The following is a 288358-nucleotide window of genomic DNA, read 5'->3' as shown; positions in this document are numbered from 1 at the left end:
GTATCTGACTTCCATGTGCAGTTCTGTCCGTGACCTTTCAAGGGCAGAAAAGGCCAGGCGTGGTGGCTCACGCCTGTAATCCTAGCACTCTGGGAGGCCGAGGCGTTTGTTTTGCTCCAGGTCAGGAGTTCGAAACCAGCCTGAGCAAGAGCAAGATCCTATCTCTACTATAAATAGAAAGAAATTAATTGGCCAACTAATATACATAGAAAAAAAAATTAGCTGGGCATGATGGCACATGCCTGTATTCCCAGCTACTTGGGAGGCTGAGGCAGGAGGATTGCTTTAGTCCAGGAGATTGAGGTTGCTGTGAGCTAGGCTGATGCCACGGCACCCACTCTAGCCTGGACAACAGAGTGAGACTCTGTCTCAAAAAAAAAAAAAAAAAAAAAAATTGAATAGAACAATAAAAACTTTAAAAGTAGGGGAAAGGTTACAGAATAAATAAGGACACAAAGAAAGAAAATATCTGTGTATAGCCATTGCAATGTGTTTGTGTTTTAAGTCATGGTGTTACAAAGGAGTCCAAAAGTTAAAAAAAAAAATAAAATAAAATAAATAAAGGGCAGAAAAATATGTTAAGGTAATCTCCAAATAAGTTGGAAATATTGTTCCCTAAACTGGGGCCAAAGCAAAGCATCTACTAAAGGAGCATGACCTTATGGGTTGGGGAGAATTGAAGTCATGAGACATGTGACATCTTCATGTCCATGTCCCGTGGCAGTCCAGAACAATGCACAGCAGATTGCCACATGGTTATTGCAGATACAGCACCATGACGCAATGCCTGACTTCTTCATCCACTGGCCAGGGCGCCTAACTGGACACATCAGAAGTTGCAAAGTTTCTCAGAAATTGGACACCGGTTAAAAGTTAATTCCAGATTTACAAAAGGAGAAGGTTCAAGAACCCCTCAAAATTCCCACCACACCCAGGTGAGTGAGGGAGCTGGGAATAGTATCATCTTGGGGTTTTTCACTTGGACTGGGCACTCAGGCCACAGTGTTGTGCTCATAAAGACGGTTCCTTTCTGCTATCTGCCTTTTCCATCCCTTTCTATATTTGTCCTACCCATGAACAGTCTGTCACCTAACCTAGTGTACTACAGCAACCAAGAGTAATCATAAGTGTAGTAAACACATATTTCACACTTATTTAGCATGAGCTAGAGAAGCAGTCCCCAACCTTTTTGGCACTAGGGACGGGTCTCACGGAAGACAATTTTTTTTTGGGGGGGGGTCAGTGAGCGGGGCTCAGGTGGTGTCGCCTGTGATGGGGAGCAATGAAGCTTCCCTTCCTCGTCCACCACTCACCTCCTGCTGTGTGCCCCCCCCCCCAAGTTACATGGAAGACGATTTTCCCATAGACTGGGGATAAGGAGGGCCACGGAGCTCTGCAGACTGGTACTCCAGGGCCCAGGGTTTGGGGACTGCAGAGCTAGAGGCTATTCTAAGCAATTTAATTAGAGTCGTATGCCGCATAACACTGTTTCAGTCAATACAACGGTGGTCCCATAAGATTATAATAGTTTATTTTTACTGTACCTTTCCTATGCTTATATGTGCTTAGATACACAAATGCGTACCACTGTGTTTCAATTGCCTACAGTATCAGCACAGTAAGTAACATGCCGTACAGGTGTGTAGCCTGGGAACAACAGGCTACACCGTATAGCCTGGGTGTGTAGTAGGCTCAACCATCTAGGCTTGTGTGGGTACACTCTGTGATGTTCGCACAGTGACAGTGTTGCTTAGGCACGCACATCTCAGATACGACCCATAACTGTGCTTTAATTCATTTAAGCCTCATCATAGCCCTCGGAGGTAGGTTCCATTAAGTAGCCTGGGTAGGGGATGGCAAGGGCGGCGTGAAATCTTCCACTGAACCACACAGGGAAAAAAAAGGAATTCCGGTCTGAACCCACAGGTCCAAAGAATGCCTGGAGTTTCTTGACTCCTGCAAGGGAAGGGAGGCGGCTAATGAGCAGCACTAACATTCATGGAAAGCTTCGCTGCCTGGGCGGGCAGCTCATGGCAGGAGTTGCCTTTTCCTGAACGTTCGGCAGGGTGGGGACCCGTGTGCCGTACTATATATACTACCAGGTCGTGAATGGAGGAGGCAGGAGGTCGGGGCTCCCTCCCTCTTCCTCAAAAGGAAAGTCGGGTGTGGGGAGTGCAAATGACCTCACAGGATATCAGGAGAAGGGCTGACCGCTCTCCCCAGTGATTCATTTGGGTGGACGGCTTTCACACTCCAAAGTTCGGAGTGGGGTCAGCAGGGCCCCTCCCTCCTTCCGCGCAAGAAACATTTCCTCTTCTTAAAGCACAGGCAGAGTAGGGATCGAACTCCGTCCAAACAGGAAATCGCCAAGATTCTAGGTAACACTGGGGCCTCGTGTTTAAAGGCCGAGATCCTTCATTCGCCAAGTGGGTGTTTCCTGAGCACTTACTATGTGTCAGGCACGTGCCATGTGGTTGTCATGGATCTAGTACGTGCCCTGCTCTCGATGGGGGGATACAAAGAGAGAAAAGATACCACCACCACCCCAACACACACACACACACACACACACACACACACACACATCTGGCGGTGCTTACAGAAAAGAAGGCTTTTAGGGGGCTGTGGTGTCTTTTTTCTAAAAATAAACATGGAAATTAAAAGCTTCGGACCCCTCGCCTGAGTCCCCCAAAGTGTCTGGACTGAGACCTGAGCGGGGACCGTGGGAGGACTCGGGGGCAGGGGGAGGTAGGCGCAGGCAGCGGGTCGGGTGACAAGGTGGCCGGGCAGAGGCGGCGGAGGGCCGGGGAGTTGGCCGTCGAGCTGCGCCAGAGGCAGGTGCCAGCTGGGAGTGGGCGGAGGTGCGGGCGCCGGGCCAGGCGGGGGGGAGGCCCCGCGTTACCTCTGCCTCCCGGAGTCCGGGCGCGCAGACAAGCTCCCCGGAGCCGCCCCTGCTTCGCCAACTCCCCACTCCCGCAGCCCGTGCCAGCCGGGGGGCACTGGCGTCCCCGCCGCCCGCAGAAGGAGCCGCGGGAGCAGTCGCAGCAGCCGCCGCCGAGCGACAGCATCCTCGGGAGAGACGCCCGGGCTCCGCAGCCGCCCGCCTCCGCCCGCTCTCCACTCTCCTCCGCGCGCTCGTCCCCTGCCCCGCCGCCCGTCGCCCGCGGTGGCAGCCAGCACTCGCGCGCCGGGCCTGTCACCTGCCGCGGGCGCCGGGAGGGCGGGCGCGGGGGAGAAAAGGCGAGAGGAGCGGACACCCGGGAGGACACCATCCCCTGGGCTCCACTCGGCGCAGAGAAGCGACTACCGCTGACACCGCGAGCCCTGGCGCTCTGAGCACCGGGTCCCCAAGTTCAGAGGCGACAGCCCTCAAGGGGGGTCCAGCCCGCGCGGTGAGCATTTCGGCCCCACCGAGCCCGGCCGGCCCGCGGGGGCACTCCAGGAGCCTCCTCTGCCTGCGCCCCCAGCGCCCTCCCGGGTCCCCGGAGACGGCCCGCCCGCCCCCGGACCCCCCGTTGGCCGGCGCGCCCCGCCGGCCCGCGCCCCGGCTGGGCCATGCCCGGGCTGCGCCGGGACCGCCTGCTGACGCTGCTGCTGCTGGGCGCGCTGCTCTCCGCCGACCTCTACTTCCACCTCTGGCCGCAAGTGCAGCGCCAGCTGCGGCCCCGGGAGCGCCCGCAGGGCTGCCCGTGCGCCGGCCGCGCCTCCTCCCCGGCCCCGGCCCCGGCCCCGGCCCCGGCCGCAGCCTCCGCCGCCCCCGGCGCGGCCGCGCACAACTTTTCCCGAGCCGGGCCCCGGGCTGAGCCGGCCGGCGGCGGCCGCAGCGGCTCGGGCTCCAAGCTGCAGGCCCTCTTCGCCCACCCGCTGTACAGTGTCCCGGAGGAGCCGCCTCTGCTCGGACCCGAAGACTCGCTGCTGGCCAGCCAGGAGGCGCTGCGGTACTACCGGAGGAAGGTGGCCCGCTGGAACAGGTGAGCACCCTGCTGGGGACCCTGGCGCGCGCCAGCGCCGGCCTCCCCGGGGCCCGCCCCCCGCGCCCCCTGCGTCCCCCGCGTCCCCTGTCTAGTGTCCCCCGCCGCCCCTGGCGCTGGGCTTAGAGTGCTCCCCACCCGGACCCCACCACTGTGGGGGCCTCAGAGTTCAGTCCCGCAGTGGGAGCTCAGTGCGAGAAAAAGTTTCATGCAGCGGCGCAGAGAAGAAACGCTGAGCCCCTCCCCTTGAACTCCTCCCGCGTTCGCCAGTTACTGAGCCCCACTCCGGTTCCCGGGTCCATTCCCACCCCCTTTCTCTTGGTCCTGATGTGGAAAGCCACTGCTGGACTCCGTCCCCAAACAGAGCAACTCCAGGGCTGGCTCGAATTCAGCACTTCACTTCTGCTTTTGGGGCAGACCTGAGCACCTTCCAGAAAGCATGCCTCTCCCCCAAACCCACCTCTTTCCCTCCTCTTTACTCCTCTGCCCACTGCCAGAGCACAAGGGGTGAACCTCGGCTCAGGTCTCTGACACAGCCAACCCCATTGTTCTTGTTTAAATCGTGCCTTGTCCCTCTCAGGCCAGTGTTATGACTCGAAGGCAGTTTTATTATCTTTTATTGTCGTGATGATTTGAACTGACTTGGATGAGGCTCGATGCTTCTGCAGAGGAGATAAAAATCTGCCTGGGAATTTTTAAAACTCTAAGCAAAATGTAGAGGAGGAAAAACATCAAACCTATTTAGGATAAAATTAAGAAGGATATTTTTTTAAAAATTGGGGGAAGCAGAACTGCTGAGATCCCCAGCTAATGGCAGGAAGCCTTCAGGGGGGTGAGGGACTCTGTTTTGAAGTCCAGAACTGGTCTGAATATCACTCGCGTGCAGAGTTCACTTTTGCACCACACCCATCTCTTCTTAATACAAGAGATTTCAAAATGAGATGTCATCTGTGGTTTCATAGTCCCTCCGGAGGATGGGAAGACCATAAATCTCTGCTGAAACTCAGAGCTGGCCCAATGTAACTGCTCGTTATTCATTCTGTAGTGCTGAGACTGGGGGGGAGGAGGGGAGAGAAAAACTTCAGAAAATTTTTAAAAAGGAAGAAGTTGAGTTATTGGCTGAATCACTGTGATGCATTTCAACTGCAACTCTATGGCTGATGATTTTATATTAGAAAGAAAGTGGTTCTCAATTGCATTGCTAATTGTGTGCGATAATAAAAGGCAATTGGAGATTGCTTCTCAGACACTGTCATTTTCAATATTACCTTTATTTCGTCAGTACCACGGGCGTCTGGATCAGTGAACTGAGAAATTTTGCCCTTAGAAAAATTATCTACATGTTTACTGCAGATTTTAGAGCAAAGGATTGCGGTCAAAGTCACTTGCTTTTGTAAATGTTATCAGTGTTCGTTTAGTCACATTTCTGTAGCCTTAAACTGCCCTGTGTTACTCTGGTCCTAAAGGAATGTCTGGGGGGAATATTTTGGCAGAAAAACAAGATCCTTTCTCACCAAACTGTTTTACAGTCCATTTTAAGTTTGATTTCCACACCCTTATACGTCAAAACAAAAGCAAAAACAAAACACACATGCACACATTTTTACTGACCAGAGACGATCTTAGTCATTTAACAGGATCGATGGGGGCTGATGACCTTGCTATATTCCGAGGTCACAGAGTGGCTCTGTGTGGTTGGGTGAATGTGACAGTTTCCCACGCAAGGTTTGCGGGTCACACCAGGAGGGTCAACTGCACTTACAAATGGACCTCAAAGGCAGAGAACACCCTCCCTCCACCCAAACTGTATTGTAAATGTCAACGTGGCAATGTTAATAAGCAGATGTGTTGTTCCTTATGTCGGGGTTAAAAATGGAACACAGAAGACTCGTTAGCCAGTGTGAGTTTGAATCACGCTCAGAGTTCTATGGTGAGAGGAAGTGGCTCGTCACCTTAAGGGAGAGTGTGCCCTGACCAGTATGAGCACCCGGAAGTGCTGAGGAGGCACAAGTGCCTGCTGCTGTGGGCAGGACCAAGGAAGCCTCCAGATCCCAGTGCAGACTAATAATTAGAAGGACAGCAAAGGAAGTAACAATGAATGACCTTGGTCATTGTTTTTCTCCTGCACAAACAATTGTAGCTGCAACCGTGCCAATATTTAAAATCTTGTGATATATAAACATGTGCGGATGCCACCATGCCTATACCTAATATCAAGTGCTCTCCAAAATAATTGTATCAGCAAACCATCTGCCACACCAGTGGAGGTGCAGGTAATAAAATAAGCCAAATCGGCGTTCTTCACCACTTGCCCAGCAGAGACTGTTAATAGTCTGAGTGATTTTTTTAAAAATTGTTACCACCATACTAACAAGGAATGGCACGAAGTCGGAAAGCATCTTTGTGGTATTGAGTTCATTGCCAGTGAGAGGTAGGTAGGTGATGGCTTATCTCCTGCCCACCCCACCCCTCACATCCCTTTGTGATTTCCAGTACAAAGGGGAGCTTGTACATTGCTTTGAATGTTTTGGGTTCTCGATCAATATTTGTTCATTGGGTGTCAATATTCAGTTAGGTTAAAAATGGGAAGACACCTTGTGTGCCGGGTGGGCCGTCCGTGTGCTGTCTGACCCTGAGGTTCCCTGCAAACCTCCATCAGCCACTGTTCTTCTTCTCTTTTCCCCCACAAAATATAAGTAAGCCTGGCACAATCCAGGTTTAAAATGTAATCAGGGAGAGTGTTTCTGTCAGGTAGTCGACTGCTGATCACAGCCAGCGAGACAACGCCAGGCTCTATCAGGCATGATGACACATTTGGCACCTGTCTTGAATAGTGAAGAGGAAAAAGCACAGGGAACCAGGGAAATGGAGTCTTCATCACTTCAGCCCATAAACCAACAAGCCAGAGTCGCGTTGCTCTTCCGCCTTTTCTTTAATAAGGACTAGGACAGGCTTACCTGGAGCACAGGTGACAATTCGCATTGTTGCCGTCCTTGCATTCTTAGATGCGGAGCTTCGGTTTTCTTTCCTAGCCCACAAGCTGCCGGAGCCAGACAACGTCTGTCCTGTGACATGTTAAAACCGGTCAGCGTGGCCTGGCCTTTTGCCCACATATCTTTGGTCGGTTTCTCTGTAACCCTGTGGTCTTGCCAGGCAAGGTCAAACGGGGTCATCCCTCTTGTATGTACACACTCCAACAGCTACAGCACAAATATGAGTCTCTGCCTTTGTTTCTTCACATCCTACATAGGACAATATAATCAGGAAGGTTATATTGTCCTGCAATTACAGATTCAGCATTTCTTAGGAGTGTGTAAGTGAATGTGTGTGTGTGTATCTAGATGTGTGTGTTTCCCATCGTTGGAAGCTCCTGTCTTCGCCCCTCCTACCTCTGCTGTCGCTGGAGGAAAACCTAGCCCCAAGTCTCTCTTTGAAAATCACAGCAAAGACACTGGGCAGCTTTTCAAACATGACAGTTGGTCAAGGGGAGTAAATTGGCTGAAGTTTTTCCCAGAAAAGCTTTGAGAAAATTCAGAAGCTGAGGCAGATAGAGGAGAAGAGGGAGAAGGAGCCAGGAGAGATGAGAAGGAATTCAGCTGGAAATGAGAATTATCTAATCTAGGAGTTTGAGGAAAATAAGCTCCTTTCCCCCATGGCATCTGTGGAATGAACAATACAGTCTCACCCCCATCTTTTTTATCTCTCTCCTGCTTACTTTGTGCCTGCCCCAGACCATTTGGAACTGAGATCTCTTGTGAGTTTGGGAGTTCAACTCGCAGGGTGGATAAAAGTCCAGCTTCTTACTCATGGATGGGGCCATCTGCCTTCCTCCCAGCGTCAACAGGGCCTTGGCCCCTTGTCTGGTTTCTCCGCCAACAATGCCAGGCTAAGAAAAGAGCTGGCCTCCTTCTTTTGAAATGGACCTCAACCATGACCTGTGTGTGGTTAGCAGAGGGAGTGGGGACCCCAACTTCCATTTCCCATTTCTCCCTGGTAGAGCCTGGCTTGACTGGTTTTGGAAAAGATAATTATTTTAGTGGTTTCTGAATCCCTGAACTTGCAGCTTAGAGGAAACTTTTCCACCCTTCTCAGAATCAAAGGCTCCAAGCAGATGGTTTCTGAAAGGGCTAATCCAGAAAGCCATGTCCAGGTTTCTTCTAGTTCATTCCAAAGCCTGGTCCTCACTGCCATTGCCACAGCAAAGACCTAAGTCAGGGAAAGTATCCTTGCGGTTCATCCAAGGAGAACAGGCACTTCCTGCTTCCAAATAGATCAAAATGAACCCCCTAGCCAAGAACTGAAGGCTGTTTCATCGTTCCCAAATCTAACACATTTCTTTCACCCCAACCAAGTTCTCATCAACCCTGGGAGCCCAAACGGCTGATTTTTTTGCATGCAAATGCTTCTGCCTAAAACATGCTGGTTATGTGCCAGGCACTTTACATACACTTGTTAATTTAGGCCTTACAACTTCTGTAGAAGTAGGTGCAGATGGCAAGAGGAATTCCAAATGGCCTCCCGGTATTTCCAGTCCTGGTGCACACACACCTCTCCTAGTTATTCAACCAACTGCTAATGCTAGTGCCGCCGTAAAGGGGTTTTACAGACGTACTTAAAGACCCAGATCAGTTATCCTTAGGAAAGGGAGATTATCTGGTAAGCCTGACCTAATCACATGAGCCCCTTAAAGCAGAGAGTTTTCTTGGGCTTATCAAAGAAGGGGAAGTCAGAGACTCAAAGTAGGATAAAGATTTGATGAGCCACTCCTGCCTGGAGTTGGAGGAGCCATGTGGCCAGGGATAGGACCGAGCCTGAGGAGCTAAGATTGGTCCCAGCTGACAGCCAGCAAGGAAGCAGCGACCTCAGCCCTGCAGCCACAAGGAAATAAACTCTGCCACCAACAAGAACGAGCTTGGAAGCAGATTTTTTACTGCAGAGCCTCTAGGTGAGAATCCCGCCCAGACGAGACACCTTAACCCCAGCTTCCTAAGACCCTGTGCAAAGGGTGCAACCACAGCCAGCTGGACTTCTGAACTATAGAGCTGTGAGTTAACACATGGGTGTTGTTTTAAGCTACTAGGTTTGTGGTGATTTGTTACACAGCAATAGAAAACAAATGCAGTACCACTATTCGCCTCACTTTATAGAGGAAACAGGACGAGAAGGTCGTATAACTTGCCCAGAGTCCAGCAGCTCGCAAACCACAGGCAGGCTGTATACCCAGAGCATCTGGTTCCAGAATCCACACTCTTAACCATCAGCTTCACCACCCTGTGTCCTCTGATGCCTGCGGGCCCTGGCTTTTCCTCCTCCGGGAAGGCTGTTCTAACTACCCCATCCACCCTGGTCCCTCCTTGACTCATGCCCACCCCCTCTATATATGCCATATTGCTTTTTAGGGTTGTCCACTATGTCCAGCTGTAACTTCATGGCAGCTGTCTGGAACAGACGGGAACAGACGCCACCAGGATCTGGGGGCTGTTAGTCAATGGCATATTATCACCTTTGAAAATAGCCTTGAACAGAAACAATCCCAAGGGTAAAATCACCCCTTCCCCAGAACTTGTCTACTCCTCCCTATAGAAGTCTAGAACAAAACCACCCACCCTGCTGAGACATCCTGAAATTTGGATGTGCGGTGCTCTGCTTATTGCAGTCACTTAAACAAAATCAGTTTCAAAAAAAGAAAGAAAAGCTGTGAAGGAAAGTTGGAAAAGTATCCTTTGCCAACAAGAGGGAATTTCTTCAGCTTCCTGAGGAAAAACAGCCAAGAAGTCTTGCATTAAAGAAAAATGGGAAACGCAGAGACCTTGACTTAGCCAAAGCAATCCCTCCCGCTCTGCCCCTTGGCAGGTGCTGACCTGTATTTTTTGTGATTATTCATTAAGCTGGAGGCTGATGAGAGGTCGCGGTTTCTGCTGAAAGTAGGCTTGCACATGGCTAAACCCCGAGTGGGGAGACCATTCTAAACAGCTGTGGCTTTAGTGGAGCAGAAGTTCCTAGGCATAAGTTCCTACCTGTTATTATAGGCAGACACACACACACATGTGCCTGATGAAAACCACAGTATGGAAAAAAGGCTTAGCTCTTTGTGTGCCCTGTCCCTTGGCAGAACGTCCTAGGGTTGCGAAGTGAAATCAGGACAGAACTGAGGGTGAGTGCTCAGGCGATGCCAGTGTCCAGGACTTTTGATCCCCGGAGCCTGGTTGTGGAGGCTCAGCCTTGGAGGCAGCCAGGAGAATTTGGCTTGAGCAAGAGGCAAAGTAAAATCCCAGAAAAAGGCCTAGTTTATTGGACTCAGTAACAATAAACCAGATAATAAATTTGGGAAGCCCCAGGGGACAGAGCACAGTAGAGGACTACAGTTCCTAAGCAGCCAAAGAGCCTGTAATAAAATTCAGCAAAATACGGAGGGTAAAAGAGAAACTTAAGGAGTGTTGGCGCCAGGGCACATGGAATGCGAAGCTGGACCATAAAAAAAAAAAACAAGGTGGCCTGGGAAGAGATGAGATTTTTTTAAAAACTTGGGAGAAGTGAACAGGCTAGAAAAAAATGTCTTTTGAAGAAAAGCAAGGCTGTTCAGCCCTGGAAGTCAAGTGCATTTCTCAGCAAATTTACCTTCGGTTGTCAACACTTGGGTCAATGTTCACAGGTTATATGTAAATAGTTTTTGATGACGCTGACCAGCATGGAATCTACACAGAGGGACAGATTGTCTCTCTTGGCCAGTTCAAGTGTCCCACAGAGTCTCCGTTTCATGGAGTGAAATGGAATTTTTATATTTCCGATTCGTTTTCTTCAGTGGCTGAACAGTCACAAATCCTGTAGGGAAAGTGTAATATATCTGCCCTCACAGCTGGCCCATGAGCTTTTTTACCCTTTTCATAGTAAATTCATAGTCGAGGATCATGCACAACCAGTAGCTGCTGATTTGTGCCATGCATGCTTTCCTGAGCACTCAGAAATACTAGAGAAAGGCAGGTTGACCAACCACATTCCACAATCAAATCCAGCCCCTTATTAACCACAGTTTCATTGCAGGGTTTTTGTTTTTTTTTTAACTAGGATCATTGCATCCTACCAAGTTCAGGGGGTGGGATCCGTGTTTCCCTTAAATTTCATGCAAAATTCACATTCTGTGCATAAGTTCATTTTCCTAGGAAATAGTTTAGTCAATTTGCAAAGTATGCCCTATATTCATCAGGATTCTCTGGTTTCACTTAACAGAAACCCAATGCAAACAAACTAAAGAAGGAAAAGGAAATGCAGAGATGTAGGTAACCAAACCTCAGTCAGGGCAGGAGGAACTGGCCTCTCACAACTGAAAACAGCCTTTATACTCTGCCCATGTGTCTACTCTCCCTTTGCGAAAATCATCTGCTTGTCTTCATCGACTTCTATGGCTCATGCTCTTCTCTCTCCAGGACCAGAGAGGGAAGAAGGCTTCTCCCATTCCAAAAAGAAAGATTCTGGGCAAAGACTTTCATTGGCCAAGTCTGGGCCTACAGCCAGGCTGCAGAAGGCTGTGATTGGCCCAGCTTGAGGTAGATGCCCACCCCTCAACCAATCACTGTCGCCAGGGAGGAAGAATCATTGGAAACTCTCCATTTGGCCCATGTGGCTCTGGGGGTGGGGAAGAGCAGGTCCCGCAAACCTGCCACAGCGGTGGCGGAACTGTAGTTTCTAGAGTGATGCCAGAAAGTTTCTCAACTTAAGTCTGCTTCAGTGCCTGACTCCTGAGGCTGCTGCTCTGGAGTTTTAATAAGACTTTTAAAAAAGCAAATTCAATCATAAATTCACACGTGCAGACTCTGTATACCAACCATTAAAATCCTCCCAGGGAAATAGGAATCATTTTTTACCTGTGCATTCTCTTAAATCGACCTTACGCCCTTTGTCAGAGCTGTAAAAAAGAAAGTGACGTGAACCCAGCTCATTCACGTGGACTCAGTTCATTCAATGGCTCATGTCTCTTGCACCTGAAAAAGAAAACTCAGCTTGGAGCCAGGATACCTGTATGTAAATCCCAAAAAAAAAATATGTTTTCTTCTTCAGATCTGAGTTCCTCCTTTTGAAATGAAGAGGACAGAGCTGGTGGCCCTAAGGCCTCCTTGCAGCTCTCTTTGCCAAGATTTGCACATCTTCAAAGTTTGTCGTAATGAAATGTTGGACAATTCGTTTTCCAAGTGTGCTTCATGAACTTCCAGGGTTCTGGGAGGCGCATCACAGGTTCTACAAATGATTGATTAAATTTTCACTGGGAAAAAGTATAAGGTAATTTTGATGTAATTTAAGAAAGCTTGCACCCAGTGGTATTATACACCACTGTAAAACATTGAGACTGCCACAGTTTATTTGAAGAGTATCCTGAGATTGCAAGGTGAGCTGTTAAAAACTGTTTCCCATCACAACTTCTTATGTGTGTTTATCAGGATTTTCGATACCCTGCTAACAAAATAATATATAGAAATTAGGGGTGCTAAATTAATACTATTCCTATCTTCTATTATCCCTAATTCTGAATGCTTAATAATCCTATTATCCTTCTTGTTCTCATTAACTTTTTAAAATAATTTTATATATTTAACCACACAAATTATATTTAAAGCAATACATTACAAATGTTATCTGTTTTATACATTGAGGATTTGTACAAGATTTTTTTAAAAAAAGAAATTTCCACATGTAGAAAAAATTTTAAAACCACTAATTTGGAATGTTTTAAAATAGAGTAAACTTCTTTTCTTCCTGTCTCTAAAATTGATGTGCCTAAAACTCAAGCCTTCTGCTCTCCTTAGCCTCCACTCCAAGCTATCATCACTAATAAGAACGTGATACTTGCTCTCTGATAACCCTCTTCCATGGCTTTGCCAATGCTTCTGGCCCCTTGAGCATAAGAGAGGATCTTTTAGGCCCTGTATACTGTTAGCTTTGCTGCATAACAAACCATTCCAGAACTTAGCAACTTAAAACAAGAACCATTTATTTAGCTTGTGATTCTTCAGGTCAGCAATTTGGGCTGGGTTCAGCTGAGTGGTTCTTCTGGTCTCCGCTGGGTTTGCTCAGGTATCTGTGGTCAGCTGCTGCAAGAACTCCATTGATGTTGGCTATACCTCCCTCCCATGTCTGGGACCTTGGCTGGAATGCTGATCTTGGCTCCATATAGCCTCTCATTCCCCAGTGGGCTAATCCAGGCCTGTTCACAAGGTGACAGCAGGATTCCAAAAGAGAGTGAAAGCCTGCACAGCCTCCTGAAGTCCAGGCCAGAACCTGCTAGATGTCACTTCCGCCACATTCTGTTGGTTAAAGTAGATCAAAGGCCATCAAGGCACATGCAGGTAACATGGCCATTGAAGAGAAGGAAGTCTATACAACTTAGAGCGCTTTCCATATGTCAATGTAAGAGAAATATATGATATAATCCTTCAAAAACCTCATGAGGCTGTTATAGACTGAATTATGCCCCTCAAAATGCATATGTTGAAGTCCTAAATTCCAGTACCCCTCAGAATGTGACTGTGTTTGGAAGTTAAGTCCTTTTAAGAGGTAGTTAAGGTTAGATTAGGTTGTATTGATGGGCCTTAATCCAGTATGACTGGTGTCCTTATAAGAAGAGAGAGACACCAAGAATGCTTGCACACAGAGGACAGACCATGTGAGGACACACAGAGAGGGCAGCCACCTGCAAGCCAAGAAGAGAGGCCTCCAAATGAAATCAACCCTACTGACACCATGATCTTGGACTTCCAGCTTTCAGAACTGTGGGAAAATAGATTTCTGTTGTTTAAGCCACCCAGTCTATGGCATTTTGTTATGGAAGTCCTAGCAAACTAATATAGAGGCTAACTCACCTGCAATGGCCACAGACAACCTCTGACTTAGGCCTGGCTCTGCCTCAGTTCCCCAGGGCAAGGGCAAAGCCATCTCTGACATGGGCTCCCTTCTCCCATGTGGTTCTTGCAGCTGCAAGAGGCCTCTTGGCCTTCTCTTCCTCAAGGAAGACTCAGCCTCCCTGCCTCCCAGATGAGACAGCTGCAGTTCCCTCCTTAGAGCAAAGTGTCTAGCCCTTCCTTTATTCTCTTTTTAATGTATTTGTTGATATAGAGACTTTAAGCTCCCCTTCCTCTGAAGCCCATTTTTTGTGGTCAAAAGCTGAAAATTGGCTCTTTGTCTCCCGTAGCATTCCTCCCACAGTAGTTCTAATCCTGCCCGAGGTTACAGATGTTGGGTTGGATGAGTCAAGTATACGACGACGTCATCTCAGAAAGTCGTTAAAGCTTGCTTTATAAACTCTTAAACACTTCCCTTCATATAACATTTAGAAATAATAATGAGGATTTGTTTTTCTTTATCGGTTGTATTAAGAGTCTATATTTTATAAATGTGTTTCCAAAGACTGTTATCTGTCTATTTATCTATAAGGCATTTGTGATGATAATTATTAATATGATTAATACCATGAACATGTAGAGTCCTCTCTGCTTCCTAAAGCTCTTTTATTTTATTTTATTTTATTTTATTTATTTATTTATTTTTGAGACAGAGTCTCGCTTTGTTGCCCAGGCTAGAGTGAGTGCCGTGGCGTCAGCCTAGCTCACAGCAACCTCAAACTCCTGGGCTCAAGCAATCCTCCTGCCTCAGCCTCCCGAGTAGCTGGGACTACAGGCGTGTGCCACCATGCCCGGCTAATTTTTTGTTTCTATATAGATTAGTTAGCCAATTAATTTCTTTCTATTTATAGTAGAGATGGGGTCTCGCTCTTGCTCAGGCTGGTTTTGAACTTCTGACCTTTAGCAATCCACCCACCTGGGCCTCCCAGAGTGCTAGGATTACAGGCGTGAGCCACCACGCCTGGCCCTTAAAGCTCTTTTAAATAGTTTGTAATTAGTTCACTGCAAAAAAAAAAAAAATTGGCCTGTACAATTAGTAAGAGGTTGACCTGAAAATCCCCATGGGAAAGCATCCAGCCAATCTGTATTTGGTTGCAAAGCAGCTTTCCCATCGCCCCAGGCTGATGGGAACTCCAGTTGTCCACGGCGGACTCCATGTACAGCCCCTGGTGAAAACATTCGGCAGGAAGCACAGGTGCTGTGCTGCCCTTGCCCCGAGACAGCCCCCCCCCCCCCCAGAACGGGCCTCTCAGAGAGCTCGCCACTAAAACGGAGAAAGCCACCCTCTGTGCAACCTGCTGGCATCACAGCAACACAGGGAAAAATTTGTGCTGCGTTTTTATCATAGTTACAGTCATTATGTCATTATAATGTAATGGAGAGAAACTGAGACCGGGTCGTCAAGGATAATTTGCTATCAGAAAATGAAATATATCCTCAAGGATGGATTTTCTACCACAAACTTTTCTGCTTCCCTAGCCTGGACCCTTTGGCAGAGGACCCTTTGTGAGCTGCACAGCCACCGCTAGAGCCACCGCTAGAGCCACCGCTAGAGCCACAGCTCTAGGACAGCAAGGTGTCACACTCCTAGAAAGTTAAAAGTGAAGTCTTTAAGCCGTCAGATCTCTTAGCATTTCCTGGGCAAGGTCTGCAAGAGGAATTCAGTCACTTTACTTGTTTCCTAGGGCTGCTGTGACAAATTTGCCCCTGTTTAAGTCACCGTAGGTGGCTTGAAACAAGAGAAATGTATTATTTCACAGTTCTGGAGACTAAAAAACCTGCAATCAAGGTGCTGGCAGGGCAGCACGCCCTCCAAAGGCCCTGGGGGATAATCCATCCTTTGTGTCTGTCAACTTCTGGTGGCTGCCGGCTTTCCTTGACTGGTGGCCACATCACTTGGATCTCTGCCTCCACGTCATGTCACCTCCTCCTCTTTTGTCTCTGTGTGTCTGTCTCTCCTCTTCTACCTGTGTCTTTCTCCTGTAAGTACACTTGTGGTTGGATTTACGGCCCACCTGAATAGCTCAAGATAATCTCATCTGAAGATCCTGAACTCAGATCTGCGAAGACTCTTTTTCCTAAGAAGGTCAAATTCACAGGTTCCAGGGATTAGGTCCCAGACACATCTTTTGGGGGACACTTCAGCCCATGACAGTCATATTCCATGACAAAGACAAAGGCCATGAAGTTACCATTTCATTTTTAGTTAAAGAAAAATTTTTTTTAATCTTTCAGGTAAAAGATATATAAAAGATGATCTGTTACATAATCTGTATGTATGTCTATAGCTAACGGGTAATCTTTTAGATATATCATAAAACAATTATGACATACCACAATATAAAATAGTTGAGAAAACTGGGCCAAAGGGAAAATAGGACACACAAGAGTGAGAAACTTCTCTGAATGTTTGCCATGAAAACCTACCATCACAGAGTCAGCTCTGCGAGGGGAAACCACCAGCCACATCCATAAGGTAAAAACCAGCCAGTGGCCCAGGAAGAGCTCAGTAATTCCCTGGCAGTGACTCAGCAGAGGAATGTCTTCCTCATGTCCCCAGAGAGGACACAGCATGGTGTCAGGACTAGCATCTTCTGCCACTTCCTTAGGGGAGTTACCCAGCGATGGCACCTAGTGCATCCCTCAGCATACCCACACGGCTCTGGGGAGGTCCAAAATCCTCTCCACGCTGCCCAGTGGCTTGTCTCATCTAAGGAAAGAATTGAAATCATTGACGTTCCAGAGGAAAGGGCAGCAGGCACGTCCTTTGGGCAGCGCTCCGTGAACCTTGCTTTTTTAGCAGGGCCTGATCGGCATTGAGTGGCAGTGCATTGAGGATAACACTCCCAAAGGTACCTCGACTACAGCTTTTCAGGGTCATCATTCAGGGCAGAGAAATAGACTTGGTAATTAGCTGCACTTGCAGGTAGGAGCGAAAGGCTCTTTATGAGGTCATGGAGTCAATCGGGCAAAGCCATCAACCTCTGTCCAGGGGGAGCCAAAGGTCCAAGGGCCAGTCTGGATTCTCCTCCCACAACACTTCTGCGGCAGCTGTGACAGGTGAGCCAATGCATAATCAATACCTCAAAGCCATTTGCCGTGGAATGTGGCTGCAAAATTTTGGGCTGGAAAAATATTCAGATTGATTGTCATCGAATGCCCACCTTAGGTATTGAAGAGCCATCACTAAAGCAACCATTGAAGGCCTAAGTTGACCAGTATAACTTGCCGGTGGCCTCTCTGGGTTAGACTCGTTGCAAAATGTACACCCGAGGAACTGAATGAAGCAATGTTCTGCTCTGTTATAAGCTGTAAACCCATTAAAAGGTGGGAGAAGCCAGCCAAAAAGCGATGAGCTTGGACTCATAGCAGTTGGTCTGCAGCCGTTCTTTCGGCAGTCGCAGAGCCAGTGGTGTGTTAAGGCCACGTGCAGTTTGTGATATTAAAGCCATTTCATCTGCATATAGGAAAATGCTGCAGGAAAATCCTCAACCTGGTAGGGGGTGTGATGCCCAACTCATTCTGAAGTATTATTTACTCATGAAGGTATAAATTAACAAGCAGATGAGCCAGAACAGTTGGGCCCCACTAAAGATGATCAGCTGGCTTCTTATTGTCCTTCAGGCCTCCTTTCAGAACTGCCCACTCGGAACTTTCCTGTCCCACTGACCTACAGGGGTCCCAGACAGTGTCCTTCACCAAGCCCTGTTTTATTGTCAACAGGGCTCTTAAAAGCACTTCTTGTTTATTGCTTTGCTTAGTGTATAAACTCATTAGGTTGTTGACTCTTTAAGGATTGTGCTGTGTTGAATGGTGGTGCTATTTTGCATTCCCTAGGATGGCCCCTGGGATAGGCTGAATGATGGGTCCCCAAAAGATATGCATGTCCTAATACCCAGCACCTGTGCCTATCACCTTATGTAGGAAAAAAGGTCTTTGCAGATATAATTAAAGTAAGAGTCTCGAGATGAGAGCATCCTGGATTACCTAGTAAGCCCTCAATCCTATGACAAGTGTCCGTGTAAGAGAAAGGCAGAAAATTAGACACAGATAGAAGAGGAGGAGGCAATGTGACCACAAAGGGAGGGACTGGAGTGAGGTGGCCACAAGCCAAGGAACACTGATAGCCGGAGGAAGATGCCGGAAGAAGCAAAGAGGGGATTTTCCCCTAGAGCCCTCCGAAGGAACACAGCCCTGCTGGCACTTGGATTTCAAACTCTTAGATTCCAGAACTGTGAGAGAATGAATTTCCTGTTATGTTAAGCACCAAGTTCATGGTCGTTAGATGTGGCAGCCACAGGAAGAAAACTGATAGAAGGATGAAGGTTTGTTTACATTATGCCACCGTATCTAAAATGCTGCTTGTACATAGTAGGTGCTCAATAAATGTTAGTAAATGAATGAATAAAAGAGACCAGCACCTAAGAGGTTTCGTAGTTAGGCAACCCTGGGTTTAAATCCTGGCTCTGCTGCATAAGCACTATGGCACGTGAGGCTCATTTCCTGGAGCCTCAGTTTCCTGGTCTGTAAAACAGGGTGTAGTACTTACCCGAAGGGGTGGCTGGGAGGATGGAATCAGATCATGTACTGGGCAGCGTAGCTGGTCCCTATGACACTGGTTACCAAAGGGGGAAGGACCACTACTAGTTGGTCACCATTAATGTTCCTTTTAGGTTATTTGACACCTATCGATATCTAGTCTTATCAATTTGTGTTTTGTGCTTGGCTTGGTGCTGATGAAGAAACAGCTCTCGTGGTCTCCGTTGCCAGGGAGAAGCAAGCCCCAGTGCTTCGGGCCCAACCATTGCCCTTGCTTGACTTAGCCCCATCTGGTGCTTCCGGAGGGAGAGAACACACATATTGATCTCTCCGCCGTCACTTCGACGTCAAACACCCAGTGTTTGTAAATGGGGAGAAAACACAGAATGCCATTAGTCTTCCTGTTTCAGAAGCTACGCCCCTCTTCCCCCCATGCACACATACACACACACACCCTCTTCTGAGTGCAAACTGTTGAGCTAATGTTCCTCAATAACTTTACTTGAAATGGCAGGAACCCTGCCGATTCTAGAAGCGACTCTTTCTTTCAACAAAGCATTTACTAAGCCAGTTAGACAGGCTGGTCTCTGCCCACGGCGCCCTTTCCCTTCCCGCTGCACCCCTGGTGAGTCGGGGACGTTGATGGCAGCTGACACTCGTGCGGCACTAATGTGTGTTAAGCACAGCGCTGACCGCCTCGTATACTCTGTCGTTGAATCCTCCCAGCAGTCTTGTAGCAGGTGCAGTGATCGTCCTTATTTTCAGAGGAAGTGGCTCAGTTGCACAAGAAACTGGGTTTCAAAGACAAGTCTTTTCACCTCCAGAGCAGAAAGGCAACACTGAGTTTTAACTTCGTCTCACGGTTTAGACCGAGTCCTGGAGACAAATCTGAGATGAGACTTGTGTTCCAGAGGCTGAGTGGGCAGGGCCACCCCTTCCCCTTAAAGTCCAGAGACTAGTGAGACAGAAGTGACTTCCAGCTCTCTGCTATGGAAGTGTAGGTTACTTTGACCTTTCTGGAGCACAAGTTGGCCATAAACATCAAACGCTTTAAAAATAGTGCGACTCATCCATCCTTACAAACCATAGTCATATATTTTTTTTTATTTTTATACCCAAAATTTTTGGCTTTTATCTTCAGGGAAAAAAAAATCATTGTTGGTAAAATCTCTCACACATATTCACATTTCATTCATAATGCACTTGAGTTTAATTGCAACAGTGCCACTTGCTAGCAGGGCCACCTTGGGCAAGTCATTTGCACTGCCTATATCTTATTCTCTTACCTTTGAAATGGAAATAATAATAACCAAAGTGACTTTATAAGAAGTTTTCTGTGAGTATTAAAATTGCAAAGTGCATAAAACAGTGCCTGGTACAGCACCGTTGCTAAGTAAGGGGGTAGTCAGCTATTTTCCTTATTCAGATCTTTAGACCCATTTTGGGTCACTGTTCCTCTTGAGTCTGATTTTTGCTCACCGGAACAGAAGCCCACATGGTTTTCACTCCTGGGATGGTCCGTGATTTGCCACTTCTAGTTCCGGTCCCCCTCCCATTCAGGTCCACTCCAGTTCAGAAGCCCCATGTCACTCTCAGAATAGGTCTTGCTCAACTGCTGAGCCAGGGCTGTGTGGTTCTGTGGGGTCAGGGAGAGGTTGGGGCCCCACTTAGCCCAGGGTTAAAACAAGTGGTCCATTGCGACACAGCATGAAATCCACCCTGAGAAGAGGAAGCAACTATATTTTAACCAGAAGGGAATGAGTCTGTGTTGGAAAACCAGCCTATTTGGCAAAATCTCACTGCAATCTTGGTACAGTCATTGCTTTCTGAACAGCAGACAGATAAGCAGGTTCAGTGTCTCCCACCCCCCACCCACCCCCACCACCGTGGTCTTTAAGGAGGTTCCATCGAAACCCAAATGAAATCCGTGGCAAAGCATCACTTTCTCTGCAGCCCCTATCTATGGAAGAGCAGAAGAGGCTCAGGTCAGAAACCCGGTTTGGGGTCCCTCTTTTGCACTTCTTATGTTGTTACTTCTGCTTTGTGGACCTTAATTGCCTTCGCTCATGGGGCTTAAGTGGACTAGAATAAGACAATACATGGGAAGAACCCAAAGAAATACATTTGTAATGAGCTCTGCACAAATGTTCATTATTAATAGTATTAAATAAAAAGACACTTTCTATGTTCGGTAAGTACCCAGAGGCCATGGCAGAGGCATTTACAACCCACAAAAATCCACAAGTTCTCCTGTGTGTCCAGCCCCGCTTCAAGTTAGGTGGGGCCATGTGACTAGCTGTAGCCAATGGGATACCAGTTGAAGTACCTACATCACTTCCTGCCAAAGCATTGGAGAGCCAGTACTTAATCCTCCACTTCCTGTCTTCTCTTGCCCTGATGACTGTGAAGGCCACATGTTGGGATCTTGGTGTGTCCTTCAAGCTGGGTCCCTGAGTTATTCTGTGGAGCAGAAACCCCACTGACCCTCATTAGGCAAGTAGCATGAGTGGGAAATAAGCATTTGTTGTATTAAGCCACTTGGATTTCAAGATTGAATTATAGCTGTAGCAGAACGTAGCCCAGTCTAGCACAATAGGTCAATGGGTACAGATGGATTTTGCTCCACAAACTTAAACATTGATGCATTTTTCTAAAATCAAATCCCACGGGCCTCTTAGCCCCCTTTTCTGTTTATTTGGCTAGAAATTCAATCTCAGTCGTCACTGAGGCTCCTTACTCCAAACCTTCTAGTGCCGGGTGAATGTCCTTAGGGTCTCAGGCAGAACAGCAGCTGGGGAGGACCCAGGTTCCATGTTCCATCACCTGGCCTCATGCAGGCAGGTGGCACTGTTGCTTCCGTGTCAAGTTCAAGCACAGGCTTATTGGCTGAGGTTGGGTGTCTGGTGCCTAAAATGAGTCTTCCCCTACCTACACCGCACCCAGCCATCCCCTACCACTGTGGGTCACATGCAGACACAGTGCCCGCCCACTTGCATTTTCCTAATCTTGGAGAATCTTCAAGCTTCTTCCAAATTTTATGCTTCTTTATGCACTTCCTCTTCTCTGTCAAATCCCCTGCCTGGCATGGCCCTTCACTGAGTGGACTTTCAAAAAACAAAGAACTCCAGGAAGGAGTAGATGAAGCCCATCTACCTGTCTACACTCCCGGTTTGTCCTGGATCAGAAATGCTCTCTGAGACAAGGAAATATAAAGGCCCAGCTAGAATAGGGGTGCGTTCAATTCCAGAAAAACAAAAACCACATTAATATCTCAATAAATTATCCCACCGCACGGGTGACTGCCCGTGCTGAGGAGGAAAACAGGCCAAAAGTCGTAGTCATGCTCAGTTTGTAAATCAGGTGGAAAAATAAAACCACGCAAATTAGCACTAGCTCACGGGCCAGGGATTTGAAAGAATTGAATCTGAGTGAGCCATGAGGAAATCTGCCTATGAACCGTGAAAATGTGTGTCCCCAGCCTAACCCCTTCCATTCAGATTCCCTTGCGTTCAACTCCTTCTCTCCTTCCAAAGCCCGCACCTATATGACAGCCAGTGAGGCAGGGTTCAAACAATCTTAAAAATAAATATATTCGGTAAACCTTGAATTATTAGAGGAGCAAGGGTGTGGATTTTTAAAGCTCCTGCTTTTTCATGGTCTGCTGGCTTTAGACCACATTTCTGCTCTCTGCACTCAAACAATAGTAAAGGAGAGAGGACACGTATCTATCCAATGCCATTTGCTAATTGTGTGTGTGTGCATGTAGTATGCGCCTATAGTGTGTGTGAAACATGTATTTGTTTTAGGATTACACAGAAGACAAAAAGAACCAAAATTATGAGATGTAAATGGATCGGTGTTGTATCTTTTGCAAGCAACACGTGGGTTAGTGTTTATCAATGTGCTTGTTAGTTTGGGAGAAGTCTGATAACCAAAAGCCTGCTGACTCAAATTTGTTTTTTTAAACAATTAAATACCATTTTTTTCATTTTTGCTGTGCAGAAAATGTACAAGGAGTGGAGGAGGCCCTGAAGAAGGCTTTTATGCTGTCTATGGAAAATATTAAATTGCAGAGTCCAAAATCCATCATAGCAATTTTCAGGTCATCATCAGAGGATTAAGTGCTTTATTTGCTCATTATTCTATGGCTCTGGCCCAGAGTTTCTAACCTCAGCATTACTGACATTCTGGGCCAGATAATTTTCTGTTGTGCGGGGCTGTGCTTTGCCTTGTAGGATGTTTACAACGTCCCTCAATATGGCCCCCTCGAGCTATGACAACCAAAAATGTCTCCAGACATGGCCAGATGTCCCCTGAGGGGTGAAATCGCCCCTATTTGAGAACCACTGGTCTACACCAGGAAGGCGGGAAAAAAGAATGTGCAACGGTGGGGCTCTGTGCTGTGATTCGTCACACTGTCTCTGTGTACACTGTCACTCTCCCAGAGGGGTTCCAGTTTGCGGCTCTTTCCAAATGTGTTGCGTGGAGCTGATGACGTTGGCCGATCATTGCTTAGCTCTATGGTCAGGGCTACAATCTAGGACACTTGGCTAGGCTGGTAGGCATCCGCTAGCTCTCTGACCTGACTCTGGAGACCCCTTAGATGAGGGATCATTCTGTCCTTCTTCTCCAGGGTGTCCAATCTACCCACATCTCTGGCCATCAGTCCCAAAGCCGTTGTGAAGGAAGAGAATCAGGTTTCTCACCGAAGGCAGAGCCCCAGCCCCTGAAATGCCCCTCCCAGCTGGCCGAGGGCACCTAGTTCAGGCTGGGGCCATTTAGACTCGGATCTGTTAGACCATCCAGAATCAACAGGGTCTGTGCAAAATGGGCAAGTCTAGACACTTTGATGAGACCATTTTTAAAAATCACATTTGGGTTCATGAGAGCCTAGGATTCCTAACTTTATCTCAGATTCCTGTGTCAGTTAAGCAAGCCACTATATCTCTAGGTCCCCAATGACACATAACGTTTTCTGTGATACCCTCCACCAAGTATCTGAAAGATACCTACAGTGAGGCTCTCTCCCCCCCTGGATTGAGTCTCCTCTCGGCATTTATGGGCTTACAGACCCCTCTTCCTGGGAGGAGGCTGGGACAGTCAGCGGGAGAACGCCGGATGAGCCGGACAGTGGCAAATGGACCATGATGTGATCAGCATATGGATTCAATGGTGGTGAACTTGGCTTTGAAAGCTGGACGGCCAGGTTCAAATCACTGCACTGTAGCTGTCACCGATGGGTGACCTTGAGCTAGTTTCCTGACTTGTGTCAGTTTACTCCTCTGTAAAATGGGCTAACAACAGGCAGGTTTCATGGAATTGTTATAAAGAGTGATGAGCTAATGCACGTGATGCTTCACCAAGGGTACTAGCACAGAGCAATGTTGACCGCTATTGATACATGTGAGTGCCTGGAGGGGGCAGGAAGCAAAGAGCACTGGATTTGGAGCTGGCTGAGCCCTTAGCCACTGCCTGTCACTGGGCTTTCATGATCTTACAGGAGCTTGTTTCATTGGCTGGCCAGACCCATTTAAAGTGCTCAGTATACAGCCAACTTCCAGAATTTGGGATGGGATGAAGACACAGTGACCTCTCTCCAGCCTGACTCCATCCGCTTCCCTCAGACAGCTCCTGGGCATGGGAGAGGCCAAAGGCAAGGTGCATGCAAGGCTGTGTTCCCTCCGAGGCTCTGGGGAGAATCCATTTCTTGTCTCTTCCAGAGTCTGGTGACTACAGGCATTTCTTTTATTTTATAAATTGATATATAATAATTGTACATACTGACTTCTGGCTTACCCCTGCCAGTCTCTGCCTCTGTGGTCACATAACCTTATCCTCCTCTCTGTCTTCTTCTCTGCATGTGTATTCCATAAGGGGGCTTGGGATTACGTTTAGGGCCAACTCAGATCATCCTTACCCTAATCATATCTGCAAGTCCCTTTGGTCCCAGGAATTAGGACATGGATATCTTTGGGAGCCATTCTTCAGCCTAACCCAGGGGCCATCCCTCACCCTAGTAAGCAGAACTCAGGTAACTGAGAAATTATGCAGAATTTCCACATAATTCTTCACAGTCCTCCTTCCCTGCATGAAGCGTAGAGGCACCTGTACAAATGGAGTCCCAGAAATCATAGTAATAATAATTCACATGATGCTATGGTTTGAATGTTTGTCCCCTCCAAAACTCATGTTGAAACTTAATTCCCAGTGTCACAGTATTGAGAAGTGGGGCCTTTCAAAGGTAACTGGGTCATGAGGGCTTTGCTCTCATGAATGGATTAATCCATTCATGCACTAATGGCTTAATGAGTTGCCAGGTTACCATGGGAGTGGGACTGGTGGCTTTACATAAAGAGGAAGAGAGACGTGAGCTAGCACACTCGGGCCCCTTACCATATCATGGCCTGGGCAGCCTCAGGACTCTGCAGAGTCCCTACCAGCAAGAAGACTCTCACCAGATGCATCCCCTTGACCTTGGACTTTCCAGACTCCAGAAATGTAAAAAAAAAAAAAAATTCATTTCTTGTAAATTACCCAGTTTCAGGTATTATTATAAGTAACAGAAAAGAGACTAAAACACATAAACAGCTCCCATCCCGTTTATCTCTGTGCCCTTGAGGCCAAGGAAAGTCCAACCAAAGCTGTGACTTCCCTTGGTCTCAAGGGCACAGAGATAAATGGGTGAGCAAGCAGAGAAGCTGAAGAAGGGCAAAAATGGGAAATACATTCTTTGAGACCATGGGATGGAGCAGTGGGGAGATTCAGCCAGCATTCTGCAGCCTGTTTACAATGACCCACAGGATTTTGATGGTGAGTCAACTAGTTCTGCTGAAGATGCATTTTGGGAAGAGTTGGTCGTTCTGCATAATTCTGTAGTGAACACATGCAGCCAGCAGGAATGCCGGGGTCTCAGAAATAAAGTCCATTCAAATGGTAAACACCAAAATGTCATTTCCAAAAGCCCATGCCCTTGTTGGCCCAGTCACTTCTACCCAGTATTACTGCTCTGATGTTCTCATACTCACAAACCAGCTAGGAGAACCAAGAGGGCCATTAGATAAAGCCCTGACTTCCCTAAAATAATATGCCTGAAAGTGCTCAGTAAATATTTCTGGGCTGGGAAGTGCACAATTGCCTGTCAGAAGCAGATTTACCATGAAGCTGATAAAGCTTCAGGCCAGGGCCCCTCACGTCCCCACGGGTGCTGAGAGCTGTGGAGTTGGGACGAGAGCCAGGTTGCCATCAAGAAATATTCCTGCTTAAGTATGAGATCTCAGAAAAAAAGAGACCTAAGTCTTCAAGGCACCAGTGATTTGCTGGTTTCTTTTCTCATTCTAAATAATCACTTTCATACCCAGTTTTGTATTCATAATTTTGTACTCTTTTTATTAAAGATGGCCCCCCCAAATCCTATTAGCTTCAGGTCCCGCAAAACCTGATCCTTCTTGGTCACAGGAGAAATAAAACAATATGTAGAAGGATTTTTTCCAAATTCATCATGGGCTGTGAAAAAAAGAAAAACAACTCTGAGAAAATGTTTTTTCTAAGACCAATGTCAAGGATAAGAACATTTCAACAGACATATGGATCAAACAGATGCAAGATTTAATTTGAAAGCCAAGTGCCATAGAAGTTCACCCTGATGCTTTTATAATTTTCTATATAACAGACTGCTTTTGGAAATTCATAAAATGAGTAAGAGCAACCTTATGAACTCCATATATAAAATTCTATTGCAATTCCTATGTTCAAGAGGAAAGCCCTCTAAGTTTTGATATTGGTGTTTTGGCATGTGGTGGGGTTTTGACAGCAGAAAACTTGTCCAAGCACCTAAGAATGAGTAATTTAGGCCAGGCACGGTGGCTCACGCCTGTAATCCTAGCTCTCTGGGAGGCCGAGGCGGGCGGATTTCTCAAGATCAGGAGTTCGAAACCAGCCTGAGCAAGAGCGAGACCCCGTCTCTACTATAAATAGAAATTAATTGGCCAACTGATATATATATATATAAAAAATTAGCCGGGCATGGTGGCGCATGCCTGTAGTCCCAGCTACTCGGGAGGCTGAGGCAGCAGGACTGCTTGAGCCCAGGAGTTTGAGGTTGCTGTGAGCTAGGCTAACGCCACGGCACTCACTCTAGCCTGGGCAACAAAGTGTGACTCTGTCTCCAAAAAAAAAAAAAAAAAAAAGAATGAGTAATTTATAGAGCATTTACTGTGTGCATAGCACTTCCCCAAATACTGACGAACATGCCAAAGAAATCCAAGGCAGATCCTTGCCCTCAACAAACTTAGAGCTTGGTTGGAAAGAAAACATGTGGTTCTGAATCTGTCACTGCTGTTCTTCTCAATTTACAAGTAAATTTGAGTTTCCAATAAAGAGATTTTGCCTGAGAGCCTGACAGCCCCATTCTCACGGTTCAGGATCCCAGGTGACAGTAATCAGGGCTCCGTGAATCTCTGCAGGTCATCCATCCCAGCACAGGTGACAGGGCAAGGGTTGGGGAGGACCCCATCATACCTCTCCACTTGACACAGAACCTCCTAGAATTGCTCAGGAATGAACAGCTCCAGGAAATGAGCAGGGGGTCCAAGCAATTAGAAAATAATTAATGGAGTATAGCCAAATTCCTCCCTGGGGGACCTCAGTGTGAGCTCTCAAAGCAGAAAGAGTGTCATTTCTCATAATAGCTTGGTAACCAGTGAATTTTAGCAAAATCTAAATTCTGTGCCATGCAATTTAAATAGCTATGCTTGAGAAGACTTGGCATCGTTGCTTTTGGAGGAGAGTTTGTGGCCAGATGCCAAAGGGAGACTAGTTATTTCATCAGAAAGGACAGAAAGTTTTTTCCCATTATCAGTTCAGTCCATTCTGACTCAGGAGAACCAGGACGTTTAAGAGATAACACAGTTGGAAAGAGCAAAGGATGGGAGGTAGGAGTTCTGGACATTTTAACATTATAGCAAACATATCATATCCAAAAAGCATGCAAATCAACTTCTCTTATATTGGGCTCAAGGAAGTCTGTGATTCCCATTAGCTGTCTTCCCAGAAAAATACAGAAGGTAGTTCTCACAAAGCTGTGCATCCACTATGGGTGAGATGAGGAGCACATTCATTTATCCAACAAATATTTATTGAGCATCTGCTATGTGCCAAATGCCAAGGATCTGGGGTTAAGCAAAAACAAAAATAGACTCTCGCCTTGCAGAGCCTGGGGTGGATAAAGACAAGCAAATGTGAAATTGCAACTGGAACATGTATGAAGGAGAAATACATTGTGCAATGAAACACAGAAACAGAGACATGAGGCCTGTCCTTGCAGACTTCCAAGGAACTGAGGCTGGAGCTGGTAGACAGGTGAGAAGGATGTAAGAAGGCAAAGAGGGGAAAAAGAGTGCCCGGGCCGAGGAAATAGCACGTTCCAAGCCCCTGTAGTGGGTGGTTTATTGCCTTCGTAACTGGAGTGGAGAAGCGTGGATCTAGATCAGCGAATCCAATAGAACTTTCCACAATTATGGAAATGTTCCGTAACCTGTGATGTCCAAAACATAGCCACTTGTCACATCGGCTACTAAGCAATGGAAATGTGGCTGGTGTAGCTAAGGCACTGAAGTCTTGCTTTTATTTAATTTGCATTTGTTTACATTTAAATAGTCACATGCGGCTAGTGGCTAACACACTGGCCAGTCCAGGCCTTGTAAGGAAGTGTGTTTCTATTTAACATCAACGGAGAGACACTGAGTGCTTCTGAGCAGGAGGCTGGCAGGATCGGATGTGCACTTCAGAACAGCAATCACTCTGGTTACAGTTGGGAGAACTTCAAAGGAAGTGGGGAAGGAAGCGTCCAGTTAGGAGTCTGTTGAAAAGTCCAAGTGACTTAGACTAGGGTGATGGCAGCAGATATGGCAGCGGTGGACAGACGCGAGAGCTATTAAGGAGGAAACAACTAGATGAGTTGCTGATAGGGTGGACATTGTGGGGAGGGAGACAGAAATTTCGAGGCTAATTCCTGGGGTTCTGCCTCACCTAACCAGGTAGATAGTAGTAGGCGGCAGAAATGTTGGTTCCCTTCCTGTGCAGCTTCCATGGGCTTCGCTGCTAGTGACTAAGACACTAGCCTCAACACAGGAAGATCCAGAGGTATCCGGGGGTTTTACTCTTTGGGTTAGGTAGAGAAACGGCCCCCCAAAAGATATTCACATCAGATTTCTGGAACCTTCGAATATTACCTTACAAGTCACCAAGGTTGCAGTCATTTGTTGTGGTTGCCCTAGGAAATTAATACACTCCCCTCTCTCTCTTTCCCTGGGAACAATCACAGCCAATGGCAGACCAAAGTTAGGGACAAAAGCCCAGCTCCTTTGCTTCAATGGAAGACAAACTTTTTTATATAATAAACTCAAGAGCAGCCCAACAGATGAGACCAAGACTAGGACTTTACCTAAAACCACACCTTTGTCTGGCTTCTTCTTCTTCCATCCCCACTTTTTATCCAGTTTCTCCAGGGAGCACCCTCATCAGAAACCACCCAAACCCAAAGCCCAGGGTCAGCTTTAGGGAGAACCTGACCCAAGACAGGTGGCCTTCACTGGGCAGAACCCACAGCTGAGGCTCAGGTTCAGAGGCAAGATCATGAGTTTGGTTTTAAACATGTTGCATGTAGTTGAAGTTAAAGCAGAGGTTGGCAGATCATGGCCTGAAGACCAAATCTGGCCCCTGACCACCTCGTTTTGTAAGGAAAGTTGCAAGGCAACACAGCTTCGTTCATTCATTTACAGATTGCCTAAGGCTCCTTTCACGCTACAACGGCAGAGTTGAGCATGGGAAATGGACACCATGTGGCTTTAAAAGGCTGAAATATTTGCTATCTTGTCCTTTACAGAAATAAGCAGCTAGATTTATGAGTCTGCAGCTCAGAGGGCTGGAAGGATACATCTGTGAGTGTTCTGCACACAAGTGGTCATAGAAGCTTTGGGTGTGGATGCAATGGCATCAGACGCAAGGCTGGAGGGAGGAAGGGAGAGAACCAGAGCAGGACCTTTAGGAATTCTAGCATTTCATGGTGGATTGAGCAAGGCTGGAAGAGAAACAGAGCCTAAGTGGCCAGAAATGTAAGAGTAAAACCAAGCGAGTTCCTTAAAACTAGAAAAGCATCTTTCATGCTGCCCATTCATTTGCATGTATGAAGACATAGAAAGTTTTTATTTTCTTTTGGAGAGTCAGCATTTAAAACTACTTATCAAAAGAAACGTGTTTTCTCCAGAAAATTTAATTTTCTCCATTAAATTTCTCCAATTTAATGCAAAATAATGATTTTGCATTAAATTGTTTGGAAGTTAGTTTGTCCCAACACCACTAAAGCGTAGAGAGAGGTGTGCCCTATTTCTATCTGTGCCAACCCTGGTTCTTAATGATCCAGTGGTGATGTTCAAACTCACAAGGAGATGTCCAGTCCTCACTAACCCTTTTACTGCTGACCCCGTCTGACCCTGCTGTTCATTGCCCAACACCCATGAAGTTTCCTTAGAAAGTTTTCACTGTAGACAACTTGGAGTGACATAACCTGAGAAAGACCAGATTCATGTTGAATTATAAGCCATCAAATCCCTGAAGTATGTTGTAGCCCACTAATACCAAAAACATACCAAAGCCATAGTAGCTGCATACGTTGGTACTAGCTGAGAGCTTCCGACTTCTTTCTATAATACACGCGAGCACCTTCTGTGTGCAGGGCACTGTGTTAGTTTTGTAAGGGGTGCAGAGATGAACAAGACATTGCCTCTGCCCACCATCTGTTCGAAGAAACGAGAAACGCACCTAACTCGCTATTGCTCAGGATATGGCAAGAGCAAGAGGAGAAATATGAGTTGCATGAAAATTTGAGGGGGCGAGAGAGAAAGATCATATCTGGATGCAGGATTGGAAAAGGTACAAAGAAGAAGTTCCATGGGAGTTTGGCCCCCAAGGCTGGGAGGGACAAAGTAGAAGAGATGACAAAGATGACAAAGTAGAAGAAGGCATTCCAAGATGAAGGAACAGCATGAGGCAAAATAATGATTTTGCATGAAGTTATTTGGAAGTTAGTTTGTCCCAACTAAAGTGTAGGAACACTAAACATAGGACTAGGTGGGAGGGTAATGGGACGGGTGGAGGAAGATTGAAAGTAGTTCAAGATACTGGGGGATGCTACAGAAAGGAATTCGGACTGGAGTTCACAGACTCAGGGACCTGTGGAAGGATTTCCCAGGAGGGAGACACATGCCTGGAGCTGCACCCAGGACAGTTAATTTGGTGGTGGTGGCAGCCCGGGTGAGGAGGGGGGAAGACTGAGGAGTTGAACTTGAGTGAAGAGGTTATTCCAATATCCAGGTAAGAGGGTTGAGTTAAGGCGCAGGCAACAGGAAGAAAAAGGAAGGTTTAAGAGGTAGTGGAGGTGAAACTCCAGGAGTGAGAAATGATTCGGGAGGAAAAGGAATCAAAGATGTCTGCACTTTGTAGCTGGGTGATCCTAGGAATGAATGAACTGCTCGTTCTGTAGTTTTGGAGGGGAACGAACGGAGGTCTCGACTTCCCCTTTAGACACTGTCCCAGCTTCTCCACTGTCACACCCATGAGAGAGGACTGTTGTGTCTGTATTTGCCTGGTCTGCTACTAAAATTATTCCAAAGAGCCCAACCCCAACCCACAAAGAATCCATAAATACAATAGGCATAAACCTAAGCCTTAAAACCAAGTGGGGAATGGAGGTGAGGATCCAATCCTATTTTTTTTTCTATTTTCCTCAAGACAAGGAAATTTAGGCACCAAGGAGGATTTTCAGAAATGAAACCACAGGGTCAGTGACTAAGGGTGTGGGGAGCCCACCCAATCCCCTAAGAACCTTCCAAATCCTCTGTGAACCCTCTGAGTCACGGCATCTCCTCTCCCTGCCTGGAGCACTGGCAGCACCTGGCTAGTTAATACAGCACCCCAGTGACTCAGGATCCCAGAAGGAAATAAGGCACAGGTTAGCACCCTCCACACACCACCAGCTCCCCAGCTCCCAGGAAGCAAATGAGACTCCAGGCTCCCACTTAGGCCGCCTAAGTCCCATCTCCTGTCTTTCCACCCCTCCTTTATCACCCCTTCCACCAATAGACACCCTGTCCTATGGCCCAAGCCCAGGCCTGCCTTGGTTTCCCCTCTAATGCCCTGGGGACTCGGCTACTGCTCAGTCTGCACACCAAGAGACCACAGAAAAGTTATGGTAAGATTCCAAGGTCCGTTGCATGATCTGCAACCTCAAAGACATGCCACAGCATGCAAATGGCAGTGTCTAGTGCAACCATATGACATAGATGTCATTCCCTTGCTTATGAGGTGTTCCAGGGGATTTTGCTGTGGCTTGCAAAGCTAGTTGTTTCTAGTTTCCTAGCAGAACTGTTTTTGAAAATTCGTCTCTAGTGAGATGCAAGAACAATAATTTTGGCAAGAGTCATAGTTAAAAATAGCAACCATTCTTGGATGCCTACTCTGTCGTTGGATATTACTATACTTACTTCTTACAGCCTACAATGAGGTAGGCATCAGTATTCCCATTTTCCATAACAGGATAATTGAGGCTCGGAAGGATCAAACCTTGTCTTTAGTCTTCTCACTTGCAAATTGTGGATAAGAATATGTATCTCGTGGACTGACTATAGGACCAGCAAGAGATATTGTGTTTATAGTAACAGCACTAGCCCCATCCTCAAAGTCACTCCTCTGGTAAGAGGCAGAACCAGGTCTTTGTGTCATAGACTCTGTGTCCTTTTCTGCTATTACACTCCTGATTAGTTCTTGTTCAAATCACTGTGCATTCTGTAACATGCTCACCTCATTCCAGCAGGGGTCAAACTATGTCATTGTCGTCATTGTCACCAAAAGCAGGTGTTGCATTTGGCTTTTGTGCTGTTTATTCTTTATTTGAGAGAGTTAATGAAAGGTTAATGCCAGTGATGGGGGCATTTGAGATGGTCCTCGAAGGAGTTCTGTAGGTGAAAACTGACATTGAAATGGACCAAAGTCTTGGAAACATTCCAAGAGAAAGATTTAGGGAGATTTAGAGAGAGAGAGAGAGAGGAAAAAGCAACAGTAATTCTAATTTAGTCTGGAGATGAAACAAGGGCACTTGAGTGATGATGAAGATTATTAAGAAAGGTGTCTGTCATGTTGACTCACAGATAAGATGATTTTAGGAAAGTGGTTTTGTTTGTTTGAGAAAAAAGAAAGTCTCTGATCATTGTGGACATGAGGAACAAATTTCAGAGTCTTGCTTGGACCCCATGGGGCAGATGAGATGGCCGGGCTCTGTACCTCCATGGTGTGGGCTGTGTAAAATGGGAACTGACACCATCTCCCAAAACCAGAGCAAGTGTGTGACACATCAGGGGGGATTCACATCTTTCAAAGGGCAAGTGACAGAAACCCAACCCTAGCCGGCTAGAGGAAGGGGACTAGTCCTATTCAGGTAACTGACAAGTGCAAGCATGATGGCTGCATCCAGGGACTAAAACAATGCCATTAGGCAACCTCTTGCTCTCTGTTGCTCACCTTTCATTTCCGATTTCCTCGGTGGCGGCAATACCAGGCAGGCTTCCTGGCCACCAGCAGCAACTCATGTACAGTCGCCTCAAAGCTGAGAATCTCAGAAAAAGAGAGCAGCTCTTCTCCCGCAGCCTCCAAGAAGTCTTTAAGAAGCCTCAGATTGGCACAGCTTGGGTCAGCTGCACATGCTGGATTTGACCGCCAAGGCCAAGGAGATGGGGCATCCATTGTGATCTGAAATGGAGGGTCTAAGATCAGAAATGGTGGGTCACAGGCCACCCAAGTACAAGGAGAGCTGATCTGCAAGGTCAGGGAAGGACAACTCAAATGAGAAGATGTAATGCTGGGGGGAAAAGGGATGGATAAGGATGCAAGGTGGGGAGACACAAAGAGGAGCGAGGAAGATGCAAAAGCACATTTCAGCATTATTTGTTTAGTTGCAAAATTACAGAAATATGTAAAGAGAAAAAGGAAAGCCACTCGTCCTCACCCCCAAGGCCCAACACCATTGAGTCTGGTATGTGTTCTTTTCATGCACACCACATATAGGTGCTTGTGTGTTTGTATCTATGTAAGTATGTGCATATGATTTTTTTTTTGCATATGATATTTTTAACAAAAAATTGATACCCACTCTACAAATTGTTCTGAACTTAGACACCATTTTTTTGTCACTACATAAAAAGCCATCTCTTAAATACCCCTATCCTAGATATTTATATTTTCTCCAATTTTTTTTTACTTATTAACAATGCGTTAGTCAACATCTTCGAACATAGTTTCTTGCACAGTTGTGCAAATAATTCCACTGGATAAGTTGCAGAAATGAAATTGCCAAGTCAAAGGGTAACCTCATTACACATATTGAAATGTGCTGGGAAATTACCTTCTAGAAAGATGTGCCAGCTACAGTCTCATCAATAATTCAAGAAAGCATTATAATAATGATACTTGATCAGCCTGTTTAAAACTTTTTAAAGTTTCCATCTTAAAAGGGTCTTTATAACTATAAAATTCATGTGGAAAAATATACACATTGAGCTATATAGGAAAACTCTTAAAAAAAAAAAAAAAAGAGCAGTCAAGGGGACCAAGCCCTACCAGCTGTGAAAGCTGTTAATAAAGCTAAAAATGTTCAAACAGTATCAGACTAGAATGGGGCTAGACACAACATGAAACAGAATGGAGATTCCAGAAATAGGCCCAGATACAAATGGAAATTCACCGTTTGACAAAGATGACATTTCAAATGAGTGAGATTAAAAAATGAATTTGCATAATAAATGATTTTTAGACAACTGGCTAGCCACCTGGGAAGAGGAACCCATACCCAATGTCTTTTACCTCAATAAATTCCAGACTTATCAGATATCTAAATGGGAAAAATGAAACCACAAAATACTAGAGGAAACCATGGTTTGGTTTGTTTATGTATTCTTATAATTTCAAAGTGAAACTGGCCTTTCTAAGAATAGCATAGAAGTCAGAATATGACTAAAAGTATGGGTAATTTCAGCCTTATAACAATCAGCATTACTGCATGAAAAAAAATCACCATAAGTAAAGTCAAAAGATTAACAACAAACAGGGAAAAAATTATTTGCAACTCCTATCGGAGAAAAAGAGTAATTTTATAAATGTACAAAATGAATAGGAAAAAGACTAACAACCCATTACAAATATGGGCAAAAGAAATACAAATGACTTATGCTTGAACATATGAAAAGAAGCTCTGCTTCCCTCATGACAAGATAAATGCAAATTCAAAATACACCAAGTATCTTTTTTCACCTATTAGAGTGACAAAGATCAAAAAGTGCAATAACACTGTTGGCAAAGCCTTGTGAAAATAGTCTCACACAATGCCTGGGAGGTAGGGACTGGCCTTGGCAGAGGGCAGTTTGGCAATACCTCTAACAATTATGAATGTGCCTACCCTTTGACCCATCAATAACACTTCCAGAAATTTATCACACAATATATTCTCACACATGGGAAACATGATGTGTGCAGGTTAAGTATCCCAATGTTGTTTATTATAACAAAAGAGTACAAACAACCTAGAATTTTACCAATAGAGAGTTGGATTATGTCTTAGTCCATTCAGACTGCTATAATAAAATGCCATAAACTGGGTAACTTATAAACAACAGAAATTTATCTCTTGTAGTCCTGGGGGCTGGGAAGTCCAAGACCAATGCACCAGCGGATTCAGTGTCCGGTAAGGGTCTACTGTCTAGCTCATAGATGGAGCCGTCTCGCTGTGTCCTCACGTGGTGGAAGGGCTAAGCTAGCTCTCTGGGGTCTCTAAGAGCACTAATCCCATCCACGAGGTCTCTGCCCTCATATTTAGTCACCTCCCAAAGCCCCCACCTCCTGATACTGTCATATTAGGGGTTAGGTTTCAACATATGAATTGGGGAATGGGACAAATATTCAGATTATAGCAGATTAATAATGTGATTTCCATGCACTGGAACAATATGCCACCTTAAAAAAGAATAAAGAGTGTTCTGTGTACTGGTTTGGACAAATCACCAACATCTATGATGGGAGAATTTTACAAACATCAGGACAGCGTGAATTTTATATTATCATACCTATAAAAATAAAGGTGGAAAGAAACAATGAAAAAAACTGGCAATATCAGTTTGTCCTGGAGAGGGGAAGTAGGTTACTGGGAAGCAAGATTTTTGAGTGTTAAAATTTTGAGCGTTAAAATTTTGAGCCTTGTAAATCTATTTCCTATTAAAATATAAATAAGTACAATTAAAAATTTTCAAATGCTCTTCTTTTTCTAAAAGAGGTATTGTTCCTTTTAGGAAACTATTTTTAAGGAAAACTCCAGTATTACAGAAGGTAAAGAGCAAAGTGATTTTCTCTCTTCCCCTCAAGATCATATGATTTGTAACTAAGGTTTTATTTTTATTGCAACAGCCATCAATACTTTGTGCTTTATTTTTGTGACACACACTTTCTCTCTTTCTTTAAAAGTAAAGCTTAAAAGCCAGGATTATTTTGATTGATATTGCACCTAGCTGCATAGATACATATTTTATAGAAATGAGTTTTTATATATCCATGGCAATATTTACAGTTATCACACTGAGCTGCTGTTTTAGAATTTTACTTTTTGTTTTTCTTAAGCATAAATGGGGAGGGGGGGAAGCAGATAAATCCTTTCTCTGTTTACCACTTTCATACTTTCAAGCACATTGCCCCATAGTCAGATCACAAGCCAGTGGGGTGCCTCAGCTCCTCTGAGGGGAAAAAAAATGATCTGATTTGTAACATTTGCCAATGTCCATGGTGTAAATATTCCCACCATGGCTGATTTCAAGCTACCTGTCCCAGCGAGCTCCAGCTTCCCCTCCTGGTTGCCCACCGAGGAACAAAGGGCATTGAAGCAAAATTTCTGACAAGAAACATTAATAAATTACTCTTGCCAGGTCTACCTTAACCATTAAAAAAAAAAAATTCAGGCATGAACCCATCTGGTCCGGAACTTTCTTTTATTGGAAGACTTTTTATTGTTGCTTCAATTTTGGTATTTGATACTGGTCTCTTTGGGAATTCTATTTCTTCCTGATTGAGCCTAGGGAGGTTGAGTGTTTCTAAGAATTTGTCCATTTCCTCCACTTTTTCAAGTTTTGGGGCTTAGAGATTTTTATAGTATTCAAAGACGAGAAAAAATAAAAACAGTGGGAAGGACTCAGCAATACCCTTTCTTCCCCCTCTACACCCTCATTTCGGAGGGCTTGTGACCCTAGCTCTAGCAAAGGCAGAAGAGCAACCCAGAAAGCCATGTGTCCCCACCTGACGGTAAACGAGAACATTTTAAGGAGCAATTGGCCCCAGTCCAGAAGGGATACTCAACTTCCCACATTTGGGTTTTGATTTGTCTGCTGGATACCTGACCTGTCTAGCTGGAATCCATTAGCTATCAGCTCCTCTTAAGGAAACTCCGCCTCCATCCCAGCTCTCTCCCAAACCCAGCTCAGCCCGAATAATGACTTCTCTCTCCTCACTCATATTCCTTGCTGCTCCGGTTCCCAGTGAATAACTTAGCTGAGGACTTTCTGCTCTTTCCAACAGACTCCCAAGAGAGTTGAGCAGTCACATAGCTTTAGCTTCAAGTAGTCTCGGGAGCTATTGCCTGCCCAGACTATTGGGTTTTTTTTTCTTTTTAATAAAAATAAATGTTAATAAAGTAAGGAATAGCTGGCTGGAGAGCTACAGACGTGGTCAACAATTTGCCCTTTCCCATGATTTTCATAAAAGGCTAGATCTGAAGCAATGTTAACATTTGTCGCTTTAAACAATTATACCAAGGGTACAAATCGTTCCTTCACCTGGGATGGGGGCAGGGGCTGCTGGACTCTGGGGCCCGCTGTTGACCTTGAGGAGAAGATTAAATTCCAGTCCCCTTCCCCCACCCCAAGCCGGAAGCTGGCCAAGAGCTTGGTCTGGGGAGAGAAGTCCCAGCCATCTTTCTACTGCTCTTGGAGACCAAAAAAATCATCAAGTATTCCTTTGCCTTACCTTGTCTCTTCTGTTCATATGCTTCCCCCAGAGCTATCTGTCCAGGGGGGACTTAATATGACTTCGCATGGACACAGACCACCTCTTTAACGGCCTAGGGCAGGGAACACAAACTGGCGGTGAAGTTTAGCTGCTGTTCTTGACGTTGTTTGGCCCACATTGGATATTTTTTTAATTTGAGCCAACACATTTTTTTAAAAAGGAGGCTTCAAATTCTGATCAAAATCTGGATTTCTGGCTTCTCTTGAAAATTTGGAATAGGTAATTGTCCAGGCAAATAGAAGTTTCATGAGAACTGAGACTTTTTTTTCTGTTTTGTACACAGCCCTAGCTCCAAAATATAGGTCAGTGTCTAGCAGTCAACAAATATTTAATGAATGAGTGAATGAATGAACGAATGAATAAACAATGTCCCGGACAAGACTACTGTCAGATGAAACTTAGTAGCAGCTGGTCCTCTTTAGACAGAATGCGCTCCCTAATTTGACACACTCCCCACCCCTCTTTATTGCCTTCAGCCTGAATTCTTCACTCATTTATGCTGCTTGCTTGGTTTGTTTAGGTATTTAAATCCATGGACCCTCTTGCCATGATAGTTCCACGGCCTGTATCTTTTTTAAGTGACCCTGGAGAACTCAGAAATCTAAGTTCCATCTGAAAGCTGATTAACCACTTTAATGACAAAATAAAACTCTAAGACTTGCATGAATAGTTTTCTACATTTAAGAAAAAATATCACTTAGGGTGTATTCTTCAACATTTTTATATAAAAACATATGCCTAAAATAAGAGCATTTTGAGGCTTTCTTTAAAGGAAATATGGATCGGGTTTTTACGAGCGTGTACAAATTACCACAAACGTAGAGACTTAGAGCAGCACCCCGTTTGTTCTGTAGGTCGGAAGTCCAGGATGGCATGACTCATTCTGTGCTGAGGTCTCACAAGACTAAAATCAATGTGTTCTTGGGCTGCATTCTCAGCTGGAGCCCAGAGATCCCCTTTTGAGCTCATTCTTGTTGTTGGTAGAATTCAGTTCCTCCCAGTCGTAGGGCTGATGCCCCCAGTTCCTTGCCGGCTGTCAGCTGGGAAGCATCCTCAGCTCCTGGAGGCGACTCTCTGGTCCTGGCACTTGGCCCTCTCCATCTTCAAAGCCAAAAACAGGGTGACAAATCCTTCTGATGCTTTGCATGCTTCTGACTTCTTCTACCAGCCAGAGAAAACTTCCTGCTTTTAAGGGCTCAGGGGATGAGATCAGGCCCAGCTGGATAACCTGCCTGAGTTCAACTGTGCCATGAAACATGGCATGAGCACAGGACCGAGAACTCATCGTGTTCGTAGGCTTCAGGGATAAGGGCATGGAATCTTGGAGGCCAGTTTTGGCATTCTGCCTACCATAAAAATCTCCCATATTTTCTCAGAGATATATGACATGATTTCCCAAAAATTCTTCAGTATTTGGTTACATCAATGGAAGAGAAATATCTAGAATGGAGATGATAATTATCCTCGTCTCCTATTCCCCGGGGAAGTCACATTTGCAGTGTTACACTTCATGCTGGGTGTCCAGAATAGGAGAGAGATGGATAAGGAGAACTGTCTCAGTCTGTGTGGGCTGCCACAACTGAATACTATAAACTCGGTGGCTGATAAACAACATAAATTTATTTCCCACAGTTCTGGAGGCTGGGAAGTCCCAGATCAGGGCACCCGTGTATTCTGTATCTGGCGAGGCCCCTCTTGCTGGTTCAAAGACACCGTCTTATCACTATAACCTCCTGTGGCAGAAGGGGCCAGGGATCTCTCTGGGGTCTCTTTTATAAGGACACTAATCCAATTTGTGGGGGCTCCACTCTCATGATCTAATCACTTCCCAAAGGCTCACGTCTTAATACCATCACCTTGGGAGTTAAAATTTCAACATATGAATTTGAGGGGGACATAAACATTCAGTCCATTGCCATAACTAAGATGACAAATGGATCCCAACCCCTGGCCTATGAAGGGTGGTGAACAGGGAGTGAAGAAACTTAATCTGAAGATGGGAGGATGCCAAAGTCACATGATAACCATCTTCAAATATTTAAAAGGCTGTAATGCAAGAAAGTAATTTGTTCCCTCTGACTCCAGGGGGTAAAATCAATTCATTGATGGAAGCTATAGAAAGATTCTGGCTCGGTATTGGAAAGTGCTTTCTAATAGAGTCAGACAGATTAATTGAGCTACTATGGATTTGGTGTGTCTCCTTCATATTGGAGCTAGTCAAAAATAGACCCCTCCTTGGTGGGAATGTTATGGAGAAGGAGGGAAGTTGGGTTAGATGGTTTTTTTTCAGGTTCCTTCAAATCACAACAGGCTTGGCTTCCTTTATAACTGCTCCTGTTTTCCAAACCTTCCAGTTGCATCTCTTTGACCTGGTGTGCTTATCTCTGTGCTCAACCATGATGTTAAGTGTCAATGTTTGGAACTGCATTTCACCAAGTCTTTCTTTCTCATTGGCTATTGTTAGAATCAAGGCTTGAGCAACATCAAATATGAAATGAAATGAGAGGATGAAAGACAGGAACATGTGGCTGTCCCAGGAAGACTCAGCAGATTAAGCAAATGCACAGGCCTAGCAGAGCTATTGCTCTAGGAATGAGCATGGGGGTGAGGATGGAAGGGAGAACTAAGACCAAGGACGAACAGAGGGAAAAAGTACAGGCAGGATACGGATGCCATCAAATTGTTGTGGCAAGGTGCACAGCTAGTGTTCCAGCTCTTGACTGGGAATGTACCGACTGGCACACGAAGAGTCGGAGAACAGCCTTTATTCCTCCAGCAGGCTCACCGCACCTAATGTTACAGCTGTCTTCTGATCTTCTAGTCCCCCCCCCCTTGTTCTCCTCCTGCTTTTATACCCTTGGTAGGGCTCAAAAAGCGTCCAATCAACTACAAGCTTTAACATCCAATCAACATCAAGTTTTAACATCCAATCAGCAACAAGCTTTAACATCCAATCAACAACAGTGGGATTCAAAAATTACCCAATCAGGATCACGCAAGCAACGGGGCCAGAAGCAGGCGGTGGCACCTGGCTTGGGGGCATTCCAGTGCGGGAAGGGTGGGGCGGGTGGCTCCACTGCAGCAGGGGCCCAGCAGCGTGCCCTCCAACTGGCCATGCGCAGGTGCTGGCCCACAGAGATGTGGAGCAATGGGGAGGCAGCAAGTGGCCGCGTCCAGGCGACCGACGTTTTCCATGTCAAAATTAGATACAAAGACAGCTCAGGGTCTTAGACACCAATGCAAACAGAACACAAGGAATAAAACTAATGAAACAAATACGTGGTCAGAAACGCAGTGGAAACTTAAGGACCTGGTCCTGACAAATGGCAAAGCTTCAAGTGTCTAAACCTACGCAAGCATGTAGCCTGGCAGAGCCCAGGGTGGGAAGGCAACTGGCAAAAGACCGAATAGAGGGTGAGTTCAAATATTAAGAAAGGTGGTCGTGGTGGAGATCTGAAGGGCTGCAGTGTAAATAGCAACGTCGAGTACAAAAATCTGACCCTCAAAGACTCAGGGAACCTGCGTCAGACATCAACAAGTTGGAAATGCAGCCACTGCACACTGGCTCCCAGGGATCCCAAATCTACCCACTGAAAGGCTAATTCATGAGTCAGGTGTGCCCAAGCCTTAGATTTGATGCTGAAATGCCGAAACGATGTCCCTTCATGTAGTGTTTCCGAGAGTGAAAGTATAATTGGTGCAATTCAGAAAGTGGAGTGTGGTACAGCAGCCGCGAAGAGTTGAGGCAAGAGGTAGCAGGTAACCAGATCAGTGTCGGGGTGAACTGTCCCTGACAGCTCAAAGTCCTGAGAGAACCAGACTTTGCCACTGCCTCCCTCAGTTTCTTAAACAATTAGGGAAATTACTGTCATAAATATAGAAGAGAGCGACACACTCCTTTGTTTCTATGCCTTTCCTTTCCAATTTGGGAGTTACGTGGGGAAAGTGTAGGTAGATGTCTCGCACACAACTCTTGGCTTCTTTGCCAGCATCTCTCTGCCTTGTTTTACCCTCCTTGGCTAAAGTTCTCTGTGTCTGGCTCACGGAGCACTGTGAACATTGGTTCAAGAAAGTAACTGGAGAAACTCTTACCTGGTTGAGAGTGGCTCACTGTCCGAAAACCAAGCTGCCTGTTTTAGGGAGAAATATCTTCATCTGTTACTGAAATAGCAAAAATCAGTAGCTATTCAAAGCAGCTTTTGCTTGTTAAAATGTTCTCTACAGATGAGTTCGGGGTGGAGAAATAAAATGAGTGTTGGTATGAACTGCATGTTCACATGCCCCAAAATTTGTATGTTGAAGCCCTAACCCCAATATTTGGAGATGGAGACTTGGGGAGGTGATTAGGTTTTGATGAGGTCACGAAAGTGGGACCCCTGTGAGAGGATTAGTGTCCTTCTAAGGAGAGAAAAGAGACCAGAGCTCGCTCTCTCTGCCAGGTGAGGAAGATGGCCACCTGAAAGCTAGGAAGAGAGCCCTCACCAGGAACCAGATATGCCGGCACCTTGATCTTGGACTTCCAGCCCCCAGAACTATAAGAAATAAACATCTGTTGTTTAAGCCACACAGTCTATTTTATTTTGCTATAGTAGCCCAAGCTAATACATATACATGCATGTGTATATAGACTGCTGGCAAACACTTGTCTTGGTCTCCAGAAAAGCTGATCAAAGAAAGAATGAAAGCAGGCCCTGCCAAGCAGTGAGGACTCTAATTAAATTCTGTAGGTGCATGGTAATGTGCCCAGGGAGAAAGTTCCAGATGTGCACAGCTGTCTTGCAATCCCTCCACTTCCCTCTCCAACTTCCCGGCCTGTCTAGAGGAATGTCCTCTGGAGTGGACCTAGCTGGTGATTAGAAGTGAAGGCTGTGAGTGACAGGTGTGATGGACTGGATTGTGCCCCTCCCACATTCATAACCCATGTGAGGACACAGCAAGAAGACAGCCCCCTGGGGGCCAAAGAAAGAGGCCTCAGGAAAAAACAAATCTGTCAACACCTTGATCTTAGGCTTCCAGCTTCCAGAATGGCGAGAAATAAATATCTGCTGTTTAAGCCACCAAGTCTATGGTATGGTATTAAATATTTTGTCATGGCAGCCCTAGTAGACTAAAACAACACGTCAGGGTCCTTCACCCTTGTAGCACCTTGTAACACAGTGCCTAGGACTTACCAAAGTTTTCAAACATTCCAAGACCTGAACCAAAAAAAAAAAAAAAAAAAAAGAAAAAGAAAAAAGTAATAGCTCAAAAATAGAAGAAAACTCCAAATAAAAAGAAATTGACATATAATTAAATGTTTACAAAACAACGAGTCAATGATAACTCATATGGTTATATTGCTAGATGCTTTATTCTTAACAGGATTCAAAGCGATAAAAGAAACATTTTCAAAAATTGTAACAAAACAAAAACATTTCACGTGGGGCAAATTTTAATACGTTTGATGTGATATGAGCCAAAGGTCTCCAAAACTAGAGTGCCCAGAGGCTGCGAGGGCCCTGGAGCAGGGCCAGAGAAGACCAGGAGCAGAAGCTCCATGGCATCCATTCCTTCACATCAGTTCATGAACTGAGCCCCTTCCTCAAGGCGACAGAAGGACAGCTGTGTTGTCTTAGGTGATCCACATGGGGTAAGGACAGTGACAGCAGACGCCAGCTTAGTTCTACGGGGCCAGAACTCAGAGCCAAGTTGGCATCCTGCACTTCCCAAACTCCTCCACTAGGGGCAGTGCAGAGGAAAAAAAAACCACCATCTACCCCTGAGTTGGAAGTATAGCCTAGGGTGCCCAAGTGAAATTTTCTTTGAAAAGTAGGGTTTTATCTTTAAAATCATGATTATTCCCCATATATTTCATATTTATTTTAATAGGAAAGTAATTTTGAAAACGTTTACCATTAGAAAATTTGATACTCCAAGGTCAGCCATGTTTATGTTATTCACCCCACCCCGGACCCCAGAGGTGTGGCGTCACAGTGTGAAACACAGGGACCTACAAGAACACCCAAAGCCTGCACCCATCATCCTGCCTCCCGCTCGCAGTCAGCTTTACCTGGCTGGATGACATCACACTAACTTGCCTTCCAACCAGGAGGCCACCATCTTTCTGTTCAACCATCCAGCCTTCCTCTCTAATCCCCAGATATGCTGGTCCCCTGCCTGCTGGTCACAGTGCCTGCTTCGTTCCCCATCCCCTTCCATCCAAACACCTCCCCTTCTTTGGGATCCAGCTGAGGTCCCCCACCTCCCCTGTCATCCTCTGGCCACTTCATCATAGAGTCATCTTTTCCCTCCTTCAAAATGTGAAGGTGTTTCAGTCCCAACCTCAGGTCTAGCAGCTGATCTACAGCAACCTTGTATTTCATTCTGGTTATTTTGTAGACATACAACTTGTCTCCCATACTAGCCTCTAAGCGGTAGTTAGCACCATCGTTTGTTACTTTTTTTTTTTTTTTTTGAGACAGAGTCTCACTTTGTTGCCCAGGCTAGAGTGAGTGCCATGGCGTCAGCCTAGCTCACAGCAACCTCAAACTCCTGGGCTCAAGCGATTCTGCTGCCTCAGCCTCCCGAGTAGCTGGGACTACAGGCATGCACCACCATGCTTGGCTAATTTTTTCTATATATATTAGTTGGCCAATTAATTTCTTTCTGTTTATAGTAGAGACGGGGGTCTCGCTCTTGCTCAGGCTGGTTTCGAACTCCTGACCTTGAGCAATCCACCCGTCTCGGCCTCCCAGAGAGCTAGGATTACAGACATGAGCCACCGCTCCCGGCCCGTTTGTTACTTTTTTTTCTTTTTATCCTGGCAGAAAAGGCCACCGAAAAGAACAAACAGTAAATGGCTCATGAATTCTTCTTTTCCTTTATGACGTATTGATTAATCTAAGTCAGCTTCCAGCCCCACTGAAGGATCCTCGCCCTGCATTCTTCTCACTGCCACCAATGACCTTCTCTCCCCTGTCTCTTGACTCCTTAGGACATAAAATACTGGGCGATACGTTGTAAGATACAAACTTTTAATGGGAAAATGCACAGAGGCCAACAGTCTCTCCCTTTACTTTTGGCAAGGTGCCTTTCTTCCTTCACAGGATTGGTGTTGGTTTGTAATTCAGTATCTGTGTATGGTATTACATGACTGCCTGTTTTGCTCACTAGACTGTAAACTCTGAGGGCAAGAAAGGACCCCGTGGCTGTGTTTGCTCCCCCATGATATCCTAAGCATAACATAAAGCCCAGCCCTTATTAGGTGCTTAATACACGTGTCAAATGAATGGAGAGTCCACCCAAGGGACTTGGGCAGGTCTTTATATTCTGTTTCTACAAGTAAAAATGACAACAACAAAAAACGACCCTCTGGCTCTTCCAGACGACAAAAGATGTACAGACAGCAGATGAACCTCACCTCCCTGGACCCCCCACTGCAGCTCCGTGTCGAGGCCAGCTGGGTCCAGTTCCACCTGGAGATCAACCGCCACGGGCTCTACTCCCGGTCCAGTCCCACGGTCAGCAAACTGCTGCACGACATGAAGCACTTCCCCACCATCAGCGCCGGTGAGGTTCCTGGGCTCGGGCGGGATGGACTGACTTTCTCCCACCGAGGCTCAGTCCGGGCTCCAGGGTGGACCCTGACACCTGAGAGACAGAAGAAGAAGAACATAGATGTTGATCTTTTTCCCTTTGAAAAAGAGCTTAGGACCATAATCTCATCATGACCCCATAAGAGAGGCATAAGGAGGTGTTCCGTACACTTAAAGAAAGGCAACCTTCTCTCTTATACAAATGACCTTATGGCATGGACGTTATCATTGCCATTTTACAGATGGGGAAAACTGAGACTCAGAGAGGTTAAGTAAGGGGTGGAGCTGGGATCCAAACGCAGGCCTGCTGATTCCAAGTCCGTGCTCTCAAGCCCCTTGAGTCTAAGTGACACAGAAAATTATTAGCGCAGACAAAACTAGACTCAGTCTCCCAGCCAGGTGTTGCCAGAGTGTCCACTGAAGGGCTAGAGAGTGTGGGGCCTGGGATGGACCAGGGCGGGAGGCTGCAGCCCTCTGGGGACCCTGGAGATCCCCTACAGAGTGGTCAAGGGCCCCAGGCTACATCAGACTCCCATCTGGTGGCCAGAGCCAGAGCCAAGGGTCCCCCATGTGCTGGGCTCTCCCAGGAACACGGCTAAAAGTTCTCACCGCTCCTCTCCTTTTTTGCAGATTACAGCCAAGACGAGAAAGCATTGCTTGGGGCGTGTGACTGCACCCAGAGTAAGTGACCCGGCCCACCTCCCTCCAGCCCCCTCACCAGCACAGCGGTGTGAGCCCAGCATCCAGTGGGGACCGGGGCCACGAGTTGAAGGAGCGTGGCTCTCCCCCTGCCTAGCCCCTGAGAACTCGCCACTTCCCCCCAGCCACCTGCAGAAAGCAAAGGCATTACAGAGGAAAGCTCACTGGTGCAGGACCCCGCCGGTCAGCACGTGGTCCAGGGGCGGCAGCACCAGCGCCCCTGGGGAGCCCGTTAGAAAGGCAGCACCCCAGTCTCCATGCTGAGTTTTCTGAATCAGAATCTGGATTGCAGCAAAATCCTCAAGTGATTGGAGGATGTTTTTTGTAAATTTAAGAAGCAATTGTCCAGGACAATGGCTCACAAAGCTGCCCGCTTATTAGAATCGCCTGGGGAGCTTTCAAAAGTGCCACTGCCTGGCCTCCGCCTCCGGGGGTTTTGATTCACATGCAGGGGGAGAGGCCCAGGCACCAGCATTTTAAACTGCTCCAGGTGATTCCAACGCACCCAAGGGTGGGTAAATGAGACCCAAGAGTCTCACTTTGTTGCCCAGGCTAGAGTGAGTGCTGTGGCATCAGCCTAGCTCACAGCAACCTCACACTCCTGGGCTTAAGCCATCCTCCTGCCTCAGCCTCCCGAGTAGCTGGGACTACAGGCATGCGCCACCACACCCAGCTAGTTTTTTCTATATATATTAGTTGGCCAATTAATTTCTTTCTGTTTATAGTAGAGACGGGGTCTCGCTCTTGCTCAGGCTGGTTTTGAACTCCTGACCTTGAGCAATCTGCCCGCCTCGGCCTCCCAGAGAGCTAGGATTACAGGCGTGAGCCACCGCGCCCTGGGTAAATGATTAATAGAATCAAGAAGCTGGGAGTGAGGGCCGCAGAGGTCCCCTCCAGCAGGGCTGGGAGCTGGTTAGCGGTGGGACCCGGACGCTGAAGCCCCCAGGCCAGTCACCCACGCCAGCCCTGAGGAGCCTGAAGCCTTCACCTCCTTACGCTGAGCACACGTCAGAAAAGACCGAGTTTATAGGACCCCGGGGCTTCCCTTTACTTAAGCACCTGCCATTTGCCACATAATACAACAGAAAGAGAGAGGGACATTGTCTTCTCGTGGGGTTTACAGCAGAGCAGGGACAGGGTGAGGTGAGGGAGGTGCCCGGGACGCAGAGTTTAAGGGAGCAGCCCCCACTGCACCTGAGGGGCCCTCATTCACCAAACGCTCAACCCAGCCCGGGTGTATAGCCTTAAATAGGAAAAGACACAGGAAAACAAACTAGTCTAACATAACATCATAGGTAGCATACTCCGGAATCTACAAGGGCATAGTTGAAACACGAAGAGAAAGGGGTTAATTCTTCTTAGGAAAACATTCTGCGGGGTTTTCAGTGTCTCTCTGGGGGAAATTGTATTGTTTGCCCTTTTCCCACACCGGTTGGCCCTGGACACAATGTCCATGGCCTGACACCCTGGAGTTTACCCTGCAGGCTTTGAAGACCTAATCCTAGTCTTTAGGGTCTGATTGAACAAGAGAAATGGAAGAAAGCGGCTGGGTTTGTTGAACAAACACAGTCACGCACCTGAGCTGGGGCCCAGGTGCGTTGTTAACTTACCTTCTGCCCCTTCGCAGTTGTGAAACCCAGCGGGGTCCACCTCAAGCTGGTGCTGAGGTTCTCGGATTTCGGGAAGGCCATGTTCAAACCCATGAGGTAAGTGACTGCCTTCCTCACCTCCACCTCCCAGGTGTGGCAGCCCTGGGGAATTCTGGCCAAAAAGGAATAAGACCTAAAACCTTTATGCCAGTCATTTTGGAGACTCTCTTTTGGACAATCTGCCCAAAGATATAAGTGTTTTTGGTGATAATAATAATTAAAAAATAGCAAGAGCAAATTTTTATCAAGCCCTTACTAACAACCATGCCAAGCACTTTACGTGAATTGTGTGTTTGGATCGTGGACAACCTTATCAGCCAAGCACTGTTATAATGTCCCCTTTATAGGTGAAGACACTGAGGCCACAAGAGGCCAGATCTTCCCAATCTCCCAGCTGCAAACAGTGGGCCCAGGACTCTGATTGCTAAATTCACACTTAGCAGGCAGCTGATTGCTAAATTCACACTCTACCACTATAGTCAATCCCTACTTTTCCCCCAGGGCTGGCACCCTCCTCTTTTTGACATCAATAAGTTGATAGACCTCTATATGACAATACTTGTTTTGATTGAAAACCTGGACAATGAAGAAAAGACTATTATGAAGCCAATTACATGTTTACATTGATTTATATTTTATTCATAAAAGCAATGGCATGCCTTTAGAATTTGTAGTGCATAGATACGGGCGAAATATTATATATTTAGTCTATAGCCATAGCTTGCTGTGTGCATGGGTTTCTGGCCCCCAAAGGGTCTGCAGCCCACAGGTTGGGGTGTCCTGAAGTAGAGCCCAGTGCCTTCACCCAGTGGCATGTTAGAGGAAATGGCCCCAAGAGGGGCTCCCGTTACCCAAGTCTTGCTTCCCTCCAGCAGGTGCTGCCTCCAGTGGAATCCACTTAGACCAACTTAGATTCCAAACCTCCAGCCAATCAAGGAGAGGTGTATCGAAGGCCCAGTAGCTGATTCTAATAATGGGGCCTCTTGAAATGAGTTCTGAATAGTCTTAGTCCCTGAACTGCTTTGGCAAAAGCACCCCCATAAAGATGAGTTTGGAGTAGATCAGCTGTATGTTGGAGCCTCCTGGGGAGCCTTAAAAACTCCTGATGACTGAGTCTCGCCCTCAAGGAGTCCAGTAGACTTGTTCTGGGGGATCCACCTCCCCACCCCCACCCCCAAATCCACCACCCCACCCCCATCTTCTCAAGGCCCAGGCAACCTTGAGAACCCCTCCTGTGTAAAGAAATTCCCCATTTTTTGTTATGTGAAAATCCAAAACCCTAGTTGTTTGCTCAATTTAAATATAAAACTTTTCAGAAATGTACATAAAACAATGGAATGCCTGCTAATATTTAATTTATTAATTTAAAAAATCCCATCATATAATATAATATATAAATTTAGAAATACTTCTCTCCCACCTCCCCATACCTTTTACTTGTCAAAAATTTTTGGCCTTGGTCTTCATCATCACTAGAGTCAAGTTTGGGATCAATATTAAGTTCTTTCTCCACTCCCCTCCCTTACCACCACCAACAACCTGTTTTAACCAGTCCCGTCAAGCAATAAAACCGGCACAGAGTGAAGTCATTTCAGGTTAATGAACCTGTCCCAAAGAAAATAAAGCAAATTGAGAGGGGGCCCCTGTCATCTGAACAACTATGCTAGGGCTTCAATATGAAGAGACTCCTTTTCCAAGGGACAATTTTGGGAAGGACCTCATATTCAGGCATATAGAGTACTAAAATAAATAAATGAATAAATTGTGTTCCTTTTAAATGAGAGTTATAGCAGTGAGCACACGCAATGATTAGTGGAAGTTCCAAGTAGATATGTCACTTTTTGGGGTGACGCTCAGCTGAACACAAGAGCCATCAGCGAGGTTACAGCCATTATAGAGTTTTAAATTATTGCTCAAGCTAGTCATGCACGCTTAATGTATAGTCATAAGAGAGCACCCGTTAGAGAGAGGCGACATAAGCAACACTGATGTAGAAACGTGAGACATTATAGTGAGAATCATAAAAGTAATGACAAATCTGCGAATTCATCACAAATCACCAGATTCATAAATTGTATCCTCTGAGCAAAATTCTTATATGGCACGATCGGATGTCTCTAATTTTAGAAAACTGAAAGCTACTATGGAGTGGATGAACTCCACTTTCCCTCTTCATGTATCTGGGAGGAAAAACTACTAGAACCTGCAGTGTTGCCTTTGCAGAAAAATAAAATGCCATAAGTCACAGCCTAAAACCTCTTCTCTACCTGGCCGATTAGAAACAAATACAGCCGTATCTCATTTCATTGCGCTTTGCACATACTGTCTTTTTTACGAGCTGAAGGCTTGGGGCAACTCAGTATGAAGCAAGTCTACTGGTGCCATTTTTCCAACAGCCTGTGCTCACTTTGTATCCCTCTGTCACATTTTGGTAGTTCTCACAATATTTCTAATATTTTGATTACTATGTCTGTTATGTTGCCATTGTAATTGTCTTGGGGCACCACGAACTGCTCCCAAATAAGACAACAAATTTGATAAATACTGTGTGTGTTCTGACTGCTCCACCCTCTCTCTCCATCTCCTCGGGTCTCCCTATTTTCTGAGACACAGTAATATTGAAAGTAGGCCAATTAATAACTCTACAATGGCCTGAGTGTTCAAATGAAAGGAAGAATCTCATGTGTCTCACTTTAAATGGAAAGGTAGAAATGATTATTAAGCTTAGTGAGGAAGACATGTAGAAAGCCAAGACAGGCTGAAAGCAAGACTTTATGTACTAAACAGTTAGCCAAATTGTGAGTGCAAAGGAAAAGTTCTTGAAGGAAGTTGAAAGCACTACTCCAGTGAACACACAAATGATAAGAAAGCAAAACAGCCTTATTGCTGACATGGAGAAAGTTTAGTGGTCTGGATAGAAGATCAAACCAGCCACAACACTCCCTTGAGCCAAAGCCTAATCCAGAGCAAGGTCCTAACTCTCTTCAATTCTGTGCAGGCTGAGGGAGGTGAGGAAGCTTGCACAAGAGAATTTGAAAGCTAGCAAAGGTTAGTTCACGACATGTAAGGAAGGAAGCCATCTCTATAACATGAAAGTACAAGGTGAAGCAGCAAGTGCTGACGTAGAAGCCACAGCAAGTTATCCAGAAGATGTAGCCAAGATAATTGATGAAAGTGGCCACACTAAACAACAGATTTTCAGTGTAGATGAAACAGCCTTACATGGAAGAAGATGGCATCTAGGACTTTCATAGCTAAAGAGAAAAAAGGTCAATGCCTGGGTTCAAAACTACAAAGGATGGGCTGACACTCTAGTTAGGAGCAAATGCAGGTGGTAACTTAAGTTGAAGCCAGTGCTCAATTGCCATTCTGAAAATCCTAGGGCCCTTAAGCATTATGTTAAATCTACTCTGCCTGTGCTCTAGAAATGACAACAATAAAGCCTGGATGTGGGTGACATTTGTTTACAGAATGGTTTAATGAATATGTTAAACCCACTGTTGAGACCTACTGCTCAGTAAAAAAAAAAAAAAAATTCCTTTCAAAGTGTTACTGCTCATTGAAAAGGCACCTGGTCACCCAAGAGCTCTGATGAAGATGTACAGGGAGATAAATGCTGTTTCATGTCTGCTAACACAACATACATTCTGCAGCCCATGGATCGAGGAGTAGTTTTGACTTTCAAATCTTAAAATTTAAAATCACTGTCAGAGGGTCATTCCTCTGGAGCTGGGCAAAGTCGATCGGAAACCCTTCTGGAAACAATTCACCATTCTAGATGTCCTTAAGGACATTCATGATTCATGGGAGGAGGTAAAAAAATATCAACATTAAAAGACGTTGAATCCAGCCCTCGTGGATGACTTTGAGGGATTCAAGACTTCAGGGAAGGAAGTGGACTGCAGATGTAATAGAAATAGCAAGAGAACAGAACTAGAAGTGGAGCCTGAAGATGCGAGTGAATTGCTGCGATCTTATGAATCAAAGGTGAATGGATGAGGTGTTGCTTCTTATGGGTGAGCAAAGAAAGTGGTTTATCAAGATGGAATCTACTCCTTGGGGAAAATGCTGTGAACACTGTTGACATGACAACAAAGGATTTAGAATATTCCATAAACTTAGCTGACAAAGCAGCAGCAGAATTTGAGAGAAGTGACTCCAATTTTGAAAGGAGTTCTACTCTTTGTAAAATGTTATCAAACAGCATCGCATGCTACTGAGAAATCTTTCATGAAAGGAAGAGTCAATCAATGTGGCAAATTGTATTGTTGTCACAGTAAGAAATTGCTACAGTCGCCCCAACCTTCAGCATCCACCACCCTGATCATCAACCATCAACATCGAGGCAAGACCCTCCACCAGGAAAAAGATTACGACTTGCTGACGAGTACGACTTTAGCAATAAAAGTATTTTTTTAATTGAACTATGTACAGTTCGTAGACATAATGCTATTGCACACTTAATAGACTGAGTATAGTGTAAGCATAACTTTTATATGCATTGGGGAAACCAAAATATTTGCATGACTCACTTTATTGAAGTGATCTGGAACCAAACCCACAATACTCTCCAAGTTATGGCTGCCCCAAAATTGTTCAAATTAATCAGCTTTTTCCCCCAAAATACAACACAAAAGCATCAAACATTCCATGAGAAGAGCAATTTAACCTATTCATATGCCATAACGCAAATTTTCCTCTACATTTTTATAAAATTTAGCCCCAAATCAGATGTACCATTTTAAAATATAGTTCTTCAAAAATCACGGCTTTTGTTTTGTTTTGTTTTATTTATTTATTTTTATTTCAGCATATTATGGGGGTACAGATTTTAAGGTTTCAATAAATGCCCATTTCTCCCCTCCCCCCACAAGTCTGAGTCTCCAGCATGACCATCCCCCAGATGGTGCACATCTCACTCATTATATATGTATATACCCACCCCCCTCCCACCTGCCCAATACCCTATTACTGTAGTACCTATGTGTCCACTTAGGTGCTGTTCAGTTAATACCAATTTGCTGGTGAGTATATGTGGTGCTTGTCTTTCCATTCTTGGGAAACTTCACTTAATAGTATGGGTTCCAGCTCTAACCAGGAAAATATAAGATGTGCTATGTCACCATTGTTTCTTAGAGCTGAATAGTACTTCATGGTATACATATACCACATTTTATTAATCCATTCTTGGATTGATGGGCACTTGGGCTGTTTCCACAGCCTTGCAATTATGAATTGTGCTGCTATAAACATTCGAGTGCAGGTGTCTTTTTTGTAGAGTGTCATTGGATCTTTTGGGTAGATGCCCAGCAATGGGATTACTGGATCAAATGGTAGATTCACTTGTATCGCTTTAAGGTATCTCCATATTGCTTTCCACAGAGGTTGAACTAGTTTGCAGTCCCACCAGCAGTGTAGGAGTGTTCCTCTCTCTCCGCAACCATGCCAGCATTTATTGTTTGGAGACTTTTTGATAAAGGCCATTCTCACTGGGGTTAAGTGATATCTCATTGTGGTTTTGATTTGCATTTCCCTGATGATTAGAGATGTTGAGCATTTCTTCATATGTTTGTTGGCCATTCTTCTGTCTTCTTTAGAAAAGTTTCTGTTCATGTCCTTTGCCCACTTTTTAATAGGGTTATTTGATTTTTTCTTCCTGATTTTCGTGAATTCTAAGTATATTCTAGTTATCAGTCCCTTATCGGATGCATAGGATGCAAAAATTTTCTCCCATTCTGTAGGTTGTCTGTTTACTTTCATGACTCTTTCTTTGGCTGTGCAGAAGCTTTGTAGTTTGATCATGTCCCATTTATTTATTTTTGTTGCTGCTGAAAAATCACGGCTTTTTTTTAAAATTAGTAATTTAAAGCGAACGGTATTTTTTTTCCTAATTAAAGAGAGAAAGCATACATTTACCTTTGGAAAATATACATTGTGAACATAAAGGTTATATTTTTAAAATGTAACATACACAGTAAACAATGTACAATGAGAAGTACATCAAAGTATGAGAAGCAATGATGTATAAAGTAGAATTATTTTCAGATTTCAAATCACTTCTATCCTATGTCATATAAAAATGGAAAAATGGTGTTTTACAAAACCCTGAAGGGTGTCTGAGAGATTATGCATTCCTCTGGGTGGAATCTGAAAGTTAGCGCGAGATCGGGGACAGGGACTGTCCGTGCTGGCCGCGACGTGCGGTGATGATTCAGGGAGGTGGCGCTGCCAGCGTGGCTGCACCTTTTAAGACAGACTCTCCACTCTTGGCAGCACCTCCCTGTGGTTTCCAGGCCCCGCTTGTGCCTTTTGGCAAAGTGCACATCGCCACTGCCTCGGTTGCCAGTGCTGCTTATTTAGAGCTTTCCACGACATTACGTTTATTTCCATTTAAATCGCTTTTGCAGCCACCTGAACAGTCAGTCCCCCACGGTAACATCACTCAAAGGTCGTCATTCTTCCAGGTTTGCTAGTGTCAAGGCAAACAGCCTAGAGGCCAGAAGTGGCATTGCTGTGCTCTCAGTGATTGGGGGACGGGGGGCGCTTTCCCAAGCACGTGCACCCGCAGGGCCCGTCCCACTCAGGCAGGCTGGCGCTTTTCAGGAATCCATTAGAGAGTTTTGTAAATGTATATAAATCAATATCCTCTACACCAGCCTCCCTCAGCTCTGTGGCTGGGCCCGCTCTGCTGACCCAAATGTGTTTCTCTGAGCGGCTGGTCCCATGTACTTCTCCCAAATCACCCCAAGACTCAGAACTTCCCTGTTCTGCAAGACCCCAGTGAAAGTAAACTGCATTTCTGGGGCACTTTTCTATTACCAAGTCCCGGCTCCCACCCCACCTTTCTTACTCCTTGGGCATCTGGGTCTGCCCTGCCTCTGCTTCTGCTAGCCAGTCCTCCCTCTCTCTGCTGTTTGTAACTGCAGAAGGATGTCTGTCCTTCCCTTTCAACTGCTGGGTTTTGAAAAGAATCAGTCACTGTCACCAAAGCATCTGAAGCAGGAAACTGGGTACCGGTGGTGCCGCAGGACAACGTCCTGCAAGAAGCCTCGCTCCTCCCACGTTGCATGTCCTCTCCCAGCCAGGGTGGCCACCGGCCAGTCCTGATCTGTCATTCCATCACCTGTGTGTCGCGTGAAAAGCACAAAAGCGTGTTTTCCTTTCTCGCTGGCCGTGCTTCTCGCCTCTCAGGCTCCCAGCGGAAGTCTGAGTCCAGGGCGTGATTCCTTCCTTCCTTCCAGACAGCAGCGAGACGAGGAGACACCTGAAGACTTCTTCTATTTCATTGACTTCCAGAGGCACAACGCCGAGATCGCGGCTTTCCATCTGGACAGGTAGAATACGGCCCCACGGAGATGCAGCGACTCCAGGGGCCCTGAGAGGGGGCGCTGGGCAGACCCTCGGGTGGGACCTCCCTGGCATGTCCCCCTGCTGGCTTTTCATCTTTTTTATACGTCGGGGTGGTGCCTTCGAAGCCAGCATGTCCTAGGCAACCCCATGGATTGCAAAACACGAGGTCTTTTAATATAATGAAAATAACAACTTACCAAGAACACGAAGCTTGCCATGCTGCTCAGGGCAATGGCTCTAGTTTCCTGATCTGAAAATGAACAGAATACGCCCTCTTTCATCCAAGGAGTCGCACGGTTATGATATCAGAAGGTGAAAGCACATGCCTAAACTTCCTGGCTCCTAATTGCTGAGCGTGGTCTGTGGACGAGTATCATGGGCTCCACCTAGAAGCTTTTTAGAAATGAGGGATCTCGGCTTCATGCCAGACCCTCTGGATTTGAACATTTGAACAGGGTCCCCAGGTGACTCGCACAGATGTGAAAGGATGAGAAGCGCTGAGCACGAACACAGCTGGGATGGTGGTGAGGTTTGCTCGGGAGGCTTGATGGAAGGAACAAGGATTCCTTTTCCACCACGGTGGTTTTCCTGGCCACATCAGCTCGACACTGCAGAGACCCCCTCAGCGGCCACCCTCCTGGAACCCCAGCCAATGTCTACTGTGCGCTGGGCTGGGGACAAGACCTCCCTGGCCTGGGGACGAGACCTCTCCTCCCTGCTCCCCGACAGTCCCACAGATCTGAACAGAGCTTCCTCTCTTTCAGGATTCTGGACTTCAGGCGGGTGCCGCCAACAGTGGGCAGGCTAGTCAACGTCACCAAGGAAATCCTAGAGGTCACCAAGAATGAAATCCTGCAGAGCGTCTTCTTTGTCTCTCCAGGTAGAGTACGGGCCCGAGCCGTAGTCTGGGTCTGAGTCCATGGTGAGCCGTTACATTCAGCGTGGTCTGCCCCTGCCACCAGCGCCATCCATCACCGGGACAGGCGTTCCCTGTTGTCAGACACTCCCACCCTGGTCTGCTTGAGCGTAACACAAGGTGATCTGAGGACAGGAAAAGGCGGTGTGGGAGATGCTAACAGTCTGGGTGGCATCAAACCTGCAACGTCAGCCTCCCTGGATCCAGGTGTTATCCATCCAGGGTAGCAACGACTATTCTAATCATGCGGATAGGATGCAGGGAGGCTGGATCCCACACTTTCTCTGCTCTGAGACATTTGCAAATAGGTACCGGTGTGCTCAGTTTAGTAGCATCCACGAGCCTGCGCTTCTGGGAAAGTCAACGTTTCCTTCTTCTTCTGCCTTTTCCCAGGCTAGGAGCTCAGGGTTTCCCTTCCCTCCTAGTGGATTTCCTGGGGAGGAAAATGGCCTGCCTCCTGGGCCCTCCTCTTACGCCCTGTCCTCTCTCCCCCCCGGTCCTCCAGCTAGCAACGTGTGCTTCTTCGCCAAGTGTCCCTACATGTGCAAGACCGAGTATGCTGTCTGCGGCAACCCGCACCTGCTGGAGGGCTCCCTCTCCGCCTTCCTGCCGTCCCTCAACCTGGCCCCCAGGCTGTCTGTGCCCAACCCCTGGATCCGCTCCTACTCACTGGCAGGAAAAGAGGAGTGAGTTGGCCGCCCGCCACGACGCCACGCCCCAGTCCTGCAGTCCGGTCCTTGAGAGTAGCCACAGCCCCTGACCCAGGGACTTGTAGCCAGCTTGGCTTTCCAACCCCAAAAGCTGCCTCAATCTTCCTTTGCCCCATTTCACATTGATCCTAGGACCAGCAGGCCTGGGTCTGTTCTCTCCTCCTTTGGTTCATTTTTTCAGCTATAAAGAGCTGTTTACGTACCCAACACTAGGTGCTAGGAGACACAGAAAGAAAAGACACAGGCTCTCCCCTCAAGAAGCTCCTTGGTCTGGTGGGGTGGACAGACAAGTAGCCAGGCCATGAACACACAGTGCAATACTTGCTACAGCAGAGAAGCACATGGGAGCCCATGGCAGGGACACTGGGGTCCCCTGAGCAAGACCTTTGGTCCAAGGACATCACTGCTGTGTCCCCAGGACCTAGCACACTCCTGGGCACGTGACAGGTATCCCACATTAGTTGACCGAGTCCATCCGCCAAGCCACTGTGATCAGAGTGGGAGGAGAAGTAACTGGGAGGAATCTCTGGAGCACACGAGAGATGCTAAGGGACTTCGTGAAGGCTGGGGAAGAGCCTGGCGAATGAAAAGGGGCACTGGGTAGGCAGAGGAGCACGTGAGAAGTGACAGAGGACAGCCTATGGGGGACTATGAGGGGTGCAGGAGCCCTGGAAGGCAGGGTCCAAGAGGCTCAGCAAGAGGGGCTGTGGTGGAAACAGTGGGGGTCCCTGCACCGACCTTTCCCCCTCCTACCCCGTCATCTCCCCTCTGGCATCAGTTTAGACCCAACAGGTGAAAGGCCCCAGAACCTCCTCTCTATGTGGAATATTCAGCCTCACGTGTCCTTACCCAGGGCCCTCATGAGTGCGGAGAAGCTGCCACCAGCCCAGGGCAGGATCGGGGAGGCAGGGATCTGCGGGTGGGGAGGGCCCCCAACACCTTGCCGTCTTGGCTTTTCCAGCCCCAGGACTTCTTCTCCCCCTCAGGTGGGAGGTCAATCCCCTGTACTGCGACACGGTGAGACAGATCTACCCCTACAACAGCAGCAACCGGCTCCTCAACGTCATCGACATGGCCATCTTCGACTTCTTGATAGGTAGGTCCACGCTCAGGGCCTCTGGCAGGAGTGGGCTCTGCCGTGTGGCTGGGGTTCCCCGTGACCTTGGGCAGGAAGTTACAGCCTGGCCCATGAGGATGAATAGAAGGGGCGGAGGTCCAAGAGGCCAGAAGCTAACAGGCCCCCGTCTCTTCAAAGAACTGGGAGAAGAGGAAGGGTCGTCACCCGTGGGGCAGGCGTAACACCCTGCCATGGGCCCAGGTGGGCGTCAGATTGGAAGCCACGTGTTCCCTTCACCAGGTAGGGAGGGAAGAAAGTGCAGGACAGACAAAGGTGTGGCAGGGAGGGCCACAGGCCCATGAGACTGGTCATCCCACCCCCAGGCCCACTGGACCAGGAAAGGCTGGGAGCAGAGCGGATGGTCGTGAAGTGGCCGTTGCACTCGCAGTGCTCAGATCCGAAGCAAAGCAGACAGCGGCTCGTCACCATTCCCTTCAGGAAGTCACCCTGTGTCTGTTCATTACACCAGGCCTCAGCTGAGGGTCTCTGGGCTGAGGAAAGCCAACACCAGTGTGAACAAGACGTGCAAAGGCACATGTGTGCAATTAGAACCCCGGGGGCTGGGAACAGGGCCAGGGGTGAGAGCCTTGGATTTGCAAACAGTCCGTTTGGGCTCTGCTTGTTTAGCTTCCTTCTCCCTCTCCGGCCCCCTGGGGAAGTGACAGCTTGTGGCCTAGACTCAGATTCCTGCCCCTGACCTGTTCACCGGCCTCCATTCCCTGGAGAGAACTGGGAGGTCAGGAGCCTCTGGCCCTGGCTCTGATTTCTTCCCTCCTCTACAGGAAACATGGACCGTCACCATTATGAGATGTTCACCAAATTTGGGGACGACGGGTTCCTTATTCACCTTGACAACGCCAGAGGGTGAGTGTTCCCGCCTGTGTCCCAACACACCCCTCCTGGGAAACAGAGGCCTTGAGGACTTCCTCCACAGCCACGTGCCCTTCTCCTGCCTGCCCTACACTTTCCATTTCCTTCTTTCTCCGGATTTTTGCTAAGTACCACGTGATCCTCCTCCAGCCTGAGAGCGCGTGTTGCCCTCTAGTGAAATAGGTTTTCTGTAACCCTATTACTAGATGATACATGCAGCTGCCACGACCCCTGGCATTTTACCCCAACCACTGATTCACAAAAGGCCAAGGTGGAGAAGAGAGAAAGCATTGAGGGGTGAGAAAGACGCTGCTTGCCACCCATGAAAGTCTGTTTCTTCTCCTAGGTTCGGACGACACTCCCATGACGAAATCTCCATCCTCTCGCCTCTCTCCCAGTGCTGCATGTAAGTTTTCATACAACGGGTGACAAGGGCAAGTAACAGCTGTGACACTTCATCCTGCTTGCAACCAAGTTCTGAAGGTCTTAATTTTCACTGGTCTAGGACTTGGGTGCGTAGAATGACATGAATTACCTCATTTCTAAACAGTCGTGCACTGCCTAATGACATTTTGGTCCACGGACTGCATAAATGACAATGGTCCCATAAGATTACAATACCATCTTCTTACTGAACCTTTCCTGTGTTCCATGTTGCTTACCACTGTGTTACAGTTGCCTACAGTATTCAGTACAGTCCCCTGCCGTACAGGTTTGGCCCAGGAGCAACAGGCTGCTCCATGTAGCCCAGGGACAGAGTAGGCTATGCCACCTAAGCAAGCCTTGCATAAGTACACTCTGTGATGTTCAGACAATGATGAAATCCCCTGATGACACATTCCCTGAATGTACCCCGACGTCAAGCAGCACATGACTGTACTACAACTATCAATTTTTTTTTGAGACAGAGTCTCACTTTGTTGCCCAGGCTAGAGTGAGTGCTGTGGTGTCAGCCTAGCTCACAGCAACCTCAATCTCCTGGGCTCAGGCAATCCTACTGCCTCAGCCTCCCGAGTAGCTGGGACTCCAGGCATGCACCACCATGCCCGGCTAATTTTTTTTTTTGTATATATATTTTTAGTTGGTCAATTAATTTCTATTTTTAGTAGAGACGGGGGTCTCACTCTTGCTCAGGCTGGTTTCGAACTCCTGACCTCAAGCGATCTGCCCGCCTTGGCCTCCCAGAGTGCTAGGGTTACAGCGTGAGCCACCGCGCCCCGCCAACTAGCAAATTTTCTCCAACACTGCAGTCTTTTTAATCCTTCAGCATAGGATGAATTAGGGTCCAATCTTTCAAACTGCCAATTTTGTTAACCCACTCAAAGAATCACCTGCTTTTGAGGAGCCCAATGGTCTTTGATATTACTAATCAGACCTCTGCTTTGCCCAGTACTCATGTAAATTCACAAATATTACTATTTGATCGCCATCTTCACAAAATCCCGATCAAAGTCCCACAACCCTGTGTCAGATCGTAAGAAAGCGCTAAGGCCTTTGCCTGGCCACCATTCCTCTAGAGAACGTCTAACCTACTTCCATACCTCTCTGGTGTTTTAGCCAGGCTTGTAAAATTGTCCACCTGCTCAGCTGCAGTATCCAGAGCTAATTATAAATATGTGATTCACATTAGCAAAACCATCTCCTTTGTTTCCAGCTGGAAAACTCACAGCTGAGCAAAATACTCTTCAACTTCTTAGGTTAATTTAAACATGCTTCCCGTCTTGCCTCCCTTCCAGGCCTCCTGAGCAGGACAGGATAAGCAAAAGTCAGACAACTAAGCTACTTGCACATCTGAGTCCACGTCAGATGCCTGCACAAAAAGAAATTGAAATCCTGAAGTCAAGATTGATCCCATCCCATTTTCATCCCTCCGATTTTAGAATCTGACACAGAGAAACATTATAAAGTGAGCAAGAAACAACTAGGAGGCTGGCAGTACCGAGGGCTTTTGAGATGGCAGACAGCATCATCACTTCACCTACTAGAAAGTTCTCCCATTAGCTTTAAATCTCCTTGAAAAATCCTAAGCGTCATTTTGGTTTGATTGCTTTGGCAAGGTCAGAGCAAGTGCATATGGCCCAGCAGCGCCGTGTGTGGCGGCACAATTACTAGAGTACAAGTGGCAACACAGGCTCTTGATCAAAAGTCGATTGGGCAAAGGACTGCAAAGTGCCAGATGTCACCTCTTATTCATTCCCTTTTTACCTGGTTTTTATTAAAACGTGTTTGAGGCCGGGTGCGGTGGCTCACGCCTGTAATCCCAGCACTCTGGGAGGCCGAGGCGGGCGGATTGCTCAAGGTCAGGAGTTCAAAACCAGCCTGAGCGAGACCCCGTCTCTACCATAAAAATAGAAAGAAATTAATTGGCCAACTAATATATATAATATAAAAATCAGCCGGGCATGGTGGCGCATGCCTGTAGTCCCAGCTACTCGGGAGGCTGAGGCAGGAGGATCGCTTGAGCCCAGGAGTTTGAGGTTGCTGTGAGCTAGGCTGACGCCACGGCACTCACTCTAGCCTAGGCAAGAAAGCGAGACTCTGTCTCAAAAAAAAAAAAAAAACAAAAACGTGTTTGAAAAGACACTGGGGGCTGGGGGGGGGGCGAGAGAATGCTCTAAGAATATCAGCTACAATAGCTGTTTGGCAAGGAAGTTCGGGCAAGTTATTTTCTTTATGTCTACTTAATGTGGTTCCTATGACTTTATCTTTTCAGGATAAAAAGGAAAACACTTTTGCACCTAGAGTTGCTGGCGCAGGCCGACTATAAACTCAGTGACGTGATGCGGGAGTCGCTGCTAGAAGACCGGCTGACCCCCGTCCTCACAGAACCCCACCTCCTTGCCCTGGATCGGAGACTCCAAATCATCCTAAGGACAGTGGAGAGGTGCATAGAAGTCCACGGAGAGCAGAGTGTCATAGCCCCCGACCCTGGCCAGGCTAACTTGACAAACTAAGGACTACAAGAGTCAATTTTCACAAAATACACCTGGAGCCAGCGGCAGTAGCCTCCAGAATGCAGACCACTGCTTCCTCACTTCCACCTATTAATGCTGGAGGTCGAGTCATGAGCTCAGGAAAAAGGAAGGGCATTTCTGAAACAGCAAGCGGGATCCACTGATCGTGTGATCTCTACTCCTTGGTGCATTGCTTCTATCGTGAATTGTCTCGGCTCTGTTTTTCCCAGAGAGCACTGGCTTCATCAAGGCCACAGGCTATCTCCTGAGCACACTGGAAAATGTGGATATGGGTCAGCCTTGGAAGGTTTGGAAACCTTGTTCTCAGGAGAGAGTATTAACTGTAACAAGTCAAATAAAAGGACATCAAGTGGATACCTAACTGTCCTCCAGATCCTTATTATATCTACAGGTAAAGGATAAAACATCTGGCCTATCATAAGTAGACTAAAAAATCTGCAAATGGTAACTCTCAAACTGGTTCAAATTACACTTCACACTTTTCTTACTTATATTCCAGTCACTGGCCCAATCTGAATACAATAATCCCTACTGCCTGGCCCTAGAGTAACTTCTCAGAAATATTATTACAATAGGTAAAAATAAAATAGGGATTTGCTCAAAATATCAGAAAAAGGGTGTTTCACTTTGAAGAGATTAAGCATCAAGTGAAATAACATCAAGTGTGTCAAACTTAGCACCACTAACAACAGAAGACATTTTGATGAAGGGAAAAGAGGGGAAAGCCTCAAAGGTCCGGAAGGCACCGGGACAGGCCTGGCAGGTACACAAGCCTGGAGCAAGGCAGAAAAAGGGCTGGGGCCTACCACAGCCCTTAAAATCCTAGGAATTGTCCCCCACCTGCCCCCAAGACGAGCTAGGGGCTACCTGGAGAGGTAAGGCCTTCCAGATGCCCCTCCCCGTGGCTGCTGGACAAAATCTTATTCAAGCCTTCCTTAAAAGTTAAGTATGGGCCGGGCGCAGTGGCTCATGCCTGTAATCTTAGCACTCTGGGAGGCCGAGGCGGGCGATTGCTCGAGGTCAGGAGTTCGAAACCAGCCTGAGCAAGAGCGAGACCCTGTCTTTACTATAAATAGAAATTAATTGGCCAACTAATATATATATATAAATTAGCCGGGCATGGTGGCACATGCCTGTAGTCCCAGCTACTCAGGAGGCTGAGGCAGTAGGATTGCTTGAGCCAGGAGTTTGAGGTTGCTGTGAGCTAGGCTGATGCCACAGCACTCACTCTAACCTGGACAACAAAGTGAAACTCTGTCTCAAAAAAAAAAAAAAATTAAAAAAAATAAAAATAAAAAAGTAAGTATGGCAGGGATTCCTTGTCTTCTCACCTTCTCCCTACTGACTCACTGACAGGTGAAACTCCTTTAATAGGAGGCTTTGTTTCTTACTCCATAATTAATTGAAAATGCAAATAACAGGAATGTACTCGTTCTATGGAGTGATTAGTCAGTTAACAAGTAAAAATGCCTGATTTCATCAGATCAACTTTTCTGATAAAGCCTAAGACTCAAATACTAGAAGTGTCAGAGGAATAAAAAGGAGTTGTCATTAAACAAAGTACAAGGCCAAGAATTACAAATGTCATCCAAGATTTCTCCAGTGTGTCCAAAGATATCCCCAACGGGATAACAACAGGCACTTCTGATCCCCGAGGTACCCTCACATTACTGGCACGCCGCCCTGAATGTGTCTCCATGATAACATCACTACCATTCAGAGTTCTTACACGTGTGAGGTGCTTTACCCATGTCACAGAATCAGCACACGGGCTTCCAATGGTACCAACAGGTATCACCCCACCCTCCAATCCCTCCAATGTGCATGGAAGAAAACTAAGACCGAGAGATATTAACTAAAATCACGTAACTGAATGATTTAGACCTATTCCAAAGTGTTCTTTCCACTATAATGAAAAACTCAATATCTCACCCAATTTATGAAGTTCTATTTGTTTGCTTTAAAAAAAATCAACTCATTAACACAGGAACCTTAATTCCAGAGACCTCCTTAACTGAGCGGGCCCTACTGCAGCACAGGGCTTCCCACTTCATCAACTGTTTCTCCTATGAGAGACTAGGAAATCCCACACACAGGAATGGGAGGGAAATATTCAAAGATGTTCAAAGAATAGCACAAAATGGTTTGGGACTCCCAGTCGCAGAGCCTCAGGGAGGTAAGCTACAGCTCCAACTCAAACCAGCCACCTCTATGACAACCGACGGTTTTTAAATGGCCTATATATAACTCTGCTGTACTTTACAAACTGAAAGTAATAGAACTGAATTTGATCATGGCATAGACTACGTACCTTATGACTCACTTATCTTTAACATTTCATTTTTACCTAATAACAAAATTAAGACTCTCATTAGTCAAAAATATCAGAAAACATTCTATTCTCTTAACTATCAAATCCTTCCAACTTGTTCATTTTGAACCATTGTTCAATTTCCCATGAAATAAAAAGTCTCTGGATTCTATGTGAAAACTTTAATTACTACTAACAGAAAACTAAAAACTGAAAGGGAACCCATACAGTATGATAAACTGGTAGGGAGAAGATTTGGAGGAATTAGTTTTAGCCTTCCTGAAAATCAGGAAAATTTGAGTTTGAAGACAGCAAAAAATAGTCAATTCTCTTTTTAAGTGGTAGTTTTATGTTCTATAGTCACCATGAGCACTGAATTGGCAAATACCTAACCACTGTTTCTAGGGGAAATATATGGTTTAGGATCCTGGGAGTCTCTGGTCATATTTTCATCAACTGATTTATAGTCTTATTTTATGTGTGTTATGTGTTGTGTTAAAGACAGCTTATTTTATATTGATTCACTAACACTGCACTCATGGCCAATAGTATTGTAACCCATGCCTGAATGAAGCTTACCTAATATATGTATTTTCTACATAAGGCGTTTAACAGCCTTCTCACACTTACCAGCGCTAGTCAGCACTTCAGCACTTCATGTGTGAAATCACCAACCAAAAGCACAAAAATGCAAAAAATGTGGCACTAAAAATACTAAGAAAAGGACACTTATTCATAGTAAGAGTGCTGAACAAGAAGGCTAAGCGTCCGCTTGTTCGACATCATTTGAAAACATGCATGTTGGGAGGCTCAGATTTTTTCCTGCTCTGCTCATGTCTGCAAAAGCACTGAGACTATTGATTTTGGGCTGACAAATAAATTTTAGTAAGTAGGCAAATTTGCAAATACAGAATCCATAAATGAGGATCAACTGTTAACCAGTTCAAGATTATCAAAGATAAATAAGCTCTCCATCTAGTGGCGGCCTTTAAAATCACACAGCTACTAAGCAAAATTGGCAGAACTTTCACAAAATGAAAAAGCCATACTAGGCAGTTTTGATTTTAGGTGGGAACAAGACGAAGTCACAGCTCTGAACTTATGTCAAGAAACAAATTTTAACCGTGTATGTACACAACATTGCTGGTTTCTATGTAAAAATCTCAGAGCATAAGAAGGGAGAGATTTAAAGTTCCCCCTTTTAAATTCACACAGTTACAACCTTTACTGGTAGCTTTGGGGACAAATTAAATGGAACAATTTAGCCATTTCTCTTCCATACTGCTTGTTTGTTTGAGACAGAGTTTCACTCTGTTGCCCAGGCTAGAGTACCGTGGCATCAGCCTAGTTCACAGCAATCTCAAACTCCTGGGCTTAAGCAAACCTACTGCCTCAGCCTCCCGAGTAGCTGGGACTCCAGGCATGCACCACCATGCCAGGCTAATTTTTTCTATATATTTTTAGCTGGCCAATTAGTTTCTATTTTTTAGTAGAGACAGGGTCTCACTTTTACTCAGGCTGGTTTCGAACTCCTGATCTTGAGCGATCTGCCCGCCTTAGCCTCCCAGAGTGCTAGGATTACAGGCGTGAGCCACCACGCCCGGCCAATTTCTCTTCCATACTGTGTTAAGCCACCTAAAAACATGACTATTTTATACAAGTATTTATTTTACTGCCAGGGCCTAACATAAGCATAAAAAGAGTTCAGCTATTAATTTGTGTTAGAGATAAAGCAGTTTTAAGAAAACAGACATGGTACTTCAGGTTTAAATGTCAACATTTAAGTCATTAAAAAATAACAAATGAGTCTATATGGCTACTATTTAGAGGAAGAATTAAACTATAACGAGGACAGCAACCCACAAAAATTTCTTTACTATATTCTGTTGTGACCCTAAAGGTTTCAACTCCAGCAGGTTCAGGGAAGGGATTACTGAAGCTGGACAAGTTGCACATGTTAAAGAATGTTCTTCTAGCATATAACATATCTCCAACTTCAATGGATGTGAAGAAATACCAATATATCTATGAATAAAACTTGATCATCTCACTGCTCAGAAACCTAAGGAAAAAGCATCAGAAATAAGACTTTAATGGGTATATACAACCACAACGAGTAAGATGTGCAACATTTGGGGAATGGACACGCTTGAAGCTCTTACTCGAGGGGGGAGGGGGGCATGGGCAATATATATAACCTTAACACGTGTACCCCCATAATACGCTAAAATAAAAAAAAAGTAAAAAAAAGAAAAAAGACTTTATATATGCAAATAGAAATGTAAGTAGCTAGCTAAATGTATATTAAATTTAAAACAAAGAGTATGCTAATCCAGAAATGATGTTTCCCTATTAAGTCTGGGAAAGTCCCAAGGCCACAGAGCCAATCTGCCTTCAATAAAAAGGAAATGTTTGGCTTTTGATTGAATCTTTTCCTCCCAAGTCTCGGTAGATAAACCTACTACATCTCAATTACCCTTTAAACAGGTTTTGAGATCCATTCTTTGACAGCATGAACTGAAAAGCATTAAAAATAAACATATTACTCTTTCAAAACAGTGATCCTGTAATTCACTTTCCCTTTTCATTTTTGCCCACCAGAGTAAGAGACTCGAGGAAGGATAAAGGGAGAAAAGAAGAAAAGGAGAAAGGAAAGAAAAACTGATTCATTTAGGAATTTAAATTATTTCATCTCTTTTTATTACTTGACCTACCATTAAGACAATCTGTAACAAAAAGAATAGAGTATATTAGCACACACAGTATAATCAGACTGGTAACCTGAAAACAGTACAAAATGGTCCTTTGGCCATCTATACTTTCTAGAGCACATCTCATGAATTCACTTACCAAGCCCAAAAATAATGACTTCTAAAGCCCTATCAACTAAGACAAATTATGCCAATTGTGATTTCTCACATATACTTAGATTGCACAAAGATAAAGCTTTAAATGTAGTAATTTTTAAATTTAGACTTATCTTAAAATTTCTTAGATTAAAAACTACAAAAGGGAGTTAAACAGCAAGCCAAATGATTTGAGTAAAACTCATTTAGAAAGCATTATATGTATCTAAATATACACGAACATGATTATATACATATATGAAACTGTGCAATTTTATGGCATTCTAAGTAATTTATTTAAGTACATTTTTGGCATTTAAACAAAGATCAAATCAAGCTTTAAGCTTATCAGAACATAATTTTTATTTTTAATTTTTTAAATGTAAAAAAGGTAGCACAAAGTACAGATCAGAATCTGTACACAAAGTACAGATCAGAAAACCTCACTTAATATAGATTTTGGAAATTAAATTTGTATCAAGGTGGCTTTCTAGCCCATACTAAAATGTAAATAAAACCTCTTTCCCAGATTTATACTCTAAATTTAGTAACAACCTAAAAGCTTTTCAAATCTATGAAAAAAAATCTACCATTACTGATTTAAATTACCTGGGAAAGGGTAGGAGAGGATATCAATAATCACAGCCAGTTGCACACAGATGGAAAATGCTTGCAGTCACTCCCAAATAACCCTACATCATATATAAATCACAATGAAAATAAAAGTGCCTACATTACAGAACTGTGAAATTTTGTTTTAAAAAATAACAATAATAAAAATAAACCATTGAGTGTCATTGGAATAATGTAACACATAAGGCTGGAAAATACTGAAATACAGTTAAGACTCAAAACACAAGTTTACTTTTTAAAAAAAAGTCTGCCAGAGAAATAAATGCTAGATAGAAAAGCAGGACTTCCAGCAGGATAGCCTTTTAGACCAATTTGAAACAACACACATACATCCTACCCCACCCCCACCCCACCAAAAATTCTAGTTGACATAAAAAGGAGGAAAAAAAAGCTAAACCGAAGTAAAAAAATTTCTTCCCGAATCTCACATCCTGGTAAATTTAGTGGGGAAAAATTCCGCACATTGAAGTTTGTCTACCTAGCATTTCTCCCTTTTGCAAAATCACCTTCATTTCTCTGTTATGAAATGTGTCCCGTTTATATCTAGTCTCAGCAAATCTAATCTCCTGGAATCGGAGTTTAATGAGCATAGGAGATTATACAGGCGTCAACTGAAGGTTGTACGCTAACCAAAAGCTCTAAGTTAACAACCAGAGTGTAGGCCTTAAATTCTTATTCTCAATTCAGCATCTGATGATCAATATTTGGCACTAGCTGGATAAAGGTCTAATCAGAATATGTGAGCTGGGGCAGATGTAATTAAATCATAACCCAATATTTACAGTCTATGATTTGGTTTCAAACTCAAAAGGCAGGTATAGATAGCCACATCTAAAAATATTTCAGAACTGGAGAGGAAATGTTAATAATACGATATAAACAAAACCAGGCAAATTAGCTTGGCAAACAAAAATTCTGGTTAAAAAGGAAAAAAACTGAACCAATCATATCCATCTGATAATTAGCAAAAATGGGTATTTTTTCACCCTTAAACTAGTTTAATTACAGGCAGATGTCTTTCTACTGTACTAAGATTTTTCTATATCCATTTTTCCTAATCCTTAGAGCTTTACGAGAAATCATTTACTCTATAAAGAAATACAGCATATATGGCCACAGTCTAAATATGCTTATAACTGGAAAATTATGTTACTTAAAAAATTTTTGCACAGTTACATCATTACTCTATGGTAATTCATTTGGTGCTGGGATCTGCCCTCACCTTAAAAAGCATAGCACTCACTGCCCAGGTGGAACACTAACACTGCACAAAGAGAAGCAGTAACAGCAAAGTCTCCATAGAATTCTTTCTATTTATTTAACTGTGTATGAGCATTCAGTTAATGCTCCAAATTAAAAACGGTGGAATAAAAGCAACTTTTAATATAAACAGACAAGAAGCTGTGATGCCAGTGGCCATTTGATGCTGCAAATAGGGAAAATAAAGCAGTCTGCATGAGTGAAGCATGGATTGGGGAGAGAAGAAAAAGGGAGGCACAGGAGGCAGATTTCAGACAGACAGTGACACAAAACTGTTGTACTGCTGGATGTTTCGTTTGAGGATGTCTGAGCATGGGCCAAGCACACGTTCAAATCTAGGTCGGTCCAGCTTAACGCACTTCAAGGGGCCACGCGCAACCACTGTGGCGGCTCGAGGACGATTCATCAGTAGTGCAATTTCACCTGGGGAAGGGAAAAGGAGAAGGGTAAAAGCAGGCTAACTTTTATGAAAAACATTTCCTCAAAGAGGTGCACTTCTGAGAAAGAAAACAGATACATTGGCACTTAAAAACACAATAGATATGAAACAATAAATTATTAACTGAGTAAAGATCAAAATCTCACAATTAAAAAATAAATTCAGGCCGGGCTCGGTGGCTCATGCCTGTAATCCTAGCTCTCTGGGAGGCCAAGGGGGGCGGATTGCTCGAGGTCAGGAGTTCAAAACCCGCCTGAGCAAGAGCAAGACCCCGTCTCTACTATAAATAGAAAGAAATTAATTGGCCAACTGATATATATATAAAAAATTAGCCGGGCATGGTGGCACATGCCTGTAGTCCCAGCTACTCGGGAGGCTGAGGCAGTAGGATCACTTGAGCCCAGGAGTTTGAGGTTGCTGTGAGCTAGGCTGAGGCCACGGCACTCACTGTAGCCCTGGCAACAGAGTGAGACTCTGTATCAAAAAAAAATAAAATAAAATAAATAAATTCAAGAGAACAAAAAGACAAAATTATGAAAGACTCAATATCTGAGAGGTGACTTAAAGAAAGTATTTCACTTTCTGTATTTACTGAGGGAATCCACACATACCAAAATAATCAGAAGGCCCCAATCTTCCCACTTCAACAAACTCTTCATTTTCTGACCGGCGTTGTAGTACAGCAGCTGACCCCTGTAATAAAATCACCAAAAAGCAAAACAAACAATTTCAAACCCAGGGTGGCATATTAAATACCCTTTGCAATTGTAGCTACTCTGCAAAAAAAAAAAAAAAAGGCAGGGAGGTAAGGATTCAGTGGTTATTTCAACTCATCTGTGTTCATATGACTAAAGATGACTGAAAATTAGTCACTACGTAAGCCTGCTGGTTAACTAACTAGCATCTCCTGCTAGCAAGGTTCTTCTTATCAAGCTAAGGTACTAGCATGGTGCAGACTTGAGTCAGCAAACTATAGACCAAGGGCCAAATCCAAGCTTGCTGCCTGCTCTATAAATAAAATGTTATTTGGAATACCACACCTATTCATTTATGTATTGTCGATGACTGCTTCCGCACTATGACAAGAGTTAAGTGTTTGCAACAGAAATCTATGGCCCACAAAGATTAACTTATTTACCACCTAGCCCTTGGTTTAAATAAAACCAGTTAGCAAATATGGAGCCACAGTAACAGAAATTTGCTATTTGGATATGCTTGGCCAGCAAGAGTATCTGCTATACATTTCCATAGATTGTGAAAATATAAAACACAGTAACTTTTAGAATTTAATTACCCTTGATCCTTGTTTGTCAAATAGCCCCAAAACATGCATTTTAAAAAGGATGGCACAGAATCTTCAGTTTGTTATGCTAAATGATTGGATTTGTTTACAATTTGGCTATTCATGCCTAGGATCCTTCCAGAATTCTGACTCAAACTCATTTAAAATGTAGTGGCCTGACAGAAAACCAAACAATAGCATTTCAAGGTAAAAGATAATTCTTAAATAAAATTGTCAGGTATTCTTAAAAATTAAAGCTATCAATCAGAATTAGCCCACTTTTTCCCTCTTAACAGTGTATACTGCTTCCCGTGATCTGGAGGGAAAAAAAAAAAAAGCAGTGTACAACTTTTTAAATTATCAAGTGTTCAGTTCTTTACCTCTAAAATAATGAAGAACTCATCCCCTGGTTCTCCCTGCACCACAATCTTCTGCCCATCTTCAAACTGGACTGGTTCCAATGCATCAGCTACTGTAAGACGTTCCCACTTGTCCAAAGATTCTGAAAGAATAAAAAAAAATTCTCTATGTTATCTAGTGGTATTAAAAATTTTAAAACAAAGCAAAAAGAGATTTAACCAAATAACCATGCACATTCAACAATCTAGTAGTGTCTCGGTTTAAATATGGTACCTGTCTTCAATTACCACTAGTCTCAGGAGGATTCTCATATTCTCATAGTACCTACAGATGCCTTTAGATCCTTACTGCAGTAACCTAATGGACAGGTTAGTTTATACCAACTGTACCCAGTGGAATAAGAATATATAATTATTAAGTATTCCTGAAGACTGCCATCAACCAAATCAAAAGTTACAGTACCCAAAAGTAATAGTTTGACTATCTATATTATTCCAAAGGCTTATAGAAATAATGTAATCTATTTAAATTCTCAGTTGAATTTATTTAGGAACCTAAGAGGAGCTAGGAAATAATTTTTATTTCCAAAGGACAAACTAACATCCAAGACACAAAACAAATGGAATCACTTCAAAGAAAGGACAAATAAGGGATGCAGGAGTCAATTCATTGTAACAAAAACAATGGCAGAAAATAGTTACCTTATAAAAATCACCATTCACCCATTCTGAAGAACAGGGTCTAACAGTATCTCCAAGTCCACATAATAAAATGCACAGAAATAAAATAAAATGCACATCTTCAATTAACCTGCTTTACTCTAAATTTCAAGAAACTCTGGGTTTCAGAGGATGCCAGCAAATGACACTTATCGTTTCACAAAGGAAATATATTCTTAGAAATACTCAGTTTCCTGAACCAATAAACTCAATGATGGAACAACAGAGACAGAAGTCACAGAGGAAATAACTGTGAATGTGCACAGGAGAAAAGGGGACACTTTCAGCCCTTCTGTCTCTTCAGAAAGAATGAATGAGTAGCATATCTGTTCGGAAAGCTTTTTCCAAATCCAGTCATTTCTAATTAATGGATTGTCATACGCTAGCAAATTCAACACACTTATTTAAAACTCACCCAAAATAGACACTTTACTAAGGAACTCCTCATACATTTTCCGCTTCCTCAATGTGCTTCCCTATAAATTAAAAATAACAAAAGTTATATCCCTAAAATGTGTAATTATCACATAGCTGTGGAATAATAAATATTAAGTTTCAAATGAATTTTAAAAACAAGTCAAAGATTGCTGCTGCTACTTCTTGATTTGTGATCATTTTTCTTCATGTTGAAGATAGTGAGCCCATGTTCAGTTCTATAAAAAAGCTCTTAGTAACTTGCTCTTAAGAGAAACACCAGGAATATGGTCAAAGAAGGTCACAGCACCACCAATCAGTGAAATATCAAATAACCAAATAATTAGTTCTCTAAAAACAACCAAGTCATACGTGACTATAGCTGACTATTCATTCCCAGTCCGGGATCCTTCCCCACAATGCCAATGCCCCACTGAAGTAAGGAAATAAACTGCTGCCACTTACAGACATCCTCCCTCACCCTACAAAAAAGGTCCCAGACTTAACCAAGTTGTCTTATACTGCAAAGTTTGCTAAATACATCTGGGGATAAGAGGGGGGAGACACACAGTTCTCTAAAATATCCTTACATCATAAATTGCCTTAGTCCACTCCCTCCCCAAAATATATATACCTTCATATGTATAGAGTCATGCGCTGCACGGCAAAGGGGATTCCACCTGAGAAAGACTTCTTTAGGTGATTTCATCATTGTGTGACCATCACAGTGTGTACTTACACAAACCTAGATGGTATGGTTCACTGCACACCTATGCTATATGATAGAGCCTATTGTTCCTAGGCTACAAAAGCATACGGCATATACTGTTCTGAATAGTGTAGGCAAGTTTCTATGTATCTAAACATCTCTAAAATAAAAAAGGTATAGTAAAAATATAGTATTATAATCTTATGGGACCACCCATTGTTTATGAAGTCCATCACTGACTGAAACATTGGTCATGATTGTATACATGTTTGTTTATGTGTATATATATATTCCAAATACAGAAAAATTTCCAAGTGCATCAGACTGCATATTTTCAAACGGCCACATGAGCACTACACAAATCTAAGAAAACCCTTCAAAATGACTGATACCATCAGCCAAGACTTCAACATCCACTCTATAAACGTGTTACAAAGTCCTCAAAAAGTCTGACTGTGTCACCAGAATGTTCCAATGACTTTATTATTTTATTTAACAAAAGGGGACATGACAACTGCATTACTGACAACCCACTTCCAGTTTAGGGAAGTTGATTACTTTTGAATGACCTCAAATACCTTTATGCACTTAAAAGCAGCACCTATCATGCTATCTGTGATGGGTAAATTAGGTAAGTTACAATGTACCTAGCAGCAAATGGATAAATTTCCAAACATGAGCTGACCATTACTTATACACATTTTGTTTCCCATGTTACTTCTGGCCAAACTTTTGCTTTAAAATATCACGGTCTCAAATGGTATAATAATGAATAATGCTAAATTGGGCTTAATGCAAAATATGCAATCATTAAAAGGAATATTCTCATTTTAATTTGGTGATGTTATTCAAACATTAGTTACATAGATTAGAATTCTAAAGCACAATCCAAAAAAACCATGGTCTCTTACCATAAGGATTCTTCTATAGCTGTCTCGGTCAATACCCCACAATTTCACATTTGTCTTTGCTTTGACAGTAGCTGCTCTAGGTGTTCCATAAATCAAAGCAAGTTCTCCAAAGCTCCCACCTTCCCCAACACTGGTCGCCCATTCATTGTTGACATAGACCTAAAGTACAAATGACAGCAAAGAAGTGTTTTTTCTGCATATACATACAAGTTAAGTGTTAAATATCATCAAACCTTTTGAAAAGGTCAAAATCCTGAGCTTTGTTTTAAAAAACAGAATATATTATGTTTTCAATATATAGCAAAACAGGTGATTTCTGACAATGAGTTATATGAATTAAGAGCATCTATGATTTACCTGGTTTAATTATCTGATAAGGAAAAAGTGCTTGTTAGGGATGATCATGAATGATTAGCAGAGTATTAATACCAATCATATACGTTTAGAATACTATGCAGGGTTACTGAATTTTCTAATAATCCTAAAATATCATACGCTATTATTTATCCCCATTGCATCTGGAAACAAGACGTACAGAATTAAGAAAGCTGTATTAAATATCATAGCTAATAGCTGAGTCTAGACCAGGAGTCCTCAAACTGCGGCCCGCAGGACATTTATCTGGCCTGCCAGGTGTTTTTGCTGCCGTTGCCTGTCCTGCTTAGCAGCCGACTCATCCCAGGCCCACAGTGTGCACGTGTGGAATGTGTGCTGCACTCTCCAGTGGCCCTCCAACAGTCTGAGGGACAGTGAACTGGCCCCTTATTGAAAAAGTTTGAGGACCCCAGGTCTAGACTCTCCCTTACACAGTATGCATGTCTTTTTTTTTTTTTTTGGTGACAAGAGTCTCCCTCTGTTGCCGGGGCTAGAGTGCCATGGCGTCAGGCTAGCTCATAGCAACCTCACACTCCTGGGCTCAAGCAATCCTTCTGCCTCAACCTCCTGAGTAGCTGGGGCTACAGGCATGTGCCACCATGCCCAGCTAATTTTTTTCCATATACTTTTAGTTGTCCAACTAATTTCTTTCTATTTTTTAGTAGAGATGGGGTCTTGCTTTTGCTCAGGCCAGTCTTGAACTCCTGACCTCGAGTGATCCTCCAGCCTCCCAGGGTGCCAGGATTACAGGCGTGAGTCACCAAACCTGGCCCACATAAGCACTTCTTAACCACTACTCCAGCAAAAGTTTTAAACTGCATGTCTGGCTAGATAAATTACCCTTAAAAAGTGTCTCTGCATCATAAAAATACTTGGCAAAAGGGAATGGTGAAATTTGACACATAAGGGCTGTAACTGCCCTTCAGAAACACTATTCTATTGTTTAGAAGTAATAAAAATCACTACATTGACTTTTAAGATTATCAACAAATTTTTGCTATTATTAAATCTTACATCCATCTCTCCTTGATCAATCACATAGAAGTTATCCCCTTCATCACCTAAAAGAGAAGAAAGTAAAAAAGTTAGAAGCATATTGCAAATAAAAGAAACAAAAAGAAACTATCAAGTTACTATAAAGTAATAATAAGCTCATTTTATAATGGTGCCATGAGAGACGAGTGTGTTACAAATTAGCACAATCTTTCAGGGAAAAAAACCAGCATATATATATGTTGTTTTTTTTTTTTTTTAAACAGAGTCTCATTCTGTTGCCGGGGCTAGAGTGCCATGGCATCAGCCTAGCTCACAGCAACCTCAAACTCCTGAGCTTAAGCAATTCTTCTGCCTTAGCCTCCCCAGTTGCTGGGACTACAGGCATGTGCCACCATGTCCAGCTAATTTTTCCTATATATTTTTAGTTGTCCAGCTACTTTTTTCCTATTTTTAGTAGAGACAGGGTCTCACTTTTGCTCAGGCTGGTCTCGAACTCCTGAGTTCAAATGATCTGCCCACCTCAGCCTCTCAGAGTGCTAGGATTACAGGCGTGAGCCACCATGCCCGACCCAGCAATATATTTTAAAAGTCATAGAATTGATCAATTTTTTAGTCATTTCATGGTAAAGAATACCTCCGAAATAACTAAAAAAAGCCACATACATGTATAAGTTATTAATTATGGCATCTATACACAACACTAGAAACAACTCAAATAGTTAATAGCAAAATATCCAGTTGCCACAAAATAGGAAAATATATGGTTTATAAACACCCATGAAAATGTCAATAAATATGAAGGGGAAAAAAGAGGAAAATATCTAAAAGATTATATCCATGTAAGTCTATGTAAGCAAAAAGGTAAGAATCTACAGATGACATAGAAACTTACAAACAGATGAGCTATATAATGAACATAAATGTTTGGTTTATTCCTTACTTATAAAGTTATTAATAATATAAAAGAACATATGAGATATATACAATTCTGAAATTCCATATAACATTCAAAATAAAAATGTAAGCATTTTAACAGTAATTATAAATAAAATTGTATCAAAAATGTTAGTCCCTTGGGGAAGTGTTCTTTTTAAAAAGCTCAGAGAATTTTAATTAAAAAAATAGGAAAATCCAATAGTATAACAGAAGAGAAATGGAAGGATTGAAAGAAAAACAAACTTCTGGCCAGGCGTAGTGGCTCACACTGTAATCCTAGCACTCTAGGAGGCCCAGGCAGGCAGATCGTTTGAGCTCAGGCGTTCAAGACCAGCCTGAGCAAGAGCAAGACCCCATCTCTACCAAAAATTAAAAAAAATTAGCCGGGCATGGTGACGCATGCCTGTAGTCCCAGCTACTTGGGAGGCTGAGGCAGAAGGATCGCTTGAGCCCAGGAGTTTGATATTGCTGTGAGCTAAGCTGATGCCACAGCACTCTAGGACCCCCACCAAAAAAAGAAAAACAAACTTCAATAAAACAAAACCAAAAAACTCCTCCTCTCCTGTAACAATACTACATGCCACAGAAATAGCTGCCCTTACCTTGCTGAATAACAGTTTCTCCAGCAATGAAGGAAACTGGGAACATTGCATCAAAAATATCACTGCAAAAGAGAGAAAGCCTCATGTTATATTTCTCATCTTCTGTGGATCTGAAACATTAACCTTAAAATTAAAGCTCCCAGACTTTCAGCCCAGTTTGTCATCTGGTGAACAATTATTAAGAGATTTAAAACTTGCAATGATGAGAATCATTTGGGATCACATCCTTTTTGGAGAAGTACTATAAGAAAGAACCTATACCTACCTTCTCTCATTATCATCAAGATGTGAAAACAGCACATTCTTTTCAATAGCTTTGGCTAAAGCAGCCATTGTCTTATAATCTTTCGGTATAACCTAGAAAAGAATTGAAGGTCAAATGACAACTCCATAAGCCAAAAACATTTTGTTTGCAACCTGCATTTAAATTACATGTCAGGCACATCACTGTATTCAAACAGGACTGCTATGAGTTAAATACTTTCACCACAACACACATGTACTATCTTCGATCCATGAAGTACTCAACAAATACTGACTAATTAATCTCCTTATCACAGCCAGGCCTGTTTTACAGCCTGATACTTGGTTCCCAGTTACCTACTAAAGAAACAAACCAAAACCACCTTGACCAGGTCATTATTCTGAGGCAAAACTAAATATTTTATAACAATTAGTCATTTTTTACTCTGTAATCATGTGCTATTAGTCCCACAAGCCTCCAGTACCAGGACAATTCTGTTCCTCCATAAAGGCTAATAGCATAAGTCAACATGTCAGGCTGGCTCTGAGGAACAGATTAGGACAAATGAAGTTTGTAAGATAAAAGGTTAAAAGCTGCAACATGAACTAGAGGATATCAAAAAATTGACACCATGATTCAAGAGAAAAAGGAGTACTGCCTGTTTCTTCTATTGCAAAACAAGAGGACATGGAAATGACAAACCTCCAAAATGCAATTACTCACTAATAACCACTATTAGTTATTTCCTCTGATGGCATGCTATTATAGAAACCTGTTCTCCAGTACCCAAGAAGTGTACAGCACAGATTAAGCTCTATCCTGTTTGTTATTTTATATTCAAAATAGTGCATACACTCACTAAAGGAAACTAGATAAATACCAAGTGGGATCCCAAAATATTTCCCCAATGTTTAGCTATCAAAACTACCTTTCTAACATATGAAGCAGCATCTTCCTCTGTGTAGACTTCAGCGCTGATAGCACCTCGTCGCCTCCGACCCTTAACCACTGGGTTGGGTGGAGGAGGAGAGATTTCATCATCCCTTGAGTCTGCACGAGCGCCTGCTTTCTGCAGATTTTGAATCTGTTTTGTCTCCTCCTAAAAGAAAAGTACAGGTTTATAAAATGAGATCCTCCTGTAAAATGAGTATGTAAAGTTGGTATTCTTATATACAATGACTGTCTCAGTCACTTCAAATCTCTTCTTATATTACAATGTAAGTCAAGGGGAAAAGGCTGATTCCAAATCGAAATAAAAATGGAGAGTAAAGTTTGAAAAGAAATACTCTCAAAAGACTGTTTCTCACATGAGAACAGATACTACACATTATTAATGAAAAAACCACTAGTATAATAAAGACACATAACATGTGAGTAAAAAGTTAAATATCCATTTTAATAATGTATTAACAATGATTTGTGATGCACCCAACTACAAGACAAAATCCTGGAAGTCAGGTTTTTTTACACTAGTGCAGATAGCAACAGACCTCCCAATTCAAGCACAGCAAAGTGATTCAAGAATGTCTAGATTATGGAGTTATTCCACTAATTCAATAAGCACTTTCTAGACCTGCCATACTAAGGCCTACATTAGGCAAGTATACTATAAAAACGAACAGGAGAGGGTCCTGAGCCTGTGGAATTCACATTCTAGCCTGGATCCCAGATATATACAAAAAATGAAATATGATGGTAACCATGAATTTAAATAAAATCAGATCTAATACTTCTCCCAGCAGAGCTAGAAGCATTCTTTATTACCAGGGTTTATACTTGAAGTTAGAACAAAAAGAGTTTACTTGCCTTTAAAAACTACTTCTTGTTCAACCAATTCACATAAAACCTGAGATAAACAGTTAAATACTTTTTTCAAATCAAAAGCCTTAAGAAGAAATTCCTCTAGACCCATATTAAGAATGAGTTATTGGCTGGGCGCGGTGGCTCACACCTGTAATCCTAGCTCTCTGGGAGGCCGAGGCGGGCGGATGGCTCGAGGTCAGGAGTTCAAAACCAGCCTGAGCAAGAGCGAGACCCCGTCTCTACTATAAATAGAAAGAAATTAATTGGCCAACTGATATATATATAAAAAAAAAAAATTAGCCGGGCATGGTGGCGCATGCCTGTAGTCCCAGCTACTCGGGAGGCTGAGGCAGAAGGATCGCTCGAGCCCAGGAGTGTGAGGTTGCTGTGAGCGAGACTGACGCCACGGCACTCACTCTAGCCTGGACAACAAAGCGAGACTCTGTCTCAAAAAAAAAAAAAAAAAGAATGAGTTATTAAGCTTAAAGTAAAAGCAAAAAAAAAATGTGTCTTATTTTCTACCTTCTCATTCACTTGACCCATTCTCCATTATTTTTCTGAACCATCTCTCAAATTCCAAATAAACTTAGCATTTAATGATTATTCTAGAAAAAAATCTGATGGAAAAAGAAATTAAAGAGATGCCCACTTTTTTTCCTGCATGGTTCTCAGCCCTGCTTCTGGCATCAAGATGAATTTAAGAAATGTATATATGCAGCAAGAAAAGTCTAGAACCACCACCATCAAGGTGCTGATAGTAATCATTTCTATTAGTACAATCATGACTGATTGTTATTTTCTTCTTTTTTAGAGAGAAGGGTTATCTTTATTTTTCTCATTTCTCTATATTTTCTAATTTTCAATTAAGAAAAAATACAATGAGAAAAACATATTAATGCAACAAAAATAACTTTAATATTTTTGTATATATTTAATTACAAACATATTTATTTACTTCTTGACCCAGTAATCCAATAATTCTACTTCTAGGAATTTATTCTAAGATGTGCATATGTGTGAAATGACATGTATTAAAAATTATTCACTGTATCCTTGTTTTTAAGAATGAAATATTGAAAACAACCAAAATGGTCAAGAGTAGAGACAATTAAATAAGTTACAATACATTCACACAATGGAAAGCCACATATGTTGGAGGAAAAAACCAATAGGAAGCTCTTTTATATATGAATTTGTCTGTAAGTGCCCACATATTATCTCCAGAACATTGGCAGCATTCAAGGAAGGCAATGGGGTAGGAAGGACACCTTTTATTGTTACACACTTTTGTACCTGCAGAATTTTGAAATATGTAAATATGTAACCTATTTTAAAGAAATACATTCTTTAGAAACTTCACTTCACATTCACTCTGATAGTCCCTGAATTAGTAAGGTTCTTCCCTTTCACATTAACACAGAATTATAAAACTCAAGCTCCTAAATTCAAAGTTTAAAAGTATAAATAAAAACACAAATTCTCCCCTCTAAATTTGTTATTGAGTGGCATTTCACAAAAATGTCATTAAAAATTTTACAAATAGGCCGGGTGTGGTGGCTCACGCCTATAATCCTAGCACTTTGGGAGGCTGAGGTGGGCGGATTGCTCAAGGTCAGGAGTTCGAAACCAGCCTGAGCGAGACCCCGTCTCTACCAAAAATAGAAATAAATTAATTGACCAACTAAAATATATATATACAAAAAATTAGCCGGGCATGGTGGCACATGCCTGTAGTCCCAGCTACTCGGGAGGCTGAGGCAGTAGGACCGCTGAGCCCCGGAGATTGAGGTTGCTGTGAGCCAGGCTGATGCCACGGCACTCACTCTAGCCTGGGCAACAAAGTGAGACTCTGTCTCAAAAAAAAAAAAAATTTTACAAATAATATCTCATTTGGGACTGCACTTCACTGAATTTTTAGGATAATTCTGAAATAACAAAAGCATTTTGATTTTAACATTGTCTCATGGATTTTACTAAGTCTTTTTAAAACAGCAATTTGAATATAACCTAATCCTGACGACTCAGAGCCATTACTAAGATTTCCAATTTCTAACATGTACTATGATACATTTTTATATCCTTTCTCTTGCTGCTGTTATCCGGCTGTAAGTCTCCTTCCTCTTTGGCTCTTTAACTGAGATAATAAATACCCTAAAAACCCAACTTGATCACTGCAGATTTTATGCATGTAACAAATTATCACATGTACTCCACAAAAATGTACAAATACTATTATCAATAAAAAATTTAAAAAATTCCCATTCACTGGTTATGTTCTCCTCTCTCAGGTTCAAATTCTGCATTATATTCTGCATTAAATCTTGCATTATGTTCTCAACTCTTAAATTCAAATTCTGTACCCCCAACTTAATAAGTTTTCACAATTATCTGTTCCCTCCCTGCCCTTGCCATTCTTCCCTGTGGGTAAAGTGTACTTCCCACCCACTGACTTAAGGCTTGGCTATAGACTTGCTTTGGCCACGGAATGTAAGTGGACATGCCATACTATGCCTGCTTATGTGGTTTGGCTCTGCCTGCCCTGAGCTTGTCCTCTCTCTGCTGTAAGAACAGCCTGCCCTATATAGTAGCTGTTCCTTCCATTTAGCCCCAAAACAAGACATGTTGTCAAGAAGCCAAGACAAGCTAAGCCCAGAAGAGCTGCATATGACCAAGAAATATGGTTTGTTATAGTAAGTTACTGAAATTTGAGAGTTATACATTGCTGTAGCAAAAGCTGATGACAACACTATATGACCAAGTTACTCAATTTCTTTTAGTTTTACCTGCTACCTCTGTAAAATGGTAATAATCACCTACTTCACATATTTGAAATAATGAGTATATATGTATGTAAAGTGCTTCACACAGTACCTGGCACACAGAAGACAACTCAAAGGTCATTGCTGTTAAAATTCCTCTTACCTATCAGACAGGCAAGGTTCTAAGAAATACGTGAGTGAAAAAGGACTTGAATTTTAGATGACTGTCTAAATTAAAATGCAGAAGCTTTCAACAGACCAACTGTGAAAGCTGTTTGGTACATTTCTTATAGAGTAGTTGAAAGTACCAGAAACGTAACCCCAGAAACATGGGGAAAGAGGTGACAAAAATGTGACTGTATTTTCAACATACAAATTAATACTTAATATACACAAAAGTAACCTGTTAAAAAGTTGAAAAGCTAGTTATTTGAAGGTCGAGGTATCTATAGTCAACCCTGGCTGAAGGAATATTTGCAAATAAACAAAGACCCTTGAATTATAACAAAAAGTGTTAAGCTGTGACTTTTATTAAGAGGTAAAGAAACCGACACACATTAAATCTAAAAATCACATTTGTAAGTATTTTAATAATTTAAATTTTTTAATTTAAATAATTTAAATTTAATAATTTAAAAATAAAAGTATTTTAATAATTATTTCTTGTTTTCCACATGGGTTAGTCCTGAAACAGTATTGTGGTAACTAGTGGCTTTGAAACTAGCACCACACATTCAATACTCCCTATTAAAAGATACATACTTAATGTCTCACCAACTTAATCCCCTCACATTTGATGGTTTCTATTGATGTCCAAAGATGAGGGATCACCTTACAGTGACCCATTTCAGAACCAGATCTCCAGGAACGCACTTGATTTCAAAATAAGAAATACCCATGGCCTGGCTCTACAGTATTGCCATTATCTAGAAATTGCTTAAAAAGGAGAAAGCCAAAATTTCTAATGTAATTCCAAGACAGCAAAATTACAGTCATAGGGACTAGTCATTTTTGGTTTTTGTTTTTGTTTTTGTTTTTTTTTGAGACAGAGTCTCACTTTGTTGCCTAGGCTAGAGTGAGTGCTGTGGCGTTAGCCTAGCTCACAGCAACCTCAAACTCCTGGGCTCAAGCAATCCTTCTGCCTCAGCCTCCCAAGTAGCTGGGACTACAGGCATGCGCCACCATGCCCGGCTAATTTTTCCTATATATATTAGTTGGCCAATTAATTTCTTTCTATTTATAGTAGAGACAGGGTCTTGCTCTTGCTCAGGCTGGTTTCGAACTCCTGACCTCGAGCAATCCGCCCGCCTTGGCCTCCCAGAGAGTTCATTTTTGTTTTTTTACTTATTCTAATCATGATACTAAATACCAACTTTAACAGTTTTTCAAGAAAACAGTAGAAAATACCTGATCCCAGAACTAAACATTTTTAAACCTTAGTAAACAGATTCTCTAATAAATTATGCCAATTAAGAAATTGTCCAAGCAAATGGGAAATGCAAATATTTCTATTATACAATTAAAAAATTAATAATCATATGCCAAAGAAATGTCCAACTGGTTCATAATCATTACAAACCACCTCAAAAAGTCACTATACACAAGAAAAGCTAGAAATTTATCCCACTGATTTACAGAAGCAAATCACACAAACTACTCAAAACATTTGGTGATCTAGACATTTTCATTGTTTTCTTGAGAAAAATGAATTTAAGCATTGTCCTTGATACAAAATTATCATTCTTCTTAGAAAGCATATACCATATATGTAGGTCACAATGACAAATATATAAGGATGAACAAAAAATAAAACCTGGATTAATTTTTTTCAAGGGGAAACAAGTCCTGACCAAAACAATAGACAAAAATTTTGACAACCATTAATCTTAATATCTCCTCCACTCTATAGTTAAATTCATCTGAGATTACTGTACAGTAAAATGGACCTCCCTAATTCAGATTTTCTGATATATCGGTCACAAGATAGATTCAAATATTTCATTATACTAGTTTTAAAAGATGAGATAAGGTTTATTAAGCTTACTTGCTTTGTCAAAAAAAAAAAGCATTAACTGCCTTCAAGTACTGTAGAATTTCTCATTTCTTACAACTGCTATATTACTTCTGACCAGTATTACCTGTTATAGTCAGTTTTATGTACTAATTAAAAGTCTGGAAACTGTATGTTTGAAAACTCTTTTTTAGCCATGTAAACTTAACATATAGATTCATTTTCTGATATTTTAAAATTAGAATTTTAAAATTACTACAAATTGCTTAACTTCATTTCTTATTTGAAATTCTGTTTAGGCTTCTTACTTGGTCAGAATTCCTTTTCTTCCAAAAGATACAAACTAGTAACATTCTACAGCATTGAATTTAACAATTGTCAAGGTCATATCATCTCTCCACATTTATTTTTACCTTCTCCAACCTCTCAAAGTATTCCCTGAGGAATGCCATAGGTCTCTCAGGTCGGACAGTGCACAACTGCACAATAGAATCCTTGAGCAGTGTCTGAATGTTGTGCTTCTGGACATAGAGCTCACATTCCCGGAGGCTGCGCTCCTCCTCACTGGCGGCAGTGCTGCCAGATGCCATGGTTCTCTGCAAGAAAAAACACACATATGCTTGTGTAAACTATAAATGCAAATGCCAACTTGGCCTTTGACTTACTAAATTCATTAAGCAACTGGTTCATAGCGATTTTTCTCTAAGTAGATCTGTTTTTTAAACAGGGAGGTAAGGGGTAGGGAATAAAATATGTACAGAACTAGCTTCTAAGTAAGTGTTTCTAAGTGTTTCATTTAGTTCCTGCTGCAAGATCTAGGCTCTGGTAGGCAACAGTGAAAGTCAATAACCTCAGCTCCTGAGAGGAAGTGTGAGCCACTATCCCCTGCAGAGGCCGGCTGCTGAGAAGTCAAGCCCTTAAGGGAATTCCATGCTGTTCTCCCTCGCAAAAGAAATCATGATGACGTGGGAAGTGTGTTAATGATAAACAGGACAGAGGATCAAAAGGGCACTCAAGTCAGCACTAAGTTTTGAAAGCAACTAAGCACAACGAAGAATGGCTGAAATTCCCTCTATGTAACTTCTAACCCATGGGAGTGTCCTAATGTCACACAACAAACCAATGGAGAAAGGATCTGATTAGCCAACTACTAGCATAATCAAAATTTTAAGAAAACATAAAAGAAACCTCAGATGAGTTTTAAAAGCAACCCTTTTTCTGGTTCTTCTACCAGATGCCAGCCCTAGATAATAGACTTAGTGGTAAAACAGGGAAAATCCTTGGGCAGGGGAGGGGAGAATTCCTTACTAAGTAAACTGTAAGATATGAACAAAAATTGTCAAAACATTTTCTTCATCTGGACAGAAACACGTTAAAACGCTTAAGTTTCTAATTTACATGAAGATTCAGTAGGATAAACTGCATTTAAAATGGATGTTAGAGGGTTCGAACTATGGTACCTTGATGTGAAATAAAGCAAACAGACAGAATAATGAGCAGCTAACCTTATCCTGGAACTAAAAGCTTAGTAATTTAACAACAGGGTCATACACTGTTTTCCTTCCAACTCCTAATTACTAAGCAATTAAGATTAGAAGATAAGAGTTTGGTCCCCCTATACTCAGCAACTGAGTTCAATAATAATCAGACTTTTCCAATTATAATGCACTTGAAACCACAGAGATGAAACTGTAAATGTAAAAGAATACCAGATTAAAGAGCTATTCTGAAGTGCTACCCTGTTACTCATTTTGTTTTGACAACTTTCAAGATAAAGGTCAATAACAAGTAGACTAATTAACAGACCATGAGAAAGTTTGTGGCTCCATGACAAGCACATAAATTAGAAGCCATGGAAAAAGAATCATGCTACTACTTCAGAAGTAAACATTAAAAAGATAAAAATTAATTTACTTTAGGGTAGATTTATACCAGCCACTTTTCCAAATCAGGCAAATCCTATGAACTGAAAATCTACTTCAGCAGAATTTTCTGCATTGCTACCAAGAACAATGATTAAGTCAGACCATTTTATTCTTCAAAACATTCAATTGCATTTCAGGAATGTCCACACATATATTCAACTGATCAGAGAAATCATTTTAACACTGGGTCTTTGAGATGAGAGAATTGGGCTTAAGGAGTGAAATTGGGTTTTTCTGATTTGTTTGGAACAAGTAATATATTACAAAGACCAAAAAGATGACACTGGTAATAAGATAGTACACAAATAGACGTGCCCCAAGATTAAGGCAGTCACCGTGTGAAACCGTGAATAACCAAATTTCATGGTCTTAATATTTTCAATCAAATATATATGGACTAATTCTGTATTTGCATTTATTTATAAGAGCCCAACAACTTAGATTCCTCCCCGTAAAAAAAAAAATTCATTTTTAACTACTTTAAAACTTTCACTGCATTGTCTCTACTCATAAGAAAACACTTGGATTCTTTCTTTTGGAATTTCAGTTGTGATAAAATTCTCTTTCAAACGGATTACATTCTAGGAAATATTTAAAACACCGAGAAACTTCCTGATTCAGACCGCACCCCCTTCGACCTGCCAACTAGCATTTCCTTGGAGTCACCTTAAGGAAGTGTTAGCTTTCCTTGCTCTGCTGAAAAGACGGATCTCTTGGGAATCTCGATAGTAAGTCGGTTGGCACCACACATGCACTGAGCTGGAAGGGTTAATAAGTACCGCGTATTTTCTAGAGGAAGGCCAGGAAAATGCCCTTCACTTCACGTAGGCCACGGTCATGACCACAAAACGCAGAAGGGAGGCCAACCCCTCATCCTACTCTAGTTGGAAGGCCACGGCGGTGGAGAGGAGGCCTCAGGGAAAAAAAATCGGGAAAGGGAAAGTGGTGAAAGGGGACAGAAGGAAATTTAGGAGATAGATTAAGATCATCGCGGGAGGTGGGGTGGAAGGAATTACTCCGTTAAGAGAGAAAGCGACTGCTGGTAATGATAAAAAGGAGATAAATGAACTGACATAAAAAGAACGGCTCGGTCTCAAGATGAGCCAGAACCGGCAGGGGATGCGATGGCGGATTCTGGCAAACTCGAGCCGTTGTCCTTCAGGAAATGGGGGAGGGCGAGAGAGGAGGCCGTGGCGTGCGGGGGCGAAGACGGCCGGGGCTGGCCGCTGAGGGCCGGGGCCCGAGCGCCGCGGAGGGGGGGAGCGGAGCGGCGGGGGCCCCCGTGCGGGAGCGGACGTCCGAAGGCCACGAGGCCTCAGGGCTACGGACTCCGAGTCGGGGGCGCGGCCCGGGGCGTGAGGCCTGTGGGGAGGCGGCCGCTGGGCCGGGGAGGGGAAGGGGGTGCGGCCGTCCCCCTGCAGGTCGCGCCCCGTGACGCCATCTTGGATAGGTCCAGCGCCCCCAAACGGACGGCGAAGCGACGAAACTCACTGCGCCGGAGCCCCCGGCCAACCCCACTCACCTGGGTACCGGCGGCGGCGGCCACGGGGCTGCAGGTGCGAGGCTGCGTCGTGCCGAGCTCCCTCAGCGCTTCGCTTCCAGCCCGTCTTCACTCTGCGATAGCTGCTCGGCGACGGCTCCACCGGAAACGACCTGGCCGCAGCCAATCAGCGCTCGGCTGCTGACGTCAATGCGCCTCGCTCTGGCCAGAGCCGTCGCCTTGGCAACCTTAAAGGCGCAGCTGCCCTAGTTCCTCCTCCGCCCCTCTTTGAAAGACCTTCACCCCTCTTCACTGTACAATGATTCGCCTTCTGCCATGATTTTCATCTTACCTTGTCCCTTACCCGCAGCCCTTTCCTCACTCTCTCTAGCCTGGTTCTTTCCTCCTACCTGTTCACCTGCCCCTCCTTACCTGCCCCTCTCTGGGTGTCTCAGGTCCCCTTTACTTCTGCTCCTCGCTCCCTCTCCGCGCGGCTCCCGTGAGCTTCCCTCTCTTCTCCGCGCCTCTCCTCCGCTCTTCTCTCCACCCCACTCTCACTCCTGCCTCCCTCGAGGCCTCCGCTTTTTCTTCCTCCCTTCCCCCTCCTCCGCCCCGCGGACCCGCCCCCGTGGGGCTCTCGGGTGACAGGTGGGCGACTCCGCCCCGGGGCCCTGCAGGGAGGAGGACTCCGGGCCGGGGCGGGGAGATTCCTGTAGTTTCCAGACCCCGGAGGAGGCGGCGGCCCCGGGCGAATCTGCAGCAGCTGCGACGCGGGGCCGAGCGCGGGCGGATGCCCGGGATGCCCACTTCGGGCTGCGCATCCTGTGCCCCTGCCAGCGCCGCGCTGGGCTCCGGGCTCCGGCCTGCCATCCGGTCCAGGAAATCTGAGCCCTGCCAAGCCTCTGCTTGGACGATCCGGCTGCTCTCCCCTCCGGGGGTGCTGTCGTCAGTGTAGGCCACACCGTCCCGTGTGTCTGCAAGACACAGGAAAGGACCTTGTCAGGGTCCAAGAGGAGCCCTAAGTCCTTCTGGGGCCTGAAATGCCCCCATCATCACGCCTGACCACACAGGGTGAGAAGTGCAGAGCGCGCAGATTGTCACAAATGCTCTGTGATCATGCAAGCGATCTCAACTGTCTGTAAAATCTGCACTAACCAGGGGAAATTCAGAGAAAAGGTGACTTCTTTACTCTTTCGGACATTTTTTAGATCAGAATATCTGCTGGTGGAGAGAGAAAAGGGAAGCAGGGGACAGTTTCAGACATACAAAGTCACTAAATGAATAAAGAAGGCCCTTGGAGGACACGAATCCAAGTGTCTGGCTGGGAGCCGTTGCAGTTGCCCCATCTATAGTTCTAGGACTGTATGTGTAAAATACATAATGGATTTAACACTTAATATACAAAAAGAGTAAAGTGTCTCGATAATTTTTTATTGACTCTAGGTTGAAGTGATACTATTTTGGATATATCAGGGTAAATATTATTAACATTAATTTCTCCTTTGTTTTTACTTTTTAAACATAGCTATTGGAAAATTTTAAATGACATATGTGGCTCCCATTATATTTCTTTTGGATAGCACTACCCTAGCAGGCCAACTGCTCCCCTAAATCTACCAGGCTATGATAAGGATCCTGTTCATAAGACTATTTCCTTTAGTTATGGTGATCCCCTGCTTTCTGATAGTCAGGGGAAGCATAGGCAACATCAGAAAGACCAATTACAACTATAGGGAGGAATGTAGGTGGGAAGTTTCTCCTTTCACCAATCCCCCAAGTACTCACCCATTGGCCCTTCTCCAGAGAGGAGCGGAATGGGGGATTAAAGACAGAGGCTCAGCCGTATAGGATTTCACCCTTGTCAGTACAAAGGACGGCTGATAAACTGAACCCTAAACTGGCAAACAGGAGAGGGAATTCGATAGCATTGAGCATGCCCGGTCCTGTTATGGGAAGAAAACATTGCAGTCAGATAAATCCGAGTTTGGTTCAGGCTCTGGCATCTCCGGTAATTGACTTAATCTCCATGAGCCTCAGTTTCCTCAATTGTAAAAGGATAAACAGGGCTGTGTTAAAGTTAATTAGTAAAGATAATAACACCAAACTCGTGTAGCACACATTATGTTCCAAGCACTGTTTTAAGTGTTTTCCATGTAATAATTAATTCAATCCTCATAATAACTCTAAGATGTAGGTAGTGTTATTATTACAGAAAGAACATGAGACATGGAGAAGTTAACTGACTTGCCCAAGGCCACCCAGCTAGTGTGGATCAAACCCAAGCAGTGATCTTAATCACTCTCCTTTGCAGCCTATATATATTTTAAAAAGTGCCCAATACATTGTGGATGGATTTATTAAATGTGGATACATTAAATAAATGTTCGTTCACTTACTACTTAACTCCCTTCCTAAAGAGATGCCCAAACTACAAGGTAAAGTCTTAGTGATACTCTGTCCCATCATTAGTGTTACCTTCCTAAGGCAGATAAGACACTAAGAATAAGGAAACAAGCAAGCTGGTGACATTGAACTGAGTGCTTTGAGTGACAGCTGCTTTCTTGCTAAGGCCTGGCCATGTGTACCCATTCAGCTGCATGCAGGCACCAGTCCAGCCACGGGCCGTTTCCTGTGTCAGTTGCACTCAACCTTGTTCTGGCTGCCAAATCCTCATATGCTGGGGCTTTAGAAGACAAAAAGGGAAATGGGCAGTAGATAGTTGAGCCTGGGGAGAGTTCACTGAGACAGCTGTTCTGAAAAACTCAACAGCTTCAGTGCTTTCCAAATGGTGCAAATGCTCTTTCAGTGCCACTGTGCTGCTATGAGAATACCAACTTATAAATTATATTTCAGAAATGACAGTTGTTCCATTGTAGTTTCTGTATAGTTTCCCTTCTCCAGAGGCCTTCTGCTCTTGACTCAAAGGTCTGTTGACCTTTCCTTTGGCCTGTGTCCTTGAGAAACTCAATAAATTATGTTTCTAAGATAGTGGGTTATGGGTAAATTTTCCTCTTTAAAACTAAATTCTATAATTGCTGTTACAATTTTACAAAACAATAGCAAGAATATTTAAAAGGTCAGTGGTACATTTAATAAGGCACAGAAATAGAACTAAGAAAGTGAAAACATAAAAGGAATGCTTTGGTGGCCCATTTCTTAAAAATTTCCATTGGCTAAACACAGATCCACATATTTTTGATTTCCAGACTATCACCACCTACTTGTGCTGCAGAGTGGTGCTGAGTATTTATGCTTCCTATGAGACCTAAAGTTATGGTTTCAGACATAACCCAATTCCTGCAAACATCCAAATGCCAGAAAGCCTTTCTGCTTTTCTCAGTGGCAAATGCTCATTTAAACTAAGCAGGATGTTTATCTTGAGTATTAATTGAAAACATTAACCAAGAAACCAGAAGAGTGGCAATCTTGGGTTTATTAATGAAGAGTGTTCCAAGTAAAAATATCTTCATCCAAAACATATCTTCATCCAAAGTTATATATTTAAATTCACAATGTTCAATAAGAGAGAACTGCATTAGTCAAAGTTCACCAGAGAAATAAAACCAATAGGATATGTATATATAGAGAAAGAGACTTCTTTTTTAGGGATTGGCTTACACAATTGTAGGGGCTGGCAATTCCAAAATTGGCAGGGCATGTGCAAGGCAGGTCAGCAGGGTAGACCCAAGGAAAAGTTGATGTTGCAATCTGAAGTCCAAAGGCAGAATTCCTTCTTCCTCAGTGAATCTCAGTCTTTTCTCTTAAAAAAAGAGATTGGGTGAGGCCCACCCACATTATGGATGGCAATCTGCTTTATTCAAAGTCTACTGACTTAAATGCTAATCACATGAAAACAAAAAAAAAAACCTTCTCAGAAACATCTAGACTGGTATTTGACAAAAAACTGAGTAACATAGCCTAGCCAAGTTGACACAAAATTAATTATCACAGGCATGTATCCAGTCAAGTCTGCATATTTGTATGAACCTTTTTTAAAATGTTCTTCCTTTGAATGCCAATCTCCTAGGCCTATGGTGTTTTTAACCAATGGATCATGGATCCCTTTGTCAGTGGATCATGGATTTGAGGCTTAAAAAAATAGTGACGGGACAGTCACCCACACACATCTTTAGATGCATCATGGATGGCAGGATTGTTGACTAGGATCAAGTACTTTATTTCTATCAAACTGACAAAGCCAACAAATCTTGTTAATTTATCCTGGTGACTATATGTCTATACATCTTCCAGAAATTTTTAACTTTTTTCTCTGGGTGGGGTGTGGTCATGGTCCCCTTTGAGAAGCTCATGAAAACAATGGGCTTTCTCCCCAGAAAGTATGCCCAGACATATACACACAACATTTATTATCCTGCTTCGGGGGGTTCCCAGATCCTGAAGCCCATACATGTATGGACTCCAGGTTCCGAATCTCTTTAAAAAAATGTTTCCTAATCATCCACACAGCAGGTACTAGGTGCCAGGTATGCAGAAAGGGCTAAGCCATGGCCTCAGCAAGTTCACAGTCTCAAGGGATCAGCAAGAACATAGGTGTTTTCAATAGAGAGGCCGAACTATGGGGGCAGAGCTAGGGAGCACATTGAAGGGGCTAACCTGGCTTGGGTGTCAGGGAAGGCTGCCTAAAAGAGGTGCCTGGTACATAACAGTGCCCAGTGGTCCTGCTTTGTCTTCCAGCTAGAGGAAACTGATGAGCAAAAGAAAGCATGGATTTCTAAAGAAAGTATTTTTCAAGATGGCTTAAGGAAAAGATGGGAGAGGGGTTGAGGCTAGAGGAGTAAGCAATGACCTGGTGCAGAAGGGCTGTGTATGCTTTAAACAAGGGTCAGCACATTTTTTTCTGTAAAGGGCCAGACAGTTAATGATTTAGGCTTTATAAGCTATCTGGTAACTGTGGCAACTTCTCAACTAGGCCACTGTAGCACAAAAATGGTCATAGGCAATATGTAAATAATGGGTATGGATATGTTCCAGTAAAAATTTATTAACACTGAAATTTGAAATTGACATAATTTTTTATATTTTTTATAATTATATTTTTGAGCAGTTTTAGGCTTACAAAAAAAATTAAGCAGAAAGTGCAGACTTGCCAGATACTACCTCTTCATCCCCCATACATCATAGTTTTCCCTATTATTAACATCTTGCATTCCTGTGGTACATTTGTTACACTTGATTAACCAATATTGGTAACATGATTATTAACTGAAGTCCAGAGTTTACATTAGGGTTCACTCTTTGTGTTGTACAGTCTATGGATTTTGATAAATGTATAATAGCATTTATATCCACCATTATAGCATCCTATAGAAGAATTTCACTGCCCTAAATATCCCCATGCTCCACAAGCTATCCCTTTCTCCTTCCCCTGAGTTCCTGGCAATCACCGACTTTTTTACTGTTTCCATATGTTTGCCTTTTCTAGAATGCCATAAAGTTGGAATCATACAGTATGTAGGCTTTCAGACTGGCATCTTTCACTTAGTAACATGCATTTAAAGTTCCTCCATGTCATTCCATGACTTGATAGGTCATTTCTTTTTATTACTGACCAATATTCCATTGTATAGATGTACCATAGTTTGTTTATCTATACCTACTGAAGGACATCTTGGTTGTCTCCAAGTTTGAGCAGTTATGAATATAACTGCTAGCTGTAAACATTAAAGCAGGTTTTTGTGTGGACATAAGTTTTCAACTCCTTTGAGTAAATAGCAAGAAGCTCAATTTCAGGATCATGTGGTAAGAGCACACTTAGCTTCGTAAGAAACTGCCAACTTATCCTCCAAAGTAGCTCTACCAACCAAAAAATTGATACAAAGGATCAATGAAATGAAAAGTTGGTTGTTCAAAAACATAAACAAAATTGATAAACCACTAGCTAGACTAACCAAAAAGAAAAAAGACCCAAATAAATACAATCAGAAATGGAAAAGGAGCCATTACAACTGATAGCACAGAAATACAAAAGATCATCAGAAACTGTTATGAACAACTTATATGCTCTCAAACTAGAAAACCTAGAGGAAATAGATGAATTCCTAAAAATGTACAACCTCCTAAGATTAAACCAGGAAGGAATAGAACTCCAGAATAGATAAATAACAAGTACTTAGACTGACTCAGTAATATTTTTAAAAATCTCCCAACAACAACAACAAAAAAAGCCCAGGACCAGATGGATTCAAGCCAAAGTCTACCAGACATACAAAGAAGAACTGCCAACCCTAGTGAAATTGTTCCAAAGGATTGAGAAAGAGAGAATCCTCCCCGACTCATTCTACAAAGCCAGTATCACCCTGATACCAAAGCCAGCAAAGGATGTAACAACAACAACAAAAAAGAAAACTAGAGACCAATATCTCTGATGAACATAAAACAAAAATTCTCAACAAAATACTAGCAAACAGAATCCAACAGCACATCAAAAGGATAATTTACCACAATCAAGTGGTTTCATCATAGTAATGTAAGGATTGTTCAACATAGGCAAGTCAATAAATGTGATTCACTACATAAATAGAATTAAAAACAAAAACCATATGACCATCTCAATAGATGTGGAAAAAGTACTCAATAAATTCTAGCATCATTTGTGATTTCAAAAAAAATCCTCAAAAACTCAGCATAGAAGGAATGTACCTCAAAATAATAAAACCCATATATGACAAACCCACAGCAAACATCATACTGAATGGGGAAAAGTTGAAATTATTCTCCCTAAGAACTGAAACAAGACAAATATGCCCACTGTTATCATTTCTATTCAACACAGTACTGGAAGTCCTAGCGAGAACAATCACGCAAGAAAAAGAAAAAGGGCATCCAAATCAGGAAAGAGGAAGTCAAATTATCTCTGTTTAATGATGATATCATCTTACAACTAGAAAACCCTAAAGACTCCTCCAAAAAAACTCCTAGATTTGATAAATGAATTTAGCAAAGTCTCAGGTTATGAAATCAATGTACAAAAATCAGTAGCATTTCTATACACCAATAATGACCAAGGTGAAAACCAAATCAAGAACTCAACCTCATTTACAATAGCTGCAATAATAAAAATGAATAAATAAAACATCTAAGAATAAACTTAGCCAAGGAGGTGAAAGAGCTCTACAAGAAGAACTACAAATCACTGATGAAAACAGCTATAGACAACACAATGGGAAAACATCCCATGCTCATGGATCAGAAGAATAAATATTGGTAAAATGACCATACTGCCCAAATAAATCTATAGATTCAATGCAATTACTATCAAAATGCCAATGTCATTTTTCACACAGTTGGAAAAAAACAATTCTAAAATTCATATGGAACCAAAAACTAGCCCAAATAGCCAAAGCAATCCTAAGCAAAAAAATAAAACTAGAAGTATCACATTATTTGACTTCAAATTATATTACAAGGCTATAGTAACTAGGACAGCATAGCATTGACATAAAAGCAGACATATAAATCAATGGAACAGAATAGAGAACCCAGAAATAAAACTATGTACCTACAACCATCTGATCTTTGACAAAGCAGACAAAAATATACACTGGGGAAAAGACACAATCTTCAATAAATAGTGCTGGGAAAATTGGATAGCCACATGCAGAAGAGTGAAACTGGATCCCTATCTCTCACCATATACAAAACTTAACTCAAGATGGATTAAAGACTTAAATGTGAGACCTGAAACCAGGAAAAACATCCTAGAAGAAAACCTAGGAAAAACTCTTCTGCATATTGGACTAGGCAAAGAATTTATGATTAAGACCCCAAAAGCAAATGCAATTAAAACAGGCAAATGTGACTTAATTAAACTAAAAAGCTTCTGCACAGCAAAAGAAATAATTAAAAGAGCAAACAGACAACCTACAGAATGGGAGAAAATATTCTCAAACTATGTGTCCAACAAAGGACTAATATCCAAAACCTACAAGGAACCCAATAGACCAGCAGGAAAAAAACAAAAACCCCATTAAAAAGTGGGCAAATGACGTGAACAGGCATTTTTCAAAAGAAGGGATATAAGTGGCCAAAAAACATTTAAAAATGCTCAACATCACTAGTCATCATTTTAATTCAATGTAAATTAAAAACCACAATGAGATACCATCTTACTCCAATTAGAATGGCCATAATTAGAAAGTAAAAAAAAAAAAAAGAAAAGAGATGTTGGGGTTGAGTTTGAGTTCTTTGTATATTTTGGATAAAGTTCATATCATTTTTACATGTCATATTCTTTGATTTTTTTCAATGATTTAAAAATGTAAAACCTATTCTTAGCTTTCATGATGTACAAAAACAGGTGTAAAAACTAAGCTTGCAAGCTGCATGAAAACAAAACGAAGAGTCAAAATTTGTTGACCCCTGCTTTTAGAGTAAAACTCTGTCTGAACAAATAATTTAATTTATGGCAGCTTCTGTCATACATTCAGGGAGAGTAATGCATGGGTCACAGCCTCTCTGCTGTAATGGCTCACAGACTGTGGCTGGCCAAATGATGATCTGCCAAGTGTCCACGTCTTGCTCCCCAAAGCCTGTGAAAATGTTCTAATAGATGACAAATGGAAATTATTATTGTACGTAGATTTAAAGTTGCTAATCAAATGACCTTAAGATAGAGAGGATATCCTGGATTGTCAGGATGGGCCTTCCATCAGAGGGGTCCTTACATGTACAGGAGGAAGGTAGAGGGCCAAGAAATGCAGGCAGCCTCTAGAAGCTATAAGAGGCAGGAAAGCAGAGTCTCCCCTAGTGCCTCCTCCAGAAAAGCATACAGCCCTGCTAACACTTTGATGTTAACCTAATGACCTAACCACTTTAGGACTTCTAACCTCCAGAAATCCAGATAACAAAATCTCGTTGTTTTAAGGCATTAAATTTGTAGTCATTTGTAACAGCAGCAAAAGGAATCCAAGACACAGACTAGCAGAAGAGACACACATGCAAACAAATGTACTGCAATATATGTGGTGAGTAGATGAGTACGACAATAGAAGCATGTGCAATATAAACACTAGCACATAGGTATTTACCCAAAGGGAAAAAAGCCATTTTATAAAAAAGACAGCTTGCACTCGAATGTTTATAGCAGCACAATTCACAATCGCAAAGATGTGGAAACAACTCAGTGCCCATCAATACATGAGTGGAGTAATAAAATGTGGTATATATATATATATACCATGGAGCACTACTCAGTCATAAAAAAAATGGCAATCTAGTATCTTTTGTAACAACCTGGATGGAACTGGAGGCTGTTCTTCTTAATGAAATATCGCGAGAATGGAAAGACAAAAACCACATGTATTCAATACTAAATTGGAACTAATCAATCAACACTTATGTGCACATATGGAAGCAAACTCAGTGGAAATCAAGTAGGTGGGAGGGGGAGGAGGGGATGGATAAATTCACACCTAACGGGAATAGTGCACACCATCTGGGTGACTTATAACTTTGACTCAAACTGTACAAAAGCAAATTATATAACTAAAGTGTGTGTATCCCCATAATATTCTGAAATAAAAAATAAATAAATAAAATAATTTTTTGGTATTAAAAAAATACACATTAGCACAGAGGAGAAGATGTGGAACCCTGTGTGGGGGCTGGGAAGAAGTAATTCTTTCCAGAAACACTATCAGAACTAGATTTTGAAAGATGGAGAGGAATTTTCTGAGGTGATGGACAAGCTGGTGGCATGGTAGAGAGGTGGTGACAGAGGAATGAGAGAGAGGATGGGAAGGGCAGTCCAGGCAAATGGAATACATGAGAGAGGAGGCCAGCCTAGACAGTGGCACCATGGCTGAAGACCACAGTCAGTTCAGGAACCGGTAAGAAGCCTGAGATTATAGCAGGAGGGGAAGGGAGACAGGGGCCAGACCCAGGAGGATCTTAGCCCAGCTGAGGAGACTTTCTTTGTCTGTTGGGATTCCAACTATCTATTATCGCCAAACATATTAACCCAGGGCCAGGCACACTGTACGATGTGTGTAAATGAACATCTTATTAAATCCACACAACATCGACTCTGGGAGGTAACTGTCATTAGTATATCCATTAACACTTGGGTAGCTGAGGCGTATTAGATGAGTGACTTCTGCAAGGTGACACAGCCAGTCAGCAATGGAAACAGATTTTCAACTCAAATTTGATTCCATAGTCACACTATGTGACTCTTTCTACAACAAAGATAATTTATTCTTATAGTAGGAAAAGGGAAGGGGAAGTCTTATGTGAAAGAAAGAGGAGGAGGAGGAGGGGGAGAAGGAGAGAAGGAGGAAAGAGAGAAGAAGAAGAGGAGGATGAGAAAGTAGAGAAAAAGAGGGAGGAGAAGAGAGCAGGAGGAGGGAGGAAGAGGGAGAAGGAATAAGAAATCTTATGATAAAGAGCTTGTGCTTCTTGATGCTGTAACAGACTTCTGACTGTATATATATAACCGATGACTTTCATAGAACAATCTTTTGGAAAGCCACTTATGCTTTCCAGACTCCATAATTATGCAGACATTTAAAAAATCTCATGGGGTCTTCTCTGCTTATTTTAGGAATCAGTATGACTAATGTGAAATTGATTGCAAAGCTGGACTATTCCTGGGAGAATCTTTGCTTTCATTGTGATCAATCAGCAAGGCACTGAATCACTAAACATGTTATGGGCTGAAAGACTTAATCATTGAACTTAAAGTATGTTTCTTTAGAGTCAGTGGAATGAACACAGTTTTCTTAAATGAAAAAATATAGCTCTTTGGGCTTCACAAGAATAAATGGGATGTTTCCTCTTTTATTCACCACAACCCCTCATCTCCAAAAGCTTTGGATGTAAAATAAAGTCTCTACTTCTGTGATGCAGGTATTATCACAATTTTACAAACACAGGGAGGGAAGTGGAAGAGTTGAAATGGTCCTATTTCCAAAGCAAAAGGTCAAAATAGCAAGTGGTCACTAAAAGGAAAATATTTTTAGAAGGCTTAACTCAGTAGAAGTAACAGATGTCTTATCCTTTTTTTAATTTGCTCTCTCTCTTTTACAAAGCAAACCTACTGCTGCATTAATACAACACAATCCAAGGATAAAGAGTAACTGAGATCTAGGACAATATCCTTGCACAATATTATCTCATTTTCGGGGTCATTCAGCATTCAGCTATTTGTGGAAGTGAAGTCAATCTTTGTCTCCTACTCTCCATCTGTGTTAAGCTTACCTTCAATTCCAGACAAATAGCACTATGTGCATTAACTACTGTTTTTTGGAGCATTTTTCCAAGGTGATTCGGTGGGTAGAATAATCTAATCAGCTGAAAGATAGCCAATAGTCTGCTCTTAAATCCAGCAAATCATACAAGTTCAAGTTGTTCTCCAAGTCCTTGGTAAAACAGATACATCAGCTATGACTTAATATATTCCATGTATCCCTTGCAAACTAGACTGCTAATTTGTTAGTTCTTTACTTTTATGGAAGAAAATAAATTTATTCTAAAGTAAATAGAGAAAATATAACTTTGCCTTGAACAATTAAATTTAACACCTTCCTGTGAATCATCACATTTATTTGCATGACAAATTCAGAGACATTTTCTTAGTTTGGGTTGTCCCCAGTATCTGAGACTTCATCTAAATTTGCTTCCTGCATTATGATGGAAAACATTATTTTGCTTGTTGGCCTTTTTTGCTAATTTGATGAGATTCCAAAACTGACCCAAATAAAGCTTCCTCAACCAGATAAAGGGCAGCTATGAAAAACCTATAGCCAACATTTTATTCAATGCTGAACAGCTGAGTGCTTTTCATCTGAGATCAGGATCAAGTCAAGGGTGTCCCTCTCATGACTTCCTATTAACATTACAATGGAGGATTCAGTCAGTTCAATAAGGCAAGAACATAAAGCAAAAGGAAAAAGTAAAATTGTAGTAAAATCCTATGAAATACAAAGAAACAGATACTACAATAAGTAAGTTTAGCAAGATTGCAGTATACAAAGTCAAAATACAAAAATTAATTGAATATATGCTAGCAATGAAATATTGGAAATTAAAATGTAAACATACCATTTATGATAGCATGAAAAGTATGAAACATTTAAAGATAAATGTGACCAAAGATGTGCACTGACCACTACAACACATTACTGAGAGAAATCTTTAAAAGGTCTAAATTTTATTTTATTTTTTTAGAGAAAGGGTCTCACTCTGTTGCCCAGGCTAGAATACATAGATCACCACAGGCTCAAACTCCTGGTCTCAGGTGATCCTCCTGCCTCAGCCTCCTGGTAGCTAGGACTACAGGCACATGCCACCACGTCTGGCTAATCTAAAAAAAAATTTTTTTAAAGATGGTGTCTTGCTATGTTGCCCAGGCTGATCTCGAACTCCTGGCCTCAAGTGATCCTCCCACCTCAACCTCCCAAAGCACTGAGATTATAGGTGTGAGCCACTGGGCCCAGCCAAAAGATCTAAACAAATGGAAAGATTTTAACTTATTTGTGGGCCAAAACATTCAATATTGCTAAAATGTCGATTCTCCCCCAAATTACTCTATAGATTCAATGTAATCCCAATAAAAATATATGTAAGATTTTTTTGTAAACATTGACAAAGTTATTGTAAAATTCATAAGTAAATGCATAAGACCTAGAATAGCCAAAAGAACTCTAAAACAGAACAAAGTTAGTGGGTTAATGGTACCTAATTTGGAGAATTATTATAAAGCTCCAGTAATAAAACAGCATTGGATTGGCATAAATATAGACAAGTAGAACTTGTCAATGAACTGAATAGAGATTCTAGAAACAAACCTACACATATATAGACAATTGACTTTTTAAAAAGGTGCAAAGGCAATCCAGTGGAAAAGCAACAAATGGTGCTGGAACAATTTGATAATCTGTATGAAAAAATGTGAACTTGGATTCACACACATCATGTACAAAAATAAACTCAAACCAGATCGTGCACCCCAATGTAAAACCTAAGCTAAAAAATGTAGAAGACAACATAGGAGAAAATTTTTGTGACTTTGGGTTAGGCAAAGATTTCCTATACATGACACCACAGCATGATCCGTTTAAAAAATTGATAAACTGGGCTTCATTGAAACTAAGGACAAACAACCATATCCAGATATGATCAGATATCAAACTGGAACCATAAAGGAACACTTTTTGTCTAGAAAACTTATATCTGGCTCCAAATTGTCTGTCACTCTAATGTGGGAATGGTTGGTATATTTGCTGAGAATGAATCATTTATCTGCTGGAGGCAATTTGAAGACATCTGGCCCCTTTGTTGTCCACAGATTGACCCCAGTCAAAGCTTATAAGGGGGAGAATGGATCTACACATGGAGGCTGCTGCTATTATTGTTTGTTTCACCTTTTTGTATGGACAATATTCGGATTGATAATTCTGAGCTTGATCTGCACGTATAACCCTCACCCTGCATCCAGGTAAGGAGATACCGAATGTGAAAACAAAGAGAAATTTTTAAATTCTAACTATCTTTTCCATTTAAAACATTTATTTTTTTCCTCTTGAAAAGCTAGTTCTTACTTCCTTATTCATTCGCCCCAAGGGTGGCACAGATGATGGGAAAATTAATTAATAAATAATGTTAAGACAGTTGATTTGTCATTTGGAAAAAATGAAGATGCTCTTACATTTGACCTATCATAGGATTTTTTTCTCCATGTTATATTACATATAATACATAATCTATAAAGATGTATAGTATCTGATCTATAAAGAATATGCACATATTCTCACAATGGAAAAAACAGCCATTCAAAAGATGAGGCAATCATTAAGTGTTCTGATATGGTGAGACTTTTCACTGAACATCTCTAAGGGATTACAAATAAGGTAGAAAACAGAGAACAGTCTGTATGGTAACATCTGTGTTCTAAGAAGAAGAAAAGGAGAGAGGCAGACAGACAGTCCCTGGAAGGACTCATAAGAAGGTGGTAACCATGGCTGCCCCCTAGGTTGTCCCCTGGGAGGGCAGCCAAAGTGGACACAGCCCAGAAGAGGGGCAAAGATTTACTTTTCACTAAATGGCTTTTGGTACTTTTATATTTTGAACCATGTGCATATATTATCTATTCCAAAAAGTATCTTCTATAATTAAGAAAGGAAAAAATGTAGGCCTCCACTTCCTGCAACGTGACAGTATACATATCCTGAAATCCTTCTGCCTACAGATACCTGATGATGGTAAATGGAATATAACAGCAACAGCTCAGAGCTATAGTGAGCGATTTTTAATGTACTATCTCCTGGTATTGGTTCTATCAAGCAACCCAAAATATAAACAAAGAGGTTTATATTTTGTTTATAAATACAAGGTTAGAATTATATCATCTAAAAGCTTTATCTAATGACTTTATGGAGAGAGCTCTGCATTCAACAATTCACATTATTTTTAAACACTATTGAACATTTACCAAAATTGATGAAGTCACACACACAAAAATGTATTAGGCTACAAGGAGAGCATCAACTAAATCTAGCAACCAAAAAAAATAATCAACATCATATCACTATGTTCTCTGTAAAATTTAAAATCAACTTTATTTTATTTATTTATTTTTTTTTTTTTTGAGACAGAGTCTCACTTTGTTGCCCAGGCTAGAGTGAGTGCCCTGGCGTCAGCCTAGCTCACAGCAACCTCAATCTCCCGGGCTCAGCGATCCTACTGCCTCAGCCTCCCGAGTAGCTGGGACTACAGGCATGCGCCACCATGCCCGGCTAATTTTTTTTTGTATATATATTTTTAGTTGGTCAATTAATTTATTTCTATTTTTGGTAGAGACGGGGTCTCGCTCAGGCTGGTTTCGAACTCCTGACCTTGAGCAATCCACCCGCCTCAGCCTCCCAAAGTGCTAGGATTACAGGCGTGAGCCACCACGCCCGGCTTAAAATCAACTTTAAAGATAGTAACAACAGGCCGGGCGCTGTGGCTCACGCCTGTAATCCTAGCTCTTGGGAGGCCGAGGCGGGCGGATTGCTCAAGGTCAGGAGTTCAAAACCAGCCTGAGCAAGAGCGAGACCCCGTCTCTACTATAAATAGAAAGAAATTAATTGGCCAACTGATATATATATATAAAAAATTAGCCGGGCATGGTGGCGCATGCCTGTAGTCCCAGCTACTCGGGAGGCTGAGGCAGGAGGATCGCTTGAGCCCAGGAGTTTGAGGTTGCTGTGAGCTAGGCTGACGCCACGGCACTCACTCTAGCCTGGACAACAAAGTGAGACTCTGTCTCAAAAAAAAAAAAAAAAAAAAAAAAGATAGTAACAACAAAAAACTCATGTTTAAAAATTTTTAAATATTACATATATACATAAAATATATATCAAAAGAGTAAAAACAATGGAAATTAGAAAATGTTTAGACCTGCGAGGCAATGAAAAAATCCATGTATATAGTGCTAGGATGACACTATAAAGCAGGACTTAGAGGAAGCGTGTCGTGGTATGCACATCCTTCTGTTGCTTGCAGTATTTGTTCATTATTATGTTTCTTGAAGTCTTATTGACATATGAAGATTTAATTCATCCATTTAACTGCTAGGTAGAGACACTCCTCCCTGACTTCAAGGAAATTCTTCCCATATTTTCACCATAGGTATCCTCTTTGCTAGAAGTTGTTAGTAATAAGGAAGTTCCTTTCTATTCTTAACTGGCTGAGAACTTTTTTTTTTTTTTTTTTTGAGACAGAGTCTCACACTGTTGCCTGGGCTACAGTGCTGTGGCATCAGCCTAGCTCACAGCAACCTCAAACTTCTGGGCTCAAGCAATCCTTCTGCCTCAGCCTCCCGAGTAGCTGAGACTACAGGCATGTGCCACCATGCCAGGCTAATTTTATATATATATATATATATTTTTTTTTTTTTTAGTTGTCCAGCTAATTTCTTCCTATTTTTTTAGTAGAGATGGGGTCTCAGTCTTGCTCAGGCTGGTCTTGAACTTCTGAGCTCAAACGAGCGCGCCCACCTTGGCCTCCCAGAGTGCTAGGATTACAGGCGTGAGCCACCACACCCCTGGCCCTGGCTGAGAACTTTTATCACAGATGGATTTGAAATTTATCAATCCGCTAAAATATCTGTGGAGAAGATTATACTTTCCCTCTTCATCCGTTCAATACGTTAAAATTGCATTAAATGTATTGATTGATATTTGAATGTTAAAGTATTGTTTTTTATTACAGAAATAAATCTAACTTAGATTTTAGAATTTAAAACAACAGGAATTCTAAGAAATGTGTAATTTACTTATTTAAGCAAGTAGGAAAACTTGCTTTGATTTTGAACGTTGATTTTGGTTTTGATTTTGAACGTTGGAGTTCTGTGATTTTTTTTTTTTTAATAAGCTGATCAAGAAGACTTAATGGAGATCCTTGACATCGTGTTCTCCTGACCCCTCCACACGGGACGGACTTGAGACTGCCCTGTCTTCCTGTTGCCAGGCTTCTCACTATGTGTGACATCAGACAACCGGACATCAAGCAGGTCCCCAGGGCATTGCTGTGCAAGTCACCCAAGCCTCAGACTCCTCCTGTACATGCACAGGGAATCCAACACAGGAAATAACCTTCTGTCCACATCCTCTTCATTCGTTAGGAAGCACACTTCACCTTTTCAAAAACGGCTGCAGTGGCAGCTGACTCCCCACCTTTCCAAAAACTTAATCTCAGGAAAAAGCAGAGTGGATCTGACTTAATGCCCTAAATTTGGACATTTTCCAGGTTCAACATTTTTCAGCTGAATTGAAGATGCCTAAACTATTTACAGCTATGTATAAAATAAAATGAATATAAAACATATTTAATGGTTTTAGAAAGATTAGCAAGAATCAAAACATTATCAATGATAAGCTGAGTATGAAGGTTTTAAGTCAACATGCATTTCTTTCTTTAAGGGTTCATTTTCTTGTTTATAAGTTTTTAAATTGAAAAACTAACACATGTGCATGTTAAAAAGACAAACAGTGGCAAATCATACAAATAAAGAGTAAGATCCTTCCCATCCCATTCCCCCAATTTCCAAGGCTTTTGGGAATTAGAAGAGACCTGGAAATCACTTTTTATCAATTTCTCTCCATATTTTCAGAAATCAACAATCCATATAGAATGGATCAACTGATTGAAAAATTGGCAGATCAATTGGTAACTAGATCAATAGTTTTATCTTTTCATACTAATCAGTTATGTGTAAGTCGGAATTTAAGTTTAAATGTAAATGTGTACAATGACATTTTAATGTTTCCTCTGACATCTCCTGTAACTTTTGGAGGTTGTACAAGAAACTGAAAGTTGTGTCCATAGAATAATCTTCCTCCAAATAAAAAGTTTTTTGTGATCCGGTATTTGTCAAGAGAGGTTGATATCACTTTCAATTATATTGATTAAAAATGCAGTTGCTAAAAGTATAAATTTTGATGACCTAGTAAATGAATTTGCAGAAAAGCAAGCCAGAAAAATCAAATTATCAATCAAGATCTCATATGAACAAATTATTATATATGAAGTTATATAAGATCATAGCACCAAAATGTTAAATTATTTTTATAATTCCCTATTATGTTTTATAAGTAATAAAATTATTTTAAAGGGAAAGCTTTATATTTTAGTTCCTTTAACAGCAAGCACTTTCTCCTGGCTTTTGGACAAGGGACCCTACATTTTCATTTTGCTCTGTACTCTGCAAATTTTGTAGCTGGCCTTGGTTAGAAGTTTTATTGTGCTGAAAAGATTCACAGGCCCATCTTAGTGTGCCGGAGCAGGGAGAGTAAGAAAGTGCTTGGGAGTTTGCCCTGTGTTCCCTAGAATGTGGGGGGAAAGATGTGAACATAGAGCCTGGTGCCTGCTTCCTGCCAGCAGTGGAGAGAGGGGCAGCAGTGAAGAGGACTGCTCCAGCCATGGCAAGGGGAGCAGCTGCCAGCTTCTGGAGTAACCTGGGCTGGGGGAGTTATCTAGGCTGCAGCATCTTGAACCACCTACCTGCCACCTGCCGGTGCAGAAGAAAGAGGCCATGAGTGGGCACTGGGGGAAGAAGCTGAGTAGGAGAGTCCCAGGAGGTCTGCTGACAGCACCTCCCCAATCCCCAATCAGGAAGTAGGCAATGCAGAGGGTGCACAGGAGCCCTGGAATAACCACAGATGGGGACCCCAAGGCAGCAAGGCTTTGGGAGACATTTGGAGAGCTGCTCTGCTGAAAGGGTGGTAGGCAAGGGAGGACTGCAGGGCATCCCAGACGAAGACTTCACCCCTTTCCCCGTAATCCCTTCTCCTGGCCCCAACTCAGCCAGAGACAGAGACGGAATGGAAAGAAGGAGAGGAAAGAATGGGTTTGAATTGGCTGTGAGTGTGAAGTTGTTGGTGTTATTCGTCACTGGACTGTTCTACTCTCTGGAAGGACTTGAAATGTTAGAGGATCTGTCCGGACCACACATCAGAGTGTATGCTTGGGGGAGAAAGGGACAACCTATGATTACAGAAAAATAAGCTGTCTCCCACTTGTACTTCTACTGAGTTCACAAAAGCAACCAGTTATGTATGCACATTAATACACACATCCTCAGCTTGGCCAACATAGTGAGACCCTGTCTCTACAAAAAAATTTTTTTAATTAGGCAGGCATGTGTGGTGGCACGCACCTGTAGTCCCAGCTATGCAGGAGGCTGAGGCAGGAAGATCATTTGAGACCAGGAGTTCAAGGCTGCAGTGAGCTATGATCACTGCACTATACTCTAGCCTGGATGACAGAGTAAGACCCTATCTCTAAAAATAAATTTAAAATATATAAAAAAACCATATGCACATATGCACATAATATGCACATTTTAAATAAAAATGACAGCATACTATAGACCTTGTGCCACTTTATTTTTTCACACAACAACATATCTTAGAGATGGGTTTTTTATCAGTATCAATAAAGCTGCATTATTCTTTTAAACGACTGCATAGTGTTACATCCATAGGCATGCTGCAATTAATATAACCAACCTGTCCCCTACTGACATTTAGTTGTTCTGCAGTCTTTGCTGTAGGTATATTACTTTTCAAATTAGAAAAAATATGCATTGACTTTTTTTTAGTTATATATCACTAAAAGAAAAAATTGAATTAAATTCATTTTAATTCCTTGATTCACTTATGCAAAATAGTAAGACTAATTTTTACAAAGAACTCTTCATTGTTTCTGAGCTTTTTTCCTCTATGTTGTAGTAATATAGCATTTGATGGTCAAAAAACACGTTTTTGGAGGAAAAAAGACTTGACCGTGGCAGTCGCCACTCTCTCACTTATTAGCTTTGCAAGCTTGGATAAATTATCTAGGTTTTCTGTGCCTCCATTTCTTTGTCTATGAAATGAGGCTGAAAAATCTTAATCTATTATAATGAGTAGAGATAATCTTGGGAAAATATGGAGCACATAGTGCATGGTCAGTAAAGGTGAATGTTTTTATTATTGGAGTTTTCTGTATGTGTGGATGTGTCTGTATAAGTGCAACAAATTATTAACTTGTAGGTTGTTTTTCCATCACTCACCACTCACTGTGCATCTCAGCCACCTTTGGCACTCTTGAGAAATACAAATTTCTTTCAATATTAAGCTAAGCAAAGGATATTAAAGACAAAAATACACCATTTAAAGGTGATGTAGTCCCCAGGCAAAGAAAGGTATCCTCTCTGCTAATAACAATCATTTGTTCTCATTGTGCTTCAGGGATTTCTGGGGCTACCCAAGAATCTCTTGGGGTATCTGTGAAGTCAAAACTATTTGCAAAGTAACCTAAGATGTAATTTGCCTTTTTCACGCTCATCCTCTCAGGAGTGCACAGTGGGGTTTCCCAAAGGCTACATGATGTGTAATATCACCACAGATCTAGTGCAGAAGCAGATATCAGAATCCAGCCGTCTTCTATTAAGCCAGACTTTAAAGAGATATGCAAAAATGTAAAGCAGTCCCTCCCTTTCTCCCTGTTTATTGTTTGTTTGGGAAAATAAAAAAATGTTATTAATGTTAACATGTAATGGGTTTGTTATTACTTAAATGAATTAATACATTTTTTAAATTCTTAGTCTTAATTTCTATTTCACTAAGTAATAATAAATATAATCCATAGAAATAAAAGCTCTTTAAGGTTCACGATAATTTGTAAAGGGAATCCAAAAATTTGAGAGTCAATTAACTAATATAGTTAATTGACATTTGATTATAATGCTAGTTAAATTTGGACAATAGCATTACTCAAGAAAGGCAAAGAAAAAAGGGGGGGGGGCACTTATGATGGAAAGTTAAATTTTGTATGATATTTAAACTTGATTCTTTAATTCAGCCAGCCAGCAAATAGTTCATGAGCGCCTGTGCATGGTCAGGCATTACTCTAGGAGCTGGGAGAAGATACACAAGATGCCATCTTCATGGAACACAGCTTTTAGATGGAGGAGGCAGATAGTAAACATGTAACCAGCTCTATGAACAAATTTCAATGACCCTATTTGTTTTTTTTTTTTTTTTGAGACAGAGTCTCGCTTTGTTGCCCAGGCTAGAGTGAGTGCCGTGGCGTCAGCCTAGCTCACAGCAACCTCAAACTCCTGGGCTCGAGTGATCCTTCTGCCTCAGCCTCCCGGGTAGCTGGGACTACAGGCATGTGCCACCATGCCCGGCTAATTTTTTATATATATATCAGTTGGCCAATTAATTTCTTTCTATTTATAGTAGAGACGGGGTCTCGCTCTTGCTCAGGCTGGTTTTGAACTCCTGACCTTGAGCAATCTGCCCGCCTCGGCCTCCCAAGAGCTAGGATTACAGGCGTGAGCCACAGCGCCCGGCCCCTATTTGTTTTTTTATAATCCTTTCCCTCCCATGTTTTAGATTTTCAGGTAAGTAGAGCACGATGACCAGAACCCTATAACTTTTAAATAACTAATTGACCTTTTTGAATTGTTTCCCAGAAATGATGGAATTTCTGTAAGACAAAAAAGTTGAGATTCCAAAGGCCGAAGGCTGAAGGCTGGTGAGTAGGATTCCCAATGCCAAGATTCCCCATCCCTCAGTAACTTGCCCCATGCACATAGACCTACATTAATTTCCCCTTGTTAATTTCAAGACAACCTGCCCCTATGCATGTAGCCTCTCTTTACAAAGCCCCATATCCTCTGTTAGTTGAGGCTGCTTCTCCTGTTCTCCTGACAGATATCTTTCATATTAACATTTCCTTTCTTCCTTGGCAAACCTCATTGTCTCTGTGCCACAAGCAAATAGACCTGGACCAAAACCCCCTTGCAGTTTGGATAACAAACACATAAACAAAGAAATAAACAAGATAATTTCAGGTTGTGATAACTGTTTCGAAGGAAATATATAGGCTAATGTGATAAAAATGTCTTTGAGTGGAAGAAATTGGGCTATGTGGCCATGAGAAATTTTACAGTTCACTTCAAAATGACTTAAGAGCATATACTATGTTCATGGATTGCAAGAATAGAAGAAAGGAAAATTAAGAGCCTACCTTGAAAATAGTCCATGCATAAAATGGTACAAAATGAATGATTCCCATTTTCATGTGGGATAAATCTTTTCCTAAAGAACCATGCTCTTACTATTCCCTGGGAGTCACTGAAGCAAGATTCTTTCAAAGCCCAGGAGAAAGAGATCCCATCAGTAATGCCAACAAATGTGTGTGTTGATGTTCCCTGGGATGAAAGTCAGAGGCATACAGAGCATTCCAGAAAGTAAGACAAGGGTCGCCTACAGACAAGAGGTTGACTTAAGCCCCCATGTGTAGAAACAGGTCCCCAGAGAGGAAGTGGAGAGAGAAGAGTTGAGAGCCTAGGAATGAGCCACTTTAAATATTTTGAGATATGTCTTATCTGCTTGATATTCTTCCTAACAGTTCGTAAATAGTCTCTGGAACTGAACTTTCATAAAAAATTAGAAGTCCACCAAAGTACATTTCTGACCTCAGAGAAATAATGAAAAAGTCTGATCTGCATGCACTTTAGATGTTCAGCCGTGAAAGCATTCAGTCATGTTTTTGGAAAGCAAACCAGCTTTTAATTCCTTGTGCGTATTTGCAATCAATAAGGAAAATAGGAGATCATGGATATAATAGGTACCAAAATAAACTGGCGTATTCAGCTTGAGCCAATGAGCATCCACCAGTTCACATTTCCATTTATAACAGAGGTTCTCACTCATCAGCAATGTGTGATTTAGAGCTGCTGCAGCCAGCTCAGCTCACAAGTCAGCCTCTTTTCTGATAGTGTTCCTAAAATTAAAGGAATACTCAAAACGTCAAACCAGGACATTTCATTCCTGTTCTTCACCAACTAACACATTTTCCATTACATGTTACTTCCTCTCACAGCTTCAGCTACTACATCTTCCCCAGTGACTCTCAGAGCTCTCTCTCAAGCCCATATATCTACCCTTAGCCCCAGACACAGATATCAACTGCCTCCAAGACATGCCCTCTTTGATGTCACACAGGAAACTTCACAATCGAAGGGACCAAGCTTTCAGTCCCCAAAGTATTTATCTTTCTGTGTCATTTGTGTGATTGGCCTCTCCAAGCTAACAAGATCCTGCATAGTAGAGATCCCCAGGCTGAAGCTAAGCTTGGATGCAATCATGTCCCAGTGTAGCCAAAGAACTGGTGGTTAGGAAAACAAAAGATAAGATTGGAAAGAACAGATATATGAAAAAATGCTCAATGTCACTAATCATCAAGGAAATGCAAATTAAAACCACAATGAGATATCACCTTACTCTTGTTAGAATGTTTTTTTTTTTTTTTTTTTTTTTTGAGACAGAGTTTTGCCCAGGCTAGAGTGAGTACCGTGGCGTCAGCCTAGCTCACAGCAACCTCAAACTCCTGAGCTCAAGCAATCCTGCTACCTCAGCCTCCCGAGTAGCTGGGACTACAGGCATGCACCACCATGCCCAGCTAATTTTTTTCCTATATATGTTAGTTGGCCAATTAATTTCTATTTATAGTAGAGATGGGGTCTCACTCTTGCTCAGGCTGGTTTTGAACTCCTGACCTTGAGCAATCCTCCGGCCTCAGCCTCCCAGAGTGCGAGGATTACAGGAATGAGCCACCGCGTCTGGCCTGTTAGAATGGCTTTTATTAAGAAGTCCAAAAAAATAGATGCTGGCATGGATGCATAGAGAAAGGAATGCTTATACACTGTTGGTGGGACTGTAAATTAGTACAACCCCTATAGAAAACAGTATCGAGCTTTCTCAAAAAACTGAAAGTAGACCTACCATTCGATCCAGCAATCCCACTACTGGTTATCTACCCAAAGGAAAAAAATAATTTAATCAAAAAGACACCTGTAATCAAATGTTGCTTGCAGCACAATTCACAATTGCCAAGATCTGGAATCAACCCAAGTGCCCATCAATTCATGAGTGAATTAACAAAATGTGGTACATGTATAAAAAAGGATGAATTAAAACCTTTTGCAGCAATTTGGAAGGAATTAGAGACCATTATCCTAAGTGAAGTATCTCAAGAATGGTAAAACAAATACCACATGTACTCCCTAATAAATTGGAACTAACTAATGGGCACACAAGTGCAGAGAGGGAAGTAAAAATCATTGGATATCAAGCAGGGAGGAGGAGGAGGAGGGGAGGGGCAAAAACTCACCTAATGGGTACAATGAACATTGTTGAGGTGATGGGGACATTTAGGGGCCTGACTCAAGCTATGTAACAAAAACATTTGTACCCCCTTAATATTTTGAAATTTAAAAAAAAGAAGAAGAAGAACAGGCTAGAGAGGGAAACCAGGAGTCTGCTTTGGATATTGATTCTTTGACATGACCCTATGAATTCCCATTTGAGCTTCATGAAGAGAGTTCTTTGTCAAAGTTCAGTAAGTTCCAATATGATACAAGGCTTTGTTGGCCAAGTGTCAAAAATATGACCCACAATGGGCAGAGAGACCTTGAGAATATAGTATGGCTTTGACTCAGCGAGGACGCTGGGAGACTCAGCACTACTAGGTTTGTAATTTGCAGGCATCACATAAAACTTTGGTGTTCTTTACACCCACAAGGATGGCTACGGTAACTTGGAAAACAAAAACGCAAATAGAAAATTGTTATGGGAATGTAAAATGATTCATCCACTGTGTAAAATGGTTTGCATTTCCTCAAAAAGTTAAACATAGAATTACCATATGACCCAGCAATGCTACTCCTAGGATTCCAGAGAATTCTTAAGAGAACGAAAACAGGTACCCAAATGAGTACATGTACACACATGTTCAGAATATTCACAACAGCCAAAAGGTGTAAAGCATCTAAATGTCCATCAGCTGATGAATGAATAAAGTTGTGGTATACACATTCAATGGAATATTATTAATCTTTAAAAGAGAAATGAAATACTGATATATGCTACCACATGGATGAACCTTGAAATATCATGTTAAGGGAAAGGAGCCCGACACAAAAGGTCACATATTGTATGATTCCATGTACATGAAATATCCAGAATAGGAAAAATTCACAGAAACAGAAAGCAGATGGGTAGTTGTCACAGGGTGGGGGAGGAGGGATGGACAGTAACTGCGTAATGGATCTGGGGTTTTCTTTTGGAGTGATAGAAATGTTTTGGAACTAGGTAGAGGTGATAGTTGCACAACATTGTGCATGCACTAAATGCCACTGGATTATTCATTTTAAAATGGTTAATTTTATGTAAATTTCAATGCTGTAGAAAAGTGCTCAATGTAATTCTCCACATTGGCATAGATAGAAGAAAATATAAACGATCATTTCCACAAAAGCAGAAAGAGGTATTGAAAATAAAACTTCAGTGCTGTCCCCGCGGACACCAGCAGGTGGCAGTAAGGAGGCACCACTGTCAAGAGCCCCCAGCAGCAGGAGCAAGCCTTCCTTCTGTAAGGCAGGTCTCTGAATGTATCTATCAGGCACTGCCAGGGACTCCCAGGAATTACTGGGAAGGGCTTTGAAGGGAGCTGAATGCCCCATAGAAGGCAGAGGAAAGAGCCAGTGAAATCTGGGTAACTGGTAACACAGCCCTGTTTGCACTTAGAAGTCAGGGAGGCCTGAGGAAACCCAAGTTAACACTGACAACCACTCTCTGTGCAGACCTACCTCTCCTCATTCTCTCATCAATAGGCCACTGAGTCCTACAGACTCTACCTCCATTCCCCAGCTAGCACCTGAGTCCAGGTCTCCGACTTGGACTGACACACCCGCACCTCACCTGGCCTCTGCCTCTACTTACCCATCCCTCTCATGCAGCAGCAAGGAGCCTGCAAAGATGCAAGTGTGATTTTGTGGCTTGCCATCGCTTACACTCTCGCTACAACTCAAGCGAGCTGAGAAAATACTCTGTTCTGCCTAGAACCAATCTTGTCTTTCACCAGACATCTGTGCTTTGCCTGAAAAAGTCCAAGGAGGCCCCTGGCAGAAGGGAAGGGTATTGAGCCCTCATCAACCCAAGAGAGCCTACAGCACAAATATTCAGCCAAAAACATTAGCAGCATGAGGGACCAGAGAGACAAGAGGCAATTTATAAAAGTAATACACAGTTCCTATTTTTTAAATAGCCCTCACCCTTTTTATTTATAATGCACTGTTTTCCTGTTGGTACACAAAGCATTTTAGGTGGGCTGCAATGTCTCAGCTTTTACACCTACAGGATTTTATAGTAGGAAGTAATCATTTCATCCAGTTGTTCTTAGACTTTGTTCTAGGAAACTCTGGTTCTGATTAACACCCAAAGGTAGAGTACAAGAGGAACGAACCTTGCCAATGTTGGTTTTATTAGCCTATTGCGGCAAGAGGGTGTGCATACCAAATGAACTATGCAACGACTCAGTAAGAGGCTGTGGGAAACGGCTTTTTGCAGGGTTTGTGTTAAGTGATTCTAAGGTGGGAAGGGTAGGAGAAACAGGAATCAGGTCAGCGTGGATGTGTCACAAAGCAGGGTGGTTTAATCGTTGGGTATCTCAGAAATCTTGGTTCAGGAAGTGGAGGAATGGAGTGGGTGTGGAGAACGAGTTGATAAGAAAGAATTAGTCACTCAATGTCAGTAACCTTGCAGCTGTGTTGAGGCCTTGGTTTAAATACTGGTTTTGGTCGGCCTTGCGCTGGCCTTGTTAATAACTGTCCCGAATGTCGCAGTCCGCTCAGCAGAGCTCATTTCCACTTGAAGTCAGTGGGAGTTCCTGGAAAAAAGGGACCTACTTTTAAATGAGCCTGGAAAATACTTGTTACACAATTTTAAATAAAAATAATACTGGGGTTTCTGGAGCTTTTAACATGCTAAAGTGAATTGTGAATATCCCAAGACACCTTCAATTTCTTTTCAACACAGCTGCCTGGGTGAGTCTCTTCCAACGTAAGTCAGAACTCCCAGTGGTTTCTCACGTCCCCAGCCCAGCCTCCATACAATCTGTCTGCCCTCTTTCCCTTCTTCTCTCTACTCCGTTGCCTGTCCCGCCTCCTTGCTGTTCCATGAGCACTTGTGTCCCCAGGGTCCCAAACGCTCTTCCCCAAGCAACTGCATAACTTGCTCCCTTCTCTCTCAGGTCTTTGTTCAGATGGAAACTTCCAGTGAGGCCTTCCCTGATCACCTTGTGCAAAATCTATCCTCCACCCACCCCCAACACTCCCAAACACCCTTTCGCTGCTTTATTTTTCTTCTTAGCACTTATCACCATCTAGATGCATTTTATTTTTCTTGTGTATGGTCTCTCTGCCCAGGTGGGTGGGGGTTTTTTATTTATTTCATCTAGTGGCATATCCCTAGTACCTGGAACTGTGGCCGGCACAAAATAGGCCCATGATAGAAATGTGTTGAATGAATGGATACCCAAACCCCTTCCAAACTTCTTCTCCTACAAAGAAAGTGGTGAGGGAGGCCTCTATGTTTTCCATTTATAGACAGTAAAGAGGTTTCGGAAGGATACATGAGGGGGGCCCAGGGACTCTTTATTGCAGGGCTCTAGGACCAACCATCCATACCTTACCACCCAAACCCATTTTTCCAAGGTCCACCCAACCACCCTGGAATTAAATACTGCACACCACTAGATGGCAATGTTTACCACGATTCTTGAGCTTCTTATACACTACCCCCTCCCTATTCCCTGCTCCCTGCTTCCACAAGCCTTTGAAATCACCTTCTTCCCAGAAGTAATAAATTCTGAGGAATGGCTACCACTCCCTACACCATCTCTAGACTACAAAGAAGCCTGAAGTCAAATGACACCACTTGCCAACTAGCCCATGCCTGGGTGCAGGCTAACCCTTTGCTTAGGAGCCAACAATGGTTTTCAGTATTTCTATCTAGTAGCACCCTTGGCAAAGCACTGGTCCTCTTTGAAAAGCTGTAGGACTCCACATGCCCCACACCCCACCCCTTCTATTTGCCCTGTGGCCCACTTGGCACAATCCTGTCTCTTTACCTCTTGCCCGTCTGTCCCTTTATAGGATAAAGCACAGGTTGAGATGCCAATTCTATTTCTAGCCTTTAGCCAAAGCAGTCTGAGAGGCAGCATGGAATGGAGACCCAGTGGTAGGGACTGAGCACAAACGACATCTCCATCACAAACTGTCCTAGGACCCTAGGCAAACCTAGTCAACATCTCTCAACTTGGGTTTATGCAGCTGTGTGATGAGGATAAAAACTCCTGGACCAGACAGATGTGGTCAGCCTTAAATGAGAAGATATATGAGACTCCAAAGGAAGCTTTCTACAAAGCTTTGTTTTCCATTTCCAGATATCACCTGTAATTATACTCCAAAACTTAAATCAGGGTGATTGGCTGACCTGCTGAACCTGTCTCTGTATTCCTGGCCAGTCTGAAAATGTCTCAGTGAACAAAAACTCTGTGATTGAACTTCTCTACATTGTCTTGGGTAACAGACTCAAGGTACGTCAGCAAACGCACATGTAGAAAGCTACTGTCTTCATGAATGAGCATTCAAGCACATCAGCAAGTATTTATTGAGAACCTGAAATTTGCATGGGTGTTTTAGAAAGATTATTCCGGAAGCAAAAATATGACAGATGAGGGGAAAGAAAAAATATAAAGACACCAAGTCACTCTTTAGTGAAATACCATTGTTTCTGACCCTTCAGAGAAAATATATGTCAATGAATATTAGAATGGTCATTGGTTTTTGTTCCCTGCCTCTCCCTTTTTAATCAATAAATCCAGAAATAATGGTTCCATTTTAGGAGCAAGGGCACATAATGGGGATTGTTCACTGTAGCCAGGCTATTCCACACAGACTGTGCCTATAAGTAGAAACAAAAAAGCTCAATTGTGCCTGTGGCCCAGCCATACCTCGGGCTAAGGACTCCCTGTTTCCTAATCACATCTCCTTTCCCAGAAATCACCCTACAACCCAGCCCTCCCTTTCCACCCTAGAACCATCTGGCTGACTTGACTCCTTGAGCTTCCTTCACATAGTGATACATCACCCTTCCCTCTCTCCCACCTCCATTGTCCTGAAGCCCTTCTTCCTTTACCCTTTCTCAAAGTGCTACCAGACACTGGTCCATTACAGTTCAACTCTTTCTCAGTTCACCTTCTGAGTGTTGAGACATCAGAAGAGAAAAAAGGAGATTATTTCCTGTGACTTGGCTTTATAAAAATAGCATGGATTTTATAAAAAGAAGAACAGGACAGGACTGGTGTTTGTTCACCTAGTAGTTACTCTAATTATAGACGGTGGGGTGTCATGAACAACCATATTGGGTGACAGGCTGGTTGCATCAGACAGGATGTCTCATTTCCAACTTCCCCTGTTAATGCCCTGCACATGTCCTAATCAGCATTTTAAAATTACAACCTGGTCATTACACAAATAGGAAGTTTTCCTATTAGCTGAGTTGTGGCCTGCAATTTAGTATTACCAAAGATGTTTTTAATTCCCGGAGCCCAGCTTTATTCTCCCAGATTTTGCTGATTTACTATTTTCAGAGAAATAACGGACATTTAGGAGTTTCACCTGGAAGAAGGAGGCAAAAGCTGAAATCTTGTTCCCATTACAGAAGAGTATTGTGTCCCACGTCCCCCACGCCCTGCCCCCATATCCTTTGCTGTTGTTATTTAGTAGTAAAATTGCTGTTGCAGGAACATGGAAGAATTAAAGATACCACAAGCCCAACATTCAAATCAAGCATGTCCTCTCTCACGGAACTCAGAACTAGAACTTAAAAAAAGAAAAATCAGTCTGAAGTTAAATGAATTCAGTACCTCTGAATGTATTTATAACCTTGTCCTTGTCTTTTTATACCTAATGGACTTCTGGGAATTTTCTTTGAGGGCGGAGCCCCTCAATGCAGCTGCTTATGCTTCTAACAGAAATCACAAACTGGCCATTCACAAACCACAGCCAGCCAGCTGATGTATTTAGTTTGGCCCATATGGTATTTTTTGAAAATAAAAATTAGTTGTCAACATCTTAAAAATTCACATAAAAATACAGATTTATATAAAATAGATATAGATTTATATACAAATACAGATTTACATATTGCCTTGGGATAATAATGTCAGATGAGGCAGCCCTGGGATATTATTGCCACGTGAGTGGTGGGGCCATGGACCATTAACCCAGTAGGACACACATAAGCAGGATCACTCACAGGAAGGGTGAGGCTGGGAAAGTGACCAGTTTTCTTCCATGCCAAGATGTCTAGATCTGAACCCCAATTCCAGGGAGCATTCGGTTCTGCTGCTACCGCAACATGTCTGAAACAAAATATATCTTCCTAAATACCTGCCCAAAGATCTAGTTTCTAAATGCAGCACAATAGGCTTCCCTCTTCTTCTTCTTTTTTTTTTTTTTTTTTGTTTCTGGCTACAATAGGAAGCAGAGGCTTCCCTCTTCCTAACCGTGAAACCAGCTTTGACTCTGCCCTCTTCTTCCCCATCCCTCCCCCTTCACCATCAGTCGCCAAGCCCTGCCATTTAGTCCCTCAAGATTCTACTGAGTAACAAGGTGGCCAGCAGCCACATGAGCACTTCAATGTGGCTCATGAGAACTGAGATATGCTGTAAGCAAAAAACACACCTGACTTTTAAATACTTATGTCTAAAAAAAATGTAAATTAACAGATTAATAATTTTATATTGATTATCTTTATATTGAATAAGTTTGACATATTAGATTAAATAAAACACATTATTCAAATTAATTTGCCCATTTGTTTTTAACTTTTTAAATTTATCTCCTAAAACTTTTAAAATTACATATGGAGCGCACATTTGTGGCTCATATCATCTATTAGACAGCACTGCTTCAAAACATCTCTTGGATTTGTCCTAGCTTTTCTGGCATCAGTTCCACCATGTTAGCCTAGTCTTTCCTTTCCCTTCACTCCCAGAATTTCACATTAGTCCCCTAAAGACTTTAAGGCCTTTCTCCACTTCTAATTTATTCTATACACCCTGGCCAAATTATCTGCCTAAGACATTGCTTTATCATGAAACACTCCAGCTCAAAAACTAACATTAGCTACCAGCTCTACTCCATAAAGTCCAAACTCTTAATAACAAACTGGTAACAGCTTCCACTTTAAAAACCTCACTGTGCATTTCATGCAATTCTCCCAACAACCTTGCACTTAGGACGCCAGACTCTTGGTTTTCTAAATAAAGCAGAAAAGACTGCAACATTTGACTGAGATGGGGGGGAGAAGGGAAAGCACCTTTGATCCAAAAGGTTACAAAGATGATGCAGTTAAAGCATCTAAATAGCAGTTCTTTTCATTTCCAGTGGTTTATACAACACCTCACAATCGGCTTAACAGCAATCAACATCTGTGCATCTTGGAACTGAGCTATTTTTTTACATTAGTGGAGAGAAAAAATAATAGAGTTGAGAAAAGAAACTGTTACATTTGCATCTCAGAAAACCCAAACCGGAAATTCAATCAGAAAAGTTTAAGTGAAATACTGCTCTTTGCTCATCCATTCCAGATCCAAGGTTTAAAAATACACACATAGCTTTGTCACCAACTAGGTAAATGTGAATTATGCCGATTTGAAATGCTGTTGGATAACAATAATTAAAATATCATGTCATCTCAAAATTCGAAAAGACATTAACTAAAAATTCATCAGGCATTACATAAATCCAAAGATAGAAGAGCTCCTGATTCATACACTGTGTTGATGATAATTCTACGTGGCAATATGTACAGTACTTACCTTGGGAAAGGGGATCTTTTATCAATATTTATCCCTATGTAAGTTTTGAATCGTGCCACGTCTTCAATATTTTACCTTTTTCATAAACGTCACCGTACTGTACACATTTTCTTTCATTTTCTCAGCTACAGATCACACAGGTCTTGCCAAATACAGTTTAGCAGGGTCGTTCAGTGCACAGGTCTTGAAAGCAGACAAATATTCATTCTATCATTTACCATTATTATATTTTAGACAAATTGTGTTGCCGGACAGTGCTTCCACTGCCTCTTCTGTAAATTGGACACAATTATATTTTTCACACTTTAGTTAATACGGTGCTTGGCTTGAGATAAGAGTTCTCAACCGCCTGGCAATGGATAACTTCCTATCTGGCTGTAGCAGCCCCATTTTAGGAACTTTTCTCAAAGCCGCTTGAGGACTCCACAAAAGGGTGGGGCTTTGGCGTCTAACGCCCTCTACTAAACTCTGTGAGAGACACACACTGCCCGGGTTTGGGTGGAGTAGGAGCTAGCGCGTCGGTCTGTCCCCTAGCGGAGGCCAGACGCAGACGCCGGACTGCAACCTGCACACTGCGCCCCAGCCGCGCCCATTCTCCCCTTCTCCCCCTCGGCGGGTCGGCTCCGGCTATGAAAACACCACCTCGTGGCCAGCAGCCTTTGCGTCACACGCCTGAGCCCAATGGCGACCCGCGTCGTGAAGCCGGGGGCGGGTCGCCAGCAGGGAGGTTCCGCCCACAGACACCGCGGATTGGCCAAGAGGGCGGCACCGCCCTCAGCGACCTGGGCTCGTGGCCAATGGTAGCAGGCGGCAGGGGCCCCGCCCTGTCAGCTGCTTCGTTCTGAGGCTCCCCCAAGAGGGGCGGGCGCGAAGCCGGGAGGGGCGTGGCTAAGGCGGGGCGGGGCGGGGCCGACGACCCGGCCCGGGAGCCGGCGCGGGCGGGCGGGCTGCTGAGGTGGCTGTTGCCGGCTCGGAGCTGCGGCTTCCCGGGTCGAGCCCCCGATGGAGGCCGAGGCCGCGGACGCCCCCCCGGGCAGGGTCGAGGCGGCGCTCAGCTGCTTCTCTTTCAACCAAGACTGCACGTAAGCCGCGGCGCCCGCCGCTGCCGGGGACACGGGGGACGAATGTCGTGACCAAAGGGTGTCGTCCTGTACGCGACTTGTGGCAGGAGAGTCGCGGGCCTGCGCCCCAGGAGGGCCTCGAGGGGACTGCCGGGGGCTGGTCCGTCGGGACGGGGTCCCGCTAGCCTCCCCCTCCCCCTGCAGGGGGTTAGACCCCCCAGCCCCCCACTGCCAGCAGAGGGCCGGGAGGGGCGAGGCTGCGAGTGAGCGAAGGCGGACGTGGGGCTGAGAAGGCTGAAGGCTGCGGACGGTGGGGACAGGAGGGGGGGGAGTAGTGACAAAGTGGGGGTCTGGGAAGGAGGGGCGGTGGCCAAAAACAAAGAGATGGGAGGGGAGGAGGAAGTAGCAAGTTGACCGAAAACTGTGTAGTTGGGGCCAGGAAGATGGGAGTAAGGGGAAAACTTTCCCATTTGTCCTTGAGCATCTCAACGTGGCATCTGGGCAGGGCCTCGGGCAAAGAGGCAGCCTATCCCTGTGGCCAGGCCAGCCCCTGTGGCCAGGCCAGCCCCTGCCCCAGCCCCAGCGCGGGCTGCCCGCTCTGGCTGTAGGAACCCTTCCTCTCTGTTTTCACGGCGCCCACCCAGCCGCGCAGAATCTCCTTCGCAGAGTCCAAGAGCCCTTTCCAGGGGCTCAGACTACTCCCTCTCTCTCTCCAGGAAGCAGGAGCTCCACCCTGTTGTTTTTGAGTGGATTTTTAATGTTTTACTTGATGTTCACATGTGGGCTTTGGCCAGAGAGAGCTGGGGATGATTGCTAAACTATGTGTTTCAGGCATCTGCAGGGTTTTGTCTTTTAGGAGCAAACGCCTGTTTCTTTCCCACTTTTCGTGGAAGCGAGCTAGCTCTGGGGACCATATGGAATAATCTCTTTGGAATGTGCACCCCGAGCATCAGGCCGGGATGACCACTTCCCAGTTTCCCACTTCCTGCTGTACCAGTTTCTGTTGTGTTCCTTGTTTGAAGTCAGCTTCAGCCTGGCGCCTTGGCTGCTAGTGACTGAGCTATGCTAATATTGAACATTCAGTGGGGTAATTAAGGCCATCGTGTACCACAAGCAACCCTGGCTTCCATTCCCTTTGTGTTTCTGTCTAAAAACACCCCGTACTGAACAATATGCCTTTGTTTGAAAAAACTGTATGTGTAATCATGTAATCGAGTAGCTTGACAGCTTGGTTAGACAAGTGACTTTCAAGCTTTTCTTGACCACAAGCCACGATAAAAAATACCTATTACAACATCACCCAATACCCATGTACACATACCACTCATAAAATATTATGTGCAATACGCTCTGGTATTTTCTTCTTCTTTTTTTTAAAGCTGCTTGTGACCCACTGAATTGTTTTTAGGATCCACTCATGGGTTGAGACCTGCAGTTTATAAAAATGATGGAATAGATAAAAATCCCAATGTTTTATAAGAAACATTTTGCAAGAAGGCATGGCTTTTGAAATGCCTGGGTGATGTTTTCCTTCTCAATTGAACACAAGTGGCCAGGTACAGTGGCTCATGCCTGTAATTCTAGCACTCTGGGAGGCTGAGGCAGGAGGATCACTTGAGTTCAGGAGTTCAAGACCAGCCGGAGCAAGAGTGAGACCCTGGTCTCTACTAAAAATAGAAAAAATTAGACAGGTGTGGTGGTTTACGCCTGTAGTCTCAGCTACTTGGGAGTCTGAGACAGGAGGATGGCTTGAGCCCAGGAGTTTGAGGTTGTTGTGAGCTAGGCTGATGCCATGGCACTCTAGCCCAGGCAACAGAGTGAGACTCTGTCTCAAAAAAAAAAGGAAAGAAAGAAAAAAAGAAAGAGAAGAAAAGAACACAAGAAGGGGAATTAGTTTGCTTATAGGTAGTAAATATTCTAAGTTCTGCTTTTCAATATTATTACATTTGAAAAAATCATGTTAATTTTTATTCTAGTTATTAAATAATACAAAATCCCAGATCTCTACAGCAATTGGATAACAATGTTATTTTCAAAACTGTAGGGTGCTTTGAAAGTTATTTTCCTTACTCCCTACTGCTAGTTCTATTTTCTTGGATAAAGGCTCTGCTGGGCAGCTCTGTCTCGCCTATAAATAAAAGTTCTTGTCACAGTCAGTTGCTTTGAGCCACAGAAGGTATGACATTGGCTTTTAAAATAAGTCAAGCCCCTTACCTAATGCATTTAGGTGTATCAGTGTATCTTTTTCTATAAATGTAAGCTGGGTTTGGGAACTAGTATTTCTGGGAAAGTGGGTAAACACATGCTTGGCACTGTGCTAGACACTTTGAGTATATTTTAAAATTTGATTAGTGATATCAAACTCCATTCCCATGAGCAGTGATGAGAATTTTGTTTCCATAGAAAGTTCCTATGAATGAAATAAAGTCTGAGTTTGAATTCCTCAATTCAGTCATTTGTGGCCATTGATCTATAATTTAAAACATAATAGTGATCACCCTGCAATTTTCTCATATATAAAATTCTTCTGTTCCAAGAGCAGGGCTTATATTTGAAAACTACTTTAAATTTCGAACTCTTTGGGTTGATGTTATAAGACTCTAGTTACAGTATTTGTTTTCCTTACTTGCAAGCTTTATAAACCTCAGTTTGCGACTAAACTAGGCTATATATGTGTGTGAAAAAGTTTATGTGAAGAAGGTTTAGAAACAGTAATCACCGCAGAGTACATTTTGAAGTTTTAAGATTCTCTGGACTTTAACTTTTTCAGTTGCCATTTGTCATCATTAACACCGTGGTCCTGGACACCAAACCCCACTTCTAACTGCACACCTGCTCTTCAGCAAATGTGTGACACACCAGATTAGCTACTCAGCAGGTTGGAGGGCTAAGGGACATAACTAGCTACCTTGCTGATTAAAAACCGACTGTATTTGCCTATCCCTGTGTCTCAGGGAAGAACAAATGTTTGGGTAGAAAAAAAAACCCAGAGAAAATCATGTGCCCTTCTCTTTTTTAGGTTAGTGAAACAAGAGCCTTGGTCATTTAACCTTGTCGTAGTAGTAAGTTGTTTATTTTAGTATATGCTTCCTTGTGAAGAATGGATCTCACATTTGGCATACTTTAGTTTTATAAGGAGGAAGTTGGACTAAACCATGGTAAGGTCCATTCCAGCTGTGACATCCCAGTTTCCTGGGGTGGCAGTGCTCAGGGTCACACTGCTCATTCTGGGTGTGCTCCATGTCAGGTTCCGGTCATCTCCTAGTGTTAAAGGCAAAGCGTGAGAGAGCTGGGTGGGGATTCCCAGCTGCTGACCACAGTTGACTTTGATGTTCACTTTTATTATGAGGCCAAGGAAACCTGGATTCAGGTTTATCCATTGGTTGAAAGGTGAAAAAAAAAAAAAATTAAGAAAACAAGGGTTGTGTGTGTGTGTTTTGTTTCTTCAAAGCTACATCATCCCAGACAATATTTAGTTTTATTTTGTTTGTTGGTCATGAAGATAGCTTTGTAGAACATGGTAGAAAGCAGAGTTCTCAACCTTGGCTGCTCATTAGAGTACCTGAACTTTTATATTTTTAAATTAAATTTCCCAAATGAGCTTAATGTATAGCCAGGGGTGACACCTACTGGTATAAAGTATCTGGGATATTTTCATGGAAACTGATGAAAGAAAGCATCTATTAAATTTTACCTACTAATGACCTACTATGCCTACTTTGAATGTACATTTATTTTTTTAAGCAAAAAAAAAAAAAAGTCATGAAAGAAAAAATAATTTATCTCTTGGTAAAGTGCCTCCCAAAGAACAAGAAGACCCCCTAATTGTGTTGGAAGTAGAGCTATTATGAATATTCCTAAAGATTCCATTTTTCCTATATCTGCACAGGTGGAAAAACATGATGTCTAGTAGGTTTGACATTTTGTTTGATGGCAGGGCTCATGCAGTTTTATGTCTCCTGACATTTGTACCTCTCTTTTTTTTTTTTAGTTGCGTATGACCTTTTTCCTTTTAATGTACCTGCCTGCCTATCAAGGCAGCTTCATCATTTAGGAAGTTATCAAGGATCTAAGCTCCTGAAGATGTGTGTTTACCTGTACCTTACAATGCTGGGGGAAGAGGGTGTCTATTTTCAGACAGATCCGTGGTTGGAATACAGTACCTATTGTCATTCCCATGCTGTCATTATCTCTCACAGATCCCTAGCAATTGGAACCAAAGCTGGTTATAAGCTGTTTTCTTTGAGTTCTGTGGAGCAACTGGACCAAGTCCATGGAAGCAGTAAGTTTGTGTGTGAGATCTCAGGGACACCAAATCCTTTCTCTAGACTTTAATCTGTGGTGCTACTAAGCTTTCTATTTTTCCCTCTCTTAACCATTAAATTGAAGGAGTCAGTATTTTTCAGATTTAAACATAATTATTAACCACTTGCTTAAAAAAACCATAATGAAGCACTTATTAAGATTTGGCAATAGCTTAAGTTACATTTTTATATTAAGAAATCTTTTGTTTGAAATCATATTATTGGTATTTTTCCATATACTTATATGCATAGTCATTAATTTTTATAATTGTCAAACCAAAAGGTCACTTGTGACTTCTTATTGCCATTATATTAGCATTGTAGAGTATTAGTAACCTTCATTCACTCATGGAAGTATTTTTCTTGTTTTAATAAGGCAATACTATTCTATTTACATAGCCCATATCAAAGATGTTATAATATTTCTAGTGAATATTATAAGTAATTCAGCTTAGATATGTGACTTTCTTATTTTCTCAGGCAAATAGTTTATGCCATCATGATAGTGAAGAATATACAACCTTTGGGCTTCCTGGAAAGAAAGTGGTTTGGTAAATAATATATTAGGCTCCTAATTTATTTGCAAGATGTTATTTTTATTATACCATTTTCGTTAATATTTTGCTCTCTGTCTCCTGTTGTTCCCTGCGGGACTTGCCCAAGCACAAAAGACTCATATTTGAAAAGAATGTTCTCAGAAAGACACCAAGGCCTCAACCTGCGGGTGCTAGGAGACTTACTAATTTGCCTTCTTCCTAAGTACAGAAGTACTTCCTGGGTATAAAACTGATACCCAGATTGTTTTCAACAGGAAAGGGATTCCAGAGAGGGCTGAGGAGCACAGCAAGATGGAGAGGGGGAGTACAGATTTAACTATGGGACTGTCACCCCCTAAAGTGGCACCCCTTCTAGCAGGACTAGAAGAATTCTGGAAACAGGCTCCTAGCCGAGAAGGCACTCCTTTGAAATCTCTCACAGGGAAAGAGTAGATTGAGATTGTCCAGACCTTCCAAATGAGTTTTACAGAGCCAACAGGGGAGCCCTAGGGCCTGGAGGGGTGACTCCCCCACGCAGAAAGCTGCCCTGGTTGGGGGGAGGGGGAGCCAGGGTGGATCATCGTCATGGTATTAGTGCCCAGTCAGCATGACCTGGAGAACATTCTCCAAACATGGCCTGCGCTGCACCCGGCCTCGTGAAGGCTGGAGTCCTTCTCCCTCCCTGAGCCACCCACATAACCTTGCCGCCCAACTGCCCTTCCAGATGAAATCCCGGACGTCTACATCGTGGAGCGCCTCTTCTCCAGCAGCCTGGTGGTGGTGGTCAGTCACACCAAGCCGCGGCAAATGAACGTGTACCACTTCAAGAAAGGCACAGAGATCTGCAATTACAGCTACTCCAGCAACATCTTGTCCATAAGGCTGAACCGGCAAGTAAGTGGGGGAAATCCCTCAGGGTGTCAAGGCTTGTGCTAACAGGAGCTGGAGAAAAAGGTGGATGTCTTTAAAGAGGAATGTATTTAAAATCAGCATTCAACTCTAATGAGAATTTTAACGCTCAGGTCTAGGGATTTTGTAAAGAAGAGTCTGCCCCATGTGCTTGCTATAGGGGTTTATCTTCCCTGGTCCTTTGGTTCATGCTTCCAGAATGTTGGCCACTGCCCGGCAAGGTGCACCTGCCCCCTGGGGTGCAGCCGGGCGCCAGCTGGGATGACTCATCCTGTGGCTCAGAACTGTCCCGTGAGCTACAGCAGGGGCACCTTAAACCAGAAGAGTGCCCCTTCTGGATTTGGCTCTAAACGGTGACGTTCACTGCAGTTGCTGGTAATGCAGATGCCTGAGGACAAAGTGTGGGCCTTGGGGTCAGTAAAATGGCTTCTCCTGCCATCCCTTGGGCTGTCCTTGCAGGCCAGCTGTTCAGTCTCACATCCCTATTCTTTTTCCCAGCTAACCCTTAAAGATTTTTCCTTGTAGTGTTTTCTTTGTCGAAGAAAGCATTATTCTTAAATAGGCAATACATTCTCTTTAAAAATATAATTTCTTGTTCAGTAAGTATTGGGGTATTAGCAATTAGCAGATTCCTCCTTGAATTCCCGGGTTTTCTAGCCTGTGAGAGCAGGGACCGTGTCAGCGTTGCTCATGGCTGTAAGACCTGGTCAAAAAGGCAGTGGTTGGTAGAAAAGTGCTCCTAAGTATCTGTTTCCTGACTGACCATGAAATGAGTGTATAAACGAAGAGGTTCCTTGCATGACCATGCAGATCTGTCTGTTCAATTAAGTATTCCTGGGGAGGTGGAGGTTGTTGCATTCATTGAGAACAATGTTGTTTTCTGGTCTTTGTATCTAAACTATTAAGTACTAATTAATTTTTTTAACAGATGAAGCAAAGTGCTTTCTTAAGTTTATGAGAAGGGAGACATTATTTCTTCTAGTTTATCACCTGTTTTGATTATCTGCTGAGGTCCATATAAAGCACTGTGGTCAGGCTGGGCACAGTGGCTCACACCTGTAATCCCAGTACTTGGGGAGGTCAAGGCAGGAGGATCACTTGAGCCCGTGAGTTTGAGACCAGCCTGGGCAACATAGTGAGACCCTGTCTCTACAAAAAATAATAAAATACTAGCCGGGCGTCGTCTTGCATGCCTGTAGTCCCAGATGCTCAGGAGTCTGAGGTAGGAGATTGCTCCAGTCTGGTTGTTTGAGGCTGCAGTGACATCTGATCATTCCACTGCTGTCCGGTCTAGGGGACAGAGTGAGACCCTGTCTTCAAAAAAAAAAGTGAAAAGAAAAAGCAGTATGGTAGAAAATAGATGGAAAAATAAGGTGGGGATTTTTAAGCAGGGAGAAGTAAAGAAGAAAAGAAACTTGAGTTCTTGGCAAGGGAGGGAAAGGCATTTGAGAGTTTTCAACTTGAACCTTTTAAGCAAAATTCTTGACTTAAGTGCTTTCTCTGAAATCTATTGGTAACACGTTAAGTTTCATTTCAGAACCTTTTTTTAGATTTTTACATAGCCAGCACATAGAGGTTAAATGTCTTTTTTTGGCACCTGACTATCTTTTTAAGATGATTTAGGCAAATGTTCTATAAAGATCAGAACTCTCAAATAGAATCTGTTCTATTTATTTATATAATTTCTCTCTTTCTCTCTGGTATTTTCACTAGAAAATGGGACAAGGAAGGATTATTCAAGTGTCCGAGCCCATTAACCTTTAGGTGCCAGCCTCCCTGCCACACAGCACTCATTAACTTTGAGCTCCTCCACCCCTCCCCCGTGCTCTAGAGAACACGGATGCACCTAGAACTCCCAGCAATTCATGGCAAAGGTCATGAGAACCCACATCTAACAGTTCTCCCTTCCTTTAGCATTTCTGCTCCTAAGAAAATGGTTTGAAACCAGTGTGAAAAGTATTTAAGGTTTGCTTTTCTTAAAACTTTCAGACTTAACTTTTGGTTTAGGGGACTCAACTGCCACGACCCCTCTTTGCCAGGCAGTGTCCAGCAGAGCTGCCCGAGTACTCCGAGGGAATGCAAGGCCCCATGTCCCCTTCTTTGGTAGTCAGTCCTCTGCTTCATCAGATCTTCAGACAGCGCAGTTGTTTTTTTAAAAAACACAGGAAAAAAATTAAAGATTTGTATAAGGAGGTATAGGAGTACAGAATCCTTATTTTCTAAGCATAAAGGAGGAACACTTAAGAATGGTCATGTTTCATTTTTAGTTGATTGTTATTTCCCTTGTATTTAATTGAGGAAATGTGTTTTATGGAGTAAAGACAATAAACCAGATATAGACATGCAAACTTTTATAGTCCTGTGACCATTTGCTCCTAGGGGCCCTTGTTATCCAGATGGAAGTCGATTGGATCAAAGGCCTCTGAGGCCAAATCAATGGTTGCTCAAGGGCAGATGCTATAAATATCTTTTAATTGATAAAAGTAGTTGTAACTTATCAAACCTAGAACAGTAGATAGAAGTCAAAGTGACAGGGAATGAGCTGAGTTGAAGGCAAGGCCATGGTTCTGCTGAGATTGAAAACTGAATGTTAAAAAAGCAGTTAGCAGGGCTGTGTCCACCTAAGACGTGTGCTCTCACGTGAACCAAAACGAGGGGCCTCCTGGTCCCCGCCCCCCCCCAGCATCTCCTGTCTGTTTCCCTCTCTTTTTAGTCCTATCTGCAGCCAGCTTGGGGGTGACCTGAAATTCAGCTGAGTGGGCTGCCCAGCGGATGGCGCTGTTGGAGCTGGTGGGAGACGAGCAGCTCAGACCAGATGAGCCAGACGCAGGTGCCCATCCTGCAAGAGGCACACGCTGGGGCCTCCGCTGTCCTGGGGGTTGATGGTGGGGCTTGGAGAGGACATGAGAGGGGATCAGAAACCTCAGAACATAAACTGGCACAGAATAATGTAGTCCAGACCATGGTATGTGCTGGCAGAAGGCAAAGCGATTGGGTAAATCAGAGAAACATGTCATCAATTTTGAGACCCTGTTAGAATTTTTTTACCCCTCAGCACCCAGTCTCAGACATATGACAGAGCCTTAATTAAAATTAAGAAAGGTATTTACATTTTATTTTTCTGCTTGGTTGAAGTTGATGGTCTCCATCTTTCTGAGCTGTGAGGTACCTTAGTGGGAAAACAACAGAGCCGGCTTTTCCCGAGAAGAGGGACTGGCTCTTCTTTTGGTGGTATTCTTAGGTACTTTCCCTTCCAACTGATGTTCCTTGGGCTAAAAGGAGGTGGCCTGGGATCAGTGGTTCTCAAACCTTGGTGTGCAGCGTCATCACCTACGTACTTGTCTAAAGACACCCCCGTCTCCGAGCCAGAATCTCCAGGAGGGTCCAGGGCTTGCTGCTTGGGTGGTTCTGGTGTTCATCCAAGTCTGAGAAACTCTAGCCTCGGGGAAGCCGAGTCAGGCGTGTGCAGGGGTGGTAGGCAGCTGCTCAGAGTGTGCCGGACCAAAAATGCCTTCCCGACACCTCCTCACCAGCGCCGACACTGCACTTGTACTGGGCTACGCATTATAGTCCTTTAAACACCCAACACGTTAGCCCCGTGACCCTGTGTTCACTTAGCAGAGAGCACAGCCATTGGGAAGAGGAAGAGAAGGGGCTGACGGCACTCGGAGGAGGACACCAGAGAGGGGAGCCCAGCAGGGCACAGGGTACTGGGTGGGGTATTAATGTGAGGGCTGACAGCCTCCTGCAGTTCCCATTACTGGGGCTGCAGAAAGTGGCCCCAAAGCGGGCCTGGAGGAAGCTTGAGTGGAAAGGAGTTAAAACTGGTAATTATTTGAGGAGGGAGGAAACCTAAGATTTGGCGATAGAGAGCAAAGAAATTCACATAGGTATAAGAGGGAGACCTGTGTTACAAACATTGAAAGCCAAAATGTCAGATGGGAATAGGAACCAAAGAGATTACTGGAAATTGTCTTAAATGGCAAAGGAAGTCTGATTCAGGAAGTGTTTTGGAATCTCTGTTCAAAGGAGAGAGGGCGTTTCAAAAAAAAAGAAAGAAAAGAAAAAGAAATCTTAATTTCTAAATAAAATGTCTTGAGATTTTGTATTTTATGCTCCTGTTCAGGTGGATAACGCTGTGTGTGTGCGCCCACATGCACACATAAACATAATCTTCAAAAGGCATCATCGGAATCCCTTCTCCTTTAGGCTTAGTATCAAGTTAGGACTCATTTCGAGGAACCAGTTCAGTAGACTGATGATTCTGTGTGTGTGATTACAGAGGCTGCTAGTTTGCCTGGAGGAGTCCATTTACATTCACAACATTAAAGATATGAAGCTGTTGAAGACCCTCCTGGATATTCCTGCAAACCCAACAGGTGAGCTCCAGACACCCTTCAAATCTCACGTCCACGTCAGACACCCTTCAAATCTCACGTCCACGTGCTGCTTTCCCAAGCTATGTTTCCACCTAAACTGGAAACATGGAGCAGTGTTTTTGCTTTATGAGTCTTCGTGGTATTTACCCTGAGGCTCTGTTTCAATGGTGGCAGCTTCAGATTATGTTAGCCTGTGTGTCCTGCAAGAGGGCTGTGTGGCTTTCACTGCAGCCCAGGAGAAATACAGTCGATCATCTGGACTCCATGGCAGCAAATGTGTCAAGACGTTTAAGGTAGACACATGGGAGATTTCATGCATCTGATGTTGAAAGGTATGTACTCCTAATTGTTTTTTGTGGTCGTTCAGTACAGAGTAGGTGTAATAATTAGAAGCAGGTTTCGCCTTGGCGTGTCTGCCTGGCTCGGAGAAAGACAACGCAGACCGTAACGAATGTGTTTCATTACATTACAAAGAAATCTCTGTACCTGGGTGATATGTTATGATATTGGACTTTACTAAATTCTCAGGATTTAATGCTATTAACATTTCTGGTGTTTAAGAATGAGAATAGTTTAGATGTGTTAGATTGAAACAGCAGATGATGACATTTTATGAATTCACTGAGCTAGAAGTAAATGAGAAAGAATTCCGTCTTATGTGGTGAGATGGGACGTCATGATACTAGGATAATTTGTGTATCTAATGATTCAGTTTACTATGTGTAGATTATATTCCAATTTAGTCTCATTATATAACTGCTTCCATTACTGTAGTTTTCTAATTCTTTGATTTTCATTGAATTTCAAGATCTGTGTGGCCCCACCCAAGTCACCTAGACTTTCTCAAGCCTCAGTTTCCTTATCTGTAAAATGGGATAATAATACCCATCTCATAGGATCAGCTGAGAATTAAACAGAGTAACGTTTGCGAAAGTGACTAGCACCAAGCCTGCCATGCAGTGCATATTTCCTATGCCTCTTTTCCTTCTCTTCATTTCAATTATATAAATGGCCATTTGCTGATCATTTCAGTGCTTTAAAATTTCAGCCATGACAAAATGTTGTTTTAAAAGGACAAAAGCCATTATAAGGCCGTTATAAAGTTCCGTGAGCTAAGTATTTAAAGCATATTCCTCAAAATGGAAGGTGGTAAATGAAGAAACTGTGGGTGGTAAGTGTTTGGTTTGAGGCATGAGATGTTGAAATGATCTGGAAAAGCAGCTATCGCAGGCACACCATGTGCCTGGCACCATAGCAGGCGCTGTCAGGAACAGAGACGGCAGCCCGCGCCGGGAACCCACAATCTAGCCGGCACAGGTTCCCCAGGTGCTCTCGCAAGCCTTGGCAGGGGTGGAACCAGTGTTTAGGTGTGGACAGCTGAAGGGAAGATGTGCTTTTCTGGTAGGACACGAAGGCACCTGAACCTACACAGGGCTCGGAAGGCACAGCTTGTGCTGGACCTTGACGGATTTGGGCAGGGGTGGACAGCCGCCTGTGGCTCTCAGGGTCTTTGAAGAAAGGGGAGTGGGGGACAGGGAGTGCCCTTCCTCCCTCACACCTGGCGAGAACTTGGCCCCCAGACGACAGGGCTGCTTGGGGACCAAGCACACTGTCCCTGCAAACGGGGACATTTCTCCCCATTTGCTCTTATTTTTTAGCAAATATACTCTTTTTCTTCAGCACAGAAAACTCATCGGTTGTCTCACTTTTTGCAGCTTAAACAGGAAGGAAACAGGGTTTAAAAATGCAAGGCCATGTGTATGCCATGTTAGAGAGAATGTGTATTGTTTGTAAAGGGAATTACTTTTATCGCAAGAAAAATTAGAAACAATGGGAGGCACTTTCACTGTCTCAGATAAACATCACAAAAGGATCCAGGGATAGATTGGGCTTCTCCGTCTGAAAGACCAGGGGCGGGTGGACCCAAACGTGTCTCTTTAGATCTTTGATGTTCTTTGGAAAAATAGCCCAAATCCTCACATTTGTAATTATCACCCCAACTTCTCCTGAGCTCCCTTTTTACTTGAATAAAACAGAGACGACCATTTTTAGCCCCCTGAGTGGCTGTGGAGAGAATTAGCTGAGGTCCTGGTGTCAGAGGGCACAGGTGTGTCCACTCTGTCTGCTCGGGGTGGGGGTGTCCCCTGGGCTCACTCACCGTCCCCCAGAGACCCACGGGGCAGCTCATATGAGCCAACGCTGCGCTTCATTGGCATGGCCGGTTCCTCGGGAACCTTCAGAGGTCTCTGAACTGTCAAAACCATGAATATGCAGTCCTCAGAGGCCAAGGGTCTTCGTGTGTGTTCTCATCCTCTATTTTATTTTCTGAACAACAAGAGAAATAAGATGGCAACTCTGGCTCTTGACTTTATAAATCCTTACTGGGCACACAAGGGAGACAGAATTGCTTGTCTAATTGGCTTTGGCACACAAATTCTGAATGTATTTTGACCTAGCGAACTACAAGTAAATTCCATCTACAGAGTTCTGCTGTGGCCTCATTTTTAGTATCTCACGCAGCTGTAAATTTCCTTCCTTCTATCTGTGTCTGTGTCATGCCCATTCCTGTTGTGTCAGAGATTGCAGGCTGTTTCCTTTACAGAGTTTGGCCAGACAGGAGCTCAAAGTTAATTTCCTGATAGCACAGCAGTCGTGCACTGAGAGACCGATCAAAGGTGGAAATCTCCATGAAACTCCTGCCAGGGACAGAACTGGGGGCCAGGGGCTTTGCAGACCTGACCACCCTTCACGGGACATGGGGGGTCGGCATTCCGTGCCCCACAGCCACGTGGATCGTAGAACACAGTCGTGGTTTATACCCCCCATAAGTCCTCTTTCTGCAAATGATAATTTAGGTGGTGTAAAGGGGTCCCTTTTGTGGTAGCATATAGCATTTGCTGTACAGAGATGATTTCGTTCCTTTCTATTTTTGAAAATTGGAAAGCATATTTTGAGACATTAATCAACTCTCAACGGGGCCTACATTTTATAAATCACTGTTAACTTGCCTAAAGTTTGGCATGTAATACCATAAATACCAAGGTGAGAGGGATTTAAAATCATGGGACTTTCTTCTAATTCCAGCTGATTCCATTGCTTTTTAACTTGATAGATAGCAGGTACTTCTTTTCCAGCTGTAGAAGAATTACAGCCAGACAATTTCGGTGAAATTATAGCCAGCAATGATTTATGAAAATATGTGTCAAATCTAAAATAAATCCAAACGCCCCATCAAATCTCGTTCCTATATAGAAAAAAGACTGCATGAAAATACGCTCAAATGTTGTGAGTGTTAAAAATAGCCTCTGGGTTTTAGAATCATGGGTGATTTTTTTTTTCTCTTTCTTTATATTTTCTGGGCTTTGGGAGTTTTCTACACCATTACTTTTATGTTATAAAATAATGTTTTTTAAAGCCCATTTCCTTCCTTGAAAGGGCTTTTGGTTACACCTGTGACAGAAACAGAAGACTAGCAGAATGGTAATAGCTAAGGCAAAAAAAAAAAAAAAAAGTATTCCCGCTGGCTTTGGCTGCTTCACAAGGTAGAAAGACACAATCACGGAGCCAGTTGGATTTTTCTGAAACCTGGACCGTGGCCAATGGAAGGAAGTCACGGCAAGCATCTCTGGGGACCTTCATTAAGTCTGTGAGGGTTGGCGTGCAGATTCCTTGGCTAAACTCAGATGGATTGGTAAAGGCGAGAGCCCCAAGGCAAAGCTGTCAAATCAGTGGCGTGTGTCAGCGCGAGCTTCCGCACCCGTCGTCCCCTGTCCCTTTCTCGTTAGCACCTGGGTTCGTCTAATTCTATTTTAGGTATCACAGGAAGTTCAATGTTAGCTAAAGAAAAGTGTAAGCCTTTCTTTCTTTCTGGGATATTTATATTTTAACACAAAACTCTGAAGGACAACTGGTAGTCTTTGTCCAGGGCTCCTGCTCAGAGACCTCTCGGCTCTCTCTGCCGCAGAGATGTGCTCGGTATTTTCTCAGAGGGAGGAAGTGAGTAGATGAAAGTGTGGCCTCTCGGAATGTCAAGCTGGAAAGACCCCCAGAGCACTGCGGCCGCTTCATAGCGCAGCTAGGAAACAGGCATGAAAGGGCCACAGGTCACTCGGCAAGAGTTACCCGGCACACGGCAGACCCTGGTCTCAAACTCATGTCCTCAGCCTGTCTCTGCCAGATAAGTATTCATAAAACACTGCCTTAAACACACACACACACACCCCACCTTTATCAAGATATAATTTATGACTGACCTCTTTCACTTTCACTTAACCTGATATTTTCAAGGTTCATCCATGTTGCAACATGTATCAATAGTTAATTTCTTTGTATTACCAAATAATATTCTATTCTAAGGATATACCACAATTTATTTATCCATTCACCAGTTTATAGACCTTTGGTTTGTTTCCAATTTTTGCCTTGTGAATAATGCTGCTATGAATCTGTTTACAAGTTTCTGTGTGGACATATGTTTTAATTTCTCTTGGGTATATCTGTAGGAGTGTAATTTCGGAGTCACATGAGAACTTTCTGTTTAACTTTTGAGGAACTGCCAAAAGTTCCAAAGAACTGCCCCATTTGACATTCCCACCAGCAGTGTATAGGGTTCCAATTTCTCCAAATCCCCACTGACATTTAGCATCTGTCTTTTTTATTATAGCCATCCTAGTGGGTGTGGAGTGGTATCTCATTATGGTTTTATCAGTGCTTTTTAAAAAACATGTGTGCTCAGAACCCTTCAGCAGTCACCTGCTGCATTTGAAAGATCTTAATTCTTTAGTTTGGTGCTCAAGCCCTTTTAAGGTTGCCATATTTTATTAACATCTTTTGTGCCAACCCCCTCTGTGGGAACCCACCCTGTGAGCCACCCTGATCTCCTGCTTTCCTTCCCCAGTTTCTCTGAGACTAGAATGCATTCTCCGCTGAGCTGTTCTTGAAATTACATTTGAATCACAAAGAACTCAGAGGGGATGGGGAGTGGGGGTTCCCAGAGCGAAACTGGGAAGGTATGAGTGGCCTTTTCTAAGGCTGGGGTCAGGAATGGCCTTGTACATCCATGGGATGGCAGGGGTGCCATAACACACGGTTAGGGGTGCCTGCCGGGGCTTGGCCACCTTCCTCCTGTGGTCTGCTTGGCAAGTGATAAGAATACAGCCCTGCTGAGTACGCAGCAAAGCCCGAGCAGGAAACAGGACATAGGTTCCAATTCTAAACTTTTTTTTTCTCTGCTCTGTTTCCTCGACAGATTAGGTAAGGTACATTTCAGCCTGATCTAAAGTTTTTCTTATACTCTTATAAGAAGCCCACTTAACATACTAACTTATAACAAAGATATCAGTCCCCTTTTATATGTAAAAAGATATTTCTCTTGGGTAATCTCAAAGCTCCTATTCTGGCATTCTGGTATTTGGTTCTTCAGAATCCCTTGAATTCACTACTATCATGTATACCTCCATTAATCTAAACCATTGTTGTGAAAATCCTTTTCTTAAACGCTGGGAATCCTTATCCCCGCCGGCTTAAGTCCCTTTGTAAATAAAAGTAGCTAATTTGGTTCAATGGTTTGATGGGCTGTTTACTCTCTCAGAATATTGTGGAAGCATCTTAAATCCAAAACGTCCTCTGTATTTGGTTTGTTTCGATGACTGGGCACACCATCGTGACTGCAGAGGCAGACCTCAGATGAACTTCCGCCTCCAGAGGTGCCCATTTCCCTTATCAGGGCAGGGCGTTCAGCTCAGAAATGAGCAATTTCTAAATAGATCCTTTGCTCTTCCTCTTCTCCAACTTGCAATTACTGGCCAACTGTATATATTCACCTGCAGAAATACTAATACCCAGTGACCTTTTGCAACAGGAAGGTTCATTTCAGTTACGAGTAAATCCTCGTGTAGCCCTAGAGCAGGAAGGAATTGGAAAGGAAGTAGATAGATGTTGTTTCAGAGGCCGAGGGTAAAATGTGAAGATGAGCGTTTTTAATAGTCTAAATCCTTATTGCTTAGTGGTGAATAGGACATGGCCAGTGTTAAACCAGGAGTTCTTCCCTTGTGGATTTCCTTTATTGGAGTCCTTTGATCTGCGTGATAATCAACAGAAAGTAAACGTCTGCGAAGCCGTTCCTCTCCTCGCCAGTAGGTGGCACTGTAGCCATGCTGTTTTCAGACGCTCGCGTCTGTCTCCCTTGCGGGCACCCTGGCCATTCATGTCCTGTTTCTCCTTTGCCAGGTCTATGCGCCCTCTCTATCAACCATTCCAATTCTTACTTGGCCTATCCTGGAAGCCTGACTACAGGCGAGATTGTGCTTTATGATGGAAACTCCCTGGTAAGTCCACAGGGGTCCCGCCTACCCCAGCCCGCCTGCCTGGGCTGGGGTGCTGGATGGAAGGAGAGACAGAGGCCCCGTCGCAGGGGGTGAGGAGCAGAGGCGGAAGCAACACGGGGAGTTGTTCTGGCCATCACGGGTGGGTGTGGAAGAGAAGGTAATGGCATTCGCTCTCGGGCTTGCCGTGGGCCCACATAACCGAGAGGCAGCGGGCCAGGCCGAGTCAGACATCCGCAGCACGATGGAAACTGCTTGCCAGCTGGTGGCCGGTTATCCGATTGAATGTGTCACACCGCACGTGTCCTGGTCTGAGACAGTGGGACAGGAACGCGGGGGTCCTGCCTGCTCCGTGTGCCGCAGGGCGTGCCCACGACAGCATGGCGGAGCGTCAGGCGCACGGTTGGCTGTCCACCTTCCCAGGGGCAGGAAAAGGGGCAGAAACTCATGGCCGTTGAAGCCGAATCGTGATACGCTGGAGAACGAGGCCCGGCTCCTCTGCAGACGGTCTGGTGGAAAGGGAGACAGAGCGAGCCTGGCAAATGAGGAAGAAAGAAGAAAAGAGGAAGGAGAGGGAGAGGAAAGGCATCTTCCCTCTTCCCTGGCATCCATATCCATTTTTCCTTTCCACCCACAGAAAACAGTCTGCACTATTGCTGCCCACGAAGGGACCCTGGCTGCCATCACCTTCAATGCCTCGGGCTCCAAACTGGCGAGCGCGTCTGCAAAAGTGAGTGCATTCCCAGCATATCCTCCTGTCTGGGGGTCTGCTGGACGTCTCCCGAGGTGCCTGGAGATCTGATGGCACGAGCCTGGTGACATGAAGACCGACTGGTCTTTGGGGCACTTAGGATTTGTTTCAAAGTGAGAATTTCTGGCCCCTGTGTGTTGTGGTATATTGAGACATTTGTTAATTCAATAGAACAAAGGCCTGTGCTGCACAAGATATAAGACATTTTGCATAAAAACTTGTGGCCCTATCAAGAATTGTGCATTCATATCATCCATAGATACAGATAGATGTGACATTTCATAAACAAACAAAATGCTACTTAGCCGCAGAGATTGAGCTCTTCTGACCGGAATAATCAGGGAAAGTGATCAAGTTGAATTTTAAGTGCCATGAAAAGCAGGTGTATTTAGATAGGCAGAGATTGAGTATTCTAGAAAGCCAGCCAGAGCAGTTTGGCAAACTCACAGGCACACACACACACACAGACACACACACACACACACACATAGCCTTGGGCAGGGGTGGGAGGGAAAAGGGAGACTGAGCGCGTTTAAAGCACGTTCCAAGAGTTGCTAATATGGCACATATACAAATAAAAATGCCTCCATGCTCGACACTTAGTGCTTCTTCCTCAGAGACAGATGTTCAAAACCCATGAGACAAACTCTTCTCTAAAGGGACGTCTCTGTGAAGCCGTTAGTGGTTATGAAACAGCCACGCGCTTTCTTTTCCAGGGCACCGTCATCCGGGTGTTCTCCGTACCTGACGGGCAAAAGCTCTACGAGTTCCGGAGAGGGATGAAAAGGTCAGTGTTCAAACCCGTTTTAAAGTCCCCACAGACGTCCTGCAGGGGCTGCTGGCAGCTATCTGGGGAATGTGCCCAGGGTGGCTCCATGCCCTCGTCTCTCCCGGAGGAAGTGTAACTGTACTTTCCCGGGTAATTGACTTCCAGGTTCCGCTTGGGGCTCAGTAAGACTGAAAGCAGAGACGCCGTTATAACGGGGAGTTCAGCCTTCGGAGTCCTTGCTCGATGTGTGCATGGGCAGCAGCACAGGGGAAATGAAACGGCCAGGGAGTCACAGTTCAAAAATAATTTCTGATTCCCTTGCATGGAAACAAAGGACAGCGTAAAGTGTGATTGTTGGGGATCTTAATGGATGTAGGGTCTGCAGCTGGATCGGGGCACAGAGCAGCTGGAAAACTCCCAAGGTGCCAGGAAGGCGCAACTCTTCCCATCTGGTGACAGAGAGGCAGGGCTGTGCCTGGTTTCTTCTTGCACAAGACGGTGACCCTCTGTGTATCTTTCTGATGTTAATTTCTAAATACGAGTAACACAAGGTTGAAGGGATTTTACAGTACGTAGGCTCTTCAGGATGCATTTAATTTTCTTACAAAGCTGATCTTTGAACTGCAAGGCAATAACCCTCAATTCAGGCTCACTGTGCGTGTGTTGCTGTGTTTCCAGGTATGTGACAATCAGCTCTCTCGTGTTCAGCATGGACTCACAGTTCCTCTGCGCCTCGAGTAACACCGAGACCGTGCACATCTTCAAGCTGGAGCAGCTCGCCAGCAGGCAAGTACGGCAGCGGGCACCAAACGCCCATCAGCTGGAGGAACCAGGGGCCGGCCTAAGCGATTTCTTTGTTAGAATGCCAGAAATTTGGCTTTACTTGTGTCTCCACCAAAGTGGTGGAGTGTGTGTTAGTAAAACTTCAGTGGTAGTACAAAATCAGGGGCCACACTCCTGAGATCACATCTTGGCTCTGCCCCTTGGGAGCTGTGAGACCCTGGGGAGATAATTTAATCTTTTTGTATTTCAGTTTCCTCATCTGTGAAACAAACATGATAATGTATTTGGGCTTGTTTGAGGATTAAAGGAGTCTGTTGACCTAAAGCATTTAGTACAGCGCCTGGCACATAGTAAGCACGGATAAGAGTGAGCCAGTGTAGCTGTAGATTTAGTAATATTAATATATTTATTATTGCTATTAGCACCGCCACCGAGTGCTTGGCAAACACTCCCATGGGGATGTGTATTAAAGCCTGCATTAGATTGTAGCCAGTGGTGTGCGTATTGGATTCCCGTTGCCGCCGCCGTAACAAATTACCACAAACTTAATGGCTTTGCACAGCACACATTTATTATTCCACAGTTCTGTAGGTCAAAAGCCTGGGATGGCACAGCTGGGCCCTCTGCTCAGGGCCTCACAAGGCTGAGAGGGAGATACCAGCCAGCTGCGTTCTCCTCCGGAGCTCGGAGTCCTCTTCCCAGCTCACTCCTGCTACTGGCAAGAGCGCTGGTCCCCGTGGTTGTAGCTGTGGGGTCCCCGCTTCTGTGCTCACTGTCAGCTCCGACAGGCCACCCACGTTCCTTCTCCCTCAGCCTTCAAACCAGCAGCATCACGTCAACTCCTTCTGGCGCCTGGATTTCCCCGGCTTGCCCTCTGCCTGCCTTCTCTGCCGCTGTCCGAGACGGCTCTCTGTTCTTAAGGGTGGGCAGGGTCGGATTGAGTCCACCTTGTCAACCTCCCTGCCTGAGGTCAGCGGGGGCACATGCACCACACGGTGACGGGACTGCTGCCTTGTCACCGTCACAGGGACCAGGAACCAGGGCGTGGAATCTTGGGGGCCACTCCTAGAAATTCTGCCTGCCATAGTGTGCACGCACCTGTTCATGGCCATTGAGGACCTGCTGGGCACGTGACCATGTGGGGTCACCTTGGGGTTGCTTTACGCCAGAAAGTGGTGAAGAATTCTCCTCCCTCGCAGCTATCGTCCTCCGCAGTGTCACTTTGCCCATCCCCCTCCCAACACAGCCTAGATCCTGATTCTGGTAGCACAGTTGGTGGCTCACGCCCTTCCTCAGGGGGTTCAGGCACCTGTGTCTCTTGACACGTCTCTTGAGTGTCATTATAGGACACTGGAACATGACGTTTTAGTGCTTTGCTCAGTCACACTCTGAAAGCAGGTGGCAGGGTTGGCAGTGATGTGACACTTGTGCATCCACAGCGTCTCATAGCTCGCACAGCGTTTTCCACACTTCCTGCCTTGGTCCCCCACGGCGTGGCTAGAAGACGGGCAGGGCGGGAGTGTGACAGCTGAGGAAACTGAGGTCCAGAGTTCGATGTCTTGCTCAAAGCCAGGCTCTGTCTCCAAGCCCGGAGTCCACATACAAGGGCACATGTTATACCCTCGCCGGCTTCCTCAGAGCAGCCCCAGGGCGCAAACTCTGGGGACATCTCTAGTCAGCGTCCCAGGTACACAGTCTGGGCTGGGTTTCACAGCTGTACCAGGGAGGCCTCTCTTGGGATTGAAAGAAGTTCTTCTCCCCCTAATGTGGTAGGACTTCCATGAGAAAAATACTTTTTCCACATAATTAGTACAATATAGTACCCTGCCTCTGTGTTATGTATGTGTTAGTGTGTGTCAGTATGATGTGATGCCAGCCTCTATCACGTGTGTGTTAGTGTGTGTTAATATGATGCAGCGCCTGGCCTCTGTCCCTCCCTCTTCTTTTTTGTTTAAGACAGAGTCTCACTCTGTTGCCAGGCTACAGTGCCGTGGTGTCAACCTAGCTCACAGCAACCTCAGTCTCCTGGGCTCAAGTAATCCTTCTGCCTCATCCTCCCGAGTAGCTGGGACTACAGGCATGTGCCACCATGCCCGGCTAATTTTTTCTATATGTTTTTAGTTGGCCAATTAATTTCTTTCTATTTTTCTAGTAGAGACAGGATCTTGCTCTTGCTCTTGCTCAGGCTAGTCTAAAACTCCTGACCTCAAGCCATCCTCCTGCCTCGGCCTCCCAGAGTGCTAGGATTTCAGGCGTGAGCCACCACACTCAGCCTGTCCCTCTCTCTTCTGAAACTCCATCCAAAGGCACCAGCAACCAGGCCAGCACGTGCAGCGGGTTTTCAGTCCTGCTCCTGCCTGTCCTGCGGGCCAGCGTAGTGCGTGTGAGGCACTCGTCCTCTGGAAGCCTCGTCCCCCGCGGTGTTGAGACGCCGGGCTGTGCTGGCTCACTTCTCACAGCCCTCTCACTCGCACCTCTGCGCAGGTGTGTCCCAAAGCTCATCGTGCGCCCCGACGTTCTCCTTACTCTGCACACTTTGCCCAGAGACTGTATCTACTCTCTAGATCTGTCACTTGTCATATGGTCTCGAAAACTGAAGCCCTGATCTCTTCCGGAGCTTTAATGCGCCATCTGTCATAGTAAGTTTGAGTGCAGGAGGGTGCTGAGCTGTTCTGGTACCTTCCACCCGAGGTTTCGCAGCTGAGGGATCTCAAACCGCTGCAGCGGTTCTGTCTCCCTCTGGGTTTGTTATCAGGGTGTAAGATCCGTTTCCCGCTGCAGACTCCTGCGCTGAGAGTGACCACAGGTGACCAGGAGCAGAATCTCTGCCCCACGTCGTTTTGGGATCTCCCCTCAGCCTGTCCGTGGGGTGCTCCTGTGTCCTGGACCATGGGGCCACGATGGCCTCTTCCGTCCTGTTTCGCCGGCCACTGCCCTTAGCCACGTCTTCAGCTTCTCTTGCCGGTCCACGTCATTACTCTCATATTTGACCTCTTTCCAGTCTCTTCTTACCAGTCCATCCTCTATCTTCTTGCCAGATTCATCTTCTGAAAATGCTCCTTTGAATATGACACATCTCCTCAGAAACCTGTGCTCCCATTGTCCTTGGGGATAAAATTCCCAGCTCCTCCCCTCCCTTCTCCTCCCCGATCCTGGGCTCTGGGTCAGACCTGCTGCAGAGCCCCGTGGCCACCCCTCCCCGGAACCTCTCCAGTGCCCCCAGCCCGAGACACCTTCTCACAAAACAGCGTTGACCTCTACGCAGCATCTTTAGTTCTCCCAGTGGCTACAGTGGCAATCCCTGTTTTCCAAACGAGGAAATGTGGAAACTGGGAAGTTAAGGAGCCTCCTCATCTGCCTCTATTTCCTCTGTGGCCCTAGAGAAGCTCCCGCCTGTGCATTTATGTGGCGCCATACATTAACTGCTCATGGGTTGTTTTTTTGTTTTGTTTTGATGTATCCATGCCTCCACCCAGAATGCGGGCTCTGTATGTTATACCTCTTTGTAAATCCCAACCCAGAGCACAGGGCTCTAGGGCAGTCAGTACCGGGATGTCTCGTGCTGCCTCAGATCACAGAATCACAGTAGTACAGTGTCATTTCAGATGAGAAGGTCAAAGCCCAGAGAGGTTTGTCCCCAGACCGCCGAGCCTGTTGGTAACACAGGGAGGAGCAAGTGCAGAGCTCTGAGCCGCAGTGTCAGTTTCCCACCAGGACCTGATCCCACTGTCCCCTCGTCAGCAGGTGCTCCTGGGAACAGGTGTGGCAGCCCTGGTCCTCCATGCACTGCCTGCTGTGCAGAGCACGGAGATGGGGGGGTGTCTCTCCCCAACAGAGCATTCACCCCCTTTGTCTGGCAGAGACCCGGGGATGAAGTTCCATGACTGCAGGGTCCCGTTGAATTACCTCCATCATTATGAATGCTGGGTACCCAGGTGGCTCCGGGGTGTAATCAGACACGGCCCAAAGTGTCTTGCCCGGAGGTTTGCTTCCCACTCAGTCTGGCTCAGGTGGGCCTTCACCTTGAGACCTGGGTGTTCTTCCGTGAGCCCAGTACAGGCCTTGGCTTATTTTAGAGTCCAGGTATGGAGTCCATCTCATTCTCTGCCCTAGCCCTATTTCGGAAATCTAGAAATCAGACTGATCATCAGATACAGCTTTTTTAATGCAGGAAAACAGTAGCATTGGGAACCTTTTAACAGCTCCACAATGGCTCTTCTGAAGGACAAACAAGCCCTTGATGCTCTCTTGTTATTGCCAGAATAATATGTCCCGAATTGTTCTCGGTGGGCAGAACATTGTGCAAAGGCACAGTCTCTCCCTGCCGCCGTGAGTACAGCTAACGACGTTCGGGTGTGTAGGTCACTGGGGAGATGCTCGCGGCTCAGTCCCATCTTCGCCTATGCCTCACCCCCCTAGTCGGCCAGAAGAGCCTTCGACCTGGAGTGGCTACATGGGAAAGATGTTCATGGCTGCCACCAACTACCTCCCGGCCCAAGTGTCAGACATGATGAATCAGGACAGGGCCTTTGCCACCGGACGCTTGAACTTCTCTGGGCAGAGGAACATCTGCACCCTCTCTACGTACGTACCGTGCCACCCCAGCCCCACAAACAAGCCCATGCTTTTGTAAATGTCTTTTTTCCAAAGCACAAAGTTCCCAAACGTGAAAAGAAAAAAAGAAAGAAAAGACAGTCCATCAAAAAGAAAGGTGAGCAGGCTTTTCCTATCTGATTTCAGTATGGATTCTCAGGGGGCAGCTGGAAGCCAGGGCATAGGAATCTTAATCTTCCAGCTGCCATGGTCTTGAAAACAACTCGTATTTTTATGTAATTACATAAAAAGCCTCTAGGCCTATTGGCTAGGCTCAGATACCTACGGGACTGACTGATGTTTTATCTAAGAAATTTAAAGGAGTATATTAAAAAGTTGAATATTTTTAGGAAGTCATAGAACTAACCAGCAAAAATGGTAAGCCAGTTACACGTTTTCCAACCCTTCTCTGTCACTGTTAAAAGCAGAGACGTTTGTCCACTAGAGACCGCGTTCCATGTAGGTGAGCTGATGTGTTTGCTGGCAGTCACGCTGCACAGGGTAATAATGGTCCCTACACACATTGTTTTCCCCATCTCCAAGATTATGTTCCAAGACAAGAAATAATCCTGAAGGTCGATCGTGAGGTCAGAACGCAAAGGAACATCCAGGGGCCCAGACGGATCAGTAGGCTAAGGGTTTGCAGATGGCAGAAGTTGGTGACAATGCGGGTGAGGGAGGCCTTGCCATTTGAAGCCAGTCCGTTACCCATCTTGTTGTAATCGCGGTTCATGTTTTACCTGGCCCTTAGGATCCAGAAATTGCCGAGGCTGCTAGTCGCATCTTCTGATGGACACCTCTACATCTACAATTTGGACCCTCAGGATGGCGGAGAGTGTGTCTTAATCAAGACCCACAGGTGAAGACACTAGCTTCCAAAAGACAGCCTTTCAAGAGCCGGTCCTGTAGAGTTGTCACTCCACCAGGATCAATGGCAAGCTTCAGCGCTCTGGCTCCGGCAGTCTCGGTGGCAAGCCTCTAGTGGGCACCTCGATTGGCAGGCGCTCTCGGCGTGCTGTGTTCTTCTGGGAAAGTGCCAGGGAGAATAACAACACGCAAAAGAGAACGTGTCCCCCTCGGCCTGTTCTCCTAGGACAGCCCCGGGGACATAGTGGGTGTCCAAAATGCCCCCTGCATTGAATCGAAAAGTTCTAGTGACTTCCGTGACCACGTGCAGGCTGACCTCTCTTCCTGCTGTGGACAGGGCACCACGAGCTGCCACCGCACCTGGCCCATGGCCACTGTCCTTGTTAGCATGTCTTAGTGTTCCTGCCTGAGTGTGCCAGGAAGAGCAGAGGACCAATCCTTGTCTATTAAATATAAGAGAAAAGGTCATCTTGAAGTTGGCGACTGACCTCTGGCAGTTTAAGGTCCCTCCCGTTCACACTAGCCTAGCAGTGCACTGGTAGGTCTGTAATTGAAATTCGTGTAGCGGCCAGGCGCAGTGGCGCACGCCTGTAATCCTAGCACTCTGGGAGGCCGAGGCGGGCGGATTGCTCGAGGTCAGGAGTTCGAAACCAGCCTTCGCAAGAGCGAGACCCCGTCTCTACTAAAAATAGAAAGAAATTAATTGGCCAACTAACATATAGAGAAAAAATTAGCCAGGCATGGTGGCACATGCCTGTAGTCCCAGCTACTCGGGAGGCTGGGGCAGCAGGATCCCTTTAGCCCAGGAGTTTGAGGTTGCTGTGAGCTAGGCTGACGCCAAGGCACTCACTCTAGCCTGGCAACAAAACGAGACTCTGTCTCAAAAAAAAAAAAAAAAAAGAAACTTGGTAGCGCAGCATCTGCTTCCTGGTGCTTTTCCTTTGGAAGGGGTTCTAGATGTGTAATGATTTATTTCTTCTTCTTTTTTTTTTTTTTTGCATTTCATTTCACCCTCTCTTCATTGCTGCAAGTAGCTTGCTTGGCTCAGCAGCAACAGAAGAGAATAAAGAAAATGACCTCAGACCTCCGATACCTCAGTCTTATGCAGCAACTGTAGCCAGACCAAGTGCCTCTTCTGCCTCCACGGTGCCAGGTGAGTGGACACCTGGGTGACCTTCTGGGGTGGAGCACTCTTGTGAGGGTTTTGACTCCCCAGAAGCCCAGTCTCTCCAGCTGGAAGGCAAAGATGCCACCACGGTTTGCTTTGACTCCCTCCTCGGAGGTCCCGCACCCGGGTCGGTCATGGCCCTGGGCGGTCACAGCGTGACAACAGACCTCGCTGCTCATCTCACCTCTCCTTCTTCGTTTCCAGGTTATTCCGAGGACGGCGGGGCGCTGCGAGGAGAGGTTATTCCTGAGCATGAGTTTGCGACGGGACCAGTGTGTCTTGATGATGAGAATGAATTCCCCCCTGTGAGCATTAGGAATCCGTAAAAGAGCGGCTCAGTCTGTGTGCTTAGGTGGAAACCTTCACCTCCTGCCAGAGGCGAAGTCACTTTTCCCCCCTGTTTTCTAGTCTATAACAACTAATCCTCTTCTCTAACATTCCGAAAGCCATAGGGTGTTAGCGTACCGTGCACCGCACATCCTACAGGCCAGGCTTTGGGTGTCCAGCTCAACCCTGGCATCATTAGAGTAACCGAACACTAATGCAGGGAGTCTTGGTGGCCTCGTGTCACTCAGAGGCCTGGAATCCTTTGCTTTGCTTCTGTAGCTCTGACTTTGCTGCTCGTAGGAACTTATGCCTGCGTCAAACTCTTATTTTCCTAAGGCTCCCATAGATGCTTTTGCAGAACGCTGCCTGCCTTGTGCCAGAGGGGTTGAGCTAACAGGGCTGGGCTGCTGGGCTGCTGCGCAGTGCAGGCGAGCTCGACCGAGTCCCCCCCGCCCCACCATCTGCAGGGACTCATTAGCAAACAGCCGAGTGGAGGGCACGAGCCGCTGTGTGTGAGCTCACCAGGCACCCGCAGCTGGGCTCCCCAGCATCCTGCTCCAGCCGCTGTGGCAGAGGGAGCCCCCAGGGCTGGCTACCTGCTAGGCTTGGCTTCCTTCCTCCAGCCTCTGCACCTGGAGAAAAGCCTCCCTCCCTGGGGAGGTTGCCAGGGCCTCCTTAGCTTCTGATTCTCCAAGCTTCCATTTGGAGCAACAGATCGACCCCTCTTGTGAGCATCCCTTAGACAGCATCCCACGTAGTGGACCTGAAGTCATTTAGAGACGCAAGCAGTATTTAGGCCAAGACGTGGAGAGTCACCTCCTCGAAGCAGAGATGAGTGGCCATCTGGGTGCTGAAGCAGTGCCCCTTAGGCCCTGGTATAGAATGTTTCCTCCTGGTGGTTATTTTGTGTCAGTTGAGATTCCATTTGTAAAAGGATGGAGCGCAGGTCTGGCTTCTTTCCCCCACAGATCCATGGAACAATCTAGTAAGCATAGTTGACCAAAAAAGCAAAGCTGTCATGAGGCCGTTTGTGCATGACTGGGGGAGGGTGTTGTGATTTCCCACGTCGGTTCTGTGGATCACAGCTTGAGATGCTCATTCCTGGCTTTTAATAGGTTGCCAACAACATTGCCAACAAATGAAGTTTATATTTTAGTGGTGAAGAGCAACAGTTCTTAAAAATACTAATTATAACCTTAAAAACATCCGTTGGCTGCAGCCCACCTATAAACCAGTTAGTTATTCTGCCTTTGGGTCCTCGTGGCCCCAGCTAGCCATAAAGGGAGTTTTGCTGGCTCCCCAAAAGTTGGTGGTTATTTACCTGAAGTCGCATCTTCCCGGAACCAGAGCTGTCCAGATCAGACGTGGCAGGAGCAAGTGTGACCCTCCCGCTCTGTCAAAGTGCAGAGAGTTCACACACTCACTAGGTTCCATTTCGATGATTTTGGTAAAAGTCTGTGATGGCTATAAAAGATTATTAGATTATGAATTATAATCAGAATAATCCTTGCAAACCTCTTATATTTACAGAATTGGGGTAATATGGATGTTGGCATTTAGGAGGCAGTCATTTGCCAAAGAAAACTTGTATAAAACAATAGGTACCTTGTGTAGGTCATTCGTTTGGGGTAAAAAAAAAAAAATGGAAATGCTTAATTTAAGAACTAGTGTAAAAACACGTCTTGAGACCTGTTGCCTATACAATTCCAGGAAGCTGGGCACGAGCCAGTCGTCCTGTCTCCCTCTTAAGGACCAAATGAGTGCATGTGGGTTTTAATTGTCTCAGGAATTTTTATTTATACTTAAGAAATGGTTCCTGCCAGTGAGAGTGTTGGTCACTCAAGGAGGTCCTTAGAATGGTTGTTAGACCTCAGGGAGTGGTGGGCAGTCGTGTGTGCAGGGCCAGCGCTAGGCATCTTGGTGGCCACCAAAACCCAGCCCGCCCTCCAGCCTATAGGCAGATGGCGGGCAGGGGCAGTGCTGCCTCAGTGGCAGGCAGGCTTCTCCGTCTCACCACGCCAGGACCAGAGCGTGGGGGCTACTGGATGCCCTCTCAGCATGGCCTATCCCAGTCATGCGCGTCTCGGCAGAAATATTCAACCAGGGATGCTAGAAAACTTCCCGTCTCTGCTTCTATCCTGGATTGTCAATGCCTATTGCAAATATTTATCCACAATTCAAAGATCCACAAAAGGATCTGAGGTCCACAAAAGGATCTCAGCATCTCAGCTTGGTTAAAATCGCTTCTCCTATAGCTGTGAACACAGGCTTGCCTGAGTCACCTGCGTCAGAGGGCCTTTGCCTTAAAAAGAGCATCACTAGTAATGTTTTAAAGATATATACTGACACTTCCCTGCATATGGTCACTCTGACCTCCTTGGGATTTACTTTGCTCCGAGAACAAGGACAGAACAGGGAATCGATCATTTCTGGTACCTTTGAAAGCTGCAGCGTTCAGGAGAATGAGCAGCTTGGTTTGTTTTTGTGTGTGTGTGTGTGTGTTTTTTTTTTTAGTTATAAGCCAACCTTTACAAGCCTGTGTATTTCTCGAGACCAGCCTTAACCTTGTGAGCAAGAGCAAGGGGATCGGGACCAAGGGTACATACTGACTTTTTAGTGGTGAGTTAGCAGTCTGTGTTTACAAGTAAGATGAGCCTTTTTTAGAAACACACATATACATATACATATGTTCACGTACACATTTTATACAGTGTTTTCTGAAACTGTGCCATGCTCGCCTACACCTCAGTAAGATGGGTGGATCTTCTTTGGCCATGAGCGAGGGTCACTGTGAGGCCAGACAGAGAAGCCACACAGCACCGACCCTGCTTGGGCACAGATCTGTTGATAATGCAGCCTGCCCGCCAGCCTCTTCCCGGGAAGAGTAAGGCCGTTCTGTTTTGATTTTGGTAGATAATCTTGTGCCGTGGAAGTCAGAAGGGCAAATCGAAGCAGACATGATGAGAAGCACACCTCAGAAATCAGGACATCCCCTATCAGGTGGTTTTGGAGAAAACAAGGAAGGTGGAAGAATGGAGTGCAATTGTGTAAGCAAAAGGGAGGGGGGCAGGAGTCCTGGGTGCTGTGCTGCTTAAACCACAGGACGTGGCTAACTCCTCACCATGCCCCCTCGGCCCCGATCGCCAGTGGGCACGGGAGACATTGTGTACACGTTATGCTATTTAAAATCTGTTCAAACCATAGTGTAAATGCTAACTAACCATATTGGTATATAACCGGAATTTTATATTGAAAAGGGCCATCCTTTTTAAATATATGCTGTGTAAAAATGTACTTTATAGGAAAATCTCTTTGAGTTGTATTTGTTGTACATTACATATATAGAGAAAGGGACTATTTTAGCCAGGCAAAGTATTTTTTGCAGTGATTGGAATAAATCATGTATTACTTTTGAGTCCCATTTAAGGACACTAATAATAAAATCATGGCAATGCATTTTTGAGGTTTCTAAAATTTATTTTATTTCTTTGAGGTTTCAGGGGGCAGGAAGAACTCAAACATTGTAAAATACGGTCATACAACCCTTAAAAGGAAGGGATGGGGACAGGGCCACGGACTTAGCCACGGCCCTTTCTGCTCTGAGACCTGGAAGCAGATGTAACTTTGTCCAGTCTAGATCCATGCTACCCAAGCCGTCATTTACTAGGAATGTAGGGTATCAGGCCCCACTGTAGACCTGCTAAGTCAGAATCCGAATTTTCACAAGATCCCAGGTGATTTGTATGCATATTAGAGATGGAGAAGCTCTGCCCCACATACCGGTTGGAATGAGTCTATGCTAAAATGACCAGAGAAACTGGGGACATCAAAAAGGGAAACTAAGATGTATTGGGCGTCTTCTCTGTGTCAGGTAACGTACCAGGCATTTTCACGTATTGCCTTATTTAACCCTCGAAAATCAACTTGCAAGTTAGGTTAAATAATTGTCCAAGTTCAAAAGCCGGGGCTCGAACCCGTGCCCGACTCCAGAGCCCACATGCTTCCCACGACAGCACGTTCCCTGCCCCAGAGCCGGCTCAGCTCGGCTGTCCTCTCCAGCCGGCATGGAGGAGGGGACAGTAGGCAGGCGTGGTATGCAAGGCGGGGGCTACAAAACTAAATTCCGAGACTTATTTTTAAAGCGTATGGGTGTAAAGAGGGTAAAGCTGAAGTCTAGGAGTGAGCTCGCCCATCTCATTTCCAGATATTCCCTCCTCGTGGTCAGACTGGTCTGTTACGCGGTCTGGCAGCGGCAGGCAACTCGGTAGTGATTACAGCAGGGAGTTACTGAGGGATCCTGAGTGTAATCCGCTCTGGAGATGTTGTCGCTGGCAATGTCTTGAAGGACATCGGCAAGAACCTCCCTGACCCTGGGCAGCACGGCCTGGTACTCGGCACCGCCGCTCTCTAGAGGCGCACCTTCTGCAGCATCGTCCTCTAGATTGAACATCAGGGGAAGCTCGTGGTGCTGCTCAGGCCCGATGCTCCCGTCACATGCTTTGGCCCCACCTAGAGAGAGAAGGACAGCAAATGCCTCATGAGACCCAGCTTGGGCCCTATATTGTAAAGAGGAGAGCTGCGAGTGAGTCTGATTCCAACATACCAGATATTCAGACATCCAAATGCGTGCTCTCCCTGCCAAAGAAGTTACCTTGAGGATCTATTTGTTCCTTCCAGTGATGATCCTGTTATCCAGGATGATCTGGAACTTCTCCTTGGACTTGCCTTCAGAGCCAGTAGAACACTCATTCAAATATCTTTAATCTCTGCCCTTCAGGAGTAAATCAGGGTTTTTTTTGTTGTTGTTTTTTTTTTTGAGACAGAGTCTCACTTTTGTTGCCCTGGCTAGAGTGAGTGCTGTGGCATGAGCCTAGCTCACAGCAACCTCAAACTCCTGGGCTCAAGCAATCCTGCTGCCTGAGCCTCCCAAGTAGCTGGGACTACAGGCATGCGCCACCATGCCCAGCTGTTTTTTTCTATATATATTAGTTGGCCAATTAATTTCTTTCTATTTATAGTAGAGACTGGGTCTTGCTCTTGTTCAGGCTGGTTTCGAACTCCTGACCTCAAGCAATCCGCCCGCCTCGGCCTCCCAGAGTGCTAGGATTACAGGCATGAGCCACCGTGCCTGGTCTACATCAGGTTTTTTTGAAAATTGATTTCTGAAATACCAATGGGTGAACTAGGTGGGAAGTCAAGGTGAGTAATTCCACTCTGAGTTGGAGATGAGAATCTTACACGGATTAGAATCTGGCTATTAAGGCGTCCCAAAGAGAAATGACAAGAGTATTTGAAGTGATAGCACCATCTTTAGCTCTTAATGATTCAGACAACTTTTTTTTTCTTTTGCCTTTTGTATACAAAAAAGTAGTTAAGATATCTGATGAAAATAAATACAATATAATTGAGTAAACAAAGGGAACTAAGGCAAAGAATAACCTTCAGAAATACAGAAGTTCCTGACTACCTAATCTGCTTCTCAGCTTATTATAGCACCAAACATTAATAAGCTAGAAGCTTGTAAATTGCTCAGGAGAAATAGAGCTTGTCTGGCCCTGGGGTCTGAGAGAAATTCTACCAATGGCTTCTCTTGCAGGGGACCTGTCTGATGGGGGAATGCTCAATGGCATTTGTATGAAAAAATGCAGCTATGTGATTAGGATGGCCCAGCTGATGACTTCTTGTCACACCCTTCATTACAAGATGAGAGCAGAATGCCAAAATGCAATTCAGCAAAAGGAAATCTACAGAGGCTAAAGCTATCCTACCTAAGGATTCAGCATTCTGGTCCAATCTGGCCAGAAATAAAATTTAAAATACTGAGAAAAATGATTAGATCTCATAGGCTTTAGGCAACCCTCTATTCATGGTCTCCTCCTGTGACTGAGACTCACGTTGTTCGTCAGAGATTTACAGTCGCTGTCTTTGCCTGGACTTTGGAGTAGAGTTTGGCTGTTCTCCGTTCTCGGTAAAGGGTGGTGACATGAGCTTCGACAATCAGTGATGCAAATGTTGGGACTGACTCCTCTTAAGAAAACTAAAAAATTCCACTTAAGGGAATAGTGGAGTAGTTTTTACAGAACTAACCCTCCTCTAGATAGCAATTATAAATTCTAGGCAACACATTTAAAAAAAAAAAAAGAAAAACAATGAAAGACACTGGTAAATAACAAAGACAGGCAGAAACCAGAATGGATTGGGCCTTTAAAAGAAGGAAGCTGTCTTGGGTTGGATCTGAGTATAAAAGTTTTCCCCTAGAGACACTCCCCAGTTTGTGCAGCGCGAATTGATGGAGAAAACCCTGGGAAGGAGAGACCCACAGAGGGGAAGCCTCAAAATCCGCAATATAAGCTCCCTTCAAAGTCTCGGCTGCCCTCCGAACTGCGCATGCACAAGGGGAGAGATTCTAACCACAGCTAGAAGCCCAAAGTAGCTCAGCAGGCATTTCTGCTGCTACCTACCTAAGGGAAGACAGAGTTTAGAGTGTGAGTTCCATTAAATTAGGGAGGCTTGAGCAACACCTCAGATTTTCCACTGAAGTCCCAAAAGGTTCATGCTAGGAGTAGAGACCATGTCCCAGGACTAAGGGCTTTCCCTAGGATTAAGGGGGAAATCTGAAAGACCATCCTCACAAAGTGTAAAACCAAACCTCTGCAAGTTCAAGAGAATCAACTACTAATTAACACCCTCAAGATGACAAATCAGAATCTCTACAATGTGTCGTCAACAGCGTCTGGTTTATAATTTTTAAGAACTACTAAATAGGAGACTTCTGGTTTCCAGTCCAGCATGTAAGGAGCTGGGAAGTCACCACTCCATCTTACCAACAAGTAAAAAGCTGAAAAACTAAAAAATTAGCAACTCTTGTTAGATGTGTGAGAGAAGTGAGGTCACAGAGCAAACCACTGGGCCCAAAACTGGAGGGACACATGGGGAAACAGAATCATGGCTTACCAGAAACCCACAAGTGGAAACTTCTTTGGGAACCAGCGCCAGGGGTAGGGAAGACCTGAACTGTAACTGACAAATCAGTGGAGGCTCAGCGTGAACAAGTCTGAGAGATAACCCTAGCGGACCCCATCATCAAGGCCTCAAACTTTTGTGGGTTTTACCTCCAGGAGCTCAGCCAGGTTGTCACAGTAAATAATGGAGAAAAACCCCCTTCTTAATTGATAACAGTTTATTCAAAATTATAATAGCAACAATGATTTGATTATGTATGTGTATATATATATATATATATACACACACACACCTATCGTGCTTATGTAGAAGTGAAATGAATGACAGCAATGCTACAAGGAATGGGAGGAAGAAATTATGATCATTATAAGGTACTTGTACTACCTTTGAAATGGTGTAATGTTATTTGAAAGTGGACTTCGACTAGTTGTAAATATACATTACAAACTTTAGAGTAACCACTAAAAAGAGTTTTTAAAAAGTGTAACTGATATACTAAGAAAAGAGAGACAATGGAATCATATAAAATGCTCAATTAAAATCACAAAAGGCAGAAAAACAGTAGAAGAGAAAAATAGAAAGAACAAGGGGAACAAATAAAAAATAATAACAAACATGGCAGATATTAATCCAACTCTATCGATAATCACTTCAAACATTAATGATCTAAATGCATCAATTAAAAGCTTGTCAGAGTGGATCAAAAAATAAGATTCAATTACATGATATCTACCCAAAAACCCTACTTTAAATATATGGGAAAGATATGCCATGCTAATACTAATCGAGAGAAGGCAAGAATAGCTATATTAACTTCAGACAGAACTGAGATCAAATCAAGGAAAGTTATCAGAGATAAAGAGGGATATCACATAATGATAAAGGGGTTAATTCTCCAAGAAAACATACAAATCCTTAATGTGTATGCATCTAACAAGAGAGCATCAAAATACTTGAGGCAAAAACTAGTAGACCTGCAACTCAGAATAGATGAATCCACTATTATAGTTGGAGAATTCAACACCTCTCTGTCAGAAATAGACAGATCTGGCCGGCAGAAAATCAGTAAGAACATAGTTGAACTCAACCACACCATCAATCAACTGGATATAGTAGACTACTTCAATAACAGCAGAATATGCTTTTTTTCAAGCTCATATAGAACACTCACCAAGACAGACCATACATACTCTGGGCCATAAAACATACATTAACAATTTTTAAAGAATAAAAATCATACAATGTCTGCTCTCAGACCACGATGGAATTAAACTGGAAATCAATAACAGAAAGCTATAAAATCCCCAAATACCGGGTGATTAAACAACACACTTCAAACCCATGAGTCAAAGAATAAATCTCAAGAGAAATGTTAAAACGTTTGGAACTAAATGAAAATGAAATTACAACTTGCAGGATGCAGCAAAAGCAGTGCTTAGAAGGAAGTTTATAGCATTAAAATGCATATATTAGAAAAGAAGAAAGATATAAAAATCTAGGTTTCATTAGGAAACTACAACTAGCAGAGCAAATTATTATAAAAATAAAATAATATAAAATAAAAAGCAGAAGAAAATAAAAATGCAAGCAGAAATCAATAAAGTTGAAACTATCAATGGAGAAAATCAATAAAACAAAAAGATTGTTCTTTGAAAAGATCAATAAAATTGACAAGCCTCTAGCCAGGCTAAGAAAAAAAGAGATAAGATACAAATTATTAATGCTAATATCAGAAATGAAGAGGGGACATCACTATAAATCCCATGGACATTGAAAGGACAATAAAGGATTATTATGAATAACTTAAGCCCGTTAATTTGATAACCTTGATGAAATGGACCAATTCCTTGAAAGACACAATGTGCCAAAACTCACTCAAGAAGAGAAACAATCCGAATAGGCCTCTTATCTGTGAAAGAAGTTGAAATGATAATTAATAACCTTCCAAAACAGAAAGCAGCATACCCAGATGGGTTCACTGGTGAATTCTACCAAACATTTAAAGAAGAAATTACACCAATTCTATACAATCTCTTCCAGAAGGTAGAAGCAGATGAAATATTTCCTACCCTATTCTTTGAGGCTAGCATTACCCTAATACAAAAATACCGTACGAAGATATTACAAGAAAAGAAAAGTACAGACAAATAGATCAATGGAACAGGATAGAAAGCCCAGAAACAGACCCACATAAATATAGTAAACTAATCTTTGGCAAAAGAGCACAGGCAATACAATAAAGATAGCCTTTTCAACATATGGTGTTAGAACAACAGGACATCTAGGCACAGAATTTACACCCTTCACAAAAATTTATTTTAAAAGGATCATATATACCTACGTGTAAAATGCAAAATTATAAAACTCCTAGAATATAACACAGGAGAAAGCCTAGAAGTCCTTGGGTATGGTGATGACTTTTTAGATAACACCAAAGGCATAGTCCATGGAAGGAAGAATTAATAAGCTGGACTCCACTAAAATTATAAACTTCTGCTCTGCAAAGGATGCTGTCAAGAAAATGAAGAAGACAAGCCACAGAATGGGAGAAAATATCTGCAGAAGACATATCTGAGAAAGGACTACTGTCCAAAATGTACAAAGAACTCTTAAAACTCAACAATGAGAAAATGAACAACCTGATTAAAAAATGGGCAAAACCTTGAACAGACACCTCACCAAAGGAGATATATCGATACCAAATAATCATGTGAAAAGATGCCCAAAATCATATGTCATTAGGTAATTGCAAATTAAAGCAACAATGAGATACCATGACACACCTTTTTAAATGCCTAAACTCCAAAACACTAACAATACCAAAAGCTGGCAAGGATGTGAAACAATAGGAATTCGCACTCATTACTGGTGGGAATGCAAAATGGTCTGGCCACTTAGGAAGACAGTTTGATAGTTTATTATAAAACTAAACATGCTTTTATTATACCGTATGATCCAGCAGTAACATTTCTTGGTATTTACTGAAATGAGTTGAGAACATGTCAACACAGAAACCTGCACATGCATGTTTATAGCAGCTTGGTTCATAATTGTCAAAACTCGGACGTGACCGAGATGCCCTTCAGTAGGTAAATGGATAAACTGTGGTACATCAGACAATGGAATATTATTCAACACTAAAAAGAAGTGAGCTAGAGGATTCTGGGAAGATGGCTTATCTAGGAACGAAAGTTGGCTTAACATTTGAAAAATCAATCAATGGGAAAAAAATAAAAAAAAATCCATCCATGGAATTCACAGCAATAATAGTGTAAATATGTAGGTATTTATATTTATAAAAACTCACTGAATTGTACATTTTATATCTGTTCCTTTCACTGTGTGTAAAGTTTGACTTAATTAATACTTAAAAAAAAATAAGGTACTTTAATTCTAGCCACACACCAAAACAGACTACTGGTTGTCTTTTAAGGCCACTCCTCGCTCGATTGTAACATCATATTCTCTAATCTAATGTAGTAGGTGTCAATTTATCCAGCTTATCCAAAAGCAGTTTTAAGTAATTAGGATGCAAATTTTAAAAGTGTGGGGGCAGGGGACGAGGGAGGAATCAGAACATATCTGTGTGTTTCATCCCATTCACAATTTTCATCTGATGTGTTGAGAGTTCAGTGCTCCTGCCCTGAGTCTACTAGGAGTTTGGTGACTCCTCAGAACAGACCTCCCCTGGGAATCAGAATTCCTGCCTGATCATGATCATTTTAAATAGCCCTATTACTTCATAGTAACATTTATGATTCCAGTATTATGGTGCCAACGGTTTTCTGGCAGGGTTATTACTTCTGAAATTAACTCAGCCTGGAGGCCCCATACCTCTTACATAATGTAATATAAGGACGCTAATCTAGAAGCATTTCCTCTGAAAGCATAACAAGTATGTGACTGTTTTGTGTTTTAGGTTTTAGAGAATCAAAGATTCTTACCACATTTTTAATATCCCTCAAGTTACGAACTCAAAGAACTTGTTTGGTTTTTATGCCACATTTTCTTAAGGATCGCTTATTTACACTCAGGGAAAATAATTTTTGTTTTTTATTATATAGTTCTTTGCTCCAACATTAAATAACTGAATCAAATTTGAATCTGCATTAGATCATATATTTTGCTTTTCTAGTTTTTGCTTTTCATTCATTAAAAAAAAATGTTAGGTCCCTACTAAGTGTGCTAAGTACTTCAAGACAATGAAGATTAAAGAGCTTAAAGAGTTCTGAGTTTAGAGAGCTTAAAACTAGTAGACAAAATAAAACATGTACATATATGACTAGCATATATGGCAGAATGTGATAGGTATCAGAGTTCTCCAAATCCTACCCAGCTGGGAAGAGGGTGTTTCATTAATCAAAGTGGCATTTGATTGAGGGCCTTAAAAGCCGAGAAGGATTTCAACACAGAGGCCAAGGAAGAGAAGACTTGCTCTTGGAGAATTAAGGCTGGAAAGACAGAGGGACCCATGACTAAGAGTCTGCATTCAGCTGGCAGCAAGAAAGCAATGGAATATTTTGAGAACCCTCCTGATCCAGTGTGGCATTTCTTTTTTTTTCTTTTCTGGAGACAGAGTCTTGCTCTGTCACCCTGGGTAGAGTGCAGTGGCATCAGCCCAGCTCACAGCAACCTCCAACTCCTGGGCTCAAACAATCCTCCTGTCTCAGCCTCCTGAGTAGCTGGGACTACAGGTAGCACCATGATGCCCAGCTAATTTTTCTGTTTTTAGTAGAGACAGGGTCTTGCTCTCTCACTCAGGCTGGTCTCAAACTCCTGAGCTCAAGCCATCCTCCCACCTAGGTCTTCCAGAGTACTAGCATTACAGGCATGAGCCACTGCACCCAGCCTCCAGTGTAACATTTCTAAAAATACACATTTAAGACAGAGAGTGAACCAAGAAGCAGAGACATCTGTCAGTTTGCTAAACAGACTTCTAAAGTCTATTTTCTGAAACAGTCCATTGTCAAGTAAATTATACTTTAAAATATCTCTAGGCTTCCATTTAATTTTCAGCCAAACTGGCATTTAAAGCGTAACAATGCAATGAAACATCCATGTGAAAAGCGGAAGGAATGTGCAGAGAGCTCTCTGGGGCTTGCTGGAAATTTAGAAGAGTAGAAAGACCTTATTTGCATGTGGGTGGGGCCAGAGGGCTTCTGCTGGGTCCTTCTGCTGGGCCTGGGTTTGGGGTACTGAGAGCTCCCCAGAGGGGGTAGCCCACACTCACTCCCTCCCAAAGGCCTGAGTGAGAGTCCCGGAGGGCCACCCCCCAGGTGCGCATGCGGGAGGCGGGCTGAGCGGGCCTTCACTCACCGGTCACGTAGAAGGCCTTGTAACGCTCCAGGCGGACGGTCTGCAGGGCTCCGAGCTCTCCAGCGGCCCCGCTGTTGGGGTGGAACAGCACCTGAGGAAGGTTGGAAGGGTTTGCTGATAAGAACACCATGCTGCATGCTCCCTGGGAGGCACTGCTTTCTTGATCAAGGTCCGCACTCCCCATCCCTGCTCCAAACACACACTAACACACGCAGGCCTCTGGTCCACACTGGCCAACGCCCGAGAGGCTCTGTGAAGTTGCTGTTTTGCTACCTAATGAATCAAAGTGGGCTACAACTCTGGACCAGGGGGAGAAAGATCTCGCTGGATGGAAGGTCAGATTCTAGCCCCAATAGCTGCTATGTAATTGGCAGGGTCCAGTGCAAAATGAGAATCAGGAATCCCTTGTTCACAAATTAAACCTTTCATGAAGATCACAGCAGAGCTTTTTTTTTTTTTTCTTTTGAGACAGAGTCTCCCTTTGTTGCCCAGACTAGAGTGAGTGCCGTGGTGTCAGCCTAGCTCACAGTAACCTTCAACTCCTGGGCTCAAGCAATCCTCCTGCCTCAGCCTCCCGAGTAGCTGGGACTACAGGCATGCGCCACCATGCCCGGCTAATTTTTTCTCTCTGTGTATATATATATATATATTAGTTGACCAATTAATTTCTTCTGTTTATAGTAGAGACGGGGTCTTGCTCTTGCTCAGGCTGATTTTGAACTCCTGACCTCAAGCAGTCATCCCGCCTCGGCCTCCCAGAGTGCTAGGATTACAGGCGTGAGCCACCGCGCCCGGCCACAGCAGAGCTTTAAACCAAGCACAGCGTCCTCCCAAGCGTGGGGCCCTGAGTGGTGGCACAGGTCACAGGCCCACGGGGCTGTCCTGCCTGAGCCCCTCCCCCCAGGGGCAGGACGGGGCTGGGGACTTGCATGTTTTACAAACATTATTCCCAGGGACTCTGATGCAGGTGACCCTCAGATCTCTTTGAAAAACAGCTTCCTCAACATCGAGTGGATTTTCCAGCCCTCCCTGGGGCGAGACTGGTGCGAGAAGGCATCCTTGATTTCCCCAGCGCTGGGCACAGCCGGGCCGCTGAACGCGGACACCCACACCTATGACTCAGTCCCTCTGTACTTGGACTGAGGAAATCCTTCCTCATCGAGTCATAGATAAAACAAATTACCCTAAAGAGTGGAAACACCTAATTCAGGATTCCCAAGGGAAGGATTTGATAAAAATATAAAAGGCCAGTGTCCTTTGTAGGTCCGTGGGTTTGGGCTGAAAGCATGAGACCGCTCTGGTATGAATCACGAGCGTATATATGGCTGGAAAGGCGCTTATGTGATTCAAAGTTTCCATGGGGCTTTAAAAAAAAATGAGAAACATCTGTTAGAGCAGTAAACAGCTGTCCCCCCAAATTTCACAGTTCTGAGAGGATGCCGCCAAGGTGGGGCTCGCCCCACACCTGCTGCTTCTGGGCTCTCGTGACAATCCCTGCAAATTCCCGGGGCCCTGGTGATGACAGCGGGCTCCTTCCAAACAGGAAAAGAAGTCAGTAACCCAAAACCCTGACTCCTTTCATCCCAGCAAAAAGCCAAGCGTCTCACCGCGGGAGACTGTTTTGTTTCCTTCTTGAGATGGCAGGAAACAAGAGACTTGGAAAACCTATTGTCAACTGATCACTCAGACATCCAGAAGATGGGGGGCCAGGCTCACTGTTTGGGCTGCTTGAGCTCACTGGAGTCTCAGCCTAAGAAATTCCATAAGGGTGGGCTGCCCTATTAGGAATATTTATTCGGCGTGACCAGAGGCCACTGCCAAAATCCAAGAGGAAGCAAAACTGTGGGACAGACAGCTCATTCTCAGAAATGTGGATGGATTTTGGAGAACTCGCGCATGCATTTTTTCCCTTTGAGCACACTGATCATGGCTTTCTTATTTATGTCAACAGGGGAAGTAGGTTGGCAAATTTACACAAGCATCGCAGCCCGCCAGATGCCTGGTCCAAATTTCAAAGATGACTTTATCTTCTGCAAACTTCTTGTGCCTTCTTGGTTGCCTATCGTGTACGTGTCTGTCTCTTTATTTTATTGTGTTTTGTGTTTTTAAGTACACGAGCGTCCCCTTACATGAGGTCATGGAGGCCAGTGCTTATTAGCATCCTCTGATGGGCTCCTTGTCCCCTCAGGTCAGGTGGGGGAGCACAGCTGGCAGTCTGGATGAGACAGGCCAGGCGGTCGTTCGCCAGCCACTCTGGGTGGCGTCTCTCACCACTAGGGGCCTCTCTAAGAGAAGCGATCGGTGTCCCCAACACTGAAGCCCAGCTCGGCTGGCTCCCTTGGTGTACGGCCCCCGGGGGTTCCGGGCATGTGAGGACCTACACCAGCCCCAGACTGGGCTGGGCTGGGCAGACGCACAGCTGTTAGGGCAACCCTTCCTTAGTTGACAGTTTTCGGATCTGGTCATAGCAACCGGCGACTGAGATATGACTTGACCAGTGGTGACGCTGCAATCTTTGGCTTCCACCTGGGAGTCAGGAAAGCACCAGGTGGGACACTCGTTTCAAGCTTCCGCAGCCCTCCCCTTCCCGGCTCTCTCGTCTCTCCGTGTGGCCCTCACCGCTAGTATTTGCATTGCACCTGTCACCTGGCTTTAACTCTTGCTTACTGGATTTGCAGATTAGGGAAGAACCCAATTGCTGAGAAGCATTTGCATATTGTTTTGAGCTGACTGGGAGTTACTTTGAGCTCCTAGAAACTAGAATGCTTTACTAAACCAACCCATACTGGAATATTTGTAAGTCCAGGACATATCTGAGGGTGAACACAAATTGTGTTTACTTTTAAAAATATAAGTATACATGTATGTGTGTGCATAAACATATACATATATACACATGTATACCTGTATGTGTCTAGACATATGCACATATATACAGATACATGTATGTATCTAGAGATATATGTGTATACATGTGTGTACATGTGAATATGCATATGCATGTTCATGAGTGTGTATTTAGACATATGCATGTGTGTGCATATGTATACATGCATGTTATGTATAGACATACACATGTGTATGTATATTTACAAAATCACTCATATCCTTATGCACCGGCCTCTCCAACAGCTGTCCCAAATTCGAGACAATTTGCTCTTGTCTCTTTAATCCTGTTACTTTGCTTCCATAGAAAGGCCCGACCAGAGAAGACCAAACCCAAATTCAGGGCTAATAACTACCCAAGTTGTCCTCAAACTCTCACGTGTCTTCACTGACACTGCAGGATCTAGTGTTCCGGGAGGCTGGGCGTGGCCCAAGGCGCCCTCGCAGACGCCGTGGGCAGCTTCCCGCGCGGTAAGCGTGGCTGTCTCTTCCGGGGCCACCAGGTGTGGTTAGGGAGCAAATCGCCCCAACTGCAGCTGCGTCACCGCACATCGCACGTCCCCACAGCGGACGCCGTGACTCGCAGCCGGGTCTCCAACCTGGCTCCCGGGCCTCGCCCTGCTGGACACCAGCTAGGAAGGCCCGCGGGAGCGCGCACAGCTGCAAGCGGAGGAAGCGCGAGAGCGCGCCTGAGAACGGAAGCCAGCGCACGGAGGAGCCGGCTCCCACAGGCAGCCCGACAACGTCAAGGAGACCACAGTCCTTGAAGCACTTCCTAGTGACCCCAATCATTCTATTAGTGGCCATGGCAATAAACACTCGGCAGCACCTCTCCACTGACGTCCTCGACAAACCCCCAGGGTCACACGCTGCTACCTTCCAGCCCGAAGGCGGAAACCACCTTCCTGTTTCGCTGCTGGGGAGAAGGCGTGGGCCTGGGGCTCTGCAGCTCTCGGGGGCAGATATTCTGGGGAGAAGCAGGACTTCCTCGGGGGGCCTCTCAGCCTCATCACAACCCCTCAAAACCACATTAACTCGCACAGGAGCACCGACGGCCGTGGAGGACCCGTGTTCTGGTTTGCCGGGGGAGGCTGGGCGGGAAGGGCAGCCCCAGTAATCGCCAGCCTCAGGACACTTGCGCACATTTGAGTCACTTCCATGTGACCCTTGGCAACGACATAAATAGACCTTTTGAAGTGTGGTCCCTAACCGAGGCGCTGTGTGCTCCCAGGGCCTTACACAGGGGGCTCCGTGCTCCTCCGGCCTCCTGGCCTCCTCCTGCTTCCTCTTCCTTTTGGTGAAAGGAAAACACACGGAAATGACAGGGAAAGGCCGTCAGGCTTGACATTTCCTGGCTGTCACTGCCGCTGAGTGCAAAGAGGGGACACCGAGGGGGTGACACTGAGAAGCAGACGCCCAAAGCCAGTGCCAGGGGCTGCTGGGTCGAGAAGGGACTACAGAGCACGTGCTGAGCCCTCTGGAACCGGGGGACTGCCGGGGGTGTGAAGACCTGCTGGCCTGCTGCCCCAGAGGTCTTTCATCCATATGTTCATTTGTTCTTCCAAAATGCCCGGACTGAATGCTGGCTGGCGCGGGCACTGTCAGGTGCACTGAGGATTCGGCGGCTGAGGTCCTTGCCCGCAGGAAGCTTCCATCCTAGAGGGCCAGCCTCATAACGAAAGAGTCGCAAACGTGCTGGGTGCCCGCATTGTTAAATTAAATACACAAGGGGGAAAATGGTCCCTTATAGGGAATAAGCACCCATGTACACCCGTCCTGAGCCAAATTGTCAAATATAAATCTGGATTGACAACCTGGATTGATTACAGGTGCAGAGAGGGGGAAAGAGAGGTTCATCCCAAAGGATTCGCATCTTGGGGTTTCTCACAGCGGGTCTGAACTGCACTTGCACACACCTTCCGAGGATGGTTCTATTTGCACAAAGGTGAGAGGCAGCAGCCCAGCCTCCGGAAGAGCCCAGGTGTGGGCACGTACCTCCTCCACTTACCCTGTGCCCAGCCTGCGACCGGCCAAAGAGCACCTTGGAGACGTCCACACCATCAAAGTGCCGGCCTCGGGGCAAACTGGCCTGGGCCAGGGCCACCACCGTGGGGAAAATGTCCAGCACGCTGCAGAAAGAGCAAGACTGAGTCAGCCCCAGCTCTTCCGACTCTCTCCCTGGCCCTGCTGTGTCAAAGCCCACCTGAACTAGCCCAGAGCAAGCACTGACAGCCTCCCGTCTAGCCCACCCTCTAAACCTGCCTGGTTCCACCTCAATTTCTGCTCCCACGAGAGGCAGAATGGTACGGTGGCTCAGCACCCAGGCTCTGTGGCCAGGGGTTGCCTGAGCTCAAATCCCAGCTCTGCCTCCTATCTAACTCCTCAATGCCTCAGTTATCTTAGTCTCTCAAATGGGTATGATAATACAGTAGTCCCCCCTTATCCAAAAGAGATACATTCTGACACCCCCAGTGGACACCCAAAACCATGGATCGTACTGAACACAATTGCCGTCAGTCGCAACACGTTTCTGTTTATGACTTCCACCCACAAATTTAACACCTTTTCCCTCTTAACTCAATACTTATCACACGCTGTGGCCATAACTTTGCACTTTGAGGTGCGACAGCAAAACCAGCACAAAGTTTCTTTTCCTTGCTCACAATTTCACGGATAGAAGATTTGTTCTTACCATAGGTCTTGGCAACCTCAGCATAAAAATTTTTTTCCCTTCCTTTTGAAGTCGAGAACTTTCACCTTTTCACTGAAAGGAAGCACTTTATAGCTTCTCTTGGACATATTTGCATCGCCAGCATCACTGCTCTTGCCTGTTGGGGCCATTGTTAAGTAGAATAAGGGTTACTTGAACACAAGCACTGCCATGCCCCGGCAGTCAATTTGGTAACCAAGAAGGCTCCTAAAATGACACAGCGTGGATCTGCTGGTCAAAGGTAGGATTCGTAATGGACAAGACGGAGCAGGATCAGGCGAGATTCCATCACACTACTCAGAACGGTGGGCAATGTAAAACGTATGAATTGTTCACTTCCGGAATTTTCCATTAGGTATGTTCAGACCTCAGTTGACCACAGGTAACTGAAACTATGGAAAGCAAAACCGTGGATAAGGGGGAATACGTATGGGTGCCCACTGCACAGCCTAGTTGTGTGGGTGCAACACACAGGTAGGGCACAGAGAAGGGGCCCAGCACTCAGAATGCACTCCCTGAATGTTTGTGCTGTGATTATTCACAGGGCCACCTGTGCGAACCAATCTAAGAACCAAGGGGTTCTACCTGTCACCAACCGGGCCACTCCCACCCACTAAGAGGGGACAGTGTGTGACAGGTGTCTGCAGGGGAATGTCCACTTCATTGTTCATTCCCTGGGTCTCTGTATTGTAAAAATGTAGTCTTTGTTTAGAACGCCATGATATGTGAAATATATCACTCCCTTTATTTTAGCTCTTTTGCTCATTACAAAACAGTGAGTGTTTATGATAGAAAAAAAAAAATGAGAACATCCAGAAATATAAGACAGAACAACGCACACATAGTCCATCACCCAAAGGCAGCCACTGTTAACATTTTGGTGGATTTTGTTCATGCGATATTTTTTAAGTGATGTGGTCTGGTCTTACTTGACCTCACAGCAAATCCCCCTCCAGCCTGCTGGGTGCACCTAGAAACAAATCTTCAGCAGGAACAGAGAGGCTGCCTCATATACAGCGCGTCCCAATAGTTGCCATAGACGGGGAAAATGGGAAATTGTAGCTAAATGTACTTTTATTTACAAAATAGTCATTACAAAATTTTTTCTTTATATGGAGACTTTTGGGACACCCTGTAGTTTGGATATTTGACCCTCCAAATCTCACATTGAAGTTTGATCCCCAGTGTTGGAGGTGGGGCCTGGAGGGAGGTGTCTGGGTCACAGGGTGGATCCCTCATGAATGGCATGGTGGCCTCCCCCTGGGAATGAGTGAGTTCTCACTCTATTAGCTCCCCGGAGAGCTGATTGCTAAGGCAGTCTGGCTCCTCCCTCCTCCCTCCCTCCCTCTCTCTCTCCCTCTCTCTTGCTATGCTGCTGTTTGCTTTCTGCCATGCGTGGAAGCCGCCCCAGTCACAGCCCAGAAGCACGTGCTGGTTCCATGCTTCTTGTACAGCCTGCAGAACCGTGAGCCAAATAAACCTCTTTTCTTATTAAATTGCCCAGCCTTAGGTGTTCTTTCACAGCAACACAAACAGACTAAGACACTGCCCTGTCAACAGAGCTGCTCCTCTGAGGGCCAGGCCAACTGAGAGTCCCTGGAACTTGCTGGAGCCAGGAGGGCTGGGCAGGGGAAGCTAGACTTCCCCAAGAGAGGGGCCCTGGTCGCCCTGAGGCTGGGCTGGGCAGCAGATCTCAGGCTCACCCGGGCACAGAGAAGCCTCCAGAACCAGGCCTCCCCACTTCCCCACTCTGAGGTCTGGGGGTGCTCTCCGCCCTCCGGGAGGGGGACTGCAGAAGGTGCTTGCCCGTGGCTCTGCCTACCACCCGGTTGCAATCTCTCCGCTGCCTGCAGCACAGAGTGTTTCTGTCTGCCTTCGGCTTCCACAGTCCACGTAAGCTGGCGGCTTATCTCTTAAGATACGCGCCCCGGGACCTGGCATCCCACACTGATGCAGAGTCAAGGAATGCACAGTCAGCACTCGAAAAGCACAGAACAGTCCAGAAACCTGTCCAGAGTCCAAGGTTCCTGCCACAAACCGGAAAGCAAAGACGACCACAAAGCAGTCTGAAAAGGCCGGGGCGGTTTGGGGCTGTTTGTTCGAATTTTCTCTAAACTGCGCCCCTAACAGAGATCAGCGTCACAGATGGGTCAAATCTGCGAGGCAGAGAAACAGGATCTGCATTAGAGTTTGGAAAGCATTGCAAGGCTTTCTTTTTCCATCTTATTTTTCCCCCCTCTATCCTGAGGTTTAGCATTCTAATTACACAGCACCGAGTCTAATGTTCACGGAACCCTGGTGTCTCGGGGGTTGGGTGGCAACCTCAGAGACACCTAGTTAGCGCACCGGAGCACGCGTGAAACCTCTTGCCCGTGAGAAAAGCTTCCACACGCCGTGACTCGGGCTGTCAAGGCAGCGTGGTCCAGCAATGGCAAGCTCGGGTGTCAAAAAGTCCTCCTTTGGGCCGGGCGCGGTGGCTCACGCCTGTAATCCTAGCACTCTGGGAGGCCGAGGCGGGCGGATTGCTCAAGGTCAGGAGTTCAAAACCAACCTGAGCGAGACCCCGTCTCTACCATAAAAATAGAAAGAAATTAATTGGCCAACTAATATATATATATATAAAAATCAGCCAGGCATGGTGGCTTGTGCCTGTAGTCCCAGCTACTCGGGAGGCTGAGGCAGGAGGATCACTTGAGCCCAGGAGTTTGAGGTTGCTGTGAGCTAGGCTGACGCCACGGCACTCACTCTAGCCTAGGCAAGAAAGCGAGACTCTGTCTCAAAAAAAAAAAAAAAAAAAAAAAAAAAAAAGTCCTCCTTTGAGTCGCGGAGAAAGCCAAACCACTGAGGTTTGCCCTGGAAGCGGGAGATGTCCCCTAGTCCCCACGGCTCAATGCCATCCCAGAGCTGCGCCTGCAGCCTCCCTGTGAACTTGGAGAAAGCGTCTGTCCTAGGAAGGCAACCAAGGGTGCCCCAGCCACTGCAAACCTCAAACCCCACTAAAGCATTGGTCCTGGGAGTCTCTGAAAACCTTGCAGAAAGAGACAAAACAGAAACAAAAGCCTGCACTTTCAAGCTTCCCCCGTTCATCTCGTTGCCTGGCTGTTGGCAGAGCCGAGTTCCAACTTTCACGGGACCTAGGCACTCTTGCCTTCGTGCGACTCTTCCTCCAAAAAAAAAAAAAAGTATATTAAAAATTATACTTTATGACTGCAGCAAGATAAATATGAGTATATAAAGAATATAGATTAAGCCATTTTATCCTGCCTAAAAGTCCTTCTTCTCTTTGGATTTTAAAAGAGTTAAAATTTTCCTAAGTCTCACGGGTCATGGCACTGCGCCTCCTGGGCCCCCTCTTCTGAACAGAGGAAACCCCACTTCAGTCGGCTTTTTGGCTAGGAGGGGGCGGCCAGGAGCCGCCTCTCCTGCAAGGAGAGGGCTAAGATTGCTCTGCACAGTCACACAAAAGCCCGTCCTCAGAGTGGGCAGGGTGACATCTTTACAAGTTGTGTTGCTCATATGGAGATATTTTCTTTTTTCTTCCTGTGGCTTCGGCCATAGGAAGCGTGCGGATTTGTGTCCTCATCCAAGGCGCTGCAAAAGGAACCTGGGAAGGGAGACTGGGCCGCAGGACGAGGATGCAGAAGGGCATTGCCAGCTGGGCCCAGGGGATGTGGGCCGGGAAGGAAGCGGAGGGCCACAGGAGGGGAGCAACTCGGGCTTCGAAGCATGAGAATGGGAGTTGAGACACACTGGGTGGTCGCGGGGGGCGTGCATCCTGGGTCAAGACAGGGGATGGAGAAGAAGGGCATCTCCTAGAAGCTGAGGACATTCTATCTGGGGGAAAAGGCAGATCTGGTCTGAGGATGGAAAATGCGATAGGGAAAAATTGCTCAGGGACGGAGTGGGGGCGCTTGGACCTGGACAGAGGGAGAATCTTTTTGTGCCACATACAAGACCTCCTGAGTGAGGGGGTGGAGAGCAGTTCTCCCTCAGGTGGAAGAGCAGGAATTGTCCCCAGGACATGACAGCAGTTCGTTTTTTAGCACTGAGTTGTTGAGTTTCTTTCTGCATTTAGTTTTAAGTTTTTTTCCTGCATTGTTTTTCCTTGTCATTATCCCTGATCAAAGCTAGGTGGCCACTCCTTCCTGGTCTCAGCCGTGCTGCAGGGATTTGAGGTGCCAGCCTTTGCCTACATCTGGTGGGCAGCTTCCTGGGCAGCCCCCTCCACCCGCAGGTCTCTCTAGAGGCCAGCATGGCCCCAACCACACTGATTTCAGGGAGAGTGGGGTTTCCAGAGCATCAGGGGATACCCCCGGGTAGTGAGAGCAGCCAGGAGCGGGGCTGGGACTCAGACCACTCCCCTGCCTCCCAGGGAAGAGGCGTGACTTGGAAAGGTGACTTGGAAAGTGTGATGAGGCCCTGCCCGGGAGGGGGGGGAGTGACACCTAAACCCCAGTCACCAAGGTGAACACGGTCTCCTCGTAGCTTCTACTTCCAAGGCCCAGCTCTGCACCACCAGGCAGGCCAGAACCAGCCGAATCCCCACCCCCCGCATACCTGACTGTCTTGCAGATATCTGGGGAAAGCCACCAGGTAGTCCAGGGGATTATCTGTTCTCCTGGCTCAACAGTGGCTCTAGCTGTTTTCCGAATGACATTGTTTCCGGTCCTTTTTACCATTCTGATCATCTCCTACTTGCCATTCTGATCATCTCTGAAAGATTGGTCCTCCTGAGCGGAGACAGGGAGCCTCTTCGTTCAGACACAGAGCAGGCCCTTTCCCTTCCCGTATTTGGCTAAGAGAAATTACATTAACGCTGTAGCTCTCGGCCAGCGTGAGTCCGTCCTCCCAGGGGACATCTGGAGCTGCATAGAGACATTCTGGTTGTCGCAACTGGGGAGAGGGGTGCTACTGGCATCTAGTGGGTGGAGGCCAGGGCTGGTATTAAGACTAAACATCCTACAATGCACAGGACAGATCCCCACAACAAAGAATGACCCAGCCCCAGGGGTCGACAATGCCAAGGTGGAGAAACCCTGGGTTAGGGCTTTAGGTTGAAACTCTCAAGCCTTTTTCGCACGTACTGCCAAAGCCCTGCCCTCCCCAAGGCGAGTCAGCTGTAAACACTGGGGCTTCTGTCTGACTTGCTCGTTGGGACTCCTCCCCTGGTCCCTGGAGCAAAGCTTGACCCACAGTTGGACACAACAATAAGTATTTGTTGGGTAAATGAATTTTCCTTACTCCGTAACTGTGTCATCGGGCTTTGTGGACAGTCCACGTGCAAGACCTTCCTTTAATCTTATTACATCACCATCGTGCACACCTGAATATGGACATTGGCTGTGTCTGAAACATAACTGATATGATCAGTGTGCATGCCCCACGCCCTCCCACACACACCCTCTATTACTTTTCAATATGCATGTGAGTATTTATATCCAGTTGATGACTATCTGATGCTCATAATTCCTCAGGGCCACTGGAATACAGGTTTAAGGGATTCTGGCCTTAGCACTCAATGGCTTAAGGGAGTTATCGCTGATCTGGAGGAAGATCTATATTGCACTGAGGAATAAAGTTCTAGAATAGGTGATAAGAAGTCAGGGCGGTGGTGTTGGGCTGGGCTGCCAAGAACATGAGCATCAATCAGTTTCTTGAATATTGATCGTTACACTATTTTCCACAGTGGAGCAGTTGTGGGGAGGGTAACAGACACGCGGTGCCCTTTCTGGGCAGTAAGGAGGCTGCACTCAAATCTGTTTTACACGAATTCACATGCAGAAACAGCAAGAGGGTGAGTCCTTGAGACAATCGGACTAACTTAACACCAAAGAATGTCCTAAGAGGCACCGATACGGTGTATTGATATTGTTCTGATAAAATTCCAGAGACCCCTGGGCAAATGCTATCTTGTACCAAGAACTCTCTTCCTGTGGTCACCAAACTATCCCCTCTGTCAGCTGCCCCCCCTCTAAGGCCTTAGATGATCCACCAGATGATGCAATGTTATCACGACACAGTCATGGACTGTAGGTGCAAACACCATTCTCCAATGAGAAGTGATGGCTCGGTTTTCCCGGGCTGTAACTGGAGAGATTGCTGAGTTATTTGTGCATGTGCAGCCCAGCCCGTGAACACTTGGCCCCTCTCGATAAGCACTTTGACTCCACCAAGTCAGCCCTATAAAAAGCAGACTGCCTGGCCCTTCTCCCAGGCAGCCTGACATCAGAGATTCCAGGCTGTGCTGTTGTTGTCACACCTGCTGGTACCCGCTGACAGTGCACCCCCTCCTGACTGTTCAGGGCTGACCCAGAGCTCCTGAGGGCCCCACGCTGCCAGGGAGGATGCCCTCCCATCCCCCACTTTGGCCGTCAGAGCTGTTTACCCTTCTTTCCCCTTCGCTTGAGTCTCTCCCCTTCTCCCAGCGATAAAGCTCGCTTCCCTCTACTAGGCTGTGTTCTTTATGCTGGAGCCCATTATGCAGAAGGTAAAGAACCTTTTGAACTAAGAAATTGACCTTTAACCAGACCAAACCTCTGAGCTCATGAACAAGCCCTGGCTTCTATGGAGGGTTCCCCTTGTTAGTGAGTACAGGGCAGAACCCCAGAGAGGAGGACTCTGTCTGAATTCATAAGAAGTCCCCATTACAGGCTCAGGAGGCTGAAGTGGGAGGATCACTCGAGGCCAAGAGTTTGAGATCAGCCTGGGCAACATAGTGAGATGCTATTTCTAAAAAAAAAAAGAAGAAGAAGAAGAAGAAGAAGAAGAAGAAGAAAAAGTCCCATAGCTGCAAAGGCGTTGCTTTCAGATTGACACACTACAGCCAAGTTCTTTGCCAAGGAGATGGCCTCCTGGATCTGCCTTCATACCGAGGTAAGAGTAATGATGAGATATCACACATACAGTGGTCCTTCTAATAAAGGAAGAACCCAGGCACTCACCTCCTTGTAGAAGCTACTTTGCCAGAGGTAGCAAGAATGTCCTCACCTAAGGACTCATTCTTTCCCCACTGGCCTGGTAGGGCCACCTCCCTTCTCCTTCTTCTCCAGGACAAGAGGACATATGGACTCCTTTCTTGGGGTGACCTGGTTGCCAGCAACGTGCTGGCTTCTCACAGCCACCCCTAGGACACCTGCCTTAACCCCAGGGATGGAAAACTTAGGACTCAAATGATCTCTTTCCCCTTGTCAGCTGGGCCGAGGCCGAGAGGGAAGATGCTGCCGCTGCCTTCTTTTGCCTCTTCTTTCTCTTCGCCAGATACAGCCAGGACTCAAAGCTGATGGTGTGAACCCAACCCCAGCCCCTCTTCACTCAGGCACTACCCCCAGAGAATGGTTTGAATCCCTGGCACTATTACTCTAACTAGATATGGACTCGCCTACAGGCAAATGCACACTGCTACAATCAGACTTTGGGAAGCATCAGGAGCACCTGGCAAAGATGGGTGGTGGACAAGTTTCCTTGACTTCTTGCTCCAGACCCCCAAATTTCAAGGTAGTGTGGGTCTCGTACCTTAACAAGGCAGTGCTGGTGACGTTGACTGGGACTCTGCCAGGCCAGTAAGCCAGTGCCGGGACACGGTGTCCGCCTTCCCAGGTGGTCTGCTTGGCTGGACTTCCCCCTGTGGGAGGAGGGGAGGCAGCTGCTTCATCCACAGTGATAACTCAAGACTTCTGTTCAGCTAAGGGCTAGTCTCTGGGAGAACAGTTCCTCTCCAAGAGTTTCCAATAATCCCAACAAAGGAATGACTTGTTTTGATAACCAGCTATTTCCCCACAACTTTTATTTTACTGGACTTAATGTGTCAACAGTTGCCTCATCAGTCTATTGAATCATGCCACTTGATTTCCTTCATGAGACCTTCACCAGTGTAAATGATCTTGTTTGTCTACTGACTTGCTTATCTTATGTCTTTGCACCCTGAGACTTTATCGGTCTTGTGCATGCAAGCTGCTTAACCAGTCTTTGACTAAATGAATTAGACTTCCTACTGATCGTAATGTGACTGTCTATTCAGGATAAAAAATATATATATATACAATTGCTTGCAAAGAGAGAAAGGAAGAAAGCTCCCCAGCTATTTGATCTGTCCAACGCCCAACATGGCATGGATTTTATTGCCCTATTTTGCTTTGCTTTTCCTCGAATTAATGACTTGTTCTGATGTTGTGGAGACAGCCTCAGAAACAGCTCCAACCTCCTGCCTGTTTGGGGGGAGGTAAGAACCATCTACGTGCAATCTATGAATTTCCACTTTGGTAATTAAAGGAATTATTTTTGTAACCACGAAGTCAAAAGTGACCACCAGCATAATGATGGCCAGCAGGCTGGAAGGGATGAGGTCATGTTTTGTGGAAACATCCTGAATACATGTTGCGTTGAATTAACCATGGCCATCCCCGCCACTCCCACGCACACCCCACCCTCATCCTGGTTGAGCCAGAGGCCAAGGATTCCACAAAGTTAGCGTGTAAAAAGCCCTTCCAAGGCAAACGCTGCGCTCGGCTCACACATACTGTGGTCATGCAACCTCCCTATGTTTGGCTGTTGTGAACAATAAAAGCAACAAAGGGGGGGGAGGGGTGCGGGGGGTGGGGGCAAGATGAAGGCCTCTGTCACTCTGTACTCAGACGGCTGCAAACGGAACCTTTGATGTCCCTGGCCCAGCACACACCGGAAATGCTCCGCATTCTTGGGACTTTCTCATAACCAGCTTTGGAGTCCCTCAAGTGTTGAAGTAAAAGACAAAACGCCAAACAACTCAAGTCCTATGGACTGTTTATGTTTCAGGGTGTGGGGCTGGAAAAACCAATTGGCGTCTCTGCAGGCTAAGACGCTCTTTGATGTAGCCCAGCACTTCTCAAATACATTCTTCCCGTCCAGAGCCACCACTCCCATAAATACGTATCGGGTCCACTCCAGTCATTCGTGCACACGGACCAGAGACTCCAGAACTGCGGCAAGCATAAAACCCGTCTCCACGTGGCTGTGGAATGCATGACTTATGCTTCAGCTGGAGGCCAAAGAGCAGGGAGGGAGCCCCCACGATTGCATGTGCTGGGGCTTTGTGGATACTTCCACCCCCACCAGGGGGCTTTTGCGTGCAAGCGTGGGTTATGGGTGGGTGAAAATATGGAGCTTGTTCATTTGCATGTCCGTGGTGTGTGACATTCAAACGGATGTGCTTAACCTTTGAAGCCAGATGCTAAGGAAGGGTCAAGGCTTTACTTCCGAGAAACAAGCCATGGGCTCTGACGGGTCACCCAGAAGGCAGGAGCCCTGTGTCGGCACAGGCAGGGCATCGGGCACCAGGCTTGGCACATAGCGCGGTCTCTGCCTCCAGGATGTTTCCAGAATGGTAAACTGGCCCCTGATTAATAAATGTGCTAATTGGTTGTCACCGCCAAGCAGGGATTCTGCCTGCTTGCAACAACCTTTTGTGCTGCTCTCTTGTAGGTGACTGACTCTCCTAATACATTTTTCAGAGAAAAATATTTCAATGTGTTTGTTTTATTTCAGGAAAGGGTTGAAAGCTGGAGAGGTTAGGGGGAATTCAGCCAATTATAAAACATGTGTGGTTAAGGAAATGGGCAATCTACTTGCAAAGATCCAGGAATTAAGAGAAAGAGAGAAAAAGACTGGCTGAGAGGAGCCCCTTGGTATGGCCATTTTGGGGGAAAATCTCTATGTCGCAAGACTGGTCAGCTAGTCATGGCTGGACCTTGAGTTCTGGTTTTGTAGACGCCTTTAGACACAACAGAAAGACACAGTTATATGTTCCAGCCATGCAAATGATCACAGGCCTACAGACTTCACACTCTAAGGGAATTCATCTTAAAAGAGTCAGGAGTATGGGCAAACAATAATAAAATATATATATATATATATATTCAAACTACAACATGATCCTGTCTTGCTCCAAATTCCAAGTTCTCACTGGCATTGCTAGGAGTAAACAAAATTTTAAAACATCCAACTAGCATTCTCTGTAACAATAATATTTATATATCTATTTATTGGGCCCTTACTAAGTACTAAGTTAAGTGCTCCTAAGCATCATGCTAAATGTGTCCCTGCATTATTTCACTGAATTCTTATGACGACCTTCCAAGCTGGGCACTATCATCCCTATTTTTCAGGGGAGGAGACCAAAGCTCAGAGAGGTTAAGTCGTTTGCCCAAGGTCACATAGCTGGCAAATGGTAGAGCCAGGATTTGAATCCCAGTCTACACAGCCGGCACCCTCACCCACTACTCACCCACCCTCACCCACTGCTCTTCCAGGGCAGAGGTTCCCATCCTGGAATGCTTATTAGAATCCCTGGGGGAGCTTTTTTTAAATGCCTGTGCTGAAGTCCCTCTCACATAGAGATTGTGATTTAATTAGCCTGGGGTGGTGCTTGGATGTCTATATGCTCTATGGCTGTCCCCGTGATTTAATGGGGAGAGCGCCCGTTCCCGGGGAAGGAGTGGGAGGGGCAGGACTGGGAAGAGGCCACAGTGCATCTCAAAACTAAATGTAGCTCATGTCCTTTATAGTTACGGGCTTCCTATTGCCCACACCTTCACACCTTTATGCCACGGTACATAAATGCGATGTTATACGTCGCAGTAGGCACAATAGATCAATCCATAAATTAAACTTCTGGCAGTGACTAGAAGTCCGTTTCAAGAGCTATTTGTTAGTTTAGATAAGCCACGCTGCTTTGATCAGGCACTGGCACATGAAAAGTGTTAGCTGCCTTCGGCTTTCTGTTGAGAAATGCATGTCTTATGGCCATGAGAATGCATTTCAATGCACTTGCGGTTAGTTATGACTCTAATTAAAGCAGAGCCTCTTACTTAAAGCAATAAATATTTAGCCTCAGCAACCAAAATATAAACAGAACCATGATTCATAAATTTGCTTATTTGTTCTTCCCCGGCTACGGAAGTGAAGTGGCATTCCGTGATGCATCGAGACAGGGGCAGACCGGGGAAATGTCACCACTGCCTACGCCCGGGAATAGTGGTCTTTCCTGGAAAGGACCCAGCTGCCCTGTTGCGCTGAGTCAGAAAGGCAGAGCAGCAAATAAAAAGGTTGGCAAATTCTCCATGCAGTAGAATCCCCAGGAGAGAACTTTTTTAAAATCTGGATTCTTGGGTTCTGGCCCCAGAAATTCTGATTTAATAAGTCTGGGGTGGGGCCGTGATTCTAGGTGATTCTGATACCAGTGGTCCGAGAACCAGAGTTTGAGAAGTAGTAGCAGGGTAATTGCAAGGACCTTCTATCTACCTTCAGTGGAGGCAGATCTGAGCTCTAACTCCAGTGCACCCGGCCCAGCTGTGCGGCCTTGGGCAGAATTGTTAACCTCCCTCAGTGTCGATCATCTCAGCCAAGAAGGGGGAAAACGACTGTATAGTTGACCCTTGAACAAGGCAGGGGTTAAGGGCACTGACCACCCACCATGCAGTCAAAAATTTGAGTATAACTGGGGCATGGTTCATGTCTATAATCACAGCACTCTGGGAGGCCAAGGCGGGCCAGGGTGATCTCTTGAGGCCAGAAGTTCAAGATCAGCCTGGGCAACATATCAAGACCTTATCTTTACAAAAAAATTTCTTAAAATTTAAAAAAAGTTGGAGTATAACCAGGCACGGTGCTTTGTGCCTATAATCCTAGCTACTCAGGAGGCTGAGGTAGGAGGATAGCTTGAGCCCAGGAGTTCAAGACCAGCCTGGGTGACATAGTGAGGCACTGTCTCTAAAAAAATTTTTAATAAAAATTAGCTTGGCATAGTGGCTTAAACCTGCAATCCCAGCTACTTGGGAGGCTGAGGTAGAAGGATCACTTGAGCCCAGGAGTTCAAGGATGCAGTGAGCTATGATCATACCACTGCACTCTAGCCTGGGCAACAGAGCAGGACTCCATCTCTAAAAAAAAAAAATTCAAGTATAATTGTTGACTCCCCTGAAATTTAACTACTAATAGCCTTATAGCCTAATGTTGACTGGGAGCCTTACCAATAACACAAACAGTTGATTAACAAATATTTTGTATGTTACATATATTATATACTATATTCTTACAATAAAGTAAGCTAGAGAGAAAAAAATGTTATTAAGGAAATCCTAAGGAAGAGAAAATATAGTTACTATTCATTAAGTGGAAGCAGATGATTATAAAGGCCTTCATCCTCATCATCTCCATATTGAGTAGGCTGAGGAGGAGGAGGAGGAGGAGGGGCTGGTCTTGCTGTCTCAGGGGTGGCAGAAAAGGAAGAAAATCCTCATAGAAGTGGACTCCTGAAGTTCAAATCTGTGCTGTTCAAGGGTCAACTGTGCGTATAGAGTTGTGAGCGCAGTGACATAAGATGCTGTCTGTAAAGTTCTAAGCAAGGCACCTTTGCATGAAGTGCCGCCACTTAATCCTTAGGTAGAAAACAGCAGAAATCACACCCTGACTGCTGTTTTGGTATGTGTAGTACTTTTCTTTTAACTAATTTGTGTTTTTTTGTTTTTTGTTTTATTTTGGGTTTTTGTTTGTTTGTTTGTTTGTTTTGAGGCAGAGTCTCACTCTGTTGCCCGGTCTAGAGTGCCATGGCGTCAGCCTAGCTCACAGCAACCTCAAACTCCTGGGCTCAAGCGATCCTCCTGCCTCAGCCTCCCAAGTAGCTGGGACTACAGGCATGCGCCACCATGCCCGGCTAATTTTTTCTATATATTTTTAGTTGGCCAATTAATTTCTTTCTATTGTTAGTAGAGACAGGGTCTCACTCTTGCTCAGAGCTGGTTTCGAACTCCTGACCTTGAGCAATCCTCCCGCCTCGGCCTCCCAGAGTGCTAGGATTACAGGTGTGAGCCACTGCGCCCGGCCTCTTTTAACTAATTTTGAATGTCATTAGACAGCGCCCTCTTCCAGTTTACTGTACCCCTAGCACTGCCCACAACTGTCGAAAAGGAACATTCGTTCTTTTATATCACCTGCCTGGCCCGCTTCGGCACTAGCATTTGGGAGGGGGTAGAATGCCCGCTCTGAGGAGTAGCATTCTACAACCTTCCAAAGAAGCAGGCTTCGTTTCTAAATATAAAAATGTGTCCTTGCCAAGGATGCCCATAGCAGACTCATTTTCTAGAAACACGGGGCGGCCAGGCCTCTGTTCGGACCCAGACGCTGGCTGGCCTGGGGTGGCCTTGAGTGTGGGGATGGGGACATTCCACCAAGCCTGGTGGCCAGAGGCCCAGAAGGAAACACGATCCGACTTCGGCTGGGTCCCCACCAGCAGGCGCTGCCCCGGCCAGGGCCGACAGCCAACGTCCCTCGTCCATTGCTCTGTCACCCCGCAGCACCTCTGACCTTTCCCGGCCCCACCCCGTGTCCCCCACCTGGACAGAAGGCCCAAGATGCAGAGGCCGCTTCCCAGCGGGAAAGGTTATGCAACAACCTGATAGCATCGAATTACAAACAGCCAAGGTCTCCTAGAAGCCACGGATGCCAAACTCAACAGAATGTTTCCTCATCACGAAGGGGGAGGAAGGAACAGTTCTGCTCTTCAAATAAAACAAGGAAAGATTTTCCAGACAGAGGAGCAGTCAGTTTAGGGGAAAAACAAGGTGTCGGTTCTGTCCCGGGGAGGAAGTGGGTCTGGAGTGGAGAGGGAGGGCCGGCTGGGAGCCAGTCCCAGGCAGCAGGGTGCGCAGCTCCTGGCCTTTCCTAGGCCCCCGCCTCCCCCCCAGCTCCAATTCCGTCTCTCCTCACCCCTGCAGGGCGCAAGCCAAGCCAAGTGGAGCATCCTCACTCCACCCGCACGCACGGGGTGAAAAGATGACTCCCGGAGACGCTGCCTCATCCCATCAGCTGAGCCGGGCGGGCGGCTTGGCCAGGAAAGGAAAGGGAAGACGAGGAGGGGGGGCCCGGGGGCCCTGAGAACAGGGGGAGACAGCGCGTGGCCTGACGCAGCCGGCTGGCTTCGGGGAGAAAGTTGCAGGGCTGCGGTACTGTTTGTCCTACTCGGTTGCGAAAACATTGCCTGTCTTCTCTCTCTTTCATCTGCTCTCCAGCCTGGCCCCCTTACCGCGGGATGTGCAGACATCCCACTGACAAGGAACTGGGTGAGGAAGAGCAGGGGGCCCAGAGGGACCCCAGTGCCCTTGACCCGCTGGGCCTGGCCTCTGCCCAGCTCCACGCAGGGCTCCGCCTGGCTTCCCAGAGCCCCCAGCGCCATTCCAGGCAGAGGGGAAGGAGGAGGCTGTGCAACAGTGGACAGGAAGCTGGTCTGGAGAATGAGGAAGTGGAAGTGTCTGCCCCCAGGCCACGGCCCTTCAGGCAAAGTGGCTTTCAGACTCCTGAGAAAGGAAGAAAGAGAAAGGCACCCAGCCCCGCCCCACCGTCCACCAAGTGCTGTACCCCACGGATGCCACATGAAGCCACAGCGTTTGTGGGAAGGGCTTGCCCAAACACAGGGTTATCTTGAGGTGACTGAACCCAGCTTCCCAGCAAAGCTTCCCAAGACAGAGGCCCAGAACACTTTTAAAGTTACCCACATGTGATTTAAGTTGCCCAGTACTTTAATAGGAGAATCTTTTCCAGGGCATTCTCTGATCCCCTTACAATTCTTCTTTAAGGGGGGGGGGGTGCGTCCAGCCAAGTTCCTTCGGCCAGGAAGAAAGAAACCGAGTCTACCGGGGTTATTCTAACAGCAGAAGCCAAGCGCAAGGCTGGGCGACCCCTGGGCAATATCCCAGCTTGGGGACGGGTCCACGACCCCACAGGACAGAAGAGGACACTGAGCCCCGGAGCCAACTAAGAGTCTGAGTCAAGGTTCAAGCCCAGCGGGGCCTCCCAAGCCATGAGCTCTTTCCATCCCTCCATCCTGCCTCCTACAGATTGAGACTGTCACCGGCACCAGGGCTAAAGACATTTTCCTTGACGATTATGAGGTTCAAAGAAGCAAGACAGGATTTTCCAGACGGCTGAGCAGCCAGCCGGGTAGAACAAGGTGTGAGTAACCGCATTCACGTGGGCTGAGGAATGAGCCAGCGGTGGCCAGAGGATGGGGCCCCCCTCGACCGCTGGCTGGCCCCGCCGGGCCCCCCACCCTCCTCGCCTCAGTCTCCTTATTTGGCCAACAAGGGGGTTGGAATAAAGACCGCTGAGGTCTCTTCCAACTCTGGCATTCTATGAATGTGGGGATATTCCTGGAAATTTTGTATCACTGGCTTTTCTCATTTGTAATTTTTGGCTCAGTGGAAATGAGCCTCGTACTTACTCCTCCCTCTGTTCTCAGCCCCACTGATGTTAGAGGATCTTTGGAAATGGATGAATGTGCTAGGGGAGGGAGGTGGGAGTGGGAAATGGGGAGCAACTCTTTAAAGAGTATGGGGTGTAAAATAAAATAAATTTTCAAAAAAGCTGGGCGCAGGCTGGGCATAGCGGCTCACACCTGCAATCCTAGCACTTTGGGAGGCCAGGGCAGGAGGATTGCTTGAGGCCAGGAGTTTGAGACCAGCCAGGGCAACACAGTGAAACCCCGTTTCTAGCCAATTAATTGATTAATTAAAGAGTATGGGGTTTTATTTTTTAGGGGGTGATGAAAATGCTTTAAAACTAGATAGAAGTGGTTGTCACATAACACCAGGAATGTGCTAAATGCTACTGAACTGTACAATTTTATTTTTATTTTTTTTTGAGTCAGAGTTTCACTTTCTTGCCTGGGCTAGAGTGAGTGCCATGGCATCAGCCTAGCTCACAGTAACCTCAAACTCCTGGGCTTAAATGATCCTACTGCCTCAGCCTCCCGAGTGGCTGGGACTACAGGCATGCACCACCATGCCCGGCTAATTTTTTCTATATATTTTTAGCTGTCCAATTAATTTCTTTCTATTTTTAGTAGAGACAGGGTCTGGCTTTTGCTCAGGTTGGTTTCGGAACTCCTGACCTTGAGCGATCCACCCACCTCGGCCTCCCAGATTGCTAGGATTACAGGCGTGAGCCACCGTGCCTGGCCTGAACTATACAATTTTAAATGGTTAATTTTATATGATATAAATTTCACCTCATAATGTCCCTCTCACTCTTAAAATCCTTCCATGAATACTTATTTCTTTAGAATTAAGGCCAAAATCCATTGCTTGAAAGAAAAGACCTTCGAGTGCTGACCTCATCTCTCTCTGCTCTATTTGGTTGCCACAAGTTCTGGGCACGCAGACATGAGGGCAGCTCCAACAAGCAGCTCCTCCGCTCCGGTCTTCCCACGCCTGCCAGGCTGCCACCCTTGCTTGGAGCCTCTTCCCTGCAAATCCCTGGCTGTCTCCTGCTCATTCTTCAAAACCCAAACTGCCTGGGCAGAGCCTGTTTGCACTGTCCACTACAGTAGCCACTAGCCACATGTGGCTCCTGAGCCCTTGAAGTGTGGCTAGTGGAGCCAAGGAATTGAACTTTAATCAAATTTTCATTTAATTCGCCATGCGTGGCTAGTGCCCAGCATATCGGACGGTGTAACTCTAGACAGGTGATTCTCAAATTTTAAAGCTGCCTCAACATCCCCCGAAAGGACTTAAAACACAGATTGGGCCGGGCACGGTGGCTCACACCTGTAATCTCAGCACTTTGGGAGGCCGAAGCCAGTGAGTCATTTGAGGCCAGGAATTCAAGACCAGCCCAGGTAACATAGCAAAAATCTGTCTCTACAAAAAATAAGAAAAATTAGCCAGGCGTGGTGGCACTTACCTGTAGTCCCAGCTACTCGGGAGTCTGAGGCAGGAGGATTGCTTGAGCCCAGGAGTTTGAAGCAATGATGAGCTATGATGGCACCACTGCACTCAGCCTGGGCAGCAGCGTAAGACTCTGTCTCTTGAAAAACAATAAAACCCCCACAGATTGGTGGAATCCATCCCCAAACATTCTGATTCAATAGGTCTGGGGCAAGGCCCTAGAATTTGCATTGCCAGCCAGTTCTCGGGTGGTGCTGGTCCAAGGACCACATTTTGATAACCATTGGTCTAGAGTTGAAAGTTCTAGACTCAGGTGATTCCAGACTCACATGGTCTAGATGTGGATGTTCATTTTTTTATAGTGAGTAGTACTCCATGCTGTGTGTGTGTGTGTGTGTATATATGTATACATATATATGTATATATATATATATATCACATTTTATTAATATATTCATGTATTGATGGGCACTTGGGTTGTTTCCACATCTTTACAATTGTGAATTGTGCTGCTATAAACATTTGAATGCAGGTGTCTTTTTTTTATAGAATGTCTTTTTTACCATTGGATAAATACCCAGTAGTGGGATTGCTGGATCAAATGGTAGTTCTACTTTTAGTTCTTTGAGGTATCTCCATACTGCTTTCCATACAGATTGTACTTGTTTGCAGTTGTACCAACAGTGTATTAATGTTCCTATCTCTCCATATCCACGCCAGCATTTGTTGTTTTGGAACTTTTTGATAAAAGCCATTCTCGCTGAGGTTAAGTGATATCTCGTTGTGGTTTTGATATGCATTTCCCTGATCATTAGAGATGTTGAGCATTTTTTCAAATGTTTGTTGGCCATTAATCTATCTTATTTTGAAAAGTTTCTGTTCATGCCTTTTGCCTACTTTTTAATGGGGTTGTTTGATTTTTTTCTTGCTGATTTGCTTGAGTTCTTTATAGATTCTAGTTATTAGTCCTATATTGGATGTATAGCATGCAAATATTTTCTCACATTCTTTATGTTGTCTATTTGCTCTAATGATTATTTCCTTGGCTGTGCAGAAGCTTTTTAATTTTTTAATTTGCAGAAGTTTTTTTAATCAGGTCCCATTTATGTATTTTTGTTGTTGCTGTATTTGCCTTTGGGGTCTTGGTCATAAATTCTTTGCCTAGGCCAACATCTAGAAGAGTTTTTCCTACATTTTCTTCCAGAATCCCTATGGTTTCATGCCTTACATTTAAGACTTTTATCCATCTTGAATTAATTTTTTGTGAGTGGTGAGAGATTTGGATCCTGTACCAGTCTTCTACTTGTGGCTATTCAATTTTCCCAGCACCATTTACTGAATAGGGATTCTTTCCCCCAATGTATATTTTTGTCTGCTTTGTGAAAGATGGGATGGCAATAGGAGGATGATTTTATGTCTGGGTTCTCTGTTCTGATCCATTGTTCTATGTCTCTGTTCTTGTGCCAGTCCAATGCTGTTTTGGTTACTGGAGCCTTGTAGTATGGCTTGAAGTCTGGTAAATTGATGCCTCCTGATTTGTTCTTTTTGCTTAAGATTGCTTTGTGTATATGGGATCTTCTCTGATTCCATACAAAGCATAGAATTATTTTTTCTAGGTCTGCAAAAAATGACATTGGTATTTTAATAGGGACTGCATTGAATCTGTAGATCACTTTGGGTAGCAAAGACATTTTAGCAATGCTGATTCTACCAATCCATGAGCATGGTATGGTTTTCCATCTGTTTATGTCCTCTGCTATTTCCTACCTCAGTGTTTCATATTTATCCCTGTAGAGTCTTTCACCTCCCTAGTTAAATATATTCCTAGGTATTTTATTTTCTTTGTTACTATTGCGAAAGGTATTGAGTCTTAGATTTGGTTCTCAGCTTGACTGTTGTTGGCATATATGAATGCTACTGATTTTGTAACCTGAGACTTTGCTGAATTTATTTATTAATTCCAGTAGTCTCTTGGCAGAATCTTTGTGGTTTTCTAGACATAAGGTCCTAATGTCAGTAAAGAGCGATAGTTTGACCTTTTTTGTCCCCATTTGAGTACTTTTAATTTCCTTCTCTTGTCTTCATTGCTCTGGCTAGGAGCACTATGTTGAATAGAAGTAGTGATAATGGGCAACCTTGTCTGGTTCCAGTTCTACACGGGAATGCTTTCAATTTTTCCCTGTTCAGTATGATGTTGGCTGTGGGCTTGTCATATATGGCTTTTATAATTTTGAGGTAAGTCCCATCTATGCCTATTTTATTAAGCATTCTTATTATAAAAGGGTACTGAATTTTGTCAAATGCTTTATATGTGTCTATTGAGAGAATCATATGGTCTTTGCTTTTATTTCTATTTATGTGGTGAATTACATTTATGGATTTGTGTATTTGAACCATCCATGTATCTCTGGGATGAAGCCCACTTGGTCATGATGTATTATATTTTTGATGAGCAGCTGAATTGTTTGGCAGGATTTTATTGAGAATTTTTGCATCTATATTCACACGGGATATTGGTTTGTAGTTTTCTTTTTTCTTGCCTTTTTTTGAGTCCTTTCCTGGCTTTGGTATCAAGATGTTGTTGGCTTTGTGAAATGTGTCAGGGAGGATTTGTTCTTTCTTGATGTTATGGAATAATTTATGCAGGATAGGTACCAGTTCTTCTTTGTAGGTCTGGTAAAATTCGGGTGTGAAACCATCTAGTCCAGGACATTTTGGCGGGGGGCGGGGGATTTTTTATTGCTGCTTCAATTTCAGTACTTGATATTGGTCTGTTAAGGAATTCTATTTCTTCCTGATTAAGCCTAGTAATGCTGGGTGTTTCTAAGAATTTGTCCATTTCCTCCACATTTTCAAGTTTATGTGTATAGAGATTTTTATAGTATTCAGAGATGATATTTTATATTTCCATGGTGTCAGCTATAATTTCTCTTTTTTCATTCCTGATTGAACTTATTAGAGTACTTTCTTTTCTGCTTTTGGTTAATCCAGCAAGAGGCCTGTCAAAATTTTATGTTTTCAAGGAACGAATTTTTTGTTTCAGTTAATCTTTTGTATAGTTCTTTTGTTATAGATCTCATTTAGTTCTTCTCTGATCTTGGTTATTTCTTTTCTTCTGCTGAGTTTGGGATTGGTTTGCTCATCCTTTTTCAGTTCCTTGACATGATTCATTAGATTGCTGATTTGTGATCTTTCTGTGTTTTGGATGTAGGCATTTAGGGTGATGAATTTTCTTCTCAGAACTGCTTTATCTGTACCCCACAGATTTCAATAACATGTGTCTCCTTTATCATTTAGTTAAAAAAATCTTTTGATTTCCATCTTAATTTCTTCCTTGACTTGACTATCATTCAGCAGTAGGCTGTGTAGTTTCCATGACTTTGTGTAGAGATGAGTGTTTCAGTTGGAGTTGATTTCTAATTTTGTTCCACTGTGGTCTGAGAAGATGCCTGGTATAACTTCTATGTTTTTTAAATTTGTTGAGACATGTTTTGTGGCCTAGGATGTGATCAATCCTAGAGAATGTTCCATGAACTGATGAGAAGAATGTATATTCAGTGGTTTTAGGGTAGAATGTTGTATAAATGTCTATTAGGCCCATTTGTTCTAGAATTTTGTTTAGGTCTATTGTTTCTTTGTTTATTTTCTGTTTGGAGGCTCTGTCTTGTTCTGTCAGAGGAGTGTTGAAGTCACCAGCTATTATCCTACCAAGTAGGATTTGCTTTATGAATCTGGGTGCACCTGTGTTAGGTGCATAAATATTTAGAATTTTTATGTCTTCTTATTGAATTGTTCCCCTGACCATTATATAATGATCATCTTTGGCTTTCTTTACTTTAGTTGATTTGAAGTCTATGTTATGTGATATGAGAACTGCTACACCAGCTTTCTTTTGGTTTCCATTTGCATGGAATATTGTTTTCTATCCCTTCACCTTGAGTCTGAATAAGTCCCTCTGAGTTAGATGTGTTTTCTGGAGACAGCAGATATTTGGCATGTAGTTTTTTAATCCACTCAGCCAGCCTATGTCTCTTGAGTGGAGAGTTCAAGCGATTCACATTTATTAAAAGAACTGATAAGGGGGGTGGATTTCTGTTCTTCCTGTTGAGTAGAACTTTATTGCTCTGTTTTACCTATTGAGCCATTGTGGTGGCTGGGCTCTGATCTTTAGCTTTTGGGGGTTTTTATACTGGTGGCCATCTGCCATGTTGATCCATGTACAGTGCAGGTCTGAGTACTTCCTCCAGGGCAGGTCTGGACTTGTCAAAGTCCCTCAGTGTTTGCTTGTCTGAAAAAGTCTTAATTTCTCCTTCAAACATGAAACTTACTTTTGTAGGATACCAATTCTAGGCTGGCAGTTGTTTTGTTTTAAGAAGATTGAAGATGGGGTCCCACTCCCTTTTGGCTTGTAAGGTTTCCACTGAGAAGTCTGCTATTATCCTGATGGATTTTCCCTTGCAGGTCAGTTGTCACTTATGTCGAGCTACTTGTAGAATTTTCTCTTTCACTTTGACTTTGGCCAGGTTGAATACTATGTGTCTTGGAGATGTTCTATTTGCTACAGATCTTCCAGGAGTTCAATGATCATCTTGTATCTGCATGTCTGGATCTCTGGAAATATCGGGGAAGTTTTCCACAATAATTCCCTCAAATAGATTTTCCATGCTTTTAGCACTTTCTTCTCCCTCAGGGATACCTGTAATTCATGTTTGTTTGCTTTGCGTAGTCCCACATCTCTCTAAGTGATCGCTCTGTCCTTGTTGTTCTCTTCTCTGCTTCTTTAAATGATTGCATTAGCTCAACAGCCTTGTCTTCAAGCTCTGAGATTCTTTCTTCACCTTGATTTAATCTGTTGCTGAAACTTTCTGCTGCATTTTGAAAATCCCTGAAAGACACTTTCATTTCTTTAAGTTCTATTATATCCTTCCTAATTTTGTCACTCTCTTTAATGATTTTTTCATTAATTTCTTGAAATATTTTTTGGGCTTCTTTTTTGGTTTTCAACTTTCTCTTCAATTCCGTTTATCTAATTTGCCATCCATATTCTGAATTCCATTTCTGTCATTTCAACAATTTCCTTGTAGTTAGAGTTCACTGCTGTAGCTCCTCTGTGATCCCTTGCGGGTGTTTATCTATTTTGATCTTTCATGTTGCTAGGGTTCTTTGGCTGGTTTCCTATCTGAATCCTCCTTTCTGAGTTCCAGGTAAATAGGTTTGCAGGATTCCTGTTCCTTGCTAGGAACTCTCCAGATAGTTGTAGGATGTTCAAGTTGGGAGCTGAACAAGACTCTTTTTACTCAGGCTGGTGTTGTGGGGATTGCTTTACCCAGGGTCTCCCACAGAGATAACTGCAGCAGCTGGATAAGGCAGCCATGGGTTCCCAGTTTGTGGGCAACTGGCTCAAAGCAGGTGGCAGTACGTTGGCGGCTTGAGGCTGGGGTGTCCCTGGACCTTGGAGCAGTTCTTCCAGCCCTGGTTTGGTGGTGAAGGCTCTGGAGTGGGGTCTTGAGGTCCAGGTGCAGCACTGGAGACTTGGGGATGGTGTCTCTGGGTTGGCAAGATTTCTGGGGTACAGGGGTGGAGCCTCAAGCTCTGTCATTAGAGCCTCAGAGCTGGGACTAGGAAGGAGCCCGGAGCAGAACCTCTGAGCAAGGCCTCTGAGTCAAAAGTGGGGCTGTAGGGATGGCAGGTGATCTGACCTGGAGGGCAGGGGTGGGGCCTAGTAGGCAGGAGGCAATCACAGCCCAGAGGGCGGAGTTGGGGTGAGCAAGCAGCTGGCTGCACCTCCGGTGCCAAGGTCCTGCTAATGCCAAGATAGGCAAGCTATTGTTGGCTCCAGTGGCCCAGGGACCGTGGGCCTCTCCGCGCTCCTCTTGGAGCCTGCCAAAGCGGCCTCCGCAACCTCTTAATTTAGAGCCCACTGTGCTCGTGTGTAAGAGCCTCCTAGCTGGGACTGGGGTGGAGCTCGAAGCAAAGCCTCTGAGCAGGGGCTCTGAGCCAGAAGCTGGGGCCATGTAGATGGCAGGCTGACCCAACTTGGAGGGAGGGGTCAGGGCCAGGCAGGCAGGAGGTGACTGGAGCCTGCAGAGCAGATTCAGGGCCGAGCAAACTGCCTGGGTCCGGCAGATGCCAGGTGAGACATGCAGAGGTCACGGCTTTCCACGCCTCACCCAGAACCCGCCAAAGCAGTCACCCAACAGCTCTCAGACCGGGGCCTGCTGCTCTCTGGTCAGTTCCTGTGCCCAGGTCCCACTGTGCTCTAGCAACGAAGCGCCTGGCTTTACATTCCAGGGTACAGCTCAGGGGAGCCACAGGTCCGTCCTCTCCCTCCCCAGCCTGGTGCAGGCCTGGTGTGGTGCACCCGAGAGTTCAGGGTGGCTTTAGCCATTAGCCGACCCCCACAGCGCCTGTTGTCTAGTGGGCTCCGCACGACTCCAGGCATGTCCCTGTCTGAGCAGGTAGAGGTCTGTGGGGTGGTGGGGGTCTTGCAGTTCAGTCCGCACTGCGCTAGCAGGGCGAGCTTGATGCTCCATTCTCCTATTGTGCTCCTCGCACTCTTTAATCGTGTTATATGTATCACCCCGTCACCTTTTCTTCCACACTGAGTGTCCCGCGTTGCTTCTCTGTGAATTTGCAATGCTGCTTGGTAAGTAGGCAGTTGCCTGCACCTCTCACTTCTCTCCTGGGAGCAGCGAGCTGCCAGGCTGCCTCCAGTCTGCCGTTCCCCCACCCCCGCCATGTACCATATTTCCTTAAGCTCTCCTCTCCCTGCTGGACACTTAGGTTATATCCGACTATTAAAAAAACCTACTGCAATGAGCATTCTTTTATATACAACATTGTACACTTAGCTAATTATTTCCTTAAGACAAATTCGTACGGAAGGAATTGATGCATCAAAAGGCATACATATTTTTCAAGCCTTTGTTCCATATGTCAAATTGTCCCCAGCCCGGCTGTTCTCTCAGAAAGTAGGTCCTTGTGGGGAAGCTTTCCCAGAGCAGATGGGAGCTGAGCTGGAAGCCAAAGGATGTTTAAATAGGGACGGAGGCAGCTGTGAGAGGCAGTACGGTGCAGTGAGAGCGCTAACTTTAACTTCGGTGGCAAGCCTGGCTCCATCCCCACAAACTGTGTGACCTTGGGCAAGTTGCTTAACCTCTCTGAGCCTCTCTCTCTCTTCACCTGTAAGTGGTGCTACTACTGCCTACCTGTCACTAATGTAAGCCTTACAGGCAATGCATATAAAATCCTTGCATAGTTGTATACTAAGTATTTCTTGAATGAATGAAATGAATTAACATGGAAGATTCTTTAAAAAAGAAAAGAAAAGAAAGGAAGGATAAAGAGCAAGGGAGCAGGATATTTGCTGGAAGGACTGGCTTGCTGGGAGAAGGATGGTTGCTTTGGGGGAGTACTAGTAGAAAAGGCGAGAAAAGGGTGGTCCAGGCTAGGCAGATACTTTCTCTCCACGACAGACGCTGGTGGGCAACCGTGTCCCTGTTTTACAATGATGCCCCTGAGGTCCAGGTGCACATTGGCCCTCCCAGAGGCAGATGCCCCAGCCCCAGCGGAGGCCCCTACCTTGACGAGTTTGCCAGGATCCAATGAAGGGCCCCACACTGCCCGCCAGCTCACACTTCTGAGCCCAAGGACCATTGTCTCCTAGAAACCAAAAACAGCACAACAGGTCAACGCTAGACAGAAAAAGGGGATTGTAGAAACAAATATGATCCCCAGCCTTGCAGAACTACCCTTGCTAGGGGGCCTGTCTCTACTGGGCTGTCAGAGAGGGGTGGCTTTTCCTGCTCCAGTGTACCCAGTCCATCCCTGCCAGGAGCCTCTTGCCCTCTGTTCCTTCGCCTTTTACATAGTTTCAGCAGTCCCATTACCAGGGTCATCGGCGTCAGCCCAGCAACTGTTTATTGAGCACCCGTTATGCACCCAGTGCTTCACACACACCATCCCATAATCCTCCAACATGCTGTGGGGTAGATTCCATTATTAGCTCAAAATTGCAGATGAGGAAATGGAAGCTTGGAGGGATTAAGGTAGAGCAGAGTATAGATTCTAACCCAGGTCTTTACTTGACTTGAAAGCAGTGCTTTTAGCCATTGCCCTGGCTCCAGACGGGGACCTGGGACATGTAGTGCATGTGTGGGCCCTTTCAAGGTGTCACCAGTTCAGCTCACTAAGGCCACTCAGCCAAAAGATGTGACCCGGTGACCGGTGGCAACTAGAGTCTTTGGGACCATGGATGGTGGTGAAGAGGGAAATCTCAGAACTGCACGAGGACTACACAGGTTCACAATGTCAAAGTCACTCATTAGCAATTAGGAGCAATACCCAGATAGCCCTCATCAGTACACAGAGGCCAGCAAGGGGCCCGCTCTGCCTGTGCAAACCTTCCCAGGGACTCAGTCTCGGAGGCTCCCATGGACGCGTGCTCAGCATTCAAGCCAACAAACATTATCAGGGTCCCAAGTTCAAAGCGAGCCCCCTCCCCTGTGAAAGAGGATTACTTAGCCAGACTCTGCTCTTTGGGGGGCGTTTGTGCAGGGTTATCCATTAGACCACAGTGAGGCTGGCAGGTTTTTACTACTTTACCTGTAAACCAGAGGAATGTGTTTTCTTTTGCTGTGCGGTCAACTTTGTCCTTGATCTGGCCCACCAAGCTGTCCATCTCCTGCAGACCTGCACCATACAGCCTGTGGCCCCCTGGGGCTGCTGGGATCTGGGTCACAGATAAGGGCACGTGCATATGGGCCAGGGCCACATAGAGCAGGAAGGGTCTTCCGCTGGCACTGAAACGGGAAAGCCAAGAGGTGACTCTGCAGAAGGCCCTCCTGGCTTGTCCTGCACCTCTGTGATCCTCCCTCACCTTGGGGAAAATCCCCAGTCCCCCTTCTGCCCCGTGGGCTCAGGAGGGACACATTCATCTACGGCCATCCAAGGAGATGTGGAAACAATCTGGTTAGCCACTAAAAAATAAGAATCATTGTAGTGTGGTTACTGTCCCTTACCATTTGCCGAGAGCTTGTTATATGGGACTCACGTTGTCTATGTTTATCTTCATGGTAACCCCCCAAGTTTCCTTTTTCAGATGAAAGATCAGAAGCTTCAGGATTAAAGGACTTGCCCCAGGTTGTGCGATTAGCATAAGTGTCAGAATCTGGATTTGAACTCAGATGTGGCTGAAAGCAAAGCCCTTGCTCTTAACTGGTTCACTCCACAGTCTAAGGCACACATATTTTTTAATTTTATCTGCTGTTTTGCAGCAGCTAGACCATCATGTCCACTGCCAGCCTCATCCCTTTCTAAGAGATGACTGGTTGGCTCAAGTTGACCACAGGGAATTCCAAGAACACACATGACCACCAGGTCACACCCAGCTCAAGGGTCTGCCAGAGGCCCAGGTGCCCTGCTGCCTCCATACTGATCCTGATTCTTCTAGAAAGTGCGGAATGAAAGGCTTGGAGGGAGCCGGGTGGCCTCTGTTACCACTCAAAAAGCTCCATGTCGGCCGGGCACTGTGGCTCATGTCTGTAATCCTAGCACTCTGCCGAGGCCGAGGCAGGTGGATTGTTTGAGCTCAGGCGTTCGAGACCAGCCTGAGCAAGAGCGAGATCCCGTCTCTACTATAAATATAAAGACATTAATTGGCCAACTAAAAATATATAGAAAAAATTAGTCGGTCATAGTGGCACATGCCTGTAGTCCTTGGGAGGCTGAGGCAGCAGGACTGCTTGAGCCCAGAAGTTTGAGTTTGCTGTGAGTTAGTCTGATGCCATGGCTCTCTAGCCGGGGCAACAGAGTGAGACTCTGTCTCAAAAAAAAAAACCAACAAAGCTCTACGTCTGTCCCAGTGCCATTCAAGGGGGGCAGTAGAACCATAGCAACAGCAGGCCCCTCCCCCAGGCCACACCCATGGGAGGGGGTCTTTCAGAGGATGTAGAGTGTAGCGGGCAAGCTTAGTCACGTATGTAGAGAGAGTGGCTCTAACCATGTCACCAGAGCTGCCACTTTCAGATTGGCCCCAGGGTCCTCCTTAGCTCAGCCTGGGTGACAGCACCTACAGCCTCAGTTCTGCATCCGGCCCACCCTGGAGAGACCCCCCGTCCAGTCTCCCAGGTGTACCGAGTGGGCCGGTGCCTGCCCGCGGCTCCCTCTGACAGGCGTGAGATCCAGAACACAGGTCCCAAGACGGGGACCTCTGCCTCCCCCATTTTAACCAACAGTTTCTTGGCAACATTTCTAGAGTTGAGTTGTCCAGTGTGGTAGCCACAAGTCACGTGTGGCTCTTTAGATTTAAATTAACGAAAATTAAATCAAATTTAACATTCCATGTCCCACATGCTGCCGCATGGACGATCCCTGAGGACATTATGCTAAGTGAAAGAAGCCAGTCACCAAGGACAGACACTGTGTGGTTCCACTTGCAGGAGGTACCTAGAGCAGCCAAATGCAGGGACAGAAGGTGGAACAGTGGGTGGCTGGGGACGGGGGGTGCAGCAGGGAAGAGTGATCGGGGAGTTAGTGTTTAATGGGGACAGAGTAGAGTTTCAGATAGGGAAGAAGAAAAAGTTCTACAGATGGATGGTGGTAACGGTTGCAAAACAATGTGAATATATTCACAATGTGAATACTTATTGCCACAGAACTGTGCACTTAAAATAGTTAAGATGGAAATTTTTATGATATATATACACACCTACAATAAAATACACAAACATACACACTCGTAAATCCAGTGTCTCAGTTGGGCTCCGGGGAGCACACCTGTAGTCACAGCTACGCAGAAGGCTGGGGCGAGAGGATCACTTGAGCCCAGGAGTTTGAGACCAGCCTGGAAAACACAGTGAGGCCCCACCTCTAAAATAAATAAATAAACAAATAAGTTCCTTGTCTAGCCACATTCCAAATGCTTGGTGACGTCCCCTCATTAGTTTGACATCAGCCACGGTGACAGTATTTACACCACAGGAATTGGCAAATGCTACACAGTGGGGCTGTTTTCTCTGAGACCTGGTTGTTAAAGATTTACCAGCTCATCGCTACATACGGGCCAGGGGTGGTCCCACAGCCCACCCTTTGTTACCAGCCCAGCATCGTCCTCCAAACTCCTCCTCATTATCAAAGTCACATTAGCACCCAAAGCAGTGTGTGCTGACGAGAGACAGCAAGAGCACACCAATAAAAGCGCAGGCTCGCAGGACTTGTATCCCAATTCCAGGATTTTTTAATTCATGGCTATATAACCCTGGGCAATTAACTTAACCACTGTCATCTATAAAACAGTGACAATCATACCTCCCTGCCAAGGTGGTTGTAATTATTAACTGCCCATAGCAAGCATTTAATAGACGATAGCTTTTTTATTAATCATTTTGAATGATACCATGCTAGCCGTAGTGAGGATAAATGGTACCCAAGGATGTACCTCTGTCCCTGCATCCCAGTGACAGGCTAGAATTCATAGAGAAGGCATCACGCAGAACCCACACAGACTAGTAACCGGGGGCATCTGTCCCTCAAGCCACCTCTTCATTATGCACCTGTGCTGAGCGGAAATATATAAGGGAGACCCCGAGCTTTCAAGGGAAAAAAAAAAAGCTGATCATAAGACAATATGATTCCACTTTTGTTTAAAAAACATGTTAATTTCAATTATACCTTAATAAAACTGGGGAAAAATAGGCTTATGTACCAGCATAGAATGGGGCCAGAAGAACATACTCAGGTCTATTAAAAGGGGCTATCTCTGGGGTGTGGAATTCAGGATGACTTTTTTTCTGTTTGTGTATATCTGCTTTCAGAGATTTCTAAGGAGAACACTCATTATTTGTGTGGCAAAACAAGTGGAGGGGTGAGCAGAGAAGAAAGGAAACAAGTAAGATGGCGGAAGGGGCATTCCTGGAGAGAGAGGTTGGAGGGGACAGGGGGGAGCTGCACTGAAGATCATGACGCAGGGACAGCCACTCCTGGAGGAGATCGTCTGCTCTGAAATGGGAACCGGCAGGCGAGGGGCACCCACCCCTCGGGAAGGGTCCCCAGATGGCGCCGATCAGAGAGAGGCAGGCTTAGGGGGAAGGCAGGGCTTCCCTCAGCCAGGGCGGAGCGGGCACCCGTGGGGACTCCCTGGGGAAGGGTGGACAAGGGGTCTCTCTGCAATGGCCTGCTGCCATAGCCGCTTGACCCCACCCACACATTTTGCCGTCTCCCTCAGGCCCTTGAACTCACAGACACCCTTCCCAGACCCAGACTTGATCTGACGCTGCCCTGTCTGGAAACCTTCTGGGGCTTGTTGCAGCCTGGGGGCCAGTCCAAACTCTGCATCCAGCCTTCTCCATCTGGGTCCCTTCCAGCCTTCCTCTCCTTCCCCCCAAAGGCTCTGCCAGCGCCCCACGAGCCTCGCCCAGCAGCGCCCTCCCTAATCAATTCCTAAGATCCAACTCAAAAGCCACCAATACTCCTCCTTTGCTCCCAGGTCATAGCTGGCTCCCTCCCCTCTGCCTTCACCTCCCCCCAATCATAGCCTTTTTTCCCTTTTTCCTTACAGCATTGATAAGATGCAAACAACCTGCATTACAGCCAGGTCTTTATATACCTGTTTCCCCAGGAGCGTGGGAGTCCCTCAAAGGCAGGGACACGTCTGATTCACGTGTGTATCCCCAGCACAACACTGGCACATCCCTGGGGCTGGGTAAAGTAACTCAGTCATTATGCTCTAGCAAGGCCCCACGCACTGGGGACAGAGGGATAAGCACTATAGATGATCCTCACCATCTTGGAGCTTAATGTCTAAGTGGGAATGGGAGAGAGAAAAATGCACCTAAAAAGTAAATTAGCTGATTATTTACAATTTTAGTACAGGTTGAATATCCCACATCTGAAAATCCAAAATCCCAAATGCTCCCAAATCCAAAACTTTTTGAGCACTGACATTGCACTCAAAAGAAGTGCTCATGCAAGCATTTTGGATTTTGGAAAATCCAAATCCAATGATTTTGGATTTTTGTACGTGGGATGTTCAACTGGTAAGCATCATGTAAATGTTCCAAGATCCGTAAAAGTCCAAAATCTGAAACACTCCTGGTCCCGAGCGTTTCGGATGAGGGCTACGCACCCTGCAGGAGCGACGGGGAGAAGCACACGGCGCTGTGGCAGGTGCAGCAGGGAACCAGGTGGGTGGGGGGAGGGGGAGATCCCTGAGAAAGTGGGACCCGAAGGGCCAGTGGCTGCAGGTGGGCCATGCGTGGTGGCCACTCAAGGCAGAGAGCACAGCACCAGGAAGATGTTAGATACAATTGCTCAGCTAGTCACTCCTTCATTCATTTACTCGTCCAATTTCATCCCAGCGCTCAAATAGAAGAAAGCAGCGGTCGAAGCGATTATGGGATTATGGTCTTCGAGCTGAGCCTGGATCCCTGAAGCGGGTAGGAGGTGGGTGTCAGGTGGGGACTGGGTGAGAGGGAGGAGGAGGAGGAGGCAGCACCCAGTGGGAGCACTAAGAGCAGCAGGGGATGACAATGAGGGGGCAGCGAGTCAAGGACGAGAGGGAGTTCTGCAGGTCCTGGGCTTGTTTCCATCTCTGCGCCTCTAGGACCGAGTTCTGAGCGATGAATGCCCAGGACCTTAGTGTGCTCAGGCTGCTTTAACGAATATGCCACGGCCTAGGTGGCTTAAACAACAGACATTGATTTCTCCCAGTTCTGGAGGCTGGGACGCCCACGATCAGGGAGGGGCTTGATTCTGGCTTGTAGACAGCAGTTTCTCACTGCGTCCTCGCGCGGCTGAGAGTAAAGGAAGTTTCTGTGTTTATCAGGACGCTAATCCCACCTTGGAGGCTCAGCCCTCCCTCACGACCTCATCTACACCCAGTTACCTCCAAAAGGCACCTCCTAATACCAACCCATGAGGAGTTAGAGTTTCAACATTAGTTTTGGGAAGACACAAACGTGCAGTCCGTTAACACCCTGGAATACTTGGTTTCCCAAAGGGCTCTGATTTTAAATATCTTGAAATCGCCACCTACCCGATCCATGTGTGCTTGCCAGACCCTGAATTCACCCCCACGTGCGATGCACAGTCCCCACACCCTGCAAGGAGCAGAGGCCGGGCCAGCTCTGGGACCCGGGAACCCACGCCGTCTACTCGCACCTTTTTTTTCCTGCTCAGAGTTCTGTTTGCTGCTTTAAAAACCCAAATCAAGGATCAGCTTTCAGCACTGATGCTAGATTAAGGGTCTTAACTCAGGCAGGGTGTGGTGGCTCACACGTGTAATCCCAGCACTTTGGGAGACCAAGGTGGGAGGATTGCTTGAGGCTAGGAGTTTGAGACCAGCCTGAGCTGAACATAGCAAGACCTTGTCTCTACAAAAAATTTTAAAATTAGCCAGAGTTGCAGTGCATGCCAGTAGTCCCGGGTACTCAGGACGCTGAGGCAGGAGTTCCAGGTTGCTGTGATGATGCCACTGCACTCCAGCCTGGGCAACAGAGTGAGGCTCTGTCTCAAACAAAAAAAAAAAAAAAGGGGAGGGAGGTGTACGGCTGGAGGAGTCTAAATCTAAACTCAAGGAAAGATCTAAGTGAAAGCATGCAGAGAAGCCCTGGGGCGGGCTCTTTGCCAGGGAGGAGCAGGAAGCCACACGCTACAGACACCTGGTAGTTTTGATAAACAGGTCCAAGTGGGGGACGGGCCTCGAGGAGGGGGCAGAAGTCATGCAGGAGGACGGAGCACAGGGCTGGGGGCCTTGGCTGATGCTCAGAAAACCATGCATGACTTGGCACGTCAACCCTAAAGAGATCAGCATGCCTCCGGATTACCCTCTGTGCAGTTAAACGCCAACGGGACTCATGTGACTTTGCGTTTAATAACTAATTAATAAATTAGCAAAGTCTTTGCCCTTTTTGTATGACAAGGAGACCATTAGTTGATTCATCTGTTAACTGATTAATTAACTGGTGGAAGTCCAGGCCCCACGCCCGCTTCAAAGAAGGCACTGAACAGCCCCCAGTCCCCAGCTTGTCACCTTCCCTCCCTCTCAGAACACGGTGTGGTTTCAGCCACTGCGAAAGTAGGTGGGACTGTCCCCGCCAGCCATAAAGCATCCACCTGCCACGGGGCACAGGGGCCTGAAACCATCTCAAAGCTCCCGGGAGATGCTCCGCTCTCCAGATGGGAGAAAAGGTTTTGCCCTTTTTATATCAACAATCTGAAATAAAACAACAGGGTTCCTCAGAAAGTCCTAACAAATCCTGAAGACGCATTCTCTGAAGCCCTCGGGGCTGCTTCTGAGATTAAGGTCTTACCTAGGTTTTATTATCCAGAAAACACGATGCCTGCATATCCTCCATTGCTGCCTTTACCCTGACCTGCTGACGTCTCGTGAAAATTTGACGTAGGTGAGCAAGGAGTGCACGTTCCAGGGGCTGGTGTGATCACTTACCCACAGGGGGGGTCCCCTTTTAATTCTGTGCAAGTGGACAGCCGTGCAGGACATTTCTTCCTGTCTACTTGGGCTAAGGCTATGAACAATACCAAGGGACCTATTGGAAACTATGCCATTGAACTTGAGGCATTTACAATCTTGGGAAAAAGACAATGGCTCTGTGGGGTCATTAGAGAGCAGCAGCAGGGCACTCAGGGAGTGTCAGGGCAAGTCCTGGGCGGTGGCTGTGGGTGCATGTATGCATGTGCTCTTGCACCCCTCGGTCTATGCATGTGCCCCCCAGATGAGCGTGCACAATCTGGGAGTTGTCCACTGTTTCACAACGTCCACTCTTTGCCCTGAGACCCGGCAGAGGCTGCAAACCAGCAGCCCTCACACACACACACACACACACACACACACACACACACACACACATACACACACACACACACACACGATTTGTTCGAGACACACTGTGGTTTGCTTCTCCTTTTGCTTTTTTGTTATTTTACTAGTATCATAGTTTAAAACATTTAAAGATCAGGAGATCTCACATAAAAGCCAGGTATCCCGTCTCTCTTGTAAAATGGTCAGATCTGACATTCCGGGCTCACATTTCCACAAAGAAGCAACAAGCAGCCGGGGCTGGGTAGCGGCTGCCCCTTTAGTTGCAGCACGTGCTTACAAATTCACCGCAGGCCCCGCCACTCCCTGATGCCTTACACTCAGCCTGCTTCCCTCTTTCAGGTTACCTGTCTGGGCCCCGTAGATATTGTCATTTGTAACCTCAGCAGACTGAATAATAGCCCGCAAAGGATCTAATTCCTGGAATCCCTGAATGCTACTTTATGTGACAAAAGGGACTTTGCAGAAGGAATTATGTTAAGGATCTTGAGACAGAGAGATTATCTTGGATTCTCCTAAATGCAATCACAAATGTTCTTATAAGAGAGAGACAGAGGGAGATTTAACTACACAAGAGGAAGCGGCAAGGGAACAATAGAGGTGGAGATTAGAATGATGTGGCTGTAAACCTCTAAACCTCCCAGCAGCCACTGGAAGCTGCTTCTCCCTTAGAGACTCCAAAAGGAAACAGCCCTTCCAACACCTTGATTTTAGCCCCTTAAGACTCGTTTCAGACATCTGGCCTCCAGGTCTGCAGGAGAATAAGTCACTGTTGTTTTAGCCTCTAAATCGGTGGCTGGTGGGTAGAGCAGCAATTAGGACACTCTTACACCCTGTCAACTAATGAATTCAACAGAATGCCTTGAGCGCCCAGAACACAGTGGGCAGGAACGACCCTTGAGGAGCTTATGCCCCAGTAGGAGAGGACAAAACGATAATGACAGTGGAACATGATCAAAGCAGCAGATGGGTAAGCCCCCAGGAATTCTGGGGATACCCTTGAGGAACTCCTAACCCCAGATGGGAGTTTCCAGAGAGAGTTGTTTTCCAATTTTACTTACAGGACACATGCACGTGTCCCTCTTGCTGAGCCACAGAGCTCTGCCGTGGCCTTGTGAGTAATGAGGTCAAGGAACCTGGTGCGTGTGCACAGGTGGGTGGGAGCAGGGGCAGCCCCGGGGCAGGGTGGGGGCTCCTCACCTGGCATGCTGGATAAACTGGGTTGCTTTCTCAGCATACTTCCGTGCAAGGTCGTTCAGGTTCACCGGCTGCTCCACGATGTTGAGGTTTTCATAGAGGGGAAGGGCCACGTCCGTGTAACAGTCTCTCTCGGGGTTCCTGGGTGTAGACAGTAAGGTTATTCATTCCCACAACCTGAGAAGTCATGGAGTAGAACAAAACGTTTCAATGCAACAATGCACGTAAATATAAAACACTTAACAGCCGGGCCCCAAGTGATTTCGCCAGCAGCCATTTCCTCCAAGTGTAAAACCAACGTATAATGCTTTCTTCCATTCCCTTTAAATAGATGTCCATGCTTCTTGGACAAGCTGGCCACTCCGTAAAGCTCACAAAGACTCTTGCGAGCTGGGGACATTATTACTCCCATTTTTCAGGGAGAGAAACTGAGGCCTAAACAGGCTACATCATTTCAAGCAGAATCCCGTAGACGATCACTGCCGGCTTCCTCCACCGTCCAACCTAAATAAATGATGGACTCTGTGGATGGTGTGCAACGCTTGGCATTTTCCAAGTCACCGATCAGGGCTTCGTGTGACACCAAGTCTGACACTAGGTAGGACAGAATATATAAGATGGCCTGGAACAACTTTAATTTTCAGCCATGTTTGGAGAATTTAAAGGAACTTTAGGGGTTGGGGAGAAAAAATGAGAGTTAAACCAATATCTTCTGGAAAAAAACAAACTGAGCCTTTGATCTTACAGATGGAAATGAACCTGACCCATGGCTGCCCCAGCGAAGTGGCTGGGCGGTTACTCTGGTCACGATCTCAGGCAAGTTTCCTAAGCTCCCAGAGCTTGAGTTTCCTTCTCTGTAGCACGGGCTTGCTACGGATACCCACACAGGGGTAGCAAGGGTCTCAAGGAGATAAATGGTTAGTGCGTTGCACACTGCTGGGTGCACTAGGAATTCAGTAAAAACTCAAGCTCTCTTGGCCCTGGCTGCCACAGAGAACCGGGAGGGAAGCCGAGAGCAACAGAGAGAGCAGCTGATGGGAGGCCCCTCAGGCAGACAAACTGTCCTACTCTTGCAGGGAAGAACCTGTGCAGAAATCAAAACTCCCCATCACATCCACACGCACACACGCTCTCCATTATATTAATAGAATGTAGGAGATAAGGTCAGGCTGGGGAGATAATTGCCCAGGACCACAAGTTTTTAAAAAGAGGAAGAGAGTCATCACCACGCTGGGCACGATAATGCTAATCCCATAGTTGTGTTGAGTTTTCCAGCTTTTGATTCCCTTAGTTGCAACTCCACCATCATTTCCATTCTCTCCCCCACTCCAATCTCACTTAAAGCCAACCCTTTATTTTCGATTTAATTTTATTTATTTATTTATTTATTTATTGAGACAGAGTCTCACTTTGTTGCCCAGGCTAGAGTGAGTGCCGTGGCGTTAGCCTAGCTCACAGCAACCTCAAACTCCTGGGCTCAAGCAATCCTCCTGCCTCAGCCTCCCAAGTGGCTGGTACTACAGGCATGTGCCACCATGCCCAGCCACTTTTTTTTTCTGTATATATTAGTTGGCCAATTAATTTCTTTCTATTTTTAGTAGAGACGGGGTCTCACTCAGGCTGGTTTCGAACTCCTGACCTTGAGCAATCTTCCTGCCTCAGCCTCCCAGAGTGCTAGGATTACAGGCGTGAGCCACCATGTCCGGCTCTATTTAATTTTAACATGGATTAAAAAGAGACTGGCTGACATATGTTATACCTGGATATGGCCAGCTGTGATGGCAGGTGTGATGGCCAGGCCACAGCAGGTGAAGAAAGCAATGAGATGCCCTAAAGCAGGGCTCCTCAAACTTTTTAGCCAGTTCACTGTCCCTCAGACCGTTGGAGAGTGCACATTGTGGACCCAGGACAAGTCAGCTGCTAAGCATGACAGGCAGTGGTGGCAAAAACACCCAGCCGGCCAGATAAATGTCCTAGGCTGGCAGCATGTGGCCCAGGGGCCGTAGTTTGAGGACACCTGCCCTAAAGTCTCTCTTCTCATGCTATGATGTGCATACAAGTCAACTGGGCATCTTATTCAAATACAGACCTCAAGGTAGGGTCTGGATTTCTGCATTTCTTTTTCTTTTTCTTTTTACTTTTTTTTAGACATGGGGGTTTCACTCTGTTGTCCAGGCTGGAGTGCAGTGGTGCAGTCATAGCTCATTGCAGCCTCAAACTCCTGGGCTCAAGCCATCCTCCTGCCTCAGCCTCCTGAGTAACTGGAACTACAGACCGCACCACCACACCTGGCTAATTTTTTTTTTTTTAATTATTTTTCAAAGAGACAGAGTCTCACTATGTTGCCCAGACTAATCCCAAACTTCTGGGCTCAAGTGATCCTCCCACCTTGGCCTTCCAAAGTGCTGGGATTACAGAAGTGAGACATTGTGCCCAGCTCAAGAATTTCTGCATTTGTAACAAGTGCCCAGGGAATATCCATGATGCCAGTCTAATAACCACACACTTTGAGTAGCAAAGATATGAAGGGCATGGGCTCTGGACTCAGAGACCAGACTGGAATCTCCATTCCTACCTCTTACCAGTTCTAGTGTGACCAGGGTAAGATAAACTTCCTTACCTGTAAAATCAGGTACATATCTGGGTCACACAGTGGCCATGTGGATTACAGATAGGTGCAGTGAGTGCCTAGAATGTAATAATCTCTCAATAAACAGCCACTATCACATGAACTATTGTGTTATTAAGGGGCCAGCTGAGACTCACCGTTCCCAAGTGGCTCAGACACCTACGGCCTTAGAAATAACCACAGCGCACTGTCTGAACAAGTGGAGCTTTTGTGGTTTGTGCTACTTTATAACCTGAGTAAGGCTTATCTTCTTTTTCTGATCGTAAATGCATTGCATCCCCACTGCAGAATATTTAGGAAACACAACAAGAAAGAAAAAGTGAAAACCGTCAGTCCCACAACCAGAATGAGCCCTTGATGACATTTTCGCATCTCTCTTTTTTTTTTTTTTTTTTTTTTTTTTGAGACAGAGTCTCACTTTGTTGCCCAGGCTAGAGTGAGTGCCGTGGCGTCAGCCTGGCTCACAGCAACCTCAATCTCCGGGGCTCAGTGATCCTACTGCCTCAGCCTCCCGAGTAGCTGGGACTACAGGCATGTGCCACCATGCCCGGCTAATTTTTTTTGTATATATATTTTTAGTTGGTCAATTAATTTATTTCTATTTTTGGTAGAGACGGGGTCTCACTCAGGCTGGTTTTGAACTCCTGACCTTGAGCAATCCGCCCGCCTCGGCCTCCCAAAGTGCTAGGATTACAGGCGTGAGCCACTGCGCCCGGCCTTGCATCTCTCTTTTGAGTCTCTCTCAAGAGGGCTACAAAGATCTGGATACAGAGGTAGTTAATATTATACTGTTGATGACTTGCTTCCTGCTTTTTTCACTTACTGTTACATCACGAGCATTTTCCCACTTCGTGGAGTATGTTTTGAAAACATCCTGTTTAGTGCCTGCACGGCATTCCAACGTCAGAATGCTGGCTTTCTTGTCCGGAGGTGAGGGAGAAGTTCAAAAGGAACCTTGCGCACTTTCCCTCTCTCTCTCTCTGTCCCTCCTTATGTCCAGTGTCTGGGCCAGGTGAGTGGACCAGGAGCAAAGCCAGCAGGCAGAGGGAGGAGGGAGGCCTCCGCCTGCCCTGTGTGAGACCTTGGCAGTACAAGGCGCCCCCCAGCTGAGCTAAATAATCCTGGAAAATTCCAGGGGAAAAATTTTGCAGACCTCACCTTTGCTGAAAGTTTTCTTGCACCCCTTGCAAATAATGGGTTTCGATTTGGACTGAATGTACTCGCTCTCTCTCATGTGCTGTCTTAACAGACCACAGCCTTAGCACTTGACCTTGCATTGGAGCCCACGGCAAATGCATTGCCCAGCATTACCTTGGTGGCCCGTCACCCTGTGGACACACTGGGCAAGGAGGGTGGTTGTAGCCCGGGGTATCAGTGCAGCCCATGTCGTGGCTATATGGGATTCCAAAGTAGTAATCGAAACCTGGAATAGAAGCAACTGGTTAGCACTCCCACTTGGCTACGCTCCTGTGCCTGCCTCCTTACACCCATGGCAAAAATTTAATTTCCCGTGGCTTAATATTGCAGTGCTATGTAATACGTAATTAAAAGAGGATTTGATTAATATCCTTTTGTAGTATGCATAGAAAATCACTTTGCCTGGTTCTGGCTGTAAAACTAGATTTGCGAAACATCTTGTGATTAGCACGAACCCAGATTGGGAGGAAGCAGGGAGAATTATTGAACACCTAACATCTTCAGTGCAATTATGGACACGTTTAGTAAGTATCTGGCGAAATCCTATGACATGCATGATACGTTAAGGGATAAAACAACAAATTCTGCCCTCAAGAGACTTTCCATCTGCAGGGAAAATAAGATATACAGATTAACCCATGAGAGATGGATAGGTTAGCCAATGAGAAGGATCTGAGGATCTTGGGGTCCCAGTGGCTTTGCCTGGGACTCCCTGCTCTGTGTCTCTCACAGGTGAAATTGCATTGGTACTTCCCAGCCCGGCTTTGGCGTGAAGTTTCCCACAGAATTTCCCACCCACTGTGACCCCCATTCCATTCGTACTCCTGGGACCTACAGCCTATAGACTCTCTGTCACTAGAAACTTTCTGTGTCATCTGTGACACAGGTCTTCCCCATTAGTGATGCACTCCTTGGGCTAGGACGTTAGATCTTTGTCAACCCAATCTGGGGTGTATATAGCATGACTAGTACATGTTTGTTGTGCTGAAAAAAACTTTTCTGTTACCTCCATGCTAGCCTGGTTTGTACAAACAGATTTGGATATGCCACAGGTCAATGACACAGCCCTGAAATGTTACTGCATTTGGTATCAGGATGTGTCTCGACCAGAGGCATCAAACTTTTTCGGTAAAGGACCAAAGAGTAAATATTTCAGGTTTTGCAGGCCAGATGGTCTCTGTTGAGGCTACTCGATGTTGCTGTAATGCAAAAGCACCCGGAGATAGCCGGGCTTGGTGGCTCACACCTGTAATCCTAGCACTCTGGGAGGCCAAGGCGGGCGGATTACTCAAGGTCGGGAGTTCAAAACCAGCCTGAGCAAGAGCAAGACCCCGTCTCTACTATAAATAGAAAGAAATTAATTGGCCAACTAGTATAGATAGAAAAAATCAGCCGGGCATGGTGGTGCATGCCTGTAGACCCAGCTACTCGGGAGGCTGAGGCAGGAGGATTGCTTGAGCCCAGGAGTTTGAGGTTGCTGTGAGCTAGGCTGACACCACGGCACTCACTCTAGCCTGGGCAACAAAGCGAGACTCTGTCTCAAAAAAAAAAAAAAAAAAAAAAAAAAAAAAAAGCACCCAGGGGTAATATGTACACAAATGAGCATGGCTGTTTTCTAATAAAACTTTATCTACAAAAGCAGGCTATATACTGGATTTGACCCACAGGTCTATACCAACCCCTGGTCTATACCATCGGCATCCTCAGACCCAGGTTTAGAAAGAGGTCCCGTGTTTACAGGAGCCTTGATCTGAGGAACAATCTGAGGCAGCAGGAGGACGCAGGATGCACAGAAGAAATGTGTGACTGTGTGTGGCATGATCCAGGGCACGTTTGAAAGGGCAGCCATGGGGCTAATGGGAACCAGCACAGGGCAGCATGGAGAGGGTACAGGGGGCAGGAGGAAATAGCAGTGAACTTGGAGGTGAGCATCAAGACACCTCAAAGTGTCCACGCCACAAGGCTTTTGGGGACTGTCTGGTCCAAGAACAGCTGGTACATAGGAGGCGCTCACTCCCCATGGCCACGGCAGACACCACGAGTCCATCATGGCACCACTTCTTGCCCACTGCACAGGACCCGGCCTCGGGATCCCCCAGCACGGGACTCTAGGAATATGCACTCGAGGTGCCAACACCCTGATCTGGCCCAAACCCTCATTTGTCAAGTGAGAAAACCGAAGACAGAGGAGGAAATAAATTCCGGAGTCACTTTTAGTTCATGGAAAAACTAGGCCTTCGCTTCTCCCATCTACCATTTTTTAAAAAGCACACAGGGGAGATGCCACTGATGCCCACCTGGGGCACAAGGGAGAAGGGGGAAGGAAGGAGCACAAAGGGGAGGTGGGCCGCTGTGGAGGGGCTGCCGCAGGCCGGCTGCAGTTCAGTTCTCCCGAGTCATTCTCCAATTGCAAAAACCTCAGACGCAAACCTTCCCCCAGGCCTAGGACAGAGCAGTGAGGCTCTTTTTGGAGGAGATAGGGAGAGATATTGGGGCAGGGGAGGGGAGGAGTCTGCACAATAGTCAGAGAGCCACATTTAAAGAAAAGGCTGCCCGTTTGCTTATAAAATGGCAGGAGAGGAAGGGGAAGCCAGGTGGGGCCAGGGACAGGGGAGAAGCCACATGAGCTGGGCTCACGGTAAACTGCTTTTAAGGGAAAGTCCACGGGCCCCCATAGGAAGCGGAAAAGGTCAGGGAAGGAGCAGTGCCATAAGCTGCAACGTTGAAAAACCATCCATAATTCAGTGGATTGGACATTTGGAGAATCCATCTTTCAGCAAACTGATTTTCAGAGAATTGGCTTTGGCAGCTTGATCTTGGCCTACTTCCCCAAGGCCAGAGGGTGAGAAATTGCAGGAAGCGAGAGGCTGCAGGAAGAGGCCAAGAGGCAGCATCTCCTGTTTGGGTCCACAGCCTGGTTTCCTGCCTCAGTGAACCCCCCAGGCAGTTTTTACGTCTTCCCAGATTAGCCGTGCCTGGCCCTGACGGGGAATGTTCCCTGAGCTGTAAAGACCTAGGAGACAGATGGAAACTGATCGGTCAGCGATGGGGCAGCCATGTGGCTGACGGGCACCGAGGAAGGGGCCCAGGGAAGGTGCCAACAACAGGGCTGTGAGCCTGGGGGGGCCCAGCACCCCACACGCACCCATGTAACCTTGTGAACAAAGATGTCCTAACTTAGGGCTGTCCCCCGGGGACAGGCTTAACTGTTAAGGGAGTCCTTCTACACAGAGGTCTTTATTTTCTGTTTCCCAGGTAACAAATCCCCAAAAGAATTCTTACCACGGAAGTTGGGGTGATAAGAGCCATGGTGCCCAAGATGCCATTTGCCTGTAGAAAAACCAGAGAGAGAGATTTTCAGAAGACTACCCATGGGGACAGCGAGCCCCTCTAAGGAGCTGACCATGCGCTCAGTTCTCCATCGGTTCCGCCCTGCCCCTAGGACGAGCAGGGACAGGCTGCCAATGCAGTGCGGAGGCCAAGAGAGGGCATGGGGGCGTGGGGACAGAACGCAAGGGTGACTGCAGACCCACCAAGGAAACCCACAGAGAAAGGGGGAGTCAGGCCATCCCCAGGAGCCAGGAGCCCAGAGAAGCCAGCTGGCTGCACCGCTGGCCCTCAAAGGGGGTTCCACAGCCACAGCGACCCCACACAGCCCCTTGCACCCGCCCACACTGGGGCCCCAAAAAGGCACTCGGTGGCCCAGGGTGCAGGTGCACCGCCCCACATGGTCTCAGCAAGGCTCCCTGCCCCGCCTGGTTTCATCAGCTTCCTCTCTGGCAACAGCAGCGGCCGCAGTTCAAGCAGCGAGACACCTACGGGGCAGCAAATGAGGAAACCCGGCCGCCCCACTGCTGCTGCTCCACAAACGGGTTCAGTCTGGGGGAATAATTGGGCAGCGTGAGCTCTGACAATGTCAGAACTCTCTGATCTGCTCGTTCCACTCTGAGGAGCGGACCCCAGGGAGATCACCCCCCAAGGCGAGGGGGCAAAGAAAAGAATGTGGAGCAAAGATCAGAACAGTGGCAGCATTAAACCGCACAAAGGACACAAATTAATGGGCACCCCCAGGAGTATGTCTAAGCAAATCATCTCTTGGGGCCTCAATAAAATACTACCAAACCGATTAAAGACAAATGCATGTAGCAAAAATCAATCATCAGTGACCCTGGATGAGGGTCTATGGGAGTCCACTGTTTCCTTTTTGCAACTGCTCTATAGGTTTGGGGGAGGGGAAATTAATAAGCAACTGAGGGAAATGGATTATGCATGATGTGGAAATATATTAATAAAACAATATTTTTTAAAAAAATAAAATTGATTTTTTTAATTATAAAAATTATAATAGATAAAATTATATTACATGGAAATAAATATAAAATAACATGGGGAAAACAAGTAGAACCAGAGGTATGTACACTACTCAGTAAAAATATACACATGGATCAAGATTAGAAGCTAAGTGTGAGTGTCATAAATGGACTCACTATTCCTTTGATGGGTTTTTAATTTCTCTTGTAAGTGCGTGTTAGTTCGTAATTTCAACAAGTGGATGTGCTTAAATATCCTGTCCAGGACTTGCAAAAGATGCCGTGAGTAGAGATGAGGGGACAGCAGCAAAACAAATAGTCAACCTGTAATCAGGTGTTCACTTGGAGTTTAAAGGCATGGGGGGCGGGGAGCGAGGGTTGGTGTAAGTGAGATCAAACCTAGCTCCAGAAGAAGCCAGTACCTCTGCCACAGCACAAGTTTTGAAAGTCAGGCAGCCCTGCAACCAACCCCTCCTGGCTGCAAGCTTTAAATGGACACATGTCACTCACCATGTCACTGGTATAGGAGGGTAGTGAGCCCACAGTGGGAGCTTCACCAATAGTGTCTGTTTTTTTTTGAGACAGAGTCTCACTCTGTTGCCCAGGCTAGAGTGCCGTGGCATCAGCCTAGCTCACAGCAACCTCAAACTCCTGGGCTCAAGCAATCCTTCCGCCTCAGCCTCCCGAGAATCTAGGACTACAGGCATGTGCCACCATGCCCGGCTAATCTTTTTTTTTCTTCTATATATATTTTTTAGTTGTCCAGCTAATTTCTTTCTCTCTTTCTTTCTTTCTTTCTCTTTCTTTCTTTCTTTCTTTCTTTCTTTCTTTCTTTCTTTCTTTCTTTCTTTCTTTCTTTCTTTCTTTCTCTTTCTTTCTTTCTTTCTTTCTTTCTCTCTCTCTCTCTCTCTCTTTCCTTCCTTCCTTCCTTCCTTCCTTCCTTCCTTCCTTCCTTCCTTCCTTCCTTCCTTCCTTCCTTCCTTCCTTCCTTCCTTCCTTCCCTCCCTCCCTCCCTCCCTCCCTCTCTCTCTCTCTCTCTCTCTCTCTTTCTTTCTTTCTTTCTTTCTTTTTTAGTAGAGACAGGGTCTCACTCTTGCTCTGGCTGGTCTCAAAGTCCTGAGCTCAAAACACCAGCCCAACTCCGCCTCCCAGAGTGCTGGGATTACAGGCTTGAGCCACTGCACCCGGCCCACCAATGGTGTCTTGGTGTTGATGTTGTTAACATAATTATACCTCTGGGTATAGAGAGAAAGGGATTGGAAAGAGAGAAGGGAGGGACCTTAATTGTTCTCACCTACCTCCTGGGGCGTGCCCTTTGCTATTTGATAACCAAGAGGGGCAGGTGGGGCCAACACCAGAGGCGCCAGCCCTGGGTCTGGGTAGAGCAACCTCCTGCAGGTGTACAGGTTTGTTCAGGCACCCATGCCAGGCCCACAGGGACCTCTCGCTGTCCACCTGTTTGTCAGTGCACCCCGCCTGGCCATTTCCTGCGTGGCAGAGAGAGGCGGGGATCCCAGGGGACCCAGTTCTTTGAGAGTTAGACTAACAAGCACAGGCACAGCTGAGGATGCCGTTGGGACTACCGGGTCATCTTGGCCCCTGGTGGGGCGGCAGGCAGTGAAGCGCAGCCTGGGGCGAGGCCCAGGCTGGGCCACATTGAACAATTGCCCCACGACCTGAAACTCAGCTCTCTCACCAATCCAGTAGGGAAATAATCATCTCAGTGCAAATAAACACTTAGCCCAGTGCCTGCGACACAGTAAATGCGGAGTGAGAGACGCCTAAAGAAAACAATTTAAAGGGACAGGAATGTGGCAGACGCTCCTGGTCTCCCCAATACCCAGGTCCCCACTTGCCTGCTGAGGGAACTGTGCTTTTGTTCAGGATGGGGGATCACCATGCCCAAGTCCAAGTCAATCAATCATAATCTTGTCCCCGGTTTCTGAGCCAAGGGGTGCAGTGAGAGGCAGCCACGTGACCCAGCTCGAGCCAGTAAGATTTGAGTACAATTCTGCCAGGACTCGGGGACTGTCTGAGAAACGCTTTGTTCTCCTGATAAAAGTGGACAAACAAGGCTGGCACCACCTCTAATCTCGTCTTCCTTCCTTGAGCCACGTTATGGTAAAGGACACCTAAGTCTGGCCGGGCGAGGTGGCTCACGCCTGTAATCCTAGCACTCTGGGAGGCCGAGGCAAGCGGATTGCTCGAGGTCAGGAGTTCAAAACCAGCCTGAGCCAGACCCCGTCTCTACTAAATATAGAAAGAAATGAATTGGACAACTAAAAATATATATATACAAAAAATTAGCAGGGCATGGTGGCACATGCCTGTAGTCCCAGCTACTGGGGAGGCTGAGGCAGGAGGATCGGTTGAGCCCAGGAGTTTGAGGTTGCTGTGAGCTAGGCTGATGCCAGGGCACTCACTCTAGCCTGGGCAACAAAGCAAGACTCTGTCTCAAAAAAAAAAAAAAAAAAAAAAAAAAGGACACCTAAGTCGCTGTATGGCAGCCAGGAGGTAACAAGCGTGAGGATGAACTCCAGTGTGCTAAGGATGGCAGAGCAGAAAGGACTAGAGCACCTGGCTCTTGGTGGCATCTTTGAGGAGCCAAGCCAATGCTTGTTTTAGTGGGAGGAAAACAGCTCCGCATATGTTTTAATCTACCGTTAGGTCTTTTCAGTGGCTTATAGCTGAGGGCATCCCTGCCTTCCCCAGCAAGAAATGCAGAAGGAAGCAGACAAGAGCAGAAGAGGCGGCCGCCGTGCAGACGGGTCCGGAGTTACCTATCATCCCAGTGACGTAGCCGGCCTGCCGCAGCACCTCGGCCAGGGTGGTCTCGTTGAGCGGAAGGCCCCCCACAGAGCCGACTGCAAAGTTGTGCGTGACTCCATTGCGAAGGCCCAGCCGGCCCGTGAGCAAGGAGGCCCGTGAGGGTGAGCAGGTGGAGGCAGCTGCGTGGAAGTCCACGAACCTGTGTGGAAAGGAGAGGGGGTCAGTTCGAGCGGGTTCACGAGGGCAGAAAATTTAAAAAGCGGGGGTGGGGGAAGCGGTCAGGGCCTCTCCAACCACAGGATGCCAAAGCAAGAGAAAAGGCGGTGCCCACTCCGTTCCTGGGATTCTGGTGCTGGGCAAAAGCAAGGAAAGAAAGTGAAACCCAGAGAGGTAATGCAACTAGTCCAAGGCCATACAGCTCATTCTAATGGATTTAATCCAACATATTCAGACAACCCTTCAGACAATTCCATATTTCACATTTGCCTACTCGCTATTTTTTAATGCCCAAATCAATACTTGAGGCTCTTTAGGGTCATTCGCAGATATCAGCAGACCTAGAAAAAAGTGAGTCACCCCGATGTGCACATTCCCAGCTGAGGTCAAACAACGTGACCTTCTGCCTTCTTGTTTCAGCTCGCATGCAATAAACAAGTGTCCTCCCAGTCTATTCACTCCCAAAGTTTTCACATTCTTGTGCTTCTTCTTGGTGAGTTCACTGTTTCATGGCCCCCACGCCTAGTGCTGAAGTGCTGTGTCATGTTTCTAAGCACAAGCAGGCTGTGATGTGCCTTATAGAGGAAACACAAATGATAGACAAGCACCCTTCAGGCATGAGTCATGCCGCCGTTGGCTGTGAGTTCAATGTTAATGAATCAAAAATATATGTTAAACAGAGGCACACACCACAGTTATGTATCGATCAGTGGATGAAAATTCTGTGACCACAGCCTCGCAGGAACCTAACCCTATATTTCCTCTAGGAACAAATTCAGTATTCACTAATTCAGTGTTCACAGTGACCTTATAGAACAGGGGTCCTCAAACTTTTTAAACAGGGGGCCAGTTCACTGTCCCTCAGACCGTTGGAGAGTGCGGTGCACATTCCACACATGCGCACTGAGGGCCTGGGACTAGCCGGGCTGCTAAGCAGGACAGGCAGCGGCGGCAAAAACACCCAGAGGGCCGGATAAATGTCCTCGGTAGGCTGCCTGTGGCCCGCAGGCTGTAGTTTGAGGACCCCTGTTATAGAACATAGCTATTGCCAATAATAAGAATTGACTGAATCTATTATATATTACTATATTCGCAGCCCTAAATATAAAAGGAATCTAGTCATAGTCCTACCCTTAAGGGATGTGCAACCTCATTGAGAAACCAGACATGAGCAAATTCAAGTAGCAATAATACACAACAGCATGTATTTAAGACCCCTCATAAGTGCCAAAGCCATAGGAAATGAAGACAAGGAATGTTCTAGTATCAAGACAGGCAGAAAGAAGTGGTGATGGTCCAAGGATCAGCAAAGTCTCCATAGCGGAAGTAGGACTGAGGTTGGAATCTAAAAGATGGGGCTGTCATGAACACTCTGAAAATCACAAGGACAGGCATTCCCAGGGGAGGAACAACAAGATGTTTTAATTCCTGCAAAAGGAAACACTGGAAGGATATACCAGAAGCTAATAAAAACTGGTTTCCCACAAGGGGTGGGTGAATTGGCGTGTGGTGGGGGGGACGGGAAAGCAAGATTCTCTGCAATATGCTGTTATACAGTTTGACTTTTGCACAGTGTAAATGTTTAATATAGTCAAAACATAAAGTTATACCACAAGGGAAAAATAAGCAGACCCTATAATAAAATGCAACACTGAAATGAATGAATCCAACTCTTTAACAAACTGTTAATTTGGCCACACGGAGGAAAGAATCATTTCAAGTAACATTAGCACACAGTATTCTGGCTGTACATCCTCAGCAGGATATGTAAATCTAAGGGCAAAAAGAGCTGCGAAGAAAGTTTAAACTTCACTCAGTGGCTGTATTACTGGTAGCAATACTGGGTTTTGAGATTTTGAAAGTATTATGATTTATGGTCAAGTAAAGCAAGTAAGTAATTATATTAATGTTCCTAATAGGGAACCAAGATTTTCGGTGTAAGAGGTAAAGATATAAAATAAAAGAAGTTAGGAGCTGGGTGTGGTCACACCTGTAGTCCCAGCTACTAGGGAGGGTGAGGCTTGAGCCCAGGAGTTTGGGACTGCAGTGAGCTATGATGGCACCACTACACTCCAGTCTGGGCAACAGAGCAAGGCTCTGTCTCTTAAAAAAAAAAAACAAAAAAAAAAAACATTAAGAGCAAAGCTATAATGTTAAAATTAATTAAAATGTCATTATGAACTCAATACCATCCACTGAAAGGGCCTAGAAACACTGACACCCCCTGCGACAATGAGCACACCTACACCCCAATCTTTGTTTCAGACACCATCCTGTACTAAAAGGAATCGGATCTCTTTGGGGAAATAGCTACCTCGAGGTTTGGAGAAGGGGGAATACCAGGGGAGTCTGGGACATCTTGTCCTTGCCAGGAAGCAAAGACCCGGGAGCCAGCTTGCAAGTGCTCCCGCTGGCCAAATTTGGGATAATTCGGGCATCAAAAAGAATAATTATTGTAATTGATTGTAAGCCATGAATAAATAAAAATCCACGAGCCAACACTGACATTCAAAAACAGTCATTTGCCACCATCAGAGGAGAACATGATACTAACTCCCCACCCAAAGAATTCATAATTAAAGGCAAAGGATTGGACATCTACCGACACTTTCGAATGACCCCTCGTCATTCCTGGGTGACGAGGGAAGCACTCCTGTACAGAGGGCAGCAGCCAGCACTGTGGGAGGGGTGGCGGGCTTAGAGAATCGCCGTTTTTGCAAACCCTCCCCATCTAATGACTGATAAGCAGTAGACGCGCTGGGAGTGGGTGTTCACAGTGTCACCCCCGGGTCACTCACAAATTGAACAGACTAATAATGGTGCCTTGACCTTGTATGTCGCCTGACAGGATGCAACATGAAGTTTATAAAAATCAAAGATTCTTGCCAAAAGCATTTAACCTGAATCTAATCAAATCTCTGAACCTAATTTCCAGGTTACAGGAAATACAGCCCACAGAAGAGCAAATTAAACGACACCACAAGGAAATAATTTAACAAACCAATATCTAGATAGTCTACAAGACAACTGGTCCAGTTTCTTCAAAAAGTCAGTATCACGGGATAAAATGGGATTGGGCGTGAGTCATATTTACATTAAAGGAGATTAAAGAGACAAAACCAAATGCAATACATGATCCTTGATTGGCTCCCAGCTCAAATACACTGACAGCACATTTGGGGGATAATTAAGGAAATTTTCATATGGGCTGGATACGAGATACTAGGGAATTCTTGTTCATTTTCTGAGTATAACAGTAGCATAACAGGCATGTGGAAGAATATCCTTGTTCTGAAGAGATGTATACTGTGGTATCTATAATGAAGAGTCATGATGTCTGCATCCTTCAAATGACTCACAGAAAAAAGAACGCATTTATAGATGCCGTGGACATTTGTGCTTGTTCCAACTTTTGGCTACTGCAAACAGTGTGAACACACATGTATTTAGTATTTGCGTGAGTGCCTGATTTCAGTTCCTTTGGGGTAATTCCTGGGAGTAGAATTGCTGAATCACATGGTAATTAATCTATAAGATTTTAAAACAATTATCCCTTCTGATCTGGCTTGAGTGTAACTTTTTAAAAAAAAAAAGAAAAAAAGAAAAGAAAAGAAGAACAAAGGAAGGAATCCACTCTGTTGCTCTGCGGACCTCCAGGGCCCTCCAAGGCCACCACCCCTACAGAGGCCACCAGAAAGAATATTCTTATCGGCACCAGGTCCACCTGATAGAGCAAATATCAGCAAAAATAGCTAAATGTTAACAATGGATGAGTATACTGGTGTCTTTTACTATTCTTTTAATTTTCCTTTATGTTTGAAATTTTTAATATTAAAAAGTTTTTTTAAATGATGGAGGTCTGGAGTCTGGAATGAAGCAGGCAGTGACAGGGGGCTGGCTGGTGGCCCTGCTGGAGCAGGGAGGAGGGGACTCGAGGACAGCGAGCAAGGCATCTCAAGACCCTGTGGTTCCCGGGCTGCTGAGGACCTCAGTGGGCAAGCTCCATCACCACCTTGGGCAGAAGGGACAGCTGACATGGGGAGGACCGGGGCTGCTGGCCCATAGCACCAGGGGTTAAAACGTGAGGTTTAAAACAAACTCCACCTGGACGGACATCACTTACGATGGACATTACTCTCTGCTGACCAGGACCACCTGTAAACTACAATCCTATCAGTTTCTAATGTGTTCACATCCCTCTGTGGCATCCCATGGAGATGTGCCCAGCCTGGTTACAGGGAGTGGGACCCAGAGCCCCCGCCCTTGCCATGACCTTGGCCTCTGCAGAGGTGATGGCCCTGGAGGGCAGTGGGGTCTGCAGAGCAACAGAGTGGATGGATATATATGCTCTTCCTTTCTTTTCTTACTTCTTTCCTTTAAACAAAAAAAAAAAAGTTACACTCAAGCCTAGAGATCAGAAGGCAAAATTGTTTTAAAATCTTACAGACTAATTACAGTGTGACTCAGCAATTCCACTCCCAGGAATTACCCCAAAGGAACTGAAATCAGGCACTCACACAAATACTGAATGCGTGTATGCTCACAGCAGCACCATTCGCAATAGCCAAAAGGTGGAACTAGCACAAACGCCACGGGCAGGCAGATGAAGAAACAGACGGTGGCACGTCCACATGGTGGATTATTACTCAGCAAGGAAAAGGAGTGAAGTACCAGTGCACACGGCCACAGGGACAGCCCCTGAAAACATTACAATGCGGGAAAGAACGTAGACACTAAACGCCACATGGTGTATGATTCTATTTATAGGAAAGATCCAGAATGGACAAATTCGGAGACAGAAAGCAGACTCGGGACGGTAGAGGCTAGAGGGTGGTGGGGGGAGAAGTACCTGCTTGGGGGGTGCAGGCTTCTATCTCGGGGTGAGGACGATGTCTTGAAACTACATAGAGGTGGTGACTGCACATTATGAATGTATGAAATGCCACTGAACTGTTAATGGTTTTAGGAGTTTGAAATGGCTACCTTTATGTTATGTAAATATCACCTTAATTTAAACAAAAAAAAAAAGTTTTACAAACTGAAAGGAAAATGCCCAAAGAGAACCTCTCAGGAAGGGGCCAAGGCCCATGAAGTTGGGTGTCAGGAGGTCTTCACATGAGAAGGTTACTTATTTATAACCAAGGGGCCATTTAGCACCCCATTCACTTATTCCAGAAGGATTTACTGAGCAGCAACAGCAAGGAGGGAAGCCCCCGTGACCGATGCCAAGGAAGTAAAGCAAAGGTCTCCGTCCTCGCTGAACTTACGGTTCCATTTTCAAACAAAAGTCCTAGGAGGTCACTTCCATCTTAGGTCCTCATAGTCACAACATCCACTCCTTCAGCATGAGCTATGAGCATAGCACCTTACACGTGCTCACTCATTTAACCCTCACAGCGCCCCTAGGATGTGCTATTATAAGGATTCCCGTTTACAGATGAGGAAACTGAGGCAGGGGAGGTTAAAGACCGTGCCTCACACTGCTGGAGGGGTAGAGCCACAATTTGTGCCCAGGCTTGTTGTTCCAGTCCACGCTCCCGGCCACAGCGCTATGCAGACAGGTACACAAGGGTGCACCTCTGACCTTGGGCTTGTCTAATTCCAAATCCTGTACTCGTCCCATTAAACCATGCTGCCTCCACTGGGAGGTCCAGAAACTTGTCCCAAAAGTTGAAGGGAGGCAGGACGAGGTGGCTCACACCTGTAATCCCAACACTTTGCAAGGCCAAGCTGGGAGAATTGCTTGAGGCCAGGAGTTTGAGACCAGCCTGGGCAACATAGCAAGACCTCATCTCTACAAAACATTTAGCCAGGCACGGTGGCATGCACCTGTAGTCGCAGCTACTTGGGAAGCTGAGGCAGGAGGATCGCTTGAGCCTGGGACCTTGAGGTTGCTGTGAGCTGTGATGAGGCCACTGCCCTCCAGCTTGGGCAAGAGAGCAAGACCTTGTCTCAGGAAAAAAACAAAAAGGACAATGGAAGGGGCAGGGGCGACTCACCCACTGCACAGCCAGTCTTGAGGGGAGTCGAACCCCAAGAGACAGAGTGAAGTCTTAGTGGAGAGGAAGACGTGCCCTGTCCCCAGGCCCAGCCACCAGCCGAGGCATGAGAAGAGGCCTTGAGGCTTAACTATCCAAAGACTGGTGAGTCACACACACATACACTCAAAAAACACGCGTGTACACAACACCCAGGCACACACGCGTCTCCCAGCGGAGCTCCATGTGAATTGCGGCAAGTACTAATTAACTGTCATGGGAAAAGCCCCTTGGAATGAGATCTGGAAGGATCGACACAGGAAAGCCAGTTTTTCTTTTATACCTTGAAAACCTTCAAGAGCAAAACCAGGTACCTGAACACCTGGGGGCCTTCCTCTGAGACAGGAGGCTGCACCAGCAGCCTGCAGGGCCCTGGAGCAAGCCTTGCGGTGACGCCAGGAATGGGCGCTTCTGGAAAGAAGAGATCGTGCTCAGCTCCCTGATCTCCAGGTGCCCATTCAGGGAAGCGATCATCCCGGCAGCTCCCTGCCCTTCCAGGAGACCTGTCTTCATCCTCCTTCTGTCTCCTTCTCTCTCTCCACGCGTGCTGGTCTTCCTTTGCCCATCTCTAAGATGCAGGAGGCCCCCAGGGCCCCTCCCCAGCCTCTCCTACGCCCAGTCCACTCACACGCTCTGGGAAGTCTCAGCAAGCTAAACTAATGTCTGAAAGCTAATGAGTCCCAAATCCATATTCCCGGCTCAGACTTCACATGGAGACAATCTTCACTCCCCCCTGCCCTCCTCCAGATTCCTGGACATCTCTCCCTGGCACCTTGCAGGCCATAATCCAGGGCTGCCTCCATTGTCTTCACCCCCAAAGCTTGCTCCCACCTGCCATCTGGGTGAGCAGCGCCTACACCCTGCGCCCCAGCAGAGAACACAGCAGGCCCGCCTGGACTCTTCGCTCTTGCTCAGTTTGCTCCTGCCAGATTCCACGCCAAACTGGCCACCAAGTCCTGTCAATTCTATCTCCTAAGCAGCTCCCAGAATCCATCCTTCCTCTCTGCTTCCCACTGTCGCTGCCTTCACAGAGGTGCTTGGGAGTTGGAGTCAATATTCTTGCAAGAGCCTGGTCTTTCTGCCACCTCGCATCATCGTCCATGAGAAAGCAAATGCCTTTCTAGGGTGCAAATCTGATCGCACCAACCCCCAACTGAAGAATGTGATCTCACGCTGCCCGCTGTCCAGGGCTTGCCTGCTACCCCTGGCTCCTCCCAACCCTGGGTCCCCCAACAACACCCCGTAGCACTCCCCTACCTCTGTGCCTTTGCACATGCTGTGCCCACCACTGGGAATGCCTTGCCCCCCACTACCCTACCTCACTCACATTGGTTGACGAAGGCCTAGTTCAAATGTTCTCACCTCTACGACATCTTCCCCCACTCTTCCCCACAACCTATCTGCAGCGTGCCCCCCCATTCCTGCACAGAATAAGGGCCCCCCTACTTCTCCATGTAATTATATTAATATATCCTTTGGCATATACCTTATAATACGCAACTATAACTCTTTGTTTTCACATCGGATTAAGGATGGTCACAGATTCTTTGACATGCCTCCCAGTGAGAGGTGGGGTTACTGTCCCCTTCTCTTGAATCTGGGTGGGTTCTGTGACCAACATGATAATGTGGAGGTACGTGGCCCTGCACCAGCTTCCGGGCTCAGGCCTTACAAGACTGGAAGCTTCCACTTCCTCTCTTGAAACACAGTGTGAACCGCCATATAGGAAGTCAGACCACCTGGAGACCACTGGCTGGAGAGGCCATCTGCAGGTGCACTCTCTGGCCAGTGACCTGAGCTGAGGATGTCCCCATCATGACATCAGCCCTGGGAGCAAGTCCACCCCAGACCTCCCAGCCTGACCATCTGCCTGCGGAATTGCACGAAGCAACTTCAGTCAACACAACATGGAAAAGAAGCATTGCCCAACCAAGGAGTGCCCGAATTCCTCGCCACAAAATCATGAGCTCTACTCATGAGCTCCGTTGTTTTGAGCTCAGGTTGAATGAGGGCAGTCTGTTGCTCGGCAATACACAAGCAGAACAATGTCTTCCTCTCTCCCCAGACAACACTTGGTTTACTATTAACTCCCCAGCGCAGCACGAAAAGGGTACGATCCGATGTGTGCTGATTGGGTGACGTCACTGTCCTCTCTGCTTTTGTACAACACAACAAGCCTTGCTAAAGAGCCCTGGGCCTTGTTCCCAGAAGATGGGTTAATTCCTGGACACTGTTTGCCAAGGTGACAAAGAGCAAAGAAGGGGCGTGAGCAGGGAGCAGTGAAATTGCACGGCGAGATCCCAGCCCTGCCCATCTGGGAACCTGGCCTGGCCCTGAAGCCACTCTCGGAAGCAGGCTGTGGGTCCCTCCCTCTGACAGATGAGGGCAGGGAAGGCGTGTGCGCCGACATGCACCCCTGGGCTCGCAGGAGCTGAGTGGGGTCCTCCCTGCAGGGCCTCAGGAAGCTCGGCGACTCCCAGCTCTGGCTACGACCACCCCTGCCAGCTCTTCCTTCAGCCTTCCTTCCCCCCAATCGCTGGGTGCCTGGAGTAAGATTTCCCAGGCACAGGTTCCATTAAAGCCTCCCTAGCAGCCACACATAGTGGGGTCACAGGGACCAAACTCCTGGGGCCAAATCCAGAGCCCCAGATGTTGATATTGCCAGTAGCTCGTATCTGCTAGCTTTAGAATTCCAAATCAAGTTCTACCCACTGCTCACACCTTTGCGCCCAAAACAAATGTCCATCTCTACCCAGCTTTTTTTGTTCTCTTCCTCCTGAGATTGAAGCACAAGGCCCTTCCTACTTCACACTCCTAAATGGTCCTTATAATTATTCTTATTACTCTCACAGCTACTGTCTATGAAACATTTACTCTAATCCAGGCACTGTTCCAAGCACTTCACCTACATTATGTTAAGACATAAGCGTCTGTCACACCTGGATTCGTTCTGGCTTGAATCTGTAGTTCTGCACGAGCTGCCCCAAGCTTACTGGTGCCGTCTCTTCATCCGCCGTAGCAGAACCAGCCGCACAATCTGCAGGATCCAGTGCAAAATGAGAATGCAGGGTCCCCGGCTGAAGAATCACAAAACATTTTAAGACAGCAACAGCAGAGTATTCAACCAAGCAAAGGCCCAAGGATGGGGCTCTGTGTAACTCCCTGGGCCGCATGCCCCTCCAGTTGGCCCTGCATGGTGGCATCAGCCCTGTCTTAAAGCCCAGTCACCTCTCAGCCCACTGGCCTTCCAGAGCCAGGAGAGAAACGCCTATTGGTCTTGGGCCCCAGAGATTGCTCTCATGTGGCACTGGTTGCTTCCTTTGCCAGTCTCTGCAAGCTCATCTGGGTCTTCTTTAGGGTTTTCCCTGCATGCCTGCTCCTGCCCTACCCGTATTCCCTGTCTCAGCAAACAGCACCACCTTCCCCCAGCTACTCAAGTCGGTAGCTCTCTTTCCCTCCTCCCTCTCCACAGCCAAACTATGAGCACGTCCTATCAACTCTACTTCCAAATATATCCAGAACCTATCCATTTCTCTCCATCTACCTGCTAATGTCCTAGTCTAAGCTACCATCACCTTGCACCCAGACCGCTGCCATCGTCTCTGCATTGCCTCCCCAGGGCCATGATGTTGTATAACCGTAGCGTGCACACCATTCACACCAGGGTCTGGCGTTGGGCAGCGCGCAGTCTGCCCAGCTGTGTGTGGCAGCCCTACATCCCCCTTGCAATTCCTACCCTCAGTCCCCCTCCTCTTGTTTCCATGGGGCAGCCAAAGTAATCTTAAAAAATGTTTATCACCTAATATTAGTCCCTAGCTAGAAACCCTCCAATGGGTTCTCGCTGCAATCAGAGTAAACCAAAGTCACCGTGGTTTACAGGCCCTGGATCAGAGCTTCCCAGGCAGGGAGCTGGAGCACACAGATAGGCCCAAATGGGTCCTGGGCTTTCTGAGCCAGTTTCCTCCCAGCCCCTGGGGCAGCGAGCGGGGCCCGGAGCAAGTGGAGGCACTGGGCTGTCCTGTGCTGGCTCTCCCGTGCCCTGCCCAGCTCCGGGGAAAGCAAAGCCCTATCGCACAACGTGGACAGAGCCCTTGGGGTGGGGCCCAGGCTGGCCACCCCCACTGCCAGTCATCTAGATGGAGGTTCTTGGAAAGGGGCCTAAATATCATCAGTTTCCAGGTGTGACATGACAAAGGAAAGGTGGGAACTCACTGCCCTGGTGATCTGGACCCAGTCTGGCGTCACGCCTTGCTCCCTGAGCTCACTCCCCTCCAGCTGTGCCGCTTGAGTCGCTCTTCCTCGAACATGCCGAGCTCATTCCTGCCTCGGGCCCTTTTTCGTGCTCCCTCTGTCCTGAACAGCCTGCTCTGGTCCCCACGTGGCTGGCCCCTGCTTGTCACCTGGATGTTGGCTCAGATTTCACCTCCTGGGGAGGTCCTCGCTGACCCAGTCACTCCCACCACATAGCTGCTGTATTTTGTCCCTAGCCCTTGTCCTATCTGACTTTATCTTGTTCAGGGGTTTGTCTCTTGCTCGCTGCCTGCCTCCCTTATCTAGGCTGGAGTTTCACGAGGGACGGATGTGGCCGCCTACGCCCACCAGTGCCTGGAGTATGACTCCAGACCTCGGGACAGCTGTTTCTCCACTGTCACCAGCTCAGGTCCTGCACGCTACCTGGCCAGACCTGTTTCTTCTGGTCTGGTGGGACGGCTGTAGCCTCCACGGAAACTGGCTTGCTCGACCCGGGTCTCTGCGGAAACCAAGACTTACTCTCTGCAGCGGCTACATACGTAGACATGAAGGCACCATTGGACGTTCCCCCTTTGCTCGTCTCGCTGCCTCCCAACGGACACAAGCACCTGCCATCTCACATCCTTCGCCTGCGAGCTGCTGGTGTCATGCAACCAACCGCAACGGAGCTAGCTGGGGAGCTCGCCACCAAAGAGTTCGCACTCGAGCACAAGTGTCGAGACTTATGCGGATGATAAGGTAAAATGAGATGAGCCCTATTAGGGAATTACAAAGAAAGTGCTGTGGGAGGCAGAGTGATGGGAAGGTTAAAAGCACAGAGGAACAAACCTGGCTTCCTGACTCTCTCCAGTGTGAGACTAGACAGGTCACTCGATCTATGCCTCCGTATCTTCATCTGCAAAATGGGCATAATCAGACCTACCGGGTCATTTGGGGAATTCAATGAGACAATGCATAAAGCAATTAGCAGAGCACCAGGGACACAGCAGGTTCCTAAAATTCATGGTAGTTAACGTGATTACTGTCATTAAGGCTAAATGGGGGTTAGAGAATATTCTGGTATGGTAGGGGAGCAATAAGTGAGCAGGACACGTGTGGATGAAATTCCAGGGGTGAGCGGCACGTGGCTGCGGTGGGCACTACACTGGCATCATGTTCTCTGACACGTGTAAGTTGCGTGTCACCTCAGCCTCAACATGCACAGAACAACCTCAGCATCCCTCCCTCCAAAAGCCCGTGTCCACCCCCTCCCGGTCAACTGAGGCATCGTCTTCAAGTCTCTCTGCCACTTCCTGTCTCCTTCAGTGTCTCCTCATTCCCAGTGATGCCACCAGGCTCAACTTGGTGGTTGTCCCTCACTCGAGTCCCTCTCTCTAATCCACACCAGCACATGGACCCATCATGCTGTTCCCCAGCCCCAAGTATTAGCCGCCACAACCCACCTTTTTCTGGCTCAACCTACCTTTGCAGACTTCCGAGCCACTGCTGCCTGCTGTGGGCTGGACTGTGACCCAAGAAACATATGTTGAAGTCCTAAACCCCCCTACTTAAGAATGTGACCTTATTTGGAAATAGTGTCATTGCAGAGATTAATTGGAAGTTAACATGAAGTCATACTGGAGAGCAGTTAGTCCTTGTCCAATATAACTGATGTCCGTATAGAAGAGGGGAGAGACGCAGAGGAGAGAATGCTAAGTGAAGACACAGAGACACACAGAGGGAAGATGGCCGTGTGAAGACAGAGCTAGAGATTGCGGTTATGCCGCCACGAGCCAAGGAATGCCTGGGGTTACCAGAAACTAGAAGAGAAAAAGAAGGAACGTCTCCTAGAGCTTTGGAGATAGCGTGGCCCTGCCAACACCTTGATCTTGAACTTCTAGCCTCTAGCATTGTGAGAGAATAAAATTTGGTTGTTGTAAGCCACTCAAATAGTGGCCCTGCATCACGGGAGCCCTGGGAAATTAATACACCACCCCACACGTCTCCCGAATCCAGCCCAACAGGACTTTTGGTCCTGGAACATCTCGAATCCCTCCCTCATCCATGTCCCACCCAATTCTCCTGCTCGACACCTTGGCTTTGCTAATCTCTACTAAAGAATACTTTACCCCTCTTCTTGCCCTTCCAAACCCCTACTGGTCCTTAAAAACCTACCACTGTCACGGTCTTTCCTCATCCCCCAGAAAGGTGAACCTTGACCTCGTCTTCTAGAGCATGTGCAACTTCCTCAAAGCCTTTCCTGGCCATGCAGACATTCACCTGCAATATCTGAGCACTGGCAAGGGCAGTCATCAGGTGTGCTTTACTGTGGAGCATCCACGCTTTCTCCACCCACCTCTTCCACGTGGCTCTCGAGGGGCTCTTGGTGCCTGTTCCCTGCCCTAGCATGGTCCCAGGACTCTACTGTGAGCTGATCAGAGTGGCACAGTCTTCTGTCCTCTATGAACAGGCCCACGACCCATGACCCAAGCAGGGCTATTTTCAGAATCCAAACTTGGAATTTTCTGAACCGGAGAGTGAGAAATAGCTCTTTTGTTCCCCTTGAATCTCAAGCTGTGAGAATGTAACCCCAGAAGGGCAGGGGCCACATCCCCTATCCCCTGGAGGAGCCTGTACGAATGGGCCAACTAGCTCTGAAGCACAGACAAAACCTAGAGTCTCCCCAGAGTTCAGTTCACGAGCCCAACCTGTGCACCTTTTGTGCTTAGGCTGATTGAGTTGGGTTTCTGTCACTTACAACCAGAGAGTCCTGGCTATTGCACTGTGGGTGATACAGTTCCTGGGATGGACCAGCAAACAAGACAAATCTCTGCCCTCAAGTTGCTCATGGTTCAGAAAAGAAGATGGATCACTTCAGTATGTAAACGGCTTAGAGAACAGTAAGCACAGTATGTTCCCTGAAAGTGTACCAAGCCTGTACATGTGTGTGCTGGGAAAGCACTCCTCCAAAGAGGTTACACGTAAGCTGCAAAGTATAAAAAAACAGGCATTGACTTTGTCTTGTAGTAACAAAAATAGCTGCCATTGATCCAGTGGCTGCCATCTTAATCATGTTATGTATTTTATTGCTATTTTTTTAAAAACACCTATAAAATAAGCATGGGAATTTCCATTCTACAGATAAGGAAGCTGAGGCAGAGAGAGTTAAATTAGCTTTTGCAAGACCACACGGCTGATATGAGCACAGATGTACCTTACGCCACGGCCTGTCTAATCACTAATCACTACACCATACTGAAGTCTGTAGACCCCTACAGTTAGGAAATGACAGAACTGGAATTTGAACCCAGACCCTCCCAACCCAAATCGCTGTGCCCTTTCCCCTACAGAGGGAACTGGGCTTGTCCACAGAGGGTATCGCATTAACTAGGTCATCGTGTTATGGTAGCCGGTGTTTGGCCGGGAAGTTCCTGAGACTCACTCTCGGTGGTGCCAGCCCTGACGGCCTGATTCACATCCACACCAACCACGTGAGCCCGAGAAACACACGGGAATGCCATGTCCCAACTGACTTCCAAGGACAGGCACAGGAACCAGAGTGTCGGTATGCTCTACATGTTTTCTTCCCGTACACTAGTTACGTGGGAAATCAGAATCCGAAGTTTGCCCTGGTGAGTGTGGAGTTCCTTAATGCCAAGAGACTTCAAATGGATCATAGAAAAAGTCCTTTAGTTGGCCGATCTTATTCCCACTGAGGGTTGACCTTTGATAGCGGTCTGGGATACCCAAAGGCTATTGAACCACCATTTCTTCTTGCCTGGTGTTGTGGATAGAATATTTGTGTTCACCCCAAAATTCCTGTGTGGAACCCCTAATACACAATGTGATGGTATTTAGAGGTGGGGGTCTTTGAAAGGCAATTAAATTTAGAAGAGGTCATGAGGGTAGAGCTCCCATGATGAGATGAGAGCCCTTAGGAAAAGAAGAAGAGAGACCAGAGAGCTCTCTCTCTCTCTCTCTCTCTGCCACGTGAAAATACTGAATACAGCAAGAAGGCAGTTGCCTACTAACCAGGAAGAGGGCACTCACTAAAATCCAACCACACCACCACTCTGATCTTGGACTTCCAGCCTCCAGAACTGGGAGAAATAAACATTTGTTGTTTTACACCACTCAGTCTACGGTATTTGTTATAGTAGCCCGAGCTGACCAATACCCCTGGGCAGTGCCCAAAATACATCACCTGGATGTTCTTGGCCTCTTGCCCTTTAAAACGACTGCCCTGCGTTTGGTCTCTCCTGGGACATGTTAATGTCATCATCTTAGGAACGGCTCTAGCAGCACATTTCTACCAAGATGTAAGCTTCAAGTTCCTTCGCAGACTGCAGGTTTTATGAGGATGGGGCTCAGGATTGCAACGCCAGCCCCAGGCACCGTGCCTCGGTGGGTCAGGTGCTCCGGCCACGTCGGGGGAATGAACGAACAAGACTTGAAGAGAGGAGCTCAGGTTGTTTGATCGGAAAAAACGTGTTAGTTCATTTCTCATATAATCACTTAAGCTGATGCTTTTAGGGCTCCATTCCTTCCCCACAGTGTGTTAAAGTTCAGAGCTTAACTCTCCATAGAGAGAAACAACCTTACTTTCTTTATTTCCAAGTCTTTGGAGAAATTGTAACCCCCAAAATGAAACCTTATGAACTGACCTGCATGTCACCTTTTTCCCCTCTTCCGGCCACTGTCTCCATTGGGTGGGGACTAAATTAATAAGCCACAGAATGGTCTTGTTACTTGGAAAGGTTTTTTTTTTTTTTTTTGGTTTTCCACCAAATCTATCTGGGCAGGCTCAGGCCAGTTCACCATCAGGGGTCCTAATTAAAGTCTGAAAATACATTGTAAGGCAAAGCTGGAAACACAAAGCCAGACATTACGGCAGCCTGTTAACAAGAAAATCAACGCAAATTAAGACACAGCCAGACAGAAACCAAAGCAACTTGCTATTGCATAAATTACGTGTATTAGAACCAGGGAGCGTTAGCACTGGAAAGGCGGCCACAAAAGCCCTGGAGAGACATAACGGTGCAAAGGTAAGCATGTCCAGCCTTCATTTACAAGAGGTTTAAAATAGATGATGAGGCTTTCTGTGGCAACTCTCTAAATTGCTATGTGACTGGAATAAAATCTATCCTTGGTCCATTCATAATTTAAAGGCACGGAGGTAGAAATAGGTTTTAAAAATCATTTGTTGTGGCCTTCGTGTGTAGACGAAGAGGGGTGGGAGGAGGTGAGTGGAAAGAGGCTGCAGACAAATAGAGAACCGGCCCAGCTCAGCCTCGGTGTTGCCGTCTGTGAAATGGGAACACACCTGACTCAGTCCCTAGACAGTGGTTCAGTGAGATCACTGAGATAATGGGTATGCAAGCCCTTTGTAAACTGTGAGCAAATGTGGTAGCAAATAGTGGATTTGGGGTGTTTTGCTTACTTATTCAGTCATTCATTCATCCACTCATTAGTTCTTTTTAAAAAAGGATTCCTGGCAGCTGAGCTTGGCAAATTCTCCCTTTCCTTTTCACATTCTTGTTGTGGGCATGCACACATTCGTGCTGAAGGAAGGCTGCACACGCCAGCATCTAAGTGCCTCCCAGAACACGACACCTCACCTCTCTCCATTGCCACAACCCTGAGTCAAGCCATCCTGGAGGTCCCTGCCATGTGGCCCCTGTCCTCCCAGTATAGGCCATCTCTAGTAAGCCGGAACATTCCATCTCAGATGCAGGCCGATGACTTGAGTCTCTCGGGGCTGCCCACCACCTCCGGGATCAAGTTCAAGCCCAAATGTCCTGCACCCTCAGTCCAGCCCCACTGCCCCTGGCCCAGCCATCCTCAACCGCCAGAATGCGACCCCCTCCCCAACCCACCCCAGGACAGCCAGACAGCGAGGGGGGTTGAGTGCTGGGATCACGGATGCATTCCCAGCACCTAGTACAGTGCCCGGGCCAGGCTCTAGGACAGGGGTCCTCAAACTACGGCCCACGGGCCATATACGGCCCGCCGAGGACATTTATCCGGCCCGCCGGGTGTTTTTGCCACCGCTGCCTGTCCTGCTTAGCAGCCGACTCGTCTGGGGCCCACAGTGCGCATGTGTGGAATGCGCGCCGCACTCTCCAACCGCCCTCTAATGGTCTGAGGGACAGTGAACTGGCCCCCTGTTTAAAAAGTTTGAGGACCCCTGCTCTAGGAACATCTGTTGAGCGAATGGGCCCCGTTCCGTTCTGGGTCTTTGCTCTGTTTTTCCCTCTGCCTGCAACTCCCTTCCCCCTCCCTTCGTCTGGCTAGTCCCTACTCCTCTGGAAGGTCTCAGCATTCTGGGCACAACAGATAACCTTTACTGGTGACCTCTTGGCTTCACTCTAGAGAACTGACCTTTCTCCTCCTGTGGCCCCACCGAACTCTCTTTAACACAGCTTCTCCGTCTGAGCTTTGTCACCCAAAAGGTGAGAAGCCCAGCACCCGGCCTTTCTCTTTCCCAGCTGAGACTAATGCGTACGTGAAGTGCTAATCTAGCCCCTAAGCTGTCAGGTCAGCCACATCCAACTCATGCTATAAAAGCACGGGGCAGGAGATCGGGTGGGAGTTCCTGCTCTTACAGCACATTACGCCCCCACATTCTACACCCTGGTTTCCTTGTCTTTATTTGCCTTATTTTGGCCATAAGCCTCTTAAGGGCGGCGCTGACCAGGGTCTCCCAGCTTTTGTCTCCTGACCTGTTCTTAGTAGAGAGATTCACTGGTGAGTGACTCTATTTGGGAGGCTTAAAAGAGGAACTAATAATAGCAACGGGATGGGCTACTTTGAACTTGCAGTTGGTGAAGCAGGCTGGCACGAAGGCTCCACCGGTTAAGGTTTCAGTTCCTTTCTTTCCTCTAAGACTGGATACCATCTAGGTCATTGTGTTCCTGCCTGTCCCCATCTACCAAACAGAGCCATGAGGTAAAAACCTGCCAGTCCCTTTTGTTCAGCCTTCACCGGCCCCGGTTGATAGGTGGGCATGACGTGAGTTTTAAGTCTGTTTGGCCTATTTACCCAAGTGCAAGGACGTGAAGTCACCTGTCCCACAATCCTGAGAGCCGACAAGGAGGAATTAGGATGGGAGCTCCCAAAGCAAACATTTCAGGGTTAGTAACAAAGGTCATCAGGATAAGAAGATTTCTGCCCTGGGAGGGTCCTCCCAGCCCTGACTCTGAGTCACTGTGTCTGGGGACAGAGGGAGCTGGGAGGGAGTCACAGAGACTGCAGGGTCCTTCCCTCCCGATAGCAATCTTGCAGAGAATGTCCTCTCTGTCCTCCTCCCATGGTGTCCACCAGACTTCAGGACCTTATCACAACCCCTGCCACGTCAGTGCCTGCTGGGTCTGTGTCTTCCTTTAGGTGACTGTCAAATCCCCAAGGCAGCGGGGTGGCCGAGAAAAGGAGACCTGAGAGGTCACAAGGTGAATGGAGTCTCAGGGGAAAAAAAAAAAAAATCCAATTCTGAGAACAGAAATCAAGCCAGGTGCTTGACTAAACTGACAGTTCAATCCATTCCTCACCGGGGCCCTTTTTAGAAACAGCCTCCAGTCCCTGCGAGCCTCTGACCTTCCTGCGGTGAATATCGAGCGCTGATTCCTAGCTAAGCCACCGCCTAGAACCCCCGCAGCACAACACTGGCTTGACTCAAAATTAAACGAGGGGCAGAGAAGGGGGAAAGCAGGGAGGAAACGACATCAAGGTGCAAAGTTAACATACTGCTAATCAATGCGTGCGAACGAACAACCGTGATTGCGATATGCCTTCGACTCTGCTTCTGAGCCAACCTGGCAGACAATTCAAGTGAGTGGGCAGTGCCGGGGCCTTGCAAGCTGTCACCACCTCTGTCTCACGGTCACTGGTCATTCCCCATCCCTCCCCCGAGAGTCCTGTGAGTCACCATTGCTCAGCAGCCCAAACCTTCATCTGGAAATCCTAGTCCATTGCTCGAAGCTGGTCACCCAGCCAGAAGCAAGGGACATGTGCAAGGGACCTTGCAGTCCCATATGCAAGGGACTGCCCAGACCAAGAATTTTCAACAAATATGTTGCTTGTTCATCACAGGGGAAACCAGCATTGGCTTTCCCTGGATGTGCTGCCGACAAGAACCAAACTAGCGTTGCATTCGCCAAGGTTATTCACTGGGTTCTCAGAGTGTCTTAAATATTTTCGGCTTGGCCGGGCACAGCGGCTCACATCTGTAAACCCAGCATTTTGGGAGGCTGAGGTGGGAGGGTCGCTTGAAACCAGGAGTTCAAGACCAGCCTGGGCAACAAAAAACTTTAAAAGTTAGGTGGGCGTGGTGGCGCGTGCCTGTAGTCCCAGCCACTCGGGAGGCTGAAACGGAGAATCGCCTGAGCTCAGGAGTTCGAGGTTGTAATGAGCTGTGATCACGACACCGTACTCCAGCCTGAGGAACAAGAGCGAGACTCCATCTCAAAAATATATATATTTTTTTCGGACTGTTTGAAGAGCTGGAAAAGATACCAACTGAATGCATGGGCCATTCATTCTTCTGTCCCCTACCGTAATGCAAGTTCCCTTACATCTCCCCTATTTTAATTGCTTAAAAATTTTAAGTTTCAGTTGATGGCTAAGTCCTTGGCATTTTTACTTAGATTTCATTTCGATTTGCTTCTGGCTATCTTATCATTTTTAAGCTTACAAATGTTCGATAGCACTGCCCAGCTCAGATTTGCAAAGGACACTGGCAAAAATGACAGCCCACAAGGCCAAGGGCAAAATATGCTGATTGCTTCACCTACGAACGAGTGCCAGGGGCCTGGCATCCTTTCAGGGCACACATGAGCAATCACGGACGATGCCCCAAATGACGATGCCCTCTGATATGCCCTGTGCTTATTTGTAGTAGCTTTCTTTTTTTTTTTTCTTAACAAAACAAGAGTGCATCATTATTTTTAATATGGTCCGTCTGCAAACTAGTGAACCCACAAAGCAGATAATCTACTCCCCCCTGGCAGGGAGCTGACGATCATAGTAGAAACACTTCAAGTCTCTCTGGGCCTTGGACTCTCGCTACGTGATGTGGTGGTGGGGTTGCTCTTTGACCTGAGCTACTGGAAATGGGCTCGAGGCCTTGCGGCTACAGGCCACAATCTCTACTTTATCTCCATATCAGTGGAGTGTAGGAAGTCTGAAAAGGGACGCCAAAATGCAGAGGCACTGGAAGATTCTGCTTTTCTTGCCCCAAGGATTCCTCTTTTTCTGTAGCAATAAGTGACATCAGACTTATGTTGTGGATGGTGTTTTTCTGCCCACAAAATGGGCAAACCACATCTACCATAGCCAGGCTAAAAAAACAGAAAACAAATGGTGTGTGCTAGCCAGGAGGAAGTTAAAAGGGAAATGTTATGGAGACATTGAAGTGTTGCTTTGGGGCTTTGGTCTCGGAATGTGCAGAATCAAGCAGATTCCAAGAGGACAGACGAGTTCTACAGCTCAGCTTGGGGAGGGGCTGAACATCAGAGCTTGGACAGAACAAGGTGTTTCTGGAACTTAAGCCGAGAAAATGGGTGTGACCCTCCAAGCCAGGGGAGGGGAACTTGGGGGAGGACAGGGGAGCAGAGCCAGTTCACAGCGACTGTAGCAGACCTAGCACTCAACAAGCACCAATACATGCCAAGGGCTCTTTTAATGCCTTATATGACTTAACTCAGTTCCTTGTCATGGCACCCCTGTGATGTCAGTGCCATTACTGTCCCTTTGTAGAGATGAACAAACTGAGGCCCAGCAAAGTTTAGCAATTAGCCCAGTGTCCATCCCAGAGCTAGCAAGTCCCAGACCCCAGCAGTCTGCCTCCAGATCCCAAGCTGTGGTGAACTCGTGTACACATGCCCAGAAGTTTAGATCCAGGAGTCCAAGTGCTTAGAGTACTTGAACAAATGTTTTGGAGCACCTAGCACATGCCAGGCATTGTTTTAGGCACCAGAGGCATGAAGAAGACAGATAAAGCTTGCTCCTCCAAAGAGCTGACATTCCAGTGTGAGAGACAGGCAATAAAGAATGAAACAGAGATCATGTCAACAGGGGTACAGCCCATGGACATAAAACTGGGGAAAGGGTAAGGGCTGTGCCTAGGGCAGGGAGGCAGTGCTGGAGGGAGTGGTCAGGAAAGGTCTCTCCAAGGACATGGCATCTGAGTGGAGACCAGAGGACAAGAAGGGACCAGCCACTCAAAGCCCGAAGGGAGAGTTTGCCAGTAAGAGGGAACAGCCAGTGCAAGGGCCCTGAGGAGGGAAAAGTGTGTTTGAGGAACAGAAATAAGTGCAATGTTAGGAACACGAGGAGAGGGTTGGAAATGAAGTTGGAGTGGGTGAGATAAGACCACAGGCATCTGCAAATGCAGCCACCACCTATTCCCAGCTGGGCAGGCCTCTCGACTGACGGTTGTATCAACTTTTCCCATGACTGACATCTAAATCCCATTTCTCAGGTTGCCTCTTATACTTGGATTGCACAAAAATCCTTCAGCAGCACCAAAGGGAGAAAAAAATGTTGAGATTCCAATCTCATCCTCTTTGACAGCCCTGATGGCAAGGCTGGCCCAAGGATAAGGCCTTGGAATGGGAGAATCTAGGTTTGAATGTTGGCTTGTCCACTCAGCAACTCCGAGTGAGTTACTGAACCACAACTTCTTCATCTGTGAAATAAGGGAAAGATGGGATCGAAGCAAGAATGAAATGGGGTGAAGCCCAGAGCCTGGCGCCTTACAAGCACTCAGTAAAGGGTTAGCTCGGCGCTGTGGAATCTTTTCATGTTGGAAGGTTGCATTAATTTAGCTATTATCAAAGAAGGCCACATTCAAGAACTTCAATTAGATATGATTTAAAATGTCCATTATTTTATAAAAATGTAACTACTATGTACTTAATAATTTTTAAAAATGAAAACTACCTGTTCATTTTAAAGTTAACTAACCGTTTTTTTTAAGGCAGAGTCTCACTCTGTTGCCCGGGCTGGAGTGCTGTGGCATCAGCCTAGCTCACAGCAACCTCAAACTCCTGGGCTCAAGTGACCCTCCTGCCTCAGCCTCCCGAGTAGCTGAGACTACAGGCATGCGCCACCATGCCCGGCTAATATATATATATATATATATTTTTTTTTTAGTTGTCCAGCTACTTTCTTTCTATTTTTTAGTAGAGAGGGTCTCACTCACTTTTAGTGAGACAGGGTCTCACTCTTGCTCAGGCTGCTCTGGAACTCCTGAGCTCAAATGATCCTCCCACCTTGGACTCCCAGAGGGCCAGGATTACAGGCATGAGCCACCACGCCCAGCCTTTAACTAACCTTTTAATGACTTTGTTGTGTCTGCTTTTTTGGAAAGCAGTTGAATATCTGGTTGCAGCATGGAGGTCTGTCCTTTCAGTTGGTCCTCTAGATGGGTATCAGTCATTTGTGACCTTAAGGGCATCTTGATTTGGGTTAGATAGGAGAATGGTTGAAAAACAAGAAAAGCAAGAAAGCATTTTGGGGGCATGTTGTCGAAGGTGTGGGTATTCTACTGCATTTTTCCATATTTTAGTTGGATCTCTCTTATCATCAAACAATGACTTTAAAATGCATCTATTGAGAGCTCAATCAATTCCATTTATAGTTCTGTAGGTGCCTTGGTGATATTAGGTAGGCAAGGCTGAAATGCTAATTTGAGTGTGATGTCACGATTCTCGAAGTCAGTGAACCTTTCATTGTATTCTCCAATTAATAGGTCTATAACAGCTGTGTATTCTCCAAATGATTTGCATATATCATCCTGCTCATGGATGACCTTTGCTAACAGGGGAAAATGTTCATCCAAAATTTCCTTTTGAAGAAAAGTGTTCTGAAAAAAGATAGCTTTATTTATTTATCTTTGCCACATATCATATATAAACTTAGTTTTACCTAAGGATTTCAAGTTGTTTTGAATTGACATCATGGGCACACAGAAATGTTACCTTCCGATAGAAATCTTCTTTCAATAATTCACATTGCTGATTCTGTTCTTCATAAAATTTAACTGTCTGTTCTTGCAGAGATAAAATTTTGGCTAACACCTGTCCCTGCAATAGCCAATGCATTTTAGAATGATATGGAAAATCCACACTGAAAACCTCATCCTTCAACGTTAGCATGTTATGAAACTGATGATGCTGTGTTGCATTTGCACAAATATAGTTTATAATACTTATAACTTGTTGCCAAGTGTCACTTAAAATAACTTCAGCACAGAGATTTTGCTTATGCAAGATACAACGAAAAGAAATGAGAGCATCTGGATCTGTTAATACTTTTTTAATCTGTGCAATAAACCTTTCATGGTTTCCTGTCACGGAAGGTGCACCATCTGTACATACACTCACTAAATTTACCAAATTCAGTCCAACTCACGACATTTATCTTGACAGTTGTCGAAGATATCTATTCCTTGTGTTCTGTTCATAAGAGTACCCAAAGCAGGTAACTCTTCGTAGCAAAGAAAATCTTCCATTATGACCCAGAAGATGTATAAAACCTGTGCCAAGTCAGTAGTATCAGTTGATTGATCCAAACCTATTGAATAATATATTTTTTCCTTTTGAAGTATTGCAGGAAGTTGCTCTGCTAAGTTGAAGGCTAATTCATGGTGCCAATCAGTTACGGTTCTCCTTGAAAGAGGCAATTGTTTGTACTTTGAAATTTTATCAAGGTCTAAGCATCCTACAACTTTGGCAATGCATTCTTTCACAATTTCTACATCACTGATGCCTTCCCTTTTTAAGAGTATATAAGCTACTGCGTAAGTTGCTTCCATGGCATTATTTCCAGGTTTTATTGCTGCTTGAAAGAATTGTCTTTGCTTTTGCCTTCCATCTTTTAATTTCTGCAGTACAACCTTTGGCAACTTTTCTCACTCTAAAACATATATGGTCCTTATGAGTGTTATAATACTGATGAGCACTGAATTTCTTTAATGTTGGTATTGCAGTATCACAAAGCAAGCAAACGATCTTATCTTTAGCAGAAACAAGAGAATGTTGCAATTCTCAATCCTCACTAAAAAATCTGTTTTCTTCCTTCAGTGTTCTCTTGGTCTTCTTCGACATGATTGGTTGTTAAGCAGACAGAATTAAAAAAATGCTGTGGAGCTGTGTGACTATTCACAAATTCCACTTCAAACAGAAACACAGTGCACCGTTGTCAAACGCTGATAACAGAATGGTGTACTCGACTTCCATAAACTCTCGTCAATCAGCCTCGTGTAGTAGTGGCGCCAGTCGGGTGGGGGAAGTTAGAACTAAATCAATGAGCACAGCAACTGTCAATTTAGCCCTTATGGTTAACTAATGTTCTAATTGTGCTGGTCAATCTGGGAGGATTATTTCATTGAAACTTATTTTATTCTTTGGTATTTGAAATATGTTCATTTTAAAAATAAAATAAAAATATAAAAGACAAACAAAAATGTATTAATAAAAATGAAAGGATTTGTTCTGTAAAATTTGGATTCATTCAAAAGGCCTAGAAGGCCACACGTGGCCTTAAGGCCGCAGGTTCCCCACCCCTAGGTTAGCTATTGTTGCAGCTATTGTGTTGATTTAAACACAGAGCTTGTCCCTCTGTGCACATATACATAGGAATTAAGAGGGATTTGTCACTGGAACCCCACATCCTCCTTCCTTGTTTTGTCATTTGGACCTTTTATCACACATAGTAGCCAATTCACACTGACAATTCAAAGGGACATTATTTCTAATAACAATAACAAAAATAACCATAGATAACAGATATCCATGTCTATAGTATGCTAGGCTCCATGCTAACTACTTACATATTTTCCTTAATTTAATCCTCACAACACGCTATGAGAGATGGGTGCTATTGCTGTCCCCATTTACAAAAGAGGAAAGAAAAGCTCCAAGAAGTGACATACATGGCTTGCCCAGGGTCAGAGGAATAGAAAGTGGCAGATCTGGGATTTGGGCTCGAACCATGTGGCTCTGGTCCTCTTAAGCATGACATTTAGTCTTTAGTGCAGCAAACACTGATTGAGCACCTACGGCGTTAGAAGACTGTTGGAAGCAGAGGAAAAGGGATATGTCATAGAGTCAACTGTACTGGGTTGGAAAATGTTCCCCCAAATTTTACATCAAGCCAGAATCTGTGCATGTGACGTTATTTGGAAATAGGGTCTTTGCAGATGAGGTCACACTGAATTAGAGCGGCCTTAATCCAATGACTGGTATCTTTACTGGAAGAGGATGCATGCACCCAAGTTTGGACGCATGCACCCAAGAACACCACGTAACAACTGGAGCAGAGATCGGAGTCAACAAGCCAAGGGCCCCAGGATTGCCGGCAGGCAGCAGAAGCTAGGACAGAGGCAGAGAACAGATTCTCCCTCGGAGCTCCCAGCAGAAGCCAACCCTGCTGGCACCTTGATTTCAGGCTCCTGCCCTCCTGAGCTGCAAAAGGACAAACAAATGCTGTTTTAAGCCACTCGGTTTGTACTAATTGTTCCAGGGGTCCTAGGAGACCCGCAGACTAATAAAAAGAAGAACACAGAAAAGAAACTTTCTCAAGCCACCCCTAGACCCTGTTTGGCAATGAGAGTTCCCGTCTGAAAGTCACGGTTCCCCACGGGCCGTGAGCCGGCCGCGGAGACCGCGTGATGAACCAAGGCGTGGCCGCACAGGAAGTTGGACTTCCCTGCCCACAGCGCAGCATGCAAAGCCACGGACCTCAGCCCGGTGGGCCGTCCACCTGGCCCCCATTACCAGGCTCAGATGGAGAGAATACTTGCACACAGGAAGGAAAAAAGGCGCGAGAGAGCCCACCAAACCACATTTGCATCTGAACCACGAGACGCCCTTTCTGCCCGGAAGCGTGTTGCTGGTGGTGACAGCTCGAGAGAAAAACGGGCAGGGCTCGCAAATCTCCACGTGAACAGTGGGCCTGCTACTGCCCCACTAGCCCGCCAGACACGGAAAGCAGAAGTTCTTCAGCTTTTGGCAACCCGGGTCCGTTTGAGGGTCTGGTAAATGCCATGTATGGATTAACTCTCTCTCCAGGAAAAAAAAAAATCCCTATATGCAAAATTTGGGATGCCATTTCAGGGCATTTTGAGCTCTTAAAACCTCACTTATTGGTGAATAAATATTTATTAATTGCCCGCTATGTGCCAGGCACTGTGCTACATGGAAGGGATATAAGTGGAGAAGAAGAATAGACGAGGAACTTTTCTTCCTAAATAGTTCAGAGCTAGATGGGACGTATATATGAGTTTTCTGTGGCTGCTGTAACATATTACCACAAACTGGGTGGCTTTAAACCACAGTTCAGGGGACTATAGGTCTGAAATCAGGAGGCCGGCAGGATTCTTTCTGGGGGCTCTGAGGGGGAATCTGCCCCCTGACTTCCATTTGGCTTCTGGGAGTGGCTGGCAGCCCTTGGAGTTCTTGGCTTGTAGTAGCATCTCACCAATCTCTGCCTCCCTCCTCATGTTACCTTCTCTTTGTGTGTCTCTCTGTGTCTTCTCTTCTTATAAGGATACTAGCCATTGGATTTAGGACCCACGCTCCATTGTGATATCATCGAGGTCCTTAACTAAAACATTTGCAAAGACCCAACGTCCAAATAAGGTCACATGTTGGGTAGACATGAATCAGAACAGATTCTACCCCAGGGTGCCATTCGACCTAACACAGCCAGTCAGACCATGAAACAGTCACCATCAAAAGCAACGAGGACAATGACAGAGAACACCTGAGGTGTCCAAGAAACCTTTCCCGAAGCCCTCATGTAGAACTGAGACCTAAATAGTGAGCAGAAGCTGATTAAATGGAGGAGGGGAGAGTGCACCAGGAAGAACCCATCACACGAGGCCCGGGAGACAACAAGTGAAGACGGCTGCAAGAAAGAAGGGGCAAGAGGAAACTCAGTTTGTTAGATGTAGAACAGAGTTTGGATTTTATCCTTAGGGCCACAAAATGCCTCTGAATGACTGGAAGTAGAATTTGTGTTCTAAGAAAGTTCGCCTTGGTGGAGATGAGGAGAAGGAACTGGAGTGGGTGCAATGAGATGCAGGGGATGCCACCTTCCAAGGGCCCACACCTCAGGGGAAAAGCTCCAAGCTCAAGGATGCAAGTGGCCCAAACTCTGCAGAGGTGCCCTGCATGTCACCCTAACCAGCCAGCTGGAATGGTTTCCACCGAGCCAGTCGGAGGAGTTTAACCCAGTGCTGGCCAATCAGACCAACATTAGCCCAAGAAGAAAACCCAGAAACCTGGAAGCTCAGACACTTGTTCTCCATCTAAGCGGGGAAAGGAGCTAGACATTTGAACAAAAATCTGTGATGGCTGATTTATAAACACGTTGACCTGTCAGATGCATGCCCTCTCCCCTTTTGCAGTCCCTTAGAGTTAAGAATGCCTTAAATGTAAGTCAACTCTCTCATAAATAAGTCTGTGCGCCTCGTGGACTTAGTTGTTCTTCAAAGGCCATCTTCTCCCTTGAGCTCCCAGGCTGAGTTCCACACACCCCCCTCTGAACTCCCAAAACTCCTGATGCAGGCTCACATACTTGATTATAATTCTTACTTTCCTTTTAACTTATCTCCTCTGCCAGACAATGAGTAACTTGAAGGCAAGAATTTTAATCTTGTTCACCTCTGTGTATTCCCAGTGCACATAATAAATGTTATCAGATAGATGGATAGATGAATGGACAGATAGATGGATGAATGGATGGACAGATGGATGGATGGATGGATGGATGGACAGATGGATGGATGGATGGAAGGATGAACAGATGGATAGACATATGGATAGATGGATGGACATATGGGTGGATGGATGGACGTATGGATGAATGGGTGGGTGGATGGATGGACAGATGGATGGATAGATGTACAGAAGGATGAATGGACAGACGGGCAGATGGATAGGTGGATGGATGGATGGGTAGACAGATGGATGGATGGATGGAAGGATGGACAGATGGATAGACATATGGATAGATGGATGGACATATGGGTGGGTGGATGGACGTATGGATGACTGGGTGGGTGGATGGATGGAAAGATGGATGGATAGATGTACGGAAGGATGAATGGACGGACGGGCAGATGGATAGGTGGATGGATGGATGGATGGGTGGATGGAGGTCAGACAAATGGATTTCTTCATGACGTTATACTGGCTTCAAACCAAATCAATTAATAAATTAATCAAATCAACACAGATCCATCAATTGCTCTTTAAGTGCCACCTACAAGAACTGGGGTAAAACATCAAAAGAGAAATTGGCTTGGCACCCTCAAGACTCACCTCATTCCTTCTGAAGCCATCTTATCAAGGTTGGCAGTGTCCTTTGTTTCTGCCCAGTTTGCTCCCAGGTCACCCCACCCCATGTCATCAGCCAAAATGATCACGAAATTTGGTTTCTGGCCTCTTGTTTTCCCACTGATACAAAAATCCACAAAAGGATAAAGAAATCCTGAGAGACTCACTCCCACCAACAAAACCTTTAGAAAAAGCCAGCCCATGGTGGTGAGGGGAGGATCCGATTGTTGAGACTTTTCCAAGAGCTCCTTTTCTGCTCACTTTCAATGCAGGGAGTCCCTGGGGAGTAGGGATGGAGTTTGCAAGAAGATACTGGTGGCACCAGTGGTGGCAGTGACAATGGCTGCAGGAGTGATGGGGGCTATAAAAATGAGACGCCCCCGTCTGGAATCCTAATTCAAGAGAGTCGGGGAAACTTGTAACTCCTAATTTGGCTTGATCCCCTGTAGTCAGTTTTCCCACCACGGCTCAGTAAGATGACAGGTTATATTCAAAGTTAGACACCAGTGTCAATGACTGCTCTTTAGCCACCTAGAAAGTGACCCCTCTTTCTTCAGGAGTGTTAGAACCACAGCATAAGCCTTGCATCTGTTTGAGACTCCATCTGGTGACTACAGGACGAATTCTCACATCTGCAGAACACCTGGATGTTCTAGAAGCTGCAGTCAGCCTCAAATATGTTTCTGAGCTCCAGATGGTTGAGGGCTTCATGTTTCTGTGAAGTTTCCTGAAAGAACAAAAATTGACAAGAAAACAGAGTTAAAATTGCCAGTGCAGCTGTGTTTTACTCAGTAGCTTAGGAAATAATCACTTTTCCATGCCAACAGATGTTTTCCTTTTTATTCGAATTTTTAACTGGTTCATCAATTTCTCCACCTGAAAAATAGTGATGATAATAATATTTGCAATGGACCTATAGTCACAGGCTTGGAAGTAACATTAGAGATGATCTCGCTCAACCCACGCACCGTATAGATGAGGAGGTCGAAGCCTAGTATTCTGGGGGGAACAAGGACCAGCCCCAACTCTGCTTACCCACCCCTACCCCCACGCTTCTCTGATCCACAAAAAATTCCCAAATTTTGTGCCTTTATCAAATCCACTGAGAAATCTAGAAGAAAGAGTGAGACCCTTATCATCAAGACACGATCCTCTGTAACAGTCAGGCTATAACCTAACATTTCTATATAAAATTCTCTATAGAAATTAATTTGGGGGAAAAAGAAAATGTAAAAAAAGGTTAATAATAGAATCTTAGTAGAGGATATATGGGTGTTCACTGTAGAACATTTTTCAATTTTTTATTTTTCGGAGAGACAAGGTCTTACTATGTTGCTCATGGTGCAACATAGACCACTATGTTGGTCTCAAACAACTGGGCTTAATCAATCCTTCCCCTCTGCCTCCTGAGCTGCTGGGATTATAGGCGTGAGCCACCATGCCCAGCTAGAACTCTTTCAATTTTGCTGAACGTTTGTAATTTTCATAATAAAATTTAGAACAAAATTTCTTAATGGAAATGTGTCCCTTTAATATCCTGACCATGTAATTTTATTTATTTTTTTTGAGACAGAGTCCCGCTTTGTTGCCCAGGCTAGAGTGGGTGCTTCGGCGTCAGCCTAGCTCACAGCAACCTCAAACTCCTGGGCTCAAGCAATCCTCCTGCCTCAGCCTCCTGAGTAGCTGGGACTACAGGCATGCGCTACCATGCCTGGCTAATTTTTTCTATCTATATTAGTTGGCCAATTAATTTCTATTTATAGTAGAGACGGGGTCTCGCTCTTGCTTAGGCTGGTTTTGAACTCCTGACCTCAAGAAATCCGCACGACTCCGCCTCCCAGAGTGCTAGGATTACAGGCTTGAGCCACCACACCCTGCCTGACCATGTAATTTTAAATAAGAAAATCTAAAGACAAGTCCAACCAGTGCTTTTTCACACTTGGATATACATATGAATTAGCTGGGGGTTTCGTTTATTAAAATGCAGACTCAATAGGTAAAGCTGGGCGAGGCCCATACTGCTGGGCCTTAGATCCCACTTCGAATAGCAAGGTACTGGAAAACAAAAACATCATCATGAGTCTGGTCCTAGAAGAAAAAGGAAACTGCTTAACCTAACTAGAGATGACTCAGCTTCAGTGGACAAACACAAAAGCAACTCATCAGACTGGGTTTTAAAAGACAGGAACTGAAGGTTATACTTTAAGTTTCAGGTTGCAAATGGAGCCGAGAATAAAACCATATTACTGCTAGTTCCCTTAAAGGCCCTAAGTTTGCAAGTTTAATAAGAAGACACATAGTCGAAATTCTGGACCAAATAAAAAACCTCAGTTGCACACCCAACCCATGGAGGGAGTTAAAGGAGAACCAATTTGTAACATACAAAGATGTCACTAGGACCAGGGTTACAACAGATGTTGCTTCCAGTTGTGGGTCTCTGCCAGCCAAGCCAATGGTCAGCTGGAGTAGCTGGGGGTGGCTGGAGGTATGTAAATTCTGGAAGACTTAGATAAAATCAAAAGGACCGGCAGATAGGCACATAATCAAAACAAAAGGAAGTCCAAGTAAACAGTCATGATCATCTGCAGGCCAATGAATCAATTGTTCAGAAATGCAAATTCTTCCCTTTTCCAAAAGGAGAGCTATTATTTCAAACTCAATTAGATTCAACTGGTATTTGTTGATCTTGAGGCCCCAAAGACTTCTCCCTTTCCAGAAGAAAGAGCTTTTGCACAAGGAGGGTGCTGAACAAACCCTTGTTGACCAGCTAGTTGGTTCCCAGTTCATTCTACTGGCTTCTAACCATGAGCAACAGTCATAGGAAGCTTTTCTTCTCAAAGCTACTTAGCCCGGAACACTAGAGCGGGCTCATTCCTGGTCAGTAATCCATTTGGGAATGACCCAACGTACAGGACTTCAGGGGAAAGAAATTCACTTACGAAAAGAAGCTAAAATTAAGGTGGGAACATAAATAAACAGATTGTGTTTCTTCAGTGTTCCATAATAAAACATTCCTTTGAGGATTTTCAAAGAGAATCATTAACACTTAAATTTTTCATAGAATGGAAATAAGCTAATTTAGCCAGCACACCCTTGCATTATTCTTCACACCCACACCTCCAGGGAGATATTTAATCCCTTCCCTATTTTTTTTTTTTTTTTTTAACTAAAGGGAAAAGGCAAAGCAGAAGTTCCAAGAATGGACTCTCAGGCAAAGACTTCCATGAAGATCCAAGCTCAAACTCTGAGCTCAGATGCCCTAAAGAAAGTGGCCCCACCTGCTGCCCTCACATGTTATCTGATGTCACTTTCCCAACTTTTTCTTTATGTGTCCTGGAAGGGAGAGGAGACACAGGCAAGGAGCTGCCCTCCCAGCTAGGAAGAAAGGGGGAAGTCTCTGATTCGCCCCTCCTTCCACCGGGGTGGAAGGGACCTGACCACTTTACTCAACAAATCCCACAAGCAAGGCCCATCTGTTCCATCAGGGCACGAGTGGCCATGATGGGTCCGAGCACAAGGATCCGCGTCTCGATGCTCCCCGGGCAGGAATACAGTGAACTTTAGTTGCCAGTGAGCTTGACTAATGATTCATGTCCTTCTCTGCAACCTGCATTTTAAAGCAGGCTAAGTCTGCTGAAGTGTGACCTCACGGTCCGTCCCCAGGCTGGCTTGTGAGTAAAGGCACCAGTGAGCCCCCAACCGACCACCAGGCCAGAAGGGCTGAGCAGCGGAGGGGACGAGGCAACCTGAAGAGCCAGTGAGCAGGGTCTGAATAAGCCAGGGCTGGAAGTCCTCGGGCTTCCTGAGCCACTCACTCCATCACCTGACCCTGGGTCCCCATGGGCCTCTCTGTGGCCAAGCATCCTCCTAGAGAACCTTGAAAACAGCTGAAATAACAAGGAGGTCGGGCAGACCTTTCTGGCAGAGGGCTCTGTTGGTTTTCCGGAGACAAAAGCTTCAGATGAGCTGAGGCCAAAAAAGACAAAAGAGCAGGGGGAGTGGGGCTCTGGTTGCAGAGCACTGTTGTTGTACCCGTCAAATCGGAACACAGCGTGTGTGCCGGCTGGAGGCAGGGAGTCACGAGGGGGCTGTGGGCCCGGGCTGCCCATGTGGAGTCTGCAATGGTTCTCCCATGCATTCAGTCATTTGCCCACCAAATGTGTACTGGGTGACAGGTCTCAAGCCAGGCGGTGCATACAGCCATGCATGGAACCCACAAAATCCCCTGCCCTCACACCACTTACTTTTGGGTGGCGGGGCAGGGTGGTGGGGCAGGAGAAATGAAATCAGTAAAGTGTAAATATTATGGGGAAAACCAAAGCAGGGAGGGGATCAGGCCTGTGCGGGTGGGTAGGTGCAAAGTTAAAGAGGGTGGCAGGGGACCATGTCATGGAGAAAGTGATGTCTGGGCAAGGCCCTATAGGAGGGGAGGGAGGGAGCCATGCAGCCGTCAGGAAGCCTTGCAGAGACATCAGCCAAGTCCAAGGTCTGGCACATGTGAGGAGCCTCAAAGAAGCCACTGGAAAAGCAGCGGAGTGAGGAGGGGCGAGGATGAGACTGTCGGAGAGGAAATGGGAAGCTTTTGCTGCGTGCAATGGGAAGCCAGAGGAAGGACTGAGCAACCGCAGCAAGACTTGATTTATGTTATAAGAGGCTCCAGAATACACAAATGCATGGTGCGGGGCAGCAGGTAAGGGAAGAAGCTGAGAAGTTAGGAGTCCCGTTGCATCAGTCTGGGAGAGAGACAGGGCTAGGGTGAGAATGCGACCAGCGAAGAAGAGCCGAGGGCACAACATTTAAGGAGGCAGCACTCTCTCCCGGGTGGTCGCCCTGCACTCGCAGACCCAGGCAGGAGGCACCTCCTCAAACTTTGCCTCACCCTAGTTCAAGTCCAGGTGGACAGGAAGACCCAGTTGCCATTGCAGCCAGGACAAATTTAATATTTCCATGTAACAAACATCCTCGCAGCCCCTCCCTTTGCCCCTGGACCCCGACATGTCATTCCGGGGCTGGCCCAGCTTGCAAAGATTGCTTCCTTAGAGTACGGGGGCAGAGGGGTGCAAAGGACATATCTGATTGAATGCCTCCATCCAGGCTGGGAGAACAATACCACTTAGAAAATTTAAATGCTTTTTATTTTTTTAAACTTGGAGACCTCAAGCCAGACCCAGTTGCTGGGAATATAGCTTCTGTGGACCCAAGGATGCCAGGAAGCCCACCCACAGGGGGCACATGACATCCTGCCTAGTTTTAGGCTGGAACCACCTGTTGAGACTGTCACAGAAGGAAGCCACGCTGCAGGTGCCAATTTGAGAGCGCCTAGGTGGCGTCGTGCCATGCCTCTAGAAACCCAGTAGGCCTGCGGAAATTATATCTGGGCCCTGGCACACAGATCAGAAAAACAGAGAGAGAATGGACGGACCTCTGAATAGCATCTTTCCTCCAAACGCTGTCCTCCACTTGAGAGGACAAATGCTGAGCGTGCTGAGTGATGCAGTCCAACCGAAAGGGTTCAAGGCCAATTACCTGAAATCCACTCTCTGAAAGCCGAGTGCCAAATTTTAAGGACTTTTTACAAAGCTGTATTTACTTATCACTTGTTAAACACTTTATTATGGGAGTTGTCAAACATACAGAAGTTGAGAAACTCACATGCACCTACCTAACGTCTAGACTCAACAATTAATTATCGACACGTGGTCCGGCCGGTTGCCTCCCCATAGTCTTCCCTTTGCCTCGCCCTCCACATACATTGGATTATTTTAAAGCAAACCCCAGATATCATATAAATTGATCTATAAATATTTCTACCTGGTTCTCTGAAAGATAAGAATGCCTTTAAAATATCACGACCCCTCCATGAATACCCTCCTTTTAAAAATTAACAATGTGTTAGTATCATCAAAAATCTAATCCGTGCACAGATGTTCTCCACTGTCATCAATTTTTTTTTTTTAGTTTGTTCTAATTAGGATCCAAACAATGTCCAACACGTGCTGCATTTGGTTCATTTGTCTCTTCTCTTTTCACATATAGGTTCCCCCTCTCTTTTTCTCTGCAATAGATTTGTAAATATCAATTGGGTTGTTTGCCCTACAAAATTTCTCAGATTTTGGATTTAGCTCATTGCTTCTCCCCTAGTGTCATTTAAAATGATCCCTGGACCCCCTATTTTTCTGCCAGCTGGTGTGTCAATGTAGAGGTGAGATCAGATGCAGGTTTGATTCTTTTGGCAGGGTTACCTCATACATCTTGTCTTTCTCCTTGTCGTGTTAAGCCTGATCAGTGGTTCGTGTGTCAAAAAGTTCCATTTTTTTTTCCTTTGTCATTTTTGTATGAGAATAGAGAACTTTCTTTTAGGTGCTATGTACTACTATCTCTTCTTTTTGTGGATTTTATCCTCGCCCTGGATCGTTCTACTTCTACAATGAACTATATTAGATTGTGTTACAGAGGGAGTATTTGTACGCCCCCAAAATTTGTATGGTAAAGCCCTAACTCCCAACTTGCTGGTATTTGGAGATAGGACTTTGGGAGGGGATTAGGTTTAGAGGAGGTCGTGAGGGTGGGGCCCTCATGCTGGGATTAGTGCCCTCACACGGAGAAGCACCAGAGACTTTGCTCGCTCTCTCTCTCTCTCCACCCTGTGAGGACACAGCAAGAAGGTCCCTGTCTGCAAGCCAGGGACAGAGCCCTCACCAGGAACCAAATCAGCCAGCCCCTTGATCTCAGACTTCCCAGCCTCCAGAACTGTGAGAAATAAATGTCTGCTGTGTATGCCACCCAGTCTTTGGTATTTTATTAGAGTATCCCGAGCACACTAAGACAGAGTCTTGTTAAAGTTTTATCTGAGAACCACTGAGGCTGAGGCTGAGGTAGGAGTGAGACCAAAACTAGGGGGAAAAAACACTCAACTCAGTGAAGCAGTTACTTGGCAAATTTGTCTTTTAGGAGATTGATTTTGGGTATGTGTTGCCCTGTTTCCAAAAGAATGTGTATCCAGGATTAAGGAAAGTCATCCTTGCTAGCTACATAAGTTTGGATAAGTTACTGAGTCTCTCTATGCCAGTTTCCTCACTTGTCTAAAAAATAGAGCCATAGTAAACGTCCTCAACCCCAAACACAATATGAGAATGAAACAATCCAACACAGTTCTTATGAAGTGCTCAGAAATGTTGGCTATTGTTATTCCATCTCTCAATTGTTTTTTTCCCCAGACAACATTTGCAATTAGGTATCATAACCCACAACAGAGTCTCGATCAGCTGCCAGGACTAGCGTGCAGTGACGTCATCATAGCTTGCTGCAACCTCAAACTCCTGGGCTCAGGTGACCCTCCTGCTTCAGCCTCCCGAGTAGCTGGGACTATAGATGGACTCCACCATGTCCAGCTAATTTTTGTAATTTTTTATAGAGATGGGGTCTCGCTACGTTGCTCAGGCTGGTCTTGAACTCCTGGCTTCAAGTGATCCTCTCACCTTGGCCTCCCAAAGTACTGGGATTATAGGCACAAGCCCAGCCCCATCTTTCAATTGTTTTCAGGATAAAGAGATAACAAATATGAGAACCCTTTGAAAATGTGCTATGCAAGCCCAACACATTGCTAAAATTAATATTAAATAAAACTATTCCAAGTACAGATGTTGAAATCCAGGCTCCCTGCAGCTATTGGCTGAGTCTGCCAGAACTGTATATCAGCATGTTCTGATGCTGGATTCTCAACCCAGAGAAGGCAGAAGCTTACAAACACTATAGTCACAAACAAAGCCAAAGGGAAAATGAAGTCATTCTGGTTCACATTTTTGAAGTTTCTAACTATGGTTTCTTGTTACACAATCCCATGGCTGCCTATGCCATCCTGGCTAGACCTGAGCCATGTCCCTTTAGCTGGGCCACTCCGGTGACGGCGGGCATCCTTGGAGTACGCTGCCTTCCAGCAAATCTGGCGTTGGACAATACAACAATGCGAGGTCAAGATGTGGGGTGGGTGTGAGAGGAATCTCCCCTTGGTTGATGCTAACTGAAAATGGGAATTACATTTCAACATCAGAAACATCCGAAAGAACTATTTGTCCGTGACAGTTGGCTAGCTAGGTGCCCTAGCAAGAAAGATCCATAAATCTAATATGGAAACTCCATAAAGGCAGGGAAGTTCTGCATGTTTCATGCACTACATAATTCTGGTACCTTGCCAGGAAAGTGTCCAGGCAATATTAGCTGAATCAGTGCGTGTTATATGGACATCAGTGGCCCGGCCTGCTCTGCCCTGCTGGGGAAGGCCAGCTTCACCGCCTCATTTCTCTAACCTCAGACAACCTTCCAAGATTCTCCTTCCTCAGAAATGCTCACTTGTCATTCTCACTTGTAAAATTGCACTTGTTGAAATGCTGCTTTAGGTAACTAGCACACTTGTGCCCTATCTTCTGAAGTAGAATGTAAACACTTTGAGAGAAGGAACCACATCCTCCGGGGGGTGGTTTTGTGGCCCGGGAGACGACTGCATTCATCAGTGCTCACGAGTGGGCTGTGGATGAACAAGGCCGCTCGGACAGATGCACGATGGGCGTGGGAGGGAAGGATGGGGGCGCCCTGGACCCAGTCCTGCAGGTATTTCTGGCGAGCTCACCTAACGGAACTGGAGCCTTTCGCTGACTACGACAGTGTGGGCTCCTCCTTGCCTCTTCTCCACAACCCTGGAGCATCCTTCTAGCTTCTTTGCCATCTGAAAATGCAGGGAGGCCCTGGCCCTAAAGGGTTAAAACGGAAGTACTATTGCGTACTATTGTTCCAGGGCACCCAGAGGCAAGGACAGGCAGTGCACGTTTAGACAAGACAGGGAAAGGCAGCATCTCCCTCTAGGCAAGAAACGTAGCAGGAGAGCAGGTTTTTATTCCCTGAGCCTTGAGGAACATGGCAGGTGGAGCAACTTCAACAACTGTCTAAAGAAAGCCTGATTTAACCGGGGCAAAACCCGGAGGTCCCGTGCACAGCCCCTTCCAACATTTCCATTAGATTTCATGACCCATGGTCACGTTGTAAAGCTTAATATTTACTCCTAAATTCACTGTGATTAAAATGACTCTGCTTTCAAAATTTGGGGTTTTTTTTTTACAACTTTTGTCAGCAGGATCAAGATACTTGATAGAGGCCTCCCTAAGGCTGGGCTCTCTGTTTTTTGCTGTTGTCATTGTTGTTTTAAATTTTTAAGCAGTGACAGGACGGCCAAACTACAGGAGCAGTCAACTATGAAGATTGAGAAGTCTGAGAAGGGAATTCAGTGTTGAAATCAAGTAAAAGTTACTCCAGAGTTAATAGGACACTCTCAGGAATACATCCATGCTGCACAGAATGGCACCCACGCATGGGACAAGTCAGATCACCCCAGGCCCCACAGGCACAGGTGGGAAGGTGACCTTGCTGTCCCCAGATACAGCATGCCCTCACCTACCTCCTGCCCTCCTCCGATGGTGTTCATCCCTCCCTTGGCTCAACAGCCCTCTGCCAGTCCTTCCAAGGTCCTCCTTGCCTGTTCTAGGCTTCCTCAATCTCCACCTCCTCAATCCCCCCAGAAGTCGCAGGTTGAAAGAGTCACCCCCCCAAGAGTTAAGGAACTTGACCCTCAGCCAAGTGCTAAACCTCCCATATGCCCCATGGTAGTATTACTATTATCATCACTATCTGTGCGTCAGAACCCCTTGGCAAATCCTTAAATTACCCCAGGAGCATGCATTCCCCAGACTGAGGGGCCCCGCCTCCCTACAAACTGTCAAAGGGAGGGAGGGGGGAGGTGCAGGGGAGGGCCCCAAGCCACAAGATAAAGCCAGCACAACCACCTGGATCACCAGTTCATGGAAAAGGTTCCTCAATAGGTGGCACAATCTGTGACGTTCTCTGCCAGCTGGAGAAGCAGATATTAAAGTTTCGAAGCAAGTATTTGCTTCACTGGACTACAAGCTGCTCATCCAGAACATGGGGCCATTAGGCGGGAGCCCGGTAGGTGCAACAGGGACAGGAAGAAGAAGGGTGAAGGGTGGGTGGGAGACCGAGGTCTTCCCTTAGAAGCCCCCACATCTACTCCCCCTCTGTGGTGGTTGCCCTGAAGACCCAGCCCCCAAAAGCAGGCTTGCAGGACCCTCCCCTCTGAGATTCCTTTCAATCCACTTACCCAAGTTGAAGTTCTCACAGGCTAGTAAATGCAGTGAGCTTATTTGCAAGCCAGGGTCATATCTGCCTAGCAACCCAACACGAAGACTTCAAGGAGTGTAAGGGTGGACAGAGAACAGGCAGGCCAACTCCGCACAAAGGAATCCGTTCTCATGCAAATGACCCTAAGCTAGAGCGCTAGAAGAGAGAGACCTGGGGACAGCTCGGAGGAGCCAATTTTTTTCCCAAGAAGATATTGGGGGGACTTTCTAAGGGCATCATTATAGCTTTGGCCACTGTAAAGGAAGGGCTGGAGGGGGCTCTGTCTGCCCCTTGGGTTGTGACAGACACAATGGGAAAGGCTAAGAGGGAAGCTGAGCCCTTAATTTCCTGATTTTTTTGGTCCTGTTCTCCAGACTCCAAAGGTTCTTTTGTTCTGATTTAGAAGTAAACAGAGTTAGTTTTGTTTGGGGGGGTTTGCTCAGCATGGTAATGCAGTGCTTTCCACGGAGAAGTTAAAAAAGCAGGGGTTTTCACGCTTGGTCTCACTAGGATTGGGGGAACAAGGTGAACCCAGACCTTAACCAGAATGGGCAAAAGTCATCGGTTTGTGGCTAACAAGGCTGCGCTGAGGCTGGGTTTCCAGCCACCTTTCCACTTTTCAAACACAGATGGCCAACGTCAACTAAGGATGAGCTGAGCTCTAGTTGCAAAAAGGGCCCGTGCATATCTGTAAATGTGGTGGAAGCTTGGGCAAATCCCTCCAGTGCCCAGTGCCTCGACTTTCCTTATCTGTAAAATGGGGGTAATGAATGTCACAAGCAAAAGGTTGCTGGTGGGGTTAAAATTAGATCACACATGTTCACTGCACCAATGAACCTGCTCCTCACTTAACCCAACCAGAGCTAGTTAACAGCAAAGGATGGCATTTAACCCACCAGACCCTATCCCAAATTGGTGAGAGAAACCAGCGAGCAGGGAAGGATTTTTATTAAAATTCAGATCGCCAACTCCTCCCGGCGGCGACCCTCCGTGCATGCACTCCCAAACTAGTCTCTCTTGAGTTTCTGACATCAGAACCACAGACTCAGAACCCCAATGAACCGAGCAGCCGGAGGGAACCCAAGTCCGTAAAGGAAGGCGAATAATATGGTTTTTGTTTCCCTGGAGTTCCAAATTTGCCCTGGGTGTGCGAAGTGGCGACCATGAAGCCAAGTTTGCGCCCCCGCGGGCTCTGAAACGCCTGGGAGCCGACACACGCTTTGTCCCCATGAGGAGCTCATAACAGGTTTCCCGTGTATCACCCACTTAGCTAGCAGTGACCTTGGGGGTCGGGGTCTCCCGGATGAGGGGCACCGAGTCCCTAAACCTTCCGGTCCCCTACCGAGGCTCCCGGCCGGCAAGGCAGCAGTGCACCTGTGCCGACGTCGCCTCCCGCCGGGCAGGGCGCGCGCGCCTCCGGCCGGGGATGCTGACTCAGCCCCGCTGCTCACATTCCTTCCGCGCAACGCGGATGCTGCTGCTGCAGCAAAGGGGGGGACACGAGGCACCCGGAGCAGCGGGGCCCTCGCTCCCCGGGGCCCACTGCGGCACTCCCTCCCCACTCCCGAAAGGGGAACCGCGGGGGTGCGCGAGTTGACGAAATGGAGGGAAGTGGGCGCTGCAGGAGGAACTCGGGCGCCGCGCGCGCCGCTCACACCCAAACTGGAAGGAACCTGTTCTGCCCGGGGCGGGCGCGGAGCCGCCGCCGCGAGCGCCGCGCGGGACCAGCCCGGCGCGCGCGTCCCCCTCCTCGCTCAATCCCCAAGTCCTCAGGCCGCGGGCAGGGCTGGCCAGTGGGCGCGCCGGGGGGCTGCGGGGAGGCGGCCCGCGGGTGCTCGCAGACAGGGTGCAGGCGGCCCGGACACCCCTGCACGCTCGCGCTCCCACTTGCACTGCAGCAAAGCGCCGGGGGCTGATCGGGCCAGGCGCGCCCTTCTGGGGGCATGGGGGTGCCGTGCCAAGGCCCCCGGTGGCGCTGGCGGGGGCGGCCCGGCCGGGGATGGCGACACCGTTACCTTCCGTGACCCCCGGCCCCGGCTGCGGGCGGGCGGCGGGCGCGTGCCCGGCGCGGCCGCGGTCCACGTGGGCCGGCGCGCGCGCGCCAGGCCGGCCCCCTCCTTGGCGGCGCTCGGCGCTCGCAGCACATGGTCGGCGGCGGCGCGCCCCCGAGGCCGGCGGAGACCGGCTGCAGCCGGTATAGGATAAGCGCTAGGCAGCGACGCGGGGCCGGGGCGCGGGCGGCAGCACGCACGGCCCCAGCACAGGCAGCCGGGCTGGGGGGCGGGGAGGGTGTGGCCCGGGTGCCCGAGGCGCGGGAGTGGGTGGAGGGCCCGGGAGCCCCGGCCTCAGCAGCCCGAGCCAACTTGCGCTGGACTCGGGCCCGCCCCTTAAGGGGTTAAACCTTTTCTCATGTTACCGAGCGGCTTATAAAGAGGGGGAGGCCAAGCCTCCGCCTTATTGGGAGCCTTTTGGGGTTTATTCTCTTCCCTTCTAACTTGGTGAGTTGGTTTTATTATTTTACATGTTTAAAAGTTTGATTGTGGGGTGTGGGTTGCTTTTTAAAAAAATGTGTTGGGGCCTTTTTGGAGATGGGAGGCGGAGGAGACCACTTAACATCTTAACATTTTGGAGAGGTTATTCCGAAAAATATTCTCTGACAGTTAGGAATGCTCGGGCCCCCAGGATGACGCGCGTTCGCCTGCCGGTGTGGGCGGCTGAGAGTTGAATGTCCGTGACCCTGGTACAGTTGGATCCCGGAAAATACCTGGAGGCATGTCTGGTCTTTGAGTGCCCCCCGTCCCCGGTTAGGGGTTCCAGGTCGCCGAGCGAGTCCGGGGCGAGGGGCTGAGCCCCTCGGTGGGTTTTCCGCATGAAGTTGCCTGCGCGTCGCAAGAGCGAAATGTCAGAGGTACCTTCCTTCCCCAGGCTGGCGCGCGCACGCAGGGCGGCCACCGAGGCAGCGCGAGGGAAAGTGGGGTTTCCCTGTCTGTCTCCCCCTCCAAACACACCGCCACCGCCCCCGGGGCGGCCACCGCTTGCCCCGTTGGGGATGGCAGGGATTTTCCTGCAGAGCGCGGGTCCTGCACCTTGCCGGTCGGAACTGTCAGCAGCTGACGGCTGGTCCCGCGCAACTTCCAAGGTTCCCGGGGCTGCCAGCCCCAGGGAAGCGCTGGTGTGGCTGAGCTGTTCTGTAGCGAGGGAGGATGGTTTGCAAGAGGAAATGGGTTATTTCCTTCTGGGTTGTCGTCTTTTCATCACCCCGCCACCCCCCAGCAGACAGATCATAGAAGTTTGTAGGGTGGTATGTAAAATGCACCAAACACGGGGGGCGTCGGTCTTAGAAAAAGCTCTCCGGAGCCAACCGGAGAGGAGCAGTTACAACTTGTCAACCTGGAAGCCAGTTTTGTTTGAAGTTAGACACTCCGTGCCAGCTCCTTCTCGCAGGAGACGGTTTCTACCCTGGGAATGAGATTTCTCAGTGATCTTATTGTTTTGGCAAATCATAGTAATATGGGTGTCTTGTTTGCAAAAGAAAAAAATATATATACCGAGTGCTTATGCTGAAAACCCTGGTGCATCCCCGTGTCCCAAGCACCATTACGTGGCATTTTTAGGGTCAACAATACATCCTGCCGGATGATACAGTAGAGACACCTCTTCTCATAATTAAGGGAAGGGTGTCCAAGATAGAAACTTACTGTATGTAAATAAACAATGCAGCCAAGTGGAAAAGCTCCTTCCAGCTTAATGAGTACCACGAAGCCTGAGTTTTCCTTCTGCGGTTTCCAAAAAAGGACTTTCCTCAATGGAACTCCTGAGGAGGACACTTAAATTAAGGGGTCAGGTTTCAACTTCATGGTCTTGTAAAATGGGTGAATCGGTTGTATCCAGTGATTCAACCCTGTGAGGCAGCTGTCCAGATTAGGTTTGGGATTTTTTTTTTTCTTTTTTAAAATAGAGAATTCAAATGAACTTCACCAAATACCGACTGGTTTTGACAACTGGAGCTAGAAACAACTCGTTGAAGCTGTTCTTCAGGCTATACGCCTTTAAGAATAGAGGTTCACCGTGTATTTGGTGAGGCTCTGCCTATGCCAGCAGCCAATCCTGTTTCTAACCAAAGCCTGCATTTTGAACTTTGCTCTGAACTGACGTGTTGGACTGACATTCTGACGTTGGTCTACAATAATCCAAAAATTTTCATGCCCTCAGTCCAGATGTCTTCTCAACAAATTAAATCATAGTGCCATCCCCGGGTATAGCAGATTTCCAAGCCTTTGGAAGAATACCTACTTATTTAAGGGGACGATTAAGACAACCCAATGCTACTAGGAAATACTCCAGACTGGCCAGTGGGTTTTGTCATTGTTCCTCCTCCAGAAAAACATTAGGGTGAAGGGAAGATGGGTGCCAGGAACCCTCATTCAGAATTGTAGAATTTTACAGTTGGAAACGGTCTGAGAGACTGTCAAGCCCTAATTTACAGATGATGGAATTTAGGGACTAAAATGATGGGATCCCAGTTAATGGTAATGCAGACGTCAAATAGACCAACCCTTGTCTTTAAAGGGCTTCAAAAGATACTTTAGAGCAGGGTCAAAGACTGTCATAGAATTGGAGATTCCTAGGGCAGGAAGAGATCTGAGATCATCAGAGTCTGGTTGAACTCCCTTTTTTACATTTATTTTCATTTTACGTGAAAATCAGAAAAGAAGTGATTTGCCCAAGGCCACAGAATCACTCCTCATTGCCTCACAAGTGAGATCCCTACACAGCCTCCTAACATCCCTTCCCATCAGATAAATTCACATGACCATAAAACTGGAATGAACAGATTATATCCATCTTCTGGAACTTGTAGAGGCTTCTGAGTAAGTAACCGAGTTCAAAATTCAGGCCTCAGTCGCTTTGTTTGCAGAGACAGGCGATCTATAAAGCCAGTTGGCTTTCTGCTGAATGCAAGAAAGAAAGAAGAGTCCAGGAAGGGGTTTATTCTGCAAACAAGCACTTCCTCGCCACATGCCTCAGTTTTATAAGGAGAGAGCTGTGCCTTGTACCCCAAGTACCCCAAGACTCCTACTTTATCGAGCACATACTTTGTGCCAAACACTGTGCTAGGCACTTGGTCCGGAAAGAACTACTGACTGCCCTGTAAGTACCTGCCCCGTGCAATCTTACATGCAAAATGCAGACGTTATCACCTGGTAAGCTTTAGAAACCAGGTGATTCTGTCATTAGTCGATACTGTGGCCTTATCTTCAAAGCTAAATGCAATAGGGCATAGTATGCTTTAGGATGCTAAAGGCATGAACTCTGGAGTAGGAGTAGGTCAGGACTGTCATCTTTCCTTGATGATAATGCCAGTAATAATAAGAAGAAAGAAAGCTGCTGTCGTCCAGAAACCGAAGAATGCAGGTGAAAGTTATGTTTGGATCTAGCTATAGTGCAGTAGCGCTGACATAAAGCAGAGTTTTGAAAAACAACTCCCCCCCCCCCCATGCGGTGGCTCACGCCTGTAATCCTAGCACTCTGGGAGGCCGAGGTGGGCAGATTGCTCGAGGGCAGGAGTTCAAAACCAGCCTGAGCAAGATCGAGACCCCGTCTCTACCATAAATAGAAAGAAATTAATTGGCCAACTAATATATATATAGAAAAAATTAGCCGGGCATGGTGGCGCATGCCTGTAGTCCCAGCTACTCTGGAGGCTGAGGCAGAAGGATCGCTTGAGCCCAGGAGTTTGAAGTTGCTGTGAGCCAGGCTGACGCCAAGGCACTCACTCTAGCCTGGGCAACAAAGTGAGACTCTGTCTCCAAAAAATAAATAAATAAATAAATAAAAATTTTAAAAATAAATAAAAAACAAAGAAATTGAACACCCAGAAAGGGGCTCAGAAAGCAAACAGAAGTAGAGCAAGTCTCAAAAGCTCCCCATCTTCTAAGCAGCCGTCATAGATCAGTTCTAACCAGCGTCTAGCTACTTTTCACCCATGTTTGCAAGAACCATCTAGCATTTGCACTTTCCTCCTAGCCTGGTTTCCTTGGGCCTCCAGGTTCGGCCTCTGTGCTAAGTTCAAAAACTTCAATGGTTCAGGCTGGATGGAGCCTTAAGGGATCCCCAGGTCAACATCCACATTTGACTGATGAGGGACTCAGCCCCAGAGAGGGGAAGTGACTTTCTCAAGGTCACACAGTTAAGTGGCAAAGCAGTTCACAGACCTCTTTACACGTGGAGGTCAAGAGAGCTTTTATCCTTGGGGGGAAAAAAAATAGTTTCCTCACAAGGCCTATATAAAACCCTTCCTTCCCTGGCCTTTTTTTTTTTTTTTTTTTTTTTTTTTTTTTTTGAGACAGAGTCTCACTTTGTTGCCCAGGCTAGAGTGAGTGCCGTGGCGTCAGCCTGGCTCACAGCAACCTCAGTCTCCGGGGCTCAGCGATCCTACTGCCTCAGCCTCCCGAGTAGCTGGGACTACAGGCATGCGCCACCATGCCCGGCTAATTTTTTGTATATATATTTTTAGTTGGTCAATTAATTTATTTCTATTTTTGGTAGAGACAGGGTCTCGCTCAGGCTGGTTTCGAACTCCTGACCTCGAGCAATCCGCCCGCCTCGGCCTCCCAAAGTGCTAGGATTACAGGCGTGAGCCACCGCGCCCGGCCCCTTCCCTGGCCTTTAAAATGCCACTTTAGGCTTGCACGGCAGGAGCCCCGGGAAGCAGGAGATCCATTGTGGACCCTTTTTTGGGCAAGTCCCTTTACCTCTTTAGTGCTCAGTTTCCCTATTTTGCAAAATGACTGGGATTTTACAAAGAGGAGTTAAACAAGATGAGCTGCCAGTTCCCCTTCAACTTTAACTCAGCAATTCTGGCCCGGCTCGGTGGTTCGAGTTTGTAATCCTAGTACTCTGGGAGACCGAGGCAGGAGGATCACTTGAGCTCAGGAGTTCAAGACCAGCTTAAGCAAAAGTGAGACCCCCGTCTCTACTAAAAATAGAAAAAAATTAGCAGGGCAACTAAAAATAGAAAACATAAATAAAATTAGCCAGGCGTGGTGGCGTGTGTCTATAGTGCCAGCTACTTGGGAGGCTGAGGCAGGAGGATCGCTTTAGCCCAGGAGTTTGAGGTTGCTGTGAGCTATGTTGATGCCATGGCACTCTAGCCTGGGCAACAGAATGAGGCTATATCTAAAAAGAAAAAAAATTCAGTGATTCAAACTCCATTCAGGGGCTACTGGTTGATCCTAACCCCGTCCCTTTTGCAAATGCAAACCAGTGATCGTAGAGGCAAGGGGAGCGCAGGAGGTGGGTAGCAATCACCAGAACTACACCCTGACCTGACACGGGGCCTTCTGATGACGGTCGATGATCAGCTCATCCGAAAACTGCAATCTGGGCCCACTCATCCAAATGCAATCCAACCAAAAGATTGTCTCTTATCCTGTAGTGATTTTAGGCTACAGAGAGATTCCACTTGTTTCTCTAAGCCTTTATCACATTTTATCTTAATATGTTTTGATTCAAGTTGGTTCCAAAACCTCCATTAAAACTGTAACACCTTACGGACACCCTCCTGGGTTAGAACAATTGTGCCAAAGTGACCTGGGACTTAATAGCCACTTAGTCCTGACTGCTTGTCAGAAACGTGCTCAACTTTGCAAGGACGTGGCTGAATGGTTTGAAATAGGATGCATCTCAGTCTTAGATTTCCATATCGTTCTCATCAACAAATATTCGAGTCCATGGAGACCATCCCTCCGTCTTTTCAGTGTAGTATCCCTGCAGTGACAGCAGAGAGCCTGGCACCTAGGAGGTACTTTGTTGAAAAAAATAAATAAAAGCCATGTACAAGGTACAGGGTGGGGAGTGGTGGTGCAAAGAGATATAGGCCCCAGATTTTGTGGGCTCGTAATTTAATCAAGCAAATAAGATAAATGCATGAAAGTAGACGATACCCCATCATTAAACGATACCTTAGGGTGCGCTGGTTGGAGGAAACTTTATGGAGAAGGGAGTACTTGGTGGAACAAGGCCTTAGAGGTTATACTGTGCCAGCTACAGAGGGGAACCCCGGCATGGAGAGGTGGCACGGCCACAGCACGGTGGGTGGGCACTATGACCAGGACAGCCCAGGCAAGTCTCAGAATCAGAATAAATAAGGCTACAAAGCGAGGTTACGAAGGCCATTGAAAGTCAGGCTCATGGGTGGATTTTATCCTTCAAAAAGAGGAAAGCCACTGAGAAAGTCTGAGCAGAAAAGTGGCACAACCATGCAGCATTTCAGAAAGATTAATTGCGGTGGACACGTGGAGGCAGTCAAGAGGCTGGTAAGGGAGTGGTGGTCTTGGCGAAGGAAAGCTCACACCTGTGGCCTGGAAAGGTGGGGGCCAAGGCTTGGAGCAAGCTCCCTCACTCGTGCTTCTGCCCTCCCGCTCGCCCCACCCAGGGAGAAAGCTGTTCTAAAGGCAGCTCTGGGAGGCGCTTTTTTTGGGGGGGGGGGAGGTGGTCTTGTAAATCTCTCAAGCCTGGTGCTGTTCACCTCCATCCCAGCTGTCATCTTAGGAGGGACTTTTGAAAGGCCAACGAAGGAGGGGCTGTGAAAACCCCATGTGCTGGGAGGGCTCCGGGCTCCCATCTTAAATCAGTTGCTTTGCACGTGGGGAGGACACTAATGACAAACTATTCTGCAACGGCTCATCCTACCTCCTGAGCCACCTACCTGCCCTTTCCCACCTTTTCCCATTTGCTCCCAGGCATGACAGACACAGCAACACACATCACCATGCACAGGCCTTTGCTGCAGAGAATATAAGCTTCTTAAAGCATCTTATGGCCTATTTCATTCAACCACATATTTGACAGATGTGTGTGTGTGTGTGTGTGTGTGTGTGTGTGTGTGTGTGTGTGTGTAGGGTGCTATCTCTAGGATAAACTAAATTAGGTCAGATTGGCTGCATTTTAAGATTTATCAAGTAAATGCAGAATATTCGATTTTTAAGATTAGAAACCAGCAAGTGCACTATATATATGACAGGTTGGATCCTGTCATTTCTAAGTTGCCCTCTGATACCAATAAAACTTTTGCCTTAGTAACTTGAACACAGCTTTTGGCTAGGCAGAGGATATACATGCATCCTGAAAATTAGCCTATGTATAAACTAACTGTATATACTTGTAAAGAATTTTTTTTTACTATCTTATTTTTTTCATTGACACATAATAACTGTACGTATTTATGGAGTACATAGTGATGTTTTGACATACTTATACTGTCTAGTAATCAGATCAAGGCAATTAGCATATCTGCCATCACAAACATTTATCATTTCTTTATGCTGGGAACATTCAATATCCTCCTCTAGCTATTTGAAACTATATATTAATAACCGCAGTCATCCAATACAGTGGTATAGAGCACTAGAACTTATTCCTCCTATCTAGCCGTAATTTTGTATCCTTTAATAAACCCCTCCTGGCCCTGCGCGTGGCTCACGCCTGTAATCCTAGCACTCTGGGAGGCCAAGGCGGGAGGATTGCTCAAGGTCAGGAGTTGGAAACCAGTCTGAGCAAGAGCGAGACCCCGTCTCTACTATAAATAGAAAGAAATTAATTGGCCAACTAATATAGATAGAAAAAATTAGCCAGGCATGGTAGCGCATGCCTGTAGTCCCAGCTACTTGGGAGGCTGAGGCAGGAGGATTGCTTGAGCCCAGGAGTTTGAGGTTGCTGTGAGCTAGGCTGACGCCACGGCACTCACTCTAGCCTGGGCAACAAAGTGAGACTCTGTCTCAAAAAATAAAAACATAAAAAATAAATCCCTCCTTACCCCTCCATTCCCCACCTCTAGTGTCATCTGTTCTAATTTTTATTCTGTGAGGTCAAGCTTTTTTTAGTTTCTACATATGAGTGAGAACATGTGGTTTTTAATTTTCTCTGTCTGTCTGGCTTATTTCACTTAACATAATGTCCTCCAGGTCCATCCATGTCGCTGCAAATGACAAGATTTCATTCCTTTTTTATGGCTGAATAGTATTCCATTGTGTAATGTAAAGCATATTTCTTTATCCATTCATCTGTTGTTGGACACCTAGCCTGACTCTGTACCTGGGCTGTTATGAAGAGCGCTGCAATAAACCTGGGAGCACAGATGTCTCTTTGATACGCTGACTTCCTTTCTCTTGGATAAATGGCCATTGGTGGGACTGCTGGATCATATCGTAGTTTTATTTGTAGTTTTTTGAGGAGCCTCCATACTGTTCCCCCTAGTGGCTATACTGGTTTACATCCCCACCAACAGTTCCCTTGTCTCCACATCTGTGCCAGCATTTGATATTTTTTGTCTTTGTGATAATAGCCATCCTCGCTGGGGTGAGATGATCCCTCATTGTGGTTCTGATTTGCGTTTCCCTGATGGTTGGTGATGCTGAGCATTTTTTTCATAGACTTGTTGGCCATATGTATGTCATCTTTGGAGGAATGTCTGTTCAGATCATTTGCTCATTTTTTAATCAGATTGTTTTTTGCTCTTGAGATGCTGAGTTCCTTGTATATTCTGGATATTAATCCCCCGTCATATGAATAGTTTGATGATATTTTCTCTCATTTTGCAGGTTGTCTTTTCACTCTTATTGTTTTTTGTTTTTTTGTGGGTTTTTTTGCTGTGCAGCTTTTTAGGTTGATATAATCTCCCCTTTGTTTATTTTTGCTTTCTTTGTCTGCGCTATTGAGGTCTTATTCATAAAATCGCTTTCCAGACCAATGTCTTGAAGCCTCTCCACTATGTTTTCTTCTAGTAGTATTCTTGTTTTGGGTCTTCCATTTAGGTATTTAATCCATTTTTGAGTTGATTTTTGTATAGGATGAGAAGTGGAGGTCTAGTTTCATTCTTCCGCATGTGGATATCCAGTTTTCCCAGCACCAATTGTTGAAGAGACTGTCCTTTCCCCAGCGAGTGTTTTTAGCACCTTTGTCAAAAATCAGTTGGCTGCAGATACATGGATTGATTTCGGGGTCCTCTATTCTGTTCCATTGGTGTATGTGTCTGTTTTTATGCCAGCACCATGCTGTTTTGGTTCCTACAGCTTTGTAGTATATTTTGAAGTCTGGTGGTGTGAAGTGTGATGCCCCCAGCTTTGTTCTTTTTGTGAAGGATTGCTTTGACTATTCAGGGTCTTTTGTGGTTCCATACAAATTTTAGGACTTTTTTTTTTTTCTCTTTTTGTGAAGAATGTCATTGGTATTTTCATAGAGATTACATTCAATCTGTATATTGCTTTGGGTAGTGTGTAAAGAATTTGTAATGTTGAAGTTACTTGCCATTAAGAGCTCTAAGACCATGGACTCACTAATTATTATCAATATCATTAATTCTTAGTTGGGCTAAAAATACACATCACTGTTTCAAAAGTACATGTAATTGCAGAGGCTTTGAAAAAGGCAGTGTTCATGTGCTAGGGCCCAGTCCAGAAAGAAGACCTGAGTTAAACAAACCTCCTTCCAGTGTTAAATGCAGTGTCTCCTCTTATAGTATACAAAGGTCTGCTTGTTCTGACGTTTGTTGCAGTTGGAATGTGAAGGCACAATGAGGCCAGGGATAATTCTGTTAACTGCTGTCACTGAATTCTAGAGTATTTGTCATGTGCTCAGAAATTCAATTGCTAATACACCAAATGGTGGTCAAACTTTGAGGAAACTTACTCATGCTAAACAAACTTCCAGAAGACAGAATTCCCACATTTTGATGTATAGTTACATCCTGTCCGTGTAGGTACATCCGTCCACCTGGGACACCAAACCATAATCGGAATGTTGCTTACTGAGTGGAAAATGAGAGCAAGACAATTTGGCTGCCTGGCCTTCATGGCCAGTGGCATCAAGCAGAGATGCATATGGCATCTCAAGCTCTCAAGAACTTATCCTGTGGTCCTGTGGAAGGTACTAGACATACCGTTAGTGTTTGCTCTTCAGCCTCCCTTTTCTAAGCTTCATTTTTTTTTTTTAAGAGACAGGATCTCGCTCTGTCGCCCAGTCTGGAGTACAGTGGTGTGATCATAGCTCACGGCAGCCTCCAAATCCTGTGCTCAAGTAATCCTCCTGCCTCAGCCTCCCAAGTAGCTGAGACTACAGGCACATGCCACCACATCAGGCTAATTTTTTAAATTTTTTTGTAGAAAGGGTCTTGCTACATTGCTCAGGCTAGTCTCGAACTCCTAGCCTCAAGTGATCCTTCCACCTCAGCCTCCCACAGCGTGGGGATTACAGGCATGGGCCACCATACCTAGCCTATTCTGATCGTTTCTGATCAATATTCCTTATGGTCAATTCAGTCTTTCTTTGGCTAAGTTGTCTCCTTCAAGGTCAGCATCAACACTTGGTCCAGTGGCCATTCTGTGTCCTTCAAAGTGCCTCTAAGTATTCTGCTCTGGTTCCTTATTTTGTTTATTCGTTTTCCCCATCTAGCTGTCACAGGGAAGTCTTACCTCCACGTTCTTTGGGGGCCCCATGTACACTACAAAGATTTTTATATACACATGTGCATAAAATGGTCCAAAGACTTTATCCTAACTGTACATGATTTAAATATTCAACCTAAGCAATGGGGTAAGTAATTTCTTATCTGTTATGTTTGCTAAGGAGTATTGCAGTCATCAACCCTCGTGCTATTGCTGGTCTAAAATTTTTTTTTTTTTTTTTTAACTTTTGATTTCAGATTAAGAATGACCCAGAAGAAAGCAAAGCTTTGTTTCAGAGCCAACGTGTACACTGAAGTACCTGATGGAGGGTGGGGTTGGGCAGTCGCGGTCTCCTTTTTCTTCATCGAAGTCTTTACCTACGGCATCATCAAGTCGTTTGGCGTCTTCTTTAATGACTTAATGGACAGCTTTGACGAGTCCAATAGCAGGATCTCATGGATAATATCAATATGTGTGTTTGTCTTAACATTTACAGGTTAGTACAGCTTTCAGCCTGACCACGACGTAAGCATGGGCCCCTTGTAATCTGCCTGACTACGTAGTGGTAGTTGGTGTGATTGTGATGTGTTCTTTTATGTCGGCCTCTGTTTCGTTTCTTGAGGTTTTGGTGGTGGGGGGGGTGAGGTTTGTTTGTTTTGAGACAAGATCTCGCTCTGTCACCCAGGCTGGAGTGCAGTGGCGTCATCCTAGCTCACTGCAGCCTCGAACTCCTGGGCTCAAGCGATCCTCCCGCCTCAGCCTCCCTTGTAGCTGGGACTACAGGCGCACGCCACCATGCCCGGCTGATTTTTCATTTTAACGCCCAGGTGTTAAACATCTACCATCCGCACACTCTCAGGATTCTGTAGATCACTTTGAGGAGGGCAGTGAACCCCAATTCTGTGAGGGTGTAGTCACTGTCTGAAAAACCAGCATCAATCAAGAAGTCGCTGGCATGCCAGGCCCTGATCTCATCGTTACAGGTCAGAAATGTGTAAATGTGGGTACGTGAGGAAGAAAAACAGGGATGTGTAGAAGGAGATAATGGGAAATTACAAACATTGTCCTGAGGAGGCTCTGAATTCCAGACACCTGCTTCTCTAAAGGACATCGCTGATTCATCATTAAAACAATACTCCCAGATCCAACAGCATAAAATAAAATCAGGTTTCAGTATTATGTTTAACATACTTATTTTTACTTGGTCACTTACAGGCCTAATCTGAGCCCACACTCTAGGTCTCAGGAGTTCATCTGTCTGTCGGACACAGTGCTGAGGGTCTTCCAAGAGAACAGAGCTGCTGAACTCGCCTCAGGAAGTTAACCAGGCTGACCGTAAACTTCCCTAGCTTTACCCTAATATCCTGTCATGGAACTGTTATCGCTGAAGTTAAAGCCTTTCTTTAAATATAGTTTATTTTCAGCCATATAATGCTTTTAAATAGGCAACTACATGTGTTTTTAACCATTGGGTAAAGTAGGAATTTCTCTAACACGTCCTACTATCTCTTACCAGGGTCATGAAGTAGCTCCTAGTTCCGGTTTGAGTATTAAGATAACTTAATTTTCAAATCGTGGAATGCTTAATTACTTTTTTAGAAAGATAATGTAAGTGCATAAGAACTAAAATTTTACATTTGGTAATCTCAATAAAAAGAAAATGCCAAAGCTAAAGTTTTAGCTCTTTTATAACCAAAAATAAAAATGTAGTCAACAAGAAATTTCTACTTAATACTATTATACCAGAAGAGATAATTCTTCCAAATACTATTATTCTAATTGTTAATGCTTCGAGCCAACATATTGGCTCAAAACGATAGTGGTTTCATTGTGAGCTGCATTCAATATTCGTTCGAATTCTAATAGCTACCATAATAGATTGTATGGACTAACCCCAACAAAATTTCATCCTTTTTCCCCCTGCCCCTTCTACCCAGCGTGTTGTCCTTCCTTGACCCAACTCCCAATAGCTAGCTTATCTCAGTGTTCTCAAGTCACTATTAAGTAATATATAACTAGGAAACTCATTTGCCAGATTTATATGTCCTAGGGGATACAGCGTATAGAAGCCAAGCAAATTATGATTCATCAGACACTTTAAATAGATTGCAATACTATTGATCCCATAGCCATCCTCCTTTAAGAGTGCATAACTGAGAATCCACCATACTGTCATCCTATAAAGAAACTAACTAGAATCTGATTCCAAATATAGGTTTTTAAAAAGAATCCAAAGTAGTGAATTACAGGGGAAAAAAAGAAAATCAGCCGGTGGAATGGGTCATGCCTGCAATCCTAGCACTTTAGGGGGGCCCGAAGTGGGAGGATCACTTGAGGCCAGGAGTTTTGAGTTTGAGATCAGCCTGGGCAACATAACGAGACCCCCATCTCTACAAAAGAATATAAATAAATTAGCCGGGAATGGTGGCACACACCTGTAGTCCCAGCTACTCGGGAGGCTGAGCCAAGAGGATGGCTTGAGCCTGGGAGTTGGAGGTTGCACTCAGCTATAATGGCGCCACCACACTCCAGCCTGGGTGACACAGGGAGACCCTGTCTCAAAAAAACAAAATGATTCAAGCAATCTTAGGAAAACCAATTTTTATTACAGAATAACATAAATTAAATGCATATCTAGTTTTGTAGGCACTCATGGTGAGTCAAAATCATCTAAAAATATAGATATATGTTTTATAATATTACTCTGGCATTCTTTTTTTTTTCCTTTTTAAAAATTTTAATTGATTTATGAGGTATAAGTTGAATTCTGTTACCTGTATATATTGTATGGTGGTGAAATCTGGGCTTTTGGGGTGCCCATCACCTGAATGGTATATGATGTACCCCATAGGTGATGTTTCAGCCCTCACTCCCTTCCACCCTCCCCCTTTGTGAGTCTGCAGTATCCATTGTACCATCTGTGTGTCCTTGTGTCGCCATAGTTTAGCTCCCGCTTATACGTGAGAATGTGCAGCACTTATTTTTCTTTTCCTGAGTTCTTCACTCAGGATAATGCCTCCAGCTCCATCCAAGTTGCTGCAGAAGACATTATTCCATTCTTTCTTATCCCTGAGTAGTACTCCATGTTGCACATTTTCCTCATCCATTCTTCGGTCGATGGGCACTTAGGCTCATCCCACATCTTTGCGATTGTGCCTTTCTCTCAAAGGAGCCTGAAGAATCTTGTGTAATTTGGACAAATAAGAAAATAATTCCTCAGCTGCAGTAGCCATTGCATGAAACGTGTCAGGTATTTTATATCATGTCTCCATGCTCAGGGCGTGGAGGAAGGAATGAATCTCAGGGAAGCTCACGCGGAAGCCTCTGAGTTAAAATATCACTCTGTGTTCTTTCCCGGCAGCTCCCCTCGCCACAGTCCTGAGCAATCGATTCGGACACCGGCTGGTGGTGATGCTGGGGGGCGTGCTGGTCAGCACCGGGATGGTGGCCGCCTCGTTTGCACGTGAGGTCTGCCACATGTACATCACCATTGGCCTCATCTCCGGTAAGGGCTGCTCTTTGCCTGTGAAGTTCTCTAGATATTTTAGTTTGAAGAAGAAGGAAGGAGGAGGAAATTAAACCCAGATTGTATTTCTCTCTCTTTTTGCTTTAAAATGAACAGTGTCTCAAACCAGTAGTTTTGAACGGGGCTGTATGGACTCCTGGACATCTGTGAACCTATTCTCAAGTGTCCAAGAGTTTTTGTTTCATCTTTTTTTTTTTTTTTAATTACCAATGATGAAGATAACTTCTTTTTTTGCTATAGTTTGCAGCCAAAGGACATCATTTTTTACAAAGTAAGACTTGAATTTCTTTAGCCAGTATTTCTCAAATTAGGGTCTTGAGGACCCAGGGCAGTAAGTAAGGGAAGGGCAATATGCTGGACTTATTCTTGGGGGTTCTAAGAAAATTTTTTTTCCATCTAAAAGGAGTCCATACATTACTCAAGGATTATATATTATATATGTGTGTGTGTTTATATATATACATGTATAGTTAAGATTTACACCCTTTAACTTTTTCATACATTTCTGCACATATCAAGAGACTTGTTTATTTCTAAATACAAGTCTTTTAGGGTTTTTTTGTTTTGTTTTGTTTTATTTTTTCGAGTTAAGGTTTCACTCTGTCACCCGGGCTAGAGTGCGGTGGCGTCATCATGGCTCACTGTTATCTCAGACTCCAGGGCTTAACAATTCTCCTGCCTCAGCCTCCTGAGTAGCTAGGACTACAGGCATGCACCACCATGCCCATTTAATTTTTCTTTTCTTTTTTGAGACAGAGTCTTGCTCTGTTGCCCAGGCTAGAGTGCCGTGGTGTCAGCCTAGCTCACAGCGACCTCAAACTCCTGGCTTCTAGTGATCCTCCTGCCTCAGCCTCCCGAGCAGCTAGGACTACAGGCACGCAACACCACGGCCAGCTAAATTTTTTCTATTTTAAGTAGAAACGGGATCTCGCTCTTGCTCAGGCTGGTCTCGAACTCCTGATCTCAAGTGATCCTCCCACTTTGGCCTCCCAAAGTGCGAGATTTACAGGCATCTGCCACCGCACCCAGCCCCAGATACAAGTCTTATATAAAAACTATATTCAATAATAGTTTTGTTCATTGTGAATTATATAAATTTGAAAAAAAATGCAAAAAAGTCAAAAAAAGAAAGGAAAAACCAGACTCGAAAAACAAAAGCAGAAATCCCAGGTCTCTGAATGCGTCCCTCCAGTCTGCATCTGTTTGTGGTCTCACTGTTCTTTCTTTCTTTCTCTCACAGGTTTGGGATGCTGCTTTAGTTTCCTCCCAACTGTGACCATCCTGTCGCAGTACTTTAGCAAAAGACGCTCCGTAGTCACCGCAGTGGCTTCTACGGGAGAATGTTTCGCTGTGTTTGCTTTTGCACCAGGTAGGTGGACTGCGCTACTCTAAGCATTAATGTGGAAAGGGGAAGCCACTCAGGCATTCTTGCTGCACCAGCTCTTGCCAACAGCATGGATGCCTTTAACAGTGTGCACACTGAAAGGTAACGCCCTCTCATCTCCAGCACAGTTTGGGGGTCTGTCCTCCCTAACCCCCGCTTTAGGAATTCAGACCATTTTAATGATAATCAGAGTTTACACAAATAGGAAGGTACATGGCATATATTCAGTCGTAGGGCTTTCTTGACACATGTATTCCAAAATAATTTAATGATTTGGGATTATTCATACCATTGTGTCCTCTCCTTTTTTATTTATTTATTTATTTATTTAGTTAGTTAGTTAGTTAGTTTTTGAGACAGATTCTCACTCTGTTGCCAGGACTAGAGTGCCGTGGCGTCAGCCTAGCTACCAGCAACATCAGATTCCTGGGCTCAAGCAATCCTTCTGTCTCAGCCTCCCAAGTAGCTGGGACTACAGGCATGCGCCACCATGCCTGGCTAATTTATCTCTCTCTCTCTCTCTCTCTCTCTCTCTCTCTCTCTCTATATATATATATATATATATATATATATATATATATATATAATTTTTTTTAGTTGTCCAGATAATTTCTATTTTTTTAGTAAAAATGGGCTCTCACTCTTGCTCAGCTGGTCTCAAACTCCTGAGCTCAAACAATCCACCCACCTCGGCCTCCCAGAGTGCTAGGATTACAGGCATGAGCCACTGCGCCTGGCCTGTCCTCTCCTTTTTTGAAAGAACTATATTTAATGTGGGTTTAAATTACGCTAATAAAATCAGGTTTATGATCTGTGGGTGGATAATCTCACAGCAAAATTATTATCCCTGGTTTATTTCCCTGTATCAACATTAATATGTGAATTATAAGAAAACTAGAGTAGTAGACAGATCACCTTGGAGACCCAGATTTGTTTCTTGCTCTGCCATATCCTAATGAATGTGTCAGTGGATTGCATTTTGTTCATAGGAGGTACAGGTAGATGTATTTAGAAGTGATATGTCATAATATCTGAAGCCTTTCAGATGATATTTAAAAATGAATATATGTGTACATATAAATATATAGAGAGAAAGATACAATCAGATAGAGACAGAGAAAAATATTAATTGTTGAGTTTAGGTGAAGGACGGGCATATTGGCATCATTCTCTCCACTTTTCTGTCGGTATGAAAGTTTCCAAAATAAATCATCGAGGACAGGAAGAATCAATGGCTTGTGAGTGCCCTAAGGACAGAGACTATGCCTTGATCAGCTCAGTTCCCCAGCACTGGCCACTGTCCCTGGCACTCCGTGGGCAACAAGGAATGTTAGTTAAACGGGGAGAGGAAGATCAGAGCAATTACTGCCAGGTGTGGGCAGAGCACTTAGAAACACCCAAGTCTAAAACATTTGGCAATTCTCGGTTTTCCATATTAAAGGGACAACAGGAGGTCCGAGGAAACCATGCCCCACTAGTTAAGTGGAGGCTGCTGTGGAACGTGGGGCTCTTGCTAAGTCAGTCTCCTGGTCACCCAAGTCACCATGTCTATTGCACTTGACTCTCAGCTCTCAAAGAATGAGAATGCGGTAACATGACATTATAATGAATACCATGTCACCTGTCTGGGATGATTAAGAGAAGATACTGCAAGATCTCGTGGGGCCTGAGAGGCCCGCATGATTGCACTATAGCTTAGGCGCCGTGTGCTTTCTGTGGCCACATCCTCAGCCTCCCCTTCCAGCCTTGCTCTGGTCATCAGCCTAGGACCTGACTTCCTGGCAGGGAGGAGAAGAATTCAGGTAGTTAAGGACATACCTCAGGGAGAAACAGGAGAACGCTATCATTTAATTCTGAGATAATCATATGAGCTTTTAGAGTGTCAGATTAGATTCTTAGTTTATTTTTTTGATTGAATCCCTTACTCTCGAGGATTAAATGAGTGGATGTGTCATGACACAGCTCAGAGGTTTGGTAAATTCCATTTGTAAAAGGCCAGATAGTAAGTATTTTAGTCTCTGTCCCAACCTCTCAATTCTGCCGTTACAGCACAAAAGCACCCGTAGACCGTACGTGAACAGGCACAGCCCTGTCCCAGTCAAGCTTTCTTAACAAAAACAGGCAGGGGGTTGGATTTGGCCCGTGGGTCACTGTTTGCAAACCTTGATGCAAGTCACAAACTCACTTCTCTTCTTGTGCATCTTACCCAGAAAAATGCCCCCTCCAAAGGTCTTTTGGAGACCTGGGCTGAAAATTTTTGTTTTATGCATAATAATTATTATGCACATGTTTGTCCTTACTGATTCCTAAAATTGCACCAAAACCTAGAATAAAGCATAGTCAGGACTAACTGCATTCACACTTGTGAGTGTCTACAAAAATTATTGCTATTCTGGGGCCTAGATACGCTAGAAGGAAAAACAAATGGTTATTAAATCTGGATCCAGGCCGGTGCGCGGTGGCTCACGCCTGTAATCCTAGCACTCTGGGAGGCCGAGGCGGGAGGATTGCTTGAGGTCAGAAGTTCGGAAACAGCCTGAGCAAGAGCAAGACCCCGTCTCCACTAAAAATAGAAAGAAATTAATTGGCCAACTAATATACATATAGAAAAAATTAGCCGGGCATGGTGGCGCATGCCTGTAGTCCCAGCTACTCGGGAGGCTGAGGCAGGAGGATCGCTTGAGCCCAGGAGTTTGAGGTTGCTGTGAGCTGGGCTGACGCCACGGCACTCACTCTAGCCTGAGCAACAAAGTGAGACTCTGTCTCAGAAAAAAAAATCTGGATCCATATATCTTGATGTTTTCTTCCTCCTGGGTCTGGGGTGCATTACTGACCTTCAATTTCATTTCCTCTTCACTGCTGCCCATCCCAGCCATCATGGCTCTGAAGGAGAACATCGGCTGGAGATACAGCCTCCTCTTCGTGGGCCTGCTGCAGCTCAACATCGTCGTGTTCGGGGCACTGCTGAGACCCATTATCATCCGAGGGCCAGGGTCGCCAAAAATAACCCCCCACGAAAACCGGAAAGAAGTGCAATATATGCTTGAAAATGAAAAAACACGAACCTCAATAGACTCCATTGACTCAGGAGTAGAACTAACTACCTCACCTAAAAATGTGCCTAGTCACGCCAACACGGAACTGGAGCTGAAGGCTGACATGCAGCAGGTCCTGGTGAAGACGAGCTCCAAGCCGAGCGATAAGAAAGCCCCTTTGCTAGACTTCTCGATTTTGAAAGAGAAAAGTTTCATTTGTTATGCATTATTTGGTCTCTTTGCAACACTGGGATTCTTCGCGCCGTCTCTGTACATCATTCCTCTGGGCATCAGTCTGGGCATTGACCAGGAACACGCTGCGTTTCTGTTATCTGCGATGGCAATTGCAGAAGTGTTCGGAAGAATCGCAGCTGGCTTTGTCCTCAACAGAGAGCCCATCCGCAAGATTTACATCGAGCTCATCTGCGTCATCTTGTTGACCGTGTCTCTGTTTGCTTTTACGTTCGCTACTGAATTCTGGGGTCTCATGTCCTGTAGCATATTTTTTGGGTGCATGGTTGGAACAATAGGAGGAACCCACATACCACTGCTTGCCGAAGATGATGTCGTGGGAATCGAGAGGATGTCTTCTGCAGCTGGGGTCTACGTCTTCATTCAGAGCATAGCGGGACTGGCGGGACCACCCCTTGCAGGTGACTGGAATACACAAAATCCAAATGCTTGTGTCTATTCTCCCTTAGGAGTTGCGCTAGCTTCCTGTTCTAGTCTAATAAAAGGAAATCTACTTCCATTTTTATACTTCCATTGCATTTTAGAGCTGCCAGGGATTAGAAATTACCTGAGCCAACCCTCTTGATTTAAATATGAGGAAACTGAAGGTGAAAGAATTTAAGCCTAAAGTCATATGGTAAATGAGTGACGAACTCAGGATTAGAACCTGTCTGCAGTCCAGGCTGCCCCAGGCTTTTTTCTATCATCTTGCCTTGTCTAATGCTAGAAGGGAACCCATGGGTTTATGACCTTTATAGCCCAGGTGACTTTTGGAATAATAGAACTAATGGACTTCTGTAAGTCATCATGCCTTCTTAGGAAAGATGTTTGGGAACTGAGCACATAGCAGCACTCTGCACATACTTAATTGATTAGTACAGAATATTTCCCTGTAGGAGGGACATAGGTATGTTTCATAGCTTAGATGTGAAATAGGTCCTTAAAATTACTGGGATTAGAAATCTTAGCCCCTGATAAAACAGACCTGGAGTGAACGCCAGTGAAAATAATACAGCTCTTTCCTACTTAAGAATATTACCTTTCCAAAAATCCTGCATCTAAATGTCCCATGTTTTAGATTCTCTGCAAGGACAGACTTAGCCCATGAAGAGCAAGTTAGCAACTTCATTTTCTCAGCGGCTAAATATTTTGTGTGTGTATCTATTCCTTCTCTCCAGTCTAGCAAGGATTTCTGCCTTTCACAGCCCTTTTTCTTTAGAAAAACAAAACAAAAAGGCAAAGAGACCGTTAGGTTTCTGAATTTGATGGGTGCCCGGGTGGGAGGCCGATGCCCACGGGGATATTGCTCACGGCTGCCGATGCTCTCCCGCAGGTTTGCTCGTGGACCAAAGTAAAATCTACAGCAGGGCCTTCTACTCCTGCGCGGGTGGCATGTCCGTGGCTGCCGTGTGCCTGGCCCTGGTGCGACCGTGTAAACAGGGACTGTGCCAGCGCCGTCACTCAGGTGAAACAAAGGCAGCGAGCCATCGTGGGAAGGCATTACAAGACATACCTGAAGACTTTCTGGAAATGGATCTTGCGAAAAATGAGCACAGAGTTCATGTGCAAATAGAGCCAGTATGACACACTTTCATGTAACAGCAGCCACTGTGTTGGCTTGGGGGTGAGGGGGGTGGACCCCGGGGGTCTGGGGGGGAGACATAGGGAGGTAGAGGAGCTAACCACCCTATTCTACTTTCAAAACTACATCTTAAAGGGAATGTATACGTGAACAGCGCTACCAATATCTTTCTTTTTCCTTTAAAGTTTTCCTTTTTGCTTGTTTTTTTTTTTAAGCCAAAACAAAAACAACCAAACACTCTCCTCTCTATATAAATCTGGCTCTGTTCAGTAGCAATATGAAAGATAAGTAGAAGGACTGTTTGGTTCACATTCCAATATTAATTCAGTGACATGAACTGGAAAAGTGGTTTTAAGAGCACTCACATGGGAGAAATGATCTTACAAAGACAACCTCCAGCCCAAATCATTGAAATGAAATTGGCCAGTCAAAAACAAAAAAATCTTCAATCATTTTTAAAAAACTTCTGATTTTCAGAAATATGAATAAAAAGGTTTTTTTTAAAAACCCTTTGAAAAAAATGCTGAGATTTTCTATAAGAAATTATAGCCTCTGAACTTTCCAAATATTGCCTGGAAATGAAGTGCAGTTTAAGACCAAATGTTTGACTAATAAACAAAAATTTTAAAAAATATATGTAACTTGAACTTCCTAAATGTGAAGACTACCACTTCTTTTTATGGCCAGTCATTACCAGAAGTATTTCAATACAGAATATACAAAATGGCATTCAAAAGTTCCTGTTGCTTTTAATTATTCAGAAATATGTGATTGTAGTGTCTTTAATTTAAACCACTATTTATTATTAAGTTATTCTAGGATGATTAAAGTAATCAAAAGAAATAAAATACGAGACATAAGCAGCATTTTTACCTCCTTTCTGCAATCCTTTAAATGCCTCAAAGAATACCTTTTCTCTTATAAGAGTTACTCTCATAAAAGGCTAAGTTGTAATAATTCTTCAACTTCATTAAAAGCAACATGTGCTATTTAAAGGGAGAAAAATAATGCGTAGCAAATCGCCTTAGCTTTTAAAAATAATTTGTTTTATCACCTAAGAATACTTGAGAATCTTTGATCAGAATTATATTTCATTGAATTGCTATTGTTTCTTGGCCTTTTGGCCAAGATCAAGTGTGAATTGTGGAAGCATTTCTGATTTTTTTTTTTTAAAACATCTAACTGTCGAAGCATTTCTGTATTTCATGTGGGGGTAAGCAGAGACATTTATGTTATGAGTTACAAGTTGCAATTTACATCTTATATAAAACGTGACTTGATATTCTAAGTTGCCATAGGTATCAGGTAACTGGTCATTGTTTTTTTTTTTGGAGTTACACTACATGTAGAGTATTTCTCATTTTAGCAGTTTTCTGTAAAGAGGGGAAGTATGAGGATAATACATGGGCTATGTACTCACCTGTTGCTGAACCTCACCCGGAAGGTGATGGACAATGCTTGCTGCTCCATCTTTATTCATCTTTTATGTTAATTTATGACAACTCAGGGGGAAAAACATAACAAGCCTAGTTTGGTTACAGGTACACACAAGCTTGAATATTTCTCTGCACTGAAATGAAAGTGGCATAGTTCATCACCACCTGCTACGTTTTTGCATAGCATTTTATCAGCCATAGAAATAGGACAATCTATAAAACTTTGGGGAGGGTGGGGAAGGAAATGACAAAGTGTCTGTCAAAAAACGGACACACCTAAAACAAGGTGGATGTAGCAAATCTCTGTCACTGCTTGAGAAGAACTGTGAGCTTGTGGCAGTTTTGCAGACTTACATGACTTTAGCACTTTACAACATATTTTTTAATATGAATGTTCAACACAGTTTAATATTTATAACTGGTTTCCGAGGGATCTGCTCTATGTCCATTCTGTTAACTGCATGAAACAAAAATGTATGCCAATTTCAGTATGTCAATGATCAAGGTTTTAAATATTTGGAAGAAAAAAAAAACAAGATTGCTGATTTGTTCTGTATTAATGACAGTCTGGTACTTCTAGATTTGCAATAAATTTATGGCTTTTTTATTTAAAGAGACTGGTTTTTCTTCTGCTGACAAAAACTCAAAAAAGATTCATTTCAAATAAATATTAATTTTTTAAACTTTTCTATAAAATCTTTTCACTCTACTAACGACACATAGTTTCCCAAGAAGTGTCTTGTTGAACTTATTTTTTTTTTGTCATTGAAAACAGGACAATTTTACTTTATATTGAATCTTTCATACAAATTATTTTAAAGCACCTTTAAAAAAACTAAATAAAAGGGCATTTATTGAAACCTTAAAATCTGTACCCCTATAATATGCCAAAATAAAAAAAAATAAATAATTCAAGGGAAGTATTAAGTAATGGAAAACAGGAGAGAGAAATAAAAATTAACAGTATAATCAAATGAAGAAGCATATTTTCAGCTAAGACTTGAAATGAGAATAAAAGCAGTGATTGAACTTAATTATTTCTTAATGAAAAATACATGAGTGAAATGATATTATGTCAGCCAGAGCAAGCCTATCAAAAGTAATAAGGGCAAATAGTTAAGACTGTCTACACTCAGTTACAGACTAGTTCTAACCTTGTGTGAGTAAACAGCACGGACTCTCAGACATGCCAGGGGTTGGCAAACCTTTTCTGTAAATATTTAGGTCCAGATAGTAAATATTTAAGGCTTTTTGGGTCCCAAGATCTCTGTCTTACTCAACTATGCCACTGCAGCTCAAAAGCAGCCATACACAATATATAATGAATGACAGCCAGGCGAGGTGGCTCCCACCCGTAATCCCAGCACTTTGGGAGGCTGAGGTGGGAGGATTGTTTGAGGCCAGGAGTTGGAGACCATCCTGGGCAATATAGCAAGACCTCATCTCTACAAGAAATTATAAAAAGTAGCCAGGCTAGTGGCTCATGCCTGTAATCCTAGCTGCTTGAGAGGCTGAGGCAGGAAGGTCACCTGAGCCCAAGAGTTACTGCTACAGTGAGCTATGATTGCACCACTGCATTCTAAGCCTGGGTAACACAGCAAGACTCTGTTTTAAAAAAAAAAATACATATATATATATACACACACATATTCATTCATATGTATATATGAATGAGCATGGCTATATTTTAATGATATTTTATCTATGGATACTGAAATGTGAATTTCACAAAATTTTCACACATGAAATGTTATTTTGATTTTTTTTTTCCATCACATGAAAATGTAAAAACCACTATTAGCTTGAAGACTGTAAACAAAAAATAGGCAGTGGACTGTATTTGGCCTGTGAACCAGTTGCCAGCCCCTGCCCCACGCATGCGTGGCATTGGAACACACCTGTACCACCAGCCAACTCTGAAACTAACAGTCCTGCCTAACAGGAAAGGATCACTGCGGTCAAAGTCATTCTTGGATCAGAGGTGGCCCGAAATAGGAAAGATCAAGCAGATGATAACACATTTATTAATTATCACTTTTCATTTCCCCTGATTAAAGTGACTCTGCTTTAAGCTGGTTTCAGCATAAATGTAGACTGATTCCCTCCCCAAAATAAAATTATTGCAGTTGCAAAAAACGAGTTAAGATCATATGCTCTTTTAAGACAAATGTATCCAAAATTGATACAATGTTTCCAACCTTTTAACAACAAAGTTATCGATTTTATACTCCAATGACACATAATATATTAACTTTTGTGCATTTAGTTGCCATGTCTTTAGCTTAATACCTGGTGATAAAATAGAAATTACATTCTAAGTCAGGGTTCCCGTGGCCCAGATTCCAGTCATCTGCAGGTATTTGTTACATTTAGGTTTCCATACTCCAATCCAAATATTCTAAATCCTCATGATCCTTATCTTTAAAAGTTCAAAGAGATCTGGAGTTGAGAAGCCTGTTGCCTTTACAATTTTAAGTGGTTGTGAAAATTACTTAAAACGACCGATTTAAAGACAATTCAGACATGTTACACTCTAAAAGATCACTCCTATAGGTATACACTGCATTGAGAAAAGAGAAAATGTCCTTGTTTTCAGATGTGTCTTTAATACAGCATGAATGTCCTAAGGCAGGGCAACTGTATCCAACAGGTTGGCCCGCCACCATCGCATAAGCAAGGAAACTAGGTCCCCCTAGCGTTCGGTCTTTGTAACGACTCTGAAGGTGCAGAACAGGAAAAGGGGCAAGAGAACTCACAAAGTCGCTTTTCACGGAAAAACTCTCACACCCAAATCAAAATGACTTCAGTGACTATCAGTTTCCTGGAGGGGAAATTAGACAACAAATCTGATATCCCAGAACGTTTCACCAAAGGTTATTGAGAGAAAATACAAATTGTGGCCATGTATATGTACCATTTATATGCCTTTCCAGCAATTCAAGAAAAGAACAAGCACACTGGCAACTTACTACCCAAGAATTCAACCAAGCCGAGAGGGGTGGCTCACACCTGTGATCCCAGCACTATAGGTGGCTGAGGTGGGAGGATCGCTTGAGGCCTGGAGTTCTGTGACCAGCCTGGGCAACACAGAGAGACTGTGTCTCTACCAAAAATTTAAAAAATTAGCCGGGCGTGGTGGTACATGCCTGTAGTCCCAGCTACTCGGGAGGCTGAGGCAGGAGGATACCTTGAACCCAGGAGTTTGAGGCTGCAGTGAGCTATGATGGTGCCACTGCACTCCAGCCTGGGTGACAGAGTGAGACCTTGTCTCTAAAAAAAAAAAAAAAATTAAAAAATTAAAAAAAAAAAAAAAAAAAGAATCAAAACCTTAAGTACCTTCCCTGCACTGACCCCTCCCATCCTTAGTCCCAACTTTGTCCCTGAGCTCCAGACTTATACATGCATGCATGGCAGCAACATGGACGTAAAGTAGGCATCTCCAACTTCAAATGTCCTCAGAAGAACTCTGGGTCCTCCTCAAACCCATTCCTCTACCAATCCAACCAGCTCTCCTTTCTAAATATAGCCAGAAGCTGGCTGCTTTTGCCAACTGCACCAGGACCCTTGATCCAAGCCAGCATCATCTCAGCTGGATTACTGCGATAATCTTCTGGCTGCCTTGCCAGCCTCCGCCCTTGCCACACGCCACCCCCACCTTAACTTTCCATAGAGCAGCCACCATAATCCTTTTAAAGCAACGTCAGACATAAATCCTTAGCAGTGGGCCCCGCATGAACTGCCTGAAGCTACTGCTCTTCCCCTTGCTCCTGCCACGACAGCCTCATGGGCTTTCTTACTGTTCCTGGAACTGTTCTTACCGATCCAAGTCTCAGGCCTCAGCATTTGTGGTTGCCTTTGCCTGCTACCCCCGTCCCTTAGCTGTGTACATGATGGGATCCTTCAGTTTGGTCACCTCCAAATGTCACCTCCCTAAGGAGGCATTCCTGACTATCCTATGCAATACAGTACTTGTTCCTATCCCTTTACTCTGCCATGCTGTTATAAAAGCATCTGGTTTTTTCCACTAGTGTATCAGGGTAGCAGGTTTTTTGTTCACTGCGATTTCCCCAAGGCTGTGAGTAGGGCCTGGCACCTAGTAGCTGGTGCTCCATAAATATTCTTGAACAACAACAAAAAATATATGAATGAATGAATGAGTTCTTTGTATTTCATTGATTTTTTTTTTTCTCCCCGGTTAATTACACAAGAGGAAAAAAATGGTAACTCTTTACGATTACAGCTCAAGAGAGTCTGGTGCCACTATGAACCAGCTGGATGGTCACAGGACACCGAAAGCATGTACTCAAAACCCACTGTCCAACATTTGAGGATGGGTCTCAAAGTGCCCAGCAGTACTGTCCTACTGGGTCAGCTGTAAGGAAGAAAATAATGATCCATGAATAAAGACTAAACAAAATAGTAGGGGGAACGATTAGCACTGGAGTATGCAAATGGAGGGCTGTGAGTTTTAACATATTGCCAAAGTCGATTTTGTTTTAACTTAACCTATTTTCCAGTAGACATTTTTTTTTCATGATGCTTTTTTTTTTTTTTTTAATGCCTCTCAACTGGCAGCAAGTGCTTTTCTGGATATTGGACCTCTGTTTTTTTGGTGCTAAGCAGAAGTACATAGATTGATTTCTCTGACTTTGAGCAACCCCAGATGGCTCCACTTGAACAGAAAAGAAGTTGAAAGACAGCTTAATCTTATAACCCCTTCTATAAACAATCTGAAAAAATTGGCTAGGCTTCTGGCAGGCGGTATTTTACTTCTATGAGGTCACGCAGCACAGTGCAAACAATATAGAACTCGGAATTAGGAAAACGTGGGATCTGGTCCCATTTTGGCCATTGGTTTAAACACACAAGTTTACTCAGCTACTGCACGCTTGTTTCCTCGTCCAGGAAATGGACTAAACAATCTCCACATTATTAACACCATACAACTCTGCTTTCCAAAAATGAAAATGCATTTATTAATATAAGGCAATATCAGGCCCTTGGCAACGAGACGGGAAGGTAAAAATCTGCAACAGACAATAATAGCAAGATCAAAACCCGACACATATCACATGTTCTCACTCATATTTGGGAGCTAAAAAAGTTGGTCTCTTAGAGGTAGGGAGTAGAATGCTAGACACCAGAGACTGGGAAGGTGGGAGGGGGACGCATAGAGGTTGGTTAATGGGTACAGACATACAGTTAGATAAAGAAGGTAAAAGTTCTAATGTTCCACAGCAGGGTAGGGTGACTACATTATATCGTATATTTCAAAGCACCCGGAAGAGAAGACTTGAATTGTCCCCAACACATAGAAATGATAAATACTCAATGGGATGGATACCCCAAATACCCTGACTTGATCATTATACATCCTATGCATGTAACAAAATATCATATGTACCCCATAAATGTGTCAATAAAAAAATCACATGTATCCCACAAATATGTTTCAAAAAAAAAAAAAACTTAAGAAGAGGGGAAGAAAGCTGAATACTACTAAATCCACAGGCCCTTATAGTGTCCACACTCTTTCGGCTTGAACGTCAACACTTCTGTACTGACGGAAGACTTGTATGACCTCTTCCTTAAACAAGCCTTTCTCTCCTATTAACAGGATTTCAGGGGTGCATTTTCCCAGGTGGAGTGGGGATCGCTACTAATCCAGGGCTGCACTGTCCAACACGGTAGCCACAAGCCACATGGGGCTGGTAAGCACTTTAAACGCGGCCAGTTGGAATTGAGATGTGCCGTAAGTGCAAAATACACACGGGAATTTGACGACTCGGTACGAGAAAAGAATATAAAATATCTCAATAGTTATATTGATTACATGTTGGAATAATAATAGTTCGGATGCATTGGATTAAATAATAAAATAGATGATTAAAATTCATTTCACTCGCTTCTTTTTGCATTTGCTAATGTGGCTACTAGAAAAATTAAAACTTAACCTATGTGGCTTGCATTATATTTCTGCTGGGCGGTGCTACTCTGGATATCGGAATCCAGAAAGTGACTGAAGGATCGAACTCCGAGCTGAAGCACGTTTTTCAGTACTCCCCCAGGGGGCTGATTGCACTCACTGCTCAGCTGCAGCGCCTTCCGGATTTTCCAGGGCCGTGCCCAGGGCGCGGCGCACGAGGTCCTCCCGCCAGGCGGGCCTGCGCCGGAGGCTGCGGCGGAGGAGGCCCCCGCGTGGCGGGCGCCAGGGGCGGCGAGGGCCGGGCGCGCCGCGGAGCCCGCCTGGGGAAGTCCCCGGGCGCGGAAACAGGTGGCGCGGCGGCGCTCGCAGCTGCTGGGCCCGGGCGCCCACACCCGCCGGGCGCAGCCGGCCGGCGACGCGCTTCCTGCTCGGGAAGGGCCCGGGCAGGGCCGGCCTTAGCGGCCCCGCAGCTGCCTGCTCCGACGTCAGCGCGCCTGCTCCGAAGCGGGTTTGAAAAATGTAAATTATTCTGATCAGGGGGAATCTACGGCTCGGAAGGCAAGCTGGACGAGTGCCGGCGCGATGCTTGCCAAATTCTGCTGCTTAACCCTCGCCGTTCAAAGTCTGTCCCGGCGCGGCGGCTCACGCCTGTCTTCCCAGCACTCTGGGAGGCCAAGGCGGGAGGATCGTTTGAGATCAGCGGTTCACCCCCACCCGTCTCTGCTAAAAAAAAAAAAAAAAAAAAAAAAAAATTGCAAAGAAATTAGCTGGACAACTAAAAATATATAGAAAAAATTAGCCGGGCATGGTGGTGCATGTCTGCAGTCCCAGCTACTGGGAAGGCTGAGGCAGAATGATGGGTTGAGCCCAGGAGTCTGAAGTTGGCTGTGAGCTAGGCTGATGCCACCGCACTCTAGCCTGGGCAACAGAGTGAGACTACGTCTCAAAAAACAATAATAATAATAATAATAAAATCAAAGCCCGTGAACTGGGCTGAGCATAGTGACTCACACCTGTAACCCAAGCACTTTGGGAGGTGCAGGTGAGGTCACTTGAGTCCAGGAGTTCGAAACTAGCCTGGGCAACACAGCGAGACCCGTCTCTACAAAAGGGATATATATATATATATATATATATATTTTAAAGTCTGTGAACTGAAATGTCAACATTTATTCCTTCCCTTGACTAGAGAGATACTAATTCCATCAGCACCAAGGAACAGGATCTATTACATAAATGAACAGCATTCCAAATTCACTTATTTCTAAGATAGTATTAAATATTTAGACAGTGGATGCGGGCCAGTGGTGCAATGGATAACGCATCTGACTATGGATCAGAAGATTCTAGACAGTAGAAAATTGTTCTCTTTTTTAGTTCAGTATCTTTCATTCAGCATTTACAAAGCAAAATCTACTTGGATTTTGTTAGTGAAAATCATTTTTTTAAAATTACAAAGATTTAACCATAATACATACAACTTAGTTGCAATAGACAGATTATATTTTTTAATTTAACCCTAAGAAATTATTTGAAAGTATATACAACATAGTAATTAGTTATACACAGCACTTAAGTGATGATTGCTGAATAAATGCTGGTTATGCAATATTTTGTTTGGTCCAATTTTTAACAAGAGTGAATGATTTGTCTCCTTAATAGATTTTTTTTCCTGGTCTCACAGTGAGAGTAGGCACAAATGGACTTTGTATCTTGTCCAAATAACTGTAATCCCCAATTTATGCACCTAGGCAAATCTAAGTTCAAAAGGGTTTGTGACTAACACTGACCTATAGGACTAAAACTGTGCTTACCTTGTAGGAAAATGTAATAGAATGGATAATAATTTAAAGTATATTATTCAAGGAGGAGATAAAACCCCCATAACAGAATCCATAAAATTCCATGCTCCATCAAGTTTTCTTTTCAGTATTAGAATGACCAAATATTCTCTAATTAATTTTACTAGCAAACCACCCTTTTCTAAAATGACTTAATCATTAATCAAGTAGGAGAGAGAATCCAAGGGACACTACTTATTCAGTTATAAAATGTGCCTTAAATCACACTGCATAAATCATAACAATGAAAGAATCTAAGTTTCAAAATACCAAAACCAAAAAATTACTCTTAAGTCTTTCCTTCCAGGTAAGATGGGAAAGTGGGAAATGCTGTCTGTTCACAGGCATTCAGTAAAATGACGCACTGTAATTTCTAGGTTTCCGGATACATTGATCTAGCAGAGGTGGCTTGTCAAGCCTTAAGTTTTCAACCTGCTCAACACCAGGGTGATGGGGCTGATGCCCACAGCCTGCAGGCCACCATGGCATTCCTTGCACCCTGACAAATCCACCCCACTCTCCCTAAGTACACTTTACGATGCAAAAAGGTGAGAAAGACATTATTATAGGAATAAACCTGAAACCTGCTCTAAACCTATAGAAAAAGTGCAACACTCACACATACTATTATAAACTATGTGTAAGCCCCCTCACAGATGGCTAAATGTTGTAGTTGAGAAATGCAACGGAACTCCGACCATCAAAGGTTGCTGTAGTGTAAGTACCACTTTTGTTTACACTTGTAAATATTCCTGAGAGGAAGTCACATTTTAAGCTGCTAAAAACTTACATGAACTGTTGCTTCTTTCAGGGATAAGCTGATAACCAGCAAGGAAAAATAAGAGGTGAGTCACCCCAGTGCTTCCCAGTGAGGGAAAGCTCACAAGAGAGGAGGAGGGATGTGGCTGGAGATCAGAGCCCACGAAAGTTCACAAATGTGATGTCCCTGGGCCTAATGGAGAGGGAGCATCTCTTTTAAAAACAAATTCGCCCCCTGGAAATTATGTTGATTGGTTCCTTAGGACATATATATGGTTATATTTAAAGTATTTATTTACTTATTAGTTACCACTAGTCCTAGCTTTGTGAGACATAAACTATATCAGAAAGAACAGAAATAATGTGCTCACTGCCACAATACAGGCTAGTAAGATAGAAGATAGTTTATAGAATTTTTATTCTTCAAATGAGTCTCATTTCATTTCAATTCAGATGCTGTAAAGAAGGTTCTGTTCTGTTACTTTGACACAGCACAGAATCTGTAAATAGTTTATTCCAAGGAAGTACTCCACCCAAATGAAAGCATAATGTGCAAGTATTTATTTTAATTACTCCTATTCGAAGGTCCTTATTTTTGGAGAAGAGCAAGGCATTTTAATATCCACTCTTTCCATTCCTTAAAGGCTTCAACAGGTTTTGGTAAATTCTCCTTATCCTTACGACTATGTTTTGGAGTTACTCCAGGCGTGTCGGCAGATTCATCATCGATCCATCTCACTAGTGCCTTGAAAAACAGAAAAGATTCGTATTTTAACAAACGACAGCAAAATAATTGTAAGCAAGGGAAAAACACTGGCTTCTAGATCAGTTTCTCTAAACCTTTGATTTATATTACCCCATAAAGATGGTGCATTTGATAAAGATGGCTATGAATATGAAACAGCACATGATGTACCCAGTGAAACAGCATGTACCAAATATACATAAACTTTAATTACAAATTATGGTCAAAAGTATGCACAGAAAATAAGATGATAAAGAAGTACACTAATTCTTACACTTTTTTTAAGGGTGGTAGGATAATTATTTTTTCTCAACCTATTAAGTATTCCACAAGGCCTTACATTGCACTTTTAATTTGCTGTGTACGTATATACATATGTAAGTGTACACATAGGCACAGTAGATATATGCATGTGAACAAACGTGTGGACATTTACATGCAGCCACTGAACAGTCATACGCACGAGTAGCCACGTGCATGCATATTGATGTGTTTGTGGGCATGTGTGGGCGCATACCAAGATTAGGTAGTTTCCTTCTCACTTCTTAAAGAAAATCATCCTTTCCTCCTAATGAACATATTTCTGTCTCATATATGGAGAGATAAATCACACCCACATATTTATAGGGTTTTATAAAATGAACTTTGCTACACATATCAACATTTATTCTGTTCTGCAAAGTCAAGCTCTCTTGCCCTAAATGGCTAAGAAATAGAGAAACTTCTTCCACTGTTTCTCATCATACTTTAAGTATAAATCACTCAAGGGCAAGTTTAAGTTTTTAAGAACGGTATTTCTTTGCATGCTTTTCTTTTTTTTTAAACCACAGCTTCCTGCTTATCTTTACACTAATTTCCTTTGATAAATTATAGTTCTAGAGAAGGACCTAATAGAAAATGTCAGTTTGCTATTTAGGTAACCACTTCCCTCCTTTTAGCACGCCCTTCCCATTTACTTTATATCTTTCTACAATGCTGAAGCCAATAGCGCATTGCAACTTTCGTAAGCAGATAGGGCAAAGGTTTAGAGGGCGCCGGTCAGCTTCTTCCAAGTGGTTGGAGCCTTGCATCAGGCATGTAAGCCACTGGCAGTGTCGCAGTCCAAATATGTGTCCAATCTCATGGGTTAAAGTCTGCAAGACAGTCACATTGAGGGCGTTATAGCACCACCATCATCATCACTATCAAGTTACACATCTCTTCTTTTTCTTGCTTTTCCAAGAGACAGTTTTACAGAAATCAACTCCCTTAACCATTATCACCAAACCTTCACTCTGCCTAGACCTTCAAAGACTTAATGATCCATCATTTCCCCAAATATTTCACTGCCTTCCTTACTACACTTAAATATTTCCCTTGGACCAGGGTTTTTCAAGCTCAACACCACTGACATGTTGCACAGATAATTCTGTGTTGTTGGGGGACTGTCCTGTACATTGTAGTCCTGTGCAGTAGATGCCAGTAGAATTCCCTCCCCAGTTGTAACAATCAAAGATGTCTCCAGACATTGCCAAATGTCCCCTAAATGGCAAAATACCCCTGGTTGAGAATCCTTGCTTTAGACTAGGGTACTTGTTACAATTCAGATTCTGTAACCTTCTTCCTCTAGAGATGCTGATTCAGTAAGTCTGGGAGGAGGGGTGCTTAATCTGCACGTTAGTGAACACATCAGGTAATGCTGATGCAGGGGGCCCATGGAACACACTTTGAAATTGAAGTTCTAAGAGGTGTAGTTCTCAAACCCCAACAAATAGTACTGATGGAAGCAGAGCTACTCTGGCTGAAGGAAAAGCCTGTGTCTCTGGCTATGGAGAAAGGGAAAAAGGGGGAGATGGGATTTCCAAAGAGCAGGGGAAGGGGAGATGTCAGGAACTGTCGGTAGAACTATAGTCAAGGATAGCTGGCACCCAAAGAAGGAAGGCCTGTTATCCTTGAGAGGCCGGAGAGCCCAGGTTCTCCAAAACCCTCGGGAAGGCAGATTTACTTGATGACCACAGCAGCTTGAAAGAGGTGACTTATTCATACCAAAATCCAGAAATCAAACTACTGGTGAAGACATGGATACAGCCAAGGCTGCATGTAACTAGTCAGATAAAAAAACTGGCACCGATATTATAAATTTGAATGTGAAGGTATTCATTTAAATTTTGTTTTTAGTAATAATTTCAGTCAAGTACTAGTCACCAAAATTATACAAATGCTACAAACTCATTTACAATAGTACTTTAAGGACTGATAATATACAATTTAGGGAATTAAGATCTCTTTTTTTTAAAAAAATGGCCCTTTAGGACTTTTTTAACAACTCACCTTACAGGATCGAAGCAGCAAAACACTAGTTATTTCAGGAATGTAATAGTTATCAAAAATTGAATAGTCAATTGGAGATGTTTTCTGGAGCTTCTTCAGTTTGCCTTCATAGTGCAAGCTATAAAAGTCACTGCCATACCTGGCAAAGCTGAATATACCCACACCTACAAAAAGAGGGGCAACAACAACAGAATGAGAGTAAGATTCCTAAAGGAAAGACAAAAAAGGGCCTGCCAGAACATCTGGTCAGCGAACACATCTGCATTACTATGTCCACACTGTCTAATACACTTAAAGTTCATAACACAAAGGACTTTTGCCCCAGATTTCACCATCGAAACCATCTGCTGCTTCTACTCAGTTTGCCATGCCCTATAAAACTCAATAGATTTGAGGTCAAATTCTTGAGAAACTGGAAGTTTCAGAGTTTTTCCCCATAAAAGAGGTCTTCTTTTCAAAGAATCAAGAACTCAATCAAGTACTCCAAAAGGAGCCATGAGAAATAATCACATGAACAACAGGCAGCCACGAGTTCACTCTTTAACAACAAAATCAAAACTGCTGTTACCCGTGCACTGGGACGGGCCGCTGGCCTTTCCTCATGCCGTGCTACTGAGGGCAACTGCCCTGCCCACTGCCCCTATGTCCTGGAGACGATGTTCTGGACCATGCCTTTAGACAGAATAACTTCCTCCCCTCCCCCATCCCCCCCTTTTTGAAGAACAGCATAGCTCTATTATGTGGCTAGTGTCGGGTGACCAGAATAAACACCCTTGAAGCTGACTTCCTGTGTCACATTTAGAGTTATAGCAACCATTTCTGCATGCATGGAGAACATAGTTTGCTGCATAAGTCACTCTATAGGGGGTTGCTTTATAACTCGACTTGTTTCAATTATTGCTTTTATTTATGCCTCCCTTTCAGTTGTTAAAGTAATAATAAATTTTTTTGTAAGGAAAAATACTCATAGATTTGCCCAATCCAACTTGATTCAAAAAGAATATTCCTCACCCTATCCTCAGAAAGTATAGAATGGTATTTGAAATTTAGGGAAAGACAGCATTCCGGAAGTTAAAAGACTAAATCTATTCATGTATCACAAGTGATCTCCCTCTGGCCAACCAAGTGTGGGCATATTTCACTACAGTAATACCTTGGGCAAGAATATATTTCTTTCTTCTAATAATGCCATAAATAGGAGATTATTTTCTTTAGTAATAAGTGTTTCTCAATTTTAAAATGTCAATTTTTACAAACTTGGAGAAAACAATATCACTTATGGTAAGATACTGTCTTATTGCATGGCAGATAAATCCCGCTTCTTTACAATGTACATCTCTTCTTTTTGTCATGTAATATTCCTTACCAAAAAAGGATTAAAGTAGAAATAGTATGGAAATGCATAAATTAGCTAGCAATATCTAGACAAATAAACAAATTGGTCTTAAATTTGTTTAATGTTTTCCTATTAGGTTAATTAATAAAAGGGGGAATTTCTGATAAAAAGCTAGCAGTGACCCAAGTCTCTAAGAAAGTGGTAGGGTCATCAGAATGAAGGAATGAGGGTGACCATAGGGAACCTTACGTAAATAGAAAATTGAGGATGAAAGAGTACGTAGGAAAAGGCTCTATAATCCCACAGTCCTCACCTCTAGTAGGAAGAACATTTGCCAGAAAAGTCCCTACTGTCACACAAACCCTGAGGCTAATGTAACATCCAGGCAGACCATAAACTCTCAGTACAGTCCCTGGTACTTACTCCCCAGCCCCATAACACTAATGAGCCACTCCCTTTAGTTCACTGGCCTTTTCCCTTTCAAGCCTGTCTTAAACCCTGGGGGATAAGGTTAGAGAAAAGTAAAACTGGAGGGGTAGAGAGAAGAGAAGTAGAGAGATGGAAAAAAGAAAGAAAAAAATAGATAAAAATATGGCCTCTTTCCAGATCCTGTACCAATAATACCATGCAGAGTTTTAAATGAGTCAATGCTTATCATATCTCAAATCAAAGATTGAAGTTGACTTTTTAAAAACAAAAACAAAACACAGTGTCATAAGGCATAGGATAAGAAAGAAGCAAACACTTATTTAAATCAGTCTATGGCTATTCCATCTATGCAAGGTTGCTATGAAAAGTCAAGAGGTGAAAAACAATTAACATGTTGATAATTCAAAGTGTACCTTTAATTTCTTTAATTCACTTTGCTACTGAATCACTGATATTTCCCAGCTACTGTGCTGAATGATTATTTATGTGCCAGGCATACATACACATTTTTTATGTATAAGCACTTTTATGTAAATTATCTCAAATGACTCTGTGAAATAGGTATTATTACCTTCAAGGTCATGTAGGTAGTGAATGACCAACTGGGGAGGAAACCAGATCATCAGAATCTACCAACAGCACACTTCCCACTAAGGCATGATACATCACTGAAAACACTATACAGTTTTAAGTATCAAAATTATTATCAGCTGGAATTTTCCCCCTCTTTTAACATTTTCAAATACTCTCAAGTTGAGGAAGTTACTAAGAACAATGTCAAAAAGGAATACCATCTGTCAGAGAGGCCTGTCCAAAGACAAAATTCCAGGAGTCTCTTGGGTAAAGATCAATCATTGTTATACCCACAACACAGAAGGCATCTTCAGGTTTCTTCTTTTTTAAGTACTTCAAGATGTCCCCTATTTAGGAAAAAGAAATGTAGGTATGTGTAATGTATCATATACATATAATACCTTTACTCAATTCAAATTGTAAAGGTGTTTAATTCACCTGCGTGAATCTGTAGGTTTTGTGTGTTATCATTGACTCTAAAGGAACACCTTGTTGCAGAAACAGGAACTGGTTCTAGGAGTTTTACTGTCAAGCCATAGAAAAAAGCTTCACAGTAGCCCTTAAGCCATTTAATATATTCTTCACTAATAATTCTGGTGTTTCCTAAAGATCCTATAATATGGAAGAAAATATAAAGACAGAATTTAAGGTGATTAAAATATTCAGTCTTTACCTCAGTCTATAAATTACAAATTAGAAACTAACTCTAAATTTTCAATATACTTTTTCCATTCATTGATGTCAGTATGAATTAAAAAGAAACAAAATGCTCTCTTTTAAGTCAGTTTGGCTACAAAACTTCTCCCATTGCAATGAATATCAAAAATGATCATAAAAACTGCCCACCTGAATCAGACCAACAGCCCAGACTATCCCTGACAACAGTACCATTGCAAAATCAAACCAAAACCAGCACATTAGCAATATATACCGATGGACTGTATGTAAATACTGTGCTTCTCTGGAGAGGGTGTTTTTCTGTAAGGATCACTGAAAAACTCTTCAAAGTCTTGGGGAGCCTCAGGATGAGAGATGATCCAATCTGATTGTGAATGCAAGGTAATGGGTCCAAAGAGACCACTGGTTGGCCGGAAGGCTTCATTCATTAAACGCTGTTCCCCAGCATCTAATTTTTCATACTGTGACACAAGCACTGGGTTCTTTGAGATGAGAGCTGTTTTTAGTGTCTGTTCAGAGTGCTGTATCGTTTGCATCTACCAAAAAAACACAAGTAGTCAAATATAAAATGCACATCCATATTGGGGACTTTACCTATCCTCCATATACATTTCTGATTTCTCTGTAGAATGGAATAACTGATTGCAAATGCCTTAGAATGGTCAACCTTAGAGTTGGTTCCCCATTTCCAATCAATTTCTTGGGGAGGATATCAAAGAAATTGAAAAGAAAATCATGAAATCCATTCCTCCATCTCATATGGAATATACTCCCATTATCAAAACTAGTGGTGACCATAAAAGCATGACCTGATATCCAATCTCCTTCTGTCATTTGAGTAATAATAATGTTATGAATTAACTCATTAAGAGCCACATGAAAAATAGTCATCCTTTCCAGTGTGACTCAAAAATCTTCAATATCAAACAAAAACAGAACTAACCTAAGTCCTGCCATTTCTGTAATTTAACTGCAGGCTGACAAGATACATATCTCAGGCACTGAAGTTTACCACCTCAAAGTCATGTCACACTAGGGAAGACATCAAATGACTAATCAAAAGCCAGACTCACAATGACAGATCTCTTCCATTCACATTGTGTTCCTATGCAGAGCTTTCATCCTTCCATTTGAATGGGCCAAAAAGATGTTCCACCACGAGGCTTTCTGAATTAGAAAGGGAAAAAATTGAGTATCTGTCTGGATCATCTGTCATATTTTCTAATTATCTAGATTTTTCCAGCTTAATGACAGACATTTGATAGGAAAACTTAAGCCAATGACTGTTCTGATTGAAACTCTGAATTCTGGGGTTCGAGAGGGTGGCAGAAATTCCAGATCAAAGGTATCTATCGTCAAAGTTCTGATATGAGCATAGGATTATCCTCACTACTATACAACTGGGCTGAAATATGACTTCTACAGGACGAAATACAAAGATGTACCCTCCTGAATTCTACCTACCTTTATTAAAAAGGAAGGCTCCCATTGAAGTTTCTACCTTACAAGGAGGGGCATGTCTGGGCCTGGCTGGAAAATCGTTTTGGAGGGTGCCTTCACCCTGATATAAAAAAGGCAGTGTGAGATCAGGAGTCCCCCTCCAGCCTCCCAGGTCTATTCTGGGTTGAGCCTCGAGAGAAGACGGGTACTTGAGGCAGAACAGGGTGACCGCAATGGCTTGGAAAGCTGGCATGCTTTGGTCCTAAAACCAAAACATCTCGGGCAAACCGGGACGAGTAGGTCACTCAAACTGGTTGCCTATAGCAACTCGCATTTGAGGCTCTCCCCAGTGCAGTCGCGACCCAGTCCCCGGAAAGGGGATGAAATGGGGGCTCCTCCTCCTGCCCCCGCCTTTTCTCCCTGGGGAGCCTCCTGAGAGGCCAGGCCTGGCCTGGCTCCTCGGAGACACCCGCCCCCGCAGTCCTCGCTGCTTCCGCCGCGGCCGCCCCTCCCACATCCTCATCCCTCCCCACCGACCGCGGCCGTCCCCGCCCCAACACTCGGGACGCCCTGCCCAGGCGGCCCGGCCCTGCCTTAACTGTACCACTGCACCACCCTCACTCCCGCAGGCCTCGGACACCACCCGCCGGGCTCCCGCGGCCGCCCCTGCGGGCGTGCGTCCCACGCCCCGCCCCTTCACGCCGCGCCCTGCCCCGCCCCGTCACGCCCCGCGCCGCTCCGCCGCTCCGCCGCGCATGCCCCGTGCGCCTCGCTCCGCCCACAACACGTCCGCGCCACGCCCTCAGCGCCTGGAAGCCTCCGCGGGCGCTGACCTCGCGTTTGAGCGGCGCGCGCGGCCCTAGTTTCCCAGAACAGAAGGTTGCGAGGGGGCGACGAGGCGCCGAAGTCAGCCCCCGCCGTCGCCTTCCTCCCGTTCGCCCTCGCGGGGGCGCCGCGGCCCGCTTCTCTGGGGCCCCAGGCGCGCCAGTGTCGCCGGGGTTTGCCTGTTTGTGACTGTGCTCAGTGGGCCGTGGCTTTGACGAGCGCCCGCCGCGTGACTAATGTAACCAGCGTGGCCCAAAATAAGTCAGCTTTCGCCGCGGGCTGACGCAGAGCCGGGCGCGCGCTCCCCGTGCCGTCAGCCGCCGGACTTTCCCTTCTTCATGTGGTTAGGGCGGGCTGCAGCCCCGACGCGCAGGTGTGGCGCCCGCGCTGGCTCGCTGACGCTGGCGAGGCCCACGTGCATGTGCCCGAGCGAGGCTGTGAGGCAGGAAGGCGTCCGCTCTGGGGCTTAGGACTTGCAGCCTCTCTGCACCTCGTGGTTCCCATCCGTAAAATGAGAGGGTGGAGCGCTGATCCCCAAGGACCCCTTCGGCCCCCGGAAGTTGAGTGTTTCAAAGTGCAGAGTCCCCTGACCCCTGCAGGGACAGCCGCTCGTGCATCCCAGCGCCTACCAGACGTTAGGACAGGGTGGATGGCCAGGCTGGATGATGCCACTGAGTACCTTAAATAAACAGCATCCCCTCCCCTTTTGAAGTTATGGGCCTCTGGGAGGCCTCCAAACAAACCCATTCCCCACCCCACCACCATGCCCTCCTTCCTATCCAACTCAGCTCATGCTTCATCGGGCTCTATCCTGTTTGTCCTAGCAAAGGAGCCCTGGGGAAGCCCTATTCTGTTATAAACCCGTTTCCCCAAAACTCCACCTTTTCTCACTGGTTCTCTTCCAAGACCTCATCTTAAGTGACACCCAACTTCCTTCTCTGGGCGCCGCTTTGTGCCTCCTAAACTTACCTCAAAACTACTCCTAAGCCCCTGTTTTTATTTTCCAGCTACTGTCCTGTCACTAAAAAGCAGTCTCTATTTTTCTCAAGTCAGGCCATTTTATTATCCCGTACTGGGGTTTTTCCTCATCCTAATTCTTCCCATTGTCTGGGAAGGAGACACAGGCATTTTCTTGATAACTTCAACATTTGTCTTATTATCTTCACTCTTAACCCCTTGTTGACTCACCTTAGAGGACGTTAACTCTATGTGTTTGATCTCTTCAACTCCAGTGATCACCTCAGCCTTTCCTTACTTATTCACCCTCCTGGATCTTGAAATCTTGAAATTTGTTCTTTGTCCACAGTGCTCCTATCCACCCTTACCTGAACCAATTCTTGAATAAAACTCATTCATACTATGGCTGTTCTCAAGAATTTCAAATTGGGAATGCTGATGAGAAGTAGTGGGCTTTCTCACCTGTGCCTTTTGACTGGGTGCCTATCTCCCCATGGCCTGAGGTTGGTGCAGCATAGGGGGTGAAGATGTGAAGAGGGGCTGTCCTTGAAGCGTAGAACCCACACTTTATTATCGTGGGACCTGTGCCAGCTATTTCACCTTTGATTCATCTCTTCCCTAGTTTGTAAAACAGACATGATAATAGCACATCTTACAAAATTTGGGGATCAGTGAGTTCCTTTGGATATTGTGTCTTTTGATTGAATGGCTGTCTTCTGCCATCCTGAGCGGCTTCTTTAGCTCAGTCATCAGCTCTTTGGTAACCTCAGCCCCAATGACAAAACTCTTCCTTGCATGCTCCTTGCCTTACATACATAACTATACTGCTCTCATTGTCCTGTCTCAATGATTATAAGCTGTTCCTTGCTTGTTGCCCTTATTCAACCGTGAGATGCTTGTGGTTAAAGACTCTCATACCAGGTATCTGAAACGTAAAAAGTATTCATTAGAATTTTCATTCAATGTTTTTGTATTCATTAACAAGAATTCTTCATTTTGCGTTTAAACTGTTTAAATTCATTTCTAGATAATGAGTTTTGTGATTACTGAAAAATGTTAGGATACCATATTTCTGCATGGTCTCAAAGTAATATTTATTTTGTATAAAAAACACCTTAGTACTTTGGACTTTTTAAGCTTTTTTTTTCCTTTAGAAGAAAACAACATTTTCTATTACGAAGAGATTTTTGCCAGGTAACTAATATGCAGTTGCAGAATGAACCATAGGATATCTACATTTCTAAGAGCACTACAAGTTCTAGTTTTTTGTAATGAGTGTATATCCCAGTGGTACAAGGTTAAAAGAGAAAATTTATAGCAAAAGTAGAAGGCTTCAGAAATGTTCTTATATTATTTCTTTAATAATTTCCTTCCCTCCATTTCTGCTGGATGTTGGACTTTCAGGATGGATCCTCTAATTTTCTTATCTTTCATATCTTTCCATCTATTTTTTACCATATTCTGAAGTTTTTATCATTTATATTCTATCCTTTCTTTTGAACGTAGCCAAAAGCCCTTTCTTTTTATGATTTTTAATTTTATTTTACAACCTGCTATGGTCTGAATGTTTGTGTCCCCCCCTCCAAATTTATATGTTGACACCTGACCCCCAATGTGATAGTATTAGTAGGTGGAGTCCTTTGTGTGGTGATTAGGTCATGCAAATGGAGCCATCATAAATGGTATTACTGCCTTTTTAAAAGGGACCCTAGGGAGCTAGCTCACCCCTTCAACCATGTAAGCCACTCACTGCAAGAAGGTACCATCTCTGAATCAGAAAGTGGGTCCTCTCCAGACACCAAAGCTGTCAGCACCTTGATCTTGGACTTCCTAGTCCCTAGAACTGTGAGAGATAAATTTCTCTTGTTTATAAGCCGCTTAGTTTATGGTATTTTGTTATAGCATCTTGAACAGACTAAACCACATCCTTGCTCATTTCATGGCTAAAATGTCTTTTCTTCTTTCTC

General features: G+C 45.1%; 6 protein-coding genes and 1 long non-coding RNA gene across 14 annotated transcripts; 3 read left to right on the top strand and 4 right to left on the bottom strand.

The window, feature by feature from the left end:
- The first annotated feature begins 2946 nt into the window (after positions 1-2946).
- Positions 2947-61765, top strand: FAM20A (FAM20A golgi associated secretory pathway pseudokinase). The gene is made up of 11 exons (XM_012747439.3): positions 2947-3971; positions 44913-45097; positions 45754-45804; positions 47450-47528; positions 54713-54805; positions 55586-55701; positions 56243-56423; positions 57434-57543; positions 58347-58428; positions 58781-58840; positions 61148-61765. Exons 1-11 carry the CDS (start codon positions 3556-3558, stop codon positions 61386-61388), a joined length of 1614 nt encoding a protein of 537 aa, XP_012602893.3. The 5' UTR covers positions 2947-3555; the 3' UTR covers positions 61389-61765.
- A 6727-nt stretch (positions 61766-68492) lies between these two features.
- Positions 68493-87008, bottom strand: PRKAR1A (protein kinase cAMP-dependent type I regulatory subunit alpha). 2 transcript variants are annotated; one of them, XM_012747443.3, is made up of 11 exons: positions 86857-87008; positions 83433-83615; positions 77375-77545; positions 76468-76559; positions 76203-76264; positions 74683-74729; positions 73294-73452; positions 71675-71735; positions 70561-70682; positions 69510-69591; positions 68493-68882 (listed from the first exon to the last, which is right to left on the bottom strand). In XM_012747443.3, exons 2-11 carry the CDS (start codon positions 83607-83609, stop codon positions 68710-68712), a joined length of 1146 nt encoding a protein of 381 aa, XP_012602897.1. In that variant the 5' UTR covers positions 83610-83615; positions 86857-87008; the 3' UTR covers positions 68493-68709. The 2 variants fall into 2 exon arrangements, with proteins under 2 accessions (XP_012602897.1, XP_012602896.1); XM_012747442.3 differs by lacking the exon at positions 86857-87008 and adding an exon at positions 86467-86803.
- A 25216-nt stretch (positions 87009-112224) lies between these two features.
- Positions 112225-118253, bottom strand: LOC105861689 (uncharacterized). Its single transcript, XR_001149655.2, has 3 exons — positions 117652-118253; positions 116085-116190; positions 112225-112650 (listed from the first exon to the last, which is right to left on the bottom strand). It is a non-coding gene; the product is annotated as an uncharacterized LOC105861689 (long non-coding RNA).
- A 323-nt stretch (positions 118254-118576) lies between these two features.
- On the top strand, positions 118577-147877 carry WIPI1 (WD repeat domain, phosphoinositide interacting 1). The gene is made up of 13 exons (XM_012747434.3): positions 118577-118733; positions 122912-122994; positions 124277-124446; positions 128744-128840; positions 135069-135166; positions 135801-135893; positions 136631-136701; positions 137362-137469; positions 141886-142050; positions 142811-142918; positions 143961-144079; positions 144299-144399; positions 147335-147877. Exons 1-13 carry the CDS (start codon positions 118654-118656, stop codon positions 147380-147382), a joined length of 1341 nt encoding a protein of 446 aa, XP_012602888.2. The 5' UTR covers positions 118577-118653; the 3' UTR covers positions 147383-147877.
- ARSG (arylsulfatase G) lies at positions 147878-275221 on the bottom strand. The gene is made up of 12 exons (XM_012747430.3): positions 274659-275221; positions 234736-235477; positions 206936-207123; positions 203128-203175; positions 199960-200071; positions 196023-196160; positions 187592-187788; positions 186569-186649; positions 169809-169917; positions 161595-161715; positions 156701-156791; positions 147878-148930 (listed from the first exon to the last, which is right to left on the bottom strand). Exons 2-12 carry the CDS (start codon positions 234951-234953, stop codon positions 148656-148658), a joined length of 1578 nt encoding a protein of 525 aa, XP_012602884.2. The 5' UTR covers positions 234954-235477; positions 274659-275221; the 3' UTR covers positions 147878-148655.
- Positions 247151-267196, top strand: SLC16A6 (solute carrier family 16 member 6). Of its 2 annotated transcripts, XM_012747426.2 has the most exons (6): positions 247151-247433; positions 257636-257874; positions 260740-260883; positions 262145-262273; positions 265161-265976; positions 266888-267196. In XM_012747426.2, the coding sequence occupies exons 2-6, from the start codon at positions 257643-257645 to the stop codon at positions 267136-267138; spliced, it is 1572 nt and encodes a 523-aa protein (XP_012602880.1). In that variant the 5' UTR covers positions 247151-247433; positions 257636-257642; the 3' UTR covers positions 267139-267196. The 2 variants fall into 2 exon arrangements, with proteins under 2 accessions (XP_012602880.1, XP_075850814.1); XM_075994699.1 differs by lacking the exons at positions 247151-247433; positions 257636-257874 and adding an exon at positions 257890-260628.
- A 2423-nt stretch (positions 275222-277644) lies between the features above and the next one.
- On the bottom strand, positions 277645-285657 carry AMZ2 (archaelysin family metallopeptidase 2). Of its 6 annotated transcripts, none has more exons than XM_012747438.3 (9): positions 285443-285657; positions 284634-284730; positions 284243-284336; positions 283423-283705; positions 282930-283103; positions 282710-282838; positions 280154-280317; positions 278800-278976; positions 277645-277843 (listed from the first exon to the last, which is right to left on the bottom strand). In XM_012747438.3, the coding sequence occupies exons 4-9, from the start codon at positions 283703-283705 to the stop codon at positions 277688-277690; spliced, it is 1083 nt and encodes a 360-aa protein (XP_012602892.1). In that variant the 5' UTR covers positions 284243-284336; positions 284634-284730; positions 285443-285657; the 3' UTR covers positions 277645-277687. The 6 variants fall into 6 exon arrangements, with proteins under 6 accessions (XP_012602892.1, XP_012602889.1, XP_012602890.1 ...); XM_012747435.3 differs by lacking the exon at positions 285443-285657 and adding an exon at positions 285209-285334; XM_012747436.2 differs by lacking the exon at positions 285443-285657 and adding an exon at positions 285214-285334.
- Positions 285658-288358: the final 2701 nt, after the last annotated feature.

This window comes from Microcebus murinus, chromosome 18 (assembly GCF_040939455.1).
Source record: "Microcebus murinus isolate Inina chromosome 18, M.murinus_Inina_mat1.0, whole genome shotgun sequence".
Lineage (NCBI taxonomy): Eukaryota > Metazoa > Chordata > Mammalia > Primates > Cheirogaleidae > Microcebus > Microcebus murinus.
The sequence above is the reverse complement of the archived record's forward strand: the minus strand, read 5'-3'. Positions and strand labels throughout refer to the sequence as shown.

What these genes read in the sequence shown, in the direction of transcription:
- FAM20A (XM_012747439.3), top strand. Translation starts at nt 3,556, where the DNA reads ATGCCCGGGCTGCGCCGGGACCGCCTGCTGACGCTGCTGCTGCTGGGC. An exon ending in GCGGCTTTCCATCTGGACAG is followed by an intron (nt 54,806 to 55,585) that starts GTAGAATACGGC and finishes CCTCTCTTTCAG; the next exon opens with GATTCTGGACTTCAGGCGGG. An exon ending in TCACTGGCAGGAAAAGAGGA is followed by an intron (nt 56,424 to 57,433) that starts GTGAGTTGGCCG and finishes TCTCCCCCTCAG; the next exon opens with GTGGGAGGTCAATCCCCTGT.
- PRKAR1A (XM_012747443.3), bottom strand. Translation starts at nt 83,609, where the DNA reads ATGGCATCTGGCAGCACTGCCGCCAGTGAGGAGGAGCGCAGCCTCCGG. An exon ending in TTGATCAAGGAGAGATGGAT is followed by an intron (nt 73,453 to 74,682) that starts GTAAGATTTAAT and finishes TTTGTACTTTAG; the next exon opens with GTCTATGTCAACAATGAATG. An exon ending in GCTATAGAAGAATCCTTATG is followed by an intron (nt 71,736 to 73,293) that starts GTAAGAGACCAT and finishes TTTAATTTATAG; the next exon opens with GGAAGCACATTGAGGAAGCG.
- WIPI1 (XM_012747434.3), top strand. Translation starts at nt 118,654, where the DNA reads ATGGAGGCCGAGGCCGCGGACGCCCCCCCGGGCAGGGTCGAGGCGGCG. An exon ending in GGACCAAGTCCATGGAAGCA is followed by an intron (nt 122,995 to 124,276) that starts GTAAGTTTGTGT and finishes CTGCCCTTCCAG; the next exon opens with ATGAAATCCCGGACGTCTAC. An exon ending in TTCCGGAGAGGGATGAAAAG is followed by an intron (nt 136,702 to 137,361) that starts GTCAGTGTTCAA and finishes CTGTGTTTCCAG; the next exon opens with GTATGTGACAATCAGCTCTC.
- ARSG (XM_012747430.3), bottom strand. Translation starts at nt 234,953, where the DNA reads ATGGGCTGGCTTTTTCTAAAGGTTTTGTTGGTGGGAGTGAGTCTCTCA. An exon ending in CTACGTCACTGGGATGATAG is followed by an intron (nt 203,176 to 206,935) that starts GTAACTCCGGAC and finishes GTTTTTCTACAG; the next exon opens with GCAAATGGCATCTTGGGCAC. An exon ending in ACCAGCACTGCCTTGTTAAG is followed by an intron (nt 161,716 to 169,808) that starts GTACGAGACCCA and finishes CTCTTTCTGCAG; the next exon opens with CGTGCTGGACATTTTCCCCA.
- SLC16A6 (XM_012747426.2), top strand. Translation starts at nt 257,643, where the DNA reads ATGACCCAGAAGAAAGCAAAGCTTTGTTTCAGAGCCAACGTGTACACT. An exon ending in GTTTGTCTTAACATTTACAG is followed by an intron (nt 257,875 to 260,739) that starts GTTAGTACAGCT and finishes CTTTCCCGGCAG; the next exon opens with CTCCCCTCGCCACAGTCCTG. An exon ending in TGTGTTTGCTTTTGCACCAG is followed by an intron (nt 262,274 to 265,160) that starts GTAGGTGGACTG and finishes TGCCCATCCCAG; the next exon opens with CCATCATGGCTCTGAAGGAG.
- AMZ2 (XM_012747438.3), bottom strand. Translation starts at nt 283,705, where the DNA reads ATGCAAACGATACAGCACTCTGAACAGACACTAAAAACAGCTCTCATC. An exon ending in ACAGGCCTCTCTGACAGATG is followed by an intron (nt 280,318 to 282,709) that starts GTATTCCTTTTT and finishes CTCTTTTTGTAG; the next exon opens with GTGTGGGTATATTCAGCTTT. An exon ending in GCATTGTAGAAAGATATAAA is followed by an intron (nt 277,844 to 278,799) that starts GTAAATGGGAAG and finishes CTGTTTTTCAAG; the next exon opens with GCACTAGTGAGATGGATCGA.